Consider the following 245,348-nt stretch of genomic DNA (forward strand, 5'->3'; position numbering starts at 1 on the left):
CCCTCTTCCCTCCTGCCGGAGCACAGTTCCTTCTTCTGGCTTGGCTTTCAGTCTGAGCAATAGATATGATAAATGCCATCAGCCAAACCCCAGGGGCAGGTTAGAGGAGAGCTGAGCTGCCCTGGGGTGACCTCGGCGGTGCTCAGTGGCTCTTCCCCAGCGCAGCCACGATCCTCCTCCACAACAGGGAAGGCTGACACTGCCTTTACCCCTTGGCAGCTCATCAGGACATCTCCCCTTGTTCTGAGGCTGTTAGATGCAGAGGTCTGCCTCTTTATTGCCTTTATTTGTAGGTTAGGGTTTCCCTTTTGTAATAAGTCCCGTGTGGGGTTTTTTTGAAGGTTATTGCTCTTCTCAGGGGCTGAGATTTAAAAGACTCCCCGGAGGCAGATGAAGCTTTGATAACATTATGCACTGCCTGTACCCCAACCTCTCTGGGAGCCTGTGAGGCTGCAGGTGCCTCACACAGGGGCAGCACTGGCACAGGGGGCACTCAGTTTGGGAAGGTGCTGGGGCAGAGTTGTGATGAGCATCCCTGATTTTTCACAGGGCATCTCACAATATCTGTAAGTTTCCCCCAGGGATGTTATTCCATGATATTGCTCCAGAGGCAGGTGTCAGTAACACAGTTGGGCTTCTTGCAGGAAGCCGTGGGGAGCACTCAGCAAGTGGTTAGGCTGGGGAAGTAACAAATGTAGGCAGCCCTCACTGATGGAGGCTTAAAGCAAACCACAGCTCAGGCCAAATAGCACAAGGCAGGTCTTTTATTGCATAGATTTACTTATAAATCGTTTTTCAGTCAATAGGAGGCAAAGCAGGAGCGAGACCGGGGGCCTGAGGTTGAGAAAGGCAGGATGTTTAAAATGATGCCAAATGCCTGTCTGCACCACAATAAGCTTTGCTTTTACAGTTCACAATTTCTGTTTAATAGATGATTTATGCCAGTAGGTGCTCCATGGCACAAGCACGGGCTGGAAGGTGAGTGTAGGTTTGAGGTGTAGGATGGAGCGTGGCCTTGAAATCAGGGACAGGTGAGCAGCAAACCTGGCTTGATAAATAATGGATGAATTGTGCTTGGTTTTGCTGATGATGTAGTGACCTTTTGGGAGGCAAGAAACAAAGAAACAGCAAATGACCAGCAATACTGATGAACAGGCTAAGTGAACTGGACACATCATTAACACCAGCATACCAAAATAATTACATGCAATCGGGAGTCACACGGTCAGCAAAAAGTGAAACGGGGAAGTGGGTCTGTGTAAATTTGAGTTTTCCATCTTTAAGCAGGAAGCAGAGCTGCAGGGGGATGTGAGTTTGGGGTGGTTGATGCAATCAGACTTTGGCATGACTCCCTGTCAGGCGTTGAGGTTTGTACCAGAGCAGAGAGGTGGCACATATGGGCTTGCAGAAGTCCCGTAGACTAAAATGATTTGACAAGATGAGATATTCTGGAGAAGCCCCCATGGAGCAGGAGTTATCCTATACCATAGGGTGAAATTGCTGGTGCCCAGGAGAGACCACAAAACCCAAAGTGCCATATAACTGACTAACACACACCATAAAAACAAGGATGTTCATTTTTTAATTGTTTTGTCTTTGTAAAAGCAACAGGTCAACCCCAGAGCAGCCATCTCCCTATTTCAAACAGAGATATAGGTGATTCTGGTGAGACAGTAAAACTAGAGTTTGTGAATGACCAGATATTTGGCTGCATCAAGAGTCTGCTTGCTTTTCTGTGTTGGAAAACATTATTCTCAATGAGGATCTGTTGGCAAGAAAGTGGGGGGAGACACTGCTTTTCACAGGCTCATCTGTTTTCACATGAAAACAAGACTACTCATTATTGGTTATTCATTATTCTTCCATCTAATAAACTTTCTGCCATTCAGGCAGTGAGTGGAAACAGCAACACGCTGCTTTGTGTAGCCCATCACACATCCGGAGTAACAGATCATGAATAGGCAAATCAAACATGTTTCCCAAAAACTCCCTCTGAAAATTATTCAACCCAGTGAGTGCTCCCGAATAACAAATACATCTGCAGGAATTAAGTCGGGTTACAGTGGACTTACAAGCAGCAGAAGGACCCGGATTTGCAGTGAATGATTGAAGTAGCGTTGCTTGGCGGTTTCACTTAAGCAGAAATAATGATAATTTTCACTTTGTTTAGCACCTTCCATCTGAAGGTCTCCAAACGCTTTGCAAACTCAATTAATTAGCTGTGGTGAGACCCCTCCCCTGCTAATTTTGGCAGCGCAGGCACCTGTTTAATGCTGAATATTAGAGTGAATCTCATACATTTACACACAGCAAAGCGCTGTAAGAGCTGTGGGCACAACCCAGCTCTCCTCCTTCCTCGGCCCTCCTAGACCCTATTTCTTCTCTGTTGTTTGAACTGACCCAAAATTTCCTGGGAATCTTAACCAATGCACACCTATTAGGACTACACTCAGCATACCAAAAAAAAAAAAAGCAAAATATACTATTTTACTATTATCTATTATATTATTATAATTAAATAAGTACACATTGAAAATATATGTATTATAATATATAATCAATATATATAATGTGTATTTCATTATATATTCATTTTCTCTCTTATTTGTGCTAATTAATAGTTGGACTCTATGATCTTTAAGATCTCCAAGCCAAACGATTCTATGGTTTTAAATGGGTAAAACTGGCAGGGAAAATATAGCAACTTTTAAAAACCAATCTCTTTTGCATCAAAGCAGCAACAATTTCATGGTGTGGTTTTGGTTTGGATTTTGGAGTTTTTTTGAGATTTACAAATTAAAAATAAGTCAAGTAATTAATAGGGTTAATAGTTGAAAAATAGCAGAAATATTCCCCGGAAAATCCACTTCGATTTCTTTTGAGTTTTCTGTGTATTTAGCAGTTGTGCTTAAAAGCAAAGCACAGCACCAGAATCGCCGTATATTGTTCAGCTCCGCTCTCTGGTCTGAGCAAACCCTCTGCTTTGCATCGTGCCTGATCCCCATCGTACCTAACACCGCACAAAAATAAGGAATATTTCCCTGCTGCTGGGCAGGGACGGGGCTGTTGTGAGGCTGTGCCTGCACTGGAGTTGGGGATGAGCACGGTTGAACAACCAGCACTGGCCGCATTGCAAGAAGAGTTAATCCACTGCCATCTGTCTTTATTATACTCCTATTGTTGGACACCACAGCCTGGAAATCCAGCAATGAAACCCAGTTGTTCGTTGCCATTCATCATAGTTATTGCTGGAGTTGTGTAATGAAGAGGGGAAGTGCTGTTTATTGCTCTCCCCTCTTTAGAAACTATCCTTAGGGGTAGTTATGGATGGTTATTGGATTCATGCACAGGACTCTGGGAGGTCCTCCCTTTGCTCTGTTTATGTGTTGAACCATGAGGTTTAATGGGGGTTTATGTCTACTTTTGCTTTGAGGCTGGTCTGCTGCCTGCTTTTGTTCTCGGTGCAGTGAAGTTTGGCTACCTCATTTCAGGCACAAAGGTGAACTGAAGGAGAGCAGGACTATTAATATGGTAAAAAGGCAGTAGGTGGGTGCCCTCTGGGGCAGGTACAGCTCTGCCATGCATAAAGGCAGCAAGTGTGCACTGCAGTCAGAGTTTAGGCATTGTCCTGGTCAGGAATGGAGCCCTTTGAAAATAGCTGATCATACATACAGGTGCTTTAGATTACAGCTCTTTTCTCCAGTGATTTCTGGAGGCTGAAAAATCACACAAGACACCAGCTGTGCAGGTGAGGGATGGAGGGAACAGTGTGGGAGGTGGAAGAGCCAAACATTGTTCTCGCTGGGCAGTGCAATTCTTCTCACTGGGGGTTACAAGGATAAAAATGAGAAGGCATTCCAATAAATCTGTAATGAAGGTCCTTCAGTAAGTCATTATGCTTGCAGTGCAGCAGCAGATTTTGGAGGAATTGGGGTGAAAGACATTCCCTCAGGGTTTTAGGAAGCTATTCCTAGACTGCTGGGTGGTTGATCCAGTTGAGAAAATGTATTAAATGACCTGAACTTCCATCCAGATCTCAAAATTACCTTTGTGCAAACTTTAAACAACTACTAGCTCTTCTTTTTTAATAATTTAAACCAGTTCTTACAATTACTCTTGGAAACAAAGAGTAGTCATGGGTGCACTGAACCTCAAAAAGGCTCTGCTTCCCCAGCTGCTCTACTTCTGCCTTCCACAGACCTTTGATGGTTCACCACCTGCACAGGTGACTTGCTGCTGTAGATACCAAGGTCAGGGAAGTTTGCAGAGCCCCAAAGCTTATGGACCGAAGAAGAATGAAAATTATGTTCTGTGCAAGAAATAACAGGTCTGGGAGGTGCCTGGTGTGCAGGGAGATAGCCAGCACAACTTCAGCAGCAGCAATTTGTTTGTGCCAGCAACAAGGGAAGGGTGTAAGGATCCTCTGGGATAAGAAGCTATGGAGGCAAAGAGCTGCCTATCCAGGTATCAGAGCCTGCACTCTGGCAGTGCTTCTGGGCATGATATGTAATAGGTATGAGACAATCTTCAAGGGCTAAAGACATGGAAGGAGTTAGAGATCTCAGTTGTGTTTCCAGATAATGTGTAGCCTGTGCCTGTCAAAGCTGCTGATGATAAGGGGATTCTGCAGAAAGTAATTAAAACTCGAGCCCCTGGTATTTATTTAAAGGGGAAACTCTTGGGACTTGATAGGATTTTGTTGAAATGGACCAGGAAGCTGATTCTCAACGTGCTATGGAAAAGCTCAGAGAATTAAATCTAAAAAGAGAGGCCAAGCAAGCTTCACACTGCCCTCACACAATCTGTAAGGCTGCAGAACCTGTGAAGGTCTCTCTTACACGCTGGAAATGCGGGATAAGTCAAGCAAAAAAAAAAATCCCTCTTGGTGACATGGGAAAAATTTGTTTCTATGGCAAGGTGTAGATCTACTTATGTCAACTTGGAAAGAAACCTGTGCCATTATTTTTGGGCTACAGTTCTCTTTTCCCTGAGGTAGCTTCACTGCAAAACAGATAGATCTAAACAGACAGCTTTGCATATTAAGTATATTTTTCGCTAGATACTGGTTGTCTGAGAAACTAATTTGTGACAATAGACTATAGTTTAGCAGACATTACCTCAAACAGTTTGCAGTGAAGTGTGGTTTCAATGATATCACCCTACTGCCTGTTAAGTCTCATCCAGGGGGTGGTGGAAAATTATGCCCAAGTAATAGAGTACTTATTGATGAGGTTTGCAGACTCCGAGCCTGATGTATTGCTGGCTCTTTCAATTATGGAATGGCACCAGTGAAGCATGGATTGTTATCTGCTGACATCTTGTACAGCAGAAAAATGAAAAGCAGGAATTCCTGTGTCAGAGTCACTTGGGACACAGAAGTATAAAGAAACAGATGAGGCAAAGCAGAAAAAAAATCAGCGTGGCTTAGGTCCCAGGAGCTGCCATCACTTCATAGTTCTCCATAGAGTCCCAGCACTGGGAAACAACAGTTTTAAAGGGAACTGGTGTCACATGAATTCTCCCTCAGCTGTGTGGGTTTTGTCCCCTCTGGCAGGCTCAGGAAGGGTGTCAGGTGATGCTGTCACCAGAGCCTGGGTGGGAAGAGAAGTCAGTGGTGTGAACTGCCTGAATCTGTGGCCTCTGGGTGCTCCCTGACAGTCCCAGTGCCTGTGTTAGGAGGGCAAGGGCAGAGCCAAGCAACAGCCCTGCACGTGTCAGAAGCTAATTGACAACTGTTACAGGAGGGATTTCTTCTTAAGTGCTGCTCCACATTGTGGGATGGGAGATGATGTTGAAACCTCTGCCTCCAAGGGCTGAGCCTCCTACGTGCTGAGTGGCCACAATGCTTAGGACATTGCAACATAACCTCATTTGGATATGGGCATGGATGGAAAAAGCCCTTTGCGGGAGCTCTTTAGGCATTGAGAATATGCTGAACTCCCTGGGAAAGGCTCTTTTGAAGGAGAGTCCCTGTAGGAAGGTTATCACAGATCCAGCTCAAGTCCAAGCTGGGAAATTTTCCATTTTGTTCCTTTTGCATCCTAATGCTTCATTCTAATGAAGTACACCCTAATATGTCATTCTAGACATCAGCTTCCAGGAAAAAGCCCCAAGTGAATGGTCTGGCTTAGTAAGGCTTCAGTCATGGAGGGATTTAGATGCATGTTCATCTTCAAGTCCATAAGAACCCTTGTAAACTTATGACACAAGTCACACTTCAGGTTGTAACAAGATTCAGGCTTTTCTTTTAATCATTCTTCCAGCTTACTTTAAAATTAAAGAAAGAAATCTCGTGAGAGACTGTTTTTAGGAGACACCCAGATAATCTTAGAATGATTTAAATACAGTCTATACAATTATTGTAATTTCAGAAGGTGTATTTGAAAGAAGACACTGGACTATAGCTTCCTGTCACCTTAATTAATAATGAAATATATCCTTACATGTACACACAGAATTATCTTAGAATCAGAGAATGGTTTGGTTTGGAAGGGACCTTAAAGACCATCTCATTCTAGCCCCCATGCTTTGGGCAGGGGCACCTTCCACCAGACCAGGTTGCTCAGGGCCCCATCGAACCTGGCCTTGAACATTTCCAGGGATATTATATATAAACTGGGACCCCAGTTTAATATAATAATAATTGGAGACTCCTGATTGTTCTTGATACTTGCAATAAACACCCATGTGTGGCACTTCTAGAGACAGCAGCTCTACCTCGATTCTTTTTTGGTGAAAGAAACTGCTTTTCTTGTTAAGACAATGGCCCAAACTGTTTTTCTAGGAGAAAATCATGGCATAATCAACTAGAGATATTGAAAAGGAAAGGCAGTGATTTTTGTAAGGTGTCAGGGATGGGGTCTCTGGGCCCTTTGACCCGTTTTGCCACTGGGTGACAGTTCCTCCATGATGCTGCTGTTTGATCTCCTCAGCTGCTCGTCTGCAAGATTCACTTAATTACATTAGTCAACTTCACTGAGGTGTCTTGAAGCTTAATTAAGTTCTGGAAAGCCCGTCAAGAGCCGCTGGCAGAACGCTCTGAGAAAGTGGTTGATATGAGGAGTGGACATAAGGGAGCAAAATATATCCTGATGGGTTTGGATGAACGGAACAGAATGGGATGGAGCTGTCAATTCACTGGGACTGCCACAGACTGCACTGCCAGGGTATTGCCACGAACTCTGGGGAAATCCCAGGTGTGCTGATGAGTCACCAGCGCAAACATTAATTTTTCCTGTTTCGTGGCGTGCGAGCGTGTGTGATACCTTTATTTACATTTCCATGTAAATAAGGGTGGAACGTACACCCCAGTGCTGTGCATGGAGGTGCACCAAACACAGGTTCATTTCTGCCTGTCTCTCTGCAAAATTGGCCAGTGCATGGAAGTTGGCCCGGGCACCTGTGGCTGGTTGCTGTCAGCTCTCGTTTCACCCTCGGGAGGATTTTCGCCTGACGCACCCCAAGGGGTGAATTGACATTCATCGTTCCTCCAGGGGAAGAAACATATGGAGGCTCCACCGGGACAAACTCCATGATCTGAATTGCCAATCAGTGCGTGTCTGAGCCTCAGCTGGGAAAATCTTGCTGCTAACAAGCCTTCATGCTCCTCCAGCTCTCAGTTGCTGTCTGTCAGCTGCTAAGCACAGTTTCAGCAGTGCTGGAGCTGAAGAGCAACCTACAGCAGCAACTTATTACAGAGGGGTGGTAGCCTATGCATATTTTAGGTGCAGGCAGTTCCTATTACAAAGAACTACTAGGTATTCCCTGTAACTGAGTAAAATTAGATGGCCTTAAAAATGAAATATTTAGTTGGAAAGTTAAAAAAACCAAACCAAAACAAACTTTCTGCTTAGATGGAGGAAAATTTCTCAGGTAGTGGCATTTGGAGTATTTAAATACACCCTTCTCCATAGAAGCTCTGGATTTTGCCTGTTTGTTTATGCTTCTTTTGCTGGCAAATGGCATGTTGTTGTTTCCTTGTACTTTCCGCAGAGCTTGAAATTGCTGGCTATGCAGGAGGAAATTAGTTTGTAATTAAAGCCAAGTTAATAATGGTTCCCGGGGAGTCTGGTTGGTCCTGTGGCTGGGAGTGAGACGCTTTGCCTCTGTGGTTGCCATAAATGTGGTCAGGCACTGCTGCCCAGCCAGCAGGGAGACGTGGAGAGATGGTTGTCACACTGTGGAAAGCTCTCAGCACACGTGCAGGCAGGACTTCACATCTTTCAAACCCTTGTGCCCCAGCAATTAAAAGATGATGGCACGATATCAAAACAAGATGACAAGTAATGGAGCCAGCAGGTTGTTTCTGAGAGGTTCAGAAAAGGCAGCTGAGGAAAGGGAGCTTTGGGCTTTAAATTTGCCACGTGCCAGTCCATTCCTTTACCAGAGATACATGTGTGTATTTGTTTTAGGTAAGATTAAAACTAGAAAGTGCTCGGAAATTTTTTCTTGGAAATGAAGTTACATTCTAGATTCTCAGCTCCTTCCATGGTGTCCAGGTCACAGGGCTGTCTGTGTGCAATCCAACCCCTTGGCCAGCTGACTGGTCTTCGAAGGAATACGAGTAGGATGCATTTTGGTTTTGTATAGTTGGAGACACCCTGAGCACTTGGTAGAGGGAGTCCCTTGAATTTCCAGTATGACTTGAACATATTTTTGAGGTAGATTTTAATTCCCCTTTTAAGATTTTGGTGCTTTCAGGTGTTGAGGATGAAGTCACGAGAGCAGCTGGAAAGTTTCTGAGTGTTTTGACAGAGAACTTTGTTTCTCAAGGAAACAAGCCTTGGACAGGCATGTTTCTCCTCACACCTGCCTGTTTCTCTAACAGAACTTCAAAATCTGTTGGTAATATTCTAGGCACTGAGGTGGTGGATGTCAAATATAGGAATTCCCTGAGTGGAGCTGACCAGCAAATTGCCCTCCTGGTGTGCAGATACCACGGGCATGGTTTAGTACCTGTGTGTAGTGGGAGGGAGGAAGGAAGGGGTGCATATGTCTGGTCTGAGCTCTGGACTGCAATAAAAACCAGAGTCAAAAATCCCAGCAGAAATCCCAGTTTCACAGGTGACCTCAGCACAGGGCTTGGTTCCAGCTCTGATGTCAGCGTTTCATCTCCTCCTGGAGTTGGTCTGTGTCAGCCACATGAAGCAGCTTCACACACCTTCATGCTTGTGCATATGGGGGGCTGAGAGCCCCTGTCCAAGGGGTGTTTAGTTTTCTGAATGTCCCTTTTTTGAGAATGGGATGTGGGCTGGATTCAAGGGGGCTTAGAGATCTGAGTATAAATTATTGCACTGAAGATTTTGCCCAGGTCCTGCTGTACCCTAAAGGCCCCCAGCTGCCTAGATGATTTTTTTTATATCCTAAAACTTCCTGGAGGTGCCTTTCCAGCAGTGCTGAGGGGCTGGGTGTTTCCAGGAGCAAAGGTCCTGGTTGTCCCTACTAGCACCCTGAGCATGGGGATCTCTGTATCTGGTGTGAAGATAGTGCCCTGGAGAGCTTTTCCTTTTTCATAGAATCATGAAATAACTGGTGTTGTTTCTTGGAGTTGGAAGGGACCTTTGGAGGTCATCTTGTCATCTCTGGTCTTGTTCTTCTGACTTAATATAACTTGTGTCCTTCACACTAGTGCCCACTCCAGAAGAGCTTGCACCCAGTCTGTGGAGATGGGTTTCACTCACCCTTGAGTTGGATCTCTGAGCCCTTGGAGCACCAAAAGATGCTCTGGGCTGGGTTACAAAATGAAGCCATAAGCCCTGCTCTGTTCCATGGAAGGAAAGGCAGAGGGCTCTCCCACTACCATCTCTTCCCTTTAACAGCCTGGTTGCCATAGCTTGAGGACTGGCTGCCAAAGGGGGGGAAAAGACCAAAAGACACTAGACAGAAATGAAAACTCCTCAAATGGTTAAAATAAACTCCCTAAGGAAAAAAAAGGGGGGGGAAAACCAACAGTGACTCTCTTTTTGAAAGGCTGCAATTACTGTGGATAGGATCCATCTCACCTGATGGCACCCGGGTCTCACTGAGCACTCAGACCTCATTTACTGTCAATGGAGAGAAATGGGCACCTCCAGCAGGCAATTGCTCTCATCTTGAGGTGGTTGCCTAAAATAGGTCAGACAAATCACTGCAATTTCTCTCCACTTACACATTTAAGAGACTAACTCAAGTGTAGATACTTGCCTTGTGGACCTCTGACACCAGGTGAGATGAATCCCCCCAGAAGTGACAACAAGGCTCATCTTCTCAAAGCCAGGGGTGGAATGACTGTGGGGCTGTCCCAGACCCGACAGTGACGGCAGAATGAGTCAATCTGCACAAAAAAGTGAATAGTTCCCCAGAACACGTCAACCTTAGCTCTGACTCCTTGGGGGATTTGGGAACATTTGAAGGGGTGATTAGGATTAATCCATTTACCTGAGTAAGTCACTTGGAGAGCCTGAGCTGTAAAACAATATTGGTTATCAGCATCCTCCTGCGATGATGTTCTGTAAGTTCTGGAAAAGAGATTTTTCCTCTGAAACAGCCTCTTCACACTTTCCCTGAGTGAAGTATTTTGCTACTCAGATTTGTGATTTAATAATCATAAATAATAGAGCCCTTAGTGCTATATTTTTAAATGACTGAATAGTGAGAATCTACTTTAAGAAATTGTATGAATGTCTATCACTTGTGTGCATATAAATGTATTCAATTAGCACTCAAATCTTGAGTTATCTCCTGATGGAAGGCAAAACCTTTTGAATTCAGCCCCATGCAAGAAATACTGTGTCATTTAACTCACAAAAGGATGCCATGCACTTAACAGATAATGACTGAAGAGGATTTTGCTGTATTGCCTGCTCAGCTGCTTGTGAGGACAAAGAAAATAATTCCCCTTTTAGGACCCTATGGGGTAATGAGGAAACCCTTGCTGCACTGATCACAAATAACACTGAGCAGGGGAAGGGAAAGAGCCCAATGGGCTAAACAGGCTGCAATTTCATTGTCATGGTCCCCCATGTACTTTCCACGTTTTGTCTGTGATGCTAAGCCAGTGGCTAACCTGTCTCTGAACCTGCCACCAGCACACAGAGATTACTCACCCTGGATACTGCACTTCAGCAAATGCAGAATTAGCCCTGGCTAAGTAATCTTGTTAGCGTGATTCAGTGTTAAATGGATCTCGATTAAATGGGCCTTTATATTGTCCCAGCTGGAGATGATAAGCCCCCACAAGGAAATGGCAGGAGACCGAAGGAAATTGCTTTACTTCAGACTGGGATGTTTAACCCCATAAAACACTTCCTGCTCCCTCTCTGCTGTTACTTCTGCTCACTTGCATGGCACCATTTGCTTTCGCCCTTGATGGCTGTGGGAGACAGGAGAGACCCAGGGCAAGGGCTGGAGTATCTCTCTGTGACACCTGTTGGCCAGGACAAGAGCTTGGAGACGCGTGTGAGGGAGCAGGGTGGGTTTGCTGGGTGACATGGTGATGATGGTCTTCCTCTGTGGTTCTTTGCTGAAACTCATAATCCCTTTGTTAGGTTTGTCCAAACTCTCACTGGAGATGTTGGTGCCTGAGCATCCAAAAGTCAGTGCAACTAGTGCCACCAATGCTTTATTAAGCATCAAACAGCAACCAGGGAGAATCTTCAGTCTCATCTTAAAAGAAATAGATTGCTTAAACGTGCCACTGGGACTTTTGGGAATGGCTTGGGGTTTATCTGTGCGAGATAGAAATCAGCACAGTGTGGCGGTGCATCAGAACCTGACACTTCATTTCTCCTTGCTATTAGATCTGGCAGTGTGTGCACAGGCTGGGGAAGAGGGAAATGGCACTGAAATCCCCGAGGGAATTCCAATGCAGAGGCAAACTGTGAGGCACTGGTGTGACAGGCATAGAGAGCTGGGACTCAGCAGTACCAAAGTTTCCTTCTCTGCAGTGGGAACCCACTTTGCCCTCCAGAGGCTCCTCTTGGTCTGAAGCAAGGACTGGGCGAGATGTTGTGCTGCAGGTGAAAGCAGGCAAGATTAGAAAGAGAAAAAAAATCAGATAAATCACCTCGCCAATGACCCCTGCTAATGGTCATTGTTGGTAAAAGGCTTCTGAGGACAGATAACAAGGTAGACATCAAACTGTCTGTCTTACCCACACATCAGTGTATGCTTTCCTCCTGCATCTCTGCTCTCCTCCTGCTCTGTATTATCTAATAAATTTTCTCCATCCGTGTCTGATGTGACTTCAAAATACAGATTTATCCCCACAGAGTCAGAGACCCTAACAGGACACATGGAAAATCTCTGCTCTATAGCAAGTCAGATGTTCTGATATCTTTTTTCCAGACCTTTGACAGAAATATGGTAAACATGCAATTACTGGAATTTTTCCATAAATTTTGCATCGGAAGTGGATTTACATGCCTGTGATATTTTCCAGACGTGACTCCCAGCCCTGTGAAGCAGCCAGTTTGAGAATGGCTGCAGATGGGCAAGAAATGATATAATCTATTAGAGATTTCCTTCATTATCCCTCTAATCAAGGCTTCTATCAGTCTCCTTTGATGCGCTGCTGGAAAAAAAGATCTTCAAGTAAACTGATGCTGGAGATAATTAATTAACTTGCCATCCTCTTCCCTTACAGACAGAGACAGTGTAAGAAAGAAGAAGTGTCCTTTGCAATTACTGCTTTGTGGTTTTCCATCCTAGTGCTGACAGCTTGTAGGACATGAAGTGGAAAAGCATTTTACCAAACTTTAGGGCTTCGGCCATCAATTCCTTCACTTGAGAATATTTTCTCCTGTTGTATTTCTCATGCTGTTGGATAACACTCTTGATGGTGAAAAATGGATTTAATACTTGAACAGTTAGAGCTGTGTGTAGCCTAGCCTGGTAATATTATCTTCTTTATGCTTTCCTTACAAATACCCTCATCTCTGCTATCCTCAGTCTATTGTACAGGAAATCCACCTTTATTAGGATAGAATAGAAAATTGAAAGTAAGAGCTGGGTCAGTGGAGTAATATTGATTATGCAGGTTGCTCTAGGCATTCCCCAATATTTTTCCAAGGGGCTTGGCAGTAGAAATGGGGAATGATTTCTGTCCTGGGAGCCTAGCTTTTTCATGTGAACATCTCTTTACAAATCTCGGTGCAATCTCAAGTCCTGTAAAGACATGGTTTCCCTTTCTAATATTTTAAAGGATAAGATTTAAATTTCTCTGTCATCTCAGACCTAACCTGGGATAGCAAGAGGAGGTTTGCAAATCACTTTACCAGCCTCAGATGATTTCTTCTTTTACCAATTATGTCCTTTTTGGCTCAGGTTTTCCTGTACTTTCAGCATTTTGAAATAACATTTCAAATTCTAAACTAGTCTAACTCTCCTTAAATTTTTCATTTTTGGTACTGCATGAGCAGCTAGACAGGAGAGAGCATGGCTGAGTGGGCAGACTGACAGAGCTTTAAACACGGTGCCGCTCAACACTGCTCAGAGCTGATCCAAAACACCATCAGCAAAACACTGACAAGAGCCTCTTTCCAAAGGAAATTTCCCCAGAAATACCGAGTAGTAAAGCAGAGTGGAAAAGCACATAATAAAGGCGAGACTGAGTTTAGAATGTTTTCTAGCAAAATCAGGGATTTTGCTTATTGCCGTGTGCGTGCAGGGTGGGTTTATGACAAAGAAAAACTTCTTTAATTTAGTTTGGGTTTGATCACCAGGGGCTTGTAAATCAATGAATAATTGTAGAAGTTATTAAAGACTAAAGGTTCCAGGGACAATACTGCTAATGTAGCACAAAGTTGTATTTTAATTCCTGGAGAAATGCTGCTGTCGCTGCAGTGCAGCAGCCTGGCAGCACCAGCCTTCTCTGGAAACCCTTACAATGAAGAAGACCAAGCAGGGCCACCATGCACCACACAAGACTGCTTGTTTGTGGTTTTTAATGCATCTCCTCCTCTTCCACGTGCTGGTGGGCACTATAAACTCCTGGGAGGTAGCACAGGGCTGAGAGAGTAAATAACTTTAAAGGGTATTGTGGTGCTTCACTTCCAGCACTGGCAGATCTTCTCTCACCCTGTGAAGTGGATGAACAACCTCAACTTGTGGATGTGCCCTCCTAAGGGCTTTATCTGCTTTTTTTCAAAGTTATTAGCAAATAGATGTGAATTGTGAAACACTTTTTAAAAAATTAATGCGAATTAAGGTTGTGGGTGGTTTGTGGTTCTGGTTGGCTCCTGGTGAGGTTGGGGTGAGGGCAAATGCTCTGGAAGGTGAGCAGTGCTGGCAGGGTTTCAGGGACCTGCATGCACCTTGCGTGGGATTATTTTCGGGAGGAAAAAGTGCAGTTCCTGGAAATGTTGTTGTGGGGGAAGGCAACTGCAGGTCCCTATTTAAAACCCCACTCTGACCAAAGCCTCACCAACCCTTACTCTTTTGAAATTAACTTTGTCAAGGTCAAGGAATGAATCAATATGGGAGCAAGCATTTGAATAATATTTTTGAGTGATATGCTTAACTAGGCAGATTTCTCGCCATCTACCTGTGTTTTTAAAGCAGTTATGGTGGGTGCTGTTGCAGAACAATCTCAGGAGTTGTCCAGGGTCAGCAGCAGATGTTTCAGCTCTCAGGAGCTGAAGGTTGTGGTGATTTGCTCCTTGGAAACTCCTCCTCCATGGCACACCTTACATTGGTTCTTGTCATGCCTCCCTGGTGCTGCTGGGTGTCAGCTCTCTGGAAAGGGGAGAGATGCTTTTGGTAAAAGTGGCCACCTTCAGAAAATCAGAAAACCTTCCCCTTCTTGACTGTCTTACTGGAAAAGTAGGAAATGTTTTCATCTCCGGGCCTTTAACAGTTTGGAATTGCCAGTTATAAAAGGAACTCTCTTACAAATCCTCATCTTGGTCTATAAGCACTGAAAAGCTCCTAATGAATGCCCTTTCTTACACACTTCTTATACACAGAACTCTTTAAAAAAAAAAAAAAAGTCTGCTAATTAATTTTAAGCCTCTTTGTGGCAAAGCCTAAGAACTGGATTTACCGAGAGACCAGGGGGTCCATCTGGTGCAAAAAGCTCTATCCCATGCCAAAGTATTTGTTACATGCAGGGGTTAAGGTCTAGATATCTCCCTTTGGCACTAGGGCTGGTTGTACTAACCACTGACATGTTCCTCAGCGTGTTGAGGGGATGGTGACAAGGGTCCTCAGCCAGAAGTAGGAGTGGTTTTCCTGGACATGTCCCATGCCTGGGACATGTGCACAGTGACTTCTTCCCACAGAGTCCCTCCCAAATAATGGCATCAAATCTGGATGTAGTACTCAGTTTGAGAAGTGGGGCCAATAAATCATAGTGTGAGCTCGGTTAAGCTTTTGTAAGTTTTATTCTGCAGGTTCCCTTGAAACTCCTTTAAACAAAGACAACTAGATGCAGGGTCATTTTACAGCACCAAAACTCTCCTAAGCCCGTCTGCACTACCTGGACATTCACTGGAAGTCTCTGTAGCTGAGAGGACACACAGACCAGCTTCCAGTGTTTCTGCCCTTCCCCAGGCAAACCAGGCTTGGCCAGGAAATGCAGAGGTTGGATAATGTACCCGTGTTTTTAGCACCTCCCGTTTTGCCAAAGCTGTTCTGTGTCTCTCATCGTCTCAATCCCCTTTCCTCACACAGTTTCTAATTCTGATAAATCTTCTTTCAGGAGCTCATTATATCCATGTTAATGAAAATGTGTTTCAATTCCCCGAAAGATTTGCATTGATTTTTGGGCTGGAGAGGGGCAGGGAAAGCAACAGCACCAACAAGGAGACCTACTCATTTGAACTTGATCTGTTCCTCTGTCCTAATTAGTAATGCATTTGCTCATGGAGAGGGAAGAGTTTGATGAATGGAAAAATAAAATAAACTGGGTGGGGAGAATTTTGCAAGTCTTTAAGTGTGTATGGCATGCAATGAATGAAAGGAGAGAATGAAATGAATGAAAGAGTAATGAAATTAAGCACAAAATGTGTCTTTTCTCCACATACAGGAGCATCTCGTCCTTTCTAACTGAACTTCTGTTTGACAAGCATTTGTTCTTTGTTTTTTGTGTCTTTCAGCAAAGGATAAACCATCAGCTAAGCCCTAACCAGAAAACTGCCCTTGGAGGAGTCAAGACCAGGTAGGGATTTTGCTTCGGAAAATATCCATGAGAAATATTTGCTTGCGTGTCTGATGATGAGTTGTGCAGTCATTTGGGACCTGCTCGAGGGGAGATGGGCTGGTCTGGCATGGTCATGGCTCAGCCAAAACCAGAGTAGACCCCTCAGCCCACCCCACTGTTTCCTTGTGGTCACCTTGAAGGGTTAAGATTGAACACCCGGATTAGGAGAAATCGGATGTTGTGCCATGTGTCCTTCAAATGGTTATTTTGAATGTTTGCAATCTTGACAAGGCTTTCTTGCAAAGATGGTATGAAATAGTTTTCATTATGTGCCCAAAACAGTCTGTGGAAACATTGAAATCATTAAAAATCTAGACATGCTGCTAAAGTTCAACTGATTATGCTATATTTTGGTTGAATATTTAATTCCTCTCCTGCTATCTTTCCTTGGTTAGTGGTCAAGTGTAACTTTACCTTGAAGCTCAGCCCTGTGAGACACAGCTTGTTGCTGATTGCATCTGATGGGGGGAAATGGGCTTTTACTGGAATATTGCTTTTAATCTTTGTGCATAAATTAGGACAAATTAAGGCTGTGTGGCCCATGGAGCTGGTCATGGCTTGGCCATGATGTGATGTCAAGTGAGCACCACACCAAATAGTGCTGAGTGGTGAGAAAGGGTCTGATGGCTCTTCTGGTAAATCATTCCTGTGGGAACTGAGGAAAACTCTTGGGAAAATTTATGGTAGTTCACAGTGGACAGGGAAACGGGATAGAAAGATCAGTCACTGGTCTCCTGGATTTCATTGCTGGTTAGAACTTTACTGCCTGAGCTTTTCTTTCTGAAACAAAGTTATGAGAATAAAAATCAGTCATGTACTGGGCTTGCTAAAAGCAGGTGCTGACGTGCTCTCCCTCTATTCCAAGACACCCAGAAATGATGCAAGCATGCTTTGGGCAATGCTGAGCTAATCAGCCGGTTGAAAGACAGAGTATTTTAACTTCAGTTAGGTGCCACGTTATCACATCCTCGTTTCTCCAAGATGTGGGGAAAGCAAGCACATGTCTGCCTGCCAAGTGCTGGGCCAGCAGCCCTGGAGGGACAGGGGGTGGGGAGGGGGCTCAGAGGCTCTGTCAAGAAGATGAGGCTGCAGGTCCACCTTGGGGAGCACAGCTGGAGAGCCACAGCTTGCCCCTTTCCCTCAGCTTCCCGAGCCATATTCCTCTGGGATTTGAATCAGAAACCTTGCTGTGCTGGATTAGATTGCTCTGCTGGATTTTCATGTCTGTGCATTACCCAGACACAATCCTGTGTTTCGTTAGCTGGAGGCTGGCTCATAGCACGCCGTCAGCACAGGCTGAAGCTGTGCTCGTGTCAGCAGGACGTGCCCAGGGGTGCCAGTCCCTGCCAGTGTGTTTGCATTTCCATGTGCATGCCATTTCCCAGCGGATTTAGGGATGGGTGCAGTTGTAGTCACTTGGTAAAAATGCAAGGACACACAGGTTCCTTTTTCTTGATTATAACCCTGGGGGTTCTGTGCTTGGGTGGCCTGAGCTGAAGCTGGGGGGGCAGTGCAGACCCCCCATGAAGGGCTGGATGGCACAGGGGGCACTTGCACAGTGCCACTTTGGGGCATATTTCTGTATTGCTACAGGGGCAGACTTGGCCACAGGTCATTTGAGGGCAGCTGACCATGGGGTTAGCCAGATTGCCTTGGCTGTCTTTAAAGGGTTTATCCCAAGAGGCAGCTGTCCCATTTGAAATCCAGCCAGCAGCCAGGTGAGATCCAGCCTTTCCCTGCCATACCCAGGTGCTCATCAGTCCCAACTCACAGCCTGCTGAGATATTTGCATCAGTCACTGGGTTTTGGAGTGGCACTGGGCTCTGCTCAGGGTCCCCCACCTCCTCACCACTCAGGCAGGAACCAGCAGCAGGGCGTGAATCTCCAGGTTTCCTTCCAGGAGGGCACTGCTGAGCTGTGACAGATTAGAATATGCTGAACTATGAAGACTTGTCTTAATTAATGCTTTATAAGGTTACAGCTAGAGCTAGGGAAATAATCAATAGTGAATCATCTACTCGGCAAATTCAGCTCTTTTCTGCGGGCGAGTTATCTGTAAACAGATTGCAGTTTTCTCCATTCATTCATTATTTACAATTATTTCCCAAATAATTCCTTCGAATTGCTTTTGGTCTGCAGCTTGTTTGCAAGCAGCGTGTTGTGAGTGTCTGATATTCACTAGTCAAGCTGTGATCATTAGTTTTTGGTGGGACGAGCAGGTTATGTGGCCTCATGCTGTGTCCCCGGGTGGAGCAGCCCAGCTCTTGCCATCCTCCTTAATGAATTCAGAATAGCTTTGGGCAGATATTCCTTGCTTCTCGTGCAGCATCCCTGCTCATTGCCAACAGCCTCGTTAGTTAAATCCTTCGTTAGGAGACTTGTCAGGGTGTAATGGCTGCAGCACATATTCAGAGTCCATCTCATCTGGATTTTTTCCCTGTTGGCTCTATTGACAATATCAGCAGCAGAATCTTTAAAATAAGCATGTTTTGGTGACCGCTGGTGTTTTTGCTGTAAGGAGCCTGCTTGGACCTCCAGTGAGACACAATGAGAATCCCAAAGGCCGTCTGGCACCTGGGTCCACCCAGCCTGGCCCTTTCAGCCCCACTTAAACCTCACCAGTGCCCAGATCTGCAGCAAACTGGTCTCTGCAGCCAAAGAGCCTCATTTACAGGTGTCACTGTGTCCAAAGTGGCTGCCACCCTGCAAGAGAAAATCATCAGCAATTCCAGGTCTCTTTCCATGGCCCTGGGTTGCAATGTGCCTTCCCCTGTTACAATCACTGCACCATCACAGCTCCAAGGCGGCTGTGGCAGTTTTGATGATTAAAAGCATTTCTCCATGATAAGAACTGGAGTGAAACTCATTTCAGGTAGCAGCCAAACAGCTGCTGGATGGTACACAGTTTCATTTACTGCTGACATGAACTGGATTGTTTTAAGCAGAGGACATAAATAGGCTCTGACATAAATCAAAGAAAACACCAGCTGTGGGTCAGCCGCACTCTGGGGATTCACTTCTGTGTATCTGAAGAAACTAGACAGAGGAGCCAGCTGCTCGCCTGGATCGCCCAGGAAGGGCTGCAGAAAGAAGGGTTGCCTCATGCTGGGGGATTTTGACAGGTTGCTTCCCCTTCCAGCACGGTTATAGCCCCTGGAAGGCAGATCTTGGGATGCGGCTCCAAAAGACGAGCGCTGGCAGTTGCACCGAGGTTCTCTCTGGCAGCGTCATGCTGGGAAGCAGCCGGTGCTGGCACAGGAGCTTGGCCCTCTTCTCTGAGAGTCTTGATTGTCTGAGAACTGAATTGAGCTGAAATTGTTGTCTGTTGTCCCATGGGACACACCTGTCACCGTCCCCAGGATCACCGCTAGGAAGGGTCCTTCGCCCCTCTGTGAATCCCCCACTCGCCCCTTCCACTGCCAGTCCCAAGGGCTTGCTGGGCCCAGGCATCACCTCTAGTGCAGGTGGAGATGCAGAGGATTTTGGGAGGTAGTAAAGGGGAGTTCACTATGTGGAGTGACACAGTCCAGAGGTAGATAGAAATCACTCCAGCTGCCTTTTCTGAGGAAGAAAGGAGGAGAAAGGAGTGCTACCTAAAAGTTAAGTAATCCTGACCTCGATGGAAAGATGAGCCCAGTGCAAAAAGCCACTGAGACCTGAACAGTGCTGGCCTGGAACCTGGGAAGCATCCCCACAGGCAGTGCTGGTGCCCTGGGGCTGCAGACCTATTCTGCTGGGTGCAGCAAATGCTCCTGGCGTGCTGCATCAGTCCCTCCACCACTGAGACTGGGGAAAACCAGTCCCCTTGGCTGCCTCTTCCCTGCTCCAGGTCCCCATAGCAGCTGTGCTTCACCACCCTGGTGCTGTACAAGCAGGGGGAGAGGGTTAGGGGGTGGTTTCTTTCTCTCCTTAAGTCAAAATCAATGATGATGACAGAGTTATAAGGTGAGCGATGGGAAAGGAGAAGAAAGCACCCGATGTCAAATTTGATGCAGGAGGCAGTTAGAGGAACCTATTACTAGTTCTGTTGCCTAAGGGTATGTTGGTGGGTACATAGGAGAGTGTAATGTCAGCGAAACAGGAGAGCAGTCTCTTTCCCCTTGAACCCTTATCATTAATGTGGAAGGCATACATTGTCAGCTATTAGTCTGGAGGGGAGGGAGAATAGCACATGAGATGTCTTAGTTTGGAAATGGAGTCTGACTCCTCGTCGTCTGGTGTGTGAAGGATGGAGGGTTATTGCAACTGTTGTTGCTGTGCTTGTGATGAGTATTATAGCATTTGGGAGAAGATGGGGCTCTGAGGGTTCTGTTGCCTCTCACTGTGGCTTTTGAGGTGTAAAGACTGAAAAGCACGTTGTGGTGAATGCTCTGGGTGGTTTGAGAGCAATTTTAGAGCTATTTCGGATCTTGATGGTGAAGGTGATGAAAGGGATGCTCTGTGTGACCCGGGAGGCAGCAGGTCCATGTCCTCACCCAGCAGCCACACTGGGCACTGCATTGTTATGTGAGAGACATTGCAAGAGAGATTAAATAAGAAAGTAAGAAACTGGCCTTAATTATTCCTGCTGCTGCTGTAATCATTGGTGGAGAATGAGGAGGTGCACCCTGTGACGAAGGGAACATCAGCAGACACAGATGTGGGGTCTGAGCCTGAGGATGGCATCAGTCTGTCTGCTTTGTACCTCAGCTTTGGACCAGCTTTGGTCCAAAGACACCAGATATTTTGTGCAACCCCAGATGAACCCATTCTCATGAAAACCAATGTTACTGGTTCCTGCAGACACAGATATTGAGTCGCTCTCCCCTCTTCAGCTCCCTGTCTCTGCCTTACCCACTTGATACAGTTTCCCTCATTTAGGAAATGTAAATAATTCCTTGGGCTCCGTTAATCCCAAGATTACATGGGTAATTCCTGTTTGCATTAATGGGAGGATCTCTCTCAAATTCTCTGCATGTGAATGAGCATCACACAGGCTCTCACACTGAGCCGAAGTGAGTCTCTGGCTCAGACACCTCCCCTCCTCCAGCACTCAGCAGAGCATCTGAAAGGAAACACAGAATTAGCTCTTTTGCCTCAGGACGTTAATTTTTTTGGAGGCACATTGCAAATGATGTCTATTATTAACTCTGGCCGTTAGTCCCTTCCTTCTCCATCCGACTTTGCCACTGTGGCTTTCAGAGTTATCTCATGGGTGCTGCTGCAGCAGCAGCACTGGGAGATGGAGAATGTGGTCATGCTTCATGAGGTGTGAGAAAAACAGGTTACGAGCAAGTAAAGCAAATCCATCCTCTCTGTGCCTTTCCCTGCTGGCATATGGCATGTATAGACTCCCAAAATCCCAGATTTTCGGTTCCTGGGATGCAAATCCAGGGATGGTGCATTACCCCAAGGTTTTTATTTCCACACCCTGTCTAGATGGGAGAAGATGAGTGTCTGCAGCTCCCTCGGGCCCAAATCCAAAGGCAGGAAAGGTGCCAAAAGCTGCCCACAGCACTGGGGTCACTGGGCAGCACCTGGGGCAGGGCAGAGGACTCAGCTCACTGCACCACCTCCTTGCTGTTGCTTGTGACTGAATCTCCTACTGCTGCTCACAGGGGAAAATAATTAATTAAGCCAATTAATGAAGATAAATTAGGGTAGCAGCTTTGGAAAAATACCATCGGTCAACAGCAAGCCATTCCCTGGGGGAAGCTGCAGAGGCAGCGGGTCCCAGCAGGACTGAGCCTTTCTCCTTCTACTGCTGGCAGCTGAGTGGCACCACTTACCTTTCCTTGATGAGATGCCACAGGCTGGGAGAGCCACCCCGGTGGTGACAGCCAGGTTGTGGCCAGGAGCTCTAGGTGGGGAGCATAATAACAAAATTAAAGGGAGGGAAAAAAAAAAACCTTAAAACAATCACTAAAATATCCCAAAACTGTCACCCATCAGTCAGCACTCCCAGCACAGCCCCTGTAGCTCACACTGAGTCAGGCCAGCATGTGAGCACGGCAGGGATGCTGCTGAGGTGGTGTCAGACCTCCTGCCTCGGGGGCTGTCACTCAGCTCCTTCATTAGGAGGGAAAAAAGTGCTGTAGAGCCCTCGCTTCCCACAGTGGTTTTATTTCAAAGCTCTTTCCAATCAGGGCAAAGAGGGTACAAGGTTCACTTTTGCATGTGAGTTGTGAATGAAAAAAAAAAAAAAAGTTCTGACTTTTGGGAGTGATTTGGTAGTTGTAAAGAATGGGAATGCAGGTGGGCTTATGGGTCTTGGAGATGTTCTTGGGTTTAGGGTGAGAGGAAGGTAGAAGAGCCAGAAAAACCTTCATGCTGCTGTGAAAGCTGTGTGCCATCAGTATCAACTGGAGAAAAAAAAAAAAAAAAAGAAGGCAGCAGTTAGCTGAGCAGCAAGATTGGTTTTCTTGTATTGTTCCAAAAACATAAGGCTGATATTTATTTCATTAGAGTAAGCCTTCCTGTAGCTGGTAAATGAATTCCAAGAAGTGAGAGGAACCCCAGGATCAGGGACTTTACTTCATTTGGGATTGTGTGCAGCTAATATTCTGGTTAAATAAATACATTTTACTAATTGGATTACTCAGACAGTGTAATATACTGCTGGATTTCCAACACGATGCTAATAAATTGTGTGAAGAACTTAATCATGTTAGCTTCCAAAAAGCTTGTAAGAGATGAAATTAAAAAATAAGTAGAAGTTGACATCTATTGCATTTCACAGTGTCTTCATTTTCCTCATCCTTCTTAGAGTTCTCTTTGCTGTAGCGTGGCTGACGTGGATTTTTTTTTAATCTGCCTGTGATTAGTGAGGATGCAGCGTCAGAGGAGCACTGTGGGATGGGGGCACCTGGCTTGTGTTTGGCTCTTTTTCTGACACTGATTGAGATAGAGGGATTGAGACCTTAGCATCATCTTCCAGGGGCTGAAGTGCTGTGGTTTGTTTTCCTGGATGCATGTGGAGGGAATTGAGGCTGGAGAGAAGCACCCAACGCTCCCCAAAGTTGGAAAGGCTGATGCTGAGGGTGCACAGTGAGCATGCAATGGGGTCTGGTGCTGGGGGAGAGGGTGTGGCCCCAGGCTGGGTACCTCACCCAGAGCATCCCACAGCTCAGGGCTGGTGCAGGGAGGTGTTGGATGGCATGTGCTGTGCATCCACATTCCTCCACATCAGCAAAATGATGGAGCACACAGCACTGCCACCATAATTCATCATTACTGGAACGCTGCTTCCTTCACATCACTGCTCAATTCACCTGCATTTTCTACCAGCAAGAGAAAATGGAAGACATACTTTTCTTTCCTTTTTTTTTTTTTATTTCTTTGATAGAAATATACAGTGAGAGAGTGAATGGCTCTTCCTCTCCAGGAATCTGACAAATGGTCTGCTAAAAACAGATAAGTTGTAGCCCCATCAATAGAACAGCACTGTGGGTTATAGAGACAACTCAGATGTGTTCTTTAAGCTGCACCCAGCTGTCAATAGGGTTTGCTCTTTACTGAGGAATAAATGCCAGGAAAAGGGAGTTTTGTGGTTTGAGCCAAGGGGCTGGAGAACCTGCTAATGGATGAAGCCCACGGCCTCCCTGTGCAGGACAAAGTTTGCTGCCACACCAATTAGTGTGGGCTCGATACCAGCACCTCCACGTGATGGAAACCATCCCTGTGAGTGTGCCTTTGTGAATAGCTCACCAAAATGATGCTCCAGCATTCAGAGCTCAGGGGTTAAAGTACCCCTTCCCTTGCTCACAAGCCGCCTGTTTGGATGCCCCTAAAATTTTTCAGGTGTATTTGATGCATCCAGTGGTGATAATTGTTGTAGTAAAAGGGCACGTGGGGGAATAATTTGCCTTTCTGAATCACTGTGAGATCCTCAGATGAAACGCTCGGCTGCTGTGATTGGCACTAAAAAGAAGGAATTGCCAATTCTTGTTGCAGAGTCAGTTCCCCACGAAGGTTTAGACATGTGGCTTGGTGCCTGCATTTTGGTAACCAGAAATCCTGTCCCCCACCCCTCCTGTGAACCCCCCGGGTTTCAATGTGATGCACAAGGTGCAGGGGAAGGAGGACTCTGAATAGGTGATTTCCAGGGAGGCAGCAATTCCCACAGGCAGGCAGGAGCCAGCATACAACACAGCTCCTCTTCCAGCTGCATTTCAGAGAGTCAAACCCAAACCACCCAGACCAAGCAAAGTGTCTGGGAGCAGCAGGGACTCAGAAATCCAAAGAGTAATTCCCAGCCCGGCATGCACAGTTAGTGCAGCCCCTGGCTGAGCAACCCTGTGTACAGTGCACCAAAATCTCTCCACTGCTGTGCCTCCCCTCTCCCCCTCCCTTCTATATCTGCTTGTGATCAAAGTTTCCTTATTTTTTTTTAATTCCCCATATAAAAGAAGTATTGTCTGCATGAGGCCTCACCCTGCATTTATTTATATTTTCTCTCACAGCAGGATTTAAAAACAACAAACCAGCCCCTGAAATGGCAGCAGCTTCCCTGTAACCTGAACCTCATTGAAATACTAATAACTAGGTTTTGATGCAGCTTTGTGGGTATTAATGCAAATGTTTTTCTGACTCTCCAGGTTTAATAGCAACAGCTTATACAACTCTAATTAGCATAACAAAATTCAGTGATGAGGAGTAAAATGCTTGTCTTGTTTGATGTTTCCTGGTAATTAGCAAGAATAATGATTTATGCAGCGTTCCTGGTTCTCAGCTCACAAAAGATGGCAGAGAGCACTCTCAGCAGTTAACTCCAGGCTTGTAGGGAGGATGGAGCTGATGGAAAATACATATGACCCTGTGTGCCTGGAGACCCAGACATGCTCATGCAGCGTGTGTGTCACCACACACCCGGGCACAGATGCAGCCCAAGGGCTCAGGGAGGTTTCCCTTCATGGGTTTGTGTGTCTGTCCATGTGGAGTTGTATGACACAGTGCTGTGTGTGCACATGTGCTCTCACCCAGTCCTAAACAGCTGCCCTGCCTTTTGGATGGGGACGGGCAGCAATTGTGCAGAGCCAGGACGCTGCTTTTCCTGTAGAGGCTGCATTTGTGTGCGTTTGAGCTGCTGAGTTTTCCCATCTGCATGCAGCTGGGATGGTTTCCTTCTCTTATTGCAAATGTTGCAGACAGGGACCCCTTGAAGCGGGTCTGTGGAGGAGGAGGGTGGTTTCTCAGTGCCACCTCGGTGCCAGCATTCACATGATGAGAAGGCAGAGCTGCTGCTGCACAGCCCACGTCTGCTCACCCCGGCGGCAGCGCAGGGTTCATCCCGACAGAAACCTCTTCTCCGTGCCTTTGGCTACGTGTTTGATCCGAGGCTTTGTAAAACACAGAGACGTGACTTGTGTGCTCTGGTTTGGGCCAGGAGGAGTTAAAGGTCAAAAGAAAAGAGGCTGTTACTGGCGTGTGTCAGACCTGGCATTTCCCAGGTTGCTCAGCCTGTGTTTGCAGACACAGGGCTCTGTATCGCCTTTAATATTCCTCCCCGGCTATGAACCCTTCTCCGTGGCTCCATGCGGAACACGGCGGGCTCTGCCCGGGCAAAAACCCCCGTCGTCCCTCTTTTGCATAAGAGGGGAAGGATTAAAAGCTGCTGCTGCCTTCCCTGTCGCTACACAGCCCGGTGGTACCCGCCGTGCTCCATCACCCGCCGCGAGAGCCGGTGGGGACGGGCTGTGTGTGAACCTCTGGGGAATGCTCAGCGCTCCCTCTCCTCGCCTGTGCCATTAAATGTGTTATGAGTTATGGTCTCCCGGTCGGGCTGGGCATGTGAAGCCTGTGCATTAACCACAGACTGTTATCTTTGTCTTCTGCTCGCTCCTGCCCCATTCCCCAACATCGTCCCCTCCTCACAAAAGCTTTCATTGTATTAACAGCTGTAAAGTGAAACCGTCCAGGGCAGTAAATTCTGAAAGAGTAAAAAGAAACCCTCCTTTTATGTGGTACACAGTTGGCTTTATGGAGGGCAGTGCCGAAGGCACTTATTGAGATAAACGTTCTGGCTGAGTTTTTAAAATGACTAAATAATGTTGGCCATTTGTGGGTCTGTAAGAAGACAAAATTAGGAGGAAAGTTAAACTACCTGCTACTGAGCATCAGATGAATTTCTGTGGCAATCTGGAAGCAATCTCTGACTGCGCATGCAGCTCCCCAGGCAGGGACTTGGCCAGCACAGCAGAGGAAGGAGAGCTGCCGTGTTTCTTAAGTGCCAGAGCTTGGATGCAGCAACAGCAGACATGTTGGTAGCCTGATCCAATACAGCAAATCCTTTGTTTCCTTGCTAAGAAAGCTAATTTTGCAAAGCAAAAGACTGAATGATGTATAATCTGTGAGTGCCTCTAGTCTGTGGTGCTCTTGGGAGAGAGAAATTGTCATCTGAGGAATAGGACAATGCAACCGGGGCTGCTCAATTGTATTCCCTCCTTCCCTCCACCCTCCCAGTGTTTCTGAAATGGCTTCTACCATGAGACACCCCGAGACAAGATGCATTCATTCATATTAATAACATTTGAGTATCTGCATGGGTAAGGTGGCTCAGAGAGAGGCATTCATGATGAGAAGAATAATTTGGTCCAGCCAGTCTTTGCAAACCACTCTGGGGAAAAGCTTTCCCACCCTGAGCGCAGTGGGAAGCCTTCGCTGTGCTGTTCACATAAGAAAGCACAAGCTGATCTGACAAGCTGCAAATGCCAGCATGGAAATGTCCCCTCCATCCCCTCCATCCCTCCTCACAGGCATCCTCCCTTCCCAGAGCCATTTCCCTGGGCTGCTCATGCCAAGAGCAACGTGAGGGGCTGACCCCCCACTAGCTGCTGGGGACATGTGGGACTGGTAGGGGGATCTGGGGTCACACTTTTCCAAGCAATGCACAAATCACAGGCTGGAATTTGCTCTCTCTGATGTGGTTACCCCCTGAATGTGGGGCCCTGTGCTCAGTGTTGGGGTGCTCCAGCCCCATCTGGCAGCCGGCTGGGGGTGAGGCTCCCTGCTCCGGGGGGGGGGGGGGTGGTCACAAGGCACTGAGCTCCCATCTCCTCCTATAGCGTTTTCCAGCGTCTCCCACAGAGGAAATTCCTCTGGAGTGAGATCATGCTCTCCTCTCCAAGGGAGGGCAGATCTGCTGGGGAGCAGGGAGCTGGCGATGGGGGGAGATCTTGTTTGCAGCCTCTTGTTTGCTCACCCTGCTCCAGCAAGGTTTAGGATGTCCCTGCACTTCTTATAGTGATAATTATCTGTTAGCAGAGATCCAGCATGCAGAGGCACTGCATTGCTGCTTAGCCTGCCTCAGTGGTTGCTTTGGCTTATTTTCATGTTTGTTCCCTGCTTAAGGGTAGCAGCATCAGTGAGCACAGCCCATGTCCTGGTACCTAGTCCCTGTCCCAGGTGAGGCATCACAGAGGTGCTTAAAGTAGTGTCTAACCTGGTGGAACAAGCTCTACACTGGATCTCACTGTGCAAATGTTTGTTTCATGAAAGGGTCTATTTGCTGTAGAAATAATGAAATTTTCATACAATGCCTTTAAGACCTTATGCTGGGCTTGTTAGTGCAGAGTACAACTCTGAATTGCAGCCAGAACTGAGGTTAATCAGGACAAGCTCAGTACCAGCAGGAAAAGGACCCTGAGAGGCAGGTGAACAGAGCATGGTGTGATTGAGCAGAGAATGCTCACACAAGCATGGGTAGGTAGAAATGCTCAGGTAAACAAGGTCAGGTTGGAGGGGGCTTGGAGCAACCTGGTCCAGTGGGAGGTGTCTCTGCCTATGGTAGGGTTGGAATAAGATGATCTTTAAGGTCCCTTCCAACCCAAACCGTTCTGCGATTCCATGATTCTGGGTACGTGACTGCATATTGAAACAGTTCTCCTTGCCACTGTGTGTCAGCCACCAGACAATGGTATCTAATCAGTTTAGTGCCACTTTCTGGGGGCTTTCCAAAGGGTCACACAATGTGTTGCAAACTATATTGTGAACCTTGTTGCTTCTCCAAATATCAGCCTTACCTGAGCTTCCAGATCTGCAATGCAGGGTTGCTGTGTGGTTCATAGGCATCTGTGCTCATGGGTTTCACAGAGTTTGGAGTTCAATGCAAGTTGTAGGTGCAACTATAACAATTCTGGCAAGACATATGGGCTCTGGAAGGTGTGTGGGGTCTGAGTTGGTGGCTGTGGTTAGATTGGATTTGATCTGAAATGACTTACCTGGTGAGCCTTGCTCTCTTCTATAGGCTGAGCCAGCCCTTTGACAGGGATCTGTGTGTTCTGAATGCAGCTCTCAAGAAGGTAAATGTCTAGTCTGTGGACTCATCTCGCATTTTCTCCAAGGTGGTCATCCTTGAACGGGGTGAGATTTCTCTGCACAAAGCAGCTGGTCAAGAAACTACCCCCTTCCTACAGCTGAGCACTGCCAGGGAGCAGAGACAAGTCCCACTGCTGTGTGCAGACCCACTGCTGGGAACCTACCTGTGGCCAGAGGGTGCCAAAGGGGCTCCTCAAGGAGACTTTAGAGAGGGGGGGGTTACAGACAACTGTGGTCCCATCACGGCTTCAGCAGGGAAACCAACAACAGCTCCAGTGTGAGGTGACAGATGGAGACAAGGTGGAGGGAGGAGAGCCCTGAGAGGGTACTGCTGTAAAACACTTCCATCCTTTTCTGCTTGGAAAGGCGTGCAGGCTTCCCAGAGCCCGTGTGTGTGTGTGGATGTGAAGGATATAAATGCAAAATTGGCCTTCTCAGGTTCTGAAGAGCGCAGTTTGCAGCTGGAGATGGATCACCAATCTTCCAGGGAATTGTGCTCTACAAGGTTAAGCATGTTTGCAGAAGAAATATGGATAATGCTCTTATCATGTATGACCTTTACTATATGTGTAACATTGTCAGTGACAAAAATGCCATTTTTTAAATGGTTTTCACACTATGGTATCCAGCCATTAATCATGATGTATGTGAGCGACTCTATATTGTTTCTCTGAAATTGCAGCATTAGATTACTTTCCATCCCGGCTGCTCACGTGAATTGTACCCCCTGTTACCATGAGCAAGGTTCCTATTTTCCATGCCTAATGTCATTCTGGCCCTACATTTACCCAGAGGACTAGAGAGAACCTTCCAAGGCACAAAGACTGCAGCTCTCCTCTCTCTCCTCAGCAGACAATTTGTGCATATGTGCGTATAAATGGTGCACTTACTTTAAGATGTCTCTCTAATCCAGGAGTTGATAAATGACTCTTTCAGACACCTCTGCTGATGTTGCATTTTTAATGTAGACAAACTGTAGCTTTGGCTCTAGTCTGTGCATCCCTGCTACTGCCATCCCCACTCTTGGTGGGTTAATGTTTCATCTCGCCTGGTGTAATTTGGGAGTTTTTACTTCCAGAGTGTATTTTGATTTACAGAAGGTAAAAAGCAGTTGGCAGTTTGATGTTTACTCTTTTGTGGGCTTATTATTTTTCTTTTTCTTTTTTTTTTTTTTTTTAATGCAGTGAGATTTCAGAGGCAAGTGCTATACATAACTTCTGCTATACATAACTAATATAATCCCCCCTGTCTGAAGAAAGATGCTACCCAAAAGGAATGTCAAACAAAACCCCTTAAATCCTGCTTGAACTATGGTTTTGGGGTCACTGGCTGAGCTGAGGTCTAACTGCTCACCAAGGTGCAGGGTGGCACATAACACCTGCCAGCACAGGGCTTGTGCAGGGATCAGAGGGAAAAAAGAGCCTGCAGGTAACAGCTGAATACACAGTCAGTATTTGCAGCCCTAACAGATCAGCCCTGTTTTTGCCATTCCCCCAGTTAGCACTATCCATGGCATGGGCTTGTTGGGAGCTCACCTCCCTTTGCTGCAGGAGTCAAAGAGAGGCAAAGACTTTCTGATGGAAATAATGTGGACGTGCTCCATCCACGCAGAGCTGTGGGGATCCATGGGGGCAGAGGGATTCCCAGTGTTTCATGTCTTCAGATGTAACTCAGTAAGGTCTAATCTTGCTCATTCTCATCAGCATCAAACCAGAGGAGGTCACTGAGATCACTGAGCTACAAGGCTGAAGTGGGGGAGCAGAGAATTAGTCTGTTGGAATGGAAATAGTTTTGAGTAACAAAAAGGTCTGTGTTTTTGTAGCCCGTTGCTGTTTTTGAGGAAGACCTCACTAGGCAGTTGACATCCTGAGTGCCCTTGTGTAAACCACAGGTACCTATGTCTCTGGGCTGGAGCATCTCTCCCTTCCTCCTACTTTTATGCAGAGCTCTCTGCATTGGAAACTTTCCATCTCTTACTCCATACATATGTTATGCCCAGTACAGTAGGGACTGATTTCCTTTAAAACAATTCCACAGGGCTCTGTAATCTCTTTATTCTGCTTTCTTACATGACTCTTCAATATTACAGAGACCCTTCAATATTACAGGGTGCTGGACCTTCCTAAACAAGCAGCCTGTCCCCCCAGTTTAATCCCTCCTTCTGTCCCCACAGACCCTCACAGGCTTTGCTGCTCTTCCCACAAATCCCTGTAGTTGTTGGTAACTTTCTGGTAGCAAAGTGAGTGCTGGTGGCTGTAGAAGCCCCCTCTCAGTGGGGTTTATGGGCTGTGAGCTCTCACCTTTGTCTCAGGATATGCACTGTCTTGGGTAGTGCTGTGTGCTGCAGCCCTGGGGGGAAATTGGGAAAGGTGACAATCAGGCCTGGTCTGTAACACCCTGTGACTGCCCCACAGCACTGCCCACCCTGTGCCCAGAGTCCTCTGCTCCAGCCTTCCCCCGTGACTGCCCGGGAGCATCCTGAGATGAGTCAATTATGTGTGTGGGGGAGCAAATGCAAAGCAAATTGCACATGCACACGAGAGCAGGCGTGTTTCTTGTCTCTTTGTCTTCATTTCACTGTGCTTTTGTTTCAAACTCTTGCTTTTCTGATGAGTGTCTCCATGCCACGTGCACTGAACTTTGATGATGCTGTGGGAGCTTCCCGTTTGTTGGTACTGCCTGAAGAATAATGTGACTTTCTGTCTGCCTGTCTCGAACCCATCCTACACTAATCCCAGATCTTATTTTCTCAATTTACTCTGACTTGCTGTTTCTCTTCCCTCACTGTTTTACCCTAAAAATAAGCCCTGGAGAACAATTTAGGATCTTGGCAGGCATACCCACTCTGGCTGCATAGGGGTGTAAAAGCATTTTGGGGAGATGGACCTGCTCCCTGCCTTCCCTCTGGGGAAGGGTTGATGTCAGAGGCATTACCTCATGTTCCATGCCACGCAGTGAGTCAAACTCTGCTAAGTAACTAAATAAAGATGTAATTTTAATGATGATTAAATTGAAGCACCTCATTAATTTCATGTGAGAGGTGGGGAAGTACACGGCAGCTCTTTCCCTAAATTCATTGTTTGTCTGGCCGCGAGACGTCCCCTCTCAACGTCTGGTTGAGTCTAATTTAAGTATGTAAATTTAATGGTTCAGTAAGTAAAATTGCCTTTATTGTTTGGAATGGTTTGCACAGTAATTTACGAGCTAGCAAGGCTCATTTGATAGGAGTGTATGATGGAGTAGATGACTACAGTGAAGGACATGTTTATCTTAAGGATACAGGAGAAGAACACAGATATGAAACATCCGTAATTGGGGACCTTGGGATAACGGCGCTGCCGGGAGACTCGGGCAGGATTGGGGGCCTTGGGACAAAGGAGCCCTGAGGGCTGGGGCACCCCGAGGCATGGCATGGGGTGGCATCCCTTCCCCTCCATGGTTGCAGTCACTGGAGATCACACCAGATGTGAGAGGTGCCAGAGCAACAACTTGGCTGGGGCAGCCGCCTGTGCAGAAGCAATGTCACTCCTTGTGCCCCTGAAAGGTGCTTTTATCTTCAAAACAAAGGACAAGAGACCTCACTGGCCACAGGAGCAGCAAGGAAATGTTTTCAGCTGCATTCAAGTCTTTTTTCCCCCCATGTTGCTGCTTGGAAAACCTTTTTCTGGGCTGCATGGTAAGCTTGGGCAGTCCTTGTTAGGAAGCGAAGGGACGTTTTCCCCAGTAACGTGAGGAGCTCAGGTCTCACCTGAAGCTGGATCAGTGACAAAGCCAGGCTTAGATGTGGGTGGTCCTGGTGAGCTCTCTTAGCTGTCCTGCCACTGCTGTGTGTCACTGTCCCTCCCCCAGGCTCCTTCATGCTGTAACCAGGTTGTTATTATTGTGGGTTTTGTTTAAAATGGTTTGTGCTGAGAAGGTTGAAGTGCTTTTCCACTCTAATTAAACCTCACTATGCACTCACGGAGTTTATCACTCTTACCTTGTAGGATGATATGGGAAGTCTTAGGGCTCAGCCCAGGGTCATCCATCTGGGCAGTGCCAGGCTTGGGAAGGGGTCCAGGACACCCAGCCTTCCAACAGCATCCTTGCTATCAGACACCGCTTCCCAGAGCTGTCACTCAAACAGACAAATTAAGGGAGCAAACTCCAGTTTGCTTGACTGTAGTCTGGCTTCCAGAAAATTTATGTAGGGCAGGTTGCAGTCAAATAAAAATAAAAATAAAATGGAAGTGTAACAACAAGCAACTGCGCTTTATAAGGAACTATGGTGACCCAGGTAGGAAAGCCTAACCCTTAGAATGGACAGGGAGTTAGTGCTCAGTTGAGGAGGGCACCTTATCATAATCATAAACACAACCCAGTAAAGCCCTGCACAGATTTTATGTTTTAGTTTTGCCAGCTGTCACAGGCTTCCTCGGCCAGGCTGGACAGATGTGTCTGCCCAGAGGCTGCCCAGGGTTTCCTTCTCCTGCAGCCTGGGTGCAGAGCAGGAACAGGCACTGGGAGCAGAGCTTGCAGGTACCAAAGCCCCAGGGCAGAGTTTGGGGGTTTGCCCTGCACCCCACTTGCATGTGGCCGTGTCCCACTCACAGCTCCTGCAACCCACTGCTTTTTCCCTGGTTTTCCAGCTCACAAGAGTGTCTTTTCCCCACCACAGGGAGCCAGGGCAGCTATGGCAGTGGCCATGGTTTCAAGAGCTGTTCAACTTAGTGTTTGAATCAGCACGAAGAAATTTAAGATATCCAAGGAGTATTTGTGGTCCTGCTTTTATTCCAAGAGTCAGAATTAAGAGGGCAAACACTACCATGCCATGATTTGGCCCTTTGAGTACCTTGTGGGTGGCCCAGAGCACTAAGAGGTCACTGCCATGAAAGCTTTCCAGGTTGGAGACATTCTTGCTGCCCTGACTGTACTTTATCTGTCTATCTACCTTTGCTTCTGGAGCTGCCAAGATGTGTTTAACCCCATGGCTGCTGCACTGCAAGGAGAGACCATTAGCAAGGCGAGCAGCCGTTACATCCCTCTGTGCTGGGAGTGCAGCCATTTATTTTGCTAAGTAGACAGTGTGTAGTGAAGAGTGTGATGAGAAAGGAGGGAGGGCTGGGTGATGTGGAAAAGGGGATAATTAAAAAAATGAAAGGGAATCTGCCCAATTGTGTGGACTGTTTTCAGGGGTTGTATTCCTCCGGCTGTGCTCGGTATCTCGGGGTCTTCTCTGCTGATGGGTTGAGTGAGGGAAGGATGGGGCAGCTTCAGCCAAAGAGTTGGAAAACTCCTTTTCTCCCACTCTCTCTTCCCACTTATGGCTGCTGAGCAGGACCCACTGACTGTGGTGGTGTAAACAGAAACAATGGACCTTTTTTCATTGTCTTCTTCCACTGAAGTCAGCTGCTGCTTTGCTCTCAGAGACATTAAAAACTGACCTTTGGGAGTTGGTGCTTCCCATTCTCCTTCACCTAATGCCCATCCACCAAAAACCCTGCTGCCAGTCCGTTTGAGCTGTGCTGCTGCAAGGATTTTCCTCTGCTGAAATGAATATCAGGCTAAACCACAATACTGGTTTATTGTTGTGGTTTCCCCTTGTTTTATTTGCTCCTGAGCCTCAAGCATGAGAAAGCACACACCTGGGTTTTAAACGGCTGTTTGTTCTTTGCAGTTATTTCTGGGGTTGCTTTCTGAGGGCTTGCAGATCCCAGCTGGGAGATGCTGCTCCAGGCATGGCCCCTGCCTACTCATGCCTGAAAGGGATGTTAACGCAGCAAAAGTACAGGAAAAAGGGCAGTGTTGGTGTAGGGAATGTAACACGTCCACTTTTCAGAATTAGAATTGTGGAATGGTTTGGGATGGAAGGGATTTTGTAGACCATCTAGTTCCAACCCCCCGTGCCATGGGCAGGGACACCTTCCACTAGACCAGGTTGTTCCAAGCCCCATCCAAACTGGCCTTGAATATTTCCAGGGACAGAAATGTGCAATTAACATAGAAATCAGCCAAGTTTGTTCCTAACTGACTTTAAAAACTGTTTTTACATTCAGAAGAGCAAAGAGAGGCCATATCTCCTGCTGATGGGGGCAGGTACTGGGGGAACCCCAGCTGGGGCCACCAAGTCATCCCAAGGTTGGTGGAGGGATTTGATGCTCCTGATCAGATTGAGCTGGGGATTTTTTTGCATCAGCATTGCATTTTGGCTTATAGCAGGGCTCCCCACTAGGCAGCCAGGCAGATTTGCAGCCTTTTGTCTCCAGCACCGGCTGCAGCGACGGCACCTGCCTGTCCCTGCCTGTTCTCTGCCTGCAACCACCCGAGCGGCTGAGCGGGACCCTCAGAAGGACAAAGAAAAGGAGGACTGCACACAGAGCCACTACCCAGGGCCTTGAGACCAATTAGTCTATATTAATTACCTTTTGAGCTCGCCTGCAGCTTTTTGAAATTCCAGCATCATTCCCACCACGAACACCTTTTAGATCCTTCAAAGGGCCAGGGCTGCCCGTACCCCGGGCAGGCTGAAATCTCTCGAGCTGCCCGGGCTCAATTATGTCTTTCAACACAGCTCGTCACCTCTAATCCTACAGCCCAAATACGAGGGCACTGACCTTTTCAAGTCTTGGGAAGGTTGTTCAAATGAGGATGACAACATAAAAGGCAGAAAAAAAAGAAAAAAACGGGGGAAAGGGAAACTCCATGTGACATGGAAATAATTTCTCGCGTCCGTGTGAAGGGTTTTGCTCTGCCTTCATGTACATAATTTATCAATTTAGAGATTAGTAAAATTGTACAGTCTGCAAGGAGAGGCAAATTGGTGCATTACAGAGCTTTACAAAAGCTCTGTCCTAACCATGATAGGAGAGAGGATGAACTGCCACTCCTGCACAAAGCAGTTCACTGCTAAAAGATGATAATGTCAGCTTCGACTTTGCCTAAAATTTATGTGTTACACAGTGGAATGAGGGAGATTTCTACCAAAGTCTTGAAATAGTGGTAAATATTTTCAGAGAATTCATTTTAAATTTGTGAGAAGGGGGAATTACAGGCATACTGAGGGGTTAATGTTTTGTGGGAAGAGGTTGTAGTTATTTATATTATGGTATTAGGGTGCTGAGAGGACTGCTAGTTCAGTTGGTTTTGATGGAGAAGACATAAAAATTTAATGTTGGAAAACAGATATGCGAAGCAACAACAAATTATCTGCCTGAGTTGCGCTGCTTTTTCCTGGGCAAAACAAAATAAAGAAAGTGCATAAATGATAATGAACTCAAATGTCAATAATTGAAAATCTGAGTCACATGGGCAGGGAAACTTTTCTACTAATTATCCAAGTCTCAATCTCACAGCATGTCAGGAACAGAGCAGCTTTAGCTATTTGAGTCGTTTCTTGATCATGAAAACATCCATTGAAATAAATTCATTTTTCTTCCGTGCTTTTCAACTCTTTTTCCATAGCCCTGGGATGTGACTGTCTTTATATTAATAGGAACTGCTGCCTGACAACCATTAAATGTGCATTTAAGCCTTTTGCATACCCTGAACATGCTATAGCTGTTCCATGTCATGACTGCTGACGAGCGGGGTCAGGCCCTTTCCTCAGTAGATATTGCTGAGCCTATTAGGCTCTAACGGGGTTAGAACAATTGATATTTACAGCCCTGCAGCCCATGTGAGGGCTGGCAGGACCAGGGGTCCTGCTCTGGCTGGGGAAGGTGCTCAGCTCCGTTCCTGAAGGGAGGTGAAACGAGGGGCAGAAGGTTGATGGATGGGTGGATGGGATTGAGCGTTGCTGCTTTATCGACAGCACCAAGTTTTTAAGCAAAGTCGTTTGGAAATGCTGTTGTGGGAAGCTGAGTACAAGGTCTGCCAGGCTGGAAAATCTTCTCCCTGAAGTGTAAATGTGCCCTTTGCCTCGGCTCTGTGTCCTGCTCCCACCCAGAAGGCATGGGATGGCACCTCCATGTGCAACACGTGCTGGGATTGGTGGGAGAGGTGCTGGGTATGTGCGTGGCAGGGACCAGTGCCCACTGAACACCACCCAGGCTCTGCCTAACCGAGGGTTTGGTGGGGCTGGGACTGTAACACAGTCAAGGAGCTCTGGCTCCTGGTGCTTTTGTGTAAGGCACAGAAGAGGGTCAGAAACTCAGTGTACACAGGAGTGGTGTAACTAGAGGCTGGTTAAAGCCAGTTTGGAGTTGTCATGCTGCCCTGCTCATACCATGCAGGTTATTCCCCATGGGTGGAGTCCCCAGGGCTCCCCAGAAGCTGGAGTTTTTCCCACCCAGGTGCCGTGGCAGAGTCCTGGGGTGACACTTGGAAAAGCAATCACTCGGAAATCCATTACTTGAATTCACAGTGTTTTTTTTCCCTTTGGCTTCAGACAGAAGTGGAAACCAGAGCAGACCCTGACCTGGTTACATAAGAGAAAATGTAAAAATAACCCGTGAGCGTGAGAAGGGAAAGCACAGGAGAAGTGAACCTGTGTGACAGCTCCCGGAGCTGTCCTGGCTCCGGCAAAGATGCTCCCACTCCTCGGTTGGACCCCTTTTGTGGGGTGACTATTTCAGCCTTACAGGAGCCTACTGTTGCAATTAAACACTTAGAGCAGAAAACAGATGGAAACAGAGTGAACAGAGAGGTGAAACAGCCTTGCCATGCTGATTATTAAAAAATTATCTGCTCTGAAATGGTTTTGGGCCCAGAAGACAAGAGAGAGGAGTGAGATTATGGACTTTTCTTGAAGCTGGGTCTTTGAGGATAAGAGGGACAGTTCTGCAATCTGGGGTCCAGACAAGTTTTTGGGTTTCAGTGTTAGGGTGTCTCACTGGAGCACCAGCTCAGGTACCTCTGGTCTGTGCCTCACATTTGTTGGTTTTGCTGTTTATAGAGGGAAAGGATGAGGAAAATGAAGCAGGGTCTGGTATTTCCTCTTCCCTTGGGATGTTGTAGGGCTTTGCAGAGATGGGCAAGCACTATCTGACAAAGGGAGAGCTCAGAAACTGAGCGGGTTAAGTGACCAGCAAGGTGAGGCATTTGTTTCCTAAGGAAAGAGAAAAGCAGAGCTCCTGAGCCCCAGGCTTCCTGCTCCATGCAAGTAAACAACAAAAAAATATGGAATAAAGCAGAATAAAACTCATTCTTTCAGTTAACTGCAGGTGACCACTCTCCCAAGGTAGTTGTTCCCCTCTTTTATTCCACTTGCTTTAGCATTCATGGTGCAGGAGCAGCCGGCTGGCTCCCTCCCGGCAGGATATCAATGTCAGTCAAGACAAGGAAAGTCCGAATCCCCCATGTCACAGCATGACAAGGAGGCCTGGATGATGGTTAAGTGAAGAGAGTAAAGGCTGATTTAGCACTCTCCCTGTTAGGAAGACTTTGAACGGGCAAGTAGGTGTCAGCGCAAGGTGACCGAACAACAACCCCGGCGTCCTTAGGGCGCCCTTCCCGCTGCAGCAAGAGCTGTCTGTGTGCAGAGGGCTGGCAAACGGATTTGGTTTGTGTGCAGAGGCTGGGGTCGCTGCTGCTTTGCCTTTTCCCCTTTCAGTTTTAAAACCGGGTGTGTTTTGGAGTTGTCAGTAAGGTGGAGATGGGAAGCTGCATTAAGAAAAAGCACGTAAAACGTGCCTGAGGCAGATGGATGTGCCACAAGGCTCACGGTCCCAATACTGCTAGTGCTGCTGCAAGGATGGGGATGGGCTGACTTTGTGCCACCCCGTGTTTTGCTGCAGAGGGCAGCCCTGATTTCAGCCTCCTTGTAGCCTCCCACTGCCGTTCTGACTGGCAGTGCAGCACCATGTCACATCCCCGTGCCTGGTGCCAGCTGGGCTGGCGGCGACTCTGGCTGGGCAAACCCTCAGCAGCAGGGGGGTTGTACAGCCCTGGGCACCCACATCCCGCGTCCAGCCCCTTCCCCATCCAGGGCATCCCCGCCCGGGCAGTGCTGCCCAGCCCGTGTTGCCGGCACCGCCTGCTTTTGTCTCACTGGCAGCGCGAGGGGACGACTGGCTTTGATTAATATTAACACTGCGTCAGCGGCTCCTTCCCCATCGTTTTAGCAGAGCGCTTCTCCTCTGGCATCGATCCGCCCCGCATCCACCACGGGGGTGAGGATCCGCGGGCAAAACGCGGGCACAGCTCGCCTGCGCCTTTTATTTATTCCTCCCTCTTATTTATTTAGTAGTTAATCTGATTTATATCTTTCCCGCTGCTTTCATCTACCGCAGGGCAGTCTGGTCCGGCTGAGGGGGGGGGTGTCACTCAGCCAGTGGGCCATGAGAACGGGCTCTGTGTGACAAAATCGCCCGTGAAACAGCGCGATCCTCCACCCGACAGCCCGCGTCTGCTGCTGGATGTTGTCATCCCGCCGCTGATGCCGGGACGGCGCTGCCGGGCACCCCCACCCTGCCCAACATCGCTCAGCCCCGCGCCGCTCCCCCCTCCCCGCCGCCGCACGCCTCCTCTGCTCGCAGCATCTCTCCCCTCCGCATCCGCTATAATTGACATTTTCCATCTGACAGGTTCTGTTTTCCCTTCCCGCAGTTGCTAAGGAAACCGGAGAGAGGGCCCGGGAGCCATTAGCTGCCGTCATCGCCTGCCCGTCCGCAGAAATGTCACTTCTGCTAACGAACACCGCAGGGGAAAAAATTAAAAAAAAAAAAAAAAAAAAAAAGAAAGAAAGAAAGGAAAAAAAGGTTAAAACCCGAACAAAACGCAGCACCGAGCTGCTAAGGAATGGGGATGGAGGAACAGCCCCCCACCTCACCTCCCTCTGCAAAGGTGGTGCATCCCCACCCTGATGGGGATGCACACAGGGCTGAGCATCCTTTTACTGGTCCACTTTTGCCCCTGCAAAATGTTGGGATGAGAGGTCATCCCGCTGATCACGGGCTACCCCCAGCCACGGGGAAGGGCAGAGAGGTGCCCATGGGGGTTTCTGGACCCCCAGAAGGAGATGTCAAGGGCCCAGCTGCCCTCCTGCAGTGTGCATTCCACCCAGGGCTGGCACTGCAGGGGCACAGGCAGCCTCCCCAGCTGTTTGCTGCCTCCCTCCTGCCGCCGTGGTGCGATTTTAAATTCACTTGAAGGGGTTTGTTATTACAAAATAGACGGTCGCCCTTCACCAGTCCCCAGTGTGGTGGTGAGGAGATGGGCTGTGGCAGCTCTCACAGTGGAATTAAGTTTACCAAAAGCAAACACCTGTTGACCAAACCGCCGTGGTTCTGATCGTGCCACGTGCGGGTTCCTGTGTTGTGTGGGAGTCAAGACTTTGCTGCCGAGTTCATAAATTCCTGTGGTGTTCCTTCTGCTTCTGTTTGGAAACTTTAATTCCCCATCATGTTCTCTTCATTCCCTTTCCCTCTTATTCAGAGAAATGCCAATATTCTACTAATTGGAAAATCAGATACAATGTGATCCAGCAGCTTTTTGGAAATCCCGCATGAAATCCATGCTGGACCTGGTGAGAAAGCTAAAATTTCCATTTTGGAACATCTTCTGTGCTACCACAGTTCTTTGCTCTGTCATCAAAACACCAAACTGAAGGAGACCCCAACTCCCTGGAGACACTTCCAGCTCCACACACATCCCAGGCTGTCCTTCACAAGCTGCCCCAAATGAAGACAGAAACCCTTCTCGGTTCTATCAAGCCTGCGTGACCAATGCAATTACTGTAGATTCCATGAAAATGTATTTCTTTTGCTGTGGATGTGCTCACACACAGCAAAGCCTTCAGGGACTTTTGCTTTATTATTTGACATAACTCAGTGCGCACTCACAAAATAAGGTTTTCAAATATTAGTTGCAATCAGGTCTGGTTTTGGTGAGACTGTGCTGTGCTACGACTGGGACCAAGATCTGTACCTTTGTCAAATTTCAAACCTTAAAGAAAACTCACATTACTTGGAGGTTCAGGTGACCTCTGAGAAGTTTGAATCTCTGGTCTCTGGTGAGTCACTGACTTCCATGTTGGGTTTTGTCCTTTCCTGCTTGTGGTACTCGGTCTGTGGTAGGCACAGAAATTTACCCTCAGAGACAGGCACCAGACCTGTCCCTCTTCCCTTCTGAAAACCTGTCAGAAATACCAGGTAAAGAGTTTCAGCCCTGAATTTCCTCTTGCAAATGTGTGGCAATACAAAACTATGAGCCAGACCTTTTTGCAGGGTTTCTTGCCCACTACCAGCGGCCAGCTGAGGGTTCATTTGTCAGGCTGCTGGTGAAAGGCAGCACCTCAGAGCTAACCTGGTGTTGATGGTGATGAGTGTTGTGCCCTCTGGGCTCTGAGAAGCAGCCACAGCTGATGCCACCAGCATCGTGCACTTTCTTGTCCCCATCACCCAACCCATATTTCCAGGCTCTCCCACGTATCTGCTGCTTGTTGCAGATGCACAAGAATCAAAAGACTCTCTCAGATTCCTTGGGATTGGCACAGATTACCAAGTCTCTGTGGTATTAGGAAGGTGCATCATGGAGTTTCCTTTGTATTTTACCTCCATGAGACACCTCCTTCCCCCAGACACCCCCTGAGTTAGCAGGGTGAGCACCCTCCTGTCCACCCCTGTGCTGCTGTTGGGACCGTGTAGCCTCCACTGCTACCTGGACATTGCCTGTGCCAGGTCCACAGTTACCTCTGGGGAGTGTTTCCCTGACTTTAGAGCAAGAAATGGCCACGTGAAATGAAATCAAACACATCCCTGAGCGAGTTAGGCGGGTTCTGGGCAGCTGCAGGGCCGGTGGGGTGATGTGCAGGAGGAAGAGGAGGGAGGATGGTGCCAAGCTCCATCTACCTGCCTGGTGCAAAGGGAGGGGGACCCCAGAGACTCTGCCTGGTGCAAAGGGAGGGGGACCCCAGAGACTCTGCCTGGTGCAAAGGGAGGGGGACCCCAGAGACTCTCCCACGTGTTTTGGCTCTTTGGTTCTGATTTTCTTTATTTTTATTTTGTGGGGAGTGAGCAAGCCCCAAGGAGAGACCTGGTGTGCAGAGCTGTATTTCTGTCTCCTGCCTGCTTTCTGCTCTCCTTCCTCACCTCTGCGGGTAAACGCCGGCTCTTTAGTGGCAATGACTGCATCTATTATGCAAGGCTGAGGAAGTGGTGAAATAACAGCATGAGAAATGTGCTCGAATGAGTATTCAAATGCGAACATAACGAGTGCAGTCAGTGTAGCACCGAGTCCTGAGGGACGTGGGAGCTTTGGTTCGACTTTTATTTCTTTAAAAAGAAAGCCTTAACCCTCCCACCCCCTGGGTATTATTTTCAAATTAATTACTCTCATTACATTAATTGTGTGAGTGCCTGTTCCATTTTCCCCCCTTTTCAGTGGGTTAGGCTAGAACAGGGCTGCTAAAAATATAAAACCTAGGAATCACACAGCAACAATTAATCCAGAAAAAGGAATGCTATTGCTGCACGCACTGTCCTTGTTTAACAGATAATAAATAACAATTAATAAATGATCCTGTGTTGGAGCACTCCCTCCCCCCAGATGTAATGCTGATAAATTTCTCCCTCGCTTGGGGGTTAGGGAATGCCGGCTGTTTAAAGGCAAACTACAAATCTAAAATGAAAATTGAGTTCTGCCTTGTCATATGGCTCAACTGCCCTCCCGTCTAGGCTGGGCTGGGCATTCATCGCCACCGTGATGTATGTTTTAATTTACCTAGTATATGTTATTAGATTATAAGCCCCTTAGGGCAGGGATCTCACGTTTTATACCTCTAAAGCACTGCACACACCTATTGAACTATATAAATACCTTTTACAAAATGAATTTGTCCTCCTGCTGTGAAATCCTGCCATGCCTCCTGGTTTGCATAAATATCCCTGGACTCACAGCAGTCTGGGGCGATTTGGACTGGGGGGCTTCCGTGGAAATTTTGGTGGTGCCGATGTCCCAAATGCTGTGACAAACCTGGCTGTGCCAGAGAGGGGGGAAAGGTCCATATGGATTTCAAATTCGGGTTTTTTTTTTAGTTTGAGAGTCTTTTTCTGGTTTTGGTTTGGTTTGGTTTTCTTCCAAAAACTGTAGTATTTTCTAATACGTTTTCAAGGGGAGATGCTGGAAGCCTGATAAACTGGGAATTCAGTGAGTGTTTCATGTCTTGGCTCCATTTCCACTTCAGTGCTGTGTTTTGTGGGGCTTCCCAGGAGAGGTTGAGTTCTCCTTCCATTGGTGTTTTCCCCCGGTTTTACCCTCACTCTGAAATGTCACCAGCAGTGGGTGACCCAATCCACTGGATTTTCACTTCTCCTATGTTTTCATTATTTTTTTTATCCTGCTGCTTAAATTTCAGTTTTAATGCAAAACATCCCTCTTATGCCCCTGGTGCTGTAGAGCAGAGCCTTGTCACTGAGGAGCTTTGTGCCAGGGCTCAGTGCAATGCAGTGGGAGATGAGCTCAGTTGCTGCTCACCTTCAGGTATTTCTGCCCACATTCTGGGTGCAGTAAATGGGTCTACAGGCAGCTGCCCATCCATATAGGTTGTTGTGTGGTCTGGACTCACCTACACTGATTCAATTCTTACCCCCAAGTATCTACCAATTAACTCCTCTGCCAAGCTCACAGCTTCTGCCCAAGTTACAAAATCTCTTAGTGAGAAATATCCAGGCTGCAAACACTTGATCATCTACTGTATGTCACAAATTGATTTTCATAGACTCAAAGAATATCCTGAGCTAGAAGGGACCCACAAGGATCATTGAGTCCAACTCCTGACCCTATTCAACCCCAAGCTTAATGAGGCTTTTGGGTCTTTACATTAATATGCATCTCTGTTCTGTCCAAACTATTGGAGTTTCTTTTTTTAATCCATTTATATTGAGTTATTAAGAGGAACAGGCAGACAGATTCATATCTCTAAGCTTTCTTCTCTGGCCACTGCCAAATGCAGGCATTGTGTCCCTAATGTAGAAGTGCTAACTCAAAGAAGTGCATTAGTTTGTTCTCATTAAATCAAAATATTTATCATTAAAGCAGAGGAATCTGGAGTTAATCCCTGATTTAAGCGGAGGTGTTTGCTATTTACACTGGTTTAAATGTCATAAAACTTACCAGGTGCTCATATCTCCATGCTCCCAGCAAAACAGCATCACAAGGAATGACTGATTGCCCAAACTACTCATAGAATATGCAGAATTTCCTACTGTGCCAGAAGGGCAGAACAAAAGGTGAGCCAAGAGCTAAGTGGGATTAGGTGGTAAAATATTATTGCTTGCCCTGTGCCTGTGAATATGACTCATGTGGGTATGATATTCTGGAAGGGCTGAGCTTCCCAGTGCAGAACTAGAGACTGTTTTCCATGGGTGGATCTCAGAGGAAGGTTGAAGGAAGCTCAGCCACAACAGGTTGGGGTCGGACACAGCCCTGTTCACCTCCAGCCCTCAGCAGAGGTTCTCTGCTGCATCAGAAATGCTTCTCCAGGTGCACCCTCAAATCTTGGGGATCCTCTGTGCTAGAGGGGAGACCTCCAGCCAGCGAGATGCCGCAGTGCAACTGGATAATTAAATAACCCTTGGGGTGTTTTGAGGGGATTTTCACAGTAGTTTCTATTTCTAAACTCCAGGCTGCTCTTAACTAATGTCCTGGCTGCTGTCTGGAAGGGAGCAAGGGAGGAAACAGCACTGAGTTCTTTGCATCAGCAGATAAAACCACCCTGTAGGAACTCAGCCTCAGGATTTGTTCCCCACTTCCTGACCCCTTCTGCACTGGGAGGACGTGCACTGGGGTGCATGCAAGGCCCGTGTGTAAGGTCATGAGAGCAAACCAGAGTGTTCTGCTTCCCCCAGGGCTTTGTGAGGGTTTATGTGGCCAGTCCATGATATCACTGTGCTCACCAATCCTCTAGAGTGAGATCAGCACCCCTGCTGCTGGTACTGAAGAAGTGTGAAGGACACAGCTGAGCAGAGCTCTGCATGATACCCCACAGCTGCTTCTTTCTGTTCAGTCCCTCGTAAAGGGCTGTGTTCCAGCTGGATGTCCTCTGGACACTGCAGCACGTGTCCATGGGATGTCACAGGAGCTGCTCCTGGTGGGGATGCTGGGTGAGGGACAGCAGGCTGGGCCAGCTCCATGTGCTGGCCCCAACCATGTCACTGCTTGGCCCTTCATGGTGCATGAACCAGGCAGAAAATGATTCATTAGTTCTTGCTTGGCTCCAGCTCACCGTTCAATCTGTGTGTGCCTTGGAGAACTGTGGACAGATCTGGCCTGAAACCAGGGAGCCTGGAGACAGATCGAGAGGATGGAGAAACACAAAGCAAAATATGATCCAGCAAAACAAAGGAACAGCATTTCCCAACTTCAGATTGTTAGAAAGGCTCACTTGGGATTTGGTTTGGCTGGGAGTGATGGTGAACCAGCTCCTCTCCAGCTTCAGGCCATGGGCAGATGTCCTCTCCTGGCTCCAGCCATCCCCAGGGGGGCTGTAGCAGCTGTTGGGGGTTCCCATGTATTGTAATTCTGATGGTGAGAAAGGTCTTCAGAGGGTGCATTTCTAGCCTGGTGATGCCCTAAAAGCCACCCTCCCCAGCCTTGCTTCTGTCTCAGGCACATTGTGGCAGCACCAACACCACTGACACCTGTGTGACCATTTCCAAATTATTTGCACGTGTTGCCAGTTGCCTGGAAAGAGCTTTTTCTCCTGTTTTCTGTGATTGCATTTTGCTTCATTCATATGTGTCTCTGCTGCTTCCCCCAGGAAGGAAACATCGGGTGGGTTCAATGCTTCAAACCAGTTGGGGCAAGAGCCAGGGCTGGGACAGAGACCCCTTTGGTAGTGGGATCATCCCCCGAGTCACTGGTGACCAGGAGGGCCGATGCTTTGCACAGCACCAGTGTCTGGGCTTCACCAAGGGTCTGCTGAGACCTCCACAGTGTACAGGGTGAGGAAGGTGGGAGTTCCAGTGTCACTGGGCTGAGGCCAGAGGTGGCTGTGGTTTCTGACCATCCTGCCTGCAAAGGGTCCAGTGCTGCAGGGATGGGCAAAGTAATCCCAAGTGCCTAGAGCTACCCTCGTTCTCCGTGGATTGGACATGAGACTGTGGCTGTGCTCTGTCCTTTTGAAGAGTTCCTCTCATTGCCTCTCACCTCCTCTTCAGGTGTGACGGAGTTTAGATCTTCATTTTATGAATCAGGAAAGCACTGAAATTCAGTTATTTAATTCACAGCAAGGAAGTTGTGGAAAGGGGAGGTCATGTTTCTGTCCTCCAAGCCCCATCCAGCCCCTTTGGTCTGAAGAGATAGAAGTGATGCACAACAAAGGTTCCTGGTGCCTGTGGGGCTGGCATGTGGGGGATGAGACACCTCAGCCCCTACCCAGCACAGGTTTGGGGTCAGGCTGGCAGCCAGGATCTGCAGGGGCAGACCAATATGGCAATTGCAATCGTGGGTGCTGGATTTCTGCCTGCACAGACACACACAGCAGCTGCAGCAGGAGCTGCTCCCAGGGATGCCTGAGCTGGCCAGGGATGCTTTGGGCAGGACAGTGCACCCCGACTCCTTGTCCCGGGGAGGGAGCAGAGCAGCTGGTGTCATGTCTGGTGTGTCCCCGTGCCTTGCTCTCTGTTCTCTGCACTGCTTTGACGCCACGCTGAGGCCGGTCCTGAGGGAGATCTCTGTCAGCTCGCAGGGTGAGCTGGGATGGAGGCTGCAGGATTTGTGTGCTGCTTCCCGGCTCTGCCAGGGGAGAAGCCGGGGATGGGCAAACACCTAAAACCTCTGTGAGCAATCACACCCTTTGTGTTCGCCTGCAGAGACTTGAGGAGGCTCCCCAAAGGCAGGAAGGTCTTATTTTTTTTTTCTTCAGAGGAGGTGCTGTTTACTTCGGCGGGGTTGTTGAGTGTGGGATTTTACCGTCTCTGAGCATGAGCGTCCAGCGTGGCATTGTTCCCGCAGCCCGGCTGAGCGCTGCAGGCTGTACTAAAAATAGGATGTGAACATCATCCCTCAGCACCACCAATCAGTGGCACAGCACAGCGCGGGGACAAGAGCCCGCTGCCCACAGCTGCCTCTTCCCTCGGCTCCCAGGCTGCCCCAGCCCCGGACACGCTGGAGAGGGGGATGGTTCTCCAGGGAGAAAACAACAGTTTCTCATTTTGCTGCCCCCAAAACTCTGCCCCGGCTGCTTATGTTGGATAAAGCAGCAGGGAAAGGCTGCAAGTGAAAGTGAAGAGTGAGATCATTTCCAGGGGTGTAGCCAGAGGTCTTATCTCTGGTGTCAGCGAGCATATTTGGTTATGAACAAGTAGGGTGAGGTTTGCTGCTCTCGTCTGCAGGAGAGCCAGTTTTTCCAACATGCTGCCATAACCTGGAGTCTCCAAGACCCTGTCCCCTTTCCCAGGAGCATAACTTGGAGGCCAGGTTTTGGAAATACTAGCCAGGGGGGCTTAATTTGACAGTACTCTTCTAATATGTGCTGTTAAGCATCGCCGAGTTGCAGATCATTTGCAGAAGCAAAGGACAAAATCCATTTTTTTCTTTCCAAGAGGAGTAGACTCAAAACTGTTATTCCTCTACCATAATTGTTCTGTCGATAGCACTTTACAGAATATTTACAAGATCTAGTAAATGCCATAAAGTACCTATAATCTTAGACAAATACAATATACAAGCCATTGCTTCAGATGCAAGAATCTTTGCTAGAAATGTAAATCAAACCTTCGCTGAGCCTCAGAATATGGGAGATAATATTTAGGTTTTATTAGGTTTCATTTCTATACCTTCTTCACTTTCCAAGATTGGGCTAGGAGTAGATGTGCCAAAATCCTAAGGGGGAACCTGTAATTACAAAATTCACAGCCTGTTTATGCAGGCTGATGAAACCTGAATAGATCTGACAGCTATTGCCTTCACTTCCAAACTTATGACTGTATCTCCTACCTTTGGAACACAGGGAGTTTTATCTGTTGTTCGTAGCAGGGTGATGCTGTAGTGGTTTACTGTGCAAGACAGACCCCGTAGGCATTTTTCCCTGTTGGTGAAGGTAGGAAAGGGCCACCTGCCTTTGCTGTCCCAGTGACTGGGGTGATCCACTTGCTCTCCGTTATATGTGTTGTCTGGGAAGCTGTTCCAGCCTGGGAAGGTGTTCTGGCAGGCTCAGTGGGTGTGCTCTGATCTCTCCCTGATCACGTGTGTCATTTCCATAACCCTCAATGGGAGTTCGGGAATCAGCACCCCAGGAACACTCAGCAAAACCAGCTGAAGCCAAAAGAGGTCAAAGGATCCCAGAAGACCTGATGGATGTACTCAGGAAAGTGCCTTTCCATGGGCCTCTTGCTTTTGTTTCAGGCTTTTTTAAGCCTTTAAGGTTTCAGGAGACCACGAGGGAAGGACAAACCCCTGGGAACTCTCCCTGACCCCCCTCTGGGCAGGAATTACAGTACTGTTAGGAAAGCAACTAAAAGCAAAGCTGCTCTTTTCTGCTAACCCCAGTCTCCATGGCCTGCACCACACTGCAGCTGCCAGGGCTCTCTGCCTAGATTTTGACTAGATTTGGTGTTTGAAGACTTCCAGATGTCAGGATGCAGCCGAGAGCTGGAGCTCCATCCCTGCAGCCTCCAGCACCAGAACTGTGCTCCCGGCCCAGCTGTGAGGCGGCCACAGCATTCCAGCCCAAACAGATCTGTCTGGGGATAAAGGGACAATATATCCTGGGCTTTCACTGCCAAATTTGGATATTTTGCAGCTCCCATGAGAGGCAGAGCAGAGACATTTAGCTTCTTGGTTAGTACCTAGAGTGGCAGTGTAGCTCCTCCACTCTTCTTCCCAGGAAATTGGTTCCTGCAAAGCCACTTCCCCGTTCAGCTGGGCACTGACCCATCCAGGTGCCCCCTCTCTGGCTTTCCCAGCTGTTTTTTCCTGGAGCAAGAAGGATCCTGTCCAATTCCCATGTTGGATGCTTTTGAAAAATCCATGCAGGAATCCCAGTCGCCCCAGCTCCACCCAAACCTTACTATTCACAAGGAAATACCTTTCACTAAACCCCTTTACCCTGGGGAGCCTTTCCATCCTCAAACACAGGAAGGGAATGTTTTTTCCCCATTCCCTGGCCTTTTTCTTGCCATGCTCCAATATTGATCTGGGGGTCCCCTTCCTGAATTACCCCCATCAGTGCCTTTCAATCCAAACCCAGCTCCACCCCCTCACCCTCCTGCTGTATCGGTACCCTGGGATGGCTCCCTGCGAGCAACAGGCTCTGCCGAGCCCCATCCACGTGCTTTATGTTCCTCCAAGTTATGTCAGAAGTAAAATAACATTATCTCATTGCATTACATCTCACCGTGCCAGGGGCTCTGTGGCTTTATGAAATGTCAGAGCAAGAGCCAAGGAAGAACTCTGTGCTGAGAGGTGAACAATGGGCATTTAAAAAAATCACCGTTTCTTTTGTATTAACCGAATACTTTACCAGGATCCTTCTCACCCTTTTAAAACGCTAAGTTTCCTGTGGAGCAATTAACATTCCCTAAATGACAGTAGCTGCTAGTTGGATCTGTGGAAATGGATGCTGGTGGAAAGGCATATTACACTAAAAGCTTGGTTTGGTGGTTGTTTTTTAAAGGGAGGATGTTTTCTATTAATTATCTTTTATATACTCAAACACTGTCTCCCATTACTCTTCCAAGTCGGGGACAGTGAGAGATGTGTCAGGGCTGGGGAACAACACACAAGCTGTAAGATTAATTGACACTTAGGAATCAGATTGTGATGAATAGATCTCAGGCTCCCGAGGAGATCCATCTTCTTTAGGGTGCATTTAGGGCTCGGGCTGCCTTTAATATATGCAATGAAGCATCTTTACCTTGCATATGATACTGCTGCTAAACCCATGGCATGACATCCTCGCTGTGTATGGCTGGCTGGTGATAGGATATTTTACAGTCCACCGGGTAGTGGTATCTTGCTTTTTTAGGCACTTTTTAAAGCACTAAAGCGCAGTGTACATGAATCCAGTGGCCAACAGCCTAAGGGCTTCTAAACCTCCGCGGGGGCCAAAGTTTTTCCTCTTTTCTTTCCCACTCTTCAACATAGATATATATTTCATTTCAAGTGTAAGAGACGTTGTCACCCTCAGGCAAAGTGCCCCCTCCCCAAAGTACTTTTTAATCAGGCTGTTTTCTGATGGTCTCGTCTCAGTTCCACGCTCAAAGCCCCGCAGATGCCGCGGTGGAAGCGAATACAGGTTCATTAGCTGTACGAGCCAGGCGGGAGGGGCTGGATTCAGCCTGGGGAAGAAGGACACAGGGCATGGCTGTCAAGGAGAAGGCAGGAAAATAGGTGCCCTCAACGTGTAAATTCACATCGATTCAGAGCAATGCAGGGGTGAGCCTGCAGGGATAACGCCCGGTGGGAGGCTGGTGTGGGGCACGCCTTGGTGACCTGCCCTGGCATCCTCAGAATTTGGCCAAGGAAGGGCTTGGCTTGTCCTTTGGGATATCTTTTGTATCTTTGGAGTTGTACCCAGCCCTCCCTGAGTGTGAAACTGGGGAGAAAGGGGGAGGGAAACCATCCTGGTGCCGTCTGCCTCTCTCCACAGGGACACAGCAGCTTCTCCCATCCTCTCCCAGCTCTGCTCCACACACCAATTACTTATTCCGCTGTGTACTTTCCTGTAACTACCCCTTTGAAAAACAAATAAGCGGTTGAAAACAAACACATTTAGCCAGCCGTTTACATGGCACTTGACAAACACAGATTACGGCGTGTTCCTGCCCCCAAAGACTTTACAGTCTGAGGAAGGCAACACAGACATAAACCAGCAGATCCTGGGAGGAAGAGCTGAGGCAGCTGATGATGATGTGCCTGAAGGAGGGAGGATGGGAAGGGAGAGGAGAGGTTCCTCCTGGCATTTGGGAAATGCCGGAATGGAGACCATGTGTAGCTCTGCCAGCCCGGTGAGCAATACTGGCTCCCTCAGCACCAGCTCCTCACCCCGGCTGTGCCTCAACAGCTTTAAAGCACTTCGGCTTTGAGGCATTTTTAATTGTTTGTTCGGATATTTTCGAGTGTGTGAAGATGATTTGACTTTCTTTGGTCCTTGCCCTCCAAGGGACACACCAGCATCCTTCCCTGCCCTGCAGAGGGGATGAAGATAGAACAGAAACCTGGTGGCTTGGAGAAACAGAGGGCAGGAAATGCCCAGGAGAGACAGCAGAGGAGGCTGGAAAAGCAGCCCCGTGCAAACCCAAGGGGGTCTCTCCACACGCAGGGATTGCTGCTGAAAGGGGATGTTGCATCCCCAGCATATATATTCTTTTTTAATAACGTTGTGCTTTAAAATCCAGCGGTGACAAAGAGGGAGGAGAAGGGGATAGAGCATTTCAGCATTAACACTGCTCTTCTGTTCGTAATAACATGGTGGTACTTTTAGGAGTGTCTCGGAGCTTAAGGGGTGAAAGGTGAAGTTATCTTTCAAGAACAGCACTAACACTACAGAGCTACTTAATGCGAGCTGGGAATAATACGGGGCCGCGAGTTTAACCGGACAATGTTGTACTGGGCTGGTTTCATCCTGCCTGCGTTGGATTGTAGTGTTTTCCCATTGAGTCAGGGGTTTAGAGGGTTTTTTTCCCCCTCCCTTTCTTCCCTTCTCTCCCTCCCCCCTTCGCTTAGACCCAATTAGCATCTCTGCTGCTTGGCTGATGCAGCCGCGGCTCCTGCTGCTGCCTGGAGGAGTGCTGGGCTCTCTCCTGCAGCGGTGGCTGGGGTTGCAGGCCCTTCTGCCAGCTCCGGGAGTGCCAGTGTGGATGCCCAGAGGTTGCCTGGGAGGTGTGTGCCCGCATCATTCACACTCATGCTGCATATTTTCCTCTCCCAGCAGCTGTGCTGTGAGAGGAGAGCAGAGGCAATTCCTGCTGCAAGGGCTTTGGTACAGGAGGGAAGCTCTGCAAGGCTTTCCCTGTTTATCATTTTTGCCCTGTTTACCACGGCATGGAGCACAGAGTGCCTCTAGCCCTGCACTGTGCAGGTCTCCTCCCCTGTCCCTCAGCCCAGGTGAGGCTGCTGGCTGTGAGCAGACCCTTCCAGAGGTGTCTGGGCAGGGATCTGGGATTTTGCCCTTCTCCCTCACTCTAGAGGATTTATCTGTATCATCCATTGCTGTCTTGGCAGACTGAGTAGGTGCTTTTGTAAGGAGCTTCATGTTTCTTAGGGCTGGGGCAAGTCAAAATCTTGAGTGTATTTCCATCTCTCTGCCTTGGACATGAAACAAGTGAAGGAAAAGCCCAGTGATGCTGCCTCCCTCTTACAATACTCCTTTTCTCGTTTTTATTTAGCACCTGGCCAGCACAGGGCAGGTTGTAGGAAGCACCATGCTGTGGAGTGGTATTTGTTGAGATGGATGAGGCTTTCCATGAAAAACAAGGGCTCTTTTTTCAAACCTCAGGCCATATTTAAATCTGAAGGCTCTGGGCAGTGGAAAACAAGCTGCTCCTTGAGCTGGAGCTTGCCACAGACGTCGAAATTTCCTTGGTTGGTGCCAGCGTTTGGCAAAGCAGATTGGTCATGGCTGGGAGGGATGAGGGATGGTGGGGAATGATGGTCAGTGTGTCATGAAAGCATGAGCAAGGATTCACATCTTTACACTTGTTTTACCCTATAAAATCCTAGAGACCCCATTTCTGTAGCTTTTCTATGTTATTCTCAGACTGGCTCCTACAGAAGTGTGGCTTAGGTGATTCACTCCTTGTGCTCAGCTTGACTGGTTGTCAAGCCTGACCTACTCTCTGCTCAGCTCAGGGTTTTGCTCCACTGGGATGTGATTGAAGGAGTTGGATCTCAGTGATTTTAACAACACGTTTCATAAAAGTTGGTGAGCAGGTAGAGGAAAGAGACTTGAACAGTAGAAGACTCCACTGAGCAGGGCTGCAGGGTGGGTTCTGGTGGTGTGAAACATCAGAGGACCCAGCTGGGGAAGGAGATCTTAAACCCAAGCAGAAAATACAGCCAGGTTATGAAATATTAGGCACCAGAGAATCTGTTCCTGACTAAAGTTTCTCTAAGTGCAGTGACTGATGGCTGGAAAAGGACGGTCTCAGAGGCTTCTGCTGTGGTCAGGACATTCACTTCTGGATTCTTTAGTGTCTGCTGAGGGGTCAAACCCACAATCTGCCTGGGATAAAATGCCAGGCAATGAGACATGACGCATAGGAAATCAGGCTCCATTAGTCCTCCTCCTGGAGGAATTACTTTCCTGTGCCAGTGGGATAATGTACGTTCAGCAGGTGACCACCACCTTGGGACCCGTCTTGGCCGGTCTTCAAGCACAGCCCTCTGTCCTGTGATCCAGATGTGACCCAACACACACGGTGAGACAGTCCTGGGACTTCTGGACGGGCTGTAAAACCAACAGTGCTGAGAGAAAAAGCAGTTGGCACAACTTTCAGTGTCCTGGAGCAGCAAGGAAGGTGTTGGCTGATTTACTGCTCAGCAGTTTGGCTTTGTATGCTTTGAAACCACCTCCTTCCCCTTGTTCTGTTGGCTTCTTCAAAAGAAAACCAGACCAAACACTGGGAAGGTACCAAGCTGCGATCCCAGGGTGTGGGCAGCATCAGTGGGCTGAGTTTTACTGGAAAGCTGGGGGTTTGCCTCTTCAGACTCTCTGTGCTAGAAAGCAGGGTAGCCAGACAAATATTTGTTCACTGACTCCCTTCTTCCTCTTCACTGCACAGCAGGGATTGTGTGGTTTTGATTTCAGTGTATTTTGGGAACGTGCCTTTCCCACTGGCACCCTGCAGCAGCATCCCAAAGCCGAGAGGTTGTGAGCAGTCAAACTGCTCTATTGCATGGAACTAAAAGCAAAGTGCTGGAGGAGGAACAGCTGCAGTCAGCTGGAAAGGTCCCCCAGAGCAGCCAGGCTGCAGTGGTAGGATATGGCTCCCAGGTGGAAGTAATGAAGGAGAATATCATGGAGTTTTAAAGCTTTGAGCCTCCACTCACTGCAAGAGGAGCACATGGCAGACTTGCAGAACAGCCCTCTGCCACCTCCTCTTGCCCAGTTTATAGATATTCCCCTCCTGCCCAGTGCCAGGAGTAAATTTCTGCAGTGACAGCTAAGGAATCTGGTTGGGATGAAACTGCCCTGAAGGAAGCACAAAACCCACACAGCATCAGTGTCCACGGGGCAGGGATGTCCCGTGTGCCTTCCTGCAGCATCAGTGATACCCTGCAAGGTTTCTTTGTTTCTTGGGGCCAGCACAGAAATACCACCCCTGTTCCTCACCAGAATGTCTTTGTCAGCATGATGGGGTGCTTAGCCAGAGGCTCATGATCAGACCCATTTTCTCCTTGTCTGCCTGTGCCTCGGGATTTTCAAAAGCCCCAGGGCTCAGCCTTGCTCTGAGCTGTGGTGTCCCCTTGGTGCAATAAATGCCATCAAAAGAGAAGAGACGTGGGTTTGGGAAGAGGCTCTGGCTGCTCCTGCTCCCAGGTGATGCTGCAATGGAAGCAGGATCCTCATGTCCTCACAGAGCTCGAGGGGATGGGCAGCTTTTGCAAGGAGGAAGAGACTTTGGCTCTTGTGCCTGATGCTGCTGAGAGATATCAAATCTCCTCACACAGCTGCGGTTTGGATAATCCCTCTGATGCTTCCTCCTACCTGCAGCTGGCTTTTAATGAGCCGAGGCAACAGCAAACTACATAATGAAGGACAAAGTCTAATTGAGGCTTGATCTTTATGTTGCCAGACTGTGTTTTGTGGCTGTGAATCCCATGCCAGGCTACGCCTCCCTCTGCCTCATCTGCTTGTCCTTGCCGATGGGATGAGATGAGATGCTGCCTCAGGAGGGCCCGTGGCAGCACTGAGCAGCTTAAAGCAGATTAGGATCTTAATTCTTCAGAGAATGATCTTCTGATCTCTTTCCCTCCCTGCCAGTCAGCAGCAGCTCTGCAGCCCCACAGCTCAGCTTTCCACCTTGGAGAGGAGATGACGGCAGAGATGTGCTGGCAGGGGAGCCCAGAAATCCATGGGTTGAGATGCACATCAGAAATGAAAGTCATGTCCCCAGATCCAAAGGTCCTCGAGTGCCATGCAGTGTTGCTGACCCGCAGCTGTGAGTCAGAGGTGCTGGATGGTGGGCTTTGCCATCCCAGCAGGACACCAGCCTGGCTGAGTTACCCTCCTCCCCCAGCCTGCTGGTCAACCATCCTGCTCCTCCATTTTTGGGGGTGCCTTACATATCAAGGGCAAGCAGAAGGGTCAGGCCTTTGGCCAAGGAATGAGTGACTGGGATTACAGGTGAGAGCTGGGAGTTTCCCCTGTGTGCAGCAGCTCTCTCTGGTGGCCTCTGAACACTGTGGAGCTCAATGGAGCAAAACTGCCACACACGGACATAGGAAAATTGCAGATACTGTGGAGACAGGGGAGGGCAACTCAATTAAAAGGATTTTGATGGAAAAAGGTATCTGGAAGAAGTTTTGGTGAGCAAATGCAGCATGAAGTGCTCTGTAGGAAGATCCCAGCAGGTGGCTGGGATGTTGCTATTCATATCCCTGGATGGGGACTGGCTGGCTTTGGCCAGTGGCTCTCCCCAGCCCCTTCCATGTCTTTCCATCTCTTGTCTTATACATGTCCAGCCCTGACTGTGAAGGGCCTTTACTTTAATATCTTGTATCTATTGAGGAAAATGGTACAGGCAGCTGTACTGAACACGTGACACCTTCCAAATGATGTTTTTGTGTTGAGCTCATCACAAGTGCAGATGATCCTGGCATGTAAACCCAGTGAGCAGTGTTTTGGATATGGGCAGAGGGATCCCATCTCCAGGAGCACAAGTCTGATGAGGAGCAGCTGAGGGAGCTGGAGGGGCCTCAGCCTGGAGAAAAGGAGGCTCAGGAGGGACTTTCTCACTCTCTGCAGTGCCCTGAAAGGAGATTGTAGACAGAAGTCAATCTCCTCTGCCGTGGAAAAGGGACAAAGCAAGATGAAACCACCAGGGGAGGTTTAGATTGGAGAGCAGGAAACCTTTCTTTACCAAAACGCTGGTCAGGCACTGGAACAGGCTGCCCAGGGAAGTGGTGGAGTCACTGTTCCCAAAGGGATTTTAAAAGACATGTGGATGTGATGCTTAGAGATATGGTGGTGGACTTGTCAGTGCTGGGTTAATGCTTGGACTCAGTGATCTTAGAGGTCCTTTCCAACCTTAATGATTCTATGAGATTTTTTTTCCCCACTTGTTTCTGAGCCAAAGACCAGCATACTGGTATCTGTGTAATCCCACTGTGGACCCAGAGAGGTTTGGGGTTGAGAGGGCAGAGGGCTGAGATGACATTTAAAGCTGTCCCCAGCTGCTCAAGGGATGTGAACATCATTCCTGTGTCCTGGCAGCTTGCTGGGTCCTCGCCGTGAACCCAAAGCAAAATAAACAGGCTGCTTAGCCCATCCCTCTCCTGCTCGGATCACAACTTTTGATTTTGTCATAAAGCTGCTTGACTTGATTGAGAGCACCATAATAATGATACTTAGAGAGGAGGTTTCATCCAGCCATCTGAAATTGAGGTCCAACGATCCCCATTAATGAGCCTTTTATTGCGCCCATCTGGCTGCTGCAGGAATGTTCCTGTCGCTGAGGCTGGAGCTGGACCTTGCTGGCACATGGCTGCACCTCATTTACTCTCGATGGCCCTGCAGGGCCCCAAAAACCTCTGAAGCTTGGGGGCTGCACGACCTAAGCATTAGGTCTTTGTCTCCCTTTGTGGAGCTCCTAGTGGGAGGCAGACTTACAAGGTGGAAATTACTCCCGGGACTTCCCCAGGGGAGGATGCTGTGGGTGTTACTGCCATTGCTCTGCTTGGATTAACATGTATTTAAAAAACAGAAGAGGAAAAAAAAAATCTTGTCACTGCTGGTAACTTGCAGGCATCCTCACTCTCCTTACAAGCTGGCAGCAGCAAGGCTGGGTTTAATTTCAAGGCTACTGGGCTGTATTTTTGAGACTTCAATGAATCTCCTTTGTTTTATAAATATCCAGGGTTCTTTTGTATTCCTGCTGCTAGTTCTCTCAGCTTCCCGGGGTCTGCACACAAAGAAAGTATCTCCTGTTCAGCAAATTTATTTTTTTAAATTCCTTTAATCTTCCTCCTCCACGGTGGGGTGGCATCTCAGTGTGTGTCACCTCTCTGGGGACACGGGTGCCACCCCGGCAGGGTCCCACATGCTGTCAAGGACCCAAAATACAGCTGTCAGGTGTAGTGAGGTGGATGGAGAGCAGAATGGGTGCTGCTGTGGGGGGTCAGTAGGCAAAAGTGTAAACTTGTGAGTGCTGCTGAGGAGAAAGCATAAAAAGAGGAAAAAAAGCAAAGGGAGGCAGAAATGGCTTTTCTTTGCTGAACATGTTGTTTGACTGGAGGCTGAGGGAGGTGGTGGAGATGGTTCCTGTTCCCCCACAGCACCTTGGGTGCAGCAGCACTGGGGCTGTGAGTCCCTGCTCAGCCACAGCAGCTCTGGCAAACGCTGCCCTGAATTTTGCAGTTCCCCCAGCAGCTCCTGGCCCAGGCTGGCACTGTGGTGTGGTATGTCCATCCATCCACTCTATTTTCTGAGCTCATATCTTCTGGCACTTGAGAGTTCCCGTGGTATCTGGGCGAGGGATCAGTTTTGCACTTTCACAAGCCTTGGAGTTGTGTTGATCATGAGTCATTTGCAAAAAAGCCCCAAACACGCTTGTGCTCTGAGTGGTTTCTGAGCACAGCTGGCTCCTCGGGCACTGCCATCCTCCCAGCTCTCCTCTCCATTTCTCCTGGGGCTGCTGGGCCCAAACCAAAGCTGGGTGAAGCCCATGGAGAGGCTCCTTGTCACAGTATTTGCCTTGGCCCCTTTGCAAAGAGAAGTCTGGACCAAGCTGAGGTTGCCTGACAGGCAGTCACTGGGGTCCTGCACAGGTCAGGGATCTGGAGCAAATGCTTTGGCAAATGCCCATTTTCACTCCTCAGGTTGTATTCTTTCCCTGCCCTGTCCTTGAGGGATTGCAGGGTAAACCCAAACTCACCCCCTCTAGGATCAGGGTGCTCCATAACCTGGATCCAGCTGGCAGTGAGGACACCACAGAGCAGAGGGTAACACAGAGGCTGTCGAGAGACTTCTGCTGCTGATACACACAAAACCTGCCAATTCCCTGCCAGACACAGGACACACAGACTATAATGTGCAGCATCTCTCAGATGACCATGCTCCTGGCTGGCATCTTTGCTCAGACTGTACCTGCCACTGTGACAGCCTGATGGCCATGTGGCATTATAATAGGATTTGCTCCATGTCTATAAACTGTTATCCTAAATATCATCCCAAATCCTTTGATGCCCACTGACAACCTGTCTCTTTAAATCTTTTCCCCCCTCCTGAATAAAGCAGCGTGCTCTGAAATCATTGGGAATTCCACGTATCCACCATATAATTGGATTATATTTTATATGTCTCCTAAAATAATGATATAGTTACATCTTATTCTAACAATGAAGCGACTCAGACCGGAGCAGGGGCTGTGTGTTATAAATAATGCTGCCAAGCTGGTTGGGATTATCAGCAAAAGAACTTGTTAGCCTCTTGGAGAGCAGATGCTTAATTAGAGCTGGGTGACACAGATGGGTGCCTAATAAGGGGGAAAGACCCATTTTGGTCTTTGAAAAGTACTGGGATCAGTTGGGATGGCTTTTGCCACCTTATACTTAATTACTTGCCCAGCAACTTCTCCTCTAGCCTCCAGTTAGGAGCCCTAGGTCCAACTCCATCATCATCTCCTATGATGAGTATTAGGTATTAGGTAAGATGAATGTCAGGTTGAGATACTGCATTTTGTGTTTCCAGAGGGCTGATAATGTTTTCAGAATAACTTTCCCAAAGGCCACATGCAGGGGATTAGGGTTGGGTCATGACAGAGTTGAAAGGATCCCTGTGGGAGTGGAAAGGGAATGCATTTGAAGACTAAATGAGGCACTTTCTTTGATCCAGTTTGGTTATTCCTATAGAGAATGGCTACAAGAAGCAAAGTTATAATCTTGCCAAAATTTGAGGTGCTTGGTGATAGAATTGGGGGGTGTTGACATGATGTTGGAAGACAGGGCTTGTGACATTTCAGATGCATAATCCATGTTTCTGCCTCTTCAAGTTCAGTTTGGGAATCTAGTTTCAGGTTACCTGCCAAGGGTGGAAAAATTTTGTGGTGTCTGGGGCCATTAATGGTTGATTTCCCTCAGTGAGGCATCCTCCCTCCATTGTGCCCCCTGTGAGAGCAAGACCCGTTCCCACTTTTGCTTGCTGGGCAGGATCAGGCCTCAGCACAGGGTCCCCCAGTTGGGACACTGGTGGCCTGGGCTCCAGAACCTCATGATATCCCATCAGTGGGGTGGAGGTTGCTCTGCATCTCCGAAAACCAAACTCCTTTTCTCCTGGGATGACTCCAAATGGAGGAAGTCAAAACTCAGGGTGTAGCTCTGGAAATGGTGGTCCTTGTACGTGCTTGGGATCCTGATGTTTCAACCATCCAGCATCCCAAATGTTTTCCCCTAGACCTGGAAGCTCAGGGTGGCTTTGTATGGCTGTTTGCACTGGGGTAAGGACCCCAAATTAGGTGCCTTCAATAAATGCTGTGAACAAACACCTGCAGAGAAAGCCCTCCCCTCTGGCATCCATCCTGCTTTATGTCAGGAGGGACCAAATGGGTGAGGCAGACAAATGAAGACTGGTGGGATGAGAGGTGTGAAGTGACAACAGGGTGACAAAGTGTTTGTAGGAGCAGCCTGGCCTGGCCATACTGGAGGAGAGCAGGGGGATGGAGCTCTTTCCTCAGCCCAAATAACTCAGCTTTTCACCATTTTGGTTGGGACCTTCTTAGAGCAACAAATGCTACTCTATTCCAGTCCACTTTGCTCAGAAATAGAGTAAAACTTTCCTCTTTTACAGATAAATTTGTGCTTAAATCCTTCATAAAGCTCTGCAGAATCTAGAGCATGTAATGTCAGTATTTTGGAAAATATTATCACAGGTCTTCCTGCCTTTTATGGAACAACTTGACAACTCTGATTATCTGTGCAAGGGTGTAAATTTTACCCAGACCTTGATTGAGAGGCAAAGAGTGACTTTTGGCTCTCTAGTGAGCAATTTGGAAGCACAGAAATAAAATCCTCAAAGCACTTTTATCTGTATGTGTTTCAAAACTGGGGCTTTTGGAATCACAATAAAATAAAATCAAAACATTTTTTCGGGAGTTTGTAGTACAAATTACCCTATTAAAAAGTACCCTGCTTATAGAAGTTTAAAAAGAAAGACATCACCGATTTGAGGGAAGAAGTGGGGAAAGTATTCAGCAGTGAGTGATCTTCACTGAATACATTTTCTCTGGCTCATTGTAACTGCTGGAACTTATCAAAAGAAATTGTTATTTTGATCATAAATGTAGTGGGTGGCAGGATTTTTCTTGGCATTTATTTGGCTTTAAGATGAACAAAATTTTCCAGTGCGGGGAAAAAAAACAAAACCAAAAGCCCCAAAACAGAAAGGTGGATAATTAGCGTGCAGCAGTTAATGGAGAATTTCAAAGTAAATGAGCAGCGCTCATCCCTTCCTTCTGAACGGTATTTGTATCAGCTGAACATATTTTCCCTTTCTGAAAATGAATTTTCCTGCCTAATTCTCACTTTGGTGATGTGTTCTTCCCAGTGAATCCCGCAGATACACCTGGCTGGTCACTTTGTCTCTCAGGATGATGCTCTGTAGGGGTGTTTTGCAGAACCAAGGGCTGGGTAACTCCCAGCCAGGCTAAGGGGATGCTCAGTTTGCCCAGACGCTGATGCTTTACCAGCTTCACGTGCCTTTTGCCGCACTAAACCCACCGAATAAGGTCGTTTCCGTGCCAAAAACATCATATAAAATTGTTGCTTAGTAAATCAGGGGCATTTTACAAAGCTAGGTTTGGCAGATCAGTTTTGTTTCCTGTGGCTAATGCATGACAAGGAGGAAATTCAGTTTTTATGTCCCTGAAAAGCCCCATTATCTTACAGACTTTGGGTCTGGAAAGAGTGGTTTCTTTGATGGCCTTGCAGTGAGGGTCGCTTTGCATCTGTATTCAGACCCATCTGTCTCTTCGGATGGAGATTTTCTATTCATTGTCCCCCCCGAAGACCCGTGCTCTGGAGCCGATAGCTCGGGTCCTTCTCAAACACAGCCCCCCACCAAGGGCTGACTCCAGCCTTTGTTATGGACTTGCTTGGCATTGGGAACACAATGGCCCAAATGGGCCTCTTTACCCTGCGAGCTACACGCTGAACTGCCCTTTGGGCTTTTGAAAAGCCTCTTTATCTTCAAACAGCCTGATTTCCTCTGCCCCACGGTCCTCCCCCCATGGCACCTACAAGGACAAGCGGGCGGAACAGGGTCATCAACTCTCCTCAGCCCCGGGGCTGGTCGCCTTTATGCTGTTGACTTTTCAGTGTATAAATAGCGGGACAATGGAGTCGGAGTTATTTTTATCTATCGCCCTTTTACATCACAAGAGAGTCTGGGAGCACAATAGGGGCTGGTCTCACTGGAGAAGTGGAAATTTCAGGGCTGGCCCTGCTCAGATGGGCTCCTTGGCTCTTTGCAGCAGGGCTGTGATGGGAAAAGGGGGACTTTGGGGCTGTGCCACAGAATGGAAGCTGTAATTGGCATTAAAATGCCTCCCAAGGTGGTACTGCTGGGCATTAAAAACCATATTGTCTTTAAGCATGGGAATGATTAAATCTACGCTATCTATGTTTTTCTTCCTGAGGTATCTTGGGTGGAGAAAGAGTGAAACCTCTGTAGTAAATGCTGAATGCTCTGGCAAATAAGCCCTACCTATTTCCTATATTTGCTGGCAGTCAGGAGTGCTTAAAATCATGGATTGTCTTATCAGCTCAAACCCAAATGGTGCAAATATTATCACCAAGACACAGGAGGCCTGCCCGAGAATCTGGGCCACCCCATTCAGGGAGTCACCCATGTAGCAGGACCCCCCTGGGCACACCGAAATCTGCTTTCTCTGGAATCACATCTGGCTAGGCTGCAGGACAACACCTGCACCAGCTCCAGACCCTCCAGCAGAAACCCCTCCTGGGAAGGCAGATGGATAACCTGCCTTTGAAAGGATTCAGCCAGGGCCATCTCTGTAACCAGTTCGTGGACAGCTTTCCTGCTTGGGATGAGGGAGCCTGAGGTTTGATTCCCAGCTCGCCTGGGGGAAGTGCCCTGGGCTTTGCTGGGTGCTCACGTTAGTGGAAACACACGGATGACCCTGAGAGCAGAGACCAGAGACCCAGGGCTGTGGTTGCTCCTGTGAGCCCGGCAGGTCTGCAGGTCCCCTCCTCCTCCATCCATCAGTGAGGTGAATGTGGTTGCAGGACACGGCTGCAGGAGGGATTTTGTACCTCACTGTCAGGGTGAAGGTGCAACTGAACTGAGTCTCCACTTGGGAGTTAAATTCTCTGTGTTACACACATCCTTAGTCCCCTCCCTCTCTCTTCCAACCCAAATGCTGCAAAGCTTTATCCTGATGGACTCTTGCTTTTTGAGACCCTCCTTGCTGGCACCAGCAGGGCTGAGTTGCCTCTCCTCCTGCTTCTCTCCATGGCAGCCCAGTCCCAGCAGGGTGTGGGAAGGAGCTCAGTTGCATCCATGGGGCTTCGTGGAGGAGGAGGACACAGCACAACAGGCATGATCCCTGCAGGGCTGCTGGAGGCCAGGCTTAGTCTCCTGATCTTGTTCCCCAGGCGTGGACAGAGTTCCTCTGACTTGGGAGCATCCAAGGAGGCTGATGTGTCCCTCCAGCTGATCCTGAACACAAAAACTGTGTTTGATGGCAAGGAAAAAAAACCTCAACCAAACAAAAAACCAACTGAAAACCCCCAAACTTAAAGTTGTCAGGGTAGGTCTAGGAAAACTGTTCCTGTAGTCCTATAAGGACTGCCCCAGGTGCTCTGAGCAGAGAAGCTGCTGTCCCTCTGCCCCACATCCCCAGTGCTCCTGGGCTATGTCCCTGGGCCAGGGCTCCTTCAGGGAGCTCAGCTGTTGGAACAGCTTCCAGGGGAAAAGGTTGTTTCAATCCACCTGGAGTTTTTTTATAGAATTACACTGAGCTCAGCAAAATTTATGTCAAAACGGTTGGCAAAACTTTTCTCTGAAGGGAGGAGGAACAACATCTGTTCTGACATTCTTAGCCCACTCCAGATTTTTTTCTCTACGATCAGATTTTAAATATATTACAGTCATGTTTAAAAAGCTTACAGAGACTCTCATTAGCAATACTAATTGCTCTTTTCTCTCCCCTCTAGTTTTATATTTTGGTTTTTTTACATTTTGTTTTACACACAAAATTGCAACGTTGGCTTTTGCCTCAGTATGAGCACTTTATGGCACAGAGAAGCACCTTCCTGACCAGCTCAGCTGATCCTGCTGGGTTACTCCTGCTTTACTTGGAATAAATAGGAAAAAAAAAATCAGGCCTTTGGTATCCAAAACAAAATGTAAAACCACAGAACCTTCCTGGGCCATTAAAAATGTCAAGTATCTGTTGACTCCTGAAGTATTTCCTTGCTGTTAGAGAATACTGGGGCTACTGCAGTGCATCCTTTCAGCTGCTGAATCGCGTGGGCAGGGATCCTGCAGCCAGGGTGTTATCACACCCACACTGTGCAGTGGGTCACTTGCTGGAGTCTTTCTCCCTCCTCTCCACTTTGTGCCATGTCCTCTGTGAGCTCAGGCACCAGCCCTGCTGATTCCCCAGCTCTCAGGGAGCTGCAGAGCACCACCTGACCCAACACAGGAGGAGAGGCAGGTACCTCGGTGTCCTCTCTGTCTCAGCCTCCCAAGAGGCTCCTGCATGAGCAGCAACCCAGGAGAGACAATCATGATTTCATATCAGGAGGCTGAAAACATGAGCTGGGCTTTCTCATGCCATGAAACTGCACTTTCCCAGAAGATCCCTCTCTTTCACAGCTGTCTGGGTGTTGCAACAGCACCTGTGCCAACCAAATTTCTGATTATGCTTTCAAGGACGTTTTCATTTTCGTCATCTCTGGGATCCACTGCCAGAACTCCTGCTAATGCCTCTGACTGCCAGATGAGCATCGCCCTGTGCTTTCATTGCTCTCTGAAAATAACATCTTAAACCACATTATGCTGAAGCTGCTCTTCAGCAGCTTCTCCAATGCCACCGAGCCAGTCTGTTCTGAAGCAATGGGGTGATGACACAGAGCCTGGGTGCTGCTGTTATGCCAAAAGGGCTGTCCTGGCAGGGTGGATCCCAGCTCCAGGGCTGCTGACAGGGGTGAGATCCGCCCTGATAGAGGAGTCCTCCCTGATGTGAAGTGTTTGGCCCCATGAGGTGCTCAGCTCAAAGGTGAGAGGCTCAGGTGTGAGCAGCTTGTGTGCTGGAACAGGGGTGTTACCAAGTCCTGTGTCTATGTGATTATGGGCATTTCTGAGGATCATCCCACATGAATTGCTCTTGGTGGTCCCCATTTTGGTACTCTGATCCAGCTGCTGGTTTCCAACACCCCAAATGGAGTAAGGGAGGGGATATGGTTTTCCAAGCTGAAATTGCCCTGACAGGTTTTGCCACCACAAAGGTTCAGTCTCCATGGAACACAGTAAATGCTGGGGGAGTAGCACTTTTCTGCTGGTGCAGGTGGGATGCCCATAGAAGGGAGATCCCTGGCACTGTGGTTGCCCCAGGACACTTTCCCCAGCCCCAGCACATGGGGCTGGGTGTCCAGGACAACCATCCACACATCCCTGCTCCCACCTCATCCAGTGTCCAAGCCCCCTTTTAGCAGACTCCACCACTGAGGAACATCATCATAAACGTTTGCACAGACCTTAAGTTAGCTTGCAAGGAGTGTCCTGGCAGAGCAGAGGTCTGGAGAGATGCAAAGTTAATATATAATCAAACAGACAAGATCAAGTGAACTGCATATGCTTTCCCTTGCATCCTTCTCTGCAGTAGTTCTGAGATTTAATTATCAGCTCTAAAGCACTTAAAGATTTTCAGGTGGAAACTGCTACATAGAGGAAGGAGCGAGTACAAAAGCAGCCTACATAATTAAGTGCTGCTTTTTTAATTTAATTTTCTCCTTCATTTGATCCTCTTCTGGAATCTTGAAAGTAACAGTCTCAGCTACCAGCTGTGTCCTTTTACATTCGTGTTGCATTCACATGATGATCACAACAAGAGGGGAAAACAATAGTTCAGGAGATCTGTGTGATGGTGCCTTTGAGAGATGGGGTCTGTGCTGTGGTGGTGTAAAGGTGAAGGTGCCCACTCTGGTTTTGGAGGGGCACTCACCTTTTGAAGCAAGGCCATGAGGGGTGCAGCCCCTTAGCTGCAAAACTGGGATTTTGGAAGGTACCAGGAATTTCACATACCAGAGCAGTGAAAGGGTTTGCCAATAAAATACAATAAATAATTTGCATTCTGCAATCCAGAGGAGAGCTGTAAAGAGAAAATACAAACAGGCTAAGCTATAAATTACTGCTGTTCCTCTCTTCCTTCTCTCCCTATTCCCTTGGAAATTAGCCAGTTGTTCTCTGGAATCACTAATTTGTACAAGCTGCCCGTGCCAGTCTAGCATCATAGAAACAAGGAGGTTTATTTAGTATTTGTTTCTTCATTTGACTGTCCTTTCTTTCCAAATATTTTTAAACAAAAAAACCAACAAACATTCCGAGAGACAGTGAGATTTCCTTGCATGGCACTTCTTTCACAATCCCAGACCCACTTGTATGGAAAAATGAGAGTGTTATAGATTGGGCTATCGTGATTATTTGGCAGCAACCATCATGAGATAAGACAAGGGAGCTGGGGTGATGCTTGGGTGCTTACAAACCTGCTCTTGAGAGTGTTTCTGAAGCAGTGCATTAGGACACCAAATATCCTGCCTGGTACCTGGGTTCTCTCAGGTCCTCTCCAGAGAGGCACTGTGGACTTTGGCAGTGACAGGGAGCTCCATTTTGGTTCAGTTGAGATTTATGTGACTTGGGGTTTGTTTTTTAATGATCCATCCTGAAGAAGAGGTGTAATTTTGAAATGGATGTGATGCTGCTGCATTGAGCAGACACACCAGTGGGCTGGGTTTTGCAGTGCCAATCTAATATCAGCAGGTGGGGCAGTGGGAGGTTGGAAAGGTTCTGAATGTTTGTCAGTCCTGTTTTTCCACCTCTCTGGGTATGGTGGGTTTTGGTGGGAAGGGAACTGGAAGTAACCAAGTACCAGGAAATGGTGCTTTTCCCATTTTATAGAATCACAGAATGGTTTGGGTCAGGAGGGACCTTAAGAGACCAGCTAGTTCCAACCCTCCCTGCAAGTCCAGAGGAGGGGCCACCAGGATGATTAGAGGGATGGAGCACGGGAATTAAAAACTTCCCATTGGAATTAAAAAGACCAGAACTCACAGATGAGAAAGGCAATTCTGGAGGGATGTCCCTGGGTGCGAATCCTTCCAGGCCTCATCTCATCCCTCTTCAGGGTAGAGAGATCTGAATACATGAACATTATCACATAATGGTTTCTCAGGGGTATGAGGCCATTAGAGTTGAATGCAGAGAATTAGTATTAATTAAGAGCAATAAGAGAGAAGAATGGGCTGAAGAAAGGCGGAGGACAGGTTGGATTTTCTGCTGATTCCATTTGTAACAACCCAGTTTCTGCAGCTCCAGTGTAGGTCTTGCACCTGAACTATGTCTCCAGCTGTGGCTCCTCTGACAAACACGAGGGTCATCACATCACATCAGACCTGTGGGAGGTGAAACCACCCAGGTTCCTTCCATCCATTTTGTGCATTCCAGCTAAATATTGCTTCCCAACTGTGATAATGGATACATCAGTCTTCAGTGGAATTAACAGCACGGTGATTGGTTTAATTCAAGAATACTGGAAGTCACTGGAACGCTTTGGCTCCAGGTTTTGTGTTGCTTAAGATGAGCCCATGCACATGGGAGTGGGCTCCTAAATGCCCCCCATTTCACCCATCTCACTGTCTCCAAGGCAGGTTTCAAGCTGCCACTCCCCACCCCAGATGCTGTAGGGATGGGGAGACACAGGCTCAGGGCTTCCCTGAAACTGCTCTGGGGGCTGGAGGAATGCTGCCTAGGAAAAAGAGGAAAGCTTGTTCTTTCAGGCAGTACAGTCTGAAGGTTAATGTTGCGTTTTGCCAATCACAAAAAGCCTCAGAGGAGAGATTTGTGTGGCTGCAGCTTTCCCATCGGATGGCTCAGCATTGCACAGGGCCAAACTTACCTGTGCAGGCACAGAGGGGCACGTGTGTCCCTCTGATCGTTTCTGAGAAGATGCAAAGTCATTCTGATGATGGGGGGTTTCCTCCTCTCTTTTTCTTCTTTTTTCTTTTCCCTTGTGCAGTGAAATACAGAGATCTGGGATTGTGTCCATATGGAATTGAAACCTGCTGGGAGATGGAGGGGAGGGGAGTGGGTCCTGCTGGAAGCCCTGCTCTGGCAGCTCCAGGCTGGCACAGAACAGATCCCCCCTTGGCCATCCCTGTCCTCCTTGGAGCTAAGGGGGGACACACTTTTCCCCCCACAGCTCCCATTTCCTCTATTTATTTGTGCTTTTTTTTTTTTAAAAAAAAAAAAAAAGCTGAGATCCACAGGATTAGAAAATGGCTCTCCTCTCCTTTTTTCCTCCTTCTCCTCTCTCAACTCGCTGAGCCAGCTGGGGCAATGCCACAATTCAAGGCGTCTCCAGACAGAATCCAGCTCGCTGCCTTGTGATCTGCATGTCAAGGTGAAACTGCAATAAGATAATAATGTCAGTATCCCCAGAAGGCAGGCGGTAAAAGATACTAATTGCATTTCACTGAAGGCTTCAGAAACACTCAGCAGCTGGAAAGCTGAGGAGAATTTTGATGCTATTCTTATAAGGGAAGATTTCCCCCCCCACACCCCTTACACTGTTTGTAAATCTATTACAGAACATGGGGAGTGGAAGCGGGGGAAGGGAATGTATAAAACCAGTTAAAGGCTTAATGTTTCCCATTATATTTTGTGAGCTGTAGGTGGTCTAGAGCTTATAAAAATGTAGCACATTCCCTTGTAATCAACCATAATAATTTATTATTATTATTTAGTATGATTTGCTGTTATTTTGCACATATAAAGGCCCCTGCCAAGGCACTGAGAGCTCTGCACAAATAGTTAACATTTATTATAGCAGTAGTAATGTTTAAAAATATTAACTAAATAAAATAAAAATACCAGCTCTAAAGAGCTGAGGACAGCTTTGTTATTGGAAAATAAATGCAGGAAGGCAAATATCTTGCAGAATGGCTGATGCTGATTTGAATAGAAACATGTCTGGTGAGGGGGGAAACACATTTTCAATTCTTGGAAAAATGCAGAGAGCTTGGCGTGGAGATGTGTCTCCAGCAGCCAGTTCTGCTCCCAGCTTTGCCCAGCAGGAACAGGGACCCCTTTGCTGGCAGGATAAGGGGCTGTAGTGTGGACATGATTCTGCTGCCCGTGCCTGGACTCAGAGATGTGATAGGTGGTTGCATTGAAGGACTTTCCTTGGAGAATGGATTTATTTAGCCCCAGGTGGTTGTGATCCTTTCCCCTGTGCTTTATTGCTGTGGTAGTGTTCTCCAGGGAAGCTGGAACCCAAGTCCAGGGTCCCAGGTTAGTGTTTCCCACCCTCTTTCCCATGCTTTGTCTTTGTTCTGTCTCAAATCTTTTATCCCTGGGAGGAAGGAAAACCTTCCAGCCTCCACTTTGTGGGCTCTCCAGGGGAAATATCAATGTCCTTTGTGCAACCTGGGCTGAAGGCCCAGGGAACACTGGGAGAAGGGGCTGCTGCTGCTGGGAGGAGGAATCACCTGAAAGCCAACAGGAAAAAGAATTTTGCTGAAGTTATACCAGCAGGATGTCAAGGGGATGTGAATGGGACACAGTGCTGCATAATATATTTGTTCATGAGGTGGGGGGAAAAAAGGTGAACAGAAGAACAGCAAAACTTGCAAGTGCCTGAGGAATCTTTGGCTTGGTCAAGAAAGGAGGTGGAAAATCTCACAAGGGTTTTCTCTAATGAAGCTGGAGGGCAGGGCAGTGTGCTGGTGAGCAGAGGAGATAAATGTAAAATGTGCTGCAGGTGGGAAGGAGCACTGGGAGCGTGATGGGGTCTAAATTAGTAAATGTTTGGGAAGAGGAGAGCAGCATCAACAAAGACATCATGTGCAAATCTCTATTCTCCACACCTGTGTGCAAATCTCTACTCTCTGTGTACAGACACCACCAGACAAGCAAAGAAAATTTGAGGGAGAACGGGATTAAAAATATTGCTGAGAGTATTATAATGCCAACACATAAATCATTGCTGTGGTCCTGCCTGGAACAGCGTGTTCAATTGTAGTCAATCCATCTCAAAAAGACACAGCAGGAAGAGAAGGGGTCAAGAGATAGGCAACAAAAATTATTGGAGACACTGAAAGACTTGCAGATGAGCAGAGACTGAAGGATGAAGGGGAATATTTATTTTGAAGATGAGATAAATATGAGGGGATATGATCCATGCACATAAAAACAGAGGTAGTAAATGGCATAGAGAAGGTAAATCAGGGGCTGGTAGTCACCCTCTCTTGTGAGACAGAAACCAGGGAGCACCTGATGGGACTGAGCAGCAGGGAGTTGAACGTTGCCCACAGGACATACATTTCCCATGCTGGTGGCTGCCAGGACTTGGCTGCAGCCCTGGGGTGGGCAGGGGGGTTAACAGCACCCAGGGAGGCCTGGAAGAGGACCTGGGTACCCAGGGCATCTCAGCTCCATAACTGAAGAGGAGATAAGACCACAAAGGACACAAACTCCTCGGACTATCTCTCCCGGCGGGGTTTTTGGTGTTTCCCTGGCACTCCAGAGCTGTAGCTACATTAGGGCGGGGGGTCACAAAGGCATCCCCCCTCCCCAAGACATGTCCACCTCACTGGGGCAACCTTATTGGTGGTGTTGGTGTTATTTAGGGTGCACTGATGCTGCAAGGGCTTGGTGGGGCTGGAGGAGGTGCTCAGTTGGTGGCAGTGGGGACACAGCAGGACAGGGGTACAGGTGCTGTACAGGTCCCCTGTGGTAGTACATCTCTAACACATGTGAAGCCATTCAGAACTTGGGTGCCCACCACTCTGTGGCTGTGAAACCTGCTGAGATGGTCCTGCTTGAGGATGAGGAGGGAAGGAGGCTCGGGATGGAGGCTTTGTGCCAGTGCAGTGGCAGGCAACTGCACGCTGCCAATGAGGGATGAAAGGCGGGTGGAGTACGGGGCTGGTGGAGCCCTTGCTGTGGTTATCTGATCTCCTCTTTTCCCTGACAGCTCTCCCCGTGCTTTGGGGCTGCCCTGGGGCCGCTGGTGTGACACAGCCACACACCCACACTGCCGCCCCACCCAGCTGCTGCGGGAGGTTCAAAGGCTGAGGTGTAAACTGGTCTGACCCAAAACACTTGGTGTGACCTTCTTTGCTGTGCTGGGGATTGTGAGGTTTGCTCTAATTCTGCCCTGTCAGATAAGGGTCTGCTCCTGCCCCAGCGTGCAGGTGGAGCCCAAAGGAGTCACTGGGATGCTGAGAGATCATATCCCTCCCTGGGCACCCTGTCCCTCTGTGAGGGGGGATCCGACTCGTGACACCAGAGTGTCTGGGTGATGTGCCATAGATAGGCTGTGCTATGGATGGATGTATAGGCAGTGTCCCTGCACACAAAAACACACGTGGACAAGATCCTGATGTGTTGGCTCAGCACAGAAGCTGCAGGATCATTCAGCACAGGCCATCAGAGCCCCTTCCTGCAACACCCTGAGCAGTGTGACCAGCAGTTCTCACACAGGTTTTTTTTTTGTCCATTATCTCCCCAGGGGAAAAAGTGTGTGCAATAGTGTGTCTTGTTTTGGCAGGGGTTAGGGTTTGTTTTTCTTTTCTTTCAATTGTTTTAAATATGTTGTTTGTTCTGTGTTTCTGTCAGAGAAAGCCAGGGCAGGGATGTGTGCTGAGCATCTGAAGCAGAAGTGGTGGGTTTTGCAGTGAGTCTCAGTTTCTGGTTTGCTCTAGGTCTGGACTCCCCCAAATTGGTTCCCATGCAGAGGAGCTCTGTTTTCAGTGCGAGTAGTTCTGTTCTGGAGGAAAAAATTGTGAAACTCTGGGTAGTCTTTGACCTTTCTTCCTAGAAGTGTTCTAGGGCCCCAACTGGGTTCATCTCGCAGCTGCCTGCAGTGGCAGTGAGGGAAGCAGAGGTGTAGGGAGGGGAGGACTGATGGAGATAGGTGGACATGTGGGGCCATGGTTGTGTGTATGCACATCTACATCATGGTGCTGCAAAGCAGGTGTGACAAAGCCTTGGCAACCACAGCAATGTCAGGGTCTGAACCAAGGGGGAGAACACCCAAACCTGGGGCTGGCAGGAGAGACTGCCAAAGGGAACCTCTTTCAGTGCTCCTTGAAAATAAGCACAGACCCCAAGTCAGCCCAGTGCTCTGAGCTGGGTGGGACCTTCTGTCCTTGGAAATACCCTGATGCTCAGAGCTGAAAATAGTTTCCTCTGCCTTTCTGGAGGTCAGTTCACCCGTTCTTCATCCCCACCTCACGCAGACACAGAGGCATTTGGGCAGCAGCAGTTCAATCCCACAGGAGGACTGCCTGTCTCTGCATTTTGTGCATGACCTCATGTCCCCCAGTGATCTGCCCCTGTTCCAGGTGAAGCCAGGGAAGGGATGAGGCAGGGATCTGGCTGACCAGCAGAGTGTCTGGCCAGAGAGGTTGTATTGCCACAGCTGCATGTTCAAGTATCTGATAAATAACATCTCATAAACCCACATGTAAAGATAGCTGAAACCTGTCAGACCTCTGGGACTCAGGTTTTCAAGGGAGAATAGCTTAGTAGAGCACCTTTGGTGCACCCAAAGAACAAAAAATGTAGGCTCCTAAGTGGAGGGCCAGACAGGTTCTCTGTCCAGGAGCTGTCTGCACTAAAACCACTCTTTGTAGACTCATTCCAGGCTGCATTTTGACTCCTTAGTCTGCATCCATCTGCCTTGACTTAGCAACCTGGCATTAAGGTGAGCTGGTTTTGTAGCCTGCCTTTAGTCACTGGTAGGAACAGGGCAATTCATCCCAGTCAGAGATAAATCAAAGCCATTACTCCAGAGGAATTCTTGTTTCTCTTGGTTTTAAAGGAAGGTTTCGAGTCCAGGTTGAAATCAAGCATGTAACTTTTAAAGCTCGTGACATGAATCTCTCTCTGAAGGTAAACACCATTTAGGTGTTTATCCAGTGTTCAGTCCACTGCAAAATCCCTGCAGGAAAATGGCCATTAGAGAATCATGGATTGCATTCATTTCAGCAGGGGGAAATTACAGAGGTCATAAGCTGCTAGTAAGGCTATGAGGGGAGTTCCCCACTGAAACTTTCTGGGTCTCACTGGCTGTGTCTTATTTGACCAAGTGTGACCTGAGAGTGCTGGGCACCCAGCTGACCATGAGCCTCAGGCCAGGCTGTCCATGCATCCATCTACACCTGAGAGCCAGCCCTGGAGGTGTGTCCAGGAAAACCCCACACCTGGGACTCCAGTTACAGCTGACGACATGCACAGGCAGGTTTTCAGAGGTATTTATTAGCCTAAAGTTGCAAAAGGCCATTAATTCCATAAGCTTTGGAGGAATTTGCAGAAATACCTCAGCTGTCTGGTGTTTGAGCCTGACTTCCTTAGGGATGTTGTAACCCTGTCTAGGAACCCAGTCACAGCTTTAGGTACCTTTGGGAATTTTCTGCTGAACGTCAAGTCATTGTCCTAGCAAAAACGTAAGAATTTGGTTTAACAGTGGAGGGTCTTTTGTGGTCTGAATTACAGCAAATTTACTTACAGTTTTCATTATTGGAAAGTTCAGGAGAAGGAATTATCCCACCAGGGAGTGCTGTTTAATTTCTGAGGAATCATTTTCTTGTCCTGATATAAATTTGATTGTAATGACAGGTAATTGTGAGGTAGTATAACAGTGATAAACCATGGTGGAAATGGCAGTATTTTCAGTGCAACTTCATGAAAATCCTTCAGAATGTAAACTAAATTAAACCAGAAATCCAGCTAATAAGGGCTTAGTGTTTTATGCCATATTTGGTTCACTTTTAACTCAATAAAGACTAAGATAAAAGAGGAGGGGCACTGGTTCTGGACTGTAGTTGATCCAATATTTGGATTTGGACAAATACTGAGTATTTGGCTTTATCCTTCTGTTTCATTAGGGTCATTTTAATCCACTTAGAGATTATATAGAGATCTTAAGATGTCAGAAATTGCCTTTTTCTCTGTGTACAGCAGATCCAGAACTGGGGAAGAAGGGGTTGATGAGGGCTGTGTGTGTTGAGACTTCACAGACATGAGCCTTACCTGTGGCCTGTCCTCTAAAAAAGTGGCAGGACTGTTGTGTTAGACTCCAAAAAACCACACATTTTTTAAACCTAGAGTCCTTGGACCTTTGAATCCCTGATTTTCTTCCTCCTTTTTCTCCGGAAGGGTCCACGTTCTTTATATCTGATTTGGATCTCGAGCACCCCAAGGCTTGGGCCACAGATACCACATTTCATTTGGACTGAGTGAATACATTTCCAATCCCCTTCTTTTACCTTGGGCTTTGCAGCATCGTTTCCACCAACTGATCCCCTCACTGTGCCCTGAGAACGTTGCTATCATCTGTATTTAAATTTCACACTGGTCTAAATGTCGAGGGCTGAGTTCTGGCACGCAGAATTGAACGGAGATTCACATTTTTAAATTAGCAGACAGTGGAAATGAATGACTGCCTCTTCCCTGGGGAAATATTCTGGATCTGCTCAGTACAACAGCTCTGAAAACGGGGCTGCTGCTGGTAATGACACAGCCTTGGCTGGGGCCTCTGCAGCACAGGGAGCTGGAGGTTGCATCAGCAGCTCTGTTTACCAGGGCAGGAGGAATCAGCTCAGCGTCGCGTTCCCCCGGGAGCACAGCGCACGGATGTTTGCAGTCAGTCCAGATCTCGTCTCCGAAGGAAACAATGCAAAAAGCCAAACCTCCCTCCCGCTCTCACCCCTTGGTTTCCCTTTTGCAGTGGGCTCTTCCCGTTTTCTAGGTCGGAGAACAGAGGGTTTATAAGGAGTGCGTCGAGCGGCTCCTTCCCGGCCGTGCTGCTGTGCCGCCGAGGCTCAGCACAGCACCACGATGGCTCCTTCAGTGGGGATGTTTTTTCCCCCTGCTCTGCTTAACAGGGCTGTTTTGGTGGCAGCTGGCCAAGCTGGAAAAGCAGATCAGCAAAATGGGTACATAAATGTGTATCTATCTCTCTCTCTCTCACAGAATGACAGAATATACTGAGTTGAAAGGGACCCACAAGGATCATTGAGTCCAACCCTCACCATCCCCAAGAGTCACCCCATGTGACTGAGAGTGTCATATGGACTGTCAGCCAGGGCAGGTAGTTGGCCAGGTCCCTCCTGACAGCCTTGTGCTCCCCTGTGTTAATGTGACTGATCCTGTGCCACAGCTCTTGGTAGGGTGCTGTGCCTTAGGGATGCAGCCCCATGGCCTCCTCTACTGTGCATCCTCCAGGACAGCCCAGGAAAAGAAGGTCTAGGAGACACCTTGCAGATTGCACAGGGAGGAAATATGTGTTAGAGATTTTTAGGCTCTAGCTTAGAAAGGAAAACTGGCAAAAACCCGAATTTTTGGAGAGGGGATGGGATATCCAAGGCATGAGAAATTGGCAGGGAATTATCTGATCACCCCCTTCGATGGGATTAAATAAAAAGTGAAAAATAAGTGCTTTTCTCTATGTTTCTTTGTCACTATTGCTAAAATATTGAAGTTTAAACAAGGAGGCTTTTAATGGAGGGTTGTCTCACAGGGTGTATTGTATTCACTGGAGTTTGCTCTCTCCTTGGCTAATTATATATATTTATCCATCTTATTGAAAGCTTCTCCAGGGCAAAGCGATGCTGGTTTATTTCTTTATTTAATAACGGAAATGCATAGTGGAGAGAGATCTGTTAAATATCAAGGCAGTTCAGTCTCTGATACTCTGACTTCTGGCAGGGGGCTGGGACATTGCAGGAGGGTCAACAGGGGCAAGGATCTCCCGCCTCCATGGGGCATGACTGCAGGCAGGAGGTGGGGAAAGCTGGGGTAGATCTCATCTGTGATTTGGGCTGAGACTTCCTGGAGGATCTAGTGGGGATCCTTCACTTCCTTAGGATCCACTGGTGACTCAAATCCAGCTCATTCCTACTCATTGCCAGTGCCAGGTGACTGCAGTGTAGCTCTTAATTCCCTTCTCCTTGTTCCACCTCGATCCATGGGTTCAGGTTTCATTAAACATCCCATCTCCTCTAAAATGGTTCAGTGTCTCAGCACGTGCAGCATCTTTGGGCGAAGAGCTCCGAAACAGAACTACCCAGTGCAGGTAGAACCAGCCCCTTCAGCTGCTCCTGGATGTGCCATTTGCAAACCTCATTTGAAATCCCTCAGTAGAGGAAGAGGCCTTGAACAATCCTTCTCCAGGCAAACCTGTCCTTCCTTGCAGGCTCTGCGCCCTCTCCACTTGGTGCCTGTCCAGACTGACAGGTGTTGTCCCTGTGCTTGAAGGATGTGTCTGCCCACACCCCACCAGGACAGAGAGGTGGGTCTGGGGCTTGGTGGGAAGATCCCATCCTCCAGCAAACACTGGTCTGGGGATAACACAGGCATTCAGTCAGAATGTACAGGCACAGGATCTTCTCTGTGGTCAGATGTGGCTCTGCAGTGCTGGAGGGGGCACGTAGGGGCTGTGCAAGGCTGTGCTCCCAATCTCAGGGCCCCCAGAGCGCCCAAAGCACCCACAGATCTCACCCAGAAGCATCCTCAGCTCCTTTCTGTTCAATTAAAGCATTTCAGACATAAACCTGCTGTACTAAAAGTGTGGTTGTTCCATTAGTGCCTATTTTAATCATGGAAATGTGACACTGTGAGAAAAATCACGGCACTGCATAGACAGGGACTGGCCCGGGCAGGAAAGCATCCATGTGACATGGGCACTGCAAAGTGTCATTATGGCCTGCCAGGGAGCAGCACTCACTTTCCTGCCAGGAAGGGTTGTTTCTCTGCTTGCAACTGTCAAACTCAGGAATCCATGGAAATGGCACAAATACGGGGGGCGGGGGGGTGTATTTTCTGTCTTATCACTTTTGGCTTGTAGCTTAGTGAAAAATGTGAGATCTTCATTTGAAACTGCTGCTAGACAGCGATGTGCTGGCTCCTTGGACTTATTTACATCCTAATGATGCTGCTTTATGTATTTCTCTTTTTGCTCAGCTACCCAGTTGAGCGCTGTATGTTTCCTTCTGCAGGAAGATGAGCTCTCAGGAGCATCTTCTGCTTTATGGTTTCATGCAGATTCTGCAGCTCTGGGTTGTCACTTGCTGTCACTTATGCATTTGCTTTTTGAATCAAAGGGGGCTGTGGTCTTCATATCTGGAGCATTTATTTGGGAATTACTGCTTTAGGTGAGCTAAAGGGCCACGTTTCTTTTTGGATTCGTGTTCTGGACTTGCAAACCAGCACAGGGATGACATCATAGGAGGTGAATACCTCTGTGGCTCTAGGCTTGCACACCATCATCTGTTCTCTCTCTCAGCTCTCTCTTTTTCATCTTGGCCAGCCACCCTCAAGGTGTGCTTTGTCCTTAAGCATCACCTTCATCTCTCATGAGAAGCAGGCGAGTGAGGGGTTGCAAGGTGAGACAGCTGGGTTTTAGTGGAAGAGCATGAATGTAGTAAATAAAATTTTGGCAGTGGCTTCTGTGTAGGAGCTGAGATGTATTCCCAGGTAATGACACCCAGACTCCCTGTGCAGCTGCTAGGCAGTGCTAGTGCACAGTTCAGCTCATCCTAAGGTGCATGTCAGAAAATAGGTCAGATGGATTGTGCTTTAGAAGTGCTCATTTTCCTAAAGGCAGCTGTGCTGATGAGCACAGATGTAGATACTTCTGTATGTCTGGAGTGGGGGGAGGCAGAATCTGCCCTTGGAAACCAGCGGGGTTGTTACATGAAAAAGGATGTTGGTATAATTTCTGCTGTTTTCCCCAAGTAGCATCAGTCTCCCATACCCACATCCCCAGTCATCCTGGGGCTTAGGGCCAGCAACAGTCCTCATCCAGGGGCCAGTAATGAAAATCAGTGACAGGTATCATGAGCACACTGAGCTGACAGGGTGCAGTACCTGCCATGCTGACCTGTGTCCCCAGGGTTCCTTGAGCTTGGGGCCTGATGGCAAATTGCAGAGAAACTGTCCATAGTGAATTCCTATGACAAGTGGTGGAAGCAGCCTGGTCCTGGTGTCTGAGCATCAAGCCTGAGCTCAGGCTGTGACTCTTGCAGCCTCCTGGATGAGCAAACTGTTTTCTCAATGTTTTTCAGTGAAAACACCACCTTGTACCCTGCTCTCTCCCTGCCATCAACTGGGTTGGTTGCACAGGCAGTGCTAAGGAACTCCCTTGAGAGAGGCAGGGTGGGGAAACCTCTTTTAGGGAAGATGTCAGCATCCAGACACAGCCCTGAGCAGGGCTCCTTTCCCAGCAGCTGGAGATGTGAGGTGCAAGGGCAGTGTGTGCAGTGCACTCTGCTAAGGGAACGTACTTATTTCTAATGACAATATTTAGAAATTAGATTGCCATCTGATTAGGGCAGGACCTACAGAGAGCTGTGCTGCAGTTAGCATATTGCTGGTCATAAGGGGTAATAACTAACACGGGGAGATGATGATAATGCCAGAGACTGAGCATGAGATTTAAGACGAGGTAAGCAATGTTTTCAGTTTAAAGGAATCCCCCCTTGTCCTGTCACTCCAGGTCCTTGTTCAAAGTCCCTCTCCAGCTCTCTTGGAACCCCTTTAGGCACCAGAAGGGGCTCTAAGGTCTCCCTGGAGCCTTCTTTTCTACAGGCTGAAGAGCTTCAGCTCTCCCAGCCTGTCTCCATAGCAGAGGTGCTCCAGCCCTTGGAGCATCTCTGCAGCCTCCTCTGGACTTGCTCCAGCAGCTCCATGTCCTCCTTATGTTGGGGGCCCCAGAGGTGGATGCAGCTCCAGGTGGGAGCCAAGTAGTGGGTCAGAAACAGAATAGGAAAGAGCAGGAGAGCAGAAGCACCAACCCACCAGCTGAGCAGAGCCTGCAAACCATCTGAGGTTGTTTCCAGCCTGCAGTCAAATTTTGGGTGTTCTCCCTTCCTGCTCCAGGAAGGGAGATGGGAACAAATAAGCTTGTAAACATACACATAAAGTGGAACTGGTGTGTGCAGACACTACTGCCCGCTGCAGATGTGTAACACACACACACACAGCCAGAGGCTGGGGCTGCTGGAGGTGTTTGCAGCCAATATGCAAAGAGCTGAAAAGACAGGAATTTGGGGTGACAGGGAAAAGAGGGAGGGCACTGCAGCCTGATGGAAACCCCAACAGCACCTTAACCCTGTCAGCACGGGCTGGCATCACCAGGAGGATTTGCTCCCCTGATGGGAAGTGGCAAGTGAAGGTGATGCTTTACTGGCACTGGGCTAAGAAGGGACAGGCAGCTGAAGGCGACGGGCTATTGTCTGAAAGATGAAATTTATTACAGGGCACCACACAAAGCCTAAATTAGGCTATCCAGGAAAAGGAAAAAAACCCTTGGTGTGTGTGTGATATGTATGCAGAGCTTGTCATATCGAGTAATGTAGTGCAATAAGGCTGAACCAGGCAGTAATGGGCTGCGCGGCTGCTGCTCTGCTTCTCTCTCTGTGGTTTTTTTTTTCTTGTTGTTGTCGTTGTTACAGTGGGACCTTAATGGTGTTCTTTAAACAGATGCTTGAGGAGTCATACTCCAGAAAGCAGCGATTAAAAAAAAAAAAAGAAAAAAAAAAAAAAAGAGGGAGAGAGAGAGAAAGGAGGGGGGAAAAAAAAGAGAAGAAAAAAATGTTAAAAGCACAAGATTGGCAGAAATCATTTTTTCAAAAGAAAAGAGCTTGGGGGTGGGGACGAGCTGGGAGAAGACTGTCAGGCTGTGGAAAAGTTTAATAAATTCCATGTCACTCTAAAGACCGTCATGTGCAGAGTTGCCCAAGGCCAATAAAACCCGATAAACGTCTGATAGGCTGGCTCTGCTGCACGGGCACGCGTTATTGCTTTGATACCTTACACAAAAATAGGGTGCTTTTTTGTTGTTTTTGATATGGTAAGAGGCCTTGCAGTGTGCTGTTCTTTATAAGAGATATATATAAAATCCATGATAAAAACACCAAAGGATTTAAGTGTGTAGCTGTCATCAGTTACTATTTAACCGAGCGAAACATGTTAAAAGCAGCAACAATACAATATAGCAGTGAACGCATGAGAGCTCAGGCAATCTTCCTCCCACATTTAAGAGAAAGTGCTTTTTAAATCTGTAATCTTGGTTGGATTCGTGGGGAGGGGAAGAGGGGAAGGTGAAGAAAGCAGGGAGAAACATCTCTTATTTTTGTTTAATTTCAGCAAGTCATTTATTTGCCTGATGTAGAAAACCTTGGAGTATTTGTTTAATTTTTCTCCCAGGAATGGCTTGGCTGAACAAACGTGTTAAGGGCTGAGACCAGCCTGGTTCTCACTGCAGGATGGGGTCTGACATGCCAGTGGAGGGTGCAGCACGTACCAGCCTGGGGAGCAGCAGCATCGCTTGTGCTCCTACCCTTGGATGGCTCAGCTGAGCTCTCCCAGCCTTTATTTCCCTCTGTGGTCCTTGTGGGAGCACAGGATGATGTTCAGGGCATGTTGCACAGTGCACCCTTCCCAGTGCACACGTGTGGTCAGTGTATTGAAAAGAACTTTGGCTGCTGGAGCAATGGGAAATCTGGTGGTTTCTCCTTGCTGGGAATCAAGGCGGTGTTTTCACCAGCTCTGGTGCAGTTTTAGGTCCATGCCTGTGATTGTTGAGCTTTGAAATTACCTGGGAGTCACCACTAAATACGGGGTGAAGCTGCTGCTCCTCCTGCCCAGGGCTGGCCATCAGTCCTAGGCTGGCTCAGGGCTGAGCCTGCTCTTCCTTGGTGTCCCTCTAAACTCCAGCAAAACTAAAGGACATGGAGTGGGCAGGGAAAATAACCTGGGGAGCATGGGACTGCAGTGGTGGGGAAGACTGGCCCCAGGAAAGGGTCTCTGTGCCCTTTTCCTAGCCCTTTTCCTCACCCTGGAGAAGGTGGACAGTGCAGTTGGATCCCCACTGTCCCACACTGCAGCACCACCAGTTCTCTCTTTATTACCCAGTTTCTCCATTTGCTGCTGTTTGTTGTGCTGGTACCTGGAAGGCAAATGGGTCACAATTCATACGTGCCCAGTGCCAAACACATGATATGTTGGTTTTAATGATTGTCTCTCTAAAGAGCTGAAAGTCATAACCATGAGCTGGAACAAGTGCAGGAGCCTGAAGGGAGCTGGGAATGGCCAGACAGGGAATGTGGCTCCCCCCAAGCCCCGTGTCTGAATTTCCACATAATTTTTCATGCATTCATCTCTTGGGCAAGCTGAAGTTCTGCAGGTTTGGGTGTCTCTACAAAGCTGAATAGTTGGAATTTTGGGCAAGGGCAGTTTGGTTGGCTGCAGCAGGGAAGATAGTATAAGAAACCTTTTTTTTATTATTGTTATATGAGAAGTACTTGCAGGGTGTCATTTCCAAAAGATGAAATCTGGCCTGGGAAGAGCTACTGTTGAGAAGTGCTTCTCACTGTTCTGAAAGAAATTGGGTTTGATTTGTCTGAGTTATGAACCTTTGATAATCATATGCTCACCATAGACAATACATTTTTCTGCTAAACTCCCAGCTGTTTTCTATAATTTTCTCCCTCATCTGGACACACATTTCACAGGGAAAAACACAACTCCAGAAAAATCTTCTTCTTCTCTCAGTGCCATAATTGTCAGGAAGGTGCTTACTTCCAGGCTTTGCAAAATACACTAAAATACAGGCTCACTAGATGAGGGTGGGCATTACTATTTTCCCCCTCTGGAAAGCACCAATTTTTTTTCTGAAGTGTCTTTGGAGCAAAAGTTACACAGCTTGAAATTTAATTCCAACAACTTGGAAGATTTAGGTTGAATCCCTCATTTTGCTGGGGAACTTTGAGTGAATCACCCAACCTCTTGGCTTTTCCCTGGCCAAATAGAGGCAGGACTTTGCCTTTTCTTCCACCACTCCTTGCTTTTGCTTATTAAAATACAAAACATTCCAGATCCAGAAGATGCAGTTCTGGATGGTCCCTTTCTCTTATATTGTGTTTGCAGTATCTGTCTGTGGAAGGACAAGCCACGACCACCCCAGCAGCATTTTACAGAGGGGGAAAAAATGTGGCTTTGTCCAACATGTTGCTTTTGGTCAGATAAACAGTGATTTCCAGGCAAAATTACTGTTTGCATAAAGCTTTACCCATCTCTCCTCTGGCTTACTTCAGGAGGCCACAGCTCAGCTCAGTGCAAGGAGGATGTGCTTATACAGATACCTGCAGAAAGGAAAGGTAAAGCAAAGAATCTGGAAATGTTTAATGTTGTCCACATATCAGCACCGTTCACTCTGTTCATCATAATCCCATTTTCTGCCTCAGACGTGTCATTACTGCCCACCGGATTTGGGGAGATAGCAGCAGGAAATGAGCTGGAAAAACATCAGACAGTTTGGGTCTTTTTTAAAAAGTCATTAACACCTTTAATATATTTAATGAACTGCAAGCAGCTCTCAGAGTGGAGACGGATAAATTCACTCTGAGTATGACAGTTCAAGTGAGGCTCTGCAGAAAGGCAGGAGGAAAGTGGTGGGTTTGTTTGGGCTGGACTGGAGGGCAAGGAGAGCTGAGGGTGAACCCTGACCAGAGGCCCAAAGAAAAGCAGGGATATAAAAAAGCCAGGAGAGTGGTGTTCCTTCTCCCCAGGGCCCTCTGTAGGCAAATAGATGTGCAGGGTGGCTCCCATATGTGCTCCCCTTCCCCACCAACATTGCAGTGCTTGTAAAGGTGTTGTCTTGATGGAGCTACACCATCACCTGCCTGTTGTGCACTTCTGAGGGAGGTGCAGCATCACCTGCCCATTGTTCACACCCTGTGGAGACACATCATCACCTGCCTGTTGTGCAGGCTCAGCTGAGCCCACCCATGTTTGTTATTTGCAGTCTCCTGAAGAAGACTGGAACAGGGAGATGAAGCCAAGGCATTATCCCCAGGTTGAACCAAATTCCTCACTGCCCACAACGCTCCAAAGTTTCAACTATAAAACTCAACCCATTTTAGCCATTCTTAGGTTGGAGCAACACACTCCAGGAGAGTCCCTGCTGCAGGTTCATGCTGGCCAAAGCTCAGGCACTTCTGTTTTGGGACCATCAGTTACAACCTGCACACCATCCCAGACCTCTGGGAGCTGCACACAGCCTCTGCAACTGCCCTCTCCTGTCCTGGCTCTGACCTTATCTGATTGTGATAAAGCACTGGAGGTATTGTTGTTCTTATGTACCTGCTGTGCTGTCTGCACACCTTCCAGCCTATGTAATTTGCAGCACATCTCTTGTGTGGGAAGAGGTATTTATCCTTCTGACAGGCAGAGAGGGGTCAAGAGCCTTGTCCTAAGCATGGAGTTGAGTCTCTGAATTAACAGGGACTCAACCCAGACCTGAACTGGTGCCCCAGCTCCTGGCACACACACCCTGCCTGCTGGCAGCTGCTGAAGCATGAGGCAGACAGAGGAGAGCAATTTGTTTTGCAGGTTGCTTATTCATAAGGACCTTTTGGGTTTTGCAGTGCTTTATAATTTAAAATTGTCTGGGCTGTCATGTCTCCCGTCCTTAGGGTTCCCATGGGTGGCAGAGGTGGGAAGCTGGGATGAAGAGGTGGCACCAGGGGTGGTACAGGCTCACGAGGAGCTGTGCTGGGGGCTGCTCTGAGGCTTTGCTGCACAGCCCTGCTGGCAGTGAGCTCTGGCTCTGGTCAGGAACCCTGGGCTCCCTTCCAGGCCGAGGAGGGCTTACAGGATTTAATGGGCATAAGCTACAGTGCCACTTCCCTGCTCTCTTGACCCTTTCCAGCTTGACCCCATCAGCCTGGTTGGAATGTGTCACCTCCCCAGCTCGTCCCATGTGCTGCATCTCCTGTCCCACCCCAGTTCCTGCCCCTTGGGCACCTCAGGCTGCTTCCTCCCTTCCCTGACCTACCTCCCCTTCCTCCTTTTCCCCATCCACCCTGCCAGTCTCAGTCCTCTCCTCCCTGGCTCTTTCCCCATCTCTGCATCAAGGCATTCTCTAGCACCCAGGTAGGGCAGCCCTGCTTCCTGCCTCATCTTTGTGCAGCTTCCCATCAGGACAGTGAAAAGCACGTGGCTGATGTAAGGCCTTGGCCACCACGCTCTGAATTTCAAGAGCCTCCTGCAAAGCATGAAAAATTGTCAAAAAAATTCCTACCAACATAATTCTCCCCATTCTCCCTCCCAAAACCAGCTGGGCTGCAGAGGCTGGAGGTGGTGGTGGGACAGTTGGAGGGGCACACGCTGCTGAAAGTTTCAACCCAAACAATTAAATCCCAGAAAGAATTTCCAAAAGCGCCTAAGCAGGTTACATGCCTAATTCTCAGAGCCCAATGGGACTTGGACATCTAATCTTCTTAGCTGCTTTTGAAAATCTTTGCCAGGTGCCTGTTTGCATGTTTAGGTGCTCTAAAACCTTTGCAAGTCTGAGCTGTAGAGTGTGGTCAGTTTGGGTCAGAGCAGAATTGCAGCAAATCCCATCTGGAGACACTTATTTGGGCTTAAATCTGAGCTGGGCAACCAGCAGGGTCCCCAGCCCTGCTGAGGGACACCATATGTCCTTTGTCATTTTGCTTTATTCTACTTTTGGCAGACTTATCACGGGGAAGGCAAAAAGGCAGAGCCTTCCCATGTCTGCCCCTGCCCAGAGAGCACCAGTTCTGTCAGATACCACAAAAAGAGGCTCAGCTGTCAAAAGCACTCACCATGCTGTGGTTTTATTTTTGGCAAATCTGGCCCATAATGAATATTGTTTTATGGGACTAGAGCTCCAAGCTGGGAGGAGCAAAGGCAAAGCCTCCAAGCAAGAGCATTGCCTTGTTGAAACTCGAGCAGAGCAGCTCTGTTTGTAACAGCAACACTTCTGTCCTTGCAGTGCTGCTGAAAATCAGACACTGCCCATGTAGTTGCTAACCAAACACTGAGCTCCTGGCCAACACCTCTGATGGAAGGAGAAACATGGACTTTTGGGAGGTTTGGAAAATCAGGTCACAAGTTCTGAGTCTGAAACACAGGCCTATGTGAAAGTCTTGGCTGTAGGACACCAAGGACAATCCCCAACAGTCACTGGCACTGAGCAGAGGCAGATGCTCCAGCTGACAGCAGGAAAAGGAGGACTCAGAAGTGCTGTGTCCCAGCTCCTAAGTCACTTGAAACCTGTCCTTCCTCAAGAGATCAGCAGCAGTGCCTGCCAGCCCTGGGCAGCCCACGCTGCCACATCTACCAACCCCCAAGCCCAGAGGATCTCCCCCCACAGAACTCTGACCCTCCCCTTTATCTAACCCTACCCCACCCCCAAAAAGTGACCCCATTTTCTGAGGAATTATTTCCAGTGCAGTAATTGCAGGCTGGAAATTAGACCCCAGTCTTCAAAGAGCGGGCTCTGAAGTGCACATTAGCTCTCTGCCGGGATGAGCCACCGTACCAGTCCCTGCTCGTCTCCTGCCTGAAATTATGTTTGACTACAGGGCATGAAATGTTATTCATCCTTCCCCATCTCCCTCCCATCCGCTTCTATTCAGATTCAGCACCGAGTGGTAGCAGCAGCAGGTATATGAAAAGCATTTTCAGGTGTTCATGTGTCTTTTCTTCCCTTTTTTTCCCCCCAGTTCCCCTTTTATACATGAGAAAGCAGCATGAAAGGCAAAGCAAATGAGAATGGGAAAGAAAGTGTTGGATTTAAAGCAATCTGTTAACACGGGGGAGTTTATTATCCAGAAAGATGGGGCCGTGGTGTGTCAGACAGCACGGGGTGAGCGGCAGAGCAGCCCCAAGAGCCACCTCTCTGATGGCCCTGGTCAAGGCTGGCGTGGAAAGGGTGGTGCTGAGGCAGCTGATGGGCACGAGGTTAATTCTCATTTCACTCCCTGGCAGTAGCAATTTCACGGATCTCGTCATCTGTGGACAGTTGCAGAAAGGGGAGATCAGAAATGACAAATATCTACATTACCTTCAGAGATTAAAATGCCACCAAATGTTCTTTTAATATGAAACCGCTGGTGGTTCTGGGATTTGCTTTGTGCAGGAGACCATTTTCAGTTTGGGAGGGTTTTTTTGTATTTTAATTTTTTAAAGGACAAAACGCACTGAGAAAAACACCAAAAAAAATGCAAAGGTAGCTGGATTTGGAGGCTACCATGAAAAGGAGGTTGGATGTCTAGGCTGGACATCTCCCATCTGCATGGATAATTGATAATCATGTATTTTTCCCACCAGTCAAAAATAGAGTTAGTTTTAAATAGATAGAACTGGCTCTTGCCATTTTCTTGTCAGTGTTATCTCATTAGGATCAATACTTTTCTTTGCTTTTCTATAAGCCTGGGAAAATCAGGGGGATGGATTTCCTCTAACAGGATAAAATCCTTGCAAAGGACTTTGGAGAGGTGAGATAAGAAATTAACATTAAGCAACGTGATCGCTATCGTATGCAGGGGTTTTGCTTCTGAAACCCACCTGAAGCTTGTTTTCCAGCACATTTACATTTCGAACAAGCTGCAGCTCTTGCTGATTTGAAGCCGCAGGGTGTAAAACCCCCCCAGGGTTTTGCTTTGCTGAGAATTGCCTGTCCCTGCACGTAGGAAATCCGGAGAGATGCCGACCTTGAGGCTCAGTCGGGACTGGATAGGACCGCGGGAAGAGGGGCAGGAGGGTGCAGAGGATGTGTAGATGTTACTACGTGCTTGTGATCGTGCTCAGGGCAAATTAAAGCTGAGCTGTACAAGGCTTTTATTTCATTTTCCCTGCTGAGGTGCAGTGGTGGAGGTCCCCCATGGAAGAGCCATCCCCACTCCTGTGTAACCGGAGGGTGGTTTGGGTTATTTTTCCTCCTGTCATTTCTTTCCTCCCCACATCCCTGCTCCTCCACAGCTGCCACCAGGTCTGATTTTGTGCTGTAGGAGGAGGAGAAAGGGGAGTGAGGGAACCAGCACAGGGTCTGGACCAGGCCCTGGGGTGCAGAGCATCAGCAGAGGAGGAAGGTGAGGAAGAAGTGGCACAGTGAGCATCCCCTCACTGCCCTCCTGCAGCTCCCCGGTGTGTGCTGGTATTCCCTGCTGGAGGCCGGGACACACCATAAATCAAAACCTTCGTGTGCCCTTTGATTAATGCCCGGGGAGGCGTGAGATGGCATTGCTGGTGTCCTCAGCCTGGGAGGGGGTGGCAGAGATGAATCTAGAGGGCTGCTGCAATTAGCATTTGGGGAGCAGTGTGGGTATGGCCGGGGCAGCATTTGGCCAGGGCAGGAGAAAGGGGGATTGTCTCTCCTCCCCTGACACAGCAGCATCGTGCGGCTTGGGAAGGTGTGGGAAGCAACCTGGACCACATCTTTGGAGGTGTCCCGAGCAAGGAAAATGTAAAGAAATTAAAAGAGAAGAGACAGGGTGACTCTGCAGGCATTTAAGGAGAGTCCCTCTGGTTTGGCTCAGAGAGAAACCAGGAGATGGAAAATGTAATGGGAGGGTGATGGAAGCTGGCTGATGGGGGTGGGAGCTGACAGCTCAGTAGCAAATGAGACATGACAGAAAGGGGGGAGATAATTTAACAGGCTTGGCCTGATATTGTCCTTCATAGTCATGTCTTGATTTTCTCTTGCTTTAGATTTGTCAGATCTGATTTTACACAGATGAGGGGGGGGAATGGTCTGTACTGCATGTGCTCTGCAGAGGTGCCCGTGCAGCTGCCTGTTGCTCTTCCAAGCCACAAGCATGCAAGAAACATTTGGTTTTAAATGGCTGGAAGTATTTTTATGTTGTTAAAATGACCTCTTCTTCACCATGTGCCTTCTCGAGAGCTGTTGTGCTATTTTTGCTCCAAATTTCAAAACAAATCCCACCCCCTAAGGCAGAAACCAAGAGCAGGAACCGTCAGGAGCTGTCAGCTTCACTGAACTGACTGAAAACTGAGATTTATGACAAAAGCCTTTGACTTTTGGTGTTCACCTCGAAGCAACAGGCTGCATAACCCCCTCCCCCTGAGGCTTGGCAGCTCCCCCACTGCAGGAGACATTTGTGGTGGAGCAAGGGGGAGGCCTGGGGGGGGTTCACACTCTGCTTGAGCTTCCCACAGGCTCTTAAGCAGCCGTGTCTCCATGGCTTTGTCCCACAGCCCAGCCCACCAGGCTCCTGCATCCTGGTGGTGTCTTGAGGTTGAGGTATAAATCCGTTTATAAGGTTTTATATCCTTGTATAAGGTATAAATCCTGAGGTATAAATCCATGCCCTGGAAGGTGCTGAATACCAGCTTTTCCAGCAGGAAGGGATGTCACGAGCTCCCCTTCATGACAGCACATCCCATCATGCTTGTCCACGAGGACCTCACAGACCTGGATAGGTGAATGGTGGTCCCCAAAGGCAGGTGCAGACCACAGTCCCCAGGGCTGGCACAGAATAGGTGCCCCTCTTCCAATTCCATATAAAATAAAATAAAAAATAATATATGGTATAGAATAATAATATATTATAATAATAATAATAACAATAAATAAATAATAAAAAGCTGAACTGCTTTTAATTTTTAACCAAAGCAGCCACATAAAATAATTTCTTAAGCCCTTTGCCTATGGCAAATTCCTTAGAAGGACATAAAAGACAAGCTCTAATTTTCCTCTCTGGCCTTTTTTATGGCTGCTGCCTGGGCACAGCTCCTAAGCCACAGGTTCCTGCAGCTTTGGAGGCTGATCGTTCCTCGGAAGGCGGGCAGGACATGCCCACAGCCTCCACAAAGCCAAAGGCAGGGCACTGCTGGCAGTCAGGACCTCTCAGGAAAGAGCTGCTGCTGGGAGAGGTTATAATTGCCATTTCCCTGCAGATATTTGCTTTAGTCTCTTCAGGCTGGGCTCCCCTGAGCTCCAGCTGGGACCTGAAGCCGCTGCCCAGGGCACGGCACCGCAGGCTGGGCACAGACCTGCAGGAGCTCTGGTGGGGCACAGGCGGCTCCACAGCAATTTAAAAACCATTCCTGAAATCCCAACCTCCTGGCCTGAGCCAGATGGGGATTAGAAGAGGTTTGCCACAAAAAAACCCCCAGAGGCATGTCCTGGTGGTGAATTTAGCGATCACAGAAGTGGCTAATTACAGGGAGGGGGTGAAGCCTGGCTCACAGCACACCCCGCAGTGCTGGGGGGATGAGGAGCCCTGACTGCTTCCCAGTGGCTTTGGGACACGCTGCTGGTGTGCTCTGGGTGACAGTCACAGCTGACTAGAGTACCAGGGGGTACTGAGGATGATGCCACACTGCCAAAGAGCCACCCTGGTAGCTGGCACTGGGGGGACAACTCAGTAGCTGTGTCCAGGTCTGTCTCTGCGGAGCTCTGGTTGTGTCATGAGTCCAGTGGGGAGGTTGGCTTGGCCCTCCATGGCAGCTCCTGCAGAAGCTATGGAAAAATGTCTGTCCTTGCTTGGGTAAATCCCACCTCATCTTTCCCAAGCTATAGATGGGGTTGACCCTCCAGCCCCAGATTTGAGACACCCTCAGCTAGAGCTGAGGGGGCAGAGCATGTTCTGGGACAGAGAGGAGCCTCTTCCCCAAGGCAGGATGCCAGTTCTGTGCACAAATGTTCTATTTGGGAAACCTCCTGAACAACTTTAACTTGATCTTGACTTACCTCTCTGTGGTGGATGCTCTGTGTATGTTTAACACTGCAGAGACATAACAATTATAGGTTGTGCATGTGTACCAATTAATGACTGCTCCAGTAGAGCAGAGCTGGAGGGAGGGAGGCAGGACCTCCAAAGCCATACCCAGACAGAGACAAAACCCATGCTGGAATAAACCCTGTTTGCTGGGCCTAGATCTGCACTAAGCCTCATGCACTTAATGCAGGGAGGAGATGCTGAGGCTCAGACGTTTTTCCCCAGGCACTGCTTGCTGGGGGATTCCCCTGGGAGAAAGGAACTCCGTGGTTTCCACAGCAGGGATGGACAACACCAGCCAGCCCTGCCACATTTCCTCCCTGCTGTGGCAGCCCTGGTGCCACTCAGTTTATTAGCAGCCTGGCCCAAGCTAAATTTTAATTGTACATGTCTCTCTGATGCCCATTTCAATAGGCTGGGTAGGCTGCCCGAGGATCCAGCGCACGAGGAAGGTGAGATCTTTTCTTAAAAGGACATTGCCCAGTGATTTTTCACAACGCTTTGAACAGTTTTGCTGATTCTTTTATTTTTAATTGGTTCCCCTCGGAAAACTCGTGCTGAAATCTGTGTCCTTTCATCATTTTGTGCCGCCGTTGATGCCAGCAGTGTGCTCGGAACCGCGCGGGGCGTGCGAGGAGCTGGGGTCGCCTCGGATATCCTGCCCATAAACTAGGTCAGCGTCTGACAAAAGAGATTTTAGCTGGCACTGGCTCTGGGGCTGCCATGCCATTGCAAAACCCATGGGGCTGGTTATGGGGAGCTTTGATTGGAAGAGCCCCGTGGAAAAGGTTTTCCTCAGCCTGAGCAGCATCGTTCGCCTCCAGAGGAGGTGGTGTGGGGTCATGGGGGGTCTGCAGCTTTGACTTCAGTCAAAGCCTGACTTGAAGTGCACATGAAGGTTTGCTGTGTGGAAGAGAAGGGTAAAGCTAGAACTTTAGGGTAAAGTCTTTGGGTGTGGGGATTAGATGAGGCTGGAGCTGCTCTGCTGTGAGTGCTGGAGGTGGGACAGCAGCACCTTCCACCCACCACCCCCAGGCAGGGACCCTTCATCCCAGGGAAAGCCCTTGGGCAGCATTTTTGGGGTTGTGTCACTGGGTCTTGTTACAGCTGGACTCCACACTAGCTCTGTTTGGGAAGTCCCCTACATGCACTGTCCTCTCAGCCACAGGGGCAGACCTGACCACTGCCCACAGGGCTGCCATCCTGCTTCTGGCTCCCACCATGACATCCCCAGTCTGGGACCTCCCACCATCCCCACCAGACCTTATTTGTGGCCTCAGGGCTACAGTTTACAGATTTCTGTACCCTGCCAGGCAGGAGGATTGCCCATGAGAGCAGCAGGAGTCTGGCACAGAAGGAGGGAGGGAGAACAGATGCAGGGTGACAGAAACCTAATTTTTTAAATTATTATTATTTTTTTTTTTTTAGAAAACAATAGTATGCAAAAATGCCTTATTTCCTTCACTTGTGGTCAGGTTAGTGCAATGTGGATGTGTGTGGCTTAGCAGTGATATTTTCATTACATGAGTAGGTGCAATGAGGCAACACCCATACTTTGGCACTGCTGCTCTCTCCTTTCTATGAAACACATCCATCAGAGCTGAGCTGAGCAGCTCTTTCCTGCCCATCCCAGCAGCACTTCTGTCATCCCCTTCCCCTCATTGCTTCCCCTTTGCTTGTTGTGTGCTCCTAAGACTCCTCCTCTTATTTAACCTGCAACCTTTTGAACATCCCATTTCTTGGGCCGATGGGTCCCCAGGGTTCACTGCAGCCTTGCCCTGAGGAGCACATTTGTAAGGGTTAGATGTGAAATGGGGTTTCAGGGGTTTGGAATTGAATCATAGAAATCCCAGAATGATTTGGGTTGGAAGAGACCTTCAAGATCATCTCGTTCAACCCCCTGCCATGGGCAGGGACACCTTCCACTAGACAGTGTTGCTGCAAGTCCCATCCAGCCTGGTCTTGAACACCTCAAGGAATGGAGCATCCACATCTTCTCTGGGCAACCTTAATAAACATAATAAAACAATGGTGGAGGTCAGGAGAGGTCCAGTGGAGGGAACTGGGCAGTGCTGCCCAGTGTGGGCAGAGGCAGAGCAGAGCTGCTGTCCCACATCCTGCTTGGCTTCAGAGGGTGAGTGTGAGTGGTTGACATGAGGCTGTACCAAGGTTCATCTCCTTCTGGCAGCACAGCACTGCCTGTGTGACTGTGGGGAGGCTGGGGGGACGCAGACCTTCACCCTCGGGGCAGGGCTGAGCCCACCCAACCCCTGCTTGGGCACCAGTGTTGTCACCACCTTTGGAAGTGGTTTTATGCTCCTCGTATTATATGTCTCTCATAATAATGTATTTAGTGGCTTTTTGGAGTCCAGTGAACGTTTAGGGAAGTTACAGATGTTTTTCAGCACAGGGGATGTTTTGGTGGGCAGCAGGGGTGCTGGATCCATTAGTGCATCCAGGATGAGCCTTGCAATGCTGCTCAGAACTTGGGAATTAAACTGGGGTCGGATCCAGGGGCCTCAGCACCGGCTGCTGTGACCAGGGACAGGTCTGGAGAGGCAGCAACAGGGAGCAGAGCACCCCCAGCACCTCTCAGCAGTGCTGGGAAGCAGGAACCCACTGAGGGAAGGTGCCCTGTGGGCATCACCTTGCTTATGCAGTGAGTGGGTGCCTGTGCCACTTGGGATCACAGCTGGCAGCTTGGAGCTGGAGGGAAGAGCAGCCTAAAAGGCAGCAAGCAAACAGAAATCCTCTGCACAGAGAACTGCCTCTGCTTCCACCCTCACTTTCCTGGTCTTGCTGCCCTCCCCAGTCCCTCCCCTTTGTCGTAGCTCAACAGAAAGGGGACAATAAGACTTGTCATTTTTTCAACTGCTGTGCCCACAAGCCCTCTTTGCTCCAGGCAGGAGCAGGTGATGGGTGTCCCAGTAGTAGCTCTGGAGCTGGCTGGGGATGGAGCCTGGAGCCAGAAACATCTCCGTGCCCCTCCACCTCCATTTTGCCTGCTGCCGTAGACATGCCTTTAACTAGTCTTTAAAGATAATAAAAGGACTTACAAAGCTTAATATGAGTCAAAGTGTTTTCAAGAAATGTCAGCTGCCACATGTCTCTATTTAAATAGGGAAAGGGTTTTCTTTTTTTTTCCCCATCTGTAAAGCACAAAACCACACCGCTGCGTTAATTCATGAAAATGCCATGGAAAGTGGCGGTGAGAAGCAAAAAGGGAAAAATGACCAGGTCACCTCCACTGCCAAAGATGAGTGAAATGCTGAAAGGCTGAACAGAAAACGTGGTGTTTGAAGAGATTTGGTGCCTGATTTAACGCCTTCCTTCCCTCTGTAGTTCTTCTGCTATTGTGCCTCACAGGGTGTGCACTGGAGCAGAGGCACGGCCTCTGTCCCTGCACTCCAGCCGGGCACGTCTGTGCCTTCATCAGAAAAAAAAATGCAAAAAATGATTTTTTTTTTCCTCTGGGTGAGTGACATTTTGCTTTAATAGCCTTTATCTCCTGTCATTGTGCAACAAATCTTGTGCCCAGCTCTGACCCGCCCTGTGGACCCTGCAGCCCCAGGGTGTTCCCCAGATCACAGGGCTCCCTCCAGCATGAGCCCTGGGGTTTTCTTTGCGTGGAAAAGGGCCTTGCATCTCCAACCAGGGACATTGGGTGTTCCTTTGAGCAAGAAAACCCCCTCTCTGTGGCAGGAGAGGACCCTCAGTCCCCACCAGCCGTGTGCTCAGGAGTTGCTGTGCACACGCCATGCTGGGAGCCAGGATTTGGGAGCAGGGAGCCAGGAGCTGGGAGCCAGGAGCCTGCAGCCCTGGTGGCTGTTTGCACAGTGCAAATCTATTAACTGAGTTACTGCTGTAATTTCCTAATGGGATGGGGAGCGCTCAGGAAATGATAGAACTGTATAATTAAACCAAGTCTATCTGAGGATCTTCCATTACGCCACGGTAATTTTCTGGATCTCAGCATCCTTCTTTCCCTTTTTTAGAAGTCGGGGAGAAGGGAGATGTGTGCGTGCTGCTTTTCTCTTGAAGCCTTAGGTAGCGCACCTTTACGGTCATAAATCCCTGCTTATTTATGATCCAGGGAAGTTAACCTTCCAAATCAGATTATACAGATAATTCTATGCCTTGCCTTTACCTGGCTGGCAGCAAGGAGAGCTGCTAGGGAAGAGGCACGTATTCCAGCAGTGGAATATGTTGTGTATAGGAATTTAGCAACATCTTTCTGAGTAAACGGAGAGCTCTCCTTTGGGACTCACTGTTTTTTATTGCAGAAGCTATTAAAAAGCTATGAGAGCAGCAGGGATCAGGGCAGCAGGTTTTGTCTATTTGCAGAGGGTACTTAACCTGGTTATTTAGAGTCCAGTTGTAGATGTTCCTCCGTATTCCTGAACTGCAAAGAGTAAAAGCCACAGCAGTTTGCAAATTCTCCTTCCACGCTCCACTTCCAGGACTTGCAGTTCTCTGGCCGCTGCTCAGGGTTGAAACTCTGACATTGCTCAGACCTGCAGCAGCTCTGCCAATACCCGGTGTGATCAAACACTGTGAGACCCAGCAAAACGTGGCAGCAGATAGGCAATTTTCCCACTGAAGCAGGCAGGAGCCAAGATTTTAAGGACAAAGTCAGGCAGCCCAGGTTTTGCTCAAGAAACAGCCGCACTGGAAGACTCCAGGAGACTGACAATAGGTGCTGTGCACAAAACGGAGATGTCTCCTTCAGGGTTATTCTGGGCACATGCCCTTTGGTGATTGATGTCTGACACCTTCAATGCAAAGTTCCTCTTCACTGGGTCTTGTTTTTGACAATGCAGCCTTTCATTCTGGCGAGGCTCGCTCGGGGCGTGCGCCGACTTTGCCCATCCAGGCAGCTCAGAATAAAGCTGTGGTCACAAAGCACTGAGGAAAATGCATCTGCACTGGAAAAAACCCCACTTTTGCCTGGTCTTTAGAGTTAGACTGATCTCCAGACTCCTGCAATAACACAGCCTCACTGGGAATATCAGCTTTTCTTAAATCCTTTTTCGATTTACAATGTTATTGCTGGAACAAGGTAAACAGTTACTTAATGCAAACAGATATTTTATGACAAGGAGGGATCTGAGACGCAAAACTTGGGCTCGTAAGAAAGCAGAACATCTCCAGAGTTGCACAGAATTTGATTCAAGTCTCCCAGGGTTATAATGGGACAAGAAGAATGGCAGATTTGCATGCCCCTTTTTTTCTTTCAATCCAGTATTTCTTTATTTTGATGCAAATAAGCGATCCGTGACCGAGCGGCTGCTGGAGCGCGGCTTGCTGAGACCTGTGCAAGGGCTCTGCACATCTCACTGGCAGCTGGCAGAGTCCTTTATTATCCCATAACTCTTCCATCAACATCCTACACCTTTTTCTTCTCTTCCTTTGAAAACTTTGGCTATCCTTCCAATTAAATGTCTCTGTTCTAGCACCAGCATCCCTTGCTGGTACCAGACTCAGCGCACTCATGTGAAAGGTGAAAGTTGCAACGTCCTTTCTGAGGAGATATTGGGCACACTGGCATTTTGGGGTGAATTTCCCTCTCTCTGCCCTCTGTTAAGACATGTTGGAACACAAGTAGAAATGCAGAACCTGGTCTCTACCTTAACACAGAGACCTATAGAGCAACTACCCAGCAGGTAAGACATGCAAATCTGAATCTATGGTCTTCATTACAGCCTAATAACATTGGCTAAGGGTGGCAGATTTCCTCATACAGCCTCTAATAGTCAGTTCTGGAAAATAATAGATCCTGATGCCTGGGATTTCCTGGGCAGAGGCTGCAACCTGCCAATTTTACTGTGGAGACAGTCCAACCCCCAGCAATTGGTTTAAGTCCAATAAATTAGTTCCTCTAGTGACTTAAGAGCCATTGGGATGTGGATCTCCAGAGATAATCGTAGAATCATTTAGGTTGGAAAGGATCTTTAGTGTCATCAAGTCCAACCATTAACTCAGCACTGCCAAGGCCACCACTAGCCCATGTCCCCCTGTGCCACATCTATACATCTTTTAAATCCTTCCAGGGATTGTGACTCCACCACTTCCCTGGGTAAGCGTATAGCATGTGGCAGGGAAAGATGGGAGTCTGACAAAAGCACTTTGTCCTTACATAAAAAGAGCATCACTAGCACTAGGAAGGTTGGGGAAAGGAATATGAAAATCCCCCAAACATGTAGAAGTCTGTGAGATCTCTGGAATCCCACAGCTGCTTCAGGCCTCACTGAGGTGCCAAGGACTCCCCAAAGGCAACATTCAGGCAAGCAGGATGTTATTTTCATTCTTATCAGAGCATTCAGAGGTTTGTATTCCCACATTATTGGCATCCTGGGACTACAGATTACAGAGCTATAAATTATTACCATTAACTGTCATACCAGTGACTGAAGTGCCCAACTGGAGACAACACAGCACAGTCAGGCACTGCAGGACCCAGGACCTGTTCATCCAATGTAACAGACGAGCAACTGGACCCATCCAATCACTTGGATTAATGTAGCAATAGTGTAAGCAGAGATTTTGAAACAAAGACTTCTGGTCTTTCAGCCAGCTCAGGGTTTCCTGCAGCAAAGGGTACAAACTGGAGGTTTGGTGGTGGTAGAACTTGTGTAAAGGGGCACCTTCTCCACTGTTCAGGTGCCCATGGATTCACCTGCTGCTGGTTTTTTAGGGATGTGTTGTGGACTCTGTAAGAGGAAAAAAAAAAATCTGTGCTTGCCCATGGTTACTCTGAAAAGAGACTGCAGGTGCTTACAGCTTTTGAGCAAAATCCCCTCCTCCCTACATATCTTCAAATTTTACTTGTGTTAGGAAGTAATGAGTGCAATCCGTGTTGCAGCCTGACCCCTCCATCAGGAGTATCTATTGCATGGACTTTATTAGGCTGTCGGGCAGAAATGAGGTTAGGGAGGCTGGTCAAGAGGTGATGTGCTCCTTCATTTATAAATGCCCATAGCAGGGTGTCCTGGGAAGTGCAGATCCGGTCTGCAATTGCTCCAAGGACAGAAGCGAGGTAGAAATGAACAAATCAGCTATGAAAATTATACCCTTGCCTTTCCACTTAGGAAAACATTATCTGTGCACCCTGGTAGAGGTCTGGATAATGATAAATGGGTACTAATGGAAAGCACTAAGTAGATCTGCCAGTCATGGTACGTATTACCCGCTCCTTACCCAGCCTGAGGCACGAGCTTTGGGCGATGGGGGGATCTTCATCCTCCTCATCACCTGTAGAAGGAAAATGAGAGCCACGTGTGGGCATAATGCTCTTTGAGCCAAGGCCACCTCTCATTCCCAGAGAGCTCCTGACACCACGGATTTTGCAACCTGCATTTTGGGTGCAGCTCACCTAACTGCAATTAAACTTTTCAATCAGTAAAAGCTTATAACCAGCAATGGAGAAACAGTGTCTTTGGCATTTGCTCTCACCACTGTGTGTGTCTGTGTCTTTGCAACTCAACCTGGCTGGAGTTTTGGTTCCCTTTCCTCTCATGACTACAGCAGCATCTTGCTGCAAATTAATCTATTTTAGTGCTTTATTTTCTTCCTGGAGACATTTTCAACATCAAAACAAACCTCATGTGTGGGTAAGGGTGCAATGAAGAGTGAGTTCTCTCAGCTGATCCTCACTGTGAGCAGAAGCAGGGCTGGAGCAGAAAAGGCCTGAATTTTGGCACAGTTTTGATGCAAATCTGCATCGCTTTTCAGGTGGGATTAGGCAAACCAGTCCCTCCAATCTTCAGGCCAGGTTGTAACTCATTGAAAAGAAAAAAAAAAAGACCAGTTTATTTTTAACTTTCTCTTCACTAAATATGCAAACCCCATTCTTTTAACAATTAGTCTCAAACATATTTTTTCTCTTCCCAACTGTTATTCCTTATCTTAGTTGTCTCCCTCTGCTTATGGTGCCTCTTATATCAGGCATTAATGTATTTCTTAAAGGTAATCTCTAAATACCTAGGCTGATTTTGGAAAAGGGAAGATACTGTTGGTCTTTTCTAAATAATTTGTTTTGAGGGAGTCTTGGAGGAAAGGTTTTATGTATTTATTAGGAAAATGCAATAACACTTTAATGAGAAAATACAGCGCTAAATATATATCACATGTATTTATTTCTCAGAAAAACTCATATTGTTCAGTCTTTGGGTGAAAGCCAAGCACTTGTAATAGTTACCTGACATGATGCAGCCCCGTGACAGAAAGTCTAATGAAGACTTTCTTGATAGGAATGTAATTGTAAAGAAAAAAAATGATTAAAAAAATTGGTTCCAGTGCTCTGTGATCCAAGAGTTCATTTGTTTCCTCATTCATGCACTAAACAAGTCCCTAATTAATCTTGAACCTCGGAGAAAGGAGACTAGATTGGCATCTTCTGAATACGAACGTACTTCTCATTTTGGGAAGTTTGAAGAGGCTCTTAAGCATTCTCTTTTAATGGTATTTTTGCAAGGCTTTAAAGTGGCTTCATTAGCCTGCCAAAGCCACTAATTGCATTACCATATTTTTAAACTTCGGAGATTCCTTTTTAAAAAGAAGAAAAAAAAAATTAGATTAATTTGCCGGTTGAAACCGACTGAAGTGCTCAGTGACTGTCACGGTCCTCAACTGGAACCAGTGTGGCACCGAGCAGTGAGTGCTGCAGGGGCTGCCCCCAGAGGTGCCACCACTGCCAATCCCACCCACTGGCTCCTGGGTAATTTGGGCAGTGTGATCTCTCACCTGGACACAGCTCTGCTGATGCAAACCTGCCTGAATTTCTCAGTGCCGGAGCTGGACAGGAGCAAATCCTTGTGCAGGGCCAAAGCTGTGCTGTTTGGCTTTGGCTGTTTGGGTTAGAAATGCAGAACTGACAGATCTCTCCAACATGAGCTATGGTTGGGAAATGAAGTGCTGATTGCATTTTGAGCAGCTCTTCACCATCAACAGGGGATCTTTAGTAAAACAACCCCATCTCTGGGGATGCAGCCTGGGGGTTCAGCTCGGTGCTCACCCTTCCAAAACCCTTCCATGTCCAGTGGGCAAAACCCTTCTGTAATCCCAGGCCTTTTGGAGGAAAAGTGGCGGTGCTGATTAACTCCGGCTCCTCCATTCCTCTGTGCTGTGAAGTGTGAAAGGGATGGAGTCAAAGCCTCAGATGGAAAGTGCCAGCCAAGTTCAAAGTGTGGCTGTGTTAGTCCAGCTGTTCTTATTACAGTAAATAGGCACCTGAACTGTAATGAGGTCACTTCCCTGGATCTTGCTTGTGTTCGGCCCCAGGTGGCTTATCTAAGGTAATATGAATAATACGAACAAGATAAGATAAGGCTGTTAGCCCCAAACAATATTATCAGCCTGTGATTTTAGCTGCCTACCTACTCCATCCTGACAGCCAGGGATAAAAGAAAACCTAAAACTCCAGCCTTGGAGACTTACAAAAGCCTTGTTAAAAACCATACGAGAGCTCCAAGAAGAAATATTACCCTGGCTGGGGGAAGGGGGTGGAGGAGAATCAAGGGCACCAAGAAGAAAATACAGCTCACGGTTGAGGGAGTTGGTTGTTTTTTTTTTTTTTTCCCTCCTTTGCAAATGTGTTCTTGCTCATTTCATTGTGAGCACTGCGATATATTATCAGCTTTCACGGAAGTGAAGAGTCGTCGAGGTTTCATTAGTTATGTTTATGCCAATAGAAATAAATCTCCGCAGTCATCAGAACAGGCTTGTTCATACTCCCGGCCCCGACTGGGGAATTTCACTGGCCACATCCCTGTTGTGCTGGTGGAGCAGATACAGTTTGAGATATACTTTGGCCTTATTGATTTGAAGGCTTCTTCATTACTTCTCCAGCACTGCAGATCAATAGCCATGCCTAGAGCAGCATAATAGATTTTTTTAAAAAATCAATTAAACAGAATATTTTTAACAGAGCTTTAGTGTGAAATTCTGTTGCATTTTGATACGTGTGGTTTAAGCTTTGTTGCATTTACCTGCAGAGCCATATGCCTTGCAAAGGAATGGGAGTCTTTGTTTGGGCACCCATGTACTGAGGTGTTTAGCCTTCAAAGGAGGAGGAATGGCTCAAGATTAGAAATAAGAACCACCCAGCTTTTCTCCTTTGAAACCCATATTCATCACTGCAGCCTCGCTAGAAAGTGAAATAATGTTTGTGGTCTTGGCTCAATCCTCAGTGGACAATAATTCAGTTAAAATGCATCAAAATCTGTCATGCTTTTTCCTTGCTCCATGTCTCTGAACACAAGGAGATGAGCTCCTCTTAAATTAGCTTTCATGCTCGAAGGGTTTCCTTGTGCATGCAGAGCCTGATCCTGTCCCTGCTGGGGCCAGTGACAAATTCCCTATTGATTTTGGTGGCCTGGGACTGGGGTCAGGCAGCAGTGTGGCTGAGGGCAGCCTCGGGTCCTGGAGCTGTGAAAAGCAGATGCTCCTGTCCTGGGGTCCTGTGGGACTGGGTAGCTGTTGTCCTGGCCCTGGAGCTGGCTGGGAATCTTCTGTGTCAGATTTTGGCAGCAGTGCAAGTGGTTAACGTGGTATAACAGAGGCAGGTAAACCCCCACGGCAAGGACAACACTATATTTCAGAAGCTTTTTCCCTGGTGGAAGGATGCAATGAGGGATTCTGGTGATGTTCTGCATGGTGATGCTCAGTGAGACCTTTCTCCAGTCATCTGGTTCCCCAGATGGGGTCACTTAAGGTCATCCTACAGGAAGCCAAAACCAAATTTCCCCATCTTTATTCCTCTTTCTCCCTCCTTCCCACCTCCTCCAGCTCCTTACCAGCTACTCTGGGCTGCCTCAGCCACTGGCCACTCTCCCACCATTTCTTCCCAAGCCCTGGGTTCAATTGTTTCTTTGAATAATTATTTGCCTGGCAAATGACACAGGTGGGTATTTTGAGAACCTGCTTTGTCATGTCCCAGCACAGCAGCTGCAGCCACGTTGGGTTGGGTTGGGTTGGGCTGGCTGGGGCATTTTTGCCTTGCAAAGTGCAAGTATTTGTGCACACAACCCCCAGTGCACCTGGACCTGCAAACTGTGAGGGTTTCACATTGATCCAAATTAGGTGTGCACATTGTGGGCCCAGAGCACCAAAGCCTTATGGCAGAGGTGCAGATCCCTTCCCAATGCCTGAGTTCATCAGCAAGCCCCTTTCCCAGAGAGATGCTCCCCCAGGGGATGATTTGGAGGAGACAGACTACTCTGCATCACTATTATAGGAACAGCTATTTGGCCAGGGAGGGAGCTGAGAGAGGCTCACTGGATACAGCCAACTCCTCAGATGTCTGCAGCTGGGAGGTCTGGAAACCTCCTAGTTTTCTTCTTTCTGTCATCCACGTGTGTGGGGGACGTGAGAACTGCTTCCAGAAAGCCATGACTTCCTTCTGCTCCCCTCTATTTATGCTTAAACATCTCGTGCAATCCAAAGAGTTTAAAAACATGAAGCCTGGAATGGGAAGAGGAGCGAGGCAGAGCCTGGCATTGCTGAGCACACAGATTGGAGCCCACCCAGCCCATCATACCCCTGTCAGCTCAAGCTTAAAGCCAAGTGGGGTGTTTTCTGTGTGGATGGGAACTGGGGAAGAGGCAACAGTTACAGAGAGCCGACAGGTCTGCCTGGAGCAGTGGTGGTGAGCTGGGGGCCACAGGGAGGGCTCGGCTGGGGGCTCCCAGCCACGGGTGGGCTGTGCCAGTGGAGCAGGTCGAGGCAGCAGTGCTCACACACGTGCTCGATTCATTCATTTTTCATGCCTCATTTTCAGGCCTGCCTGATTTATGAACCTCATTCTTCCTTCCCCTTGGTTTAAATTTATCTTCGGAAAACAAAGCCAGGGTTTAGAGCAGACCCTCCCTTCCCTTGAGACAGAGGAGCCTGAGTTGGTTTAAGGCCACCAGCTTTAACCAGGGCATGAGTGCTGTCCTGGGGACCCAGGAGCCTCTTGGGTGAGCAGCTGTCCCCACAAGTGATGATCTCCCTGCTCCAGGTCCTGCCTTCATCCAGTCCTTGGCAGGAGCTAAGACAGCAGAAAGACACCCCATTTGCCAGCAGCTGGGTTTACTTGGGAAGCACCAGAGCTGAAATCTGGAGTGGGCTTGGAAACCAGAGGAGGAAAGGCAGTGAGATAGGGGGAACATGAAGACAAAGAGAGTGGCTGGATATTATGGGGATGGAAGGTTTCCTGCCCCAGCTGTGACACTGGTGCCTCTGGCTGGTCCTCCTGGCCCTCACTAACCCAGCCAGGACCATCACAGGGGCTGCTCCAGCCCTTCTCTCCCACAGCCATCAGGGCAGCTCCAATTCCATGTTTGTGGCAGCAGCCTGCTTGGATGTCCTGCACTGACACAGCTCCTCTGGAATTGTCCCATCTCCCCATGGATTGGGAACAGGCACAAATTATCCACCTTTATCTCTCGTGTGTTCCACATAGACAGCAGAGTGATGAGACGAATTGCTCTGATTTGGAGGGAACACACAGCCCATGGAGCTGGGATAGGACTTCCAGTCAGTCTGCTATGGTGGCATCACTGGAGCTGAGCTGTCCCCTGGCAGTCAGGCACGTGGCCTTCACCCAGGGTTTGCTTTTTCCACCCAACAGGACTGAGGTGGGTCTCTGGCCCTTCCAAGGGGCACCACGATCATGCCATATCCTTCTCCACTGCAAGCTGCCAAGGTGTAAAACCTGGGGACAGCAATTCCCACAGTGGCTCTGCCCTGGCACAGGTCCTGGCGTGCCCGTGGATCCTCCGCCGGGCAGCACTGACCTTCCCCTGGCGTTGGCAGCGCCAGCGCTGTGGATAATTACTCAGAGGGCTAAGAAGAGACTTTGTTATTAGGAAGCCTTTTTTTCCCAGTTATCTTTCAGCTAATTTCCCCCCAGTTCTTAATTTGCGCCTGGCTCCTCCGAGTCGTTTCAGATCTGTCAAGTGCTCTCCGTGAAACGCTTGTTTTTGTTTGACTAACACGTTCTGGGGGAGGGGGACGGCGGTGCTTTGGAAGAGCCGGTCTGTTTGCTTTGGTGATAGCAGTGATATTTGGGAGAGACAGATGGAAGGCACTTTTTATTTTCTGCAGACACTTTATGATCCAAGCTGCTCATATTGTATAAGAGAGGCCAGATGCCTTGTTAATTCATAGACATGTTTACAGCATGGAGCTTCTAATAGGTGAATATGAATACTAAATAGTGATTAGTGCTTGTCTGACAGACGTCTCCCTCCTGACTGAAATTGGATCTAAGTTTGACCTTTGGTGAGGGAGGAAGGTATTCTTGTATATTATATGCCTTTTTTTTTTATAAATATCTCTTTTTCTGCTTGTAGAAAGACAAATCCTTTTCAGGCAAATCCTTTTTCTTCCCACTGAAGGATGTATTTGCCCTAAAGACACGCCAGCCTGCCAAGTTGAGCTGTGCCCCCTGTCCCCGTGTCACTGTGGAAACGAGGGGGAACCCCCAGCTGGGCATTGGGAAACTGTGTTAAGTGGGGAGCGTGAGACTGATGGTGGTTTAGTGCCCACGAGAAGGATGGCATTTTGGCTTTCTGAGAGGGTGTGAGGAGCACCATGGCTTTCCCCCTGCATCACCAGACTTTTCTGGGATGCTCCTGACTGGACAACAGCTGGTGCAACCCATGGGTGTCTGTGCACCCTGTGTAGGAGGAGAGGTTTGTGTCTTGGGGTCCTGACACCAAACCAAACACACAGCATGTAAGAACTATAGAAATGAGAAGGGCAATAGGGAGAGAAAAAAATTAGTCAAGAGACTTAATTTATTAATAATTCCCAGCACTGCTGGTGAAAAGGGGCCACCAGCTCTTTCAGAGGATGGACCAGGGTGCCAGGCCCCTGCTCATCCCATCCATGGAGCTTTGCATCACCTCCCTGCAGGACCCAGAGCTATCATGTACATGGAAAACCTTTCTAGGAGCAGCACCAACATACATTTAACTGTTCTTCATGTGGTATAACACCTGAATACAAAAGGGTGACCATCACCCAGGGGTGCTCAGGTGCATGGCCAGGCTGCTCTGGAGGTGGCAGAGGTGTGTGTTTGGGGGGATTTGTGGAAACGAAAGTGAGGAAAGCAGAAGCAGGTTTCAAAAGTAGATTTTGTGGTGGTTTTTTTTTTTTTTTTGCAAACTGCTCTTTAAAGATAAGAAAGCCCAGACTTCTCATCTTTTCTTAAGGCATCACTCCCATTTGAAGAATTGCAGACTGGCTTTGGGAGGAGTGCAAAGCTGAGGGGGAGCTGCAAGGGGAGGTTGGCTGTCAGCAAGGTCCCCACACTCTGGGGTTGTGTCACTTCTCCCTGGGGATTGTGTCAGTGGCACCAAACCCACAGGACCTGGGAAACAGGGCAGGGCACCCACACAGCCCCAGGAGAGCCCCAGGTCACCTGTCCAGCTGCAGCAAGTCCAAGGCACCCCAGGAGCATCCCCTTGATCACACGGTCCCCAGTCTGCTTTGGCTGGGAGAACTTTGTGATGCTCAGAAACTGGTGGGGCTTTGGGAAGAAGTGAGAGTGCTGAGGGAAAGCTGAGTGTGTAATAGTCCAGCTTTCAGCCTTTTTGGCCATGCTAAGCAGTCATAGTGAGGGGCACTCCAGCATCACTGACTGCGCACATCCAGACAGAGAGATGGCCCTGAGCCAGCAGGAGAGTGGAGGCAGCCAGAGTGTGGAGAGAGGGAAGAGGGGTCAGGCCCTACATTTCCAGCCAGGCTTCCCACCCCCAGCCAGGCTTCCCAGCCCCAGCCTGGCTCCCTAGGGTTGCAAGGCAGCAGCACATATCTCTCTGCATTATCAGAGCATCCTTTCACACGTGCAAAATCATCTGATGCCCATCCAAGGCACTATTAGGGTTACTTTGGGTTCAAGGGACAGTGCACGAGTTATCACCCAGGAATCACCCCATTAAGCTGAGTGGAGCTGCACCCAGGGTAAGGGAGATGGAGCTCAGCCCCACACACCAGTGCTCACCCCGCTCCAGCCCTTCCCAGCACACAGCGGTTCCCAGATGAGGCTGCACATCATTTTCCAAGCTTTGGAGGTTCTGGTGGTGACAGGCACCCAGCTCCCACCAGCTGTGTTGGAGAGCAAAGGGTCTGACTCCTGTCACAGCCCCACTGACTTGGAGCCTGACAGGCAGAGCTACTGGTTCCTCAGGAGGTGCAGACCCAGCCTGCTGCCTGTGATCACGGCTGGGTGCAGAGCTCGGCTAGACTTGCTTTTATCCCTTTCCTTTTCACTTCATCCTTAAAATTAGATGTTAAGTTTATTCCCCAATTAGACCAGGAAAGGATAAAAATGTTTGGTTTGGGGGATTTTTATTTTTATTTTTTTCTTTTAAAGACTTGCTCTTGCTGTGAATTTATTGGGTATTGCTGACTGCAGAGGAAATCCTGTGGTTTTTGCTTTTCCTGCTTGTTGTTCAGATGTGAAGGTGCAGAGGATGCCTCAAGCCTTGAGTGAGCTCAGCTCTCACACAAGGCAAAGAGAGCACAAGCGATTGAGCAAAATCAGCCCACAACTCTCCTTTCTGATCTCAGCCTCCCCTCTGCTTGGACTGGAAGCTGAAGCAGGAATGTGGTTTTGGCAAACAACCTCAAAAAGTAAATTGCTTGCTCTGTGGACCGAAAAACACACTCTTTCTCCTCTAACCACTGCCTCTCTGCAGGGAAACAAGCCAATAAATGAACAAGAAAAGAGACCTGGCCTCTAGAGCTTAGCAAAGCAGGAAGGCTGTGGGTCATGGGTGGTATTCCCACAGGTCAGGGGGCTGATGCTCCAGCCCTGCTCTCACCCTAGAGCCAGCCTCTGCTGCTGGAGAGGAGGAGAAAAGGGATTTACTGCATAAAACACCATTAAGGACTTTGCTTTAGGTACCAGCTGAGCGCACTTTGGTGGCCATAAACCAAATGATGTGTATATATTATGTGTGTATGTTTGTATGTATCTATACAACATGTTGTTAGATGTTCTTTCCAGGCAGATCCTGCCTCCTTCCAGGGGGAAGGGAGGCAACAAAGCCACAGCATTTTGCACTGACATTAGTGCCTTCCCCAGACCAGCTTCCCTTAGGCATTTGTCTGTGCTGGTCCAGGGCTGGTGCTGACAGCACAGGCAGGTTCCCCAGGGTGCTGCCTGCTCTCACCACTGGAGTTGCTTTGGGTCCAGCCTGCATCCCTTCCCAAAATGATGGTCTAGCAAATTCTGGCACCGGGTCCCTCGTGTGCCTTAGGCTGGACAGGACAAGGGGGCTGTGGCTCTGGGGCAGAGGTGGCAGTGGGGCTGGAGGTCTCCCCTGGGACACAGAAGGTCAGAGCTGTTTCTGGGGCAGAGGCTGGCTCTGGCTAATGCTGGTTCTAACCTCCAGCACAGTTTTTGTGCGAGCTCTTTTCTCATGGCACGGCATCGCTGCTCTCTGCTTGCACGTATTTAAACCCCTCCAGGTCAGCAGGGAGGAGAAATGTCCTCTGTGCTACCAAAGCACAAACTGACTCCTGCATTCTGTGCCTGTGACACTTCCACAGGGGCCCTGGCTGCCACGCAGGGCTCTGGCTCTCAACTCCACCAGAAAAAATGATGGTGTTTGGAGCTGGGATTTTGGCTCAGGCCCATCTTGAGCAATATTGTTTCTCTTGTTTTTGAAACCATAATGCACTGCACTTGGTGGTGATGTCAGGTACTTGTGGGTTGTAATTACTGTGTAACCCAGCAGCCTGGAGAGGGATGTCTCAGGAGGGGCAGCCTGAGGGGAAGAAAAGTTAGTCCTTTATGAAATGCAGATGTTTTTAAAGAGCTGCAATTAACTGGACTCGATGCAGAGTATTGCAGATATAAAAGTTAAACAGGCTTGTATTTTTAAATGTCTTCTGTGTATTTCAAGAGGTCACTCAGGTCTGTAGTGCAGGATTTCAGTCCTATCTGTGCTGACCCCAGCATCACTCTCTTGCTTCGGGTTCTGATCTTATCGTGGCGCTTTTTCTTCTCCATCCAAAAACTGAGGAGCACCTAAACTCCGTGTGCAGGGCTGTGACCCTTTGCTCCATCCCTCAGCACAGCACAGGCTGGAAACAGGCTTCAGGACGATGCAGAGAATGAGGCAAGATGGGCAGCACGGAAAAGAAAAACAAAACCCCCCAGCGCTCGCAGCTGAATAGAGCGAGCTCTCCAACCCCAAGTTATGAATTTTGTCAATGAAATTAGCCAACAATGTTTGGGAAAGAATAAAAATAAAGCAGTGAGGGCTCAAAGAAAAACCAGCAGAGCCCGGGAGTGAATGGGGGCTTTGTTCGGGCTCCGGGCCCTTCAATAGGCAGCCTGAAAGCCTGTGAGTCACGGCGCTGCTGGCCAGGCGCGGGGCCTCCCGGAACGGCCGGGGGGAAAATCCACCCCTCTCCCACTTCACAGGCTGACCAGCGACAGAACAAAGTTAATTTACTGTTAAAGTTAATTTGTTGGGTGAGAGGAGGAAACGAGGAGCATGTTATAATAAACGCAGCAGCAGAGAGGCTGCGGGAAGAGTGTCTGAGCGAGGGCTGCCCCTTGCCCCCCAGATAACAGGGTCTGTTTTGGCTTTGGGTGTCACAGTGCATGTGATCCCAGTAACACTCTCTGCAGGGAGAAACCGCCTTTACATAGGAAATCCCTGGTACAGCAGCAAGGTGATGCTGGAGATGGGGATGCACATGAGCCCAGCCACATCTGTGGCTGTGATTCCCAGGGCCAGCACCAAGCCTGGCATTGGAGATCCAGATCTGTGTTGGTGTGGGCTGGCTGTGAGCCATAGTTTGGTGGCTGTAGTGCAGGCGGGGCAGGCAGCACCTCAGGTCACACCAGGTGTGTTTGGCACAGGGAGGTGGGCTCTGCAGGGCTGTGCAAAGCGGCACATTCCTGGGATGTGATTTCACCCCTGGCCACACACTCAAAGCTTTGGAGAACTGGGAAGTGCTCACTGTGCCCTGCACATACCCGTGAGGGTGAGGGGGAAGCACGGAGCGGGGGAACAGGTTACCATGGAGTGGGGGAACAGGTACCATTTTGTGCCAAACCAGTGCTGTACGTAACGCGGGGGTTTGCACGCGCAGAGCCCCGTGCGTGGTTTGGTGGGAGTAGCTGCTGTTCCCAAACAAAGGGCTCCTTTCTTCCCGGCAACCCGAGGTAGCTGGTGTGAGCTGAATACAACCTGCCTCCAGCCTTTGTTCTGCAGTACCTAACTCACCCCGTACTTGGAATCAGACAGGAAAATGATGGTCCATCTCCACGGGGCTCGGAGGAGCTGCCTTTGCTTTGTCCCACCACTCCATCCGTGACCCTTCCCGCAGGCAGGGATGTCCCAGCTGAGGGTGATGGTTGTGTAGGGTGAAGGATTCCCTGCCTGGCACTGACTCAGCACGCTGGGAATTGTACAAGTGCCTGCCCCCCCCGTCCAGCCCCCGGCACGCCGCCACGCTGCCGTGGTTTCAGACAGGCACGGCTTGTCCTGGGGGGCGGCTGCCGAGCAGGGGAATTAGGGCATTGCTGGGGCCATCCAGCTGGAGCATGGGGGAGCACGGCAGGGCCCTGCAAGGTGGAATGAGCCGGTGTCAGAGCCAGTGCCATGAACTGGTGTGGATGTCCAGCCTGGACGGGGCTCTCCTGCAGCCCAGAGCGCAGATGCTGGGTCGTATCACCTCCCTCGCCACATCAGCCAGTATCTAACGAGGCAGAGAGGCACCAAGATCGCTTCTGGATTACGCATCATTTGGGAGGAAAATTTAATGGTTTGTTACAACATTTTAAAATCTGGGTTAAGCCCAGAAATGGCACAGCAGAGGTAACCACCAGGCAGCAACAAAACGGTACCATCTCCCCTTCCCAGCTGCACGGGGCCATGTTGTGTGACCAAAGTAATCCTCCTTTCTGCTCACTTCACCTTTCCGGATTTATCATTTTAATGTTCTCTGGGCCACCAAGCCCCACAGCTGTAAATTAATTTTTAAAGTAATACAGGTCTTAAAACTTCCATCTGCTTTAATGAGCTTGGGGGAATCCTGTTGTATTAAAAAACATGCATGCAATTATTTTTCCATCTTGGGTTTCGCCAGCTCCCAGCACCACCCGGGCGGTGACATCTTCTTCCCCTCTCCAAAGTGTTTTCTTGTGATAATGTGGCATTGTATCCTGATGGTGTGTGTTTTGCCAACACGTGGGCAAGGCTAGAGAGGACTTCTCTGAGGACGAAGCAGTATCATTAGCAGGTCCCTCGGTGGCTTCCCAGTCACCTTTCCATTAATCCAGTTCTGCATCACAGAATTACGAAGCGGCTAATGAACAGCTCCAGCGCCGGGAGCCTGGAGGTACCGTATTAACCGGACGTCTCTTTGAACTGCCTGATTTCTGGTGGGAAAACTTCATGGAGAAACGAGATTGTGTTTGTTTTCACAGCCTTCTGCATCTGTTTTTAAATATTTGCTCACAGTAGTTCTGGTGTTTTTTTTTTTTTTTTTCTTTCTTTCTTTTTTTTTTTTTATTAGCAATTAGCCTAATAAGGCACCTTTTCATTGCTTTGCATGTAGATTAACCACTTCAGAGAGTACAAAATAAACATTTTGCAATGCATGCATGTAGCTTCTGGAAGAGATGAGTAACTTGCTTCCGCTGAGACAAAGTCCTCCTAACATCAGGGTTTTGCTCTAATCATTAGTGCCCGAGACTTTTTTTTTTGTTCCCTTTTATTTCCCTTAAGACAACTTCTTACAGCGTTCGTTAACCTGAATTTTTAACACAATTAATTCTTATTTAGCCTGTGCCTTCAAAATGATGTTCTTTATAAGTAACAAATAAGCAGTCTGGGATTGTTTAACTTTCTTTTGATACCTGAGCATTCAGAAGATGCATTTCCATCAGCCTGGCTGGCTGTCAGTCCAACCAGGAGCACAGTCAGGGAGTCACTCTGCACTTCGTGGAGACCCTACTCTAGTCTTTTTTACCCCCTGCATCAAAATTTGTAGGATCTAAACATCTTCATCACTTCTCTGTCGAGCACAGTAAATGTTGTGTTCCAGAACGAGAGGGGGACAGTGGGAAGGAAGAGGCAGCATGACTGTATGAGCATGATCTTTTTTTGGCAAATGAGGTTCAAAATCACTGAGCTGTTTATGCTTATCCCTTGCCATCACAGCATTGCCACTCCTGGCAGAGCCCCTGAGGTCCTGGACTCATCATTCTGCATTTTCGCCTTAATTTTTTGCTGTTCAACTTGAGCTACCCAGTGCTCGATTCAAAAGCACTTGAGCACAAGCAAAGCCCTGAAACTGCAGCCAAAAATTAAGCCTGAGTGCCCACAATGACCCGGGGCAGTGGAGGTGACAAGGGCTGCCTCTGCCTCTGATTCCACGCTGTTTCCCCCAGGACGTGCCCGCCGTGCTGTGCCCCCCGAGGATGTGCCGGCGGCTCCTCCCCGGCTGGCCCGGGCACGGCCCCAGCTCTAATAAGATCAGTCCTGCGGCGTGTTTCCTGAGCACTGGGAACAATGAGCCTCTGTCCCACACGCCGCCGCAGTGAGAACGAGAACCAGACCGAAAAACAGAGAGGAAAAACAGGAGGAGGGGAGGAGAAAGGTCTTCATCTTGGAGCAAACCTGTGCTCGTGTTCACCTCCTGCGTCGGCAAAGCTGAACTGCTCAGTGCCTGTGCCTGCAGCCAGGCAATAAGTTACCAGTGCTGGTGAAGGATTTTTTTCCAGTGCAAGGCCTTAACCTCCCCCCTTCAGGGACTCCTTCGCTCCTCTAAGCTCCCCTCGTGCCCACATGGCCCTTTTCCAGAGCCGGTGACAAATTCCACATCACTGCAAAGGAATTTCCTTTCCCTTCCAGAGAAAAGGGACCAGGCTGGGTGCAGTAGGGTGGGCCCTTCCCACTCAAGAGGAGCATCTCCCTGGCATCTCCCAAGAGGGTTTTGCTGTGCTGCACCCTGGGCAGGAAACACCTCCTCCTATTACAAATGGGGTTGGTGGTCCAAACATGGAGGACAACCAACCTATGAAATGGAGATGGATAAATAGACTACAGACTGTCTTAAATCAGAGAATCATAGGATGGTTTTGGTTGGAAGGGACCTTAAACCTCATCTAGTTCAACCCCCTCACCACAGAGGGGTTGGGAATGAGTTTCGCTGCTGTTTAAGGCTTTTGCCTAAATGACAGCTGCAGGTTCTTGGGGAATTTGATCCTTCTCCCAGCCTCAGGGTTGGGGCAAGCCCAAGGTTTCCCACAGAGCTCCCTGGCCCTGCTCTGGGCTGGCTCTCCAGAACACTCCCCGCCCTCCAGGAGCCTGCCCACAGCAGAGTCCAGGGCCAGCAGCGAAACACAGCAGAGCCTTGGACCAGCCAGGCTGTGCTGGCCCCACAGCCCGTGGATTTTCTTTGGAAAGGTTTTTAGGGGAGAAGCACTCAAAAGGAAGTCCTTCCAGTGTAGCAGGAATCGTGCTCTTCCCTGCTGCTTTTTTGCCTGAATCTTTCCCCTGTGCCAAGTGATTATTTGGTGTGACTCAGTGGCTTTGATGGAGCATTGCTGATTTACACCAGCTGATGAGCTGCTCTGATTTTCTTATAGAAAATCACAGTTAGGCTGTTACACTTAACCTGTACTAAACTGTGCATGAATGATTTATTGTGTACTTCTCATGCAAATGACACTAATAGACTTTGTCATACATAGGAGAAGATGCTAGAAGATTACTAAAAGCTGCTGCTGCACTTAAAAATGTTTCAGAAGAAAATAATGTCTTACATTGTATTGCCTGAGAAATCCATCTGATCTCCCCTTGAAACATGTACATGAGAGAACAGTGTGAAGGTTGTGCTGCATTGTGTGAAGTACCTTGAGGCTGTAACAGAAAAGCTACAAGAAGTGTTTTAAAGGAATATATATCGATACCCAGAGCTGCATCACGAGGAGGGAAAGAGCTGTTTTCCTCACGTATCTTGTTCAACCCTCAACTCGTGATCCAGGAGTGTTTGATGACTTCAGGATCAGACTGCAGAGAAGAAACAAACCAAAAGCAGTCCTGTCTAATTAACTGAACATATTTACATGTGTAAAACTCTCCTGTAGTCCTGGTAATGACTAATGCATAATTATGCACAGACAAATCCCCACAGTAAACACAAATATTTTTGTTTGTGATTATTTATCTCAGGAGACCCTGGCAATTTGTCAGGGCTTTGCTGAGCTTCTCAGCTGAGCCAAGTGAGGTGTGGGCAGGGGGTGACTGCCATGGTCACCCCAGGAGCCCCTTTCAGCCTTGCAGCAATAGAGGAGGGCAGCTTTGGGCTCACAAAACACCTTTGCATTGAGATTTATAGGATCATAGAATTATTTAGTTTGGAAAAGACCTTTAAGATCATCAGGTCCGACCATTAACACACCACTGCCAAAACCACCTCTAGACCATGTCCCCCAGCACCACAGCTACACAGCTTTTAAATACCTCTAGGGATGATTGGGATCAAAACAAGGCATTTTGCAAGTTTATTCCAATTTCATGGAAATACTGTGATTTCCCCCAAGTCCAGACCACGTTCACAACCTTCTCCTATTAAACCCCTCTTTCTTTTGTGCTGTCTTCCCCAGACTGCTCAGATGGAAACGGGCTCATGTGTGCTTATCCTGTCTAGATGTGACATTATGAGACGATGATTCTCCACAGAGAAAAGCCATTTTCCAGTGGCTCCTTCCTCTGCCCAAGTTCAGTTATCTGAGCTGCAGGAGCCAAGTAGGACAGGCATACCTGTGCACCCTCCAGCACATTGCAGAGGGGAAAGGAACATCCTCCAGGGGCCAGATCACTTGGCCCCTTCACCAGGAGAGGACCAGCATGGACACAGCAGGTTCCTGTGGGAAAATCCTGTATTCTCCCAGTGCCTGCAGGAGAAATGACGAAAAACCACATGAGAAAAAAATTAATCCTCGTAGCCAACATGGAAGGAGGATTTTAGCTGGGATGGGGGGAGACTACTGGCACATTGATCCATTGAACATGTGTGCTGGGTAGCCAAGGGAGTGTGAGCAGAGCAGAAAACAAGAGCACTTGCAGGGTATAAAAGTGTAGCTTTACACTTCCCTCAGTGGATGCCAGATTTTTGTACTTTTGCTGTCAGCTGGCTTGCCCCAGGGCATTCCACAGCTGGGCTGCAAGGATGGACAAATCTCTCTACTCAGACCCCGCCAAAGCCTGTTTGACATCAGCTCTGATGTCCCTGTTTTCAGTGGGGCATCTGTATCAGAAAATCTGTAGCACTTTCATTTCAAACAGAACATTATGGTGGCCTGGAAAGCCGTGGGGGAAGGAGAGCATGAGGTGGAAATCCCAAGCCAACACCACCGCAGGTACAGGCAGCTGTGGGACTGTCTGCATGGTGCCCTGAGCTCACTGGACTTGCAGGAGCTCTGATCCACCCCACTGGTGTCATGTCTCCTCCCTGACCTGCTGTCACCCTGCCTGGGAGCAGCCTGGTCATTTCAACCTGCACCGATGCCTCTGACTTCCCAAAACTCTCTGGGGCCACCAGTCTGCTCTCCAAGGACTCTGTGCCATCTCATCTTAATCCATGGAGCCATGCAACCCCTAGTGATAAATTCATCACTTGGTCAATGGCTTTCCTCCTAAAATCCTCTTCAGGGAACAATTCTCCCATGTCTGATACAATGACTAATTGATAACTTCCTTTAAGGGGACTGCACGATAACTTTCTTTAAAGCAGTATATTATGATCAGTGGGTTTTCCAAGGAGCATGCTGCTCTCTTAATTCTCACCTTCATTATTTTAATACCTCTGCAAAATGGGTTTCTAATAGATCTATATTGCCATAAAACTTTAGGGATGGTGGGTGGGTGTCAATAAATTCTTTGCAATCCGAGCGGCTCCGCCAGCTGGGTTGGGAGCAGAGTGACAGGCTCTGGGGAGAAGCCAGATCTTGACTCAGGATTGCAGCTTCCAGAGGCATGACCTTCCCTGATTTGACCCCATCCTGCTGTCTCTGAACACCTTGCAAAACTTCATTAAGCTACATGACTAGTATCTGTCACAAGCAATTCTTTCTCTCCCACCTCCTCACCCCAGGGATAAGTCATATCAGCTCTGTCAGGAATACAGAAGCTGCCCTAGGTACAATCCAACCCAAAGTGTTGATACCTGCTAGGTCTGTGAAGAATAGCAGTCATCACATCAGAGCTTTTCACCCAAAGATCCCAAGGCAGGCAATAAATGTATGTTATATTGGCATCAATCCCCTTCAGAAAGCTGTCAGCCACCGAGGAGATGGAAGGCAGCAGCCACGATCCCCAGCATAATCAAAGAAAGAAAGAAATGGATGTTATGGCTCTCTGAAAATATGGGAGGCTTTTAGAGAGCTCAAATTATTCCCATGATGATTAGCCAGAACATTGGGAAAAACTCTTTTACCGTTGAATCCACCACCTGGTCTCATGAAAACTGCCCAAGAATCTTGTTTTTGTCTCACCCATAATGACTAATTTTTACCTTGAACATTGAAGTTGCTGGCTGTAACTGTAAGCATTTGCCATTCTGCCTCCTTTGCCCTGAAGAGCTCCCAGCATTAGATGTTTGATATATATTATAAAGCCCTGCTGCAAAACCCCACCAAAGGCTGTTGTTTGTCCTAAGGAGATGGTGTTGGGTTGCCACGGGCACTGTGGAGGTGGTGTGGGAGCAGTGCCTGGCCTCAGGACTGGGGTTTATTTTTTTACTCGAGTGTTTGCAAGTTCTTGCACTGCTGCTCTGAAAGCTGGTGGGGTGCTAGAAGGTATTCTCCTCCCTGCCACTTGTTTCAGAAGAATTTTCCTGCCTTGGGCGTTTCTTGGGTGCAGCTGTTTGAGCTGTCCACGTCAAAAAAAAGGTCAAACTGGTATACACAGCAAATTAACCTTTTTGTGGCCTGCCTCCAACTCTGCTTTATTCCATTGGGATAAGAGGCTTGCAAACAGGAAAACCAAAACCATCTTGAGTTCTGAGCACATCACGAAAACAGCTCCAGTGCTTCCCATACATGCCTGAGGCTTTGCGAGGGGTGAAGGCAAAAATCAACAAGCTGAGGGAGACTCAGAAAAACCCTTTTCTGAAAGGTGTTTTCAGCAAAGAAGTGCTGGCACCTTCCTCCCAGCTCATTGAAATGTTGGGCAATCAGGGATTTTTCCCTTTCTGCTGCAGTATTCTTATTATGGACACTTGGCTTGGTGCCCCTGTGAGCTTGCCAGTGCCAGAGGTGACAACTCCAGTATTTCCCTGGGGGTTTGCACACTCAGCAGTGGGTTTTCTCCAACATCTGCAGCTGTGCCCAGATGATGAGCACTGTCTGTGCCACTGGAACAGTCTGTATCTTCCCTCTGCTTGTTCCAGCCCCCTCCTACCGATAAATGATGACCGTGCAGGTGGAAAACAGAGGAAGAGAAACTGATTAATGGCAATACTTTTTACTCCCAGAAGCACAGCAGGAAATTTGCATCTCTGCGCACTTCTCCAGCCTATAGACTCAACTCAAAGTGGGCATTTACAGGTTACAGCCTTTAAACCATTGTTTCCTCTCCCCCAAAGTAAGCTATAGGGTAAGCAAGTCCTGGGCTCTGCCCACTCTGTTCAGGGCAGATTATGTATTTATTGTTAAACAGCTATTGATAATGAGCAGAGCATGTTATCACCACTGCTGTGTGCTGTGGCAAGTGGGATAGGGAGTCATGTGCTTCTTGCTTGCTTTTTGGCCTCAGGACACTTGTGTTCTTGTTTGTACAATAGCTCTGCTTGGAGAGCAAGAATAAAAAATACCTTGTTTTCCCCCTTCCCAGATCACTGTTTAGCATCGTGCTACATCTCTCTCATGGGAAATACAGGTTAGAGACTCTCAGGTTGGGAATTGAATTGAATCCAGATGTTGTGTTTTCTGGGCAAGTGTTTGAAGTGTTTGGTTGTTACACAAAAAAGGGGAACCAGCTCATCCAACCTGGGGGTAAGAGGTGAGCTGTCGGCCTCCTGTGATGATGCTCATCATGGTGGTTTTGCTGATGTGAAATGTCTGTGCCAGAGATCAGGAGGAACCCAGGGTACCAGGTTTTCAGGAGCCTTTTCTGCTTTGGGTCAGTGCCACAGAAAGGGCACTTCATAGCTGGGTACAACCACCCCAGTGTGGGTGTCTCACAGCAGGGTATGGTCCCAGCAAGTAGGATGAAAGTGCGGGGAGGGAAAGGTAAGTTATTAAAGTGAGTTTTTCCATTAAAAAATGATGTGTAAGTTAAGTACAGTTCATTAATGGTTGGACTCAGAGATCTTAGTGGTCTTTTCCAAACTTAAAAACTCTATGATTCTGTGATTCCATGATTCTATTTAAGTGTTCACCCTAAAGACACAGTTCATTGGTAGGGTGGCCAGAAAGGATGTTTGCATCCTTCAGAGGGAATGGACTCCATGCAAACATCTCATACATCCATAACTTCCTTGGAAAAGCCCTTGCTATCCTTGATCCTGGCTTCCCAGTGTGATCCTGCCCACTCTGCCTCTGAGAGTCAGCTCAGACAAGGGAGGGCCTTGGAGGTGTAGCTTCACCTTGTGTGGGCTCTGGGAAATCCTGCTCAGCGTCAGGGAGTGGATTCTCCTCAAGGCTTTGAGATCAGCTTTGTGTGTGCTCATTATCGCTTGGTAAGAGGTGCTTGGTGACTATTTTGACCCACTTCTGTACTCGGTTGGATGACAGGAAAATAAGCAAGAGGTGTCAAGTCTACAGTAGAGGAATATTTTGCCTTGGTGTGGTTGAGCCACCCCAACACAGCCCTGAATGTGTGAAGAGCTCTACTTAGCCTAGCTTTGTCACTCACTCCCAGCACAGAAAAGGCTGTATCTGTGTGAGTGCCTGCCTCTTTGTGCTCATACCCATCCATTCAGCATGCCCAGCACCCTGTGAACGTTTTGGTCACAGCCCTTTCCCTGAGACACAGGATTGGGAAATTGGAAGTTTACAAGGCAGGGTGCAAGCACAGGAATTCCTCCTGCTCTGTGAGCGCTGAACCGCTGGCATCCTATGTCCCTTTTCCTCCCCTTCACACCAGCTCACATCTGTTCTTACTCATGTGTGACAAGAAAAGACTACCTGAGTGCTGGGGGGAAGGAGAAGGTTCAAAGGCAGCAGTGGCTGCCTGGAGCAGCTCTGGGAAGCACAGCTCAAGGAGAAGCCTGTGCCCCACCAGGGTCCTGTCAGCTCAGGCCAAGGGGGCTACTGAGGACAAGTGTACGTGGTGACAGCAGTCACCAGCTCCTACAAAGCCTCAGCCCGTGGTGCTGGAAGTGCAAATGCACCCAGGATCTGTGCGAGCTTCCAGGATCTCTGTGAGCTCCCAAGGGGAGTGGGAGGGCAAAACCTCAGCAGGAGAACAAAACAAGGGGGGGGAAATTAAATTCCCATTGGATAAAGCCCTGTATTTGCTGGTAAAAGAACTCAGGTAAGACAGGAAAGGTTTACTAGAACACATTTTTACCTGTTAAGGATGGTATTTTAGAACACGGGTATCAAACACAGATACCCGTGTCTGTGTGGCTGCCGTTACATCATGCTTTTTGATGGTAATTTTGCCAGGGCCAAGAAAACAGATTAGTACACAAATCACTTTCAGTTTTATTCCATTTTGACATTTCAGGGTCTCCAGCAACTTGGCATCACTCTGCGGAGCCAGAAATATTTGTGTGTTAAAAGCGTGTTTTGAATTACAAATATTTCCACGTTCACAACACATAATTTAAGGGACCAGGAACATTCCTCTGCTTGATTGCCAAGCAGAGTTTTTGGTGCAGGGCAGCCTCTTTATGTACGTGGTGAGGATGAGGATGTTTGTCCCCTATGCAGGACATGTGGCTTCTCCTGTTCTGCTTCTTTGGGGTGGTTGGTTTATCAGGAGAGCAAAAATCTCTTTTGAAAGCAGCACTGTGGGAGCTGCTGCGGCTCCAGGGCAGGTGTGGGAAGGAGTCTATAGATGCTGACCTACATTTAAGCAAGGAGACCAAGCTGGAGCTGTGCCAGCTCTTGGGATGGCACAAGGGCATTTTCCCTCCAAGCCAGGTCTGCCACCATCGTGGTGCATGAATTCACTCCTGTTGAAAGGTGTCAGACTGATATTCAAAACGTGGTGGGGGAAAAAAAAGCTCCTTTTTCTTAATAATTTTTCCTTTCTTTGTGCCAATGAAGTACAATGGGACATTTAAATCTGATTTTTATAACATTTTGCATGGCTATAGATCACGGTCTGACCTGGAGAAGACACATTGTTCTGACTGCAATGATTTGATATTTCATATTTTAGTATTTTTTGTCTTCCCCGTAGTATTTCTGTTGCATTCTGGCACAATATGGGCTCCCTCCAGTGGTCAAGGGGCTCCGGGCTCCTGGTGCCGCTTGCCCAGGGGCTGGCACAGGGTGGCTTTGGGGCTGGCATCACAAATCCCAACAGGAATCGTGCTGGGGCTGTACTTCTCTTACTCCCTACACCCTGCTGTGGGTGCGAACCCGCTGCCAGCAGTAACAGCCCTGCTCTGTAACCCACGTTCAATCCAGATTTAAGTGGAACGGCCTGAGCAAATAAAGATTCAGGCTCTGGATTTCCCTGCAGTTCCCAAAACGTTTGCTGCAGAAGGGGGAGAGGAAGCAGGAGAGGAGAGAGAACCAGAGAGGATCTGCTGAAAGACCCAGACACAACAATTTTTAGCAAAAATGACTCATTTTTGCATTCCACTCTTCCCCGTGTTATTTTGAGACCAAATCCTGATTCTCTCCTCAAACAAACAGTTAACATGGTTATTGCGGGAGGCAAACCAACCACTCTGAAACCTGACATTTCCATCTCCCCTCTCTGAGGTGCACAATTCCCGGGGGGTTCCCCCGGTTTGCTTAGCCAGGGCTTCATTTGAAATACTGGAATTATTTTTGGAGGCACCTGGGTAGGATGGGGATCCCCTGCGAGGGCCAACAGCCCAGCAGAGCCGTGCAGGGGGGCATCGTGCAGGGCTGGGGTATCTGTAAATACACCGGGAGTGTAACCCAGGTGCACCCATGTGCACACCCACACCTCGGTGTATCTGCTGGCACACGCACAGCCATGGACATGCCAGGGTACAGGTAGAGCCAGAGGGATGTGTGTTTAAGGCAAGGGATGCTGGAAAGGGCGAGAGGGGGCTGTTGGCACCTCGGGGTGCAGCCAGGACCACGTTTCACCCCCCTTTCCCCTCTCCTCCCCCCCGGGGCAGCCCCTTCCCATTCCCACGGAAGGGAGCTCCAACGTGGGGGGTGTGAGGGAGGGGTGAACGCACCCGCGGCTGTTTGCAGGGGGTGTGTGAAGCCTCCCTGCACCCCTCTGAGGGTGGGGGGCACAAGCTCTTTCGCCCCCCCAACCCCGGTGAGGCTTTTCGAGGGAGGGTGAAAAGCACCGAATGCCGTCTGCACGGGGGTCTGCGGGTGAAGCCCGTCTGTCCCCTTCGGGGGGGGCACAGATCTCCCGTCCCCCGGGGGATGGGGGGGAGAGAGGGAATGTGAATGCACCGACGGTCGTTCGCACGGGGTTTGTGTGTATGTTTGAAGCTCCTGTGGCCGCCTCTGGCGGGGGGACACAGCTCTCCCGTCCCCCCTCGCCCCGCGGGTGTTTAGGAGGGAGGGGTGAACGCCCCGACGGCGTTCGCGGGGGATGCACCGGCACCCATGTGCACGGGGGGGGGACACGACGAAGCACTTCTAAACCCCTTTGGGGGGCATTAGCCCCTCTACAATCCTTTCGGGGTGGGGGCACAGCCCCTCTGCACTCCTTTGGCGGGGGTGCCCCCGCACAGCTCTCCCGTTCCTCCCCTCTTCCCTCCCGCGGGGGTTCACCGGGGTGTTTGTGCAGTGAATGCACCGAATGCACTGACACCCGTGTGCACGGGGTGGGGGCGAAGCCCCTCTACACTCCTTTGAGGGGGGCACAGCCCCTCTACAACCCTTTCGGGGGTGGCACACATCTCCTGTTTCCCCCACTCCCGCGGGATGGGGTGTGAATGCATCGAATGCACCGACACCCATTGGCACGGGGCGGGGGTGAAGCCCCTCTATAACCCTTTGGGGGGTGTGTGTGTGAAGTCACTCTGCATCTCTTTCGGGGGTGAGGGGGCACATCTCTCCCGTTTCCTCCTCCTCCGCGGGGGTTCACGGGGTGCGTGTCTGTCTGTGGGTGTGAATGCACCGACATCCATTCGCACGGGTGGGAGGGCAAAACCCCTCTACAGGCCTTTGGGAGGGTGGGGGGCGAAGCCCCTCTAAACCCTTTCGGAGGGGTCACAGCTCTGCCGTCCCCCCCCTCCCTCTCCCGCGGGGGTTCACGGTGGGTGGGGCTGCGTGTGTGCGAACGCTCCGAATGCACCGACACCCATTGGCACGGGGTGGGGGATGAAGCCCCTCCACACCCCTTTTTTGGGGGGGGTGTCACAGCTTCCCCTCTTCTCCCCCTTTCCCCCCCCCTCTCCTGCGGGCGCGCGCGCGGGGCAGTGGCGGGAGGGCGCGCGCGCGGTGGGCGTGGCCTCGCCGCTGTTTGGCTGCGGCCGCCGCGCTCATTTGCATGTCGGGGAAGGGCGGGGCCTCCCCCGCTCCCCTCCGCGTCACGTGGCCCGCGCGGCTGGGCGGGGGGGGGGGCGGTGAGCGCGGCACTTCCTGTTCGCGGGCAGCGCGGGAGGGGGCGCGCGCGGAGCCGCCCCGCGGTCTCGCGCTGCCTGGCGGGGCTCTGTCAGTCAGCGACAAAATGGCCGCGGCGGCGGCGGCAGCGGCGGCAGCGGCTCCTCTGCTCCCCAGGGCGGCACCGGCACCGGCGGCGGCGGCGGCGGCGCGGAGGAGCGGGGGACCGGCCCGCCAGCACTGAGCACCCCTACAACCCCCCTCCCCGGCACCGCCTTGCCCTGCGAGCGGACGGAGGCGAGAGCGAGCGCGGGAGGAGACGGCGAAGAGGCGCTGCGCCCCCCGCCCCCAACGCCCCGGCGGACCGACCGACCCTGCCCGAGGCGCTGCTGCGGCTCCCCGGGGACGCGCCGCCGCCTCCCCGCCGACCCCCCCCCGGGTCCCAGCTGCTCCCGCCGCCCACCCGGATCCCCGCCGGATCCCTGCGGAGGACACGGAGAGAGCCGCGGGATCCCCCGCCCCGCGCCCGCCCGCGGATCCCGCTGCGAGCACAGACTGTCGGGTTTCCCCCGCTCCCTCCTCCTTCCGCGAAAGACTTTTTGCTGGATCCTCCTCCCCGGATCCCCCTCCCCGCGCTCGCTCCTTCCTGCGGGAGCGGCCGCCGGATCCTCCTCCCGGCCCGGATCGCCCGCGGGGTCCCTGCGGAGCCGCGGACCCTCCTCCCCTGGCAGAGACACCGCTGGATCCTCCGCCCCCCCGGAGCTCCCGGCGGGATCCTCCTCCCGCCCGCAGCCCCATGTGAGACTCCGCGTCCCCCCCGGTGGCTCCGCCGTGGTGTTTTAATTTTTCTCTCTCCCCCTCCTCTCCCTCTTTTATTTTGAAGGGGGGATCCATCTTAAAAACTCTCTCTCTCTCTGTTTTTTTTTTTTTTTTTCCGCTGGATCCCGGTTTCTCTTTTTTGATTTGCACTTTTTGAAAAAGCCCTCAGATGCTCCTCCATGTGGACTGAGAACCCATCAAGGCACACACAACACGAGAACTCATCCCGATCAACTCCAAATCCTGGCTTTTCGTGGGTTTTGCTGCAACACATAAAAGCAAACTTGTATTTAAGACACACTCGTGCAAAAATTTAGCTGGGGACTTGAACGTGTATTTTGTCTTGGTTTCTTGGTCTTGGTTATATATATTTTTTTTTTTGGTTTTTATTTTTGCTTCACTGGAAGTCAAAAGCTTGTTTTGGAATTGGACCTGCTTTTGCTGCACTTCTCCTCTGGGCTGGATAACACTGAAGCTCTTTGCTTTTCTACTTGGATAGTGTTTTCCTGTTGATCTGTTGGTGTTTTGTTTTTTTTTCATCTCCTGTGTGGCAGACTTTTTTTTTTTTCTGAGGGGGGTAAACAAACGACAACAACAAAAAAAACTTAAGTTTTTTTTGGCCGTGTGAGATTTTTTTCGTATTCAGATTCGTGAAATTACGGGTACACTTACAAAAAAATTTAAAAAAGAAGCATTAAAAATAAGAAAGGAACACGTCAGAAAGACCCCTACACGGTAGACAAAATACTCACTTGTTTCCTTACAGCAAGACTGAATCGAAAGCTGCCAAAGAGCCCCATAAAGAAAAGACTAAAAGGTAAGAAGGGGTAAGAGCCTCTCTGAATCCGGGCATGGTGGAAGTTAGCAGAGAAGAGACCTGCTAAACTACTGCATTCCTCCTTTTCTCACAAGTCTAAACCAGATTATTATATTTTTGTAAACCGCTTATTAGTCAGTGAAGCAAGTAGCACCCGGAAACACTTCAAAATGCGTTTGTTTTTATACGTTTTTTTTTTCCTGTGAACTACTTGCGGATTTTTTAAATAATGCTAGAATTAATTCTGTATCTCATTCTCTGTCCCTTTTCCCTGTTGCAGTCGCTGTTTTTCAGCAAACAGCGATTTGAAATAGCATTTGTAAGCATGTTGTGCCACTCAGACACGACACGATAGCAGGTTCTGCTGCAAGGCATGACCGTGTGCTCTTGGTTTAGAACTTACACGTGTGAAAATCATCGCAGAGCGTGTTGGAAATGATCCCAGGGCTGGAAAATTGAGGGCATGGCCAGCAGTGCTTGCTCTGTGGGCAAGCAGATGAGCTCCAGCTTTGTCCTTCGTGGCGGCTTTCTCTTAAAAGTTACAATATCTGGATTAAGGTTTTTTTTTCCTCTTCCCCCCCAAGGAATGAGGCTGTGGGGGTCCGCAGTAATTTTCTCCTGAGTATTCAGAGAGAGATGTTCCTCTAAACCTGAAATGTCCAGGGGCAGAGAGAATATGAAACAGAGTTTATTCCTTTAACTGCGACGCAGAATGGGAGGAAAACGGGGAGGGCTCAGTTGTTAACCTGAGAAATCTTGAAACACTGGAAGTTTATTAATTGTTTGAGGCTTCTTTGTTTGTATCACAAGTTTGTGTCAAAGGTTAATCTTCTTAATATGTAATTAGTTGAAGGTTCAATTATGGGATTTATTGAACTCAGTTGGGTTTTTTCTCCCTGTTTTTCCATTAAATGTAATGCTGCTGGTCTTTGTGGGTAGTTTATTTTCTGCTACAACTCCAGTGTAAGTGCGAGAAGAGATTTATTCAATTATTCTAACAGCCAGTTTAAATTTAGAAATAATCTTCGGTACGTCATTCCCGTGTCTGTTGCATATTTTCCCTCTCGTTTGCATATGGATGTATCTGGCGAATTATGCTAATTTATATACAGAAATTTGCTTTGGACATTAGGCCGGTTAAGGTAATTAAAATTCCAATAAATCCCGCTGTTAGTGGGCTGGTCGATGGTGCAGAGCTTTAAATCAGGTGGGTGTCGGTGGTGCCGTGGACCTGAGGACAATGCCAGAGTGGAGGAGCAGGAGAACGTCTGCACTGCTGCTGGATGCACTGGGGGAGGAAGGCATGGCTTCCAAATCCTGCCCTAATCCCATGCGGTGGGTGGGTTTTTTTCGGCTTCACCTACGGCTGAGAATTTAAACGCAGTTTCCTCTCGGATATTACATTTTTTATAATAATTTTCAAGAAAGTGGTGGGAAGGTAGACGCATTTTCTCACTGCTTCCCCCTGTGTTTTCCAAGGAAATAGTAGGTGATTTGCATCGGGTGCAACCTGTGCTTAAAGCACATCACACAGTTTTCCACCATCGCGGTTCCTCAAATTCAGAAATCCCTGGGATATCGGTCTGGCCGCTCCAGTGTGTTATCTGTGAGCTCAAAATGGTGTGCTGAGGAACCAGCCCCCGGATGCACTGGCGTTCCTGCTCTGGCTTCTGGAATCCTTTCCAGAACATGAAAGCATCAGTGTCAGCCCTGCGTACGCCAGTGAGAAAACTGCTCCAGCCTGTGGGAGGCTCGGTCTGTCATTGGTAACACTGATGCTGCTTTTTGGGTGAGATTGTTGCTTTTTGGGTGAGATACAGAAGCTGTGTTATCCTCGGGTGTTGGGTAACCTTTGCTGCTTCCGAGCCCGTGACTCAGTCTGTGAAGAAAGCTGTAGTAAATCAGATTATTTGGAACTTTTTTTTAGGGAAAATGAGTGCTGAAGGGCACCAGCAGTACTGTAATAATGCCTTGCGTCGCTTTGTCCTTATCTTCAAAGGAGAACGGATCATTTCTGACTTAAAGGGATCCGCCTGGCACGGAGCTGGTGAGATGAGGAAGGTTCATTTCAGTCCAGCCCCTGGAGAGCAGGTGCTGGCATCGGGAAAACTGTGCTGGAGCCAGGACTTGCTCCAGGGCAAGAGGGGATGCGTGTTAGTAGGGGCTGTTATTTTAGGCAATATTTTGTAGTTGTGTCTAAGGGTTTTGTTTATAGTAGTGAAAGAAACAAGGCAGGCAAACCTTTTTAGTGGGGGCTCGTCTGGATTGCTGTAGGATATATTCAGGAAATATTTATGTTGTTGTTCTCTGGATGGATTGCCATGTTGACAAATTTAGGGATCGGTGTCCATCAGACTAAGAGCTGACTGGACCCGAGCAGTGTGTTACATACGAGTGGTTTGTGTGTGCTCGTACGTGTGTTTTACAGCACTGGGATTATTTTGTAAGTCGGCTGCCAGTGGTGCAGGGCATCATTCCCAGTGCCCGGGAATGTCCCTGTGGGCAGCCTTGGGCCGTGCCGTTTCCAGGCTGGTACAGAGGATAGTGGAGTTTGCTCTGGGACACTGCCCTTGGCTGAAAAACCACTTGGGGACCTGGAGGTTCACCTTCAGACCTGGCATCTCCCAAAATCTGATCCCCTGTGAGTGGATGAGGTTTGCCTTCCCTGCCATTGCAAAGCCTGATGGACCTTGCTGGGATCCATGAAAACCCCACCTGTCTGGCTTAATTTCTTTTTTGTTATTCCGGGGTTTGTCTTTCCTGTTAAAATAACAAGCTGTGCTTTTTGGCGAGTTGTGATCTTTCACTGATGTTTAAGGGAAGGAAGGTAATTCTATACTTTTTCCTTTCAATGAGCTTTTTAAGACTTTGAAAATTATAGAACAAAATTCCCTTAATATGAGAAATAACATACTACTTTTAACCTGAAGATTCTTTGTTGAAGTTCTCAAAGCCCCCACGTTCCATACCTTGCCGAGCTGGAGTAACTATAAAAGAAGATAAAGGTTTTGTCAAGCAGGGGCTTATAATCACCTTGTGTCTTGGAGCAAACTGTTGCTGAGTGGCAACCTTATGGAAAGCTTACCTTTAAATTAGTCTAGTAATAAACCCTTCTGTTTTTCAGTCAGAAAGGCCATGAAATTTATTTACAGATTAACTGCCTGCTGTTAATTCAAACTAACCTACACTTCTCCAGCCCGTTCAGGTGCTCCATGCCGTGGAGACTCCTTTTCTCTTTCATGTTCAGGTTATTAAAAGCCCAAGGGCAGCGTTTACTTTCAGTTTTAGCTGTGAAGACTTAACCAAGAGCAGTGTATGTGGGAACGGGTAATATGTTAACTTAGCAGCTGGCCTCGCCGAGATAAACATGCGCTTTTCCAAATGCTGTCATCTGGCCCCTTTCCAAAACAAGCTGAAGGAGGAGGTCAGGGGTGGAGCCATCCCTTGCTTCAGTAAAAAGAGGCTTTCATTTGGAAAGAATTGCCAGAGCGTACTGACTACACGAGAAGTGCAGATTTAGAATGAAATGGCCAAACCTTCCTTAAGTAAAGCAAATAGTCTCTGGTGATGACTTAAATCTCAGTGCCTTGTTACACTGCTGCTTCTCTTTGAAGGTTCAGCAGCTTAAATGCAGGGTGCATATTGCTGCTTTTAAAACAAAATAATCAGTGCTTTATGGAAGACTTTGAACATGAGAACTGATGGAGAATGTATCATCTTTGGTTGCAGTAGAGACCTGCAACACAAAAGTGCTATTGTTTTAATTGTTTAAAATTCAGATTACAAGATAATGGTAATACCATTAGAAGGTTTCCCTTTGGCCTGGAAGCTGCAGGTAGGAGTGTGTCGATCCCTCAGTATTAAAGATGAATGATAAGGAAACCTCTTAAATGCCTGTGACGCTGCAGTCTAGCCAATTTAGGATCAGCTGATGCCTTCTAGTGATAATGGCTTGAGGTTTTCAGCTGTATTATGAAGATATCAGCCAGGGCAAATAGTGTTTAGGGGAGAAGTATACTTTATTGAATGGGGAGATGATCTAGGAGTGACAGTAAATTGCATTACTAAATGATCTATGTGCTCTGTGCAGTCTCTTCAATGCTATTGGTGAAATGAAAGATGGTTATTCTTAATGTATGAAAGCAGAGGAATCAAAGTATTATTTGATCTTCCTTTAGGAATCTGTGCTATTTTTGAAAACTGTCTGCCAAAAGCATGGCTTAGTTGTACATCTTAAATTCCCAAAGTAGATGTACTTACAGTTATTTTATCATTCCTTAATGATAGTTAACTTCTAAAATTACTTAATCGTGGTTAACTTCACTGTGGCTTCACTCACACAGTTACAACTGTGTTTTCTGAAACTTTATTTCTGCAGCTTCCTGCCCTGTCACCAATATGTTTTAAAATCTCCCGCACAAGATAAAAATATCTGAATTTGATCATAACAAAACTGCCTGTTCTTGCACAGAATAGCCACAGTGCTCCTTGAGGTTGTATCAAAGATGGTATCGCTCGAAGAAAACACAGCAGTACTTGAAAACATGCATCTGATTCCTTTGTCTTTTTTTTAAAGTGTAACATATCTCCCTCTTCATCCCAATGAAAAGGCTTCTGTCACTGCAGACAGCTGGAAAATAACGGGCTGTTCTTGCATCTCATGGCTCAGGGTACCAAGCAAATCTGAGTGAGTTTTGGTCTCAGCCCTGGGTGTGAATCAGCACTGTAATTTTTCAGCACTGAGGTCTTGAACGTAGTTGTAATTCAAGCTCATAAAATATTCGAAGCCCTGACGGTACCGAGCTCTGCTTTCTGGAGCTCTTCCCCGTGGGTTTGCAGCCAAGGATGGCTGAGAGCGAGAACAGTTATCTGTGCTGCAGCACTGATGGTTTATGGCTGGGTGCCCAGATTGTCTGGCTTTGCACACAGCTTTATAGTTTGCCTTTGAGGGCTGTGGAGGAGGTGGAAGTCATTTGTAATAAACAGCTATCTGCAGCCTGCTTTTTCTGGGGTTTGAAATGTACAGCCATTTAAAAAAAATTGTAAGGTAGATATAAATTTACTTAGATTTCAGTCAGGAAATTCTATGTTTATAAGCTCAATTATGAGAAATGTTAACAATTGCTTATTGGTTTATATTAAAAAAATAGCTAATATTTATCCCTTGGATGTTTGGGCTGCTTTTAAGCTCTGAATTGCTAGAGAATGAGGTTGGGGTTTTTGGGTATTTTTTTATTTGAGAGAAAAATTGACTTGTCAAACCGGTTGGCATCCTTTGTGGTAATTAAGCCCCAGAGAAAAATATGTTTATATGTCTCAAAATAGTTATCATGCAGCTACCAGCTATAGGCTCATTTAGGAAAAGATAACACCCACCCCCCTTCCACCCAAGGAAAACAGCCACCCTGGGCTGGGAAGTGTTCAGTGGCTGCCCATGGGTGTTTTCCAGAGGCAGATCCATTCTTCCTCACCCCCCCTGCCTGCCTCTCCCCAGCTTCTTGTTCATGAGGTCTGTGCATGTTTTCCTATGACTTTCCAAAGGGATAGTGGATGCTGCCTTTGTTATGGTCTTGGCCAAGAGGAATCCCCTAGATTGGCATTAGCTGGTATTTTTTTTTTTTAACTGTGCTGTTTTCTTTCCTACTCCTGTTTTCCTTTACTGTGTTCTGTCTGCATGAAGTTTACGGTTTTGTCTCTCATACCACATTTCCAAGACTTCCCAGTGGGAAGTGGGAGAGGTTTTTGTTTTGGTTGAGGGATAAGGGAGCACTGGCAGTGGCTTGGATGCATTCTGGGTGGTCAGTATGTTCACAGATCGATTGTTAGTCCAGGATGACTTCTGCCAAGTCTATTTTAGGCTCAGCCAGATATCTGTGTTGTGTCACTCCAATTTCAGTGCTGCTCTAGCCCTGGACTCTCAGGTCTTTTAGCTCTTCAGAATTCCAAAGTGTTTTGATGGCTGATGCTCCCGTCATTCATTGGTGCTGACAATGGAGAGCCTTGTTTTTAAACAGTAGCTGGTTACTGGTAAACAAAAGAGCATCAGCCCAGTGCTTTAACACAAACCATTCTAGGGAAAAAAAAAGGCAGTTCAGGGAGAATGCCAAGGAAAAAAAAATCAGCAGTACAGATGCATAATGTGTGACTGCCATTTTCCTGTGTTCCTGCAAGGTCACTGACAGACCACAGAAGGTGGTCTTTGACGTTGTTTGTGATGTTTTTGCTTGAACTCAGTGTATGTTCACAGTAGCCTTGAGGATGATATTGTATATGAAATGTGAAGTTAAAAACTGTAGTAGCACTTGCAGGCATAGCCTAAAGTGTAAATCAAGTAAGACTCTTTACGCAAGTGTGTTACCAAAGCCAGTCTGGAGCAGGATTCCTCGTTATCCCTCTACTGTACATTTCAATTTTCTTCTTCTCTCAATATTTTTAATCAACTGCACTTAACAAGTGCACAAGCTTACTTAACACAGGAGAATTGCTTCTAGTGTTTGAGTTGTCTGAATTTTCTCCACGTTGTCAGCCTTGAAATGGATGCTACACTTGAAAGTGTGTCTCTTACAAAAGATACTCCATCTCTGCAAATCTAATCATCCTTATCTCCTTATGGGGTCACGGCTGGAATGCTGTAAGTGCCCAGTTCTGTACCTCCTTCCTGTTCTGTGATGCTGAAAAAAACTGCAGTTAGTTAAAAATAACCTGTAGGCATAAGAGTGCTGATCACATCTGCTCATAACGTACCTCTCCATCTTCCTGCCTGTGAAATTATTTGTTTTCTCTTTGCTGATGTGAACTATAATGAGGTGTATGTTTATCTTCAGCCTTTTGAAAATAAATTAATGTGGAAGATGCAGCATCTTCTGATAAGGAAGGAGGAGAGCATGGTGGTAGCAAACTAAATGCTATTTAATGTGTTCTAGTATGATCACAATAAAATATAACTGTCTGATCTGGGTGTGGAACTCGAATTTGGTCTGTCACAATAATAGAATTGCTGCTGCTGAGGAGCAGAGTCTCTGTATAAAGAGGGGAAAGATTTATTATATAGGACTTACTGGAGCTTGGTGAATGTGTAATTTTTACTATTTCTGTTCTTCTAATCAAACTCACAGAAGTCCCTCACTTTAGAAGAGGATGGTCCAATTAAGTATCATTACACACCAGCAGTACATTATCTAGAGATGTCAGTCTTTATACTCTGGTACCCCACTTACATGTAGTAATTGAATAAAGCAATAGTTGGGTTAGTGGAGGGATGTTTATGTAATGATTTGCTTGAAAAAAGACCCTCAACTTTAATTTTTTTTCTTACGTTTGTGGAAATGAAATGTTCTTCACAGATTTCTGGGGGAAATACTGCAGTGATAACAAACCCCATTGCTTTTGAAGCAAATAACCCAGACTGATAGATATAGTCTGTTTTATCTGGGTGATATTGGAACTCTCTGATAGTCAACTGCACTGAAACCATGATTCCATCTTCCCCCCATCCCCAGTCCCTCCATCAGCATCTAGACAACAAGAGCTGCTCTTTCTGGAATTCTGTCTGCATCTCCTGATCAGATAACATACTTGGAGACATATTGGATATATTTCTGAGAATATTTGCTCCCCTGGGTGTTTCATGCACTAAATGAAGGCATAAAATAGTTATTACTAAGATCGTAATTGACCATAAATTGATTTCCAAAGTGGTATTTACTGCAACTAGTTTTCCTGTCCTGGAAGATCATTTACGGCTATTTCCTTTCCCCATCTCTTCCCTGACCCTGTCTCTCCTCCCCTGTGGAGCTGCTATTCATTTGCTAAGTTGAAAAATGGATGAGGGCCCATTCTGATGGTGGATCTGATATTCTAATTTATGCTTTTACTGTTGAAAGCCCAGTAGAGGAACAGAGAAGTTTATTTCCATCGAGTTCATCAAGTTTTAAGGGTTACCTTTTCAGCACTGCAGAGCTACTCTTTTAAACTCTGATAGATTTGTGGAGGGAAAGGTGCTGCCTTGGATTGTGCTATTTCCTTAACTTTGGATGATAAATCTTTTTCTGAATTTTGTGGACACAGTTTCCAGCCTAAGGATAGGTACAGAGTAATGTAAGGGTTTCTTATCTCTTATGTTGCTTTAGTAATTTTCAAAACAGCATTGCAGCTGAAGAGACAGTGGAACAAAAACTAAATAGCTTCAAAATGTATTGAGTAGCTTCAGAATGTGTTGTCTTTAAGTTGAATGAAATGATCATGGTGAGCAGTGCATTGATTTTTTTGTGGTTAAACACCAAATGTGTAAAAAGTGCACAAACAAGTAGATTTTCTTCATTTGTGTTTAAACTTTCACTATTTGCAGTGCACGACTTTTAGTACAGTTTATTAGTCTATAGTGTGTTTTGTCTTCCTTGACTCGGATCAAATTTGGTGTTAACCTCCTGCAGAGAATTCCAGGACCCCTGACATTTTATTGTGACTCTTGATTAGCTCACCAGGGTTCCTGCTAAGAATTCTTCTTTCATTCATTTGATAAATTGAATTCCTTATTCACAGTGCCTTTAAATAGAATGGTATTTGGAAAACTTGAAGACAACAGCTTGAATGCTCAATGAGCTCACTCAGCAAATTTAAAAATGCAGAAGAAGGAAATTATGGGTTTGTGTATAAAAGTTTTAAAAGAATGTTTTATAAAAACTTAAGATTCGCACCTTCATATTTGCTTTAAATGTATTTCCCTTTTGGTTTCTAAGACAAGGGAGTTCTGTTAACATCAGTTTTCCCTTTTTCATCCTATTTTTCCTTGTTGTGTCAGGAGCTGTGCATTCGCCCAACATGTCTTTGTGGGAGCAGGTACAATGAGGTGACACACATCCATGTAGTGGAACTCCAGCTTCCCAAGGCAGGATGGTTGTGGTGTGGAGAGAGAGCATCTGTCTTGTTCTTCACCTGGATTATGCCACTCACCACTCTCACTGTGCTGCACTGTGCAGTGCTCCATTCTGGGCTCTACAGCATGGCCTCATTTTTTTCTAATTCTGTATCTTGAGGCACCTTCCCTGTGAGGCTGCTGTCCTTTGTCCTTTGATTCCCCCATCCAGGACTCCAGCAATGTCTTGCCCCTCCCACCACTTGTGCTTTCTGAGGTGACACTTGGAGATCTCAGTGGTGGGATAGCAGAGGCCCATTCCCTGTATGGGATGCAGCCTTCCTAGAGACTGGTTTCTGCAGCCTTCTGCCACACATCGATGAAATGACTTTAATATCGTGGTAAACTCGGGCTGGAGGGGACTCAGGAGGTCATCTCAGATGGGCAGGTCAGTGTATAAGTCGAGTGACACGTGTGTGTCTGGCACCTGCTGCTCCTCACTGTGGTGCTGGTGTGTGCTGGTGTTCTTCTTAGACTTGCCTGGTACAGCTTCCCTGCCTGTGGGTAGGAATCAGGGAAGTGTCCATGCATTTTTCTGCTGTGCCTGTGGCAGGAATTCTGCCTAAAGGAGAGGTATTGCTTCCAGACCTCATCTTCCTGGGCCTGTTAAGTGACACTGGAGCCACTCATGAATGTGGACACACAGTGGATGTGTGTGACTGTGGTTGGGTGCCTTTAGCTGAAGGTGTGTTGGCACCACCTTATTCCCAGAACAAGCACAAGAGTAGCACCATAAACATACCTGTCATCAGTGTAAATTCTCTTTCCTGCTTTTTGATGCTCTAGGTTGTGTTGTCCAGCCCCCACTTGTGTGAGAGCACCAACCCCATCTTCAGCTCTGGCACTGTGCTTTCACCTCCTGCTGCCACCAAAGTGATTGGGCTCAGAAATATGTATATATCACATATCACTGTGAGGGAAGGGGGAAAGGAGAACTAGGGGTGCTAAATCCTTACAGGCAGAAGAGTGCATGATTTTAGTTGTGCAGACTTGCCATTTTTTTAATGAAGAATCGTGAAGGTGTAGCTGTGTTTGCTGGAGGGCTGTGAAGGTTTGGTGCTCCTGCCCTGCCGACCTGCAGCACATGTTGTCCCTCCTGAGCCCATTACTGCCGGACAGGGGATGGGACAGGGAGCATCCCCAGCAGCCTCTGGCCTTGGGAGTGGTCAGCTCTCAGAGCCCAGTGGCTGTGCTGCGTGGCAAAGCATCCTGTGGAGCTGCTGTTCCTGTTCCTATTTCCCGGCCTCCTACACTGCAGTATCCCCGTGCAGCTGCCCCAGGAAGCAGTGCTCCTCTGACATCTCCTTCGAGTTCATCCAAATAATTTGGGACACAAACTTGTCCATAGGTTGCTTCTGGGTCAGTCAATGGGAGATAACTCAGTTGGGCAGTCGGACAGTGTGGGTTTGCCTCTGTTGGCACAGGGCTCTCATCTACTGAAGTATTTGCAGAAACCAAAATAGCAAACAGTATCTGGAGAGACAAATGCTGTGCTCTTGCTGAGCTGCTGGATTCCAAAGCTGTTTTCCTTTGTGCATTATGTCCCAGGAAGATTGGGGACGAGCCCTGGAGCAGATGCCAGATCAACTGCTGGTAACTATCATCAGGCCAGGGAGGGAGGCAGCGCTAGGAAAGTAAATCTGGTTATCTGCACTCTTCTCAGTGTGTAGCTTAATTTTCCAGTTGGTCCGTGTTTGCTGGGGAAGGAGAGTTGTTTTTCATAGCACGTTTTGTGCTGTTTGTTGCCTGCTTTGAGTGGTGAATTTAATGGTAGCTTTTTCTGGGGGTGTGGGGTTTTTTTCTCTTGGATCTTGCATAACCTGAGTGGTGCACACAATGGGATACTTGAAGTCTGCCGGGGTATTGTCAGCAGGCTGAGGGAGCAAATTCTGGTGTGGTTCATGTCTGACATGTATTCAAGGGTGAGGTTTGGTGAAGAGTGTTTTAGCCCATGCCCACATTTACCTACTAACTCCTTAAGTTGCCCCAGAGTGGAGGTTGCATGGGCACTAATAGTCCTGTACTGTGGAGCAACACCTTCCCAGGAGAGGGGATGTACCTGTGTGAGGGCAGCTTTGCACCCTGTAGGATCATCTACATGAGCCTGTTGGTTTGGAAGGGGAGTTCCATGTTTGATTGGCATCATGTGTCTTGGAGTGCAGCTATTAGATTCTTTTTAAGTGTAATGGCATTGGATGATGAGTTCCAAGGGTGCAGTTAATGCTTTCCTGCTGCAAGTGAGGGTGGTGTACATGGGAGCAGACTGGAGCTGGTCTCCACCTGAAACAGGGATAGTGTGGCAGTGAAATCCTCTGCACCAATAGTTTTGCTGTGCAGATCCACTCCTGTGGTCTGCAGTACTTAGTCATGAAGATGTAACATACTTCATCTTAAACATTCCCATTTGTACTCCAGTACTCTCATTAATACACTGTCCCTCTCTGCTACAGTCCAGGAGAAACTGGTAGTGTTAAAAGGAAACAAAAGGAAGCCTGTAGGTGAAAAACAATACCTCCAAACCCAACAAACATTCACTGGGACTTGGGCAAGTGCTTAAACATGGACTCTTCAAACTCCTGACTCATAGTTCATCTACATCCTTAGTTTATAAAGACTGTGTTTCTACTCTGGGATTTCCCCCCACCTCTAGTGACTGGTAGTCAACCAGTAGAAGCTGAAACAGGGCCAGGTCAGTGTGCCTTGAATTGCATGATAATAACTGCCTAGTCTGCTTTATTTTTGTTCTAATCTAATCTGCTGCAGTGGTTGTTTACCCTACACCTACATAAAGTAGGGTCACAGTAAGTTAACAGTGGGTGAACTTCCAGGAGGAGCCCAGGTCCTGCAGGCAAACAGTACCTGGCACTCTCCTCTGCTCGGAGTCCTGCCAGGATTTTACTGCTCTTCGCCCAGCAATCCAAAATGGCATGTTAGAAATGCCATGTGCTGCTGCTGGAGATGCAGCCTGGAGACAGGGTGTGGAACACAGGTGCTCTTTTTTCTTCTGGTCGTGGAATTTGTATTTTACAGGTTGTAAGAGCAGGATTATTAATTCAGTCTTTTGGGCAACCTAAAACCTGCCTGTAGTTTTAGTAAGATACTTTAATTGAATATGTTGCTTTTCACACCACGTTCTCAACTGATGCTGTGTTTATTGAGTGTTTTTTGAATGGCATCTGCACTCTGCTCCTGCACAAATTCCTAATTTGGTGGAATTTCAGAGTGACTAGGGGAAGCAGGCTGCTGCCCTTGTTTAGGAGATAAGTTTTATGTTACATTCTTCGAGATAAGTTGACAAGAAACTGGGGGCATCAAAGTCCCAGGCCCACAGCTGTTGGCAGTGGGTGATATTCTGATGTTTCAGAGGAAGGAATCCCCTGTTAAAGCTAATCATGTATTAAGGAGGGACAAGTGCAGGGCAGGGACATAATTTGACAGTGAGAGGCCCCAAAATGTGGGATTACTAAATCATAAATTGAGGTCAAACAAAAACCCTTGTCAAACTTCATTTAGGACTCCCCATAGGAAATAATTTTGCACCCAGACTTTGAAATTACAGGGTTTAGTTTCAAGCTCTGTGATCACACCTGTACATATAACTCCTCCACAGACTTATCTTCTCCACAGTGGTGTGACTGAGGGCTTTCCCCCATTAATTCCCTTGAAGGGATATTGTAGGATTTTACTTTGTGAATGGGTAGAGGCCTCCAGTTTCCAGACTGATTGTCTTTGTGTCCAGGACATGGTGTGGCCTTGTATCAGTGTTACTTCATAAAAATAAACCTTTCTTTTTGTGGTTTTCCTCTTTTCTCCTCCAACTGTATATTTATAAAGATTTGGTATCTCTTATAATGTTGGGGTTTTTTAAATGCTTCAGTGAGGAGGATTTTTCTTTATGCCTAATCCAAATCTTCTTTGTTGCAATTTAAATTCGGTGCTACTTACCACAGCTAAAGTAGAAAGATTTTACTCTCTGCTCCTCTACCTCTGTCTTTAACACCTACTTGAATAACAGGGTTGCCATTTCTTTAGATTAATTGAATCCAAGTCTGAAGTTTTTTCCAAGAGCCTGTGCTTTTTTGATCTCTGATCCTTGGTGCTGTTTTATTGACTCTCCAGCTGACCTGTATTTCTGTTGCTGGAGATAGACCCAAACTGGACACAGCACAGCAGCTGATAAATTTCTGACCATCTGTGACATTGTTGCTTTGCCTTGGCAGTGAGATCTGCTCTAACACCTGCTTTTTTCCTCCCCAAAACTGGTGTTCAGCCAGTTGTTCCCTATGCTTTATTTATTTAAGATTATTCCTACCAAACATGGTACCCTGCACTTTTTCTCACTGAATTACTCTGCTTTTTTTCTGCATCTTGAGTTTATCATGTTGTTCTCCATACTGTCCTTCCTTAATTGTTTGGCAGCTCCATGGCTTGACATATTCTGGAAACTAAGTAAGTGCACACATTTTTCCAGCAGCAAAGTGGTTAGTAAAAATTTTGCTGCTGGCCATGTGTCATACTGCAACAAAAATCCATTGATTCCCTGCCTCGTTGGGAGGGGGTTTGTGGGTGTTCTAGTGTAAGTTTATGTACCTTGTTCTTAAAACTATTAAATTATAAAGGAACCATGTTCTTATTAACAAAACTTTGCACATTGGTTGAAAAGTCAGTAAATTAGTTTTGTTGCCTCCCTTTCATCCTTTTCAAAAATACCTGTGACTGTGCCACAGGAAAAAAATCACTTCCCCCCCCCCCCCCGCCAAAGTTCTTGATGATGTTTTTCTCTCTTCCCCTGTAAATTATATGCAGTCTTTGTCATTTGCTGCTCTTCCACAGTGTTACCCACCTTCTGCTCATGCTTAAATGACTTAGACACAGTTGTTCCTGTGGTAAATGACAGCAGGCCCAGCCAGTGGAAGAACATCCCGTTTCTCTCGGGACTTTTTAAGCTGTGTTCTTATTTTTGCTGATCTGATTTCCTATTTGGAGTGGTAGCAAAATGTTTAGCTCCATCTCCTTTTCTTCCCTGCTGGTTCATGAAGTGTTCCAGAGGAGCCAGATCATTCCTTCTTCCCAAATTTTAGGAGAAGGGACTTAAATACATCTTGAGCTTCTTGCTTGGAGCCATGTTCACCAGCCCTTTTTGGGGAGGGAGCCAGAATGGAACATGGCAGTGGTGGTGGTGGAGGTGCTGGGGGTAGGAGCAGCTTGGCTGTTGGTGCTTTGCTGCCCCTGGAGCAAAGCCTCCCTCCTCAGGGAAGAGCCCCACGAAATCCCTGGGAGAAGAGAAGTGCTGTCATCTGGGGGCTCAGCACCAGCGCAGGCGGTTGTTGGCCATCTGTTCCCAGCTGACCTCTTTAGAGAGGGCTAAAGCAGAAAGAAAAGTACTGTCACTTTAGCCCTCGTAGGGTCATCTGTCACTAGTCCCCCTTTCCCACTGAGAATCAAAACTAATATTTCTTCTTGCTTATTAATGAAGCACTTAAAGGTTGATTTATTGTTGCTTTTTATATGCACGGTGCTAATATTTTGTTGGCCGTCCTCAATTTGTCCCCCATGTGTTTGTGCTGGGGTTTTTTTTCGTATTCCTTCTTATTTATTTGACCTAGTTTTGCATGCTGCTTTCTTTTTGAGGTGATTGGAGAGCTTGTAATTAGGGACCAGCTTGACTCTCCTTGATTAATGACTGAGCCTGGATATCAAGGGAACAAAGCTGGCACTTCAACGTCACACCAGCTCCTTGCCTTCACCAGTATTTACTCTAGAAAGGTCACAGAGCTGGGCTGTGTAAAGATGAGACAAAACCAGCAATAGGAAAATGTGGAGTTTTAGTTTATCCGTTCTAGAAGTCATGAAAACAAGGACTGCTGCTGCTGTTGTGACTTCTTGCTTTATGTAGTATTCCTCCTACACATGTGGAGATCTGCATTGTTTAGATTCTTGGTGATTTCCAAGAAACAACACCTGCCTCGTCCTGTGGGACAGTATTTTTCAGTTGCCCTCAATGAATTGAAACCTGCCTTTCCAGAGTTTGCTGCTCTTTTTTTTTTTTTTTCAATTTTACACCCCTTTTCATCACCACTCTTCAAGCTGTTTTCTCCCTTTGTTATCTCAGCCACTTCTTTCTTACCATTTAGAATCAGATCCTGAAGAACTTCTAAATACTAATTTTCTTCGTCTCTATTAGAAAATGTGTGATACCAGATTTTGAGAACTTGTGATTACTTTGTGTTTCTTGTCTGTGCTGTCCAGACCCTCTTGCATGCATCTATTAATTCCTTCCAAAAAGCCTCCACTGGTAGCTGCCTTTGGGTGATTATTTGACAGTTCCTTACAATTCTACTTTAAAGATTTTCTTTTTTTTTTTTTTTTTTCATTTCTTTTTTCTCCCATCCTCACTGCTAGGAAAAACACCTGCACAGGAATGCAGGAAGGCCTGTTTTATGGTGAGGGAAGTCAAAATGAGAATACTGCTTGAGCAGTTTGTAGGATTTATGTCAGTAATAGCAAGTTTCACAACTGTCAAGAGAGGTTATTCCAGCAGGATATGAATTTAAGGTACAAAAGGTATTCTGGAATTAAGATATGGGGTTTAAACCAGACAAAGGCATCTGTAACAAAGATTAATAATTCTGTGCTGAAGAGGTAGCTTTCCTATGTTGTTAAGTAAACCTTCAGCATCTTACAGATAGAACAAAATTCATTAGGCTGTTGGGGTTTGGAGCAGTGTCACATGGAACAAGAGAGACAGGTCTCTGTTTTGTCCTCAGTTACTGCAGGAACTTTTGAACTCCAAAACACTGTATGGGTAATAATACAAATACACTCTACTTGAAGTTTGTTTAAGAACACAATATTCCCTACAGGTGTACTGCAAAATGCTGTCAGAATGTCACATTAGCTCTAATTCAAAGTACCAGCTGTGGAAGCAATCCAGTGCCTGATACCAACTAGAAAACTCAAGTTCTTACTTAACCTAAAAAATAAATCATCTGAGAGCTGTTATTTTTTAAAAGGGGATTAATAAGCCTTTCTGCAACAGGCACTGACAGACCAGAGCCACAGTCCTCAGGTTGTTCTCACCATGACCTGCAGTTCCTCTCGTTTTCCTGTTCTGAGAGCTCTTAAGCACATGCACTTTAAAGATAACCTTGGTTTAGGCTTGGATTTAATAAGCTGTTTGCAACCTGTGAAAACAACACTTGATTCTGTGGTAAAATCCTTTGCTCATGAAAATCCCCCACGCTTCTGATACATCCAGTCCATATATATTAAAAAGGCAAACTCCTGCAAGGATATTCTGAGACACTCCTGGTTTAAAACACGAGCTTTGTGTTCATAAATGTTTTAGCGTATTTCCTGTAATAAAGATTAAACTGTCTCTCAGGAAGTAAAGCTGCAACACGTGCCTCTGACAACGTAATCGAACTTTATATAGCAATGTTTTTATTGTTTTCCTTTTGTTTTGCTCTTAGATGACTAATTTCTGACTAGTGACAGCAAGAGTTGCCATCTGAGGGGCCGCTTGGAGCTTCATTTCTATTTTAAGCATATTTAAAGCACATGTGTTCAGAAGTGTCATTATGTAAATCAGTTTTGAAAATTGAGCTCCATTAAAAATTATAGTATATCATTTTCTGAGCTAATCTGAGGCTATTTTAATATCAGGAGTGAAAAACCCCCACAACCAAAACCCAGGTTTTGGGGCAGAGTGGCACTTCTACCTCAGATGTTGTAATTGATGTGATAATATGGTTATAAAATGTCTCATATTTTTAATGGAGCAAAACGTTTGCTCTTCTTTGATTTGGAAGATCCACTGAGGTGTTGTATTACCTGGAAACCAAAGTTCATAGTGGAGTCCAGTGTGAGGAATGAGACTTTGGCAGTGATGAAAGTTGATCCCCAGTGTTGGACACTTAAGGTTTGGCTGGACAAGGTGCTTTGGCTGAGAAAGGTTGGACCAGATGATCACTGAGATCCCTTCCAACCTGGTGTTCTATGGAAGGAACTTGATATTCAAAAAAGAGGCCTAACAAGAAAATGAATACTTCTGTAGCTTAAAGAAGACTCTGCATATAAAGCAAAGTGGTGGTGGTTTGTTTTTGTGGGGGCTTTTTTGGTTTTGTTTTTAAATACTACCCTGAGTATTGAAGGGGTTTGAGGTGTAGTTGTGGTGTAGTGGAATTGCTCTAATGCCATGGGTTTTCTTAACTACTAACAAGAGGAAGCCAAAAAGTTTCTCATTTTGCACTGACTTGTCTCATTCACCTGCTTTAAAAAAATAAAACCAAAAAAAGGCTTGAACTTCCCCTGGCAATAGTCTGACAGTTTGGGAGAGTTCACTGGAACACAGGCTTTGTAGAGTCTGGTGTGACTTGGGTAGGGAGCACTGAAAATGAAGGGACTGGATGTTGTTTCTTTGTAGTTCCTGAGATCCTGGGGACTTCAGTTCTCCTCCGGAGCTTAGAGGAATAAAGGCTCTTATTAGGGTTTCAACTCAGTTTCTTTTGGCAATGTAAGTTATCACTTTCTGCAGAGCCCTAGAAGAAGCCATTTAAAAGTACAGTTTTAAGTACCTTTTTCTTAAGTGCAATTTAACTTGTGTTGCAAACGCCCACCTGCAACTCCTGTGAGCAAACGTTTCTCAGACCTTGATTTACAGTGTGAGCTCTGAAAGGGGTGGCCCTTTGGAACTGGAATAAAGCTGAGCAGTCATGCAGGTGATGAAATTTTGGCCATGATAGGAAGTGATTCAGTATTTGAAGTACAGATATCCAATGCCATTTCAGATGTCCTGACCCCTCCAGTGGTGCACCAGGCACTCCCAGCTGTGCCTGACCTCCAGCTGCTATTCCAGGCCCTGGATCTTGCCCATATATCTCACTTCTGCACATAATTTGGGTGCTGTGAAGTGTCTAAAAGGGCACTATCACCTAAGTTTAGACCTGTGAAATGCTGAGTGTAGTGTTTACTGTTTTGGGTAACACAAGGAAAGGGGGGGAATCTGCTTTGGTTTAGTCTGGAGCTCCATGCAGGATCTGTGTAAGCATTAAAGCATCTTCAGTGGCCAAAGTCAGTATTTTCAGGCAAACGAAAAAGCCAAAAACCAGAACACCCTTCAGCAGCTGAAATCTCAAATTTATTACAGTGTTCCTTTTTTATAAAAAGCCAAACTATGTAGGAATAGGCAAATTTGTTAAAAGGGAAATGAAAGAAACAGTTAAATTCAAAATGTTTCAGGGGGAATGTTTGAAAACACGAGGTGCGAAATGTCCTTCAGCCAAAGGGCTGAGACACACGCAGACCTGTTGTGATTAAACAATTAAGCAGAGAGTTTTGTTACTAAAAAAACCTTTTTTAACAACAACAGAAAAAATCTAAACAAAAAAAAAGGGGGGGGCTGTAGGCTTTGGCAAGTTAAATGTAAAGCAGTAGTGAATTAGGCTAGAAGTGGTCTTGGGGAGTAATTGGAAGACATTGAATCTAATAATAGTGATAGTAATGGCTTCAACCCATCAGAATCAGCCTTCTCAGAAGATCTGTAAGGCTGATAAATGATCAGGACCTGAAGAGCTGTCAAGGATGATAAAATAGTTATAGAGAAGTAAATGAATTATTTGCATTGGTATTTATTGGGAAGGATGTTAGGGAGGGTCACTGCTATAACCATTTATTACAGTGATGGACATAGCAGAGATAAGAAGCTTTCAAATAGGTTTTCTTCTCGATTTGGGACAATTCAGGTTAAATTTTAATCAAGATGCTACTGGAACAGTCCTATTTTGTATTAATGCAAATGATTCAGCTAGAATTTATAGGATGAACACAAAATATGATGATTGGATTTCTTCCGGATCTTAGTGTACAAGTCTAGAGAACAAAATTGATGTGTATGAGAAATTAATACAGCACGTGTTTGATCAAAAAAAGAAAAGCAATTCAAAAATAATGTACTCATTCATGATCTTTAAAGTATATTGTGAATCACAGCTGTTGAAAGCCAACAAAGCTTGCACTAATTACCTAGGGTTATTCCTTTTTTCAGTTTTAAACTTTCTTTCCCTAGAATATGCTTAGTATTAAGTAGTACTTGTGAGTGATTGTGGAAAGAGGTTCTAAATACAATCTATCCTTTCTGAATTTTCATTGCCTACTGGTTTATTTGTTGTTAGTTTCAATTTTGGAACAGCTTTTTTTTTAGTACTTTTATTGCAGCATTAGAAGCAGCCTTTATCAGACATGAGATGTAGAAAGTTGGCAATACAAGTATGGATTGTTCACCTTTCTAGATAAACTTGGTCTTATTGTAAATCTCTTCCCAACCTTTGTTCTTATCAGGGAGAAAGAACAAGAAACACAAGAAGAGGAACATTTGATGGAAGAAAAGAAAAAGAAAAAGCAGGAAGAAAAGAAAAAGAAGGAAGGTGCTCAGAAAAAGGTTTGTTCATGTTCCTCTTGTAAATGAGCCCTTTACTCCTAAGAGTAACCTGCAGGTGTTGATGGATTACACTGTTTGTTTTGATTTTCCAGTATAAAAATTAGGCATCATAAAAAAAGTGAGGTAGGTTCCAAACAGATAAAAACTTCACAGGTTTTGTGTCTGAGCCAATAGTGTGTGTGGATTCAAAGGGATGGTGGACAAGTTCACAGAAGTTACTTCTGCTGAGTGTTAAAAAGTTCACAAACATAATGTTTGGTTCAGAAAGCCTCTGTTTCTCAAGAGAGAGAACACTAGATGGGGAGATGGGGTCAGTGCCATATCCCTTGCCATACTTTGTACTGTCTCTTTGGCATCTGCTTTTGGCATCAATCAGACAGAGGCAGCCATTCTTACATTTCTAATACGTGGAGTTGAATTAACATTCTCCAGTTCTTAACTGGAACTAATGCCTGATTTGTGTAAGGACTTCCTGCACAAAGTTAGGCCTGCAGCCCTATAATTATTAGGTATAATTTTGAGTATTGACAAATAGTTGATTTGTTTTGTTCTTTTCTTCTTTCAGGCTGCTGAACAAAAAACCAAAGGTAAATTCATGTTTATTCTTTGTGAACCGTTTGATATTTTTATGAGCTTGTTTAAAAAAGGAGTGCTTCTGCTTTTCATTCTTTGTGTCTGTTTATTGGGGAGAGTATATCTTACTAGGATAGTTCTGTTCCTAAAGTTTTGTTGGAGGATCTGACTATATGTTGGGTTTCTCAGCTTTTGCTTATATTGCTGTGTATCCTATAGCAGCTTTTTGACAAGAATATATGGATTAATTTTCTGTGAAATGTGACACAGCATTTGTCCTCTTTTTTTTCTCTGGTCTCAGGACAGATGTAGTTCTCCATTTAGTTGTTAGTTATTTATCTGTTTCAAAGACAACTAATGGCCACTCTGCCTCTGCATGCACAATTCAACTCAATTTAGTGGGCAAACTCAGTTCATTAAATTTACTAAAAACTGTTCCCCCCCACTGGCACCACTGCCCGTTTTTCTTTCTTGGGTGGGTTTTCTGCTTGGGAAGAGACTGGGGCTGGTTTGCAGCACAGTCCCAGGAGCAGCAGAGGTAAGGACTGGATCCCCCTTTGTGGGCACTGAGCTCCCAGGTGCCCTGGGAGAAATCTTTTTGTCTGGTCTGCCCTTTGGTTTACATGGCAGCACACAAAACTCAGGCTGTGGAACAGTTCTGAACCAGTTAATATGCACTGTTATTTATTGCTGGGTAATTAGGTGACAGGCAAGTGGAGCTTCCCAGATTCCCAAAGACTGGGAATTAGAGAAGAGCCAAGCCTAACATAAGGGATCAACTAAACAACTTATGTTTCAAACACTTTTAATGTATTTATACAGCAGAAATTAAGTATTGCCTCAGTAATACTGAATTCAGAAAAATAAAGACCTGACTACCTGATGAAGACACTGTAACAAGTAATTTATTGAAACTCTGTTCTTTTCTTTCCAAGTTGTTCCTATGTAGAAAGTGTGAATTCAGGAAGTTTAAGTTTGAATTCTGTTGCATCTGCCCTGTGAGATCCCATGCAGTTTATAACAGTGGATTTTGCTTCCAGAAGGCAGCAAAAGTAGCTAAATCCCACCAAGTCTTAGGCACATAAAAAACCTTTGGAATTAAGATGCATGAGAGCGATTTCTAGCTAAATATAATGTTTCTGTTTCTGCAGTATTGCATGTTTTGTTCTCTGTATCAGCTCATTTCTGTGCAAAAAGATTTCTCTGTTCTATAATGGATTATAATGACTTTTTAATATCCCAATTCAGTGGCAGATGTTTTTGCTGTCAGAGTAACTGCATCCATTTTCACGTGCTAATGCAGTGGCTCTTCATTTCTGTTACTAGTGAGACTCAGCACCTTCTGCTCTGCCTCTGTGGGATGTTACTATTTCTGTCTCTTGTTGTGACAGCTTTGCTTTTAATTGCTCGAAACTGCCAAGTTTAAGTTTTTAGATAATAACTTCAGTTTTTCAGGTATGCTTGGGAGTTTGTTTCTTTCAAGTATTTTTGGTCCGCTCTCCTCGTATTTAATCATCCTGTGCTACTGCTGTAAAATATGAATTGGGAAGAAGACAACAGTGAATAAAGGTAGTTATCTTAGAGATTAAGTAGTTTTGGCATTTATTGCTTCATCTGTCAGAAGCAGTGATGCACCTTTTTGTAGCTCAGCCTCCTTGGAAGGAGTTGATCTGTCCTGCAGAGAAACAAAACCTCCTGTTCATCCTCAGGGCAATGGCCAGGGGTTATTTACAGTCCTTTAAGTGACCCTTCTTTGAATTTCCTTTGTCTGGCAACTACTCATTTCTTTTAAGGTTGCTCTGTGGGAATGCTTTTCCACTTCTTGGTACAGTTCCTTACGTTTATCTGTAGGAGGGATGTGCACAAGCTTATGATAGGTAGCAGGAATTTCCTAAAATATGGAAAATATTAATACAAAATTAAAGAGAGGAAAAAGTTGACTGAACCTTTTTTCCTCAGATATTCAAAGTTGACTGTAAACTTTATTGCAGTGCTGCACCAACTATTTTATTTGGATACATTTTCAAGGTTGAGTGACAAATGCTGCTACAACTAAAAGGCAACCACAGGGATTATCATTGAATTTAATTAATTTATTTCCTATCTGGGACACAGTAATTAAATTAGTTGTAAAGACAGGATGACACAGTAACACTGAGTGGACTGCATCAGGTATCACATGGCAGTGGGCAGGATGTATTAAATCAGAGATTAAAACTGGGCTGAAACTGAACATTTTGCAAAATGTAGATTTTGGTAGTGAGATATAAATATGACTTAATGTAGCTGCTTGTGGTAACTTAAAAGAAAATTGCCTCATTTTATGCATGTGTCATTCAGTTCTGCAACTGGGTTGCCATAGCAGTGAGAAATGCTTGCACCAGTTGGAGAAAATAAACCACACAACTGGAAGTGGGATATTGAAGGGTTTTTCAGTTTGTTTTTGGGCTGATTGGAGACAGTGTGTTTATATTGTTCCTTGTTCGCTCTCAGCAGTGTTTGTGAAGGAAAAGACACTTTGTTGAAGTGGGTTGGAAGGGCTGAGCTTGGGAGTTGATAGAGGGGGAGGGTTTACCCTTTGGGGATGTGCTGGAAGCCTGTGCTCTTATCAAGGTGCTTTTTGATTCTTTTTAATTAGTAGTAAGATTAATAATTAATAGCAAGTAATAGTAAGGTTTGCATTTATTTGTCCAGCACAAAGGCAGATGTGGAGATGTGTCCCATCTAATAATGAGCTCGTTTGCTTTGTACACGAGCCCTGATCTCTGTAAGCTGAGATGGGGCTGTTGCATGTTCAGTCTCTGGTGAGGCCTCAGGAAAGAGAAACTAGTAAGGAGGAAGGAGGTTTCCTGTGGGGGTGTGTGTGTGGTGTGTTGTCAGTTCAGTATTGCCCTGAGGCCTCAGCCCGAGCTGAATGTTTCCATTTGTGATGTGGAGCACAAACCCCTTCCAAGATAAACACACATTTCCACCCACAGAGGAAAGGTATGTGGCTGCTGCTGGAGTTACTGGTCCAGGGGTAGGAAGTGCTCCCTCACACAGCTCTTGCATCTATTTAAACAAATTATTTTTTGCTGTTTAAACAACAATCCAACCCTTTAAATCTTCTCTACATAACAACTCCTTCATTTTCTATTTTTTTTTTCCTGCAACGTAGTTTGCCAAAGTATTTTTGTGAGGCTGAATCTTTTATAAATACCCCGTTGGCAACAATTCTAGGGAACGTGTGAAAGGAAGAAAGATTGAAGAGCTGATAAGTAGCTGAAATGTTTCTCAATTACTTGAGAACAAATGAAAGTAGTCTTCCTGTTCAGCTGAAGAGGAGTGCTGCAGAATTAGATGAGGTGAAATGAGCAGGTTTTTATTGCACATCCAAGTTACTGTTCTTTTATGGTAATTTTTTTGAGAACAGGACTATTGAGCACTGGCTATTAGTGTTTATTTTACATGTGTAAACTCGTGCCAGTTTATATGCACTTGATAAAGAAACTTGGTGTATAAAGGCTTTTGTAATGAAAACATTCAGCTGTAAGTACCAATAAGAGTTCTGTTCTGTATGGTAAATAGTCACTAGTATGGGAAATGGCTGTTATTTAATAACTCTAGGGGACTTTAGGGGAGCTGTGCTCGTGATAAATAGTATGAGGTCAGTGTGTTTTGCTGCCTGCTTCTCTTCCAGCCATCCTGCTGCAGGTGTAGTTGGCACACAGGTGATCAGTTCCTTGGCTGCTTTACTCACACCCCAGCTGAATACACTTTGTCTAAAGCAAAGTTGAAGTGCTGATATAAAATAGTTTAAGTGGGTTGTTACTCAAACATCCACCATGGTGATTGAAAGGCAAAGTATCCATCCAGGTCTCCAGCATTACCTCTAATGAAGGTAAGTGTTGAATCTGCAAACAGAGAGTTGAGTCTATACCACTTTTAGTTTAAAGTAGGAAACCAATATTTGATTAGAAATCTTAATCTGGACAATATTTCTGTAAAAGCAGAGGTGGCCAGTCTGCCTCTTGGACCTTCATGATCCTTGTAGGTCAGTCTTTGGCATGTTCATGGCATGGGACCAGGAAGAGAGGTGTGGGCTTTCCAAGGGGTAAATGGGAACTTCAGCTCACTGCTTGTGAAGCAGGATTGCAAAAGCTGGAGTAGCTGCAGTAATCCTGGGATTCAGCAGCTCATCCAGCACTGCCCACCCTCTGTTAAAGGGGTACAGTGAATCTTGAGCATTGTTCCTTTCCACCCATGGTCTGTTCTGGAGTTTTCCCCCTCCAGGCTGTCTGGGCCGTGTGTCTTGGGACTCTTCACCGTGTCATGATTTTAATCAGGAAGGTTGCCTGCAGACTAGGAGGTTATTCTGCCAAGGTTTAGGCTTTAATATGTTTTATTTTGAGGGACTTAAAAGAACAGAAAGCACTTAGCAGTATGTGGTTGCTTGGTAGACCATTGTGATGTTGGAAATGTTGGCATACTTTCTTCAGGTTAGCTTTAAAATTTGCATAGCATTTTTTATCCCACAAGCAGTGCTGTATATTTTACCTGGAGCAACATGGTCAACTGTATTATAAAGGAGAGTTAAAGGGGAAAAAGAATGGATGAATATATCTGAAATACCATCCCCTGCTCTGGCATTTCTATTTAAATGACAGGAATAGTGGCATACCTGTCTTAAAAGCCAGGCATTTCCATTTCCAAATTAGCCATGTAGATGGTTGCATAGTTTTAAATTGATTCTTTACTTACCCTCCCCAAATGGGCTGTTAGAATGTTCTCTGTTGGGCTCATTTGGATGTGAATCACCTTCCTGTAACCTCCATTCTCCTCATACAGAAATGCAGTTTGTGTACACTGATAATGTGCTCTTTCTGGCTGTGATAGATGTGACTGATGTTTAATGGTAGTTCCATAGAAAATAGGGGAAAATGAAACTTTAGAGAATTTCATTGGTATTTTAGGTGGAATTATGTGTGTAACACAATTAGTCTTTTTTAAAAAGTAAAGTCTTGAGTTTTTCTGGTTTGTGTCGTATTATTGTAGGAACCAACAGAGGCTTTTTCCATAAGATTAGAAAATGTGTTCCAGCCTACAAATCAGGTATGATTTTCAACAGATTTACAACCTCTGACTCATTTGAGTATTTATAGCTTATGCTTGAATATCTGCCTCTGCCATCTTGTTAGTTAAGTGCTGTGTTTGTACTGAACTGCTGCACATTGTAGTGACAAAATGTGCCATAAATCATCATTGCAGAAGGAGGGGGAGCACTGCAGTAAGTTCTTCAATTAGATCTTAATATGCAGTCACTTGATAACTTAATGATAACCTGTGGCCATACATTAAGGCTTAATAACACAAAAATGTTTTCTTTTTGATAAACGTTATCATGGTGATGTTTTGCTATTATAAGTATCTTTAAACAAACATGAGTTTGTTCATAAAACCAACTGAGATATCAACTTCTCTGATAGAGGAGTAATTACCGTTTTATAGCCTGCAAAGAACTGAGTATGGAGGTAATTTGTGAGTCCCTGCCATAATACTGGGTGAAAGGGAGTAGAAAATGCAAAAGATTAGAGCAGACAGGAGGAGCAATTTGCGTAGTCAGGGAGACAAAGCAAGAAGGATGAGCTGGGAGGCTTGGAGTTAACTAGTACAGGAAAAAACTTTGGTTTCCTGCTTATCTTTTTCAGTTGGGATGGCTGTGACAAGCCATTGAGTTCTCCTGGTGGCAGTAGTTCAGTGGTATTTAATAGGGGTTTTTGCTCTCATAAGTGTAAGCAGCATTATGGGGTGTCTTCAGCATTGCCATTATGAAGTAAAGGAAAAAATTAAGGTAGTGAGTGTGTGGATAACCTATGGTAAACTATATTTGGGGTTGTAGCACTGTCCATGTTGGTCTTCAAAGGTGTCCAGCTAGAGATCTGCTTTGAGAATTGGTGTCTTTTTGCAGGAGAGGGGTTTGTCAGGGCTGGACACCCAGAGCCCTGTAACCAAGTACTGGCAGCTCTGAAGGTTTAAGTCTTCTGTAGCTCCTGTGGAGCTTTAGACTCTTTAGCTTTCAAATAAATCCTGTCTTCAGACAACGAGGCACCAAAGCAATTAGTTTAGGTTTTTAGGAAAAAAAGAAAAACAAGCAAACACAAAATTCTCCAGGGTTGTTTGAAAATAAGGAGAACCCAAGAGATACATTCTTCCTAATGTGTTCCTGTCCCGATCTGGATTTACAGGACACCTGCCCCCAAAGAGGTGCTTCAAAGTCTTTTCCTGGAGTTGTTGCTGCTTCCTTTCTGCTGGTCCAGTAAAGCACCTCCAATCCTGGTCAGTGGTTGCCTTGTGAGCTTTGCACATTCCTCATCAGGGAATACAAGCTTTTATTTTCCTTAGAGATGGTCTGTGGTAGTTTGCCATTATGGAAATGTAGGGATGTTCTTATAATATAAATACAGGCAGAATATTGCTCTGGTCTTTCACACGCTTTGCCTTTTCTCAGTTTCCTCAATTAGGAAATTATCTGGGTTTATCAGATTGAGGATGGCAGCAGCCTGACCTGTATATAGTTAGTTTTAAAACTAGATGAAAATGAGAGCTTTCCAACACTAGACACAGTTAATTAAAAGCATTTTTCAAATGCTCTAAATGTTGTAAGGGTTGATAACCTAGGCAGTAGGACTAACATGCTTTCATCAGATTTCCCTTTACATTGTCCATTGTCAAATACATTTCAAGCCTGGGATATTATCTCTACACGAATACTCTGTGAAGAGAGAGTAAGCACAGATTAGGTAACACCAGTTTGGCTTTTCTCATCTAGACCTAATTGTCAGGGTGCCCTTTGGTGGGAAGCGTTCCCAGGTAAATCCCTGCTTTGCTTTCTGAACAACAAAACTGCCAATACAATTGTTGACAACTGGATATTCTAGAATTTAAATTCTAACACAGCTACACAATGCTAGCAGTGGTGGTTAGGTCAGACTGCACGCTGGGTTATGGTTATTTATCTGCCCACAGTGGGCTCTTTCATCCCCAGTGCTGTGCTGCTTTTGCAGTGCTGGGCATTCCCCAGTGCAGTGTGTTTGTGAAACATCAAACTGTTGCACTTCTGACATCACAGCAGCTCAGGCATTGGCATATATTCTGTTCTTCTGTCAGTCTGCTAATAACTGTTTTCCAATTGTAAATAGAGTGTTGTCTGACACTTACTGTCCATCAGAGCGTATATGCTCCAGCACTAGAGGCCAGATGTATTTTTCCCTTTTAACATTCCACTTCTGTATCTACTGATCACAACAGACACCCACCCCACTTCTCTTCCTTCACTTTCTTACCCACCCAAAAAAGTCTGAGATGTGTTTTCTTGGGAGTGGCTTTATAACACAGCTTATGTGTTTATCAGTGTGCTCCTCCCTTTGCTTTCTAAACTGAAGTCTGTCGTTCACTTTTTCTCTTCTTTTAAAAAAATACATCCATGAAGGTACTTTCTTGTCTGCCTTGAGGCCTGGCTCACTTAAGTTTTCCTGGAGAAGGCAGCTCACAGTTTCCCATGGAAAAATGACCTATGAGCTTTGATTTATCTGCAGTGTGCTGACCACTTTCCATTATTAGATTATCATCTTGCTATGTGGAGGAGGCTTGTAATGCATATAAATATAATATTGATAAGATCTGCAAACTGTAAGCTGGAGGAGGGGTTCATCAGGGAATGTAGTAGCTCACTTTGGTAATGATTGTTTTGAGATATGTGCTGGGTTTCTAACGTTTCTCGATCCCTTCCTTGAGAAGGATGAAATCAGCTTTGAACTGTAACTCTAGTACATGCTCTTGGGGGGTAGTTACTGTACAAATGCTGAAGAGGGTTATCTTGGGAAAACAAAGGGAACAAAAACATGAGTTTGATTCTTTTACACTGTGTGTGAAGCCTTTGGCCTGAGGGACCTTGTATTCTAGTGTTACATTCCTCTACTCTGAGAACCCAGACTTCCCTGTGTTTTGCTAGATAATTTTAATGTTTTTCTCAAGTTCTTATAGATTGTAGCCCATACTTTACAAATCCTACAGGACTACTTAAAAAGTGTGTTTGAGCAGCTCACACTCTTGGTCAGGTGTGTGCTGTGCATGTGATCCTTCAGGTTATTCCTGACCTGGCTCAGGCAGTGCAGTGGCATCAGCATCCCGAGAGGTGGTTTGCTCATGAGATTGATTGTAGGTCCAAGATCACCATGAGAGGAGGTGATTTTCCCTTTAGGCATCCTGCCCTGGCGCTGTGGGATGGCAGCAGTGGCTCATGCTAAGCTGTCTTGTGGGACTGCATTTAACACCAGCACTGAATACTTCAGACACTCCTCAGCTGCCCTGAGCGTGTCAACTGTTCTTACTGTTTGCCCAAGGGGAACAGCTGAACTTGAGGCCAGATTCAGGCTCTCAATTGTCTCTTCCCATGTTAACAGAAGTGGTTCTCTGTGTTATCACAGTCTCCTGGAGATCCGTCCTCCTGTTTTCAGGATGCCCTTAATGTTTCTGGCATCATTCCTGATTTGGCTGCTGTTGCTCTCTTTTTTTCAACAGTCTATGGAGCCAGACTTTTCACCTTTCCAAGGTCAGACAGGCTCTCATGAACTTCTGCTCTGAAGCACATGAGTTACTAAGGTGCAGAACTGACGATTCCTCACCTCTGTTTAATATTCAAATGCCACACCGAGGTCTTATTATCATAGGACTATATATATCCCTTTAGATGAGCAGGAAGGGATTATCTTAACCCTCTCCCCATTCTGACAGGCCCAGCAAAAGTTCTTGAAAGATATATTGATTATTATTGGAAAGTCATCTTTGTACAGGCCCGAACAGTTTTTCCTGTAACTTCAGCCCCTTCTATCTTGGCTGCTTTGCCCAATGTGTGGAGGGCAGATTTCCCCTCCTCTGCAGGGACCTTTTTGTGTTTTTCACTTAGCAGCCCACTCAGTTTTTCCTTGTGCTAGTGTTTTCAAGCTGTTTTCCAAACCATAATAATTTACGTTTCTCTTCTTTGGAAGGCCTTCCAGTTGGTCCAGAGTTATTTTTTAAATGCAGTATCTGTATGTTGTGGTTTAACCCCAGCAGCAGCTCAGCCCCAAGCAGCCTCTTGCTCACCCTCCCCCAGCGGGATGTGGAGAGAACTGGAAGAGTAAAAGTGAGAAAACCCGTGGGTTGAAATAAAGACAGTTTAAGTAGAGCAAAAGTCACACACACACAGGCAAAGCAAAACAAGGAATTCATTCCCCACTTGCCATGGCAGGCAGGTGTTCAGCCATCCCCAGGACAGCAGGGCTCCATCACACGTAGCAGTGACTTGGGAAAACAAACACCACTGCTGCAAATGTCCCCCTGTGTCTTCTTCTTCCCCAGCTTTATATGCTGAGCACGATGCCATCTGGTCTGGAATATCCCTTGGGTCAGTTGGGGTCAGCTGTCCTGGCTGTGTCCCCTCCAGCTCCTTGTGCCCCCCCTTCTCCTCCCTGTCGCTGTGGGGTGAGGAGCAGGAAAGGCCTTGGCTGTCTGTGGGCCCTGCTCAGCAATAGTGAAAACACCTGGTTATCAGCCCTGCTTCCAGCACAAACCCAACCCACAGCCCCATGCCAGCTACTGTGAAAAAAATTAACTCTATCCCAGCCAAAAATTAACTCTGTCCCAGCCAAAACTAGCATGCTTATTGAAGGATTATTAAATACTGTTGAGTTAACTGTGTAAGGATAATCTGCTGCTTTTCACAAGTAAAACCAAAGGTTGTTTTCTGTGCCTGTCAAGCTCACCCCATAGCACAGCTCTGTAATCTGGGCTGTTCCATAGCAGTGCTGCTTATTCTCCTTCAGTTACCTGTCCCTGAACTGGACTTGCTTTAAGGAGCTCCCAAGCTTTAGATACCTTCTCTAATTCTGTGAGGATGTAGATTTAATAATACAGAGTTTCTTCTTCACACTCTCCCTGTTTCTCCTCTTTGATCACTAACCTTTTTCCCTCTGCAGGTTGTCCTTTGAAGTATACATTTAACTGTTTTACTTGCTTTAGTTTCCCAACAGTTTCCACTGCAGTTGTTTATGCCTGGTTGGCAAACCATGAGAGCACTTCCTGCAGTGCTGGAGGTGACAGGCTGTCCTGTGCTGCCTCATTGTCAGGTCTTTTCAGGTGTACCTGTGAACATCAGGCATCCGAGGAGTGACTTTCTTCTCAAAAGGAAAAAGTCTCCAGAGAGAAACAGGAAGAAAATAATGTGTTCAGTGCACGTTTCTAATAGGCTTCATCATAATTCCTGTCTTGCTATAACTTCCATATCTTGCTGCCAGCTTCCAAGAGTAATAATTATTATTTTTTTGTTTGTTGTATAGTTATTTCTAATCTTGTCCAGTGGTCACTGTGGGAACTGAAATAGGAGGTCATCCTTAGCCTTCTCAGTTGTTTTGCTCTTCCTTCCCAGAAAACATCACTTCATGATTTGGTGCCTTATTGTGTCTACTAAGACCCTAAAAAAACCCTAATTCTAACTTAAAATCTCTGGATAATAACTTAGATGCACAGCAACAATGAACACTTCAATCCATAATCCCGTTTTACTGATACCTGGGATGTAGTCAGGATGTTGAAGCTCAGCTTGTTCCACCCCCGGGGTTGTGGCTGTGTTAATGCACCCTTGCTTTTCACATTTGCTTGAGATGTTTTAATCCTTATTTACTGCATTATTTTAATGGAAGTGCTGCCTTTCCTCTGGGTGTTCCCAGAACTGACGTCACTGTGGCCGGTGGCAGATGTGACAGTGCCGTGTGCTCCCTCTGCTGTCACCAGCTCCCTCCTCAGCACTAACGGAGTTTCTTTCTGAAAACTACAGAAGTAATGTGGGTTGTATTTCTGAAAAGTGATTAATGTTAGATAGGGCCCATTTTTGCCTGAAGTGTCTTGATGAGTCTGTAATACAAGTTAAAGTCAGGGTGGTGGGGACAGCATTAACACCATCAGCTGGCAGCTACAATAACTTTTTATTTATGTGAGGAACTGGGAGCGTCTTGGATTTGCCTCCCCTGGCTATCCTACTCCAACTACTTTAAAAAAATCAAACTTACTAATGCTTTTTTTAGTAGATCTGTAAAGCCATTAAAGAGCTCTTATTTTTGTACCCTGCCTAGACAGACATGGTGTTTTCCTCTTTGTTTGCAGTTGGACTTACTGTAAAACATTTTCCTTTCTTTCTGCAAAAAGCAGAAATAAAACTCTTTGTAAGCTGGACACAGTCATTGAAGATGTGGGAATTTACCCAAAGTATTTGCAGAGAAAGAATTTTAGGATGACACATATTAAGCCAAGCTGTATTTCTCCTTAAAATGCTGGTGTTACTTGTTTTAGCTCAGTCTAAGCACATTTCTATGAAGTAACTGTGTGTAATGCATGTGAAGTAATTAGGTATTCCTTCCTAGTGAGGGGAAGACATGTGTCTAAAATAAACTGAGCAGAATTTTTGAATTAAAATGAAGTAATAATATTAAGTTATTATTAGTAATCTTTATTAAAACATCTTTAATTTCTTTTAACATTCATGTAATAGAATCTGATTTACTGGGAGTGGCATTTAATTAATTTAATTCAATTTAGAGAGTTAACTCTATTACATATTAGTACAGAAAATTACCTCTGAACAGTCATTTCTCACTGGTGACATGCAATAAGTTAATTTAGCTCGGAGTTCGTTTGGGTGCATTGTGAGTTCTTGGTGAAAGTTGCTATGGTGACAACCCGATCACCAGAGCTGTCACTGCGACAACAACCCCGCCTGGCACCGGGCTGGAAACAGGGGCAGGTGTTGGAATCCTGGGAAGAGCTTCCTGGGAATGCCCAGGCAGTGCCAGCCCTGTGCAGCTCTGCCCCGCTCACCAGAGGGGTGGGGTCAGAATGGGCAAAACAAACCGAACTTGGTTTGGTGTTTGGTCTTTCTTGGCTTCGTCTCAGCTGCAGTGAAATGATTGCTAAATAAATCCCCGTTGAATTTTAGTTTGGTTCCATTAAGGAAATTTTCCTGAAGAATCAGAAGCTCTCTAAACTGCTAGGACTGCTTTCTTCATGTTTCTGAATAACTTAAATCCTGTTTTTTGTATGTGGCATTAATGCACGATGGCACTGGAGACATAACAAATCTGTTCAGCTTCAGCTGAATTAATGAAGAGTTTGCTTCAGATTCGGTGTTGAATCTGAAATGAAGGCTTTGCTTCAGATTCTGCAGGGTTGGCTGTCAGGTAGACAAACTCTTAGTTCAAAAGAAAAACCTTCCAATAAATAGACCGTCACTGAGAAGCTCATTCAGAAAAACACTATTGCATATGACATGTCATGCTTAGATTTGAGAGCAAGTATTAAAAGAATTGAAATAGAATTTTTAAGTTCAGTGTATTTTCTTCCACCAACTCCCCCCAAGATATTTATGCAGACTTAAAAACTTGTTTGTTTGATTTTTTTTTTTAATCTCTAGAGCACAACTTTAATTTAATTGGGTTTACCCGAGTAAGGGATTGTTCTTCATTTTGAGCTTCAGGTTTTTCACAGCTCCTTATTTCTGAAGCAGAAGAATGACATTTCCATGGGACTGCTTGTCTTTGCAGTAGTGGGAACTGCATCCAAAGTAGGATGTAGAACCCCAAACAGGTTTTTATGATTGAAAATCTGTGAAGTTTTTTTTCGTACAGCCTCCTAAATTGGTAACGATGTCCCTCTAGTTTTTTACATGTTTTTAAGAACCTACCTTGCTCAAAGCATCGATTCTCAGAATAATTTTGTGAAATACAAATGATCTTTAGTTATCCCAATAAGGATTCAGACTTTGACATCTAAGGCCAAAATATTTCAGGTTTAGCTTTCATGGAGTTGGCTCCATGTATGGTTTCTTGGGGTGATGCTACCTGAATCTTGGAATATATCCACACTGCCCAGGAGTGGGGAAGCTGGTCCGTGCTGGGCACTGTGTTGGCTCTGCTTCAGTTTTTCATGCTGACTGATTTAAAAGGATTGCTGAGATCACTGTCTTTAGAGCTGTAGTGTAAACATATTAAATCTTCTTTTGAGATACAATGTGAAAACTGGAAGGGTTATGCCAAAACTACAGAGGCCTTTCAGTGGTTGCCCACAAAATCGTTACTATTTTAAGATTCTGCCTAAAACGTTTGTTTGGTACCATAAATGTACACGACAGGAGAGCCAAGGCTTTGTGTTTACACAGGAGTATAGTCAGTGTGACATGTGTGCCCAGTGCCATGATTCCAGCAGCACAGCCAGTGTCAGGAAACATTACACTTCATGTCCCACCAGCAGACTCGTCGTCTGCGAGCGGCACCGCGCTTTCATGGGCACGTCTGAGAGAGTTAAATAACAGCCTGCTCGCCCTGCATCCACCCCAGAACATAAACACAATGCCTGGAGAAGCTGTATTTCTGGTTTCCAGAAGGGAAATGTGTGTGTGTATAGCGACTGTGATGTGTCCAGGCTGCTGGACCCAGCGTGGTGCAGTGGTGTGTATCCACTCTCCACCCTGAGGCGTTCCCAGGGCATTGATCTTGGGCACACGTGCCAGCTGCCTGCACACCCAGGAGGTCACATGTGTCCTGGACACGTTGATCCCTCTGTCCACATGTTAAGACATTGATCCATAAACACACGGTGGCAATTTCCAGGCATTCAAAAAAACCCAAAAAAACCCAGCCAGAGTCCTTATCTTTTCTTCTGGCTCAAATGTCAAAGTGGAAGAAGAGTTTGTACCCGAGGCAGCATGAGTGCTTGGTATTCCCAGTTATCCTGGGTGGGATGCCAGTGCTGACTGTACCCTGGGAGACCCTGAAACTCCAGGAGCATCTGTCTTGGGTGCAGAGACCACGGGTACAGCACATATTCCAAGTATGATACAATCGGTGTGCTGCTGAATAGATTCCTTTAGAAACAATCCAGGGTGGAAATGGTGGATATATGGGGGATCTCTTTACACTACCCAACCACATATGTTTATGAAAGTGGAAGCATTTACACTGTGATTAACTCTCCTCGAGCCCCAGCTGAAGAGTGGGCTGTACCTGTAGATCCATCAGTGTTGAAGGTTTGAAGGAAATTTCAGGCTCTTGTATACAGTAAACCAATGGACACCGAGATTATCCCAATTTTCAATTACTTATGAATGTACTGTGAATTTTTGTATTTATCTGTTGGTGTGAATGGTTTAATGACTGGGTTTCTGTTGTAAAGAATATTTACTGTTCAGTCCATGCCTGGAACTGATCTGTGGAAGGAAGAAAAAGGAACATATCCACTGTGATGGCTGCACCATTTGTAAATTTTTTTTAAAAAAAAATTCTTTTTCATATGAAAACTGTGTGTAAAACATTATTAGATTAAATGCACACAGTCAGCTTAAAATTGAAGGATTCAGTTCCTGGTTCTGCCCAGACTTCTTCTGTGACTCTGTATGAAGTTATTTAATCTGTTATTATATGCTTGAATTTTCCCACTAGTACTTGTGGTGATGATAGTGTTGGTTTGGGGTAATTTAACTTTAAGCTGTTTCCTGTCTTCTCTGACTCCTTTATTGTGTAGATACTGATGGGGTTCATTGCCTGGAGCAACACCGAGGAAGGGTTTGGAGGGTGAGAGCAGAGGTGAAGGAGGGAGCACATGCCCGTGACTGACTCTTGACATCCTTTACTGTGTGACTGAATTGTTGGCATTGTGTTTGTGGGGTTCTCATGTCCTGTTGGTGGGATAGAACTTAATATTTTTCCCATAGTGGGTCTCTATAAAATTAGAGGAGTTCAGGTATTTCTAAATACTCTGGGAGGGAATACAAGATGTGAATTCTCTCTCTCTGAAGAGGCCCGAACACTCTTTATAGGAAAGTCTTATATCAGAAACCTGAAAAGACTCTGCAGATGTTTCTAAGTGCTTGCTGAGAATCCCTGTCTTCATTCAGAGCTGCCCTCTCACTTAAATTTTACAGTAGTAATTTCCTGCACAAGCTAATTTGTCTCAGCAGTGACTCTTATCTCCCTCCCGTCCTTCTTAGACAGTTCTTAGTGCTGTTGTTTCTTAATGTTATTAATACGAGTGATTAAAAACTTCTAATAGCTTCATTATTTTCCTTTTATAATAGACAAGGTGGCTTTCTAATGTCAGTGTATTGTCATGCTCTGGGGGTGGGAATTGAGTTTACAGGGAGTCTGGAGTTCAAAGTTAAATGTGTGATGACATGTTAAAGGAAATACGCCTGTGCTGAGATGTCAGAGGCTTCAGGACAGATGTAGTTTAGGGAGCAGCTTTTAGCTGGATGTATTCATTTATTTATTTGTTGCTTTACAAGGGGGTGAGTATTTGGACGAGCCTGTGTGTGGAGAGATGTACATGATTAATGCTGGTATTTGAGTTACATGAATTCATAGAGGCGCCTTCACATCCCTTCACGTTGGAGAACTGTCGCTTGAAAGAAAACAGATGAATTGTTAAGTCTTGAAAGTTACCATCTGTTATCAGTTCACGTCCTGAAGGAATGCAGCTATGCTAATCTAACTGTTCCATTACCCAGAATCCTGATTCCTAGCTTGGACTGCCGAGTTTGAGGCCTGATGTATATGATCCAATTCCTGTTCATCAATTAGATGACGGCAAACCCCATGTGTGTGCACTCAGAGCCTTCAATAAACATGAGAGAGCTTGGCTTGCAGTGGAAGAGCATCATATTTGCTTTGGATTATCAATCCATTGTTGATGACAACCTATCAACCTAATTAGCTGTACCATTTTTAATGGCACAGCTAATTAATTGTGAATTTGAAATTAAAATTATAATCAGTGCTAACATGGAGGAAAGCAGCGAGGAAAATATTAAAGCTGTTAAAAGTGTAAATATTCGTCACAAGACTGGTGCATGTGAAACCAACCTGAATAATGTAGAATGGGATTGAAGAAAACTTTTAAAAATACGTGTTGAGTCACCCAAAGCAGATTTTGTATCTTCCTCTCAAAAGAAGTATTTGTCACCCTCTCCGCTGACAGATTTGAAAGAAAAAATGTAGATGCTGTTCCAGAAAGGGAAACGAAATCTCGTGTCTGAGCTCTGAAGCATGCAAGGATCTGTGTTTTTATTAGGAACTTCTCCACTTCTTAAGAGAAAAGTTGAATTTGTGAATACAGAGTTGTGTCAATAGAGTTGGGCTCGTACTCTTTGCTGCTCAGAAGTTCTGCTGCAGGGTGGGCTGTGCTGGGCTTACACAGAGGAATCACTGTTGTGGTGAAGAGATAAAATGTCACTCAGGATTGATACAATTCCAACTTGACATTAATCAAGAACGACATGGGGAAGGTCCAGACAAGTGGGGCTGGGGAAGAAAGACCACGTCTGAAACTTATTTAAAAACCAGCTGAAGCTGGAGGGAGTGCTGGGACTATCAACCTGGGAGAAAAATGATCTCTTTGTCATGGCTGAGGGAAGGAGAACTGAGTAAGATGGATTTGGAGCTCCATTTGACATGTAGGGTGGTAGAAAATGATGCTCTTAAGGTTCTTGAGAGGTCATCTGCTCCATCCTCTTGCCCTGAGACAAGATCACCAAACCTGTATCATGTCTGCAGATAATCCCTAATCATCCTTATTGTTAGAAATGTAAATCTAAACCTCCCTGACTGCTGTTTAAACCCAGCAAGTCCTGTCTTATTCACTGTGGAATGGAGCAAATTATTTCCTCCTTTTCCTTTGTGTTTTTTTTCTCCTCTTTTTTTCTTGCTTTGTGTACCCAGTGTCTTCTAGACTGAACATCTTCCTTGTCTCTGTCTGCTGTGGTAGTTCCCATTTCCAGATCCCTGTGTCCTTTGTACTCTTTCCAGGTGGTCCAGCTCTTCCTTGAAGAGAGATGGGTACAGACAGTGCCGTAGTGAAGTAGATGGGTTACTCTGAGCCTCAGAGCTGGGTATTTATCCCATTACAACACTTGGCTTCTTACAGTCTTTTTGATTGATCTTTTACTTCTCTTTGGATTGTGATCTGCTAAAGCATTGCTTCTTTTTCTGCAGAACTGCTGTGGGGTGAGTTTGCTGTTCTGCATTTAATTCTTTGTGCCTAATAATGTGACTTCTCTTATTCAATTGCAGTGTTTTGTCACATCACTTCTCCAGCTCATCATTTCTCAGTTCTGATCCCACCACACAGTGATCTGACCACCCCCATCTTCTTTCCCCCCTCTTGGTGTCATTTGCAGGTTTAATAAGGATATCCTCCAGTCCCTCATCCAGTTGTTAACGAAAATATTGAACAGTGTAGGCTCGGCTCCAGTCCCCATGGAATCTGTTCTGAAACACACTGCTGTTTTGACAGCAAACCATTGATTCTCCCAGGGAACATTTCAACCAATTTTACATTTTGCTCACATTTCCCCAGTTTGCTTATGACAATATCAAGTACAAATGTCATTTCAGAAACCATGACATAGTTAAGTTATATAGAGAGAGCTTTCAGTGGTGGGACACGGGTGGGAAATGTGAGAAAAGAGGCAGAACTTGTTTGAACTGAAGCAGATGACGGGGTCTGGGGGGAGGGAGGAACAAATGAGTGTCAGGGTAGGAGTCAGGGTCAGCTGGATTTGTGGATATAGGGCTCTGGAGTGAAAACAGAGGTGGGTGGTGGATGAAGTCCTCAGTGTTTCTCCATTTCAGACCTTTGCATAAAGCCAACACTTAAGAAGGTGAAACCTCTTGTTGAAGGTAATTGAGAAATCCTAATAAGTGATTTAGAGGTTTTCCATGAACTTCGCAGCTTCCTGTTAATTCCTAGTCTGACTTCAAATTTCCTGGCAAAATAAAATTCAAGTTCTGTGTAGAAGGTCCAACTTGGTAGAAGTGAAAAGTCTGTCAGGAGAGGTGGGTTATAGAAGAGGTTTTAGAACTGTGATGATGAAAGGCTAAGGAAGGAGGAAGGAAATGTTGCAAAAGTCAAGAGAAGGAAGTGGAGAGGAAACCTGTGGAAGAGGAAGCAGGAGAAGATGCACTGTGGTCAGCTGGGAGGTCAAAGTAAGGGGGAAATGAAGGTAAACCAGGTAAAGACTTCATTTGTTCTGAGCGTACCAATTCCTGACAATATCATTTATACAATAAAACTGAGTAATTTCTTTAAATAAATGGTGATAAAGTTCTAAAGCCACAGTAACAAATGTATTTTTACTTTTATCCCTGAAAGTGGGCTTTGATGTCGAACAGCAGCTTCTGGTTACATTATAAAAGCCATTCTGAGTACTGTGGAAAACGAGTTTTTGGGTTTCTCTTGGCTTTAGACTGTAAATTTTCTGCAGGTGTTTTTTCAGGAGAAGTTTGTGAGCTTGGGGAAAGGGATGATCCAGACAGAAAATTACCGATTTTTGTATAAAAACATTAAAGTCAGCTTTTATGCAATAGTTTCTGAGCACCTTTGCTGCTACCAGTAGATGTCACTGTGGATAACAAATCCCAGCGCTTAGGAGACAAAGGAGGTAATTTGTTAAATGAAAATTCAGCCTTTGAAAGTAGGTTGGGGGGGGGGGGGCAACAATTTTTTTCCGAAAGAGACTTTTGTCAGCAAATAAAAACGGCTTTCTTGCTAATGAGGATGTCTATTTTTGGCCACTATAATCCTGTATTTCGTGGCTGCCTTCGCCCGACTTGGGTAAGTTCCTGGCGCTCGGTGTGACCTCAGAGGGGGTGTCTGTGTGAGTGTGCTCCTGTTCAGCTTTATTTTGAAAGCCTTTAGTGTTTGGAGGGTGCTTCAAGCAGCAGCCGTTGTCTCTGCAGTGTGTATGTGCAGGGAATTGGCCATGGAGGAAGTGGCTTCATTAAGGTTGATTTGGAGGGGGGAGCAAGATGAGGAAAAAAATTGCCCATATGATTGGCTGGGAGAATAGCTCTGAATTATGGGATCCATCTGTTTCCTGTAATGAATTCATAAACCCATCAAACAATGACCTGAACGAATTGCTGAAGGAAAAAAAAAAATAATACACTGGCATGATATGTTTAACGCAGTGAGGCATTGGCATTGTATAATCAAAAATTCTCCTCACATCCAGCACTTTGTAATGGAGCTGCTGTGTTTAATAGAAGCTGTAAATAAATCCTGTCACAGTAGCAGCCAAGAATGCATTTCTGGGTTTAACTGTTTCTCTTCTGGAATGTCTGGTACTCGAAGGCTTTGGAAATGCAAGTTTTATAGGGCTGGAGTGGGGGATTCTGAAATATAGAGAAATGTTAATGAGGTGAATGAAAGGAAAAAGCTGCCATAAATCAGTATTATGTGGCTTAACCGGTTTCTTTCATTTATGCATGTTCTTTCCTTATGTCATAGAAATGTACTTAAAAGCTATTGTTGTAATTGAAATCTGTTAGACTGATCCTATTCATTATATTAATAAAATCCACCTACAATTGCTCGTAACACTTTTTTATGCAGTTGGGATTCCCGAGATTGTAATCATCAAAAAGCATATGGAGTAATTATTGGATTTGTTTGGGTGAAATTGGATTAAGAAGTTTAGATACCATTAAGTACTGATAATTATTACAGGCAAGCTCATTGTTTAGTGTATGTACAGCTCGGAATGGAGAGTAAGCAGATACCCATCACAAACATCTTCAGAGACAGCAATCTCAAGGCTTTTATTTTACGCCTTTAATTGTATTTTTGCAAGAGGCTTTCTGCTTAAATGTTTTTGCTTCAGCTCTTAAATCACTCAGTATCAAATCCATTCCCCCATACGTTTTAAACAACAGTTTTAGCATTCAGGCAAATTTAGCTGTAAAAGCTCCGTGTTAATTCCTGGATTCCCAACAGCTGCCCACATGCCATTAGCTGTGACAGTGGATTACTTTCAGGTGAAAGGGTGGACAGGCTGCTCCTCCGGGGCTGGAAGGGGCTCTCCATGGATTGGCAGGTCGGCCCTTGGGGCTGATTAAACGCGGAGCTCACGGAGCATCAGTGCTGGGGCAGCTCCGCTGACTGAGGCACTGCCTGGGAGAGGCTCCCTCTGCTCTGCTTTTGTACCCTGCAGTGAGCTGAAATGTGTCTTTGTGCACTGTGTGTTCTGCAAGGGACAGCCCTCGTCTTGGAGTGTAGCCTTTTGGGAAAGGAGAGTGGCCAAAGGGTTTAAAAAGGTGTTGTTGGAGCAAATAGCACATGAGACATGCAGGGCAGACACTTTGAACAGTTGGTATTTCTCACAGTGCATATCAACTGAAAATTGCTGTTTAAACATTGCTGAGGATGACTATAGAATACAGTAATATTGTCTTTGTAACATATATTCCCCAAATGTTATTGCTGTATTTGAAGTCTAAATTCTAGCCCGGTATGAAGGTGGAATTTGGAGCTCAAGCCCATTACTGTGATGTTGTTCACTCTTTTTGCTTTATTCCCTGTCAGTGGTGTAATTAAATGGTTATTTGCCAGCTGCCATGATTTGTAGACACACTATTCTTGCAAGAGCTTTCATTTAACTACTCTTTTAAAAAGATTTTTGATGTACAAAATAAAATATGCTTTTCTCTGTTGATGAGAGAAAAACTAACATATACGCAGAAATATTTTTATTCCAAGATACAGTGATATTTTGATTTTCTTTGTTCTTTTCTCTCATACGGGATTCAGATATATAGAGGGAAACATTGTCTCTAACACTGAAATTGGATTTCTCTGGCCACACCTTTTTGATCAAACAGCTTTGTGAATTTACATTAAAGTGGGAAATGTGTATTCTATGACTTGCATTAGTGATGGGTTTTATATATATCTCTATATGCACACCTATTTGGAGGTATCAGATGTGATTTATATGTACACAGTACGGAGAGTATAATGCTTTTTAAAAAGCAGCCTGCCTTGCTCTCTGAAATATGTTTCCAATTAATTGTTATTCCTTCTGAAATCTCAGGGCCAGACAAATCCCGACTCCGCTGGCATCGTGCCAGTTAGTGGTTTCCATTCTCTTGTCCTTTCCCTCCTCTTCCCTGGCATTCCTTCTCATCTGTTGGCACAAGGGTTTGTGTGCCTGGTCTGTCAGCTGACTTGGAGAACCTTCCTTGCTGGAATGGTGCATTATTTTTGGTCCATCAGCTGCATCTGGAATGCTCTTGATGAACGTTGTGGTAAAGGAGTTGCAGCTTCATCCTTTGCAGAACCACTGAGTATTTCAGGTCTCTGTGTTTCTAAATGTTTGCATCTTCGTGATAACGATGGCTTTAGTAGGTAAATGCTTACATTGCTGTAACAGTAGTAGCAATAGGAGGAGGAGTTAAAAAGCACCCATTAAAATTAAGTCATATTTTCTGTCATGTGGACAACAGATTTATTTATATTGTGGAAACAGAACAGTTTTCACGTACATGTTGAATATGCAAATTTGATATTTGAAAATAATTATTCTGCATTCCATGACACTTTTAAACTACTTTTTTCATTGTCAGAGTATGAATAAACTGTTTCCAAAGCTGGTGATATGTTTTGAAAAGGCAATGAAGGTTTATTCTCTGCTCTTCAGGTATTACTGGTGCTTTAATTTTTTTTTTTTTATATTCAGAGTTCCTTTTTTGTCGCAGACATAAGCATAGGTGAAATTGTTTAGGTTTCCAAAATAAACAATTTGGAGAAGCAAAATGTTGATGGTTCTGTCAAACTTGGCATATTTTTGCTTGGCCAAGTCCCTGCTTGCTTTGACCACCCTCAGCATTCCCCTGGTGCCTGCTCACTGCTGCTGCTGTGGAAGTTCATCAGTTTTCCAGGGTGGCCTGGCTGGTTTGTTGCAGGCAGGGTCAGTGTGGGGCATATCAGATGTACACCTGGGGTGTCCTGAAGTGCTTGATGTGAAGGTTTGTATAAAGACCACAAGAAAATTAAAGTTTGCGTGAGTGTTGAATAAGCTGGTGTATCAGATATTTTAACTTGTTTTTGGGGAGCTCATTAGAAACCTGAAAATGTTTGTTTTCGTGGCTGTAGGCCATGGGGTTTGATGTTAATATTGGCAAGCTCGCATCCAAACCTGCAAAACTGCTGAACTGAAAAGGCAGCTTAACTGACCCTCCTGTTCAATACTGAGTCGTCACAGCTCTCTCTTGTCCTCTGTGTGCTTTAAAACAGGAGGGAGGATGTGCTGCAGTAAGGAATAAAAGGTTCAAATACTGTCCTGGGCCACGTTTTGCTTAAGCCGAAAACACGTTTTGCCAGCTGCGGGACTAAGAAATATTATCCATTTGCTCATTTACAGTAAAAAAAACCCCCCAACCCCCAACCTCTCTGATACTAAAACAATTAATTTTTTTTTCTTAAAATGCAGTGCCAGAACCTATTAAGACCAGTTTAAGCCAGCCCCAACCTGCCGGTACCGGTACCAGTACTTCCACCAGCACTATTACCAACAGCAGCAATGGCAAGCGCGCGTCTGCGAATGGGCAGCAGCCGGCTGCGTCCCGATACCTGCCCCGAGAGGTGCCTCCACGCTTCCGCCAGCAAGAACAGAAGCAGCTCCTAAAGCGGGGGCAGCCACTGCCCGCCGGGACCCTGAGCGGCACCAGCCCCGCGCCGGGCGCTGCGCCAGCGGGGGCCAGTCCTCCTCCGCAGCAGGGAGCGGGTGGACAGCATCATCCCAGTAAGACCCAACCAGGTAAGGCTCCTGTTGCCGTGGAATTTGGATGCTGAAAAAAATCTCCGGAGCGGTTAATTTAGGGGTGAGATGAGAAAGGGTTTATTTTGCCAGGGCTAAGATGTTACAAGACGCGCGCCGGCCGTGCCTGAGATGTTGCATTTTGTAATACCGTCCATCCAATCCCAGATGTGCCCACCCTGTGGCCTTTACTCTGGTCCACCCCGGGTCCACCCCCTTAAAATGGGTCTGGGGTGCATTTCGGGACCCCCTATTCATCCCACCTTCATCACCATCAGAGCACAAAGGGTACATAGTTACCCAGTTTTTACCGTGTTCTGTGGTTTAGGCCCTGATATGCTGTTCTACCAACAATCTAGGCCTTGGCTTGACAAAAGACTAAACATTTCTATTGGATTCGGGAGTAGGATTGATATAGGGAGCATAGAATGGGGTAAGAGGGTTAAGGAATGTGTAAACAAGGGTGCTAGAGGGAAAGGGATAAGGGACAAGGGACAAAGGAGGGAGGGATGCTGCTCTTAAAATCTACTTATAAAACTTACAAGTCTTACAAATATTAGAAAAATATAAAAAACCATTAGGGGCTTAAGGCATCACTCCAAACCCAGCTCTGGCACAGGTGGCATAAAAAACATGAGGGATGTTAAGGATTGTCTTCAACCACAGATTTTTAAAGCAAAACGTGTGCTGCTGCTCGTCTTCTTACGGGGCACATCATTTCTAGCATCCGCTTCTAAAAGGTTTTCTTGCTTATTCAGGTGCTCAGAGCTGTGGGGTCTTTCTTCAGTTTGTTTGTTTTTCCCTCCTCCCCCCTTCCTCTGATATGAATCTAAGTATTTATCTAAATATTTATTTAGTGGTCATTCTTACAGAAGCGTTGTTAATTCAGGTGTTTCCAAGTTTTCATCTGTAATTTTGACGGTTTTAATGCTCTTTAAAGAGTGTTTTGCATATTTGTAAATAAGGAATAGGAACTTTGCTTATGCTGTTATGTTGCTTTTATGCCTTTATTTACTTACTTATGCTCTCAATTGTTATTTTCACATTAGGAAAATAATACTTTGGGAAAAGCAGCTTGAGTGTCTTTGGCCTTTCTGCCACTTCATTCTGTCCTTTACAGATCAGAGAATCACAGAATGGTTTAGGTTGGGAGGGACCTTTGGGAACTTCCAATTCCAACCCCCTGCCATGGGCAGGGACACCTTCCACTAGCCCAGGTTGCTCCAAGCCCCGTCCAACCTGGCTTTGGACACTTCCAGGGATGGGGCAGCCACAGCTTCTCTGGGAACCACAGCAGCTCCACATCCTTGTTAATTTGGAGGCCCAGAGCTGGAGGCAGCTTTGCAGGTGGAGTATCAGACACACCCACCTTCCTTTGGCTATTGGAAACAGGATATGGAGGAGTAAGTCTCTTAGCTGCCTTTATTTTCCTGAAGCTGCTAATGAATGAGAAAATAAGGAGCTCTCTTCTTACTTGCCCTTCTGTGCTAGAGATCATGTAAGTTTTCCAGTGGAGATGAACTCAGTCAGTAAATGGTGCACATCCCCTTTTCCCTCACTGCTGTGTGTGTGGTGTTAGGGAAGGCAGGGAGTGTTCTGATATAGTTACTTGGGCTTAAAAAAGTTATGTGGACTAAGTCATAAGCAGTTTTTTGATATCTTGAATATTAGTGATTTCTGTATGATCTGAAGTGTTGCTCATTATCACTCATTAAATGCTGTCAAACATCACATACTTCAGATCTGAACTGTCTGCAATTTTTCCCTTTGGGCATTACTGAATCTTTCACTATTTTTTGCTGCTTGAGCTGAACTCCAACAGAGCAAATTCTTTGGTGGTGTCCTTAGAAGTTTTAGTTAGATAAGAAAATAATCTCTCAGAAATTACAGCTTCTGTGGTTATCAAGATGGATTTGAATATATTATTCAGCTTCTCCCCAGGAACTCAAAACTGAATAGACAAAATAAAACAATTGTTTATTTACTCAAAATGGTCCTATTTTAGGGAGGGAGGAGGTTCTACTTCTGCATTCTCAAGTATTTGGCTTTAGTGGAATGGAAAGCAATCAGTTCCCACCGGTTAGAGCAGCATCCTCATCTTCCTTGCAAATCCTGGTTCAGCAGGGATGGTTCTGACATTTTTGGCTTCTTTTGCATTTGGAGGTGTTTGTTAACTGTCAGATTAATGTTCTGTGTTGTATATGTTTATTATTTTATTTTCAGACCTTTAGAATCATAACATATCCTGAGTTGGAACAGACCCACAGGGATTATCGAGTCCAACTCTTGGCCCTGCATGGGACACCCCAACAATCCCACCCTGTCCCTGAGAGGATTGTCCAAACCCTCCTGGAGCTCTGGCAGCCTTGGGGCTGTGCCCACTGCCCTGGGGAGCCTATTCAGTGCCCAACCAGCCTCTGGGGGAAGAACCTTTTCCTGAGATCCAACCTGACCCTGCCCTGACACAGCTCCAGCCATTCCCTTGGGTCCTGTCCCTGGTCACAGAGAGCAGAGATCAGAGCTGTCCCTCGGGTCATTATTTATGTGGCAGAGACAGACTGACCAACTCAAGTGGCTCAGGCTGCCTGAGGGTCAGTGTGAGGTTTCTTCCAAGCATCATTATAAATATATCTGAAGCATCTGTGTTTGAGTTTAAAGAAACACACTGTAAATCATGAAACAAAGTCCACTGTAAATCATAACATAATTCATAAAGGAACTTCACTTGTAAGAGTGTGGTACGAGCTGTCTGACTTTGATCTTGCCAGATGCATTTCTACCTTGAGGCTTTAGACTTCTTTTCCTGATTCCTATTTTCACCTGCTGTAGGTAGGTAGTTTGTCAGCCTGGCAACCTTCAGCAGATGTTTTGCGCTGTTGAATTAGTTTGATTTTTTTATTCTTTTGCTACTTTTCTGTTACCATTGGGAAAATTCAGAGTGCAATAAAAGCTAGTACAAATGAGAGGAAGAGGAGTGCAGCACCTTTTCAGCTTCATATTATATTCCATATTGCACCAAACAAATTAACCAAGATCAAACTCTTAGCAAAAGTGTTACTTATAATCACAGAAAGACAGAATGGTTTGGGTTGGAAGGGATCTTAAAGCTCATCTTGTTCGGATACTTTCCTCTATCCCAGGTTGCTCCAAACCCTGGATAACCTGGCCTTGAACACTTCCAGGGATGGGGCAGCCACAGCTCCTCTGGGAAACGTGTGCCAGTGCTTTATCCCCCACAGGGAAGAATTTCTTTCTGACATCTAATCTAAACCTGCAGTTTTAATCTAAAGCAATTTGTGCACAGTCACAGTGTTCTGGTGGTTGTTTATTCTGTAAAGGCAAAAGCTTTCAGAGGCATCAGAAGATCCACACAAAGTTCTTAGTGCAGGGAATAGAATCTTAGACAAGCTAAATCCTTGGCTAATTTTTTTGTCTGCTGACTGAAGAGGTGGGTTTTTTTGAGTCTTAAAGGATTGCATCTTCCCCATAGGAAGAACTCTCTGAATTCTGGAACTCGTGTAGTTCTTTCCAGCAGGTGGAGCATCAGTTCATTTACTGACTGCAGATGGCTACAGGAGGAAAAAATAAATGTCCAGCTCAGTTTATAGTGATGACAGCTGTGTGCCTGGCTTCTTTAGGAGGCTGGGAGAGAAGTATCTCACTCCTGAGAGACCTCTGTAGCCATGAGATACATTTATCAACAGTTTCACCCAGTCTCATATAGGCTTTGTCTTCACCTTGATGAGCATAAAGAGGAAGAAAGTAGGAAGAGTATGGAGGGAAGGCCAAAGCCTTTTCTTCTCAGCTGTTAAGATCTGAGTGATTGTTAGCATTAGAAAATTTTTGGGGCTTCTATATGCTGTAAACATACAGCATTTAAGTGAATTTTCATGAATTTCCCATGAAATTTAATTTAAACTAATCACATTTTTGTGAATATGAAAATAAATTTTAAACAGGAGAATTCCAACTGAGCAATGCTTTATCAGTAGGAAGATTTTTGCCTTCTTCCTCTTAGCATCAGTAGGAACTGTTTTCCTTTAAGTGTCTGTTTCTGGTTCCCTGGGTATTTCATTTACTGAAGAGACTTTGCAGGTAAAGGTTCTCTGGGGGAAGTGAAGTGAAGGAACAAGATAAATTTAACTTGTCCAGAAGACTCAGTGTTGGTACCTGATCCACATCTAAACAAGACTTTGTCTGCCTGAAGAGCACCTGTGTTGTGGGAGAGTGGACATTATTCCTGGCCATTATAAGACATGTCAAAGACTAAAGGCAGCCAGTAAAGAATCCATGCCCAGGGCTCCCTCCCTCTCTGGTGCCCTGATTGCCTGACCAGAGCCCCTTAGGCCTCTACTGGATTCTGCCCAAGCAAGGCTCCATGTGAGGCTTCTTTATACTCATCATGAACAAAAATAACTTCTTTCTCTGGATGAGCTGGTGTAAATCAAAGAGCCAGGATCCAGAAGATGCTTGATGTAAATTCATGTCTGTAGCATTTCTTTTTATAGGCTCGTATTCCCTCATAGTTAATTTGTAATTGTGCAACACGTTCCTTCCAGGCCCTATTTATAACTACCTGGATACAAGGAAGGCTGTTAGAGAGGCATTGCCAGCCTCTTCACTCTAAAAATCACACTATTTTATCTCTTTATTCTCTTATCAGCACAGTCTCTGTTATCTACTATCCAAAACACTGATCAGAACTTAACTGCAATGTCGTGAATTAAAAAGGATGTTCTGCCAGTGTAAGGCAAGTGGGAATTGATGGCCACTAATATATTCTTTGTCAGGTTTATCACCTGGAAATATCAGTGAAGTGGGTGAGAGTAAGGATTTTTTGTTTCTCTCTTAAGGTAATGTCTAAAACATTAACTAGATAAACTGTTAAGAGAAGAAATTAAAGCATTTTAAATTACATGGAACATTTTAGAAATCTTATCCCTTGAAAACAGTCTTCTATTCATTGTTAAATATTGTGAAACTGTTTTCTGATTACTTTAGAGTAGAATACTTACTTGTCTGGAGCTTCTGCCTTGAGCTACAAAGCTTGTTCTTGACATTCCCCCTCTGTAATCCTGTTCAGGATTACACCGAAGGGAAGCCCTATCTCTAATTTATGAGCAGCATTCTAGTATCTAGTCAGGTTTGTTATTGTTAAAAATGGGGCTTTTTTTCTGTTCCCACTTTGTCACTAACTCTAAAAAACATGGTGAATAGTTACCTCCCCTTATTGTGAAGCATTAGTTGAATCAATGGAATGGATCTTTTGCCACGTGATCTAAAAGAATTAAAAAGGTAATTTCTGGAAGATGCCATGGGAGATTAAAAACAACAAGTAAATACAGACTTCTTTCTTTCTTTATAAATCAAGAAGTTTGTATAAAAGTCTCCAGGCAACCACTGTGTGTTTGATAATTGTAAGAACAGAGATCAAAAGAAGTCATCAGTTCTTCTCCAAGATGCCTTTGATTTTCCTGCAATTCAGTGATGTGGAACCACCATCCATCAACTCAAAACCAATGTACCATGTCCTGCAGGAATTGGGAAGGAACTTCTGTCCCTCTTTTTATTGGCAACTAGAGTGTTTTGTGGAGCAGATCCATATCATAAGTTTTCAAAGTCTAAAAAGAAACGAGAGCAAGTAATTCCTGCAGTAATTATAAGGAGAAAACACACCAGCATTGTGGAAACTCGAGAGTTAGGCTTTTAATTTGTTCTGTCTGTTGCTTTCTGGGAAGTGAGAATTGGACAGCAGTTACAGAGATTTATTTTCCTCTTGTGTGCTGATGCCAGATTCTGTGCTGAGCTTTATTCTTCTTTTCTGTGGAGCTGGAAGTTTTATTTCATGTTTGAAGATTTCTTTAGCTGAAGTTTGCATATTCCTGCTCATGGCATGATATGTGCACATGAGTGGTTGTTGTGGGCTGGAAGTTGCTTTGTGGAGTTGTGTATCAGGAGAACTCCTATAATATGTTTGTATTAATTCTGGTTTTGATAACTTTTTTAGAAAGCAAGATTAAAAAGTTCTGCTTACTGTTAAATTCATGTCTGGCAATACTCATTCCAGACATCCAGTCCTTCAACTGTGGGTTGCTTCAGAATTCCTTCTGATAGGGTAATTTTATATGGTTGTAAAGTCAAAATTGGAGAAAGGTTTTAGGGTGAAATATCATTTCTTCTAAACCCAGTCAATATAGTTGGAAAACACTGATAAGCTTTGGCATACAGTTGTTTCATCAGATCCAGCAAAGTCGTAGGACCTTCCTGCTAAACTCATGTTTGAACAATTCAGCTTGAACAGTTCTGCCTACTGTGATTTGTGATGGCTGTAGGTAAGGCATGTTCATGCAAGAGCAGTTCTGAAATACATTAATAAAGTTTAATTTCAAAAGTCTGAAATAAGATTTAGCTTGATCTCCTGGAGGCATTGCAAACAGGCTGAGCCTTAACAAACAAAGCACGTGAGAACACCCTTTATGGAAATGATTTGCTGAACTTCATCTCTTTAAACCCATATTCTGTAATTCCATTAGCAGCATATCTCTGTTGGCAAAACAATACTGTCTTTTTGCTTTTAGTTGGGAAGTTACACAATTAAAACCAGAAAATATAGAAATTGATTTATTCTGGATCTCCCATAAGCAGAGCTTTTCATGTGTAACAGTTAAAACACAAAACACTATAAAGTAGAAATCAGGGATTAGATAATATTTATTCATCTTGTTTGCACACTTTCTATGTATATAATTTCACACTTCCTATAGAAAATATGCTTTAAAAGAAAAGTGTTCTCCATAATACCTGATGTGCCTCATTGTGCCCCATGGCTGTTGGTGTCGGATGAACAAGCATGGTAATGTTTGTTTGGAAACACAGGAATTGGCTGTTTATGCTGTTTCCGTGGAAGGTGGCTGTGTGAAGCAAACACACCATGCCATTCTGCACTGAAGCTCCTCACAGCTTGCAGTTCTTACACCCCTTGTCGAGGTGTTGGCCGTGATTTGCAGAGCAGGTCCCTCTACAGCTCTTCACTACACACACATTTCTGCTGAGTGGCTGTGTGAAAGTTTTCCTACTAGTGGGATTTGTTTAAAAACACGGGGAGATTTTTTTTTTTGCCAATACTTAGTGCTGTAAAGGGATGTTCAGGTGTAAGAGGTGATTATGTTTCTGTCTTCTCGTGGTGTTTCGCTTTGTTTAGCTTTTGGTAGTGCTTGTTGTCTGGTTCGTGTCCCTGGAAATCAGGCAGCGTTCCCAAAGGTCACTAGAGCCAGGTATATATTTAGACAAAAGGAAATGAAAACATCATACAAGGACGTAAATGTAGAAATTAACATGGAGATGGGATCTGTCTGGATATGCTCCTGAGTGATGAACATTTCCTGAAATGCAGTGATGGGAAAGTTGTGGAATGTGATTCTCAGCTTGTGGAGGGTTTTGTCTCCCATCTAAATTTTCAAAGATTCTATATAATACCTTGAATATAGAGAAGAGGCAAGCTCTGTGTAGCCCAAATACGGGCATTATGAATGAAAAATAATGGTAAAAACTCATCAGTAAACTAATCTCTGGAATGAATTTTTCTGTATTGTGTGTGTTATCTGACATCAGGCAGCAGAGCGTGCAAAATAAATCTGCTGCTTCAAATCTCTTTGACAGTGATTAGAATTTTTCACCGGGAGAAGGAAAAATAGAAATGGGTGAAAGGATAAATAACTGAGGTGCCTTTGTAGTTTTTGCTGTCCTCACTTTCAAAGAGTGGGGCTGTGCAAAAAGCCTGATGACTCAAAGGTGGCTGCTTTTGGTTTAGAAGGTCCAGAGCTGCATCCCTCCTCCAGCTTCACTGTGGGTGGCAGTGCTGCAGTGATAGCCAGGGACAGGAACTGCCCAAGTGTCTGTGAGGAAAGAAAGGCCAGGACAGAGCCTGGCAAGGTGTTAAAATATGCAGGTGGCAGTTTTCTGACGAAGCATGTGAAGAGGTGAAGTAACAGGACGTGCCTCTGACGGTGGAGAAGGAAAAGGCAGAAAGCAACCACCTTTCTAGGGAATAAAAAGAGTTTTGCCCTTGGGAAGAACAGAAAGGGTGTAAGGTCATGTGGAAATTATTGGAAAGCTGAATTTGTACAGCTCGGGAAACAGGTATGATACTACAAGAAACAAACAAAACTCCAAATTCGTAGCTGTTAGGAAAAAAACCAAAGAATTAATGAAAATGTAACAATTTCACAAGTCAGTTCAGTAAAGGAAAGGCCACTGAAACTGGTCGATGTTCAGCAGAGAGAACCACTGATGGATGGCATCAAGAATATTTTAAATGCCTTTTCCCTTCGTCTGTAAACTAGTGGTTGACTTAGAACTAAGGCTCAAGCAAGTTAAGAGTACTTAAATAAATAAAGTTTCCAGTTATCTGGAAATAACAACATTCATAGTAGATTACATAGAGGATGGGTTGGAGCAATGTGATCACTTTCGGAGTATGAGAACTAGAAAACAGAAAATAAAACCACCGATGTTTAAAGGTGAGAAATGAGGAACTGAAAGATCAGAGTAATTGCTAGAGCGATCCTAGAAAAATAACCAAAGCGTTTTTTCTGTGCATTTAGAACTTTGCAAGAGAGACTTTGCAGAGTCAACATGGGTCTGTGGAGAGCAGGTTGTGCCCAGGGAGGATACTTCCCTGTCAGCAGTGCAAAATGTCCTGGAAGCCAACTTGGTGCAGCCTTTGATAGTGGCTCAGAAGACTTCGTTGTGCTGGATGTGTGGTGGTGTAAATAAGTGGGAAGTATAAGATGAAGCTATTGTAAGTGTCACAGCTGCTCAGGAAGGTGTAGACAGGGAGTAGCTGTTGGTCCTTACTGGCAGAATGAGAACATTTTGAGCAAGAGTGCAGATTTGTACTTTCTGATATTTGAGTCAGGCTTTCAGCTGTAAACAACAGCCTGCATTAAATTTTTGATTGATTCCAGCTGGAGAAGAGCGCAAGGCCACAGCAGGACAAACAGTATGGAACAGTGGTGACACAGTTGTGTAATTGGATAAGAAATAAAGAAAAGAAAAAGGCTCTTTTTTTGGGCCAGAACAGCTCTGTACCCAAATACAGGTATGTGAGTATCATGCTGCAGAAATGGATCTGGTCACAGGGTAAACTAGACTGTCACACTGTTGAAAAGAGGACAGACACACTGAGGGATATGGACAGTGCTTCCTATGGGGCACATGGGATAAGGCCTCTGAATACTGAGTCCAGTTTGGGGTACTGTGCCTTCAGAAGGATGTGAACCAGCTGGAAGAAGCAGAGGAATGCAACAGGAATGAGTAGAGATCTCGGAAAAAAAAGCCTTGCAAAGCGTAAAGGAATTGGAGCTCCTGAGCCAAAGGAAGACTGGAATTATAAATGCAGAGATACCTAAATGACTGCTGCAGGGAAGAAAATGATATGTTCTGTACGTCTGTGATGGATCAGATAAGAAATAATAGGCTTAAATTTCAACAAGGAAGATTAAGGGTAGACATTAGGAAAAACATGCTGGTATGAAAACTGTCTTGAGAAGTGAGATAGAGCACTTGGGAATGTGCAGACTCCATTGCTGGAGGCCTTCCGTGGTGAGTTGGCTAATGTCACCTAGTGTGTCTCAGGAATAATTCCTTAGACCAGGTGAGTGGGCTGCATCACCTCTGAAATCCCCTTTTTTTAGTCTGCAGGCATCAGTACTTGTGAATTTCAAATTTATCAGGCATAAGCCCCATCAGAGTTGCTCCAAGATGGGATGCATAGAAGGGAACAGACGTGCTCTGCCAGCACGGTTGGAGTGGAAGCTGTGCTTCATTTTGCTCCCAAACTTTTTAGTAGGCTCTGACCTTTCTTGGGGTTCTTCATTGCCCTTCTGTGTACTTGTGACTAGTAAAAACAGTCCCCTTCGATAGGTGCCCGTGACAAGTACCTACCTCCATAAATCGAAGTTGATTGCAGGAAGTTTGTATTATTAATAAGGAGAATACAAGGAACATGGGAGTGTATCCGATGTTCTCATCCAGTTTTGACATATTTTGACTAACGGAAATTTCAGTGTGTATAGTTGGTGTCAAAGGACTGTCATGAACCACAACAGTAGTTTCGCTTAAAAAAGTTACTGCAGAATTGACTCTCCAGCTTAGTTCCTGAATGCATCTGAAATAGTTTTCTGAATAGAAACAAAGCCAAACAGATTTGGTTTTCATTCATCTGTTGTTTCTCAAATGAGGTTGAACCCGACCAGTATTCAGAGACTATTGCAAAGAAACAGAGAATAAAATGTCTTCAGAAGGAAACCCAACTATTTTCAGGAGTACTTCAGTGGAGCAGTTCTCGAGCCAAGAATAGCAGCAGTGATTGTGCTTTGCTGGTGAAGTGGCAGCGACCCTGAGAACGCAGCCAAACCCTTAAAGAGCCATGGGCTGTGAGATCCAACACAGAGGGGCCAAACCGCTCCGATGGGCACCTGACACGAACTGAAACAGCAAATTTAAAACGTGCTCCACTTACTGCACCATCGATATGTATTTGGGGCAGGTAGGAAGGGGAATAATCATAAAGGAGTGTTTTGGACATACTGGAAGTTTGTGTAAATCAGCCTTTGCAATTCGTGTGTATGCACCGATACAAGTTCTCCATGCGTGATCTGAGAATTTGTGATGATCCTTAGTCCCTTAAAAACATTAGGCTGACCCCCTTTGTGCTCGCCCTGCGTGTTCCTGTGCCTTGAAGAGCTCCGGGGCTCCCACTGCGGGTGTTCCAAGATGGTTGGTCCCGGCTGTGCAGGCGCAGCCAGCGCCCGGCTCCTGCCGCATTGTTCGGGCAGCTCTTCCCTTCCCTGCCTCTATAAACAACCACGCCGCTGATTAATGCGCTCGTGTTTGCCACTTAGAGCTGGTTTAGATAGAGGCAGGGAAGTCATTAAGGGCTTGGCAGCGATCCAGTGTACATCTGGGACTTGGGAGCTGCTGCTGGGGCAGGGAGGAGGGCGGCGGGCAGGAGCTGGGGCAGGGAGGAGGATGGTGGGTAGGAGGAAGGAGCTGCCATTGGGGCAGGAAGGAGGACACTGGGCAAGGAGGCAGGAGCTGGAGGAGGGAGGAGGGCAACGGGAAGAAGGCAGGGGATGTGGCTGGGACAGGGAGGAAGATGATGGGCAGGAGGCAGGAGCTGCCATTGGGGCAGGGAGGAGCATGCCAGGCAAGACCTGGGGCAGAAGGCAGGAGCTGGACAGGAGGAGGACTCCAGGCAGGAAGAGGACTCTAGACAGGAGCTGGGGCAGGAGGAGGACTCCAGGAAGGAGCTGGGGCAGCCGTTCGGCAGCACCCGCGTCTTGTCTTGGCTGACTTTCAAAAGCGTCAGAGAAGCAGCTACGGGCGCTAATTGTAGCTGGGTCCTGAAGTGAAAATGTTTTGTGACAGTTGAAAGAATTTAAAGAGGAAGGAAGATCGGTTTAGTGTCAGCTGCAATTAGATAATCAAAGCTTAAAAATCCTGCTCTGTTGATACCTTCACCTAGAGCTCAGGAGCGGAGCGAGGGGAAGGGGGAGGAGGGCTGTGCGTGGAAAGGGCATTTCCATAGCCAGTGCAGCCGAGGCCCGGCCGAGCTCGCAGGTTGTCTGGGCGCACGCTTGCACAGAGAGATTTTCTTGGCAGCTCTACAGGATGAGGCTTACACTGTACACAGCCGACATATTGAAGCCGGGAGCCCTGGAGAACGTAGAGGCAGGAGTAGGAACAGCTCTGCACACAATGTAGCGTCTCCTAGGATGGTTGGGCGGCTCCTTTCTTCAGGTATTTTATTACCCATCAGCCCTTTTTAGAGCCAAAAAAAGAGGGAAAGTAACCCTAACCCTGAGAAAATAGCATCTGCTTCTGTTAAATCAATTTATTACATAACATTTCAGCGAGAGAGCAGCAGCACAGCGTCCTGAGCTTTTGGCTGCGTTTCAGGTTTGATAAAATGGCGTCTTCGCAGCAAACTGCTTGTAAAGATATGTTGCACTGAGCAGAAAAATGCAATGATTTTGGTGTTTTCTACTGCTGCTTTTGTGCTGGAGAGGTAGCATTTAGTGGAATCTCTACTAATAACGGGAAATGCTGTTTATTTTTGCTTGTTTTCTTAATGCATTTGAAAGCTTTCAGCACCAGAGGAAAGCAACTACGTTTGAATGTCGTAGTGCAGAAAATGAAAAGGGGATAACAGGCTTCCCCCGTGTGGGCTTAGCTATGGTTTAGTTTTAAAATAAATAAAGCTGCTTTATTCAATGCCTCCATCTCTCTTCTGTCTTGCCACGTTATGTACGCTGTGCAAGATTTCAGCTTCCTCGATCCATGAGACTTGTTGTGAGTGAGCTTTGTAGGGGCTTCACATAGATGCCAGTTTTCAAATCTCTCTCTGTGCCTACAACTGGATGCAGCAGCTAACCTGAAATATTAGCACTACAATGCCCAGGTTTTCTACTTTATTATATTTTGTACTTCAGAATAGATGCTTATGTCATATTTTCTTTATGAAATGAGGCTACGTTTCGTTTAGCACTTAAAATGTTCCCAGTGATTCCTATTTAATTTAGATTTAAAAACTGAGTTATAGTCTTTTAAAGATTTGCTCATGCTGAATTGAAAACTATTCCTTTTTGGGGGGAGAAAGTAATTTGCCCTTTTTTCCTCACCTGCCTACTCAGAATCACTAACCTTTGTGTGCCAAGGAGAATCCCCAGTGGGACTATCACTGGCCTTTGGGATTTTATTCTGTTCTGCATGTCAGAGCAGGGAACATCGTCTGTCATCTGTCCTTTGGGCAGCACAGGGCGAGCCAATGGGTCTGGTTGTTGTTACGTGACTAACATGGGCTGAAAAATAAAACTAGTAATAAGAGAGGGAGCCACTGTTCTGATTTAAAATTGGGTGAGCAAAACATATTAATAATATTCCATTAAAAGTTCATCCTGCGATTTGCCATTTAACACCCTCCCCCTGCTTTGGTTCCAAAATCAGCTGAATGTTGTGTTCTAGTCAGGGATGCAGGGTTTTACTGTGCAGCATTTGAACTAATTACTGTGGTGGAAGTTACAAAGATACAGTTACTTCTAATTCAGCTGAATGAAAAATTGAAAGAAATATTATTCTAAATGACATTTTCAGAGGAGGATGGAAGTTTTAGGTGAATTGTTTGTGCGGGCAAAGTATTTTGCTTTTCTAAGAAATACATGCAACAGCTTCTCCTATTTCACTCATATTTTGCATTTGTAATCTATGTAAACACTAAACTGATTTTGCAACTTATTATTTGTTATCAAACACAGCCAAAAATGTTTTCTGTTTTAATAACTACTAAATTGAAGTTGGTCAGGTATGTTGGCTACAGTATGTAATAACACCAGCAAACTCCTCCCACCCCATTAAGGATAATTTTTAAAGAAAACCAACCCAAAACAACCCCCTCATGCTTATTGGTAATAGTGATCAAAGCTGTACGTTTTTCAGGTCCCATCTATGATTGTTGCTGTACAGAATTTATATGCTTGTTAAAAACAAATTCGACCCATTATCCTCAAATTAATATTTCCTTCCTGATTGCCGAAACAATGTTGTTAATCAAGGAAGCTGTATTATATAAAAGATACAGAAATACTTTTTTAAAGCACAAAGTATGAATTTAAAAATCAGTTTCACTTTGTGGTGTACCTGCACTGGGATTTGCTAACACAGAATACCTGTGGTTCCTGTTCCTTGTGCCTTGTTTACAATCTTTGCTCGGCTCACAGAGGAGGGATAGAAATGCTTCTGGTGGGCTCAGTGCTTTTATTCCAGATCTTTGCATAAATAAAGAGGAACTGAGTCTTAAAAATTTTCAAAATGGGTTTCCCGTTTCAGTTTTAACAACTTAAAAAATGAAAGAAAATGTTGGGAATTTCTATGAAGAGTCGGTTTCCTAGAAAGTTGAAAGGAAATCTTTGTGTTAAAAAAAAACCTCCAAGTAAGCAAAAAAGGTCTCTAGATTTAATCATATAAAATATTTTGCTTTCATTGTTTTTCCCAAATGTTTAAAGTCCTTCTGTATTAAGCAGGACTGTGCTACCAGTTGTTTGATTCACAGGAGCGAATTCCTTTCAGTGTAAAGAAAATGGAAAAGCGTCTTTTGGCTATCTGCTTCTAGAGACAAGAATATAAAAACTGCCCTCTTCAGGATCTGTGCTCAAACTCTTCTGTTTGTCTGGCAGCAAAGTCACAGTTTTTGCAGCTTTCTGTTTACTTTGTGAATATTTTTTTCATTATCTTCATCTGTCCTGTTTCTGACAAGCTTTATAGCATCAGCCTTTGGTGTTAAAACCAGTTGCTCCAGTAAATATTTGGACACTGCGAGTCTATTGCACATTTTTGCTCTGTTTTGCGAATCTGTGACTTGTGGAAGGTACTGGGGTGATCCCACTGCCCCTGGAGCAGGGAAGGCCCAGCACAGGTACCTGCTGCTCCATAGAGGGATTGCTGCTTTCATGTCCCCTGCACGGAATTATTGTAATCCCTGTCAAAGTCACCACTTTCAGATTAGTCCGTGGTTATTGTTGAGGGCATAATCTGAACCTCAGGAAGAGCAACGTTGATGGTACAGGAAAGGGAGTAACTATGGATTAGCAAACCCTTGGGAAACCCTTCTCAGCCGAACACTCTTGGTGGGATGCTGTCTGGAGTAGGTGTACTTGGCCATTTCCTACTCTGGACATCTCTTGCTTTTTATAGTTCTTCCCCCTCATAATTTTCTTTTCATCTTGTTTCTCATACAGCTCCTCAAAATCTGGTCTCTTATTTAATGAATTATTTTGCTCCCAACTCTCAGCCATCTTTCTAAGCTGTTTTGTTCATCTTCCTCTTCCATCCCACCTCTTCCCTTTATTTTCAGTCTCCTTAGCGCGCTCAAACTCGAGCATTGCTTTAACCACCATCTTTGAGGGAGAGGAGAAAGGAAACTATTAAAGAAGCAGCTCCCTTTTATCTCATCTTCTCGGTCGTGGTGCCATTTTTGTGAGTATGGAGACATCTTGCTTGGTGCTCTTGATCCTCCCTCCCAGGCCTGCCCTGCCCAGCTCTCCTCGGGCAGCGCCGTCCTTCTCCCAGCACCGGCATGTGGAGCTCAGGTTTTGGCTTTTACAAGACCTTTTATTGGAACAATGTATTTCAAGCCACTTTTAAATCCTTCTGTCATGCCTCAAACACAGTGTTGAATCGCACCACCCACAGGGTTGAAAAAAATCTCCCATAACTCCTCTTATCTGATTCCTTGGTTGGCTCAACTTCTTATCTTCTGGCCTGGCCTGCCACTGCTTTTTTCCCTTTGTTCATTCCTGCTCTGCTAAGAGCGTTCCTCGACTCATTTCTCTGACCCTGCTGACCCTTTTTAAGTCATTTCACAGACTGCCTTCCTCTTCCATGTCTTATCTGGGATTCTGGTCTTCATTTAACACCTGTGTAGCAAATCTAGATTATCAGGTAAGTGTTCAACCTGCTCCCTTAGCTCTGTGCTGTAACCAGTTGGCTGTATCCAGGAATACCAGCATGCTTCCTTGCTTTCCAGCCATTGCATGTAGGGGAGGGAATGGAGGTAAATCCAAGTGGCTCCTTTCACATTCTCCTTTGGATTTGTCATACGCTTGTCGATTATTATGGAAGAAGTTAATCACCCTGTGAGGGTGGGGAGGGCCTGGCACAGGTTGCCCAGAGAAGCTATGGCTGCCTCATCCCTGGAAGTGTCCAAGGCTAGATAGGACAGGGCTTGGAGCAACCTGGGATAGTGGAAGGTGTCCCTGCCCATGGCAGGGGGTTAGAACGAGATGATCTTTAAGGTCCCTTCCAACCCAAACCATTCTATATTCTATGATTATTTAACTCTGTGAAATGTTAGGCTTTTCTTGGCATCATGAGTAGAAGGGCAAAGAGCTAAGACTGTTTTCCCTTCCTTTGTCTAAAATGCTTTCTTTTGCTTCAATTTAATACCAAATTATCACCCCCCCTCTTGAAAAGCTACAGGTGAAATGTGTGAATAAGACTTTGTCAAACAGAGAGAGAACTTTTTCTAAACTTGGAACAATTTTTCGCAGTATCAGAACACCTTTAATTGGAAGAGCTGATCACACCAAAATTTGTGATTTAATACATATTAGGTATCTGCTGGTAAAAGCTTGTTGTTTGGGAGATTCATAATGTCCATCTTCCCCACAAAAATATGCATTTAATTCAAATAACAAAGAATGAAAGTCAGGTTTTGGCAGATTTACAGCAAGTAAAAACAACTGGTACATTGGTATATGCAACCAGTTGAGAGGAACTCTTCTGGAGATTGTCTCCAGTATGGATCCCTTGGATCAGATTGAATTACTTGCTATCAAATTCCCATCAAAAGAAACTAAGAGGAATAATCTTGTAGAGAACAATGGGGATGGAAAGTAAATGCAAAAACTTGACCAAAGCTTGAGGTCTTAGCATGAGATGTGTTGTGCCTCCCAGTTTAGCTTCATACCCTAGTGAGCAAGTAGATACTCAAAAGCTTTTGTTTAATTTTTTGAATTAGCATCTGTGAGGATGTGACAGTGCTGAAAAGGCTTTTTGGGATATCTGTCCAGCACAGCATCGCTTTTCACTGGGTTGGGGAGAAATAGGACTATGTGTACAAGTGTAAAGGAATGTTTAAACCACATGTAAAACCTTTGAGAGGTAAGTTTCTTGACAAAGCTGTCTGTTATTTAGAGATGCCCAAGTTCTCTGCTGAAATGTAAAATAGTGGTATAAAATATAAAATAATTGGCACCTAACAATAAAGGTCATTGTCTGTATTTGTTCTTTATTTAAAGGAAGGGTGGAAAACCTAAATGCAGTATGAATGTAGTGTGTTAAATGTGATGTGGGAGTGTGTGTATGTAATAATAGCTCATGGCAGGCAGACATTTTTACATTTTTTTATTGGATGCTTTTTCTTTGTGTTTCCCTAAAGAACGAGAATTGAGTCAAAATAAATGGCAAGAGTCTGCTAGATACTTGTCTGTGTTTTTTCCAGATTTGCTTTTTAGATTCTTCACATGGATTAGTGTATTTGCTTGCCTTATTTTCTTGCCTGCTTATTGTTTTTACTGGTACACTGAGGGCTATGAAACACTTCCTCTGTTCTAAAATGGGATTGTTTCATTATTTTAATTGAGAGTTTTTCCAGCTTAAAAAGAGAAACAAATTAATATGAGCATCATGCTCTATTGTGGTGGGGAAAATCGCTGCATTGTGTTAGAGAATGTTCTCTAGATTTCAGCAGAACGTAGTGTTGTAACTAGTGATGTAAGACAGTACTTAATAGAGGGTTTTTGCAGGGCTTGAACACTGGACTCATTTTTAACCTTGGATCCTTTCAGATCTCAGCCACAGTGGATTGGGAGACCATTATGAGAATTCCCACTGGGGACAGCAGCCCGCTTTCAGGAGTGAAGGCAACTGCAGCTGGGATAAAGTGATAATAGACAGGACTGACAAGGAAGCGTGGCCTTCCATAACCGGAGCTGAGACTGAGTCTGCCTCAGAATGTACTACAGACACTGACTCTGCCTCCAACTGTGGCTCAGAGAACAGTAGCATGGCTACAGGGAGTGCCCAAGGCAACTTCACTGGACATACAAAGAAAACTAATGGCAATAATGGCGCCAACGGAGCACTCGTCCAAAGCACTTCTAACCAGAGTGCCCTTGGAGCTGGTGGAGCAAACGGCAACGGCAGCTCGGCCAGGGTGTGGGGGGTGGCTGCGGGCTCCAGCTCTGGCCTAGCTCACTGCTCTGCCAGTGGTGGGGATGGAAAGATGGACAACATGATGGGAGACGGTAGAAGTCAGAACTGCTGGGGTGCTTCCAACTCGAATGCTGGCATTAATCTTAACCTTAACCCTAATGCCAATCCAGCTGCCTGGCCTGTACTTGGACATGAAGGAACTGTGGGAGCAGGCAACCCTTCCAGTATTTGCAGTCCAGTCAGTGCCATAGGTCAGAATATGGGCAACCAGAATGGGAACCCAACAGGCACCTTGGGTGCCTGGGGAAACTTGCTGCCGCAAGAGAGCACAGAACCACAAACGTCCACTTCTCAGAATGTGTCTTTCAGCGTACAACCTCAGAACCTTAACACTGATGGACCAAATAACACTAACCCCATGAACTCTTCACCAAACCCTATCAATGCAATGCAGACAAACGGACTGCCGAACTGGGGGATGGCTGTTGGCATGGGGGCCATCATCCCGCCCCACCTGCAAGGCCTTCCTGGTGCTAACGGAACATCGGTTTCTCAAGTCAGCGGGGGCAGTGGTGAAGGAATGGGCAGTTCAGTGTGGGGGATGTCCCCAGGTAATCCTGCCACAGGAAACAGCAATTCTGGGTTCAGTCAGGGGAATGGAGACACTGTGAACTCAGCATTAAGTGCTAAACAAAACGGATCCAGCAGTGCTGTGCAGAAGGAAGGAAACGGAGCGAACGCGTGGGATTCGGGGCCTCCGTCCGGTCCCGGGGTCCTGGCGTGGGGCAGGGGCGGTGGCAGCAGCGGTGTTGGTGGTGTGCATTCTGGAGCTTGGGGCCACCCCAACCGTAACACCAGCAACGGTGTCAACGGGGAGTGGGGCAAGCCCCCAAACCAGCATTCCAATAGCGACATCAATGGGAAAGGATCAACAGGGTGGGATAGCTCTAGTGTTACCAGTCCGAACCCTGCCATGCAGCAGGGCAATGAACAAATGAACTCTTGGGCCAAAGCTGCAGCATCTGGCACCACGGCTAGTGAAGGAAGCAACGACAGCGGTGGGAGTCAAAATGAAGGCAGTACTGGGAGGGAGGGGGCTGGAGAGGGCAGGAGGAGAGACAAAGGGATGATAGACCAAGGGCAAGTTCAGTTGCCAAGAAATGACCTTGACCCCAGGGTCCTGTCCAATACGGGGTGGGGACAGACCCCTGTAAAGCAAAACACTGCCTGGGAATTTGAAGAGTCCCCAAGGTCTGAACGGAAGAATGACAATGGAACAGAGGCCTGGGGTTGTGCAGCTACTCAATCTTCAAACTCAGGGGGGAAGAACGATGGGTCCATCATGAACAGTACAAATACCTCTTCAGTATCTGGGTGGGTCAACTCTCCACCGGCAGCTGTTCCAACAAACACAGGTTGGGGAGACAATAACAACAAAGCACCAAATGGCCCGGGGGGGTGGGGAGAGTCAGCAAGCTCTACTACTGTTAATAATGCTGCTGCTGCCAAAAGCGGCCACGCTTGGAGTGGGACCGCAAATCAGGAGGACAAATCACCTACCTGGGGTGAACCTCAGAAACCCAAATCTCAAAACTGGGGAGATGGACAGAAATCAAATCCAAGCTGGACTTCAGGAGGTGGAGACTGGACAGATTCATCATCTGTTCCTGGACACTTGGGTGATGGGAAGAAGAATGGATCTGGATGGGATTCTGACAATAGATCGGGGTCTGGCTGGAATGATTCCGCAAGGTCTGGGACCAGTGGGTGGGGAAATGGCACAAACAGCAAGGCTAATACAGGTACAAGTTGGGGGGAATCTTTAAAGCCAGGCCCCCAACAAAATTGGGCTAATAAACCCCAGGACAACAATGTGAGTAACTGGGGAGGAGCTGCTTCTGTAAAACAGACGGGGTCAGGGTGGGTTGGTGGGCCAGTGCCAGCCAAACAAAAAGAGAACTGTGAGGCAACTGGCTGGGAAGAGCCATCGCCACCGTCCATTCGCCGCAAGATGGAAATCGATGACGGTACCTCAGCTTGGGGCGACCCAAATTACAACAACAACAAGACTGTAAACATGTGGGATAGAAATAATCCTATAATTCAGAGCAGTACCACAACCAACACCACCACCACTAGCACCATTATCAACACCAACATGGTTGAACCTCAGCCGTCGCACCAGCCAAGTGCCCAGCCGAACCGGTCCCCGCTGCTTGGCCCAGGTATGAAAATAGTTTTATAAGTGATTTTATAGTTTTACCAAGTACTTTATACCAGTACCACTTAACTGAATGCTGTCTGTCCTATCAGTGCGAGGTTGGTGCATTAAAAGTAGAAATCCTGTATTTATGTCATAGAATGTGTTTATTTCTTTACTCTGAAGCTGTTCTAATGTCTCATCTTGAGGACAGACACAAATTTCCATAGTCCAATTGAATGTAAGAAAGGCTTGAAACAGTGTCTGGTCAATAACCTGGAAGGTTCTTAGATGGTGGACCCATATTTATTTTGGCATCTCTTCCCCAATTACTTTTAATTTGAGAGTTTGGGGTCTTTTGGCAAACCTTTCTTCTCTTATTTGTCTCATGTTCCTGTTGGATGGGCTCTGTTCATGTTTAGATAGTCTGCATCTGTTCCTTTGCTGCAAACCATATCTCTTGGCAACACATGTTTGTTAACAGTTGCATGAATTCAGGTTTTTGCTGTTTCTCTGTTTGTTATGAAGGAATGGTTTTCCTCCCTACCTCAGGGCATGGGCAGTACCCTGGATTTTGTGTGATTCTCGTAAAGCGGGATTGGCTAAACATGTTAATATTCAGGGTGGCTGGGAAAAGTTATTCTAGCTTCAGCTGTGCTCCAAAGAAAAGTTTTTAGACATCTAGGATTTTTTCTCATCAAAGAGAGGGTACTCTTGTGGACAATCAGCAAGGAATTAAAATGCGTAAAAATGAGAAAAATCCTTAAGAAGGAGGTTTTTAAATAAAAATTAACACCAGCAGCCCTGATCTGTATCATGACCACAGACCTCTCCAAGATTAATCTAATCTTGCAGTGCTGTTACAAATTCTTCATCTGATTTTTGTTTCCAGTTTTTGTTCCATCTTGGTCATGACTAAGTACTCTCTTTTTAACCACGTTTTTTTCCAAGTGGGATTTGTTCTCTCATTTCCAACAGTTTTCTCTTTGATGTTGTGAAATAATTCAAATTTACTCTAATGACTGTGTAAAAATAGTCTTGTGTTCTCCACTCTGGTCAAATATTTCAACAGTTGAGGCACATGTTATTGGAACACATGTTATTTTAATAAAAAAATTAATAAAATAATATGTGCTCCCAAAGGAGAAATCTTTAAATAGCTTTGTACTTGGTCAGTTCAACATATGTGATTGTTAATTAATTTTCTTTAAACTTATTTCATCCATATTTAAAACTTTACCCATGGAACAAGAATTCAGATTTCTGAATTGTAGTGGAGCTATCATGGAGGTGAATTTTTGATTGGTTTAAGTGAGGTTTTGTTTTTCATTAAGGTGATTTTTGGAGGATTACCTTGGTGCAGGTAAAACATTTCATACACAGCAATGCATTGTTAATGCTATTAAATAATCTAACACTTTGCAGAGGAAATCTTACAGTTCTGAGTCTTTCAGATTTTGAAAAGGGAGTTTAAAATTTGGTGTTAATCTGCAGTGATTCCTCTGGAGAATGGACAGTAGCAAAGGAGGGGTTTCATTGAAGCAATATGTTTATACACTTGGAGAACTACTTATGAATCTGTAACCTCCTGCTCAAGTTGCCTCATGACCACGTTAAAGGTACAGTGTTGGGCATCTTGTAAAATGTGAATTGGAAAGATTCTAAGAAAAATATTTCTTTTTTTTTTAATGTTTTAAGATAAGCAAAGCCAGCTCTCAGAATACACTGAAGTCAGCATGCAAGGAAGTATAAAGTGAGCAGTAGTGAGAACAATTCAAAATACAGTTCTGATATTAAAATTGAGGTCAAGCTGCTCCAGGCATAAATTAGGCCTTTTGTTGTGTATTTTTGTTCCATATACTTAGAACTGTGTGCAGAGGTACAGGTATAAAGGCCAAACAAGGGAATATTTTGAAGGATTATTGTCTAATCTGCAAATGGAAGCGAGGAGCAGTCCCCTGAGCCTCAGTGTGTTCTGCCCATGTTTACTGGTGGCTGTGCCCAAGAAGGACCAGCCTTGTGCTTATCTTACTCAGAGAGCAAAAACTGCAGTTTCAAGTGATCCCATTAACTTCCCATCCGGAGTGCAGGGGGCCCAGTTTCCCCAGTGGCAGGGCAGCTGCAGAGCAATATCCTCTTGGTCTGTGTGGAAATTACACAGACTTAAAACATCTACAAATCATCTCCCATCTGGGACAGCTAAAAGATGGGAAGCAAGTAGTGAGTGTCTTCCCTCCCACACAGACGGGGACCTGCAGCTTGGAGTCGTGCTGTTTAACCGTAGTTTTTCCTACTCCAGTTCCCTCTCCACACTTGGCTTTGCTTTTCCAGCCTCTGCAGTAAGGAAGACAGGAATCCTGTAACCAGTAGACTTCAGTAATCCACAACCAAATTTCATCCAGCAACAGTTTTTTTCCATGTACAGTATTTCCATGCAAAACATGATCGTGCCATGAGAGGCTGTGCCATAGGGCACAGTTAAGTGCTTGTCTAAAATCTTGCAACACTTGGACTGTGTAGTTACCATGGGCATTTTCTCATCTTCATGTGCTTTGCCAATCACATTCAGGGAGTAGAGTGAATAAGGAATCATGGATTCTGTTTCTCTGTAAGTAGGGAAGGTGGTGCAGCTGTAAGATGTCACAGTCATACATCCTGAAAGCAAAAAAGTGAATTTTAATTTTGCTGTACAGCACTAGTTAGGGGTTCACAAAGGATTAGCAGTCCCCTTTAGGGTTGAAGTTTATGCTTTTTTAGTTTAGAAGTAGAGGCCAAGTTACAGTCTTGTTATTCAAGTTGTCACCCATCCCCAGAAGTTCTCCAGATTCTTTGAACACAGAACTTAAAAGCTATTGATGGGAAGCAGATGTTGGTACACACTTGATGAAAATGCAGAATGCTCTAAGGAGTTTCTTCTTCTATTAGAAAAGAAGAAATAAAAAGAGGGTGAAGGAGATAGATGATGTGATAGATGTAGTCCTTTCTGGTTCTAGGAGCTTAGTCCCAAACCTCTAGTGAGTTACTTAGGAAGATGAGCAGGAAGCTGGTGAGTTTGAGTTAGATTTGATTTTAATCTAAATTTACTTGTGCATAATTCTTCCCAGCACTTTTATTTTGTGTGGCTTTGATACAAGGGGAATAAGAAGCGAGAAGAGGTTTTTCAAACAGGAATGATTAAAAGAGATTTTTGGATCCCAAACAGCACCAGATCCTTCCTCCAAGTGCTGAGGAGTGGGCTTGATGCTTTCCTGTTCCCATTAGGCTGTGAGAGCCTGGCAGGGTTCCAACCACCCGTCCTCCAGCTGAGGAAAGAAAAAGCAAAAGATGATATAGGCTTCCCTGTGGGGGGTTTAGGTCAAAAATTAAGGTCTTTGTGATTCCTAGACTGCAATAAGGTTAAGTTTTAAAAATCTTACGCAGGCCTACGATCTGAAAGCTCCAGACATCTCTCTGTTCCTTTTGTAATCCTGTGCCACTGTCTCAGTGGTAACTCGTGACAGCCATTGCCTGTGATTGATGTGAAATGCAGGGTGCAAGGGATGTGTTTTCCTTACTTTGAACTTCCATCAGAATGCATTTGAAACCAGCTCAGCTTTGGGCTCAGTTAGGATGCTCGTGAAAACCTAAAACCCTGTTGGTTGTGGGAGCTCAGCCCATGAACAGCCAGGTTTTTGGGGAGCAGCCAGGTGATGATGAGAGACCTTGCCCTTGATTTTCACACAAGAGTGATCTCACTGCTGAAACCCAAATTAAAGCTTCCTGAATGATGAGAGGTACAAGAAATCATGGAGTTCCACTGCATGAACTGGAATCCCTTCAAGAAAATGAAGATTTGAAAAGTTAAGCGTTATAAGTGGCTCTTAAATATATGTTTATTTTTATATATATGAACCCCTCCCTTGTACATGCACACCTTATAGCTTAATTTCTTCTATTAACAGACTAGTGTCTAATTAGTAAACAATCTCTTTTCTACCTGATTTCTTCTTTTTTTATCTACATAAGGTCCTAATATTTTGGTTTGCCTGTATTGTAGTCATGTATCTGCTCTTTATCACGGACCAACAACTTCAAGGAAAACAATTTCTGCCATCCAAATGGCTATAGGGTTATTTTGAGGGAAAACAACTGCATCCTGCCACAGCTTAGTTAACATTTCACTTTCCCTTGAGGATTTCCTGTTGGCTGTGGCCCAATGTTAATTATGTTTTTATTTCTATAAAACAAAGCTCTGCCAATGTGTCCATGTTTATTACTCACTGTGATCTTTTTGTTTCTTGCAATTCTAACAGTGTTTAAAAACTTCAGTACTAAAACCTCACTTTCTTGCCAAAGAAGCCTTTAATGGAGCTCATTCTGTTGCAAAACAACACTCGTGCAGATCTGGGGTGGTTTTAAGGAGCTTTTTCTTGAGAAAGCCTAAAGCATATTATTTTCATAAAGAAGTTATTAAGTTTTCTCCAAGCAGAATTGTTGGAAAATGTGAGCCAGGTTCAGGTTTTGAGGCCACGTAGAGTTTTGCATCATTCATTCAAAAATGTAACTACATTCACCTTCAGAGTTTCTAAAACAGAATCCTGTGGAGTCATAAAAAGGTAGCACAGAGATAGTAACGTTGGGACAGCAGGTACTTACACAGAGAGGAAACAGGTTTGCAGTTCAGAATTACATACAGGTTCATTCTTGCAGTGCACAGGTGGTTTCTCCAGCAGCCTTCACGTTTTATTTACTAATTTCCTCCACTTAATTTGATCTGGTAAGATAGTTTTGAAACCTTTTTGTTGGTTTGTTTAGTTTGCTTTTATGTATTTGCATTACCCTCATTTAGTAAAGGCTGGTTCCTCCATTATTTGTAATCCTGTATTATTTACTGCTCAGTGAATTCAAAAGCACTTAAAATAACTTGGACGTTACAGATCTGTGGCCTTTAATCGATGTTGTTGAATTTATAGTAAAAAGCAACAGCAGGAACAGTTCTTTTGAGGCTTTTATTCTATAATGTAGCACACTTTGGCTTTTTAATATATGAATTGTGTTTTAAGGTTGATTTCATAAATGAATTAGGTAGACTTTCCAGTATGGTTTGCATGAACTCAAGGAAATATTAGTATTCTGCACTGTCTCTGCTTGTAGTCTAGTCAGTGCTGTAGAGATGTTTTGTTTCTATTTCATTTGCCTGCAGTTAATCTTTTTCAGCTGCCAATATGATTAAATACACACAGTTGTCTTCCAGTTGCCTCCTGAGTAGTGAGGCAGAAATTCAAATAAAGCTTCCCTTAAATAAAGTTGGCTTGAAGATACAAGCAGAAACCTTGAAATGAGTATTTCAGGTGCAGCACCAAGGAAGCTGTCGTGTTAAGCAGAGGTTCATTTAGATACATCTGTGGATCTGCCAGTTTATCTTCTTTACCCACCTTAAAATAACATTGATAGAGCCTAAACCACAGTATTTTTTGTTTCAAATGGAAATCACTTTAATGAAACAGTGACATTTTGGGTTGTTTCAGGAGTATGCTTTAAAACAGAGTGAATCTTGCTGGTAGTGAAGGAGTTTTATTAAGCTGTTTGTTCCTGAACGTGTCACCGTGGTTTTGTGCCATCTGCACTTTTATCAGTGTCTGAGAGAGCTGCAGTGGCTTCAAGAAATAGAACCTAAAATAAATATCTAATATGGGAACACTGGAGCCATGGACAGATCTGAGCACATCTATTTGAAAGGAATTTTTTTTTCTCTGCTGGCCAACATTTGAGTTGTTATTGGCAGTGAATGTTGCTCCAGTTTCTGGTAACAGAAATTCTGTGGAAATCAGTGAGTTCTGCAAAGACTTGTTGCTTAGTGAAATGGTTAGTTCAAATTATTTTGAGGTATTCTTAGATATAGTTCTTTTGTGGTGATTTCCTTGCCATTGTCTACCTATTCTAAGTGTCAGTTTGTGGAGAAAATGTTGTTCCTGCTCTCTGAAACCTTTCCAGAGTATTTTTACAGATCTCTGGGGAGCAAAAAAGGAATACTGCCAAGGCAAAGTAGGCATTTAGTTCTTCAGTTATAAAATACCTGTCTTAATAATATTTGTCTCCAGTTAAAAGAGAACAAGTTCCTGAATTAGCAGCCTAATTACCAGGGGAAGTTTTAAGCAGACTGAATTCTGCAATACTTGTTGAGACCTCAGTTGTCATGTAATGGGATGCAATTTTTTATAATTGTGGAAAAATAGGTTAATATCAGGTATCTCTTCTTGTTTTCTTGCTTGTTATGCATTTCTTTTGTATATATTTAGAAAGTACCTCGAACTCCATCTGTGATCCAAGTTCTCTCTTCAGAAAAAGCTCTGGTAATGATAGTTGTAATATCAATTTACCCTTTTGCTGTGTTGGTCAGGGTTGCTCTGTAGGCCTCAGGAGCTGCATGGCTGTTCCTGCCACATTCAGCTTGAGGGCTGAAATGGTGTCATATGGATGTAAGCGCATTACATTCAAGCCAAGCCAGACTAAGGCTGTTTCTGCACAGTAGCTTACGTCTTTCAGTGAGTTAATGCAATACTCTTTAGGAAAACAGTGACTTCTACCTGCTGTTCCTCATGGTTTGACTGTGGATCCTGATTGCAGTCTTGTCTAGTTCCCCTAAAAAATTATATTTATTATAATGTAGAGGCTCAGTGTTGAAGGGGTATGTAGGGAGCACAGTCAACCATGAGCCGGAATAACGAACAAATAGCATCTCACAGGGCACAAGAAAAGAGATTTTATAATTTGTAAATAGTTAAAAGGAATTAAAATAGGTTAAAATCTTTGAGTGAATCAAGGCCTCACTCGGGTTGGGTCTCCTGGACTCTGGCCCTGCTGCCTGTGCTCCCTGAGCCCTGTTTAAGCCGCTCTGAGAAGTCACGTTTGAAGCAGCTGCTCCTTGGGATCAGGTGTGCTGCTCACCTGGCTGCTCCTGGCTGTGGAAAAAACCCACTTTCTGCCCTGGCCACTTGGTGTTACTATTCAATTAAGAAAAAGACTTTTGGGACCGCATCTAAGGGATTTTTTTTTTTTTTTTTAATACACTTAATTAGAATCACTGTGTGTGCTTACTGGTTCACATCCTTTGCAGAAAAACTCTTTAGTGAAATGTCCACCTTTGAAATGAGTGACAAAAGGAGCCTTTCCTCTCATCAGTGTTCTCCTTCCCTTGCTCCAGCAGGCTGGGGAGAGATGCCTGCTGTCCACACAAAGACCGAAGCTTCTTGGGGAGAGCCCTCGTCCCCTTCTGCTGCAGTTGATAATGGCACTTCGGCGTGGGGGAAACCCCCCAGCAGTGGGACCGGGTGGGGAGAGAATCCTGCCGAGCCGGCAGGGACATATGGAAGAACAAACACTCCAGCTGCTGCCCCAGCACTGTGCAAACCAGGTACACACGTGGGTGTCACACCCTGAGAGGTTGGGGGAGAGGACGGGGAAAGTGGGTTTGTTTCTGCCAGCAGTTTTTAAACAGAGCTCCTGGTTTCCTGTGCACTGAAATCAGAGGCTGTCTTAATTTCGTTCTCAAAGCTGCATTAGCTGCCTCTAACTGTCGATACTCCAGGTACCAAATTAATCCAAAAATATGAATATAGTGCATCAGTCCAGTAAATTTAAAGGAGAGTAATTTTGTGTACTTGGAAAGCAGTATGGTAGAGAGGCAGGAATTGTAGAGATGCAGAAGAACATGACTAGATGCCTAAAGAAATGTAATTGGGATGAGAAGCAGCAGAGTTCAGCCAAAGTAGGACTGATTCTGATAGGAAAAGCAACACCTGAGAACAGCTAGTTATAACCTCACTGTTGGGTCATAACCTCACTGTTGGGTCATACTTGAGGGAGTGGGTATTTTCTTCAGCTGTTACAATTGTTCACAGGTTCAGGAACATCCCGAACTACTTCCTGCTTCATGATTCCTAACTCATGTTATTTGATAAAAATCCTTTATCTCTGAATGCCCTGAAGGCTACAGTGATTGCTTTTGGCTTCTGTTTTGGCTGTGGGAGTTGCCTGAAGTTCACTCCTGCAAAATACCATATTGAGGGAGAGATAGAAGGCTCAGAACACATAAAAGGAGAAGCGAGAGGTCTTAAGATGAGTAATCCCAGCTTTAAACAGAGTAAACAGAATAAAATGGACTGCAGGGACACAACCTCATCACTGAATAGGTGATGAGGTTCCCTGCAGCTCCTTTCAGACTCCATTCTTCCGAGATGGAAATGAGTTTCTGACTGTTAATGACCTCGAAATTTGGGTTTGTTCGTCGGAAGAATGTGGCAGCTAAAATGGTGAGATTCGTTGAAAGCAAAATAGCACTTAACAAGTGTGTGGTCATAGTTTGGTTCCCTGTTCCTAGGAGACTGGAGTGGCCATGACCACAGATCTTGCTTGTTCTGGGGAAAGCAGGACTTGTGGTTGCTGGATTTTTTTCTTCTCTTAAGTATTTAGAGAACTTTTCTTTTTTGCTAGCTTCAGAGAAGGCGTCCTTATCATTTAATGCCAGTTAAACTATTTGATAAACCTCTGTGTCTCTTGGAAATACTCCTGTTAGCACAATGAATATGGCACAAAAGGATATTTCTGCAAAATTAAGAATTTTTCTTCTCCCTCTTTCCCTCCAGCTTCAAAATCTATGCAAGAAGGCTGGGGCAGTGGTGGGGATGAAGTGAATCTCAGTACTAGTCAGTGGGAAGATGAAGAAGGAGATATGTGGAATAATACTGCTTCACAAGAGAGCAGCTCCTCCTGTAATTCCTGGGGGAATGCCCCGAAGAAAGGACTTCAAAAGGTAAAACAAAAATAAAGACACTCTCTAGGAAGAGTGGATTTAGTATTAACATTTGTAGAATAAGTTGTCACAAGTTTGCTGTTGCATTACACCTGAAATTAGATCTCTGACACCTGAACCCAAGCACAGCTTGCCACTACAGTGGTTCAAGTACAGCCTACCTTGTTTCCAGGGGAAAATGGGAGATCTTTGAATTTAAGCATGTCAGATGCTTTGGGAGTTTTGTTGCTGTTGCCTTTGTTTTTTTTTAAGTTTTCTAAGCTTCCATGTATTCTAAAATGAAAATGTATTAACAGAAAGAAAAAAGGTGTTAAGGGGGCTTTCAGTCACTTCCCATGGTGGTGGGAAAGCAGTAGTTTGTGATGGATTTGTTTAACAAAACCAGCTGTTTTCTGTTTGTGAGGCACCAACAGATAACTGTACGGGGTGTGTGTGTGTGTGTGAGAACAAAGCGAACTTGTATTAATGCTGCACTCAACCGAGAACGTAGAAATTTGTGTGAGGAAGTTTCCCATTGCACAATCTTTATTTCAGGACAAGGCCAGGCTGTAACTTAAAGGAATTGGGAATGCATTTAGCCACTTTGTTTGTTGTTCCATTAGCCAACAGTTAGGCCGGTGATTTGATCAAGTATGGTTGTTTCTTGTACTGTCCGCAGCCCAAAACAAATCCGCGCTTGTCCCTTGGTACTTTCTGGAGAACTGAAAGGAAGAGACTTCTTAAGGATTTTGTGATAGAAAAGCTGCACAGAGATCTTTTAAAGGTGTTTATCTAGACGCTCTTGTTTGTTTTTAAGAAAATACACTGAGTAACATTCTTAACTTCAAGGTCGCAAACTTGTTTTTGGGAATGTTTTTCAGGAAGTGTTGTACTATTTCGGCTTTATTTCATTACGTTTTTCTGCCAAGGATTAAAAATGAAATATGTAAATTCAAAGGTGGTTTTAATTCAGTGGTCGACAAATCAAATATTAAATAGCACACTGAACTTTATTCAGCTGAGATAAAATTTGTTACACTTTTGGGGGAAGAGAATCGTAGTCGCGTTGCTCGGAGGGTTCTTCAATACTTTCTGAATTAATGTACTAATACATCTTTCAGTAGCATGTGTTATTAATAAAAAACACTTACCATTTCTTTTATGTACATCTCACTAGTATGAAGGTGGAAACCAGCCCATTAATGCAGTCTCCCATTTATTTACTAAGGGCATGAAGACATCTAGCAAGCAGGATGAGGCCTGGATCATGAACCGTCTGATAAAACAGCTCACAGACATGGGCTTCCCTGTGAGTAGTGCACAGACAGACACCTCTGACTTAGCCTTGGTAGCTTATAGTTCTGGCTTGATTTGTGTCAGACTGTAGGTACAAAAAGACCTTCAGTCTCTTCTTCAGGTCAGGAAGTAGCTCTGTTACCTGCACTTGGACTTCAGACATCTGCTGTAAACTAGGGAAGTGCTCTGAAATCAACTGGAGGATACACTTTGTGTGATGGCATTTATAATATTTTGATGTTCAGAGTTTTATGACAACAGGTATTGCTTTGAACTGCAGTAATAATTCCACTCCTGTTCCCCTTTTCTTATTAAACAGGTAAAATGAGAGTATAGCTGGATTATTTTTATTTTTAGAGAAAAATCGTTGTGATATTTAAGTTGTCTGTAGGAAACGGGAAGAGTTTAAACAGAGCAGTGTGGTTTGACCTCATAGAGCTGGTACTTGGCAAACTGAAACAACTGAGTTGTGAGAATCGCCCAAAGGAGAAAAAAAAATACACACAGACATTATTTAGGCTGCAGAGTAAATATTAGATCCAGTGTTTAAGAGATTTATCTGTTTTCTCAGGTTGCTTAGAAATCCTATGAGTGCGATTACCTTTTTTCTTAACATAATTCGTATTTTTTGACAGAGAGAGCCAGCGGAAGAGGCCTTGAAGAGCAACAGTATGAATCTCGATCAGGCCATGAGTAAGTATCTGTGTAAGTAATTTTTTTTGTCTTTAAAGCAACAGAGGGAACCCTTCATGATTCCGAGAGTTTCATTATGTCCAGATCAATTGGGTAATATTTGTTTTCTTGCTTTTGCCTTTGCAAGCAAGATGTATTTCTCAGAACTACTGTTGGCAACTTTATACTGTCTCTGTGTCGCCTTTTCCACTATAATTTCTTTTTCTGTGCAGGTGCTCTGCTGGAAAAGAAGGTGGAAATGGACAAGCGTGGAATGGGAGTGACCGACTATAATGGAATGGTCACCAAACCCCTTGGCTGCCGCCCACCACCAATCTCCAAAGAGTCTTCCATGGACCGCCCCACCTTCCTTGACAAGGTGAGCTCAGAAACAGGAATGTGATACACAAGTCCAGGTGTGCACTGTGTAGAGAGAAGGGTGATGGATATGGCTTTATTCCTTTTCTGGGCTTTATTTAATCTCACGGGGAACTCGGTCCTTGCGTGAAGGACCAGTGATTTGATTCCCACATAGAAATAAACAATGGTCATCACCGGTTTTACACTTGAAAACTTATCAAGGAATCAGTAATACAATGAAACTAGAAGTGGAAAACACCAAAGAAATGAAGCACAGAAATTCTTTCACTCTGTGAGGGTCCAGACAGTCAGTGACCCTTACCCTTGCCCACATTAACAATCAGGCAGGACCAAGGCCAAAATCTTCACGAATTAGGCTCCTAATTCCTCTTTCAGTTTTGAGCTTCTTATAGATTTCAGTGAAAGTTCAGTACCTAAATAGGAAAGAGAAGCTGAGGTATTTTTGTTAAGTCTCAGAGCAGACACGCACAGTCAAAAATAGCTTCTCCAATGAGCTTCCCTTTCTCTGGTCACATATGACAAATTTCACAGCACCATTTAATGACTGAAGAGAAGGCTCCACAAGTTTGTGGTGTCCAAAATTCAAAGTGACTAAAGAAAAGAATATGGAGAAAAGTGCTGCCAGATGTTCAGTACGAAATGAGGTTTACAATCTGATGCAAAGTCCCACTAAATCACCCCAGAACTCCCCTGAAAATTATTGATAAGGAAAGAACAATCTCACATGCCAGGTCTGTGTGTCACAGGTTATCTAGAGGTTCACACAGATGGGTGGTGGTAGATTCTGAACACATAAATTGGTGCTTTTCACAAACTGTGCTGAAACCAATTCATTTTGCATAAGCTGTGTGCAGGATGTGAGGCAGAAATGATACCTAGTCATATAAAGTTCATTCTTAGCTATGGCAAACTTTAATGAATATGTTAATTAAAGGCCACGAGATGCATGCATGCATGCCAGTTAACCTTCCCTTTTCTTGGATAACAATATCTTTAGCAGTAAAATTATTGCCAGAGAGAGAGGTGCATTATGTGCAGCATGATGCATAATTATGGAAACATATGTTAAACACAACTATTGAGAAGGGAGTACTAAAATCATTAATATTCATACAGCAAGTAAAATCTATCAGTCTAGGCATAATCTGTCACAGTGACTTTGCTATAACAAAAGGAAATAATCCCACACTGTATTTGTTAGCTATCACAGTGTTGAGCAACTTGTTAAGTGAATTAAATAAATATAGTTCCTACTTGAAGAACAGATTTTTTTCTCCAAAGAAATTCTTTCTAGTTTTGCAGCTCATGCTAATAGAGCAACTCCTCTTCCCTAAAGGCTTTCTGCCCTTTGTGGTAGTATTCCAGAGCATGAGTCTGGAGCTGTTTCCTTTCCTGCTCAGATCATCCTTGTGAGGAACAAGCTCTCAGCACAGCTGGACAGAGCATTCCAGCCAACATTCCCTGTTTTACTTACTGCCTTAGCAAGTCATTATCCTTTTATTGGCTCTGCCGAGTCTTCAGTGAGCTCTGCAAGGTTCCTCTTCATGAAATTTTAGGTTGGGTTTGTGTGCTCATTGCTACCACTCTCACTGATTCTCTCAGCTCACCTGCATTGAGACTCCATCATTTTTCTCCTGCGTTTTCTCTGACAGGTAAAGCCAGCACTTCACTTTTTTTTAACCTTATGCATTTGAGGAGGGAGAATTTCCAACCCTGACATTTGCTTCTGGACCCTCTGAACTCCCTCTTCTCTCTGAATCAGTAGTGATCTGTACAACTCACCATCACCTTTGAATGTTTGCTTTCTCTTGTTCCTCAGTGCTTGCTGCAGGTGCTCTTTATTCCGTGTCACACTGAGTCAATCTTTGGCACTTGGTGCTTTGTTAATTGTTTTATTTCTCAGGGTGTTATCTTGACCTGTAGGAGCATAACATGAGAAGGGAGAAAATCCAGTGGCTTGGAAGAAATAAAGATGCAGCCCTGATGCATGACCTCAACCACATTATCTTATACTTTGCCCTGATGCTGCTTCCAAACTTTCTCCCAAATTCTTGAGCACACAGGAGACTCTGAAATTCTCACCTTACAAATGAAGTCTCCTTTTCTCTACTGTCTTATTCATTGATGAGCTCTTCCTTTCTACTACTGAGAGATCCAGGTCTACAAGTCTTGATGCCTCTTAACTGCAAAAGTCTTATGACTAGGCATTTTTCTTGTTTCTAATTGAAACATCATATTTGTTGGTTTTTTCCAACCTCATCCTTCACATTCTGATCCCAGTAATCTCTGGTGACTGTGACTGTTTTTTGTCATTGGGGCAACAAACAGGATATTTTGTTATTATGCAGAAACGCTTTTTAAGGCCTGGCAATTAGATAATAATTGCCAGAATTTTAAGCTTGACTTAAAATTCTTCTTTCCTTCATCTCTACTTCCTATGATTTGATGACTGTTCCTTTTTTGAACTTGCAGACTTTGAAACCACTTTCATCTTCCCCTGTATAATGAGTATTTCTCTGAGTATTGCATTTCCTCCAAGTTTCTTTTGGCTCTACCTAACTCCTGTCTGATTTGAAGAGAACTTATTTTGAGATGAGATTTTATTACTTTACTTTCCTCTTTTAGAAAAGGGGTTTTTTTAAACTTTTTTTTTTTTTAGGAAGTCAGTGTGTATTTTCTACCACCTATTTCTGTTACTGACTTTGCATAAAGACCTCTGACAAAATCCATGAGCCTTGCTCTCTGTTTGGGGCATTTTGATTCATGAAGTGGCAGTTGCTGGGAGGTGACTGTCAAAGTGTCCAGGAATCCTCTGCTAAATAATCTATATCTCAGAGGGCTGAAAAAACCTTAGAGTAACACCACTTGCATTCTGTCACATTTGGTACTTGAGAGTATTGTGAGAGACTTTCCAAAGTCCTAAAAAGCACCAGTGTGGTGTTTTGTGTTGGATTGCTGTAGTAGCAAACCCTGCAGTAGGATTTTACAGGTGTGTCAAGTCCCTCCAAAAAAGTTAAAAGCAGTGCTGTATTGAGCATAATGTGATGATTCCAATGTGGAGGATTTGCTTAATTGATTAGCCTGAGGGAGAAATGTAACATAAATTTGTAAGTAAATCACTGAAGAAGAAAAGTTAGGTAGAAAAGATTGCTTTTCAGGAAACAAATATTATGTAAAGGAGCCTGAAAAATAATGGATTACAAACCACTGTGAGCAGTAAAGGTGTCCCCTGGTCTGGGTTGGGAATGATTTTAAGTTGACCAACTAAAATACTTTATGTTAAATGAATTGATTTCAGTTCAGTTACAGAGCACAGATTTGTGCAGCAGTTTAAATAAAAGAGAACCAAATGAATGTGAACAGAGTGTCATAAACTTGAACAAAAGCCATTTGCTGCAAAAGGAACACCCTTGTGAAGGAATCTGCCTGGTCTAGAAATTAAATGCCTGAGTCTCCAGTGTGGCTTCTCCTCCACCATCCCTGGCACTGCCTGTTTCAAAACTGAGAAAAAATAACGTCAGTGAGACAAGACTTGAATAAATTTGGGGGGCAGGGAGGGATTGCATTTCTCTTTCATGGTCAGTAGGTCTGTTCACATAGGAAACAATGGCATCTGAAGGAGAGAGCACACACCAAGCTTGAAATTATTTTCACTTTAAAGGGGGAAGGGTAGAATTGTAAACATATGTCTGTGATCTGAAGAGAAATCCTTGAACCTGTTACTGTCATGCAAGCTGCAGTTGTTTGTGGAGTGTGACTGATGTCCAGTAGAATGTAAAATATCTCAAGCTGAAAGGCCTTGGGGATATCATTAGAAAATGTCAGTGTCCCCCTCAGGATAGTCAGATAACATGTCAAGTGTCACTTTGCCTCATAGTAAAGAAACTTTTCCTTTGCATCAAAGGAGAGCTGTTGAAAATGCATTTTTCAGCATTAACTTAGAACATAAAATTCACTGAGCATGCTTGCTGCATTAGGTCATTTATTTGGGTATCTGGTTCGCAGACGGGGCTGCTTTTTGAACAAAGGAGGTTTATCAATACCTCACAATCCTCTGGGGCATTGAATTTATAGGTTGAAATAACCAGGCTCCTCTCACCTGTTCAAAAAGCCTTTCCTTGCAATGAACACATGGCCTGAAAAACCCCAGTCCGGCGCATTGCAAATTAGAGATTTTTCCCTCTGCCTGTTTTTTCGGAGCCCTACTTTGTACACAGTGTTATTTGATCATGCTTGCCGCAGGCTCCCCAGACATCAAAGCACAGTTTGAGATAGAACTCGGTGCCCCACTGTAATAGGAGTGAGATATCTACCTGTTTGATTGGGGATTCTGTAATTTATTTTATTTTCTGCCTTGCTGTTTGCCCCCCGTGGGGGCTGCCTCCTGTGCATCATAGCCACGCTCAGCCGTGGTTCCTTGCAGCCCAGTTATCAGAGGGGGCTCCTCCTGCCTTGCTAAAATCTGCCTCCTCCTGGGGATGTTCAGGAAGGCTGCACAGACGATATTGTCATTATTGGGTTTAAGTGGTTTGTGTTCATTGGGTGCAGTGTAATGTTTCATAGTGGGTATTAATAACTCAGCGCTATGCGAATATTAAAAGAGGCTCATGTGTCTCAGTTAGGAAAGGGGATTAGTGTAAAAATGCTTTTTTAAGAGCAGAGCTATGATGTGGAACCAAATCCAGACTGATGTTAAATAAGCTGATCTGGCCTCTCCCAAGTTTTGGGTTGGCTAAAGCATTATGTCTGATGTCTGCACTCCGCTGCTGAGAGTTTTCCAAACAGACAGAGGACTTCCCTGAAATGTGCTGGCTCTCTTCCCTTTGCACCTTTCAATCTGGTGGAGAAAAGAGGAGATAATCCAAGTGGGGAGAAGGCAATGGCCACATGATAGCTCTGCAGTTGGCTGCTAGAATCCCTCCTTTCCTCTGGAGAGGTGGGTGAGGGTGATTGTGCATTTGGGGATTAAGAGCAACCGAGTTAAGAAAAACAGTACCTTAATGCTGTTTCTCTCTTTCTTCTCCCTTCACTCCATGCTTCTCATTCCCTGTTATTCATACCTTTTTTTTATATATATATTTTTATTCATCCATGCCCTTTTCTGTCTCCATGGGACACTGTTTTGTGCGCTGTCGGCTCCTGGCACCGCACACAGCTCACCCTTTCTTTCTCCAATCAGGATGGCGGCCTAGTGGAAGAGCCCACTACTTCACCATTTTTGCCTTCACCAAGCCTGAAGCTCCCCCTTTCAAACAGTGCACTCCCTAATCAGACCCTGGGCGGGATTGCCTCAGGGCTGGGCATGCAAAACTTGAATTCTTCTAGACAGGTAAGGCTGTCAGGGGAGATCCAAGGTGAATTTCAGCTCTCTTGGATTAGCTGCTAGAGCCCGTCCGTCACTTCCCCAGGGAAAACGGGTTTAAACTGAAAGTGCAACATCTTTGTTCACATGAAATATCAGTGGAGGAACTACCTGCTGTGTAAACGTTTCACCTTACAGGACATAAAACAACTGCTTAGTTGTAATTAGCCTGTTAATGACACACTTCCATTAAGAAGAGTCTGTAGTGTTGTGAATTTATATCCCTGAACCCTGGCGTGGCCCTGCTTTGATTGATGGAAATCCCTTTTTTTGAGGCATTGCAAATTGTCACACTCAGAGGCAGAGACATTGCTCTAGTTCATTTTTCCTGGCAGGCTTAATTATTCAGTGATGAGATGGGAAGAAGTGAGGGGGGCTTTTTTATTCCTGCTTTAAGTATCAAGGCAGCTCATAGTTTTGCAGGTGGCAAGAAAGAAGCTGGACTTCCAGCACCCGGGTCAGATGGAGCATTGAGGCAAGGGGGGTGTTTTGGCCCTTGGGTAGAACATGCTGAAAGGGAAAGAAAAGGAAAGGAGATGGGGTGGAAGACTGATAACCACCATAAGACTGAGAGGCTGTAAAGGCTGTTGATTATGAAAAGGTTATTTTTGCCATCAAATTGAAGTTCTAGCAAAAGTAAAAACAACACAGAAAAATGCTGTCTGTCATTCTAGGGTGGCTCTTCTTATGTATATTCTTTTAAAGTTAGTTTTTTAAAGGCAATACTTGTCCAGTACTTCCAACTCATTAAGCACATCTTTCTGAAAGAGAGCCTGCACTAACAGCATGTCCATTTTCAGGAGCTTTGTAAAATGATCAAGTACAAAAACTGCTTACCTAACTTGAGGTTGGGGTTGCTGTGAGTTTAATGCCTCCATTCTCCCTTGCTACACAAATACAAACATTTTGGGCAGGTACTTTGCATTGTTCATCTCTTGACCCTCCAGGGCTATGCATCTTTATAAAAGCCATGTTCAACTTCAGCTGCCTTTTGTTCAGGCATCTGTACAAAGTTTTGGGGGTTTGGGATGTTGGGTACGTGGCAATCCTTGCCATGCCCGATTCTAAACCCGGTTGTCAACACAGTCTGTATGTGCTGCTTTCTTTATTCGTGCCTGTCATAACCACTGAGAATAGAGACTGCACAGACAAGTAACATCCAGGTTATGTGTTGAGTGATGTCTTTACATGCCAGTGCCATTCTTGTCCTGCTGCAGATACCGAGTGGCAATCTGGGTATGTTTGGCAATAGCGGAGCAGCACAAGCCAGGACCATGCAACAGCCGCAGCAACCGCCAGTGCAACCTCTTAATTCATCCCAGCCTAGTCTTCGTGCTCAAGTGCCTCAGTTTCTATCCCCTCAGGTTAGATTTCCACTCATAAGTTTTCCCTTTGCCTAGAACTCTTCCATGCTCTCCTCTCCTGAGGTTTGCAGCCACTGCTGCCTGGCTGTGTCCCTGTTATCTATTTACATGTTGCATGGCTGAGATGGTCTCACATTATGTACATTACTTGTGAGGGCACATCATTGAGTTCATTTTTGCAAACAGTGGGTGTTTCTAAGCAGTTTGTTCTCATCTCTTTTTCTGTAAATGAACTTTTGAGTATGGTTATTAAGATAACCTTGCTAATTTTTGGATAGTTCACAGTACCATTTCAGGTAACAGTAATATATTCCAGCTGAAGTTTTGTGGCTCTTATGAATGGCTCACGCAGTTGTCACTGTTAAAAGAGAACATACAATGTTTAATACACTGCTCTTCCTTAGGTTCAAGCACAGCTTTTGCAGTTTGCAGCAAAAAACATTGGTCTCAGCCCTGCACAGTTAACCTCGCCAATTAATAATCCTCAGCATATGACGATGTTGAACCAGCTCTATCAGCTGCAGCTGGTAAGTTAAAAGACATGGCAAATAAGCTCTGAATCAGAATTGAAGGCATGAAGATAAAATGGGGAACTGCTATCTAAATTTTTAAATGACGTGACAGATCTTCAAAACAATCAGATCCTGATTTCTTTGGTAGAGTTTCTTTTTAAAGAAACAGAATCATATTTTTTGCCTCAGGCTTTATAAATAGTCATTTGTGGAATAATTATCCTTTACAGCTGATCAGTGGAACTAAAAGTCGGTTGTCTTCCTACTGCTGTGAGTAACAGTGTATTCTAAAACAGCACTGATGTGTGTGTTACATGTCAATATAGACCACTGACTGACCAGCTGAGAGGTGTGTCACAACAGAACCAGAGAAACCTTGGCAGTGCTGGTCACCTGAGTTACCTGCAGAACTTCCTTCATTTGCCTCATTAGAACATAAAGTGCAGGGCAAATTTCCTTTAATTAATGGAATTAATGGTATATTAAAAATACCATATGATAAGAACTACTTATTTTTTGCAAGCATGTTCTTTTGCTGTTGTGTGAAAATTTTGTGTATATATATATATATATATATATGTGTATGTGCATATGAAAATTTTGAGTTGGATTTTAAGATTATTTTAAAAAGAGATACTGCCAAGTCAGTATTTGCCAGGGTTAAACATAGAATTGAGGATGACACACTAGCTTAGTTGCTGCTCTCAATGTGCTAGAGAAACTGTTCTGTTAGTAACAGTGTTTGATACTATTATTCATTTCTCCTTACGTTTTGAGGAGCACAGCATTATTGTCATAATAATTTAACAGTACCCAGCTACTTGAAAAATATCTGTACGGAATTTCCTTTGGATTTTGAATTCATGTGTTTCAGAGAAACACCTTGCATGTCAGTTTGCTGCCAAGCTAACCATTTTAAAATCGTGGATTTTTTCAGGAATAAAGCAGCAAAAGCGATTTAACTACAGTGTTGTCAGAACTCAAAAAAAACCACAAAAATGAACACTGGACTAAAATAAATATATTATAAATTACATTTGCGACAAGGTTGTTACTTTAGCTTCATTGACTGTTTTCAGAGAACTCCAGTGTTTGTCTTTTCTATTTCATGATGTACCAGAGCAGCTCTAGCAAGCATGTTCAGCCTGTTGTGTGTGTTGGGGCTCTGACCTCTCCCTTGTCTCTGCAGGCGTACCAACGTTTACAAATCCAGCAGCAGATGTTACAGGCTCAGCGTAATGTTTCCGGACCCATGAGACAACAGGAGCAGCAAGTATGTTTGCCTGCCAGCCCAATCTCTGCATTACTTCGGTTTCAATAGCTTAAAAAGACCAAATGACATTATACCAAAGCAGCTAAAGCATCCTTAAAACAGGAATGCAGTGCGTGACAGCAAAGGGTGCTGAGTGTTAAAGCTGTTTCACAGCGTTATTGGAGGAAAGCTCTTCACCCCTTAATACAGTCAATTCTTATTTGTAAAGAGATCCATTGTGTTATTTCACTGCAGAGAAAGAAGTCTGGTGTCTTTTTGTTCCATTGAGCATTTATTGATCCTCTCTCCTGCAGGTTGCACGTACAATCAATAACATGCAGCAGCAGATCCAGCAGCACCAGCGCCAGCTGGCCCAGGCCCTGCTTATGAAGCAGCAGCCTCCCCCTCCACATCTATCTTTGCACCCCTCTGCAGGCAAATCAGCCATGGATAGCTTTTCACCCCATCCCCAGGCTCCCGGCCTACCTGACCTGCAGACCAAAGAGCAACAGTCTTCACCGAACACCTTTGCTCCTTACCCTCTTGGTGAGTGTCCTCCCTGCAGCAGGTCCACATGGAAAACACAGAGGGAGTCTATTTCCTTAACTCAGCATCTAAATATTTTGCTCCACAGTGTAACAAACATAAATACATAAATATATATGTTTATTAAATAACACTGAAATGCCAAAACAAAATCACGGCACTACATGCCTGTGTTTTGGCTGTGTTTGAGGTTTGTGGTAGCTGTATTTGCTCACCTGTGTTCTGCCTACAAATAACCAGAAGACAAAATTTGCCTGATTAACTATTCACTTATGGTACTGTTTATGAACTGAGTGTAAATTAACAGCATCATGCTGTAAAATGCACACATGTCATATTGATAAACAGGAATATCATCTGGGAAAGTCGTGGAAAGTCATCTTTCCGCTGTAATCAGCACTGGTAAGGCATCAGTTTTGGTCAGTGTATTCCAAGAAATAAATGGATCAGAGTGTAGGGGAGGTGATTAGATGTTTCAAAAACACAACTGCTAAGGAAGAAATGAAATCCTCTGCTCACTGTAGTCTGAAGAGGATTTAAGAGACATGCAAGAATCTTCAAAAATGTAAAAGAGCTGTGAATAAGTTTTCTTGCATGTGGCTAATGGAAGAAGTAATAAACTTTTGTTGCCTAAAAGGAGAACTAGCTAAACATTAAGGATCACTTGGTTGCTTTAAGCAAAGTAGAGTATTGGAATGAATTATCTGGGAAGTTCCTAAAATCTTCTTCAGCAGCCATTCTCTGGTAGATTAGACATAGATCTGTCAAATATGATTGATGTCAAAATAATCGATTGGGCCTGGAGACAGGCAGAACAGAGCAACCTTTCAGACCTGTGTGATTGTTTGATGTATGCTACAGACTTCCTTTATGACATAAAGGAATTAATTTAATCTCTTTGTGACTCTCTTTATGCTGGGTACAATAGAATTGCCAAGCTTTATCTGCCATGCAGCAGTTAAGAAGGTAATTCTGACTGCTGTGGTGAGCTGTTATGGCAGGGAGCATCAGAAGGCAAAAGAATTTGTGAATTAAAGGCCTAAGTCTAAGAGGTTCTTATGATTTCTCAGCTTCCTGTGATCTGCTAACATTTAGGATTATATATCAAAAAAGACCCAGATTCGTGTCACAGGAGCATGTCAAAATTATTCCCTAAATAACAGTCTGAGTGAGTCTGTTCTGTGTATACAAAATACAAGCCCAACTAGTAAAATACCCTCTCTGATGAACAGCCGCTGCTTGGCCTTTAATTGGTTGCTTTGTTTGGGATTTTTAAAATGTTGTTAGCAAAATGAAGTGGCAGACATCATGAGGGTGTGCTGGGGAGACATTGGGAATATGTTGGCGTAGCCATGGAATGCTGCAAACTCTTCACTGGTTTAAACATAACATTCCAGTGCATTCTTCTGGAATGCCTTTCCTGAGACAAGTGAGGAGACTGTAAGTAGAAACACAGCTTTAATATATTATCCCTACATCTTTTTTTCCCTCCCTTTTTCATCAAAGTTTTACCATTTTCTGAATTCATGGGAGATGTTTCGGTGTTCTCATAAAATCAAAAGTTCTTGACAGCAGGTTGTAAGTGACACATATACACACATGGGTGTTCAGTATTTCCTGTAGCTAGGTTTTTAAACACATCTTTTAATTATATGATGGATATCTAATGACCTGTTTCCCCTCAGCTGGACTGAACCCGAACATGAATGTAAATAACATGGACATTACTGGTGGTTTGTCAGTGAAGGACACTTCTCAGTCCCAGTCTCGCCTTCCTCAGTGGACACACCCCAACTCAATGGATAATCTGTCTAGTGCTGCTTCTTCTCTTGACCAGAACTCCAGCAAGCACGGTATGTCCCCTGTAATCCCTGTGTCAGTCTGTTTTTTTGGGATTTGAGCCACAGTGTAATTGTAATAATTTTTCTCACGTTACTTTCTTGTGCTCATAAATGGTTGGTACCGAACGCCTTGTGAGCTCGTGAGGTTTTACAGATGATTTCTGCAGTCACATCCAGCAGTGCACTGAAGTGCCTGCAGCTCTCACTTCCTACATGCAATGTAGAAATGGTTTTTTCATTTGTTGAATTTTGTTGTTGAGAACATGGAGTTCAAATAAAACAACCCTTTAGTGTCGGCAAAACAAGTCCCACAACCTTCCCCTTATTCCAGAGCTGTATACCTTCAGTCCTAAAAAACTTTACACGGGCTTTCTCCCACAATTTTTCCAATATCATCAGCCTTTCCCAGCCAGTACTGTACAAAGGCATGATGGATTGCCTTTGGATTCCACCCACCCTGGAATTAGGAGCACAGACTTCTTATTTTTCCCGAAGTGATTGCTAATCTGTTTGAACACCTTTATCCCTAACACCTCCAGTATCCTGAGTCAGTTAGTCCTTTATTTCCTGTACTAAGTTTATTCTGTTGGAACATGGGGCTCTGTTAACTTTAATGTATCCTGGGTTTTGTTATGAGCAGCATGAATTATTCCTTCTGTGACAAGTTTTTTATTGTGAAAGTAGCTGCACTGCTTATGCCAAATTGTTGTTTGATAGTTTGTAGGAACACGAGAACAATTTCAAGTCATCCATCCCATCAGCAATGAATGCCCTGGGAAGGATGAGATAAGGGGTTGCCTACACTGCTATTCCTCAGTATGCTGTCACAGCAAGTTCCTATTTACCATCAGTGTAATGATTTGAATTACTCAAGTCTCTTTTTGGCAGGAATTTAGTGCAAATTTCTTTAACTTGAGTCTAGATTGTACCAGCAGCTCATCTCACAGCTGTAGTCCCTAGTAAGGCTTCAGAGCCTCTTAAGCCTGGCTTACTGTGTTTGTGTTTTAGTTTTCTTTTTACCTTTGTAATACCAAAAATAATTAAAAAAAAAAAAAAGAAAAGAACAAAATATAGGGACTGATGAAACTCCATACCCCAAATTAGTCCTGCTCCTAAAAGAAGCCTTTCCATCTCATTCCTTGCAGGTGCTATACCTGGAGGTTTAAGTATTGGTCCTCCAGGAAAGTCCTCCATTGATGACTCCTATGGCCGGTATGATCTGATTCAGAACAGTGAGTCTCCTGCCAGCCCACCCGTAGCTGTTCCTCACAGCTGGTCACGTGCCAAATCCGATAGTGATAAGATTTCCAATGGCTCCAGCATAAACTGGCCACCAGGTAAGAAAACACAAAGCCTTGGTGTTGAACTGATGTCCTTAAAATGTACTGTTAGATTGATTTATTGCATCCTTCTGATGCACAGAATTGTGACCTTACACCCTTCTCTTTTCTGTTGTATTTGGAACAGAGTTTCATCCAGGAGTGCCATGGAAAGGACTGCAGAATATTGATCCTGAAAATGACCCCGATGTTACTCCTGGAAGTGTTCCAACTGGGCCTACCATAAACACCACGATACAGGATGTGAATCGCTATCTCCTCAAGAGTGGAGGTAAACACACAACTTACTCTCACATCTGTGCATTCTTTCTTCTTCTCTCAAAAAATGTTGACCTCATTTGTTACAGATACAGCATATTTTTGCATGTACTCCTAATCTAATAATGCTTCTGCTCAGAACTTTCACTGAATATCCAGAAATACTTGTTTTAAATATGGGATTAAGAAGTTTCTTGTTTTCCATGGGAACATAAATATTTTTCTATTGGAAAAGGCTGTGAGATGTAATTTAAACTTCTGTGGTCACTGGAAGTTTTTCCTAACCTGTAACACTTGGTTTTGAACGAGATTTTGCTCTCCACACTGCCCACCCTCCTACTTACACTGTGAAATGCTAAGAAGACACAGTACAAAAGTTCCACAGTTGTTGCTGAGGCAGCAGGCTTCTGGCACACTAATTAATTGTAGCTTTGTTAGAAGATCAATCAGCAAAATAAATTAGAGCTGTTTTATCCCCAAAACCATAAAAGAAAAGAAAAAATTAGGGGAATTGACTAGTAAACTACTATTTCCCAGTGTCATTTCCATTCCTTTTGTCTTGGCAGTGCTTACTTCAGAATAAAAAGAGAATTCTATAAAACAATCAAGCATTGGGACTTGTTAGCTAGATGTACTGGAAGTGGATCAAAAGGAAAGGTGGCTTGGTTTAATTGTGATCAGGGTGCTGAAATAGCCAAGTCATCTGCACTCTATTAGAGCACTGTAATAGGCACAGAAATAGCACAATCAGGTTGTCCAGAAGGATCTGTCAGGATTAAAAATGTGGATTTTGTTCTAATAGTTACATCTGTGGTATCAGCACAGATTGTAAATCAGAACTATCCTTGAAATGAGTGTCCAGCTCTGGGCTTGTTAATTCAGTGAGGGATGTGAAACATGAGGGAAAGGAGGCAGGGGTTTCATTGCCTCCAGCCATTTGAGTGCTCTCTTGCCAGGAAGCAATCTTTATTTATGCTGAAGGACTGAGTATTTTTGTGCATGAATAATGCTGAATTAACTTTCAATGACCCAAGTGTGCTTCAAGGGGCAGGCAGAGTTTGAAGTTATAAGAAGTACAAAGATGTAATTCAGTGACAGCTCAAATAGGGTTCAGCCAAGAAATACTCTCTTCAGGCCAAAAGCCTACACCTACAGAGCTGTACCTGTAAGTCAGATGATACCTAATACAGGCCTTCCTGTTTTAGAGAAGGAACACTGGCTCTGCTGGTGTATAATCTGCTGGTAGAAAGAAGAAATAATTTGCTTCTTGGAGAGGGTCAGCAGAGATGGTCTTTGCAGAAGTAAAGAGGCCCTAAGGAACTCAAGCCTTCTGCAGAGCAGGGACTGTTGGGGTCCACCTGTGCTTCCTTTCCTCATTAGCTTTTTCATTTGACCATATAATCTTAATAAAAATATAGTTCAGAATCTGTTTCTTTGTGCTCATATAACCCAGGGGGTTTGCTCTTTGGTAAAATTGCTTGTTGCTGTCAGTACCCATCCATATGAGACTGTGGCTTTCATGGGAAGAGCCTGTCTTTGAACACTGCAGCCTAAAGCACACAGACTGTATTGACAGAGCTGATCCCCATTTAGAGGGCTAGGCTGTGGTGTGCCCTTGGAAACAGGCAAAACCCAAGCTTTTGGGTTGGTTTTTGCTTTGCCCTGTTTGCTAATGAAGCTTTGCAGGGTCAGCTACTATGAGCTGAGAGACGTAGCCACAAGGAAACAGGACCAATGTCAGCTCTGTAGGCTTTTGAATCTGCTATAATTCCATCACTCCTGCCTAGGGAATCGATTATTTCCAGAGAAGGCCTGATACAGAGTTATTTTGCTTCAAACTTGATGTCTGTATTGGTGTCCTGTGGAGTGCAGGGAGTGTGGTGAAGGTGAAGTTTGGTGGGTTGCTGTTCCAGTTGAACAGACAGCCTTTGTTTTTTATTGAGCTGTGAGGGATGAGTTTGTCCTTTTACTTCCCCCCTTCTCCCTCAGTACAGTGCTCTTTTCTAAAGAACTCACCTATTTTTATTAGTCAGTTAAAGATGTTTCAGTATCACAGTCCATCTACATGTGACAGGAGTGATAAGTCACCCAGGATACACATTTGATTTTGTTGGTGGCTGGAGAGAATACTTCCAGCTCTTCTGGTCTTTGTAATGAAGATTTTTTTATTTTATGTTCAGTTTCTTTCATTTGCTGCCAGCAAGGAAATGTATTCTTAGATAGCTCCTCAGATTGTAAATGATTTACTGAGGTAGTTTCAGGCTATTTCATTTATGTTATCAGTTGAAGAAGAGATTGCTAAAATATATCCTTACTTTACTGAAAGTCTGCAAAAATTTAAAGATGTTTGTGGGCATTAGGATGTAGGGAAAGTACTTACCTTGAGTAATTTAGGACAGATCACCCATGGTAAGAGGTTAGTTTATCATATGCATCTCTGCTCATCTACAGTTGCCATTACCTAAGTCAGCTGGCAGAGGACCTTGATAAATGAAGCCTGTTCCTTGAGACTAAACAGTTTAACACTAATTTTTTTGAGTCACATATCTTAAAGGAAACGCAGAATTTGCCTCCCTCACAGGCAGTACTCCAACTGCTACTGTGCCAGCTTTCTTCTCTTTCCTACCAAAGACTCCTGCTTCACTGTAACACACCTTCAGTAACATTTCATCCCTAGCCTTCAGAGACCAGGCTGATTAAGGAGAAATGCCTTTGCATGGTTTGTATTTGCACATAACAGATTTGCTTATGTCACACCAAACATCATTATGCCCATCTTTCTTAGTTGCTTCTCTGCTGGTTCTGCAGGGTCATCCCCAACATCATCTCAGAATGCCACGCTGCCTTCATCGAGTGCCTGGCCGCTTAGTGCCTCCGGCTACAGTAGCTCTTTCAGCAGCATTGCATCTGCACCTAGCATTGCAGGTACGGAACTGGCCTTTCTACTTCCACATCCTTCTGCATTCTCAGCAAAAGGCCCTAGGAGGTGCTTTCCCAGTGGTTACAGCACTGCTGCCAGAGACAGAAGCGTGTTCTCAGTGCTGTGCTCGGCGGGCAGCTCTCCCGGCAGCCCTTCAGCGGGGAGTGCTGGAGGGTGTGCCTGGAATTGTGCTCAGGAAAAATGTGGTTATTCCATTTGGTGCCGTGTGCTGTCACTCTGTATTGGCATCAAGATCTCTGAGGAGGAATGTTGTCTAGGACCTCAGCAGGAACACCCCTGCTAGACACTTCTAGTAAGAGCTGATGTGAAAATTTTGTTACTAAACTCACTCTTAAAAGTGAAACATCTTCAGCTCAGGAAAAGCTTTAGTAGTACCTCCAGGACTTAACTTTGCATGTCTCTGGAGGGGTTGGGTTTCTTGGGGCTCTTAAATGTCTTTTAATAGCCACGCCAAAGCCTGATGCTGCCCTGTATGACTGAGCTTGTAAGTGGACTAAATAACTGCCCCGTCCTTTTTAATGAGCTCTGAATTCTGGAGTGTATCTCTGCAAAACATGGCAACTTTGCTTGCAAACTATCTACCTAAATATCCAGTTTGTCCCATTATAAAAATGTGTTGGGGCTGTTGTATGGATTGGATTAGCATTTTCACATCTAACCACTGAAAACCCTCCACTTCTCTGGATGAAGGAAGGTGCAGCCTCCAGGTCACACTGCAGAATGCGAAACGAAAAGGGGTTGTTTGGAACGTTTTCCTCCAGTGAAAGGAAAAGAAAGGAATGGCTTGCTTTTCTTTATCTGCCATGCATTTCTGCTTTATTTGCTTCTTATATTTTTGCAGTGTCATCTAATGTTTGTGTTACCCCCATGAGAAGTAGTGACATAGCAACATCTGGTCTGTGGTGATGTGCATGTGTCGTGTGCCACGTCACAGGCTGGGCTACTCTGAGTTCTCCAACTCAGACTTGCTCCCTTCCCTCACACCATTTTTCACTCATTCATGTCCTCATCATCATTGTCAAATTGTTTTTGTTGCTACAGTTTGCGAGAAGATGGGAGAGTGGTTGCCCTTTCACTTGAATTGTTATGATTCAATATAAAATCATTGAGTTAAATGATTTAGATAAGTGGAGGCAGTCTGGGGAGAGTGTGTGTGTATATAACTGAGGCTGTGACTTGGCAACAGGTAAATTTGGCTTTAGGACTGATAAAAAAACCCCTCATTGGCTGCCTTGATGCAAAGCACTGATCCAGTATAAACTTAAATCTGCCAGTTCAAATCTAGTCTTGTAAAAACTCACAAGATTTTTGCATCTTAGACTTTGTCAGACCAAGTATTTTCTTATTCTCTGCAATCAGCTTTAAAGCATTAAGGCAGCACAGTCACAACATCATTTGCTGTGGCAGAAGATGCAGGATGTGTCCCTTTCAGTCCATTCCAGTGTTGATGACAGCAGGACTGTGCTGTGACAAGGAAATTGGGCTCTAATTGCACAACATGTGTTGGTACAAGGAGGAAAGGCAGGGAGGTGTAAGTCTAAAGGTGAATAAAGAGGTTTATTTTGGTACCTGTATTTTAAATCAATTTTGTCTGCCTCTCTAAATGCTAAACTGTATTTGCTATTGTTGGTTTTGTGGTTTTTTATTGAACTCTGATTTGGCAGGAACAGTAGTCAGAGTTTAAAAACTGATTAGAGAAATAACAAACTGAACAGCAAAAAGTTAGAGTGACAGGTTGTGATATGATTTGAACTTCTGCAGACTTCATTTTCCTCAAAGATACTTGGAAAAAAGAGTATTAGTTACTTTGAATATTAAGAAATAAAGTTTTTATTGCTCTTTGATCTTTAGAATTTTAATAATATGTCAGGAGAACATATGGATATACTGGTTTCTTTGTTAGATAAAATGAGTTGTTAAAAAAAAAAGTTTAAGTCCTATTAAATCTTTGAGAGATACAATCTTGAAATGTTTCATTATAATTTTGGTGTAATTAGATTTCAAATAGCTGAGTCCATTTTCTGACCTTTTTTTCATGTATCATCTTTAAAAAGAAAGAGAAGAAGTAGGAGATTTTGAAGAGGGAACTGTGTATGTAGCAGGTGGTGTGAGGTTCATTAAATATGAAATTGTTTGAAAATATAAACACTGGTAGGTTCAAAGGATATAGGATTGACAGCACTGGGTGGTACAGAAGGTTGTTGTTGTTTTCCTCCTGAAAAGCTGGAGGAACGTAGTCAATGACACCCTTCCTACTGGGTTTAAAATTAAGAATACACAAATGTATTTTTTTTCCTGCTGCAGGTAAACTGTCAGACATCAAGTCCACGTGGTCCTCTGGCCCGATCTCTCACACCCAAGCCTCTCTGTCCCACGAACTCTGGAAGGTACCCAGAAACACTACGGCTCCGACGAGACCCCCTCCAGGCTTAACCAACACCAAGCCATCATCCACGTGGGGAGCCAGTCCCCTGGGCTGGACCAGCTCTTACTCCTCTGGTACCCACAGCTTCTCTGCTTTACAACACCTGCTTTTATTCTCTGTATTGGGCTCCAGAATCTGGAGGTTCAGTGCCAGCAGAGTTGTGTCTCTGTTGGGGATTAATCTCATGTCTATTTATTTCACTTTGGCTAAGTTGTGAATGAAGCTGCTGTCTTTCAGGTGGTCACATGAGTAATTCTATACAGGAATTGCCAAATTATTTTCTCTCCAACTGGGATTTTTTTTCCCATTTCCTATTTTCTAAAAATGCCTTTCTAGTTTTGTGGTATGATCTAAAACTCCCTACGAGGCTTCAGTATCAGCTCAGGGAATTTATTATGGGATACATATTTGGAGCATGGATGTGAAGCATTTAGGACCTGATGGCATTGCAGGGAATGCCTTAATTTTTTTCACACAGACTCTCTTTTTAGATGTTGTTTTGCTTAAATGCAAATATGAGAAACCATGGCTGAATATATATATATATATATGTATATGTGTATATATATATATATGTATGTATGTATATTTGGCTCTCTATATAGAGATATCTGTATAAATATAGATATATATGCAAGTATTACAGCTATTTGGTAAAGCTGACTATTTTATTAATCTCCTTTCACTAAGCTGAGAATTAAATGTTTTTCTCTTTTTTTTGGTATTAATTTTGGATCTGTTTCCTTCACCAGAGCCCCACCTGTAGGGGCAGATATTGCTGCTGCCCAGATTCTCTCCAGCCTGAGCGTGGTCACATGTGTGACCACAGGATCCACTGTGGTTTCTCAAATGCCACTCATAAATACCAAGCTTGGACAGTTTCTTAATGCAAAACTCCAAGCTGTAAAACACCAGGCTGAGGTTGGAAGAGCAGGTTTTGTTGGTTATGTCCTTGTATCTTCAATCAGGACATTGTCAGTGCAGAAATACCTGTTTTGAATAAGTCATATACATTAATCTGTCATTGGCAAGATAGCAGAGTGCTGCAGTGCTATAAAATCTTTAAAAGCAGGCAGCAGCCTGAGCTTGGACATCAGAATTGCTTTTAAAATGTGCCTTCCAGATTAATTCTAATGTATCCTGGAGATGCAGTTTGCTGCAGTGTCATACCTGCATCTGCCAGTTTCCTGATAGTTACTCTGGGAGTGTGGAAAAAGCCACAGACCTTTTAAATGTAACAAGAGCAGGTTTTCCTTCAGCAACCTTTCATTCCAGAGGAGACAGTAAATCAAGGTGTGAGGAAATAGCCATAGGATTTGTTTTCAGTAGCAGAAAGGCTTGCTAGGGTGTTGTGATTCCAGATAAATTTGCTTGTAATATGCTCTCCAAACCATCATCAGTGCTTTTTTTTTTTTGTGGAATTTTATTGCAGGTTCTGCATGGAGTACTGACAGCTCAGGGAGAACAAGCAGCTGGCTGGTTCTTCGGAACCTCACCCCCCAGGTAACTGGAATTGTGCTTAACTGGTTAGGGAAAAAGAGCTGGTACATTTAAGGGATTATAAGAACAACATTTAGCAGCCTTGGTTATTTGAATTATTTGAAGGAAGAATAATTAGTCTGCATTTATTACAGGTGTCTTCTTCAGGGAATTTATTAGGTTTTCAAAGTGCTGTCAAATCAAGTATAAACTTTTAAGGCTGTAATTAGTCATTCAGTGGGCACCATTTGTGTATGTGTAAGTTTGGAGGTGAATGGTGCTTTAAAGCAGGCACAGAAATGTAAAATCTGCTTTTCCTGTGGGTTTTTTTGGTTCTTCTCACAAGTCTGTTAAATCCTCTACTTGTCCTTCACACAGTGTCATTGAGAAGGAAGAATATAAACCACAAAGCCTTGAATGCAAACATCCAAACTGATCTTGGGGAAAATTAAGTTATATTTATGAACAATGTGTTTTTCCTTTGACTTCTTTCTCAACTTCTATGGACTTTCAATGATAAATATAATTTATATGACCTAAACTGGGAAATTTTGTGCACTGGACTATAGGGAAGTCTTAAGAAAAGACAGGATGTCTCCCTCAGTGCAGAGAGTGCTAAGTCTGTAATTAAATTCTTCTTTTTTTCCTTTCACTTGTACTCACTCTTTAGTTTATAAAACTTGCTTAACAAGCATTTTAAGTAACATCACAGCAGCACAGACAACCTTTGCCCCCTTCTCTCCCCAGATTGATGGTTCCACACTGCGGACACTGTGTTTGCAACACGGCCCTCTCATAACATTCCACTTGAACCTGACACAAGGGAATGCTGTGGTCCGATACAGTTCCAAGGAGGAAGCAGCCAAGGCCCAAAAGTCTCTGCACATGTATGTTTCTGCTCTCTTTTTCTTTGGTTATTAAGCCAGCTTTATCTCAGAAACTAATTTCTTAGGCATTTATTTGCCAGGAGTCAGAACTCAGATCACTAGTTACTTTAATCTGATTTTTAAAATTACCTGAATGAGATAGAGAAAAATTAGCTGGGGGATAGATACTCATGTACTGCTGAATAAGAGGTCATTACAAAACTTTATTCACCATTAATAATGTTTTCAGTTAGGATTTGTCACCTGTAAGGCTGCAAAGGGTTTGTAAGATGTGATAAGGATTCCAAAAGAAGCTCGGAGGGAGGGACAAGGTTTTAGCTTTGGAGAGCAACAGAAAGGACATAACAATGATAAATTAAGAATGTGTTCATGGTGGTCACCTTTTTTAAAGGAGTTATGAGAGAAGTGTATGACAACAAAATGTGGGGTTTAGGAGTTTTAAAACCCATGGGATTAATTGGCATAAAAGTGGGAGGGGAGAATCTGAGGGATGAAATCAGTGAATCAGGGAGGATGAAGAATGCAGAGACTGATGTTTCAGGAGAATACTTGGGTGCTTAGTGTTGGAAAGCAGTTTTCTTTATGAAGAGGTTATAGCATGAGTATAATGAAAGTATTGAGGTAGCAGAAACAGCAGTTGGCTGTGGGCTTTTATCCTTATACCTAAAGAGAGTCCCAGTTGAAGGAGGTGATCTCCACACATATGGCTTTGGGTGTTTGCCTGTTGATGCAGAAAGGTGGACAGAAAACAGGACAGAGAAGGCTTTGTCCAAGAGGTGGGGATTGGTCAAAATGAGTGGGTGTGGTATAAATCTACACCTCAATTTCAGCTTGGAGTTAGATGGATCTGTGTCACAGAATCATAGAATTGCCTGGGTTGGAAGGGACCTTAAAGACCATCTTATTCCACTCCCTGCCATGGACAGGGACACCTTCCACTAGACCAGGTTGCTCCAAGCCCCATCCAAGCTGGCCTTGGACACTTCCAGGGATGGGGCAGCCACAGCTTCTCTGGGCAATGTGTGCCAGTGCTTTATCCCTCACAGGGAAGAATTTTTCCCTAATATCTAATCTGTAAGATAGAAAAAGCCATTCCCCTTTTCCTATCACTCCAGGCCCTTGTAAATAGTCTCTCTCCACGTTTCTTGTAGCTACTTCAGGTACTGGAAGGCAGCAATTAGGTCACCCCAAAGCCTTCCCTTCTCCAGGCTGAACAACCCCAGTTCTCCCAGCCTTTCCTCACAGGACACACACCTCGGGTATTCCCAGAAGTGCCCTTTGCACCCCTCACTTCACATCATTCCGCCTTTTTTGTTTGTGCCCTCAGGTGTGTCCTGGGAAACACTACCATCCTGGCCGAGTTTGCTGGTGAGGAAGAAGTGAACCGTTTCCTGGCGCAGGGCCAGGCGCTGCCGCCCACCTCCAGCTGGCAGTCCAACACTGGATCCACCCAGACCCGCCTGGGCTCCTCCGGCAGCTCCCACGGCCTGGTGCGCCCCGACACCGGCCACTGGAACCCCCCCTGCCTGGGGGGCAAGGGCAGCAGCGACCTGCTGTGGGGGGGGGTCCCCCAGTACTCCAGCAGCCTTTGGGGACCCCCCAGCGCCGACGACGGCAGAGTCATCGGGAGCCCCACGCCTCTGAATACTCTCCTCCCGGGGGATCTTCTCAGCGGGGAGTCCATCTAGGAAACGAGAGAGAAGACAAAATGGAAATAACAATCATCAGCACTAAAGGAAAAAAAAAAATTAAAAAAAAAATTTTAAAAAAAAAAAAAAAAGAAATTGTAACCCTTTCCAGTCCCGGGCTCGATGAAGAATCCAGCTTTAACCCATGAGACTGGCAGCCCTCCTTAGTACCTCTGTCCAATATCGAATCCGAAACTGCAGAAGTCCTTGTGAACTGTTCCTGAAACAGTATGGGCTCCTTTTGGTCAGTGTCACATGCTAATGACAGGTTTTATTGTTTTGTTTTGGTTTTTTTTTTTTTTCATGGCTTTTTTGTTTTATGTTGTCTTTTTATGTTTGTATGGTGATTTTTTTTTTTTTTTTTTTTTTTCAAAACCAAGTATAAAAGCTGCTTAGGATAGGTCTATCATGAAGGGCACTTTTCAGAATTTGGGCTGGAAAGGGTTATTTTATCAACTTAGGGGGGGTGGGAAGGGGAAATGAAAGCCTATTTAAATGAGCCTGTGACTATTATGCACATTACAGAGGCGGACCCAATAATCAGAAAGGGTGAAGTGTGATATTTACCATTGGTACAGAAAAGTGACGAATCCAAGTGGGAACTATGGACTGTACAGGTTGAGTGGGGGGGAGGGAGGGCAGGGTTGGGGTATCTCTGTGTCCACTACTCCCATGGATCTGCCTATGCACATTGCCCTTGTTTCATTACTTTTTCATGTCATTTTTTTTAATCCCAAAAATATATTAAAAAAAAAAAAGTAAAAAAAAAAAATCAACAAAGAAACAAAAAAAAAAAATTAAAAAAAAAAAAAAGGCAACAAACCATATCAACATGCAAATACTTGAATCCAGCAGGCCAATAACAAAATGTGAACACTTTCTGAGTTGAATTATTACACTTCCAGGTCAGCATCAGTACACAAAAAACAGGCTCTAAGAATTTTTTTTTTTTAAAAGTTCAGACTCTATGTTTTTGTTGGGACAGATGTGAGTGTGCCTGTGTGTGTGTGAGTGTGTGTGTGTGTGTGTGTGTGCCCACATGTGGTTTAACTCAATGTGTGAAGTTTTTTCCTTTTGATTCAGTATATGCTTTTTATTTGCTCATTGGTCAAATGTTTTAATTGTTATTAGCTTCTAACTTTGCACTGAGTGTCCGCAGCCCTTCTTGTAGCTAATCCTGTAATGGTAAAAAAAAAAAAAAAAAGGACAAAAAAAAGGAAAAAAAAAAAGAAAGAAAAAAAAAAAAAGGAAAGAAACTGATAGAAGGGGCCGGCGACAATTCACGTGTAAATGTTTACTCAAGGACTCTTATTGCATTTTAAAAATTACAGTGTGTATCTCTGGAGAATAATATGTATATCTACCTTTAGCGGCTTTTTATTGTGGACTAATGCAAGAAAATTATTACCGGAGTATTGCACCATTTTTCCATTCGGAATATAAAGTTTAAAAAAAAAAAATACTCTTGTTGAACTGTGGCCATAGATAATTGTAAAGAGTTGATAGTTCCCTTGCAAGCAGGAACAGAAACAAGCACTTGGACATAAGTTTTGACTGCTTTTGGAGGAGCCAGGAGTTTTGGCTCCCACCTGTTTACAGACCTTTTTTTTCTCTCCTTCAAACTTTAAAATAAAAAAAGGAATTACAAAAAAAAAAAAAAAAAAAAAAAAACAAACAAACACAAAAAAAAAAAGGAAAAAAAAAAGACTTCCATCGTAAAGAAAACTATTTTCAGAATGAAGATATGCTACTTCAGAGCTCTGGGATTGAACAGTGTTGTTGTATTATCCTTTTCTTTGGCCATTGCTGTGTACTATTTTTTGTTGTTGTTTTCCTCCTCTTCGTCAAAGTGGCGAAAACTTTGTGATCACTATCTTGCACATGGTGGAAGATGTCTCAGGAAAGCCGGGTTTCCCGAGGAGCAACTCCACACCATTTCATGTATTTTTAAAAACCCAACTCCTAGCACTGAAGATATTATTAAAAAACAAAATAAAATAAAAAAAAAGACAGTAAGAAAGAAGAAAATACCTAATCTAATGTGTAGCAGTTACATATTTACCAAATAATGGACTCAAAAGAAATAGATGTTTGAAGAGTGCTTTATATATTAAAAAATCGCTTTATGTTTAAAAAAAAAGATCAATGTTTTTGATTGTTTTGAAAGGAAGAAAGACAATGGAATAACATACACTTCAAGTATGTTTTAAAAATTATATGAACATTGTGCTCCCTGCCTGCTTGGATCAGGAAACTTGTGCATTACATTTTTTTTTTTTTTTGGAAGATTAGCTTTTTAATGGTTTTATCAGATTTAAAGGGTCCTGCAAGATTGCAAATTAACAAAAGCTGGTTTTATAGAGGATCATGAACTATGCACAAACTGGGTTCAAGACTTGTTTTTTTTTTTCCTCAAGTTTTAGTAGTGTATTTAGCTGAATAACCTTTCCTCAGAGTAATTGCATCTCATTGCCATTACACGCCTGTTACATATATATTTTATATATATATACACACACACACTTATATAAAATATGTATGTGTGTATGTGCGTGTTTACATACAATTTTCCATGCTGAAGTTTAGCATTGAGTTGTAGAAAAACTCCTGATATTTTCAAATTGGGAATGAAAATTTCTGTTGGCGGGTCAGGGGTGGGTGGGTTTTGTTTTGGGGGCTTTTTTTTTCTTTTTTTTTTTCTTTTTTTTTGCCTTTTCCTTTTGAATTAAAGATGTCTGTAACTCTGAGATTAAAAAGAAAACCAACAATTGTGGCTTTTAATGTTTATTCTCCTCATAGAATGTGATTGTTAAAGAACATGCACCGAAAGTTGCTTTCAAGAGTACGAAGATTCTTTGAAACTTAATAAATTGCAGTTTTTTCTTGGCTGTTGAAATAATGTGTATTTTTCTTTTATGCAGGGTATACTAAAAGTATATCTATTGTTAAATCTGTAAAGGTATTTCATGAAGAAGTTTAACTCTTTCACTTTGAACGAGGATGACTTTTAAGCCAGGAAAACCCCTCCTGTGGTCGCTCCCTCTGCTTGTTGGTGACACACTCATGAGCTTGTTCCATGAACGCTTTGCACATCACATCCAAAAGCACTGCAGAACCAGCAGTAACCATTTTTATGTTAAAATTCTGTTTTTATCATTTTTCCATGTCTTCAGTAACGTAGGTGACTCGTCAGCCCTGCGGAGGCCGCGAGGCTGGAGGTGACTCTCCTGCTCCGTCATTCCGGAGCCTCCCAGTTTCTGGACCTGGATGTCTCTAAATTGCCAGTAAAATTTTTGAGCTGAGCAGTAGGGTAGGAACACCAAAATATTTTCGTGTTTGGCCTTTCAGGGTTTGACTTGAGGAAGGTGTTTGCAGTGGGTAACCACTCCAAGGTCCCGCTACCCCAACCATGCCAACCTGAGGCACAGGAGATGAAGGGACGAGGATTCCTGGGGAGATCCCAACCTTGCTCCACCTCCCTCATCTGAACTTGAGTGTATGTTCTCCTCCCACCTCCACCAAACCAGTTCCTGACCCTTGGTGGCACTGGGGCAACTGGTGCTGAATGTGCTGTACAGCAGGGCTGGCCGTGGGTCCCAGTGGGTGCGAGTTTGTACTGGTGAAACTCATTCCCCCAGTCCATTTGGGAAGGAAAAAACTATCATGCACAGCTGGATTAATAAGAAAATGGTTCCCAGTCCTGAACAACCACCTGTGCTGTCACTGGGATTGTACATAAACCATAATTCCATAAGGAAGACCCGTGGGGCAGGGGTGTCCCCAGCAACTTCAGAGTTGCAGTTTGCTGGTGGGTATGATAGAGTTTAAAATACCCAAATTCAGCTTTGGGGGTAACTTCTGTTATTGAAACAGATAAAAAACCCTGTCTGCAGCCTGTTCTGCCAATTTTATTGATCTGGCCCCAAAGTTGAACAGCTCTTTTTTACTATTCTCCTTCCCACCTCCTATTTTTTAACTCTTCCAGTCATTTCTAATGTAACTCTTGGAAGAGAGTTTCCTTCTGTTTTCCTTCCTTGGTTTTTTGGTTTGCATTTTGTTGGGCATTTTTTCCTTGGCAAGGAAAGCTTTTTGGTTCTGGTGTCTTTAGGTTTTGTTGCCAAGACATCAAAGTCCCTTATGAAGTTGGATGTTTCAGTCTTCCATGGGGTTGGCAGTGATGGCTTTTTGTAAATCAAATGCACTCTTAATATTTAGCATCCCCCTGGTATATTAAAGGGAATACAGCTTTTGACCAAAATCAAATCTTTTACTGTTGGCATAGCTCTTTATTTTCAGTGTCATTCTCCTGCTTCAGTGCTATTCAGTATTTCTCAAATTGTAAAGAAAGCTCCTGATGATCAGGATTCACCCTGTGGCTCCAGAATCTTTACAAGAAAACATTTTTAACAAGTTGTGGTTTTTCTGTATATTGCATTTGCTGTACCCTCCATGGCACCTTCACTGCATGGCTCCCTGTCTTAAGGCCAAGAGAATTTCTGTTTCCTAAGTGATCTGAAACTGTCAAACTTCTTCTTAGTTCCTTGTCTAGTTTGTGGGTGGCACTGGCAGAGCAGATGTTTTCGCTTTTTCTGCTCCAGAAATATATTATTGTTCTTGCTAATTCAATATATGATTGTGTATGTGAAGGAGCTTTTTAATTAAAAAAAAAATTGTATATGGATATCTGTATATGTTAAGAATTATTGGAGTTGGAAGAGTCTGGAAATGGAATTGGAAAACCCTTTAGGATTTGGGTTGTGGGCAGCTACAGTGTGGAGCAGATCCAAGGTTGCCGTGGTGACGGATCCTCTGATGCTGTCCACGAACTGCTGCTGAGTCCCCACTGTCCGGTGCCAGCTGTGCCCCTGTCTCACTGTATTGATGCTGAATGTACAATCTCAAGTCCTGCAGAGCCAGTTTCAGGGAAGGGGAGTTCTGGAAAAATGGGATGTGGAGCTCAAAGGAACTCTTGGTGTGAACTGCACGGATGCCTGGCGTCCGCCGCCTTCCCCAGCGCCCCGAGGGAAACGCAGCTCCCCAAATGTCTGCAGGTGTCTGTGGCTCACTTGGCAGGATCAGAAGGAGATGCCCAGGACGTGTCAGCTCCCTGCAGGTCTCCTGGACTGTCTCACCCAGGTCCTTGTGCCGCTCCCGAGGCGGCGACGTGCCCGTGAAACCTTAACGGCCGCGGGAGCAGCCCGGCTTCTGTCCTCTCACATCCCCCTCCTTCCCGAGGGGCCTCTTCCAGAAATGTGCTCTTGGAATTCGGGAGAGGCGCCTCCAACGCTCATCCACACTGTAGCTTTCCTGAGGGAGGACGGACTAACGTGCCCATGTTCTAGTGGGGTCTAGGTGTCTTCCTCCAGCGGATACACCAATCGCTCAGGTTAACTATTGCTGCAAGTTGCCAGACTCCATCCTCCAGCACCAGTCCAGCCTCTGCAGAGACAGTCCAGCTGACCATCAGATGACCATTTTAACCCCTCATGCTCCCACTGTTTCCTTCTCTCTAATGAAGGTGTTTCATTAGACGTGAATATGACACTTTGTCCTCTGTGTGTGTGCCCCTGGTGTTTGGTTTTTACTGTCCCATGCATTGGAAACGAGTTGCTTGTAAATTTTGATGAAAACGTGGTCCCAGTGCAAGTCATGATTTCAGGGTTATTAAAACAATGTTATAAAACACAAAAAGCTGGAAGATTGCTTTGCTTTCAATAAATATGGTTATTGGTAAAGGTGGTTTGCCTTGACCTACCTGTGAGGTGCTCACTCCTGGGGAGAAGTGTGTGGGTGTCCCCATCAGTGCCTCTGTCTGTCCTAGTTAATATTTATTGTTTTAAATGTTCATTTTGTTCAGGGAATGGTTGTGATAATATTCAAAACTGTTGGCAGATTACTCTGTAATTTTTCTGTTGTTCTGTCTCCTGGATCCTTTGCCCACTTCATAATTTTTCTGGATTTCTTAATTTATACCAAAAACATGTATTCAAGCGGGCTACAGACCTCTCTGTGTTACTGATGGTGGTGGAAAGGAGCAGATTCTCTTTCCATTTTCGCAGTAGGTCTCCTTGTTTTGGCTGCAGTATTCAGGAAGTATAAGTATGTTTTACTGTCTGTACCTCACACAAGCAGAAAAAAACATCTTTTCATTATTTTATCTGATTTCAAGAGGGACCCACTTTTTCTGCCTTTTCCTGTCGCTTGTCTGTCTCCTTCCCATCTCTTCCCTCCCTACAGATGACAGGAAACTTCTGATAAAGGCAGAGGAGATGATTATTCTGCAGGTGAGGAATGGCAGCTTCTGCCTGTGTGAACTCTGTAAGTTGCCTAATTAGAACTATAATCCCAGTGGGATATTTGAGCACGAGCACAAAATATCTGAAAGACATAGGAGGGGACAGGCATTAGTCCCCACAGCTAAGCAGCCTCTCTTTTCTGGGAGAGTCATGAATTCAGAAGGAAAAGCTCCTAGGAAGATTGCAGAGAACTCTGATTACCTTGTGATTCTTTTATAGCTGAACAGTTTCCAAAAAACTACCAGGATGGGGAGACCTGCAGCATCCAAGGTGGGGTGTGGCTGGTGTGAGGAGGGTGGAGAGCCCAGGGACAGGGCTGGAAGTGTACAGGGATCTCTCTGATTCATAGGGGATTTCTGAAATAGCTAAAAATGGCTCAAATTTTAAAACAAACAAACAAAACCAAAACAAAACCAAACAAAAAAAAAACCCAAATCAACAAATGGGTTTCCCCACTGGCTCTGGCTCAGTGATGGATGTGGATTTTTCTGTAGCATCACTATGCAAAATTAAGCACGGAGGGAGGTGGTCCTAAAGCTGTGTCCAACTTACTGGGTTGGTCTAATATCCTTTATTTCTTGCTCACCAGCAGTTACTGCATGTACAGCTGCTGTCACCCTGAACTGCTTTTTAAGCTTTTGCTGCCTCTTGCTTTGTGAATTGTGGGTCACACAATAACCTGGCAGGGAGCACAGGTGGGAGCAGTTTCAAGATTTCCCCAGTATCTTCCTTTGAAAAATACCTTATCCTGGGACTTTTCTGAAACACAAGACATGAAATTGGGCACTCAGAACCAGCAATTCCAGCCCAGGAAGGGGCCTCAGACACCCCTTGGTGCTGTTTTTAATCACAGACCATTAAAGATTAAAACTGGGATTGATGCATAATAAAGCTTAAAACTTTTTCTGCAGGAGGACACTATTTGTTTATTTAGTGGAGGTTAAGCACAAAACACTAAACCCTCAAAAGATGAAATTTAAGACAATGTAAGGAATTTCTGCTTCTGTCCCTAAATAGGGGGGCAGAAGGAAGAGGGGAGTATCCAAACATAACAGGACCCAGTACATAGGTGAGGGATTGAGTCATCTTCTAGTACAGACATCTCCCAGTAGAGACAGTGATCTTTATCCCCTTACAGTTCAAACACTGATTATTTTTTTTTTAATCTGTTTTATAGGCTCCAGGTGCTCCAGGACATTGGAGCCCACTCTGGGCACTGTCTTTAGATGAGAAAGGGAAATTTCTGAAGCGAGTCTGGAGGGAATTGATTGAAGTCTCCTTTTACCTGGACCTTCAACAAGGCTAGGAGGCCAAATACCATGTTTTCCAGATGGGGTTACTCCTAGTGTTCTTGTCATTTCCCCCTGGCATAACAAGGATTGGTGCATTCTTAAAAGTGCTTTGCTGATTTCACAGCCAGTGGTGGGACCACAGAGGGATCAGTCGTGTGTCCAGCTGCTGTCCTGTGTGGGACCTGAGAGAGCAGAAACACCAAGTCAGAGGATTTATCCAACCTTTTACCTTTTTTTCTTCTTTTTCTTTTATGTATTTATCATGGCCAAGTCTGGAAGTTCACAGTCTGCAAAACAAGCAAAGGTTTATCAGCACCTTGGCTTCTCCCCGTGGGTTACAAGGCTGTAACAAAAGGGACATTGGGGCTCCTACAGCACAGGCAAAACTGGATTCTGCTGCCCTGTGATTAAGGCCAGAGCCCTAATGGGGATGGTCAGAGCTGTGGTGAAAAGCAGGGAAAACACTGCATAGAGTGGAGATTCCTGCTGTTTGGGAGATGCTGCCAGGCTCGGCCCAGCCCCAGAAGCCAATCTGCCCTCCAAGGCTCAGGGGGGCACTGCCCTTCCATGGCTTGTGGCACAACTTTGTGTAAGGAGAACAAACCCCACTTTTCCTCTCTTTGCAGGGACAAGCAGCCCTGTTTTATTAAGGCACTGCCATGTACATTTGTGGTCTTTCCTATAGGTCACCTGGATACTCAGCCCTGGGAAGACACAGGGCATGAACTCAGGTGTTTACAGAGTAGTTGAGGCTCCTCCCTGGAACCTCCTGATTTGGAAAGGCCTTTGTAACAGGCCAAGCTCAGCTCGCTGCTCCCTGTGCATTGAGCTGTCAACTGAAAGGCAAAGGACTGTAAATCCTCTTTGCAAACGCTCAGAGTCCTGCAGCCTGTGGATCCCTGAGGTCCTGCAACCTGCTCTGTTGAGGGAACGAGCTGAGCTTGCTTCAGGGTGGGCTGGTGGTCACAGGGGCTGGTAGTCACAGGGGTCGGTGGTCAGAGGGTCAGTGGTCAGAGGGTCAGTGGTCAGAGGGCTGGTGGTCACAGGGGTCAGTGGTCAGTGGGTCGGTGGTCAGAGGGGTCAGTGGTCACAGGGTCGGTGGTCAGTGGTCACAGGGTCAGTGGTCACAGGGGACAGTGGTCAGAGGGTCCGTGGTCGCAGGGTCGGTCAGAGGGTCAATGGTCAGAGAGTCAGTTTTCCCAGGGGTCAGTGGTCACAGGGGTCGGTGGTCACAGGATCAGTGGTCAGTGGGTCGGTGGTCAGAGGGGTCAGTGGTCACAGGGTCGGTGGTCAGTGGTCACAGGGTCAGTGGTCACAAGGTCAGTGGTCACAAGGTCGGTAGTCAGTGGTCACAGGGTCAATGGTCACAGGGTCAGTGGTCACAGGGTCAGCGGTCAGTGGTCACAGGGTCAGTGGTCACAGGGTCAGTGGTCACAGGGTCAGCGGTCACAGGGTCGGTGGTCAGTGGTCACAGGGTCAGTGGTCACAGGGTCAGCGGTCACAGGGTCAGCGGTCACCGCGTCCCCGGGGCTCAACCCTGGCCCTGCCCGCGGCTGCAATTCCCCGTGTCCCCACACGGTGGTGCCGGGGAGCCGCTCCGAGCCCCCGGCGCGGGGGTTGGGGGGGATCCTTTAAAAACTTCCCTTCTTGGAAGCGATTCCAGACGGGGTTTGTGTCCCGGAGGATTTCTGCTGGTGGCTGCTCTGCCGTAGGGGTGCAAACGGCAGCGCGGGGGGTGCTGTGGGGCCGCACTGCGCGGATCCATCGCGAACGGAGAGTGAATTGCAGGTGAGCGAGGCGAGCCGGGAGCCCACGCTCCTGGGGCCGGTGCATGGGCTCAGTCATGGAATCAGTAAGGTTGGAAGAAACCTCTAAAATCATTGAATCCAACTGTCAACCCAGCACTGCCGAGCCCACCACTAACCCATGTCCCCAGGTGCCACATCTACACAGCTTTTAAATCCTTCCAGTGATGGCGACTCCACCACTGCCCTGGGCAGCTGCTTGGCACCACTGCTTGGCAGCCCTTTGGGAGAAGAAATTTTAGCAAATATCCATCCTAAACCTCCCTGGCACGACTTGGGGCCGTTTCCTCTTGTCCTGTCGCCTGTTACCTGGGAGAGGAGACCAAACCCCACCTAGCTCCAACCTGCTTTCCTGCATTGAAAAGCACTGAACGCCGGGAGGGCGCTGCCCTGACAGGGCACAGCCCAGCGCGGGGAACTCGGTGACCTCCCAGGTCTTTTCCAGCCTAAACAGTTCCACGATTCCCCGAATGCCAACCCCCTGGGAGAGCCCTAATGGGGCTCATGTGATGCGGGGGCCGCAGGTTTGCTCTTCCCAGAGCACTTAGCCCGCCTCGTTTCCCCGGTGCTTCGCCAAAAAGGCCCTAAAGACAAATACCCTTAATTATCCCCGCGACGAGTAAGTGCCGCTTCTTCGGTTTAAAATGTTTTGCTTTCCCGTCGGGTGTCCTTGGCGCGAGTGTCCGTGCCAGGGCCGCGCATCAATCAGGGCTGAGCAAACTGCGGCAGCCAGCGCCAATTAGGCACATCCCGGGCGGCAGCTGCTCCCTCCCCGCGGCCGCGGCTGTCACTGGTGCGGCGGCGGCTCCCTTCCCCCTGATTGTTTGTGTACACAAATTAAGCGGGAGCGTCTCGCGGCGGTTTGATGGGATGTGCTACATGATGTGGAACAGAACAGGAGGGATCACACGGAGCTCTCTCTCTCTTTCCCGGGGGGGGTGACGCGGGTGAGCGTGGGGACAGGGCTCTTGTCTGCGCTGGAGGCGAGTCTGGAGTGAAACGGGTCCAGCTGGGGGAAGGGGGAGGCAGAGGGAAGGGAAAGAAGTTAGAATGAGATGATGTTCCAGATCTTTCTGGTGTTTTGAGAATGGAAAAAGCAGCCCTTGGTTCTGCAAGTTCATTGTGATGGGTTTTTTTGTGGAAAATCAGCATCAGAGACCTCGGCACCAGCCAGGGCAGCTCTGGAGAGCCCTGTGTGTCCTGGCACAGCCCTCACTGCTTCAGAGGGGCTGGGATTTCCAGAGCAGCCCAGTGCAGGGAGAGCAACTGGCCCACAGTGACCCCACAGGGGCAGGGCCCTGTGTCCTTGTCCCACTCATGCCCTGCAGAACATCTCCCTTCCCGGTACCAGGGGAAGCCCCCCTATGGAAAACCAATTCCACCCTAAACCACAGCCCAGAGAGCCAGGTGAGGAAACCCCTTCAGCCCCAGAAATGGGATCAGAAGAGCAACCACTGCTGCTGCCTGGGATGCCACAGTGGGGACAGCCATGTCGTGCCTGGAGACTGAGGGATGCTTTTCCCTGGATCCTGTGCCTCAGATATTGCATCAGCCAAAGGAGACAACAGCCCTCAGCCCCCAGCAGCCCTGACTGCCCTGGGCCACCATCATGGGCACTCTCCCCTCCACACTCTGGGTCTCCTGTGTGCTGGAGGCTTTGAGCAGCTGCTCAGGAGGACAGAGGACTTTCATCTGCTGCTCCCCTGACCCACAGGGGCTGTAGGAACCCGGGGATACAGTCAACTCCTCTGGACAACCAAGTGCTTCAGGGCACAGCTGAGCTGGGAGAAACCTGGACAGGTGTTCGAATGGATCCTGCTCTTCCCCTGAAGCCCCAGCAAAAAGCACCTGCCCCAGCTGCCCTCTCCTCCTGGCAGGGGAAGCAGAAGGAAGGGCAAATTTTGCTCATCTCATTAGATGTGTGCCTGGGTGATGTTTGCAGGGACAGCTGTAGCCAACCTGTGTGTGCAGGCTCCGTCTGTCACATCCCCGGACGGGGCTGCAGCTGCGCCGTGTTCTGTACCTGTGACTGCTGTCTGGGGAGGAAAAGCCATTTCACCTGTTGCCATTTGTTGGAAGAAAATGAGCTGCAGGTGTTTAGCCCTTCAGCACCCCACGTTGTACAGAGGCACACCCACCAGACACGCTGGCTCCAGCCCTCAGCAAGGCTTTACCACCCCTGTGCGAAGCAGACACCCTGGGACCACCCTCACCTGCATTTTGCTGCTTCAGCAGAGGCTGAACACAGCTTGCACACACCCCCTCTCAGGCCATGAGACATCAGACCTGCCTATTTTTAACCCAACTTGGCACATTTGCATTGGGGTCACCTCTTGCCCTGCTCTGGGTGAGGGAAGCGCTGCTGGAGCCCCAGCACAGTGATGGGCACGGGTGGAGACTGGGACAGGGCTCCAGCAAGGCTGTGCCTGGCACAGATCACTCCTCTGGGACAGGCACCAGGCATTGCTTTGGGTGCATTTCGATGTTGCAGCTGTTCCACAGCCTTCCTGCAGCACAGCACCGCTGCCTCTCGGGCAGGGCTGAGGCTCCTGCCTGCCCTCCCCTGCCCTGCCTCCTGCACAGAGCCGTGGGGAGAAGGCATCCAAAGGCTCTTGTCCTGCCAGAGCCCCTGCATGGCAAACGCTTGCCAACCCCAGCTCCATTCCGTGTCCCTGCACAGCCAGAGCTGTCTGATCCCAAAGTCCCAGCGAGGTGATTGTCTGCAACCCTGGCAAAGCTGTCCCTGCCACAGCATTTCATGGGAGTGATGCAAAACAACCCCAAACCTGCAGTGCCCAGAGAGGGGCTCTGCAGGTGGGGGCTGAAGGGCTGTGGAGCGCTGCCCTGCACTCCCACTGCATCCCTGTCCTGCATCCCCACGGCATCCCGAGCCCCTGCCCTGCTTGGCCGGGGGGAGCGGAGCTGGGGGCGGCCCTGGGAGGGGACCCCGCCGCTGGCAGGGCCGGGAGCCGGCGGGAGGGGGCTCTACAAGGCTGGCGGGCATTGGGCGAGGGGCAAGTGCTGCTGGAGAGCTCCTCCAATGGCTCCGCTCTTTGCTGGAGCCCAGAACTGCGGGGGCAGGAGCTGGGCCCGTGGAGAGGGTCCAGCATCTGCGTCGGAAGCTCCTGCACCTCCCTCTGCAACTCCTCCACCTCTTTCTGCAGCTCCAGCATCTTCTGCACCTCCAGCATCTTGGTTTCTGCATCCGTTGCAGCTGCAGAATCTCGGTCAGGTCGTGGGTCTGGACTGGCTGGGAGTGGGGGGTCCTGGAGCCCCCCGGGGTTACTGGTCTGCCCAGGGAAGGCAGCAGTGGGACACAGGCAGCAGTGGGACACAACCTGTCCCTATGGAAGCTCTGCCAGCCTGAGCCTGGGGAGGCTGCTGGCCCCCCAGATGTCAGGAGCTCTTTCCAGTCCATATCATGGATCTGCAGAGGAGGGGGCTGGCAGCCAGCCTTGCTCAGCCCAGCGTCCTCATTTTACACTGCAAAGAGGTTTTCTTCTTCTTTTAGCATAATACTGTAAAACAAAGGGCTGATCCTCCTGATTCTGCATAACCCCATCCAAACACAAACCCTCTCTGGAAGGTGTGGGACTTCTGCAGGGCCAGCTGGTTAGTGAGAGAGTTAGTCCAAGGCATCCCTGGCCAGGGTGAGTGTGGTCAGGGCTGGCAGGACAGCCCTGTCCCTGTCCAGCCATGCCAGGTGTCCTGGCTGGTGGGTACCACCACAGTGCAGCATCCCTGTGGCTGCATCCTTCACACCCATCCCTGCTGTGGGCACCACATTGGGTCAGCTGCCCAAAGTGAACAGCCTTTATATTCCATTCCCTGCAGGCAGGAGCCCCGTTTTCCCCAGGAAGGGGCTCTCTCCTGAGCAGCTCTGTGTGTCCCCAGGGTGCTGGACCAGGGATGGCCACACACCCTCACAGAGCGTGGCGGTGGCAGCACCAAGTATGTGGCAGAGAGACAGAGAGAGGTGAGGGCAACCCAGCAGCCCCAGCAGCCACCTGCCTGTCCCCTCTGCTACCTGTCTCCCACCACTGCCTGCCCCCCAGCCTCATCCCACATCAGACTCCAGACTGCAGGAGAAGGATTTTGGCTGCCTGGAGGTCACTGTCATTGCAGCAGTGCCAAGGGGGATGTGGTAACAGGGTGCCCCAGCAAGTGATGCCTGTGGAAAGGCTGGGCTTTCCCTGCTGGCACCTTCTCCCCTGGGAGCATTGGGTGCCTGCCCAACTAAGCAGGGGCACACCTCCTCTAGGGCTGGGTTTCTGAGAGCTGAGGACCCCAAACTGCCCATCTCCCTTGGGTCTGGACTAGGGGGGTTGACTCTTTAATCCACTGAGTTTTAATATCTATGAAAACTGGTGTGTGTGTGGCTGCTGGGCAGGTTAAGTGCTCGTTACAGCAAGGATGGGCTGTGTGAGGGGAGAGTAAATCGGTGCAGCACACACTTAAGCACAGCAAACAGGGCCCTTCTGTGCCTTCCCCTGCACGATTTATTATCTCCTTTTAACGTGTTTGTGGTTTTATTCCAGTGGATCAGCTGTCCTTTAATGGCTGGTTGTTTTCTGTACTCGGAGGTGAGAAGGTGTTCTATTGTTAGTTTCTCCTGCTTGGTGAAAAATTGAAGTGTGGTTCAATTAGCAGCAAAATCATAATACAGTGTCCTGACACTGCCAGGGGAGGCTGGAGAGCTGGGGAGGCTCCTCCAGTGCCAGGACACTCCAGATAGGGATGGAGCATGGAGGAGGGAAAGCAAAATGAGTGATAAGGGCATAAAACTGATATCGGGCACTGCAGCACTTGAAAGACAGGAGAAAGAAACCGAGACAATTTCCAGCTCCACTTCGCAACAACGTGTTTATTGGGAGTGCTTAAAAAACAAACAAACAAAAAGAGAATAGAGAAAACCAAACTGATGCACAGACTGCCCTATCTCATGCTCTACGCCAGGTACAAACTCAGAACTACTTTGGATCTGCCGTGGTTGCCGTGGCCGTGCCGGGAGCTTGGAGGTGTGAGTGCTTGGGCTGAGGTGACCCAGGGCCTGAGGGCTCCCCGGGAGAGCAGCACCGGTGGGGGTGATGCAGCTGCAGGTCCCCAGATCTGCCTTCCCATCCCATGGCCAGAGCCCCGCTGTTTGTGCCTGTCTGCTCCCACCCAGCACTCTGGCTGCTGATGGCCGTTTCCCAGGTAAGCCTCCTGCCTTTTTTGGGAATTCACCCTCTCCCCGCACTGTCCCGGCAACCAGCATCCCTTCCAGCTCCCTCCTCATCACCTCCAACCCTCTCCGCTCCCGGTGGGCTGGGTGGGGAAGAGGGAGGAAGGGGTGGGAGGCAGCAGGGTTAGTTTTGGCCGAGGCAGTGCCTCTCCCCACCCAGCCCACCTGAGTTTCCAGCCGGTGCCGCTGCTGCCAGCGCCTTCCTCCCGGCCCCGGGGCGGCCGGCTCAGCACACGGAGCAGCTGTTGGTCTTGTTCATGGGCGGCCTGAGTGCCTGCTCCTTGGGCAGGGTCTCCCTCCTCTTGCAGAGTGCAGGGCTGAGCCGGCTGGGCAGGTTGGCTTGCTGCAGCAGCTCCCTGAACACCTCCAGGACGTTCTCGTTGTCCTTGGCCGACGTCTCCACGAAGCGGCTGTTCCAGTCCAGCTCCACCAGCGACAGGGCGTCCTCCACCGGCACCTGCCGCTCGCCGCCGCTCTCCGCCTTGTTGCCGACCACCACGATGGGGGGGAACTTGTCCTCCTTCACCTCCAGGATCTCCTCCCGCAGGCTCTTCACGCTCTCGAAGGACTCGGCGTCATCCACGGCGTAGACCAGGGCGAAGGCATCGCTGTTCTGGATCGAGAGCTTCCTCATGGCCGGGAAGGAGTAGCTGCCGCTGGTGTCCAGGATTTCCACCTTGACCGTGGCCCCGCACACCTCGTACTCCTTGCTGTGCAGCTCCTCCACCGTGCGCCGGTGCTTGGGCTCGAAGGTGTCCATCAGGAAGCGGCGGATGAGGGATGTCTTGCCCACGCCGGCAGCTCCCAAGAAGACCAACCGGACGTGGTTCTTCTCCTTCACCACCAGGGACATGGCTGGCGCAGAGGGGACAGGATGCTCCGCAGCTGGCACTCACCCCACAGGTGTCCCTGGGTGGCTGCAGCCCCGGTGTCCCTCCGTCTGTCCGTCCTCCCCTGCAGCGACTCAGTGCAGCCAGAGGAGCTTGGTGTCACCGCTCCGCAAACTTCTCCCCGGCTGTTTCGCCGCGCGCTCTACAATCCACAAGTCCGGCTCATTTTTTTTTTATCCTGGTTCCTCTCTGCCATGTGGCACCAAGCTGTCCAATCTCCAGTGGGTTGTGGGTGCTGGAGGAGGGAGGGCAGGGAGGGAGGAGAGCGGGGTGCTCCGGGCCAATCCGCGGAGTTCAGCCCTGGAAAGCCACTCCAGCCCTGGAGCTGAGCGCGCTGCATTGCACCGCCGCCGCTGCCGGGAGCACCAGGAGCTGCAGCACCGCAGCCGTCCAGCACTGCTGTCCTGCCTGGAGATTAACGGGTGCTCCTTGGCATTCCTGGGCTTGCTGGCAGCGGGGACAATCAGTGGCTGATCCCTACCCATTGGGTGGCTCAAGGCCAGGCATGTCAGGGGCTGGACAGCGGCACCCACAGCGTTTCTTGCGCTTACCTGGGGCTGGGGACTCGTTTGCAGGCGGCGTTGCTGCAAATGTGCCCAAGCCTTCAGTGAAGTGATGAAATATTTGACTTGAGGGGGAAAAATAAGCTCTCCCGTCCGTCATAACCTCCACACTCAGCTGTCAGTTATCCCCCGATTTTTATGAAATATTTAACCAGAGGGGAAAATAAAATCTCCCTGAAAACGATGCACCACGGTCTCCAGGAGCAGGTGCTGGCAGACGTGGGGAGGGATGCTGGCCCTGACTCAGCAGTGGGGTTGCTTTAGAGGTGCAGGCTGCCCCACCTGAGTGTGTTTCCTCAGCAGCCACCTTCCATTCCGTGCTTGAGTTGTTTCAGAAGCTGATTTATGCAAAGTGCAAATACAAAGGGAGCTCACTCAAAAGTTAAAATAAGTTTTTGTCATGAATTTGGGGGTGTGTGGTTTCTTATAGCTTTAATGCAGCTGGTCTCCTTTCCATATCCAAGTCCCAGTTCCAGCATTTAGTTCTGGCTGAATGTATTGATTATGATTTATTGATCTGGCTGAAATTTGTCGATTTCAAAACCCTTTTTCACAAGAATTATTCCTCCCTCTTAATCCCCAAATTATTGTTACATTTCAGCCATGTTCAGCTTTTCTTACCTGGTCTTACTATTAGGAGAGACAAGATTGTATCAAGGTGAGCAGAGTCCTGTCCTGGTCTCAGCCTGCCCTTGGAGAAGGGAAAGGTTGGTCCCTAACAAGACTGGCAAAGGATTGGTCTCCAGTACCCCGTGGTGTCATCTGGTGATGCTCCTTTGCTTGCCAACATGAAACTCTTTCTGGTAAGATTTCCTGAGCCATGTGGAGAGCCCAAAGGTGATGCCAAGGGCTGAGCTGTGAGAAGGAGCTGAGGATGCAGAAGATGTGATGGCACAGCTGTAGGACCTCAACAGGCTGAAAACCAGGAGAAGGGGTGGATGAGCAGAGGTGCTGGGTGTAAGCACATGAACGAAGGAGTGATCACACTTTGTTGCCTGGTTGTGCCGTTGGCATCAGTGGAAATGACCCAAACGTGCTGAGGAAGCAGGGCAGGACAAGTAATCTTACCCCAGCTTTTGGAAGCTGTTTAAAGCCAAAACCCTTTTTGTTTTTTTTTTTTAAATAGAAAAGAATTTGGTCAATGCTTCTTTGTGCTTAGATAGACGTAGTGACAGGGGTTTTCGAGGGAGGAGATGAAAGGGTTTTCCTGTGGTTCCTCCCAGCTGCTATAGCAAAACTCCACATGCTCTCAGGATGTGCTGGGGGACTTTGTGATGCCCTTGCTGCTGCTCCTTTTCCCAGCATTTCATTCCAAAGGGCCTCAAAACATGGATCTGTCCAACCTCACAACACCCAGCGTCTCTCTCACAGGTGCAGAAATGATGCTGGACCCCGTGGCAGGAGGGATTTGGGCACCCCAGGCTCCAAACACCCCATCCTGGCTCTAAACCCTCCACCAGCACCCCACAGTGAAGGAACCATGAGCTGATGGACACACTGGCAAATGCCAAGCAGCAATGCCATCCATGGAGGGTTTCCCAAACTCCAGACTCTGGCTGGGAAGGTGACCCTGGTGCTGTGGGAGCCAAGACTGGGTCGTCACGAGCACTGTCCTTGGTCTGGGTCATTTCTGCAAAGAGTGGAAGTGTCCTGTGTGGTGTGGGCAGGACAAAGGGCCAGCCCAGGCTGTGTGAGACAAAGAGATGTGGCACTGCAGTCACACACAGTCACACAGAGCCAGTCTCTGCATCCCCAATGATTTTTCACATCACTTGTCTCCCTTCAGTTCTCACATCTGTGCTGCTATGGTTACCGAGAGCCTGAAAGGTTTTAAATCTCCCTCAGAGCAGTGGAGGATTTCAGGATAATCTTGTTAGGAGATGAGCAATGAATATTTCCAAAGGCCTTTTGCATGGATAGCTCGTTCCCCATGAGCTTATGGCCCCTGACAGCAGAGGAAGCAAAGGGTGGGGGGACTGTGTGCAGGGAAGGGAAGAGACAGGGAAGGATGAACACAGCAACTTGTTTTCCACTGCAGCCCTTTGTGCCCACAGTGATGTCCCTAAATGATGTATTTTTCAAGGCTGACCAGTTTGGGTCAGGTATTATAAAAAAAATAATTATTCCAAGTCTGTGTTTTCCCCAGGGAAAGACTCACAGAGCCTTTATGGGCACTTGGAGATGGGGACAGCTGTGGATGAGTCCTACAGAAGAACTCTGCATCCTGTGAGATGAGCAGTGGGACCCATTGGGATGGCCAGTGGCGCTGAGGTGGCTCATGGCTTTTGCAGTGCTGCAGGAGGGAGAGGATCCCTGTGGGATTTCGTAATCCAGGTGCACTGTTGGATCCTGCTACTGAGGGCACACGCTGCACCAGTGGGGACTGGAGCATATCGGGGGCAAAACCTCTGCCAGCTCTGTGCCCGTGGGAGAGAGGACCATGACGCCCCAGGGAGGGAGGGAATGAGGGAGGGAGGGAGGCAGCAGGGAGGGAAAAGAGCCCTGAGCAGGGCAGGGAGGAGGGCAGGCACTGGGAGAAAGGATGAGAGGAATCAGCAGTGATGGGCAGGAGCTGGGATGGAGCACAAGCGAGCCAGGGGTGGGTTTGGGGCAGGTGGAGTCACAGCCTGTGAACGTCCAGCATTCACAGGCACATCTGGAGCAAAGGGTGCGTCAGGACATAAAGTGCTCATCCTTCCCCAAAGCCAACCCTGTGCAGGGCCAACAGCCACGGAGCGCTGGGACACCCTGGGGGAAGGTGAGGGATGGTCCCCAGGGTCCCAGTCAGTGTCAAGGCTAAGGCACAGCCATAAGCCAAGCTTGGAACGCCAGTCAGTCCCTGCCTGAGCAGGCTGGGCAGCCCTTGGCCATCAGGAGAGGGCAGTTTGGGTCAGAATTATGGAAAATGGCATGTGGGCTGCTGCTTCCCACCATGTGCTGGCAGGGGAGAACTGGGGGGAAGCTGCAGATGAAGGGACCAGGGAGGCACGGGGGCAAGGGCAGAGGAGGGGGCTGGACCCCTGCTCCTGGACAAAGCCAACAGCACTTAATACAGGAGAAACCCTGGGCTCTGCTCCCTTCACACTGCTGATTGCAAGCAGGAATGTGGGACACTCTGGAGCCTCTTCTGTCCCTGAACCAGCCCACAGAGCTCCTCTGATGGAGGGGTGTGAGTAGAGTTCTGCCAAAAAAGGCCTCAGTGTCCTGACAAGGTTTGCAACATCTTTAGAAAACGTACATTTGTATTTCACTCTCGAGCTTATGTTTGGTGTCTGACAGTGACCATGTGAGGGGGAAACCAAAAAAGCACAACAGACCCTTTCCACTGCCCAAGTGCTGCCCAGCTCCACTGCCAGGCACGGCTCTGCTGCAGCTCCAAGATGTGAGCAAGATGATTTGCACACTGCAGGAACAGCCCGTGCTGTGTCTGGACGTGGTTTTGGGAGCTCAGATCTCAGTGCTCAGCTGTCACGGGTCAGAGGGAGCGGTGGCTCCAGCGTTCCCAGGCACAGTGCAGGAGCAGCTGGTGCTGGGCACTGCTCCAGCCCTGGACACGGTGCCCCAGATCAGCACCACGGGTCACACACGGGGTAAATGGGAGCCCTGGGCCTTGCCCATTGCTCACAGGCAGTGAAGCATCATTATAAATGTGGTGGTGAGCAGTTTGCAGCAGGGTGACACATTCCCATGACTCTGGGCCAGCTTCTGGAAGCTGTTGGAGCTGATACAGCGCTGACTCCTGTGATGGGGTGCCTGCTGCCCCAGCACCCTGTGCCTTTGCACCATATAGCAGGACACAGTGGCAGTGAGGGCAGCCTGTGCCTGCAGGATGCTCCCACCCCGTGCCACCTGCTTGTGCCCCTGCCTCCTGTTTCTGCCCATGGATAAATTCATGGTGGACGTCAGAGCAGCTGCATTTCCAGCAGGGTTTTCTGGTGTTCCAGCTGAGGTGGTGAGCAGGAAGTGGGCAGTAATGAGGAACCCCAGTGACATCATCTGCACTGCCTGGTGTGTCCCCAGCTGCTGTCCATCACCACAGGCAGTGGGGGGTGTGACTCATTGCTTCTCCCACCCGGAATGAGCCCTGGGTGGGAGACCAGTCGAAAGCAGGAGAGGGGAAGAGAGGGTTGGCAGTGAGCTGCCTGTCTGCCCCTGCTGCCTGTACCAGGGTCAGGGAGGCAGGTCCTCACCCCGTCGTGGGGACACCCAGCTGCACTAGAGAGGGTTAAACCTGCCTCTCTCGGAGATTAAATCCAAATGGCCTTTGATTTAGCGACAGGTGAGAGGAGAAACCTGAACCGCTGTGGCTTCCGCCCCCACTTTAAAGGGGAGCTTCAGCCCTCCTGGATGCATAGATGGATCAGCCATACGTGGGGCTCTGTGCCTGTCTGGAACAGCCTGTCACCATATGGATCCTGTTCCCGGAGCTGGTGAGGCCACCATGGGGAACGTGCCACTCCAAGGGGGGACAGCCTGTGGCTCAGCCCTGTTTGGGGGCCATGTGGAGGTGACAGGCCCTGGAGAGGGTCACACCCGCCCTGGCTCCTGCCCTGCTGCCTGGTGACCCCCAGTGCCAGATGGGGGTAGAGGCAGGAGTTGGTGAGGGCTGGGTGTCAGTGGGGAGAGAGGAGGAGAGTGGTGCTGGATTTGGGATCCTCCAGTGCCAGTGAAGGAGGTATGGGAGGAGATCCCTGCTGGCATCACCAATCACTTCAGGGGAACCAAGGGCATCCTCATGGCATGTCCTGCTGATCCAAGTCACAGCCAGGCTCATGGAAAACAGTGTCACCTGTGCTGCCATCAGCAAGGAAGCTCAGCCCTGGGGTCATGGCTGTGGCACCCAGTTTAGGCACAGGGGCACTGGAAGCCGACTCTGGCACAGGCACTCCCCACCTCATCCCTGCTCCACACAACCGCCTCTTCCAGGTCAAAGAGGTCATCTGGGGTCTCAAAACCCACCTTGGCCCCAGCCCCATTTCCTGCCACAGCCCCTGTTCCCCCCTGGCCGAGGGGGCCGAGGGACCCGTGCTGGTGCTGCGGGGGGTGGGCAGGGAGCCACGGACAGCCTGTACCAGACACCCTCGGGTAACAGAACCCAGCCTGCTCGTAAACAAATGTCTTGCTGAGGACTAAAGGGATTTAGTGCAGCTGTTCTCAGGCTCAGAGGAGTTTCTGTAATATCTCTTATCTTGCCCTGGCTGGGATTATTGGCTGGAGCAAAGAGCTCGTGTCTCTTTGGGCCACGGACACGGCGTTTCCTTGGGTGACACGGGGTGACACAGCAGAGCTCTCGGGTCATCAGGAGATGAAATGTGTGATGCCGAGGTCTCAGATGTGTGTCCCACAGCCCTGAGGTGCAATGGGGGAGCAGGGCTCCAGCCCAGCCCCTCTGCAGCAGGCTGCAGTGGTCCTGGTGGTACAAAGTGTAGTAGCATTAACCAGGGCAGGACTGCAGGGGTGCACCTGGCAGTGCATCTCTGCATGAGTGATACACGTCCTAGAAGGCACAGGCAAGGGATTTCCAGGAGAAAAATGTCAAATTAGGTAAGAACACCCCTGAAGTACAGCATAGAGTCCTGCCGTTGTCCAGGAAATTTAAATGTGAAGAGCTACTCTAAATTCAGAGAGAGCCTGGCACCCTCGAGGGATGCCTGAAGGGGTTTGTGGGGCTGGGAGTGGATGTGTGGCTTCTCATGACAGTGTCAGAAGGAGATGGGATCTTCAGTGGATCCCACAGTGTTAGCACAGGGGCTGGTGCAGCAGGGTCTGGTGCTGGCAGGAGATGCCCAAGACCCCAGACTGGGGACACAGGACCACAGAAGGGGGTCTTCACCCACCCAGCCTGGGCTCAGCCATGGCTCCTCTCTCCCAGGCTGTCACTGAGGCTGCCAGGGGACACTGCAGCCATCATCACATCTCTGCTCCCAGCAGCCAGGCTGAGCTCCTGCCCGGAGCAGAGCTGGCAGCCAAGGCTCCCTGACCCGTGTCCTGCTGGGAGCAGTGCTCTGTGCCATGCCCGGTGCAAAGGCAGGCAGACGTGACGCTCTTGCCCTGAAAACCAACTGGGGTGGTTTTTTTTTTCTTTCCAGAGTGCATGAAAATGTCATGTTGTAAACATCCCCCAGTGCTCTGCCTGCCTGGGGCCACCTGTCACTGCCCATGAGGAGCCCTTCCCCACTCTCTGCATGGCCTTGACTCCTTGGGCTTTCATGCCACGGTCCCCTACCCTTTCCCCAGTGACTCCTTATCCTTAAATAACCAAATTAACCTTCACATCTTGGGGCAGAAGTGACCTCAGCGTTGTCCTGGGTCTGAGCTGATTATTGCTGTAGACATGTCCGTGGTCAAAATGCTCCTTCTTTTTCAGGGCAGGAGCAAAGGACGGGTCTAGCCAAAAGCAAGGTCAAAAAAAATGAGCTTTTCATTCATTTTACAAGGGAGCCCGATGTTCCCTCTGAATGTGCCAGGTCCCACAGTGTGGGCTGCATGTCCCCTGCCCTGGGGGACAGCTGACCCGGGCTGGCAGCTCCTTGGCTGCAGCCTTCAGCTGCCGAGTCTCAGCGTTTTGGTCTGGCTTGCCCCCAAAACCTCTCCCCCTGCCCCTCTTGGTTTCAGAGGAGGAAGCACTGTCCCCATGCCCCACCACCCCCTCTCCAAAGGCACTGTCACCATAAGAGCTCCTGACAGCACAGCTCGGGCAGCCGCTGTCTCGGCTCCGCAGACTCTGCCGGGGGCTCCGGCGCGGCCGACGCCTGTCAGGGCATCTCCTGCTCGTGACATATTTCCTGTCGGGGACTATCAGCAGCAGCCAGCCCTGGCCGTGCCCAGGGGCACCATCCTGCTGAGCCCCCGTGTGCCCAGCTCTGTGCTGTCTCCCAGCTTCTGGCCTCTGAGCTCTCTTGGTGTCCCCAGCACAGCCCTTCAGCTCTCCTGGTTTCCCCAAATTTTTGCTTGGGAGGAATCAAAGTGGTGTTGGTGAGCCATGAAGAGGCACCTTCCCTGGCTGCCTGTGGATGGAGCCTGCTGTCATGGGGCCCTCCCTGCCCTGAAGGATGAGCAGTGCCATGTCTCTGGTTTGCAGAACACTCAAGGCACCTGCAAACCAGCTGCAAACGAGGAAAGTCCCCTCTCATGGTGGGTAAGCAGGCAAGAGCATGTTCTGGGAGCAGGGACACTGGGGACTATCCCCAGCAGGACAGGCTGCCAACTGAGCCAGGAGGAGGGATCGTGGAATCATGGAATCATAGAATGGTTTGGGCTGGAAGGGGCTTAAGAGATCATCTTGTCCCCACCCCCTGCCATGGGCCACTGACCAGGTTGGTGTGAGGTGATGCTCTGGGACTAAAAGATGACAAACCCAAAATCACATTTGTCAGAGGGGACTGGAGGGCAGGGGACATTGCAGACCTGGGGGCTTGGTGGGAGAATGGGGGGCTCAGGGCTCCCCTCCTTGCAGGGCTCTGAGCTGTGGTATCTCCTGGCATCAGAGCTGTTCCCAAGTGCCTGAGCAGTGCTTTGTGGCTCTTCCATGGCTCTGAAGATGGGGAATGATGTGCACTTCCATCAGCCTCCTCTGGCATTAGTGTGAAGCAGAGAGGAGCTGGCAGTGATAAGATAACCCATGTAGCTGCTTTATGCTCAAGTTCGGGTCTCATTTCTATCAAGACCAGTGTGGCTCCAGTGGCATCAGGAGGGGAGGGGATGTTGATCTGACACCAGGACCTGAGCACCCCTTAACGTCTCCCAAACAGGGCTGTGCTCGCCCTGTGGGTCAGCCAGGCCCTCCCACTGCCTCCATTTTCCTTGTGCAGTGACCTGTGTGGGTGCTCATGTGCTTCCCTCCTCTCCTTTCCAGCAGTGCTCCAAACAATCGTCTGTATTTACCCGGAGCTGATGGATGTGGCTCCTTGTGCTGACCCTGGCCAAGTTCCTCCTGCTCTCACAGCAGGGATGTGGGAAGGGAAATGTCCCAGCCTTCAGCCCATGCCTCCAGCTCCTTGCCTCCATCCCTCTGGCCAAGGGCTGCTAAACCCTCTGCAGGAGCTGCTGCAAAGGGGACAGAGGTGAGATTCGTTTTTATGAGATAAACTGAGGCAAGGAGGGCAAAGCACTGCTGCATTCCTGGCTCACAGAGCAGCTTCTCTGAAGGTGGAAATAGAAGTGCAAAGCTGCAAATGGCCAGCTGTCCCCTGGACTGCAGCAGGTGTCCCCAGGGGCTGCCAGCTGGGGTCAGACCCCATTGCTCCCCAACATTCCCGCTGCCCCCCACTGACACTCCCCAGTGCCTCCCAGCATCCCCATTGCCTCAGCCTGCTGGGGACAGCAGGGGTGGGCTGCTGGAGCAGCACTGCACTGATCCCCACTCTGATCCCTGCTCTGATCCCCACTCAGCACTGGCACCACTGGAAAACCTGCTCTGGCTCAGAGAGAATCAGAGAGGCGAATGGCAGGAGTAACCTCTGAGTAACCTGGTCCTCCTGGCCTAGTGGAAGTTTCCTTGCCCATGGCAGGGGGTTGGAACAAGGTGAGGTTTAAGCTCCCTTCCAGCTCAAACCATGCTGTGATTCTACGAAGAGGGGCTGTGGCAGTGGCTGTCGGTTTCTGCGGGCAGGCTCACACTGGTGAAGGATTTTCCTGGTATGGATGGGGAGAAGGACCCTCATGAGTGCACTAACAACAGGCAGAAACCCCCCCGGTTTCCTTTCCCAAAGCTGACTCTGCCATTCCAGGCTGCCCATTGCACAGACAGCAGCAACCCAGTTCCCTCCAGTACCGCCCCATTTCCCAGGGCGATGTGCTGTGACTCACCGGAGCCCGGGGGGCGGGCAGGCAGCATCCCGGCTCTGACACGGAGCTGTGACAGCCCCAGCCTTGCTCTGGGATTCGGGAGCACCTCCCAGTGACCGAGGCTGTTCCAGCACAGCTCACGACGTGTCCCCACCACCACGGACACCCCTGGCCCCCGCAGAGTGGTCGCCCTGAGTGACTGGCTCAGCCCAGCCCGGCTCACACTTGTTTGTCAGAGAAGAGCCATCCGGACCGAGCCCTTCCTTCAAGGGTGCTGCTGCTTGTCACTCTGTCACATCCATGAAGCGCCAAGGCAGCGCCATGGAGCAGAAATGACACGTTCTGGCAGCTGACATCTCCAGGAAGGGTTTAGCATAAGACAAACTCACCCTACGGTGAGCTAATGCTCCCGAGCTGCCATCCTGCAGTGCCCAGGACGCTCCTGATGCCCAAACAGGAGCAAACAAAGGCGGGGGTTTGTCCTGGATCCATATGACGAGCGCCAGCGGTGCGGGGTGACCTGACAAAGCCAGATGTGTTTGGCAATCCTCTGGCTCATAAATTGGATTTGCTGCCACCGTGTCACGCTCCAGATGGCACAGTGTGTGTGCCCTGGTGTTGGGGAGGGGCACAGATGCGTGGTGAGCCGCGGTCAAGGGCTGGCATCTGCTCCTGCCTTCAGGTGGACTCGGATAAAAGGGTCTTTCAGGGCTGTGCTCACCTGTGAATGAGGGGGGGGGGGTTTGCACAGATGTGGGTGTGTTTGTGCACAGTGTTTGCACACATGTGGGTGTGTTGGTGCACAGTGTCAGCAAAATAAAGCAGTGATTACAAAGCGACGGTGCCAGTGCTGAGCAGAGGCAGGACAAGGCTCCCTGCTGAGGGTGGGATGCAGGGATCTCCTCCTGCAAGCTTCCAGCCACGTCTCGCTGCTGCCTGCACCATCCTGGCTTGTTTAAAGCCCCCATTCCCCCCCCCCCCCCATATATGTATTCTTATATGTGGGGCAGATAGAGGCACTTTGTAAACTCACCTTCTCCCCTCCCAGCACAGGGAAGGCAGTGTGGGATGCAGGGCTGGAGAGGGGTGCTCTGCCCAGGGAGGGATGCTGTTCTGAGGCTGACAGGGCTGCCCGAGCCCCTGGGACCCTGCACTTTAAAGGCATTAAGAAACCCTGCACAGAGGGGCTGCAGGAAAAGTGCTCTCACTGTCAGGGGGGTTAAACTTGCCCCACAAGCACCCCTGCTGCAGCCTGGCACTGGGTCAGCTCTGGTGTCCCTCTGCTCTCAGCTGCAGGGCTGAAAACACTTTCTTTTGGCAGCACTTTCTATGGAGCTGCAAACCAGGCAGCTGAAATTTATGACTTTGCCCTCCCTGAACCAGGACCCTGAAACTTATGGGATGAAGGTGGCAGCTCTGCTCCTTGCTCTGCTTTCCCTGGCCGGGTCTGAGCTCTCCAGGTCCCTGCCAGAGGCTGTCCCCCAGCCTCTCCCAGTGAGCACTGACTCAGCAGCATCTCTGGCTTGCTGTGGGGGCTCTCAGGGGCTGCCAGCACTGCAGGGGCCATCAGCTTGTGACGTCTGTGGCCTGACTCAGAGCTCTGAGGCCCTGCCTGCTCCATCCCCAGGGTCTTCACATTCTCCTGGGGAGGTTGGTATGTGTGTGCCAGACGTCACTCCAGGTCCCCACAGCCTTTCTCTTCATCCCCAGTGGGCTCCTTGGACTGGTTTCTTAGACAAGGGGTCCGTCCCTGGGGATGGGTTGGTGCTACTGTTTGGGCTGGAGGAGCAGATGATGGTGTCTCCTGGCTGTTCTCCACCGAGAGCTCTGGGGCAGCTGCAGGCACCACCAGCTCCCCAACATGACACAGAGAGACAGCAGCTTTCCAAAAACCTGGTGCTCTGTGTTATCCACTGATCTGATTCATGCCCTGTCTCCCAGCCCTTCACTAATTAACACTCATCCTCCTTCTCCAGCAGCTCCACACCAGGTCCTGTGCCAGGCTCTGTGCAAGTCCCAGCAGCTGGTCCCCAACCCGCATCAGCCCCTGCTCCTCCAGAAGTGATCCAGCACCATTCCCAGGGATGTTATTTCAGATCCACAGCTCTAACTCACACCCACAGGTGCCCAGCCAGGGCACCTCAAAGGGCAAAGCAAAGCAAAGATGGAACAGCGTCGCAGCCTTTGAGCCTGAACACATTTGTTCTTCTGTTTCAGGAGGCAAAGACCCAGCATTGCTGGTATCACGTCCTCTGGGATGCAGTGGTGTGCTCTGGGATCCCCCTCCATGGCTCCCAGCAGCAGTGTGTCCCATATGGGGTTGGGCTGTGGTTCAGTGGGGTTTTGGATATCTGTTTGCACAGATTGATGTCACTGCTCCGTGTCCCCCAGGGGAAGGACCTGGAGATGTGACTGCTGAGTGTCCCACTGTGGGAGATCCTGCAGGACAATCAGCACAGTGCCAGGAGGGGTGACTGGGCCAGTCTGGTGTGTCTGCCTTCACAGCAGTGCTCCCCTGGTCCCAGCCTGGGATGGGTCTGTGTGGTGCCCTCTGCTCTCACTGAGTGCCAGCCATGGGGCCACCACTTGGGCTGTGTCTGGGGGTTGGAGCTCCAGCCCCAACATCCCACTGAGTCCTGGGCAGCAGCACCAGCCACCCCTTGCCAAGATCCTGCCCTATTCCAGGTGGGAAAAGCTGTTCCTTAGGTCCAGAGAGCTCTCCTTGTCCCACAGGATGGGCTTTGCCATTCCTCCTTCTCAGTCCTTTGCAGTTCCCCCCAGCAGCATCCAGGGCCCAGGAGGGTCAGAGAGGCAGATGGAGAGCAGGTTCCCTCCTCTCTGCAGCAGCAGAGCATCAAATATCTTCAAAGAGAATTGCTCAGGCAGCCTCAGCCCTCGGATACTGAGGGTCCTGCAGGGCCCTGGGTGCTGCAGCTCTGTTGGGGTGAGCAGAGCAGAGTTGCTGGGTGGACTGCAAGGGCCCAGCGACCTTGCCCTGGGTGATGTCCCTGCCAGTGCTGGGCAGCTCCAGCCCTCCCTGGGGAGAGCTCACATCATGCTTTCCTGCTTCTTTTCCTGTTTAATTCTTGTGAAGGATGAACAAACACCCGGGTCTGTGGCTGCCCAGGGCTGGCTCAGAGCATCAGTGTCATCATGCAAGTGTGTCCTGGCTGCTCTTGGGGGAGGGATGCAGACAAGGCTGCTGCAGAGGGGTTGATGGAATGGGCAGTGGAGAGACAGGCCCTTCCCTTGCTCAGGAAATAGAGTTTTTAGGGAAAACCTTGTGGAGGAGGTTGCCCTGCAGAGGCCCCCAGCTGCAACTGGCCCCTCTGTGGGGCCAGAGCTGCCTCGGGTATTTCACCCCTGAAGTGCCCCATGTCCAACAAGAAAAACCTTCTGTCTGCTTTGCTTGGCTCTGCTCTGGGTGTCGATGGGTGCTGGGGTCCTGCAGGGCCACCCACCCCCAGCTGTGCCAGCCCCATACGGGGGTGCTGAGCCCAGGGTGGGCACATGGGCTTGGGCTGACGATGGTGGCCAGATGGCATCACCACAGCCTGGCCTGGGATCCTTGTCCTGGTGTGTCCCTGGGCAGCCCTCACCCCTGGGCAAGGAGTTTTGGGAGTGCAGGTGCAGCCTGGCAGGGGCTGCACACACAGCCGGGGTGTGAACCAGACTTGTGGTGCTCTGCTGGCACAAGCCGTGATGGGAGAAGGTTTCTGGGAGCTGTTACGAAATATCCATCACCAACTCATGAGGGATTTCAGGGAAATCCCCTGGAGCAGGAGCAATCCATGAACAGGCTGTATTTGCAGCAGCCCATGTCCTGCACACCACGGCAGGTGGGCTCTGGGGTTCCACTGGGGATGTGGCTGGAGCTGTTTGGCCTCTCCAGGCTGGAGGGAATGGCAGAAGCTTTAAGGAGGGATGCACTGCCCATCACTCCCCAGGGCTGGAAAAACCCCTGCCATGACCTGGCAGTGCCAGTGCCAGCCATGGGGAGAGGGGCAAGTCCTGCCCTCCCTGCTCTGGCACACACATTTTGGACCTGAGGGTCCTCCAGCCACTTTGCTGCTATTTCAGCACCTCCAAGAAGAGGTACCATGTTATAATAATATAAATAACTATGCAAAGGCAAAAATACGTGAGAAAAAGTTTGGTTTGCCATCCTTTCAAGGCTCTTTTTTTGGGAGGACTTGCATTTTCAGTTCCCATCTTTTTCACCAGGCTGTTCCTCTCTCCACCTCCCTTTCCCTGGTGGAA

At 46.5% G+C, this 245,348-nt stretch overlaps 2 protein-coding genes across 16 annotated transcripts; one reads left to right on the forward strand and one right to left on the reverse strand.

Annotated features, from left to right (window-relative positions):
- Positions 1-16,079: 16,079 nt before the first annotated feature.
- On the forward strand, positions 16,080-219,130 carry TNRC6C (trinucleotide repeat containing adaptor 6C). 15 transcript variants are annotated; one of them, XM_064675733.1, is made up of 24 exons: positions 16,082-16,135; positions 139,919-140,018; positions 140,584-140,605; positions 162,919-163,245; positions 180,651-183,242; positions 190,401-190,610; positions 191,842-192,008; positions 192,667-192,771; positions 193,216-193,296; positions 193,919-193,976; positions 194,189-194,334; positions 199,492-199,665; positions 200,916-201,062; positions 201,467-201,589; positions 202,764-202,847; positions 203,141-203,372; positions 205,058-205,225; positions 206,359-206,550; positions 206,681-206,824; positions 209,620-209,736; positions 212,057-212,251; positions 213,610-213,680; positions 214,404-214,543; positions 215,871-219,130. In XM_064675733.1, exons 2-24 carry the CDS (start codon positions 139,956-139,958, stop codon positions 216,229-216,231), a joined length of 5,919 nt encoding a protein of 1,972 aa, XP_064531803.1. In that variant the 5' UTR covers positions 16,082-16,135; positions 139,919-139,955; the 3' UTR covers positions 216,232-219,130. The 15 variants fall into 15 exon arrangements, with proteins under 15 accessions (XP_064531807.1, XP_064531809.1, XP_064531817.1 ...); XM_064675735.1 differs by having other exon boundaries at positions 199,516-199,665; XM_064675734.1 differs by having other exon boundaries at positions 16,084-16,135; positions 190,404-190,610.
- Positions 219,131-230,468: 11,338 nt separating this feature from the next.
- On the reverse strand, positions 230,469-232,098 carry LOC135424480 (GTP-binding protein Rhes-like). The gene has a single exon (XM_064675727.1). It carries the CDS (start codon positions 231,699-231,701, stop codon positions 231,075-231,077), a length of 627 nt encoding a protein of 208 aa, XP_064531797.1. The 5' UTR covers positions 231,702-232,098; the 3' UTR covers positions 230,469-231,074.
- Positions 232,099-245,348: the final 13,250 nt, after the last annotated feature.

Source organism: Pseudopipra pipra, chromosome 19 (assembly GCF_036250125.1).
Source record: "Pseudopipra pipra isolate bDixPip1 chromosome 19, bDixPip1.hap1, whole genome shotgun sequence".
In the NCBI taxonomy this organism is placed as follows: domain Eukaryota; kingdom Metazoa; phylum Chordata; class Aves; order Passeriformes; family Pipridae; genus Pseudopipra; species Pseudopipra pipra.

Coding starts and splice junctions, on each gene's coding strand:
- TNRC6C (XM_064675733.1), top strand. CDS start 139,956: ATGGAAGAAAAGAAAAAGAAAAAGCAGGAAGAAAAGAAAAAGAAGGAA. Junction 202,848..203,140: donor TGAGACAACAGGAGCAGCAA/GTATGTTTGCCT, acceptor TCTCTCCTGCAG/GTTGCACGTACAATCAATAA. Junction 212,252..213,609: donor GACCAGCTCTTACTCCTCTG/GTACCCACAGCT, acceptor ATTTTATTGCAG/GTTCTGCATGGAGTACTGAC.
- LOC135424480 (XM_064675727.1), bottom strand. CDS start 231,701: ATGTCCCTGGTGGTGAAGGAGAAGAACCACGTCCGGTTGGTCTTCTTG.